Genomic DNA, 288358 nt, shown 5'->3' with positions numbered 1-288358 from the left:
TGTGTGGTATAGACTTGGCAGACTGATTCTCTGTTGCCCATCTCTCCCACTTTGTACTGCCAGTTTAGAGCCAGATCCCAGATTGTGGCCAGGGAGGGGTGGCATGGCCAGATTAGTGCATCACTATGGCTATTCTTGGCTGTCACAACAGCCCAAATGGGGCTGTGACAGGTTCCCCCGCAGGTGCCACCTGGAAGTGGAGTACCACTGAGCCCCTTGACCCACCAGCCTGGGCTTCCTCTCACACTGTACTGCTGTGGCAAGCTGCAAAGCCTTCCAGCCTGAACTTTCACCAGCATTCACACAGGTAGGGACACACCCAGCTAAAGTTACACACAGGCTCTCTAACCCCCAGCTTCCCAGCCGGGGTACCCAGAGCAGTACAGTCCTGCCCTGGTCACATCTGGCCAGTATGTGGGTTTAACACCTGGTCTGCCTCAGCCTCAGTGTGAAGAAGACCATGCACAGTTGTGGTAACCAAGCAGAGATTTTCCTCAAGCACTCCAGTCAAAGTTCACTGGTTTAGATAAAAACATAAAATAAGTTTAACTACAAAAGAATAGATTTTAAGTGATTATAAGTGATAGCAAACACATCAAAGCAGATTACCTAGTACATAAACAAAACAGCAAACTGATCTTATGAGCAGGTTATTTCTTAATTGTCCACTGTAATATTTATTGAATCTTTCTCTGAAACATCTGTTACTTGCAACACTAGGAGTCAGGTGACTGGACTAGTTGTACTGCTGGTCTGATCCAGTATGGCAACTTGTAAGTTAAGAAACATATTAGTTTTTTAGTTTCAAGAGTCTCCTCATGGGAAACAGTAAACAGGAACTTCTGAGTTAGCCTTCTCCATAACCTCCATTATTTTATCCTCTATCATCTCTCCTCTCATTCTTTTACTTCAAAACTCCTGTTTGTGACTTTGAAAATCTTGCCCATAGTCTTTTTAATCTCTCTTCCCATTTAAGTTGCCACTACCTCTCCCCAGTGCCTGTAATTAGTTTATCTGGATCTTCTCTGGACCTTTCCTATTTCCTCTGTTTCTTTGAGTTGCAGTACCAAAAACTGAGCTCTTGGTATAACACGACTGCATAGTGCATCTGAATTGTACAATGGGATGATCATAGTGATGAACTGGGGAAATTACTTCTTAAGAATATTACGTGTGACTCATTTCCCTATTCAATTGTGTGAGATCACCCTACTTGGATGCAGAGGAGGCTAAATCAAGGGCAGCTGCCAAGGAGGTGTTGAGGGGCCAGGAAGGAAAGGTAAAACAATGACACAGATAAAAGCCTCCTAGGTACTCAGTTTCAAAGGAATTAAGATAATGGATGAGCCATCAGTTGGGGGGAGAATTTACCTACCTAGCGCCATCTAGGCAAATATGTTTTACTCTTCCCATAACTAAAGGTGAGATCAAAAGACTGATGAGTAATTAAAAAGTTGCCCTGACAGAAAGGGAGGGTATTTTGGGGTGAAATGAGAGTGGCTAGCCAGGCTGTGTCAGTGAAAAAGCTGGCATTTCAACTGAGATGTTCAGAGACAGAGGGAGAAGACTGCTGGTTCTCATAACTCTGAGATGGGGAATAAGCCAGAGCCCCCTGACCTGTGGATAGAGAGGTTAAGTTTAGGTCAGGAAGTATGAGTGTACAATTCTGTTACTTTAATTGACTTCTCAAAGTGCTGTGTAACCTCTTGGGCAAAATAAATCAGGCTTTATTCTGAATCTAGTTTCTGTATCACTGCAAGCATATGCTGTTACAGGCTGCCCAAGAGGAACCCAAGCAGGGTCCAGCCCCACTTGGACCTGCTGAATTGATATCAGAGTTAGTGTCCAGGGGCCTGTAAGCCCAGGTCCTGGTATGAAAGTGGGAGAATTGTGGAATTTCACCCCAGGAGAGATGAAGGCCCAAGGCCTGACACCTGTTCGGGGCACAGACAAAAAGTGTGTCTCCACTGCAATTAGACACTTTTGTGGCTGGCCCATGCCAGCTGACCCGGGCTCGCAGGGCTCAAGCAAAGGGGCTGTTTAACTGTGGTGTAGATGTTTGAGCTCGGCTTGGAGCCCAGGCTCTAGGACCCTGTGAGGTGGGAGGGTTCCAGAGCTCAAGCTGCAGCCCAACGTCTAGGTCACAGTTAAACAGCTCCCTGAAAGTAGGGTGACCAGACAGCAAGTGTGAAAAATCAAGATGCAGGTGGGGGTAATAGGAGCCTATATAAGAAAAAGAACCAAAAATCAGGACTGTCACTATAAAATCAGGACATATGGTCACCCTACCTGAAAGCCTGGGCCAGCCTGGGCTCTGATGCATTTAACCTCTGTCTGTTTTCCTATCTGTAAATGAGGATAATGTTTTCATTTTTATTTTATCCTTTCCATAACACTTTGAGATCTCCAGATGCAAAGTGTTCTGGACGTGCTAGGAAATATGATGAGTATAAATGAATCCTCACAATAGCCATGTGGGAAAGGCAGGAGCATTTTATACTTCCCAGATTCAGCTGGGGAAACTGAAGCAGAGGGGTGGTGACGTTCCCAGCCTCACACTGTGAGACTGTGGCAAGGTGCAGTAGAAAAGAAAAGTGCTAATCTCTTCTCTTGCTTAGTGCATGGTCAGTCTCTGCAACCTAACCTATCTTTCTCATGTAGTTCACTGTGAAGAATTGAGTGGGATGCCACTGACTTACACTCATCCCACAAAGTCTCTAATAATATCTAGGGTTCTTCCCTGTGCCAGGCATCCCAGGTTTTAGCTTCCCCTCACTGCTAGAGAAGCATTTGTAGTTCTTACGTGCCTATTTTATGCACTTCTTTTGGATGAAACTGTTCCCTGACTGCAGTGCTTCTTCCACCCCCTGCTCTAGGTACGATCATTATTATGGCCTGATTGCTTACAACTAGGATCTTCAACTATACAGGCCTTTGAGGGCAGGTTTTAGTTTTTCCTTCTTTATAGTTGGTCTCTATACAGCCTCTCTGTCAGAGAACAATAGACTTTCTCATCAGGTCAATGAATTTTCACACACACTGACCAGCTTCCTTTGTGAAACCCATATATTTGTAAATTATTGAATAAACAAAAACTGATTCTATCCAGTGTTCAGTTCTCCCAGCACCAAGCAGTGTTACCACACCTAATAAATAAAGGACAAAATTAGTTCATTTTTTCATTTGCACTCCCATCTAGGTATGGATTAGGGAGGCCAGCATTACTGAAGAGCTCTGAATTATGGAGGGTTCCTACAGAGGGATTTTTCTCTTATCTTAAACCTCTTCACTCACCTTTTCAAGCATAATCCCACTCTGTTGAAAGGGATCTCCTCACCTTACAGCCTATGACAAAGGTTCCTCTTCCAATCTACAGCATGAATGTGAGCCTTCATTTGATATGTTTAACAAGAAAAAAAGAGCAAGCTCAGTATGAGGTTCAGGCATCCCCTGTTCTTAAAGAAAAGCGGTTGTTGTTCTTTTCATATCATAACCGAGGGCACAGTCTTAGCTGAAGATCTGCCCCATTTTTCTTTTCACAGGATGCCAGCTGTCAATAAATGTCCCCAGTGTCTGTAAAACAACCAGTTAAAAAGTTTAATACATTTATTGTAAGCAAGTAAAAAATGGCAAAATAACTCAGAATTCTTTCCCTTTGCCCCCATGTAAATGTCCAGGGACTGTGAGTTGTTTTAATCAGTAACCTGGATTTGCTGAGAGGATTTTTGATTATTTGAAATGTGTGGACTCTGTAAAAGTTGACATGCATGACTATTAAAAGAAAAGTGTATGCATTCAGAATGCTTTGAATTCCTAATTTTCCAGCCCAGATTAATAATTTTGCATACAAACTCTAGATATGTAATGCACTCTTATTTTTTAAGTGCTGACATTTTTTCAGTAAATAAACAAAAACTTGTGTCAGATTTATATATATATATATATATATACACACGCGCACACACACACACAGAAAGATATGTATGTAAAGCTAGTACACATTTGGTGGGTGGAAATGATTATTGTTCTTTTTTGCATTTCCCAATTCTGTTCTATTTCCCTTGTATGGACAGTAGGGGATGCTATTGGAATATTGTGTCTTAACTCTTCCTTGACATTTCTACCTACTGTATGAGAACATCAGAACAGTTCTTCTGTTGTTTTTATATTAACACTTGAATTTTCTTATTTGTAATGTGAGTGATAGAAGTTGAATTTCAAATATATATTAATGGAATTCCTCTCTCACAATATACAAAGCAACTGGTAAAACGTCCAAATTGTCCATTGCAATAAACCCAGTTTAGAAATCGTTATGATTTGGAAAGGGCCTAGCCTAATCCGTTGTGGTATGCATGGGAAAAGTTCAGGATAAATGTATAAGTACTAAAAAAAGATAGCTGCTTGTGCTTTCAATGTGTAGGATCATGTAGATTGCCACGTACTTTTAGGGGCGAAAGAAAAATGCAGACCTGTTTTTACCAGGCTGCACGTGGCAATAGACTGTATAGGTAACGGATGCAAGGAGGGTATGGGTCACGAAGCAAACTGCAGGCACGCACACAACTAAAATTAATTAATTTAAAGTTTTATTGGGGATAGTTACAAGGGGTAGGGGAGCAGCGTGTGATTAGCTAATAGGGTTAATGGAACTTAAAACATACAATGGCTAAAGTATTTACTATCAAACAATATTTATAAACAAAGATGCAGTAAACAATATTTATAAACACAGATGCAGCATTTAGTAATAACCAATACTTACGAATACAAACCAACTCATAACGACCGGCAAATGTAGAAACTCTGCTTAAAACACGTGAGCTGAGAGAGGCTTCGAGGTGATCAGGCTCGGTTACGGGTGTGCACAAGGTACACAGGATTCGTTTTTCTTTCTCCTCTTCTGCCTGCACATGGCAGACCAGCCTAAAGTACCCACTATGACATCATAGAAGTGTCATAGGGGATGGGGCCCAAAAACTGTGCGTGTTCGTTTCTGATTGGTACGAGCAAAGTTTACACCAAGTAGGGGAGCAGGTGCCTAAAAGTCTGGCTTCGCCCCCAAAAGATGAGGAAATGCATATAGTTCAGAATGCGTTTAACACTGAATGACAAAAGAAGAGGCCAGGGCAATACCGGTATGGGCAAGTTTAGGATGCAGACAGGAACTTATCTTAACAGATCACATCAGCATTTTGAACCATAGTCCCACAAGGGAAGACAAAAAGAAAGCACAAAGTAGTGTGAAGCTGGTGCAAAGTGGGGAGAAGGATGACAGATTAGTAGAGTGGGAGAGAAGGAAAAAGACAATTGCCCGCAGTCATTTGTTTATAACATCTTACTTGTGATTGGAACCTACATCTGGGAGAGGTTGTGTCTTGGTTATATTTATCTGTTTGCCTACAGCCCATATTACTTGGGCCTGTGATTTCACCACAACTTGCAAGTTAAGGAGGGTCAGACCTGGTCAGCATACAGAGGGACTGCCCAGGCAAACCCAAGATGTTGTAAGTAGTGGTTTGGAATTCAGTAGGTAGCACGCTTTCCTCTGTTAGTATTGAATCAATGACCCAGCATAATGCTAGGGGTCGCTGTCTTGCCAAACAGCTGTCTTTTGGATGAGTTATAAAATGGAGGTTTTGACCACTTGTCATTAAAAATCCTATGACACTTTTCACAATGGGGAGGTGTTTGCCCAAGTCTCCTACACAAATATCTTAATTTCCTTTGCAGTTTAAACTGGAGATAGCATTTGTTTTAGCTTCCTGTTCTAAACTGTTAAGTAGTGTTGCTGTGTGCTTTTAAAAGAGCTGGTGTGCTTTACCCCAGCTGGAGCTGCAGTAGAGCATCCAGTAGCAGATGGAATGATTTATGTAAAAGTTTGCAAAGGGCTTTGGGAAGAAAGTTGCTAAATAATAAATGTAAAATATTATTTCATGAGTTTGTCCATTCTGAAGTCACCAGTAACTAAGTGACAGCAGTATGTGTTGCTTTATGAAACATCCATGCTCTCTGTAGTAAATATAGGCATGGTTTGAGCTGGTTTTGTTCAGGGTCTTTTTCCTTTAATGGCTTCTCCTCCCATTGCCCTTACGTTAATTAACTGAAAAAGAAGCATTTGACTTGTACTGTAGATGGATGAGAAATAATAATCCGTGTAAGTCCCCTCTGTGCTCAGGACACAGAAGATGTGAGAGTCTGATACACTCTCAGTTTGAGAGCCTGGGATTGGAGCTTAGAATTCATGTTTTTAGCTGTGGAGGACCCTGGTTTAATCGCCAGTGGCAGCCAAGATGGCAGCTGTTACATAAGTGGGGCATCTAACAAATTTTGTCAAAATACTTCATAAAGGGGGATTAATGCAATTTTCTCTCATCTGCAGAAAGGGAAAGAAAAGCACAAGGTGGTTGGGTCATTTGCTTAAGGCCATGCAGTGGGTCAGTGGCAGAGACAGGACTTAAAACCCAAGTCTCTGTTCTCCCAGCCCATAGCCCTGTGGTCTGTATTAGATTGCTTCTGACAGGTGCTCAGATAAACTGTGTTATGTATCTGCAGGGCTATCTGCAATACTAGCTGGTGTCACAGAGGAGGGAGAGAATTGTGATTGGCCAAGTGAAGGGACAGAAACTGCTTGCTGTTGTTCAACTGCATGGTTGTTTTTCTTGATTGACAACTGTCAGTTTACAGGAACGGATGCGCTACAAAGAACAGCCAGCCCAGGTTCTAAATTTTCCAAAACTCTTATTTTAATTTTTGAAAACAGCACGAATAGCCTTGGACATACCTGTCATAAAAATCTTGTGGGTGGGGAGGGAAGGGAATTCCACAAATCACATCATGGTATAGGTTCTTTGATTCATTTCAATCAACTGTTGAACAAATAAAGAGGTGCTTTCTCTCTTTTTGGACCAATTTATCATTTACTACGTAGTCTAATTTACCAGACTCCAAGTGGCTCAGATTAAACCTGCCAATTGCAGTGAAGGCACCAAAACAGAGGCAGTATGTAACTTGATAGTGGAGGGGCACAATTTAAAGGTTCTGGGGGGTATGTGACTGCCCCCCACACATTGCCTCTGGATTTAGAACAGAGGTTTTCAAACTGTGGAGAAACGTTCAAGGGGGCAAGAGGTGACGGCAGGTGGTGTGGGCCAGCCCCACGGGGTTTGGGAAGGGAGTGCCATCTCCACCCTCTGACTCACCTTAGAAGCTGTTGCTAAATGGAAGGCAGGGCAAGCCCCACTGCAGTGTGAGGGGAGCAGTTTCCCCTGGCCAGAGCCCTGCTGTCAGCGTGGGAGAGCAGCCTGTGCCCTGGGAACAGGCATGGGGTGTATAGCCACGGTGATCTGCAAAGCAGGTAGCAGGAAGCACTGGGACTCCTGCAGCAGGGAAGGAGAAGCAGCCCCATGTAGCAGTTGCGGGGGGGTGAGGGGGGAGAGGCTCAGCCTGCTGTTGGCTGCCCTGCTGCTTCCTCCATCCTTGTGCTGCATAGACACGGGATGAGTGCTGCCACTAGGGGGAGCTATCATAACCTTAGTCCCAGATTTGGACCTTAGCGTCCAAAATATGGGGGTTAGCATGAAAACCTCCAAGCTTAGTTACCAGCTTGGACCTGGTACTTGCTGCCACCACCCAAAAAATTAGAGTGTTTTGGGGCACTCTGGTCCCCCTGAAAAACCTTCCCTGGGGACCCCAAGACCCAAATCCCTTGAGTCTCACAACAAAGGGAAATAATCCTTTTCCCCTTCCCCCCTCCAGGTGCTCCTGGAGAGATACACAGACACAAGCTCTGTGAAACTACACAGAGACTCCCCCCTCTCTGTTCCCAATCCTGGAAACAAAAAGTACTTTCCTATTCCCCCCAGAGGGAATGCAAAATCAGGCTAGCAATCCAACACACAGATCTCCCCGATTTCTTCCTCCCACCAATTCCCTGGTGAGTACAGACTCAATTTCCCTGAAGTAAAGAAAAACTCCAACAGGTCTTAAAAGAAAGAAAAATACATACAAATGTTCTCTCTGTATTAAGATGATATAACACAGGGTCAATTGCTTAAAAGAATATTGAATAAACAGCCTTATTCAAAAAGAATACAAATCAAAGCACTCCAGCACTTATATTCATGCAAATACCAAAGAAAAGAAACCATATAACTTACTATCTGATTTCTTTGTCCTTACACTTAGAAACAGAAGACTAGAAAGTAGAACTACTTCTCCAAAGCTCAGAGAAAGCAGGCAGGCAGAAAGCAAAGACTCAGACACAAACTCCCTCCACCCAGAGTTGAAAAAAATCCGGTTTCCTGATTGGTCCTCTGGTCAGGTGCTTCAGGTGGAAGAGACATTAACCCTTAGCTATCTGTTTATGACACGCCCCCCAAATTGCAGACAGTGGGGAAGCTCACTGGCGGCGATTTCCTTCTAGAACTTTAAAATAAACAGATTAATACAACACATGCACCTTTACATATACCCCTAAGTATATAACTAACAGACTTCTACATTTTAAGAACACTTTTTAACTACTGAATTCTGGGAAACTCTCACGGGAGAGTGCATCAGCTACTTTGTTAGAAGCTCCTGTGATGTGTTGAATTTCAAAATCAAAATCTTGGAGAGCTAAACTCCAACGAAGAAGTTTCTTGTTGTTCCCCTTGGCAGTATGAAGCCACTTTAGTGCAGCATGGTCAGTTTGTAGTTGGAACCGCCGTCCCCAAACATATGGGCGTAGCTTTTCCAGGGCGTACACAATTGCATAGCATTCCTTTTCACTGACTGACCAGTGACTTTCCCTCTCAGACAGTTTCTTGCTGAGAAACACGACAGGATGGAAGTTGTGATCTGTTGCTTCCTGCATGAGCACTGCTCCTATACCACGCTCAGATGCATCTGTGGTTACTAGGAATGGCTTGTCAAAATCCGGGGCCCTGAGCACAGGGTCAGACATGAGCGTTGCCTTAAGTTGGGTAAAGGCCTTTTGACACTCATCAGTCCACTTAACTGCATTTGGCTGGGTCTTTTTGGTCAGGTCGGTCAATGGGGCAGCGATTTGGCTGTAGTGTGGTACAAATCGCCTGTAGTATCCGGCCAAGCCTAAGAAGGATTGGACCTGCTTCTTTGACTTTGGGACAGGCCACTTTTGGATAGCATCCACCTTGGCCTGTAGGGGGTTTATGGTTCCTCGACCCACCTGGTGCCCCAGGTAAGTCACTCTGTTTTGGCCTATTTGACACTTTTTGGCCTTAACAGTTAGTCCGGCCTGCCTGATGCGCTCAAAGACCTTTTCCAGGTGTAGTAGGTGTTCGGGCCAGGAGTCTGAAAAAATGGCCACATCATCGAGGTAGGCAACTGCAAATTCTCCCAGTCCAGCTAGTAGACCATCTACCAGCCTCTGGAAGGTGGCGGGTGCATTTCGAAGGCCGAAAGGAAGGACATTGAATTCATACACCCCCGCATGGGTGACGAAGGCTGACCTCTCCTTGGCAGGTTCATCTAGCGGTACTTGCCAGTACCCCTTGGTTAAGTCTATTGTAGAGATGAACTGGGCACGTCCCAACTTTTCCAATAGCTCATCGGTGCGTGGCATTGGATAGTTGTCCGGACGAGTTACAGCATTTAGCTTACGGTAGTCCACGCAAAAGCGTATTTCCCCATCTGGTTTGGGTACCAGAACCACTGGAGATGCCCATGCACTGGTAGATGAGCGGATTATACCCATCTGTAGCATGTTCTGGATCTCCCGTTCTATAGCAGCTTGGGCATGAGGAGACACTCGGTAGGGTGGGGTTCTGATTGGGTGAGCATTACCTGTATCAATGGAGTGGTATGCCCGTTCAGTCCGTCCTGGGGTGGCTGAGAACAATGGGGCGAAGCTAGTGCACAGCTCCTTGATTTGTTGCCGCTGCAGATGTTCCAGGGTGGTTAAGAGGTTCACCTCTTCCACGCCACCATCTTTTTTCCCGTCGTAGTAGACACCGTCAGGCCACTCAGCATCATCTCCCTGGACTGTAAACTGACAAACCTGTAAATCTCTGGAATAGAAAGGCTTGAGAGAATTAACATGGTACACTTTAGGCTTTAGTGAGGAATTGGGAAATGCTATGAGGTAGTTTACAGCTCCCAGGCGCTCTTGGACCGTGAAGGGCCCTTCCCATGATGCTTCCATCTTATGGGCCTGTTGCGCCTTCAAGACCATAACCTGGTCTCCTACCTTGAAGGAACGTTCTCTGGCATGTCTGTCATACCAGGCCTTTTGCTCTTCCTGAGCATCCTTTAGATTCTCTCTAGCAAGGGCTAAAGAGTGTCGGAGGGTGCTTTGTAGGTTGCTTACAAAGTCCAGAATGTTAGTTCCTGGAGAAGGCGTAAACCCCTCCCATTGCTGCTTCACCAACTGTAATGGCCCCTTAACCTCGTGACCATACACAAGTTCAAATGGTGAAAACCCTAAACTGGGATGTGGTACAGCCCTGTAGGCAAACAGCAACTGCTGCAACACTAGGACCCAATTATTGGAGAATTCGTTGATGAATTTTCGTATCATGGCCCCCAAAGTTCCATTGAACCTTTCCACCAGGCCATTGGTTTGATGGTGGTATGGGGTGGCAACCAAGTGATTCACCCCATGAGTTTCCCACAGTTTTTCCATGGTCCCTGCCAGGAAATTAGACCCTGAATCTGTAAGGATGTCGGAGGGCCAACCTATCCTGGCAAAGATGTCTGTTAAGGCCAGGCACACAGTGTTAGCCCTGGTGTTGCCTAGAGCTACTGCTTCCGGCCATCGGGTAGCAAAGTCCACTAAAGTCAGTACGTACTGCTTTCCTCTGGGCGTCTTTTTTGGGAAAGGGCCCAGAATATCCACAGCTACTCGCTGAAATGGGACCTCAATTATGGGGAGTGGCTGGAGAGGGGCCTTGACCTGGTCTTGAGGCTTTCCCACTTTTTGGCATACCTCACAAGACCGGACATACTTGGCAACGTCCTTGCCCATCCCCTCCCAGTGGAAGGACTTCCCCAACCGGTCCTTGGTTCTGTTCACCCCAGCATGGCCACTGGGATGATCATGGGCTAAGCTTAAGAGCTTCTCCCGGTACTTAGTTGGAACCACCAACTGTTTTTGCGGCTGCCATTCTTCCCGGTGTCCACCAGAAAGAATTTCCTTGTATAAAAGTCCTTGGTCTATAACAAACCGGGATCGATTAGAAGAGCTGAGAGGCGGTGGGGTGCTCCGTGCCGCCGCCCAAGCTTTCTGAAGGCTGTCATCTGCTTCCTGCTCAGTCTGGAACTGTTCCCTTGAGGCTGGGGTTACCAGTTCTTCCTCAGACTGTGGACTTGGGCTTGGTCCCTCTGGAAGCAATGTAGGTGATGGGGTTGTTTCCGTTGCTGGTGAACTGCTCTCCGCTGGTGCACCTGAGGGTATTTCAGGCTCTGGCTGAGCCTTTTGGGTATGGCTGTCTTTTGCTTCTGCCAGTTCTGGCTCGCTGGCGCCCTCTGGCGTTGAGTTTGAAGATGTGGTTGCACTTGCTGGTGCTGGTTGCTGTTCCAGTTCCGGGCCTGGGACTGGAGATGCTGTGGCTGTTTCAGTGGTAGGCATGGAATCCGGGTCCACTACCTCTGTCTGGGTCTCTGGTAACACAGACGGGGCGTCTGTGGACGGCTCAGGAACAGGAATGGGTCTGGAAGCTTGCCTGGTTTGGCTACGTGTAACCATTCCCACTCTCTTGGCCCGCCTCACCTGGTTGGCCAAGTCTTCCCCCAGTAGCATGGGGATAGGATAATTGTCATAGACTGCAAAAGTCCACATTCCTGACCAGCCTTTGTACTGGACAGGCAGTTGAGCTGTAGGCAAGTCTACAGCTTGTGACATGAAGGGGTAAATTGTAACTTTGGCCTTTGGGTTGATGAATTTGGGGTCAACGAAGGATTGGTGGATAGCTGACACTTGTGCCCCCGTGTCTCTCCACGCAGTAACCTTCTTTCCGCCCACTCTCAAATTTTCCTTTCGCTCCAAGGGTATTTGAGAGGCATCCGGGCCTGGGGATCTTTGGTGTGATGGTGGTGTAATGAATTGCACTCGCATGGTGTTCTTGGGACAGTTGGCCTTGATATGTCCCAGTTCACTACACTTAAAGCATCTTCCATCTGATGGGTCACTGGGCCGAGGTGAGTTACTGGAGACTGGTGAGGTTGAAGGGTAGGGTATCTGTGGCTTTACTTGGGTGGTATGTGGGGTCTTTGGCTGTCCTCGGTTGTAGGGTTTATGGTCTGTGTGCCCCCTGGGGTAATCGTTCCCCTTGACAGTAGCTTTCTTGCTTTCTGCCAGTTCCATCCATTTGGCTCCAATCTCCCCCGCCTCAGCGATATCTTTGGGATTTCCATCTTGTATGTACCGTGTGATGTCTTCAGGAACACCATCCAAGAACTGCTCCATTTGTATGAGGAGGTTTAGTTCTTCCAAGGTTTGAATGTTGTTTCCTGTTATCCAGGCCTCATAGTTTTTTGCAATGTAGTAGGCGTGTTTGGGAAATGACACCTCGGGTTTCCACTTTTGGGTTCTGAAGCGCCGACGGGCATGATCTGGGGTTATCCCCATTCGGTATCTGGCCTTGGTTTGAAAAAGTTTATAGTCATTCATTTGCAGCTTAGGCATTTCAGCTGCCACCTCTGCTAAAGGTCCACTGAGCTGTGACCTCAATTCTACCATGTACTGGTCTTCGGGAATGCTGTACCCAAGACAGGCTCTTTCAAAATTTTCCAAGAAGGCCTCGGTGTCATCACCTGCCTTGTAGGTGGGAAATTTCCTGTGCTGTGGAGCAATAATTGGCGCCGGGTTGTTAGGGTTGGCTGGCACATGCAGCCCAGCTTTTGCCAATTCCAGTTCATGTTTTCTCTGTTTTTCCTTCTCTTCATTCTCTTTTTGTTGTTTTTCCATTTCTTTTTGTTGTTTTTCCATTTCTTTTTGGTGTTCTTCCATTTCTCGGTGGTGGGCCACCTCCTCTTCTTCTTGCTTCCTTCTGTGGGCCAACTCTTCTTCTGCTTGTTTCCTTCGGTAGGCTACCTCTTCTTCTTCTAGTTTTCTTTTGTGTGCTGCCTCTTGGGCTGCTTGTTCTCTTTGGAAGGCTGCCAGTTCTCTTTGGTAGGCTGCCTGTTCTCTTTGGTAGGCTGCCTCTCTGATCTGTTCTTCTCTTTCTTTCATCTCCATCTCTTTTTGTTTTATTTCCAGTTGTCGCCTGTGTTCAGCTTCTCTGAATTGTTCTTCGGCCTCAATTTTTTCCTTAGAAGTCATGGTTCCTGTTTTCTTGGGTTGGGGTGCCCTCCGGTGTTTATTTTCTGAACTGCAGGTTCTCTGTTGCCTCCTGGAGTCTGCCTAGCAACAGTGCCTTTTTTCCCTTTCTCTCTCTAGCTAATGTTCAATGAAGGTGTTGGACCCCCAAGTTGGGCCCCAGGGCCAGATAGCAGGTGCTCCGGCCTCCACCCCCAACGGATTTTTCCCCCAGCCCCCAAAACTGCCACTGATCACGTAGCTGCTCGGAAAGCAGAACTTGTAACAGGAAAGGCAGCCTTGTGGTCAGCCGGCCTGAAGGGACGAAGTTCCCCTCACGACGGTTGCTTCCTGGGTAAGGATGTAGGGGCCCGACTGCCTCCCTTGTATGGGCATAAGCCACTCACGACCCCGCAATTGGCTTATCACAAATTATGACGAAAAATTCGCTATATATTCCTGACCCCCTCCCGGGGACGGGAGGAGAGAGAAATCGAATTCCCGTCGAACCGTATCCAGGCCTGATCAAACCTGAAGCTCTCTCTGGCTCACGCATTTCCCAGAGCCTGACTGCTTGCCGGCCGTAATGAAACTTTTGTGGTTTGTATGTGTAAGTATAAGTAGCTGTTAAGGATTTCTGTATATCTGTGCTGCCAGATAAAAGGCAAAGACTGGTCCCAGCCGCCCCAAGGCTCCTGCTAGGGGAAACCCGTTGACCAGGAAACCTTGAACGCAAGGGGGACCAGTTGAGCCTAGCAATTTGTGTCTACTAAGATTAGTTGCTGCATTTATGATTACTAACAGCACCAACATCACTTTTACTAACCCCTGGGACGACCTGAATAATTATTGGGACTTAGAAAAATACCAGGGCCAGCTTCTATTTGTAATTGTAGTGTTTGTGTTATTTGTTCTAGTATTATATTGTAAGCCCAAGCTGTAACCAATTGTGTTATCCCTCATCCTTATCTGTGACTCCTTTAATAAATCCTCAATCTTTAACACTACGACTGATTGCTTGCGTTATCCCCGTCACTGCCCTTGGCCACTTGTCACCCCCCCCAGGGCATCCAGTGATCGAACCTCCGCCCTATTCCAACGCTCATTACCCGGTAGATAACGGGCACCTGGTGGCCATATCGGTGGAGCAAGGGGCGAGAGCAATCTGTGATCAACAGAAGGGAAACCAGAAAAACCACTTTATTTACATGCATATAAGTGCTGGTACTTGCCTCCTAATGGGAGGGCTATTGCATGACAAAAGACCCTTAACAGTTTGGTAATGGCTTCTTGCTTAACATGCAAGCCACAAACTGCCAGAGAGAGCAGAGAAAAAAAAATTCTCTCTGGTTCCCTTTTAAACCAACTGTTTCTCTCTGCTAAAAAGCCCTTAGCAGAGAAAAGAAAAATATAATATTCCTACTGGCTTCTGGATTCTGTCTATATCCCACCAGCTGCCACTCATATCATAACCTTAGTCCCAGATTTGGACCTTAGCGTCCAAAATATGGGGGTTAGCATGAAAACCTCCAAGCTTAGTTATCAGCTTGGACCTGGTACTTGCTGCCACCACCCAAAAAATTAGAGTGTTTTGGGGCACTCTGGTCCCCCTGAAAAACCTTCCCTGGGGACCCCAAGACCCAAATCCCTTGAGTCTCACAACAAAGGGAAATAATCCTTTTCCCCTTCCCCCCTCCAGGTGCTCCTGGAGAGATACACAGACACAAGCTCTGTGAAACTACACAGAGACTCCCCCCTCTCTGTTCCCAATCCTGGAAACAAAAAGTACTTTCCTATTCCCCCCAGAGGGAATGCAAAATCAGGCTAGCAATCCAACACACAGATCTCCCCGATTTCTTCCTCCCACCAATTCCCTGGTGAGTACAGACTCAATTTCCCTGAAATAAAGAAAAACTCCAACAGGTCTTAAAAGAAAGCTTTATATAAAAAGAAAGAAAAATACATACAAATGTTCTCTCTGTATTAAGATGATATAACACAGGGTCAATTGCTTAAAAGAATATTGAATAAACAGCCTTATTCAAAAAGAATACAAATCAAAGCACTCCAGCACTTATATTCATGCAAATACCAAAGAAAAGAAACCATATAACTTACTATCTGATTTCTTTGTCCTTACACTTAGAAACAGAAGACTAGAAAGTAGAACTACTTCTCCAAAGCTCAGAGAAAGCAGGCAGGCAGAAAGCAAAGACTCAGACACAAACTCCCTCCACCCAGAGTTGAAAAAATCCGGTTTCCTGATTGGTCCTCTGGTCAGGTGCTTCAGGTGGAAGAGACATTAACCCTTAGCTATCTGTTTATGACAGGAGCCGTTGCCTCCTCACCTGGAGGCATCCTGGAGAGAGGTGGACCAAAGCCTTGCCCACCCCTACTGCCCTATGGGGCAGAGTCTACAGCAGCCCCTCTGGATGGGTACCCTCAGAACATTTATCTGGGGGGGGGGGGCCGGGGACCTGCACCAAAAGATTAAATAATATCAGGGATCTAGATCCTTAGTGTGATTTCATACATGCTTGAGTTGCTGCCCCCGCAGCTCCAATCGGCTGGGAACCCTACCCTGAATTGGAGAAAGGCCCAAGGTAGAGACAGATTTCAACTTCCCTAGAAATCAAGGTGAGAATCCAGCTTCTAGATTTGGTCCATTATGCAAAGAGATTCCAGCTGCAAAATTGGGGTGTGCATGGGCTTGGAGTTTTGTTTCAGGTTCTGCTGAAAACTAACCATGACTACTTTGCTCAGTGATATTTGTACACCTAAACTGACATAATCAATTCACCACGTAATGCACTGCTTTAAAACTTGAAAAGCCAAAAATGTATAAGAGTTGCATGCACTGTGACTAGAGCCTGCAGTTGCTGGGAGATGTATGCCCTTGGTGAGTACTAGAGACAAAAGGTCTTTGGTGTCACCCTTGCGATGTGCTTGAGGCATGCATTCTATATCTCACAACCGTTCCATGCTCTGTTTTGTGTTAATCCTTACGTGTAACACTGCTGCCTGTGCAGCTTGTGATAAGACAGTGAAATTAAATCGTTCCTCTGTGTGTCCAAGGTACAGTACAGTATTTAAACTACATTATAATAAAACACCAACCCTGAATGGTCCTAAACAAGAAGAATCACCAAACTCTCCTATCCCTTGTCTACAGTGGTGTTGCTTGGGGTATAAATGAAACCAGAATTTGGACTGTGCTATTGAAAGGTATAATCTTGATTGCAATTCTTATAAGTTTTTATAATCTTAACTTAGATGGTAAATTCTTTAGTTCTTCAGGACAAAGACTGCATAACGGAGCCCCCGTCCTGATCGGGGCAACTGGGCACAATACAAATCTTCAATATTAATAAATTCTGGTTTTCATAAAATAAAATGACTTTGAGATAGTGTTTGTATTGGTGACCTGATCTAACTGAAAAGCTCTTTCATCAGCCTTAACTCTGAATTCCTTTCCACACTAAAAGCAAAAGCCAATATGAGAACATGGACTCCCCTAGCTATGCTAGGGGAACCACAGCCCTTGGATAGTGAAAATAACATCTTTGAATTTCCACATGTAATGATCAAAGGTGAAAGCATTTGATATTCCACCTACTTGTAAATTCAACTCCTTTTTAAGGCTGATAAAAAACAATACCTACCACCTGCTACCACAAGGAAAATGCCTGCTAGCTTCCCAAAAATCTCTTTCTTCCTTCCTTTCACATCTGCTCCTGGACTTAGGCCAGCCTCCATTACTTGCTGTCCTTTCTCTCTGCCAACCTCATCTGGATACAAAAATAAAAACTATAGCTTCCCTCCTGCCCTGCTGCTGTTCTTTCAGCAGAGTCTCCTTTCAGGTTCCTGCTTCTCCCACACCCACTCAGGCTGGGTTCCCCACCTGAACTTGCCCCTTCTTGCTATTTCAGTTGTCTGCTTGCAGACTGGTCCTGTTAGCAAGCGGGTGCGTGAAATTTTCATGTCCAGTTAGCCCGAAATGATTTTCCACCAGTGCAACTCTAGATTAATGCTTACAATTTTTCCAAAGCAAAGCCATTACCCGCTTTAGAACTTTTGTCACTGACAACCATGTTAGAAAAGGTTAATAAGCTATTTAAATAGACATATGGACACTCCCTTCCTATTTAGAACTCCCACACATTTATTGATGAGCCCAAAGATTGCAACCAAGTTACCTGTAATTATATCTTGTTGATTATCTAAACTTGACCATTTAAACAGTTACCCTAGTGATGTCCTGGAGGGAAATCTCAGACACCTGGAAACTCCTAATTAAAATTCTGTCACTAAAGTAAAGGAAGCTGAAAACAAGGAACGCTCCAATCATTGCAAGTTACACTGCGTTCTATGTTCAAAAGGCCTGATTCCTTTTTATACTAAGGCTGCTTTATGCCACTCTGGCAGCATAAAGGAGCATTAAGTGAGTGTGTCCATCCCCCTCTTCCCCCCCCAACCATGTCCTCTGAGAATACTTCTCCCCAACCAGTTTAAAACAGGCATGAAGGCTCTGTGCTAGCTTTACTCCCAGCCTCCAGTGTGTGGGACAGGGTGGGCAGGAGACCAGGATCATGGAGGTGGAAGGCAGAGAGTGGTCCAGTGATATGACCAGAATGCATTGTTTTAAGGATGTCCTCTGCTTCTCGGGCTGCTCCGACTTATGCTGGAAGCCTCTGTCTGACCCAAAATATGGGGAGAGACAAAGTAACTTAACACTGCCTTTGCCCTTCTCCATTCCTGTACTCAGGAATATAGTCTGCACCCATCTTTGCTCCTTTGCCTTGTTTCCTGGACCAAGTAAAATATCTCCAGCAAAGTGCAGATTCATAAATGATTGTTTGCTGAATGATATTTCCTTTTTTCTTGGCAAGCCACCACTGATTTACCCATTTCAAAGGTGGTTGCTTTAGCTGACTGCATCTTTACACAGGTGAGTTGTTCCTTATCTGACTTTGTTTTTTAAGATTAAAAGAACTTTAGAATCAAATATTATTTATGGCGTATACATTTGTCTTAGGGCATTTACTCTTCTTTATTAACTGGGCAAGTAAAATCAGCTATTGTAAATATAAATAAAGTCCTCAGTTGGACAAAAACTGATTTCCAACACATCAGATGAGAAATATCTCAAATACAATACATGTAGAGTACCAAAATGTTGTCTCTGTTTTTCCTGATATTTCTATGTTCATTACACCCACAAACAATTCATTATTGATAATTAATATTCATTTCAGACATTTAATTGGTAGTATTACCAAGGGGTGACTAGATCAGCTTCCCAGCATTAAATAATTTTTGCCAATTTGTACTGCTCTGCTCGCTCCTTTACTGATTTCCCAGTTGCTTCATCTCTTCTGCATCCACAGTCAGACACTGGGGTAATGAGAGCAGCTCAAAATCAATAGATCAGCAGCTAGAGTGAGTAGAAATATGTGAGTTTGCTGTGTGACCATGCGTTTCACATGGAAGATCTATGAGACCTGTTATATTTGATCATACTTTCCCAAGGTACACTTTCCCACTGAAACACCAGATATTTGCACAAATATATTGCTCAGAAATATTGCATGATGTTAAACACTATTAAGAAAATGCACTTTTTCCTCCTCATGATCTTGTCTATCCAAACTGACACTCATCTTTGTTAGTATCATGCTGCATTTTCTTTATCATTCTGATTTAGAATACATTTTCACAACACGTCAGTATAGCTTTACATTAGTGCAGTAATATTCAAGCAGGATGGTTAAGTCAGTGGTCAACTGACAATCTAAGACTGAGAACTAAGTGCTTTTATTTTATTTTGTGGGGGGAGGGGTAGTGCTTTCTATTAACAAGACAATTTAAGAATATTCCTACTTGAGGATTTTGTTTCTATTTAAAAATATACCTTAATGAAATTTTTGAAGGCGGTTTGTCTATAATGAGGAAGTAATTACATTTCAGAAAGTGAGTTCAGTGATGATGGATTTGCTGCAGTGATAGCACAAGAAGGAAACCAAAGGCCTGTAAAACAGAAACTGAATGTGCTGCAGAAGGCAACCTTGGCACTATAAACTATTGTTCTGAAAATTTAGTATGTGATCCTGACATTGTCTTACACCGTAGATCAGTGCCCTGGGTTTATTTGGTGCCGATTTCTGTTTGTGTTACAGACAAAAAAACAACTCCTCCTCATCTGTGTTGCTTTTTACTTCTGCGGCACTGTAGAACCACCAGCAGTGCTGCAGCAGAGGCAGACCTGGCAAGTGTTGAATATGACTTGTCACAGTTCAGTGCTGCCAGCTCTGGCAATTCTGGCTGGGGCTGGAGTCTACTCTGGCAATGTGGCCAGAAGCCCTAACCCTCTCGTGAATTTCAGCCCTTTGTCTGTCTTCCGCAAATGCCCCCCTCCGAGGCTGAACAACCAATTAGAGCTGTTGCAGGTATAGTCTTCTCCTCCAACCCCTCTCCTCAGTAACCTGAATCCATTCTCATCGGAGGGGAAGAAGCTAAAGAGCCCCTTTGCTCAAGGTGGCTCTGCTCCCTCCCCCTCTCCTGAGCAATGTGGACAGGATGTCAAATCTGCTTCTCCCCCCTCCCGTCTTGCAACACCTATCCTGGGAAGGGCAGGGCTGCATGAAGAGCCTCTGGAGTCACTGCCTTCCCCCAGCTTGGAAGGGGTTCAGGAACCATGGTGCAGGCTCTTTCCCCTCCCTCTCCCCCCTAGCCTCTCAGGCTTGGGAGACAGGGTAAAGAACAGGAGGAGGAGCAGAGGTGAGGCTGGAAGGGTGAGGAACTGGGTTGGGATGAAGCAGAATTGCTGGGGAGTGGGAGAGAGGCAAAACTGAGGAGGGGGCAGAGTGTGGGCTGGGTGGCAGAACTGATGGGAGCATAGAGCTAGAAGGCTGGGGGCAGAATTAATGGCTGGGCAGGGGACAGGCAGGTGTGGGGATGAGAGCTCCTGCAGTGGGGCCACAATCACCTCATCCAATACATTTGGGAGAGTGGGCAACACAAATTCTCTCTCCTGTGCTCAGGAATGGGCAGGGGGAGTTCACCACTCACAGGGCAGGCCAAAAGCACAACATAATCTTTTTTAAAAAAATCTCATGATTTATTGGTCCTGACAAATTATTTTTGATCCCTTGAGATTGAGAATCCTGCACTTGTTTGCCCCAGTTGCCTGCCTCCTGGGATTGCCCAGCCAATCAGAACTGCTGCAGTCATAGCTCTCTTCCCTTACCCCTCCTGTCCACATGGTCCTGACAGCCCTGGTGTAATCTCACATTTGCAGTCCTGCTGGATGGACTGTGTGGGATTTTCCTGCAATTTCACTTCCAGATGGCTGGGAGCTGCTGCGGGACCAGAATGGAAGAGAGTGACAGGTATTTCCTCTACCTTCCCTCCAGATGTTCCCTACCTCTCCTGGTGGCTTGAAGCTGGCAGAAGAGAAGGAAGGAGGCAGAGGGACCCCAGCTTCCTCAGTCACTGTGTCCAGCTGATGGGAAAGGTGAGGAGCTAATGGGGATGGGCTGAAGTGTGAGACACGATTGGATGGGGGATGGAGCGGGGACAAAGGGGGAACAGGGACAAATCATGGTTGGAGGAACTGGGGAGGCTGAAGTAAGCTCCCCAAATCTTCCACCCAAACCTAACACCAACCTTCAGATTCTTTCACCTAGCTGTGCCAAACCCCACATGGTGCCCTCTACTGAGAAATCACCCTATTATACTCCCCTGGCCCCTCCACGTCTTCTCCCCCATTAGGAGATGTGCAGGGCATTATTTCCCTGCCTGCCGTGCCCCAACACCCATTGTTGTAGGGATTTCTAGGAGGGGAATCAGTGACGGGTCATCTCCAGTGTGAAATGCCACACTTGGAGCAGCACAGATCTTGGGAGCAATGTTGAGGAGACCTGAATTTAATTTGAAATTTCCTAGTAGTTCAACACAGCTCGGGGAGTTGCAGCACTATATGTATAATATGTTTGAAAGATTGGGTTAAAATTTTGGTGAAATCTTGTAGTGCTTTGTTTGTAAAAGTCTGCTTTTCATAAACTATTTGTGAAATGAAACACACAGCTTCTGCAATGGCCTGTTTAAAACATTTCCCTCTTCTTATGTAACTAAATAAGCCTTTCTGTCCTGTTTTTGGTGACTAGATGTCTCACTTAGTCCCCATTGGACACAGCATAGTATTTGAATTTAAATATACGGTTTTAAATTTAAGTAGGACTTAATTCTCTTTTTATGGCTATGTTACATCTTTTAATCTTTTGACAAGTATATTTGAAGCACATAGATCTATATACTATGTAGCACAAATATAAAATCATGCTATACTACAGCACGTAATATATATAAATTGTATACAATGTTTTGCCATATTTAATGTCTTATCAATGTTTCTATAATAACATGGAGTTTTCAGTGGTTTATATCTGCCATTTAAAATTATGCACTGTTTACAAGACTTGCAAGTTGTCAGACCAGATGTATTTTTAAAATTTAAAATGGAGTAATTTGGAAGTTATTTGATAGCTAATAATGTATTTTAATGTTGCCCTTTTTCCTGATTTGCAAATTTCTGTGAACAGAAAGTTAGTGGGGGAATTTGTTGTTAGGAATTGTTCAAAGAACATTTTTTGTAAACATATTTTAGCCAATAAGTTGTAGATGAATCATTTGCTTCAACTGTTTCTTAAGTTATTTATGGTATATGATTGGTCACACAACTCACATGGTGGTATTTCTGCTGGCTGACTGAAAGATTTCAGCTTTTATGAATAGAAGGGAAATCAACTGATTTCAAGAGAGTAACATCATGCTTACTTTGTGTCAACTTTCATGCAAATACATTTACGAGTAGTTATGAGAATTTTACTTGTGCAAACATTTTTGTGAACAAAACTCATCTGAATATTTGAGGTAAACGAATAAAAAGAGTCATAGGTATTGTTGAAGCAAATTTGTGGTTTTAGTCTAATGGATGTTTGGTATACTTTTTTCACAATATTTCACCCACTTTTGTCTCAGCGCATCAGAATTATGACATCTAATAGTTTTTAGCTTTTTTTGCCAAGAGAGATTAGGTGCTTTTAAAAAAAATGGATTCACTATGAAATCGTGAAATTCACAAGGCAGTTTTGTTGTATTGGGGAGCCTGGTGTTTTTGAGTTCAGTGGGAAGTTGGCAGGATTTGGCCCTTACTTTGTAATATTTTATTGTAATACTTAAATGTCTCTTTCAGGACATTGTTTTGTTCATTTCTCAGTACATTCATGGAGGTTGTCATAGAGTTTGGAAGTCTAGAGGTAAATTGTTTTATAGAAAATACCATAAATGAGGACTTTCAAAATGAAAAAGCAGAATATATCTCAATTAGGTGACTTTTTGCTAATCTCATCTCATGAGCTTGATTCTACATCTGCCCTCTGGGTGGGTCGTCTCCAAAAAGCAACTTCTATAAATGGGGCTATTAAAACTAATAAGATGGGATAATACTCCACCCTTCAGAAAACCCACAGATACCACCAAAGCATCCCTGGATATAATTGGGTAATTTAACAAGAATTATACCAAAAATAGTTAATGTTTTGCAAAAGTGGTTAAAATATGAAATTAATAATTCCATAGAAATTGTGATTCATATGATGGATCAACAGTATCTTATTTACACCTACCTCATCTGGCTCAGTATAATATATAAGAAGAGATTATAGTTGCTGTTAAATTTTAGTAGCTATAGATAAAGGAAAATTCATTCAACCTTTAGAGCCATTTGCACAAAGCACAATTCTGCAATTTTGGTGAAATTCATCCAAGTTTAGTGCAGAGTAGTTAGAAAAAAGGACCGGGTGTCAAGCCTTATTGTCTTGTTTCTTAATATTTTATATTCTGTAAAGTTTTTCAACTTTCTTGCTCCATAGAGTCTGAAACTGCAAGGTAACCTTAAAGGACCTTCAAAGAATGAATGATGGCTCTTTGTATGGTTAAAACTGAATACTGCAGAAGTAAGGAAGTTAGTGTTTGGAACTCCATCTGCAGCTGACTAGATAATCTAGCTGTTTGAGAAGCAAAATTTGCTGTCTTTGTGAGAAAAATGAAATACAAAAATAATTCAGAACATTTTTATAAAAATGCTATTCACATTCTCCTTTAACCTCTGGCAGCTGGAAAAAAGCAGCTTCTGTGTGTGCATGCCTTACCACTGAACATGGAAAGTTAAACTCTGAAACAGACAATATGACTCAGTAAATCTTAACTTCCACAGTGAGAGACACAGAGAGAGACAATTAAGTGACTGGATTCCAGATCAGGTAGTGTATTAGAGATTGTAACTAACAAATTGAACAGCACTAGGAAACGAGTAGGTAGCCCTTGCAGATTACAGAGAGCTGTTATTGTTTGTCCATAATGGCTTGCCCAACTCAAATGATAAACACTAGTGCATATTCTGCACAAACTAAAGTTTATGAGTCCTTTTCAAGCGTACAGTAGCTCTAATTACAGCACATTGCAGTAATCCAGCCTTCATGTTAAAAAGGAATGGGCAACTATAATGAGCTCTACATCAGAGAGGAATATTTGGAGGCTCCTGGCTGATTATACATGAGAGGGGAAAAAGACCTTGTGTGCCACAGTGTCACCTGAGCATCCAGAAGCAGTGATGGATCCCAAATGACTCAGAGACAGCATACTATTGACAAGAGTCAGACCTATACCTCAAATAAAAGGTACTTGCACAACATCCCGCCAGTTCAAAGCCTTTATATACATCCCCATGACAGAAAATCACTAAAACACTTTTGGATGTTAATTATACTACATAGGATTAAAATATATATAAAGGATATAAACCGTCATGCTTGGGGGCATAAACCAAACACTAAATGGTGGGAGCTAGGAAGAAACATTCCCTGTAGAAGGTCATTCTGCAGTGAAATACAGGCTTTCTTGCACCATCTTCTGAACCATCTAGCTTTGGGCACTATTGTAAACAAGATACTAGACTAGATGGAGCACTGGTCTGATACATTAGAGCAACTTCTAAGCTGACAGCCAACGTTCTCTTAGTAAATATAACACTTTGACTTACGTAAGTTCCATGACTTGGTGATTTAAACATTTCCCCTCTAAATATTGGTGTAGTGTATCCTTTCCCCTTACTATTAGCTGTTCAGTCTGTAAGATATTCAGATGTTTTATGAGTTTATTTAGGAGGGGAAGGGATGGGGATAGAAATTTTGACTCTTTTTCCCCTTAGCTATTAGTGACACTTTACAGTTTGAGGGGTTTTGGCAAAATAACACCCCAGTGACTTCTTCCTGGTAACACCCAGTCTGTGCCAATCCTCTCCAGTGCTGCTTAATGCGTGCATCTAGCCCCTTATGATTCTTTCCTGGCTCTCCTAACTGCTCCTCATACCATCCTAGTTCTCTTCCTGATCCTCTCACTACCTTGCCAACTTCACATCTTCTCACCTGACCATTTCTAATGCCCTTGTGGCTCTTCTCATCATACTCCAGCCATGTCACCATTCTCCTAGGCTCCCTGATTCTCCCACAATTCTCACGCTTATTTGGGACTCCATTACTGTCCATTTTATAATGCTCTAATGTTGCCCCGATCCTCTTTTACACTCCATTGGTCCTTTGTGCAAGCCTCAATCACCTTTGCACACACCACTTAACCAACACTCCTCCAAAATCAATACGCATCTCAGACTCAATCTTACAAAGAAATTAATATGGGTCAGAATCATGGCTTTAATTTTGTGCATAACTTCTACTGCCCAATGTTCCTGGACTATCCAGATAATGCTGGGGTACATCTCCTTCCCTTCTTTGTTTTCCTCTTTTTTTTTTCTTCTTCAAGTTCAAGAGAGTAAGATTAGTTAATCTGATTCATCAAAGCAGATGAGGAAATACACAAAGCTCTGTCTCCATGTCAGAATGAATAGTTTCATTTCTATTAAAGCAGGAGCAGTCCGACAACCAGTTTTAGAAGCAACATATCCCATATTTTCAGAGGATGTTAAAAATGCTTAGAGCGAAGGATGCAGGTGGGGATGTTTCAATGTCTAAAGCTGTTCAGTTTGTAAAGGACTAAAAGGAAATATAACAGAAGTATGTAAAATAGATAATATTGTAGATAAGGTCAGCTTTTCTCATTCTTACCTGTCATATTAATACAGGAACAGAAGGCCACCACACCTGCTCCTTGGGACCCACAAAACTTGCAACTATCCCTGATTCTGGGGATTCTACAAATCATCAAGCTTAATATCCATTTTTATTGCCCCCCTTCAAAACTGATGGGTTAGTCATGAGCCCCCCAACCTCTGGGGCTCCTTGAATCCATGGCTGCAGGTGCCTCTGGTTTTAGAGAGACCACAAAGCCATTTGAAACGGGTGGCAGTGCTAATGGCTTCCAATGGCATTTGGACCACATCAAGCTCCTTCCTTTCTGATAGCCAGTTGCTTGCACATAAGATGCCTCCTCTGCTGACCTTCTGGGCATCTATCTTCCATTTTTATTATAGTTTTATACTGCTGTCTATCATTGTAGTATCTGATCACCTTCCATGTAAAATTGATTACCAATAGCAAAGTCCCTACTAGACTTTCTGGAGTCATTGCTCTTCATCCTTTTGGTGCCGATGAGGGGGGTGGATTGGTGAGTAATATAAGCTGTGTGCGCAGTGGCATTATGGTTTTGGTTGGGGAGGGGGGAACCATTGAGGGATGTTAGTGATGAAACATATTTTAGCAAAATAAGCATTGGGTCTGAAAGAGGAATTAATGCATTCTGAGCCTGACTGAAACTGGTTAAGTTTGGGAAGGGAAAAAAATTGCATTGGCCCTCAGAAAAACACTAGGGTCAACTCAGGATACCCAATGAAACTTACAGGTAACCTTTTTAAAACAGGAAATACTTTTCTACCCAATGTACAATTAACAATAGAAGTCACTACCACATGAAACAGTGAAACAAATAGTTTGGTGAGATTTTAAAGAGAATAGACATTTGTGGGAATAATACTACCATGCCCAGCAAGACTAGCTGGGATCAATAGTTTTTCAGATGTATATCCTCTGTGATAGACCCAGGCCAGTTGGGAACAGCAAAGTAGTCGAAGGGAGATATACTGGCCACTGAATAAGCAGTTTTCTGTTCCCTGAGTGACCAGAGCAGGGGCTGCTCCAGGCTAATGAGAACACCTGACTCCAATTAACCTGCTAAGAGTCAAGTGATGCTGTTAAGCACCTGACTCTAATTAGGTCCCTCTGATGGGCTCATTCCAGTCAGGTCAGGGGGAGCCAGGGAGCCAGAGGAGAAGAAGTGTGTGTGAGGAGCTGGGAGCAAGAGATGCAAGGAGCTGAGAGTGAGAGGGTGTGCTGCTGGAGGACTGAGGAGTACAAGCATTATCAGACACCAGGAGGAAGGTCCTGTGGTGAGGATAAAGAAGGTGTTTGGAGAAGGCCATGGGGAAGCAGCCCAGGAAGTTGTAGCTGTCATGCAGCTGTTACAGGAGGCACTATGGACAGCTGCAATCCAAAGGGCCCTAGGCTGGAACCTGGAGTAGAGGGTGGGCCCGGGTTCCCCCCAAACCTCCCAACTCCTGATCAGACACAGGAGGAGTTGACCCAGACTGTGGGTTCCACCAGAGGGGAAGATCTCTGAGGTGAGCAAATCTGCCAATAAGCGCAGGACCCACCAAGGTAGAGAAGGAACTTTGTCACACCTCATATATAGGGCATAAACTGATCATCAGTTAGAGGTCAGCAAGAAATTTCTGGCCACCATTTAGGTTTTATAATTTCCTGTGAAGCATCCAGTATTAGTCAATGCTAGAGACTTGATAGTGGATTAAATGGACCATGGGCAGATTCCAATATGACAATTCCTATGTGATATAAAGATTTGTCCTACCAGTGGGTTAAGTTTGCACCACTTATCCATTCCTTTTGCTACTATTAAAAAAGGAGTGAATTAATATTCTACTGTTTTTGTATTCCTATTGCAAATTTTGCCTTTAGAATGGATTCATGTTTTGCCATTTTCTGTTCTCGTTACTATGTTTGTTATGAGAACGAAATATCATAACTTTAATGCCCAGGATAGTCTGTGAAACACTATAAACGTTTAATAGACTCATAAACACAGACTTTAACCTTTTCAATATTCGGTATTTTGATTGGTTACCCATTCCACTTCATCCCTACAGGTTACTAAGGCTGTAAACAGGAAGAATGGAAATGGCTAGTGAATCAAACAGCAGAAATACTGAAAAGGTCAAAGTAGTGCAGTTTACTATTATCTTCCTCGGAATATATGAGGCGTTGCAATTCTGATACCTCATTGTTGTGACTTAGATTGTGGCAAGAAGAAGAAATGAGACAGAATAAATCTGTTCTTAAGACAATCGTTATAATGTGGATGGAAACTAGAACATACTTAACTCATTTTCCTTTACCAGTGTTTTGGTGGTCTAGGTTGCTGCACCTCCCTTTCATGGCTTGTCATGTACTGGACAAAAAGGCAAACTTGCAATTTCAGAACAAATACTTTATTTTTGGTTATGGAACTGAGAGTGCTTCTCCAAATGTTGGTTTAGTGCTAAAATCATTATTCAGCATCCTTTTATTCTACATAGCTCATTCCATATAAAATATCCAAGTACTTTTTCAGTCAAAGATGACCAAATAAAAAGTTATTCAGTGGAAACATACACAAGTGAATTTGAGCCCCAGGTGGACTCTAAATTGAAATAACTTGACATTGATGAACAGTATGGCAAATGGACAAAATACCATCTATACCAGGCAATACAGACCTTTGTTTTCAATCAGACATGAAGACTAAGGTACTGTAACAGGCACTCTGTTTTATTAAATTGGCTATGGATTGCTACTCATGCTATTTTTGTCCATGGAACAATTTCTGAAGCCATCTAATATTACCCTTGTTTAGGAAAGAAAAGGCACTCTGACAGAAGGTGAAGCAGTGGATGTGTTGGTGAACTCTCTTTGGAGGTAATGTGGAGCATAGTAGATTGGTTGAGGGGGAAAGGGAAGACAAACAACTCATCTCAGGTTTACTATAAGATTTTGAGATGGTGGATTTAATCCCTATATTTCTAAATGCAAACAAAGCAATGCTGTCAGTTATGAGATAACAGGGAACACAAGAGACGAAAACACCATTTGGTTTGTATTTCAACAATAAATTAAAAATGGCAAATTTTAAACATTCTTAACTTGTTACTGTAAACTTGTGTCACTTATGCAACTTCTTGCACATCTTGTTTTACCAAATACATATTTAAAGAAAAAGTCTCTTTCATATCTACCCTCTGCATCCTAATTTTGGTCTGAATCATCTCTTGTAGTTTCAGTTCTGGACTGCGTTCAAAACCTAAAGACAACTGTTTTCTAATTTCAGTACAAATGTGACTGGAATAATGGCTAATTGTACAAGAGTTCTACCATTTTGCACTGAAAGCTCAAAAAAAACATATTGCAACTTTCTGGCATCCTAGTCCTGGTAAGTCTTTGAACCTGAACTCTTATTCTAAACCCGGTCCAGATGCAAACACAGCAGCTTCAACCCATCTCATGAGCGATGCAGTTCTCTTCTTCTAATGCTGATCAAACCTTTTATATCCAGAGAGAATGCATAGTGGTGTGATACAAAGTGTGTATTTTTATACAAACAGATTTTGTTACATTATACAATAATTTCATCACATTTCACCAAAGATCTCTTCTACTTATAGTCAAGTGAGTTCTGTGTTGTTTGCCTAACTGTCAAAGATGGAGTTTGCACTCCCAGATCTCCCACTGAAGTTATGAGGACTTTTGGGAGTATATGTGATACAGAACTTGGACCCCATGTGTTGTATGCAAATATCATCTTTGCATGCTTGTTTGGTTAGACTAGTATTACCCATTATGGGATTTTTCTACTCTGTTTAAAGAGATGTCAGTGGAAAGGGCTTGACTCTGCAATTTTTCTCAGGCAGGACTCCCATGGGTTCAAATTGGGATTTCCTTTACGGAGAAGTCCAATAAAATGTAATAGGGATTAAACAGGCTATCATTCTGTATACAAGTCTATAGATATTTAGAACCTTTCTGTGAGTTTAGTGATCCACAAGAAATTTACAAATCCACTTGTACAAGCCACATTTCTGTCAAAAATAGGTCAAAATAGCCAATGTATTTACAAAGTTTGGATGATGCAAACAGAGAGAAGATGAATAATGTAATTTTCAACAGGGTGAGGTATTTAGTTGTTAGCAACTGTGTTATAAGGACCTAAAAGAGAACACTTAGCTCTTAATTCTCAACAGGATTCTGAGAAATGGGACTGGTTTTTTAATTTTAATTGATAGTATTGTACCATAGCAAAAATTTCATGCAACGAGATCCATTGGTTTTCCACAGTAATTGCACAGAATTTCTGTTTTGGTGTATGATTCCCAACACCTGCTTGTGAGCTTTCAGTTTGGTTTAACCAGATCACAAGTTACTAGCTGAAGATATGTGCCACAGAGACTGATCCTTTAATCCAGACAGAACTACAAAACTTTCCACACTGCTCATATTACCTGCCATTTGCCCTAAGTCTGAAATGGAAGGGAAGTTAAGAGTTAAGATTGTTATTTATCCTTCGATATTTTATAGTCAGTGAGATCTGCGGGAGGGAACTATTTTAAAGGCCAATAGTAAATATGAAAACCAAAACTTCCTGCTTTGAGACTAAAGGGAAAATAATTGTCAGATCTAAAATAGCAGAAATTGTACATTGGATAAATATTATTTGTTCTTGGGATGCAGAAGTCAGACTTGCATCATTAAAAAAACAATCTAACGGCAGAATAATAGTGACATTTTTTGTCGTGTAATAGTAATAAACAATGTCCCATAATAAAAGAAGCTGTTTCTAGATTCTGCATTTATTTTTTGAAATATTTTTGAGTATTTTAAAATGGACTTTTGCACAGCCCAACTTTTAACTGCTGTTTTCATGCATCCTGTCACTTTTTCTAATATGCAGTTGACCAGGAATAGTGCAGAGCTCCAGAGCTAGAAGCATGGAGATCAATATGACAGTAAGAAGGGGTCGACATGAACAAAATGTATCAGTAGCCTCTTAGCTTATTGTTGCCAGGCTTTAAACAACAGCAAATATTCATTCTATCCCTTTCCAAGGTTTAAACTGATATTTACAATTTTAATCAAGAATCTGATTTTGCAAACGTACTATCAGGACAAGCATAGTGCTTACTGTCAATGGGGCAATGCTGGTTGTAAGCATTATGCCTAGTAGTAAGTGAAGGATTAGGCCTCACTTGTGCAGAGTCTCACTGAAATAAAGTCCTGTTGCATATGGGTGTGTTGTGCATATACAGATCTCTTTGGAAGTTGGGTTTATCTAGGTTCTGGTACTGCACACATCACAGAGGTATCTAACTATCTAAGGTTTTTATTTTAATTACTCACCCTATTTTCAAGGAGCTTAAAAATTGACCAAAAAATCAGCTTTGGCTGAAATTTGACATGTAAAATTGCATATTAGGTTCAAACCTCTCATTATTATTCCTTTTTAGCATATTAAAACAAAAGTTTATTTAGTTTGGCCATTTCCATAATTTACAAGTTTAAAAAAAATGATGCTTACTGCTTTAAAAATGGTTTTGGTTTGGGAATTATTTAGCATTTAGGCCATAGTATGGTCTAATTGCTTTTGATATTTAAAAAATTGACTCTTAAGGATCTTAACTACAGCGATCACATATCCTAAATACGTAATGACTGTGGCGCCTTTCTCATTTATCGGGTACATGATACTTGTTGTAAGAAAGGGGAAAAATGCAAATTATATTTCCTGATACAATCCTACCTACATGTTTGCAGGAACTTTATGCACATGAGTAGTTCAAGGGGACCACTCACATGCATAAATGTTGTGTATATATTTTTATAGGATGTGAGCTTTTGCATCCGATCCTGCTAACATGCACATGAATTACTCCTAGCGGCATGGGTAATCGCATTAAATGAAATGGGACTGCTCACAAGTTACCTGTGTGTGCTTCAGAATCAGACCCTTAGCAAATAGACTGCAAATGGTCATCAGCTCCTGTTACTGTGCCTTTCTTACCTTGTTGTGAGATGAGTGAAACATATACGCTGACTTCCATTTGTGGATCTGCTACTGATATCATGGTGAGATGATTTCACCCTGCTCTAGTTGAAGGTGTGGCATCATTTCCATTAAAACACCCCCCCCCCAAAAAAAACTAAAAGTTTTATGTTCAAAGGTTTTTAAAGCTTCTTGGTCAAACTCAGTGTAGGTGTGAACCCACTTCATATCCTGAATTAGCTGTAGAGTAATTCTACAGTAAAGTGAGACACTGTCCCTAGCTCTCGGTGATTTTGCTTTAAAGTGACCAGTTTGATTAGTGATGTCCTTCCTGAAAGAGAGGACAACACTGCTACCGTGGGAACATTTAAAATTGAAATTTTAAAGAGTGTCAGATTTTCTCCTTTTCAAATAATATAAAAAAGCAAAGGCAATTCAACCACAAAATTATTAAAATATGATTAAGGGTCTCTATTAAAATCACAAAAGCAAGGAAATTCAGTCTTACCACTGAAATACATTTTCCAGTCTATTCTTCTTTGGGCTTTGTGAGGTATTTAAGCACTAAATTAATGTCTTCCCTTAATGCACGTGGCCATCAAGAATACCGCTTAAATCCCTCATATATTAATACTTCAGTGGGAGCGATGCCTGTGTGGTGACTGCAGGAGCAAGGCCAATTCTGCTCTCAAAAGAGGGCAAAGTGATTCAACCCAATTCTGCTCTCAGTTATGCTGGTGTAAATCCAGAGTAATTCCAGTGCAGTCAGGTGGTCAAGTACCATGGGGATGGGCAGCCTTATAAAAGCTAACACAGGTTCTGGTTTTACACTGGTACAACTGAGAACAAATTATGGACCTCTTCTTATAAAAAATGTGTGAGGAAGCATATAGGCAACTTCCCAAATACAGTATTTCAGGGCTGATTGTTTCTTAGATTTTAATCTTAACTTTGTCTTTCCTTGTTATTGGTTTATCCCACCATTAGCATTAGTCAGGCACCGTATGTATGTTTATGAATAGGGAAGTATCCTTGGGTCTGATTTTTTTTTTCCCCAGAAGGCATTAGCTCCTCAGCTCTATTTGGAAGTTAATGGAAGCTGTGGGTGCTCAGCACCTCTGAAAATGAGAGGTATGTGTATGAGAATAGAGGAGAGGACAGTGGTCTATACTTAACATAAGAGGGTATAAAAGAGTTTCATTTTGCTCAGAGGGATACTAAATTAGAGAGGGAATGGGGAGCAGAATTTTTATTTTCTTTGTGGATTTTCCTTGCTTGTGATTCTCCACTCACCCCCTCCCTCTGTATATGATTATCTTTAAAACACTTTTGTTTATATTTTATTTTATTCTTTCCATGTATCCATTTTGCCTATCAGCAGCAACTCTAGGCATATGGACAATTACAAAAACCCTCAACCATACAATAATGAAATACACACATCATGCAAATGATCCTAACAAGACCCAATTCCAGCTAGAACCTTCCACTCCAAACCAACACCCTTTTGAAAAGCTTTACCCCATAGGGCTCTGAACTATAATAGTCATGATAATCACCTAAAGTATTTATTGATCTCAAAAGCTTTTCTTAAGAGTCCGTATTGGTGGTATTTAAAAAATATTTCAGTGTCTGTCCAGTTGTGACTAATTTAGGACACAGGTTACTTTGTATATTTTCCATCTTTTCTTTTATTGGTGGGGAGGGGAGGTGGGGCAAGATATGAGAAATGTAATGACTTTGTAATTCTTTACGTTCTGGTTTTCAGTCCACAGTCCACTATGGTCCACAGTTCTGAAACACTCAGTCAACGTGAGTGCTTTTGTGAGTAGCCAGATTTAAGCCAATAGAAATACTTATATAGGTTACTAATGCAGGTTAGTGTTTGCAGGAGGCCTATGATTTGATCAAGGGCCTGATCTTACAGTCATTACTCAGCAACATGACCATTGTCTTCTGATATGGGACTTTGGCCTAATGAAGCAGGCTGACCACTTTGAAAGCAATGGGAGGTTTGTCATTGACTTCAGTGGGAACAGGATCAGGCCCCAAAACTGTGATCTCTAGTGCAGTGTCAGTAGTTAAAAGATTGAACTGTTTTTCACAAATGTATTCCTACGATTGGAAAGAAAAAAATAATTGCACATTGTCTACACTCCAAACCCCTCTTTTTAATAAATTCAGGATTTTCTGTAGCCTGAGCGGATTCAGGGTAGCAGCAGCAGCCTGAGATGTGAACAAATGGAAATCTATGAATGCTAAATACTTTCCAGGGAACAGTGCTTGGTTTATTAAAGACACACACAGCTCCCTCCTAGCTTTGGTGCTAGTCTCTCTCTCTCTCTCTCTCTCTCTCTCTCTCTCTCTCAAAGGGCTTGGTGCAGCTTGTCAAAGGAGGTATTTCTCTTCCCCCTCCACTTCTCCCCTTAGACTGTATATAGGACTGTTGCATTTTTTCCTCCAGCTTAGGTTGAGACGCTATATCTGGACTTGTATTTGCAATTCAGCTAGGCTTTGTTTGCCATTGTCTAGCCATTCCTTACTCTCACCCAAGACTTACTTTGCTCCTATGGCTCTGATCAGGTGATGAGGATGTAGCTTTTTACTTTCACCCCATTAGACATGATTAACTGTGATTGTTCTTTTTCAACACTCCACTTCTTGTTCACATGGGACAGAGGCCCAGTAATATGAACCTGAAGTAATCTGAATCCAAAGCTATCTCCCTGGCAAGGGCCATCCGCAGAGGCATCAGTGCAACTAAGACTCAGTCCCAGGCATCTCTTTCATTTAGTTTCTTGGGGAAATGGGGAGGGTGAGAGCATGGGGTGGGGTGGCAAGAAATCTGTCACAAAAGAAACTTCATTCATGCTATTTCCTGCTGTTCTGGGGGTAGGGAGAGATAGATTAATCATCCTACTTGTATCAGTTTGTTTTTATGAATTTTTTTAAAAATCTGTTCAATATATTGAAGATTGGATGAAATAAATTTAAGAAAGAAGGTACACTTACACACTTGGCCCCTACTTTGCCATCAGCCAAGTGATACAGTGGTATTTACTGTAACTCTAAACAAGGATTGGCCTTTCCACTAGGGTGTATATATTGTGTACATACATCTTATGTACAGTGTGTATCTATATAAAACACTTGCATTTAGATATTTCTATAGACATAGTATCAATGTAGGGTACAACTGCACCATATTAGATGATCAGAAAAATGTAGGACTATTGCTCCTAGGAAAAGTTACCTTTTTAAAAATGATTATGTTCTCTTCATCTTTCCAACAATGTCACTACTTCACAGCTACAAGTAAGATCCCACACTTCCAAAAATACGAACAGACCTCAAGTGTAATTCATTATGTCTCCATGCGGAGTGGGTGACTATATGTATAAAACACCCCCCCCCCATCAAGTTCCATATTTTCCCATGGGTGTCAGTTAAATTCCTATCGCTACCTATAAATCTCCCTTAGGACTAGGCGAAAGACCAAACAACAGCGCACTCGTGTTTTAAAACACAAACCAAATGCCTAAAGCCCTTCCAGCATTTCCCCCCGCCCTGCCCCAGAAACGCGCTGTCTCGAAACCCAAGCCCCGCGGGCCTGCGGCAGCAGCAAGCAATGCCTCCATATTGCACCATCAAGTCCACACCACCCCAGCCAGGCAGCGGCCCTCCGCAGAGCCAAGGGCTGCTCAGGCTGCAGAACTCCGCGAACGGGCGGACCAGACCTTCCCGAAAGGAGACAAGAGGGGACAAGAAACCCGCTGAGCTGGGTTCAGGGAGATGCTAGCAGATTTGTGCCTATTGCCCAGGGCGGGGAGAGTTCAAAAACACCTCGGCTTTTCAGTGAATCGCCTCCCATAAGCTTTGGGGGGCCTGAAATTTCGGGATCGCTATTAAACACCAAACGGAAGATTAAATGATCATAATCAACAGGGTCTAAAATGAGCCAAAGGCCGGAGCTGTGGTTTGTTTTAAATGTCCCAGTTTATACACCACGCAAATAACGCAACATTTATTTTGTAAAAATGTTTATTTAAACCTTTTTTTTTACAACAATAAAATATTGCGTCAATATAAACCCCTGGACTAAAACTGGTCGACGATCAAACATTACAGCGAATCGTGTATTTTTAATTTTTTTACACCCATTTCGGCTTCTGGAAACCATTTTTTTAAACATAACGCGGAATTTATTGAAAATAAATAATCGTTGGCAACGGCAATAGGCAATTTTGAATAAAATAGTTGAAAAAAGCAACCTTTAATGAAAATAGCGTTTATTATACATCCGTTACTAAATGAATAAACTAAATGATCTGTCTTTAAATTAATAACTTCCAAAAAACGTGTAATATACAAAACTGTACAGGTATAAAGTTGGCAGAAATAGTCAGGTCCTCGGTGTCGAGATTTTAGCGCTTACTGAAAAATACTTGAAAAATATAAATGTCAAAATGAAAATCTTAATGCTGGGGGAGTGGATGGGTGGGGGGAATCCGGGGAGCGCGGTAATGCAATTTGCTAATATAGCTGCAGCTTCAGGGATGCAAAGCAGCAGGGTCAACATGGGCCTTCCGTCCTAGCTACCAGTATGTCTCCCCCTCCCAGAACTCAGCCAAAAGCTGCGAGATGCAGGGCTGGCTTGCCTCTGGTAATATGGATGTGCGTGTGGGTCTCCAGATAGCTAGCTGTGTGTGCGCGAGTGTATAGATAACACAATATTATATACACACGCACACAACCAGGCGAGAGTATCCCGCCTTTATGGAGACAGCCATTATACAGTGTGTTTGGATCAATATTTGTGTATTGTGTGTGTTTATAATGTGTGATTTTTTCCGTGTGTGTGTAGCTGGATCTATACACAGTCTGTATACAGTCACACATATATAGTATGTATATACATATTTACACACATACATACTACATATCTGTGTACACACACACACAGTACATCTGCACTGAGGGCTGGGAAGAAGGGGAGGATACGGCATTGCTGCTTCATATGCCAGAAAAAATGGTTACACTTTTTTAGCATTTTTATTCACTTGCCTTTTCTGTTTTGTTAATTTTTTTAATAAAAAGCTTTTCAACAAATCCAGCATTTCCCTGTGAGACGAAAATAAGCTCAGCATGAAACAAAGGCGGTCATTTCCCCGAAATTCATGGAGACACCTCAGAATCCCTCTCTAATATCGAAACAAAAATACAGAGAAACTGATTTCTGAAGCCAAAGCGCAGAATTATTAAGGTGTTTTACTACAGACCTTCGCAGTCTGCTGCTGATCAGAAGCCCAACACGTTTTCAGAAAAAAAAAAAAGAAGGGACAAATCCTTTATTTTAGCTGCAGTGCTTAATTTCAGATCTCTTTTTTTTCCCTCCGCGGAGGCGTGACAGGGAGTCGAGGGATTTATTTCAGAATTTCAATCTGAACCATTTCGTGGTTTTAGGAAGTTATTTGAAAAGAAGGAAAAGCTGCAACAAATCAATCTGTTATTCTTCACAACGTGCAAGCGGCAGTCAGCTGTGTTACAGTCAAGGGAGGCACAGCTTCCTGCCTTTGGGGTGTAGAAGGGGGACCCCACTCCTCTCGTATGGAATTTGGGGGAATGAAGGGAAGCGAAGGGAATTACCCCTTCTCCCCACTACGGTAACAGTGATATGCCCAATACATGGAGCGGGGGGGGGGGGGGGAAATGATGACTGATCAATTCGGTACAAATTATGCCACAAATATTGTGTACAGTTTGTAGTAAAACACCTCAGCCATTTAAAAACGCTATATAAGTCTTTAAAAATGCAAAACTAGTCTATTGTAAAACAGATTCACCTGAAATACAGCTGATATAACCAAGGCGCTGGAAGGTTATTCATAGGCACACATCTGTCTTTATTTTTTTTTCTTCCTAGTGGAGACCGAAAACAAACCTTGTTTGATAGTAAACAATATGCACTGATCAGCGAAAAGGTTTGAGAGAAAATATTGCCCAGGCGGAAGAGCAGGAGGCCCCGTGCTCCAAGTCTTCGAGTATTTGTTTTTGTTTCCTCTTTAAGCATAAGTTAAAACCCTCTTAGAAAATCCGCGCTGTTCCCAGTCCTGTCTGCGAGCCGAGCCCTATAGTCAAAGATCATGGCAGGATGTGTCTGTTTTCACGTTATGAGAATAAACCTCATGCTGCTGCTGATCCCCTGGTGGAGTCATTCTTTTCTCTTTTTGTCTTCTGTTACAAAACCAGACACGCACCACTTCTTTCTCTAGCTGCAGGCTGTCTGCCAAGGAGGAGATCTCTTGGGCTGCAGGTTTGGGACATTTAAGAAAATGAGTTTCCAAAACCCCTTTGACACTCACCTCTATCGAGGTTCTCTTCTTTCTTTTCCTGCCTTGGGCTGCTATTTTGTCAATACTAGTCGGGCTGCCGGTAGATGAATCTGCCTCTTCCAGCCACTTGTTTAGCAGCGGTTTCAGTTTGCACATGTTCTTAAAGCTGAGCTGCAGAGCCTCAAACCTGCAGATAGTAGTCTGGGAGAAAACATTGCCATAGAGAGTCCCTAGTGCTAAGCCAACGTCTGCTTGAGTGAATCCCAACTTGATTCTCCTTTGTTTGAACTGCTTTGCAAACTGTTCCAACTCATCTGATGTCGGCGTCTCCTCGTCAGAGTGATCCTGACAGTGATGGGAGCCTATATCTCCATGATCTGCTGTGTCCCTCAGCACTGGGTGCAAGCTTTGGGTAGTGGCGGAGGCAGGAGGTGGTGTTAGCCCCCCATGGTCCAACATGCCACTGACTGTGAAGCCCGGTTGCGAGTAGACATTAATAGGCTGTCCACTGGAGGTTATCGATGAGTTATGAGCTGGACTGGCTCCCCATGCGTTGGGATGATTTGTATGGGGCGAGTGGTGAGACACATGAGGCGACCTGTGATGGATGATTGCGCCAAGCTGGAGATCTTCTCTTCCTGGCTTCACGTCTTGCTGGTCGAGGGGGCTCGTCGCTAGCGTGGAGGACCACGGGGTCCCATCACTGAGGCTGGTCACCCAGTGGTGTCCGAGAGGATGCCCATTGCTAGGAACTCCCTGTAAGTAGTCACTTTGGAGAAGTTTCTGAGGGTTTCTGAAAGGACTCCCTTGCTGCATGCCCGCGGAGTCTGCATGGACTAAGGAGCTGGAACTGAGAATGCTGTAGGGATTAGAGGCAGCTGTGGCCATGGCTGGTGTAGATCCCCTACTAGTTATAATGTGGCAAAGGGAGCAGCTTCAGCCTTTGACATCTACCAGGCAAGGGAGCCAAATCAGCAACCACTGAGTTATTGGCAGCGCTGCTGGCCAATGACAGCATTTCATCTGTCGGGAAGCTTTGGCTGCGCCAATGAGGGGTGAAGAGGCAGGTCGCGCTGTCCAAATTAGGTTTGCGAAACCCAGGAGTTAAAGTGAGTCTGAAGCAGGAAGTGAATCAATCTTTAGGCTCCATTGGTTGCTGCTAGCTGGCTGTCCACGGTTCATTTGTTTAACTCTTTCTTCACTGCATGCCAAGATTTGTTTTTAAAATCTTATTGGGGGGGGGGGGGAGGATGACAGAGCATGGTTTAAATTTGTAGTGATTAATTCCAGGTACAGCAAAAACCAGAGGTTAAATGCCGGCATCGAAGACTGACAATCTATCCTTAGCACAGTTTATACGGACTCCCCAGTCTGTCCAGCATTGTAAATACAACATGAAGGTAATTGTGAGATGATAAACTATAGATTTATATAAACAGAAACACCCCCCCACACACAAACAAAACACCTATACAACCCCCCTCAGACACCTAAAAGCCACCACATCTCAATCTTTACATTTAAGGTACATATCCTATAATCAGGAAAATTAATGAATATACCCCCGCCCTAAAATAGGATTTAAAAACGAGTTAAAGGGAATATTTCCTAGAGGACAGAGCTTTATTACAAATTTATGTTTGTATTTTGTTGTTTGTTAACCAACAGTCAAACTCTTCCCTGATTTAAATACAAATCTTACAAGCTAGTAATATCATTAAGTTATTCTCAAGTTTACCTCCCGGATCATCTGGTCAATTGGGGTCCTTGCTTTTATCCCTATTACATGTCATTTCATATCAGCAGTTCGACAACTTCTAAATCCCACAGCCACTAAGCACTCCTTCTAGGACGACACACTTCTGCAAGGCTCCAAAAGATGTACAATATACTTCCTCTCTCCGGATAATTTAGTTCACTGGGATGCGTTTTGTCCAGCTAGGAAATAAAAAGGTGCTTTCCAATATTTGTTTAAATAAATTATAATGATTTTTCCTCTCCATCAAAATTTGAAATAGAAAAAGAAATTAATGAGGTGTATCTTCACTAAACACTATCCTAGGTATATGAATTTTATGATGTTCGGTGCAAGAAAGAAAAGGGAAATATATTTTGGTAACCAGGCAAAACAATGAGAGTGTGAGAGAGAATGGCAAATGTTAAATTTTCTCTCAAATTCAATTTCAAATCATCTGTAAGTTAGGGTGGGGGGAAAACATTGTGTTTCATGCTTTCTCTTTCAAATGTTCTGCTAAGGAGTAGAGTTAGACAAATCTGGGTATTTCAGATTTCTTATAGTGCTCAAGCAGAGAAAATTAAACACCTAATATCTTAGAAAATCTCTGAAGTTAAAAAATGACCTTTCCTTGCATAATTTTGGAGGTAACCTAGCTGCGTAATTATATTTGCACTTACAGAAGACTGCATCAGAGTTCCCTTATTGGTTTGAAATTCCATTAAATATATTGCAAGAGCTCCTAGGTTAAGCTTGATTTAAATTTGCATACATTTTCATATATTTAGCAGAAATAAAAGAAGGCTTGCAGCTACCAGAAAGTCATTAAGGCATTAGTTTCTCTGAGAAGACAGATCTGGAGAAAATTCAAGAAAATGAATCTCTCTCTCTATATATATATATAAAGAAGGTGAGCTTTCCTCTGATTCCTTTATAGCTAGGCAACATCAGTTTCCTCATAATAATAATAATTAATAATTTCTCATCGAAGCCTAAACCAGCACATCTGATATTTGTAAATTTGAATGTAATTATTAAAAAGATGCGTGTGGTAAGTTGTTTGAAATAGATTTCGACATTTCTAAAAAATAAGTTATGGAGAAAGATGCTCATTTCCTCTGTGTTTTCTACCGAATTAGGAATGTGCTTTTACCTAAAGGCAATAGTATTCTTGCATTGATGGTGCTCCATTTTCACGGTTTTCGCCGCTTTTAACCTAGACGTTTATTCTATTGTATTTATTTGTTTATTTTGAGGCCGCTTTTGCAGCGAAGTGGGGTCCCTGCCCCCTTCGAGAGTTGCGGAGGTGGTGGTGACTGCCTCTGAAATCAAACTTCGGGAAACTTTTCAGGTGCAGGGGAGGCGGCTCGCTTGGAAAGGCGTTGGAAAGCATGTTGTGAAGGGTCAGTTGAGAGGTCAGAAGATGAAAAATGTCTCTGCAAAAGAGAACGATAGCCCCTTTGCCCATTTCAAAGCGACATTTCTGACGGCACAATTCCTAGTCACACTCCAGCCATTCAGACTGCGGTTGATCATATGTATGGAAAGATATCAAAATAGAATACACAAGCCTTTTAACATAAATATTACCGGTGCCTGATGCCTGGTGGTGGGAGAGAACTAATACTATGTTATAAATGTAACTCAATTGTTTAAAATGAATTTGCACTCTAGAGTCTAAAATATTTTTTCCAGCCCCTCTGCTCTTGAAAATGAATGTTCAGATGAGCCATTTAATGAAAGTAGAGACTTTAACGGGGAAATAAAACCCTGAATATCAGATTTTAATATTTTTTAAAATGTAATCAAGCCAGAAGCCAGCGCCATAACGCTGGGCTCCTGCTAGACTCTGATCTCGCCTATAGGAGAATATGCTTTATTTTAAAGTCTTTTTATCTGCATATAGTTAAATCTTCTTGCTGTTCTAACTAATCTGCTGGAGAGGGTTTCTTTAGCTCTTTCCTGTCAGTCTAACTTCCCAAGTGTAACAGATGCCGCTCTCAAGCGGTCCTTTCTGCTGCTTTTCTTTATTCAGCCTCGCATATTTCTCCCCATGATCTGGGTTTCCATAGAGAGAGGAATAAAAGGGGGACCATGGCCACAAATCCCCTGTCCCATGCAGAATAAAAGAGCCTTATTCAATAGACGACCCCGTCTGGACATGGGAGAAAAATAAGTACATGCAAAGCTACTGTTGCAAGAATTTGTAACTTATTTTTCATAGACTGAGACTCATTAAAGTAATAAACGTTTCTGGGTCTGGACTCTGCTCTTCAGCTGCTTGTCTAGAGATGCCTTTTCACTCGGAAGATCCATGTTTACCCAACATATAACTAGATTTAATATATATATTTTTCTGCTAAATCTCTGCCATGAATAACAATAGCTCAAGAAGCCTGCCGTCCTTGGGAAGCTAGAAGTCGCTATAGAGAGAAACCACCATTGAAGCAGAGGAGCTGTAATTGTGTCGAGTCCCCACATTTTCCAAAGTAAAAGGCAGGACAATTGAGTTTCTCAGGTCACCTCAGTACATGGCTCAAACTTGCTTTCTGGTGGTTGTTGGGCTGACTGCGGTACCAGCCAACAAAGCGTTAAATCAAAGTCTGCAGGGCGAGTGGATTTGCAACTCCTTGTTCTTGTGGTCACTTGTAATAAAGCTCGTCGTGGGCGCCTCTGTTAGAGACGAGGAATGGCTCGCCAAAGCCAGGAAACACAGGTTTCCCTTGAAGAAGCTGTTACTGTAAAACAATGCGTGTGTGTGTGTGTTATAGCTGTGTCTATAGACACATGTGTACAGTATATTCGCTGACAGGAGCTATCCAAGGCGTATTGAAACTGGGTTTATTATCCTGGCAAAATTTGATTCTGTTTTAGAGATGTTGCCATTATTCATCTGCAGGGGGAAAAGTGGTCTAGAAGGGGGTTCGTTTTGATTGTGTTTAATACAGCATGAAGCTCCAGGCGGTAAGCTCTGGCTCGGGGTCGTGACCCCTACATTGAAAACTTCACCTTCAACACAAGTTCACTTTAGAGACAGTTCGAGTTAGATTGGACTTGGTGGGAACAAGTTTACATTTCAAAACAGAATCAGTCATAACGGGGCCTGGGGGATGGGAGGGACAAGTAAACTGTTTCTTAACGCAGGAGTGAAGTTTTGTAATTGTGTGCACTGAGGCTCGTGTTAAACCTTCGCTCACCAGATGGATAGCTGAAAACAGGCTACTGTACCTCCCGAGTTAGCCTTCTAAAAGCCCTGTCTGCACGGGGGAAGGTAAGGAGGAAAAGGACAATTTACAGAGTATTACCAGAAATTAGCCAATACCAACACAAGCCCACTTAGTTCCCTTTTGGGGTCTCTGTTGGCTGTTCTGGAACGTGAGTAAATGCTGTGCTAGGAGGGAGACAGAGCATAGTGCGATCTCAGCACCACAGCCAGGCGAAGGACAGACACTGCAAATTAAAATATTCCTAATGTAAGTTTTAACGCAACCCCCTCCCCAAATCTCTAGGAACACGAGCCCTTCAGTAATAGCCCCAGCACTGACGGAGCACTGTTGTGGTGGGGGTTGGTTCTGCATTATGGACAGAGGATGGGGAGGGACAATAAAGCAAGTCACTGGCAGAGAAAACCACAAGGTAAAGAACATTTGTATTTTAACCGCTGCATTCTCCAATTCGGTTTCATGCGACTCCTCGCCTCTCTGTTCGAGTCACCTGTTATGTTCACTGGTCCATTGTTAATGTCTGAAAAAATGTACTTGCCGGCAAAAAGAAAACGTGTTCATTTGTGCACCGTCACGTCTTGTGAAAGTCACTGAGATTTTGGGCTTTGGTTAATTTGTAGCAGGTATTGCAGCCAACATTTGGTTAATTTGCCATTTGGTTAGAAAAGATTCTGGAAAATCTCTCTAGAGTGCAAATGTTGACAATAGAACCTGTCTTGCCTTTTATTACAATCAGAGCATTTGAACGTCGGGTTTGTTGTTCTTAATCCAGAAATATGGGTGGTAAAAGAAGACCCAGATTTTTCGGGCTGAAATCCTAAAATGTTTGTGAGGCTCCGGTACACAGTATTTTGAAGTGGGCGGATCAGTTTCTCAGACGTCTGTAAATCGGTTAGTTAACTCTACACCAGTTTTTAAGGTCACGTAAAGAATCGCGTAGAGATTTTTTAAGGTCACACAGAGCTGCACACAATTGCAGTCCCCTTCCCCTCTACGTATGCACTTTTCTTATACTGTGGTAATTCGAATATGTATGTGTGTGTCTGTGATGATTTCATAGTTAACTGGGATTCTGAGATTTTTTCTAACGTGTGTTCAACACACCTTCCAAACCTATGTAAGTCATCAATTTCGATCTTTTCTTAGCAGTGTAAATGTGTAGGCAATAATTGCCATATACACTTAAAGAAACAGAAACTAATTCAGTCTCAAATTCAAAAGCCACGTTGTGCATATTTTAAAAATAATTAAAATTCAATTCCTTTATAAACAGATTTCTGTTCAGGAATGGTTGCAACAAAATGGATTGGATCTGAAAATGCACTAAATGGTATACTATTTAACCTCTGCTGACTAATGGGATATCGAAGACAAATAGCTCTCTTCCTCGGATGACAAATACCTGTATTGGTGTTTATTAGCTCTCCGAATAATTTCAGTTTGATTTTTTTTTGACTGTGCATTTCTCCAGCTTTATCACTCCGCGTGCACATACATGATTCAAGGGTACTGATGATCCAGAGACCTATGTGTCTCTTGCACTTTTGGAAGTACTTCGTCATTCTGAGGATAATATATATTTATTGTCCAGTTGATTATTTTTTTCTGGAAGTGGAAATGTTTATAGTCCAACAGGAAGTTTATTCACTGTTACACGTACCTTGGCGCAATCAATCCCGAAATGAGAATTGAACGTTCAAACCATATGAAGTACCTAAAAGGTATTTTTTAACAGCATCCGCAAGATGTGCGTTTTATTTTAAAAAATGTAGAGGGATGAGCCGTTGCTTGGTCATCTTAGACGTTTCCTTTGCAGCTGAATGTTTTTAGACCTGTCCCATGCAGCTGAATGTTTTGCGGCAGCCTTGGTTGTTGCTTGTGTTAGTGGTTGTAAGTTCACGTGTTTGGGATGCGCAGAGACTAGCATGAATCTGCCTTTAGCAAGAAACATGGCAATGAATCGGTGGAGAGAAAAGAGGCTGCAGGACCAAAACAAAGATTTCATACAAGTGACAAATGAGAAGGTAGCAGAGACGTCCACGGCGAGCTCAGAGCTGTGTCTGTTTCCGGAGGGCAAGGCACTCACAACCTGTTGGATGGGAAGGGGGTTCGGGGAATTGGGGGCCATTCCTTAGATGGATTCCGATTTATAACGGGTCCTTTGCAAACCCTACAAGGGGCGAGCTGGCGAGCAGCGCGTGGGGGCAAAAGAAGGGTGAAACTTCTAGGCTTCTGGTGCAACTACTGGGCAAAGGGCAGTGTACATGGTGGGGGTGACTTGCAATGGGTTGTGCCTAGTGCCCGCAGCGCCTAGCTGCGGTAGCACACCACAGGCACCGGCTGCGCTTCCTTGCACCAGCCCAGCCTGCAAGAGCGGCCAGTGCATGTCACCGTTTCCCCAGCACGGAGCCCCCTCTCCGTCCCGCTGCCCCGAGGGCCGCCGCTCCCCCAGTCCCACTGACCAAGCGCTGCCCAGCTCCGTGCAGCCGGGAGGGAAAGGGCAGCAGCTTCGCGCGAACGCTGCTCTGAATGGGAGAAGCCCTCGGCGTAACGCGCCAGCATTTCCTATGGAGCCTGCGGCCACGAACGGGTTAATCCTGGTCCCGTCAAGGGCAGCGGTGTCCAGCCTTTGAGTTTAACCCACCTAATCTTCATGAAAGGAGCAATTTTCTTTCCTTGAACAACAAAGGGCACCAGTAAAACCCCGAGCTGCTGCAAACAGAACTGGTTGGCGATTTTAATAGAGCAAGATGATGCGCTGAAATGCAAATCTAGCAAGACTTCAGCCAACTGGAGAGAGACTTTTCTTTCCAGATTTCCAGTTTCTGTTACAGCCTCTGGATTTTTATTTGCCACTGAGCTCTGATTAAATCCAATCAAGTTTTCATTGCTCTCCCCTTTAAAATGAGAATCATAGAGCCGAGATGTACAGTACACTCCTATACGGGGGGGATACAGAGATGGACATATTGATCTCTCTAGTCTTGCTTTTCACTGCCTCTTCTTCCAGCTAATCTATCAGAGTGTGCACATTTGGGGTGAATCTATGTGTATATAAGATATAACATCTAGGCCAAGCGCATCTCTACAATTCTCTATAATACACTTAGAAAGGGGAAATTAGATTTCATAAACATTTGGAAACAAATTCATCCTAGCAAATGCAAAGCAGGTTGAATAATAAGTTGTACGCCAAAGGGCAAATGAAAATGCAGAAGGATGAATAGATATGAGATGAAAAAATTCAGTCTCTTCGCTTCTGAGGTTACAGGTTTGTAAATGTTATTGTTCCTTATGTGAAAAATAAAAATGTCTAAATCCCTGACTGGAAAAGAAGAAGGTAAGTAGGCGAATAAACACTGGAGATAAGACTCTTTATCAACATCATAGGTGGGAATTGGCTTTTCAAAGGCCTTTCTCTCAAGGAATGATTGCCCCTTATGAAATATAGCCCAGTCTATTTGCTAATTGGATCGAACCCACTGGCACGTTGGAAACAATTGGTACCAAGTGTTTCTCTCGCCTGCCCCGCAAAAATATGAAGAAGAAAAACCCAGTTCCGTGGGACCCTTTCAGGAATGTCCCCCTTCTAGTAACCTCAGCATGAATTTGAGGCTGTGAAGCGAGTAGTCTTTGCAGTGCCTGGGAATTAAAAATGGGAAGAACAGAAAATGCACTCTGCAAACTTTTAATGAAATTACTGGCGTTATCGATTTGATTTTTATTGGGCCTCAGACGTTTTAAAGAATGTCCCTGGCGGTGGAGAAGGAGAGGGGAACAAAGCTGTCTGACCTCTCTTGGACACTGAATTATTTCATATTTTAGAAAATAAACTGCGTATATTAAAAAAAATCTTAGCGATAAGGCGTCTCACTTGGAGGTTTGGGGACAATCTAAGAAAGTTTGGGATTTAGAGAGGGAGATACTACAGGAACAGTTTTATAGGCCTTTGAAATTCATCTGCAAATAAGATCTAGCATTCATCTAAGAGTTATTCGAATAGGAAACCAGCATAATCTCTGCTATGCGCATTAAGTGAGGTACCAGTCTGTTGTCGGGTGTTTTTAGGATTACTTTTACAGGTCATTATCTATAACTTTTGCAAACGTCACCAGTAAGCGATGCCTGTGAAATTCCATACAACTGCTACCTTTCCAGGCTGTCACAGAGGAGAGAGGGCTTCTAAACCAATCTTTCTAGCCTGCAGCTGCACTCGGACGCTACAGTTTTAAAGATCAATGTTCAAGTATTTTTGTTTGCTCCCTCTGCAAACTGTTTAGAAATTACTAGTAGTGGGTAAGTAAATTGCAAGTAAACCTAGTGAATTAGGATGATTCTCTATCAGTTTAATTTATGTTTTATAGTTAGTTTAGCCTTCTGATTTGATTGCCTTAGTAATGTGAATTGCCTACAGCTGCTGATGATACAGCTTTAATTCTGTTTTAAAGGTCATGTAAACATGTGCCTGTAGCATAAGGAATGCAAATTCAATTCCCTTTTAATGCTTCCTCACATTCACTTCACAGCCTTCACCTAGAAAATTAGCCGGATTTAATATAAAACTGTTTAATGTTATGATTTCATTAAAATCCTCGTTCAATGCTCTTCTCTTCCCTTTTCAGGCAAAGGGCAGCTAAGTCTGCCTGCGCCTTTCGCTGCGTCGCTTACCACATGCCTCACGCAGCACGAACAGAAAGCCACATATCGGCTCAGATCAATTTACCTTTCAGTTCCTTTACTAATAAAGACTCGACTTCATATTCAGCTTTGTTTGGCTGTAGGCAAACAACATACCCATAGAACTAGAGAATCCAGCAACACTGCAAATTACTGTCACAAGAGAGCCAGAGAATTATGCAGGTGTACATTGATTGTACGCAGTTGTTTGTTTCTAGACTATCGTAATGAAAGTTTAGTCTTGGGAAGTCTGAGTGTAACAAAAATTTGATTTCTAATGAGGCTGACTTGACAGTGGGGTCCGTAGTCTTTCCAAGTTAGTATGACGAGAAGCTGCGTAAAGATCCCAAGGTGATAGGCTTACATACAAAATACCTGTGTCTTGAAGACAGATCTTTTCAAATTAATTTTTAAACACCGTGAACCCCCGAGTTCATGCCAGTTTGCGTCATTGTACTGCACTGAAAACTTTTTCAAAAGTTTTTTAATTTAATTTTTCTTTTTTTCTTAAGGGGCTGCGTACGTTAGGCGTCGTCATCTGTAAAGAGATACCAAGTACCTAGTCTCCTTTTTACAGCCCCCTCATCTTCTCCGCTATCCGGAGAGACTGGGGGGGGGGAAGGGAAAAATGGGTCTTTGCTTTAAAAAAAAATTGTGTGTGGGGGGATGTTTTTCCCTCCCACATCATCTTTACAGAAGAATATTGCTCTGGCTTTGTGGTACCTGCTTGCCAAGCAATATTAAGACTGGAGGGCTCCATTCATCGTTAACCCCTTGTTAGGGAGTTGTAACTGAGTCAGGTACGTTTTCGGCTGGCTAAAGCTTTGTTAAAACTCAGCTCAACGGCCTGCCCCATATTGCTTTGTCCAATTTCAAGTCCCGAGCGTTACCAACCCGCCCTCCTGCCCTCGAATGTCAGTACTACGGGGCCCTTCTGTGCGCCTCTGAAATAGCTTCTTACTTAAAGGACGTTTGGGAAGAGATGAACCCTCACTGTGGGATGATCTTTTCGTACTTTGCACCCACATTCAATAGCCAACTTGTTACATGCAGGAAAGTGGCTTCTGTGCATAGGCAGAGTTTCGTGAGGATTCTTACTAGCTACGTTTTAAAAATGGTCTCTTGACATGATAGTTCCAGTAGCATTAACTATTTTAAGTGCCTAGTGTCTGTCATCTCTGACTCTGACAGTTTGACTTTCATTTCTGGGATTTCTTTCTCTTTAAAATGCCCTTGAAAAACAAAGGAAATCAACACATTGATTGGCTCAGACTAAGAGGCGCAGGTTCTTCAAAGTTAATATTGATACTTTCTTTGATTGTATCTAGGTATCAGAAGGATGCACCCCACCATATGGTATATCCCACAGTACCAGGAACAAAGGGAGCCAAATTTTACCCTTACGCCCCTCTAAATCCGGACTCGCTCCGCTGGAGTCTATGGAGTTGCTCCGAATTTACATAGGCGAAACTCCGAGAGCAGAGTCTCACCATTGCGTTGTGTTGCCCCTGTGTCACAACCTCAATGTTACTTTGTATTTTTTTTTTTGTTTCATAGCGCAAGTGATCTTACGGGGGCCTTTCCCATGAAAGGAATAGCCTCCCCACCCCCAAGAGGTGTCTATTCTGAGCTATAGATGTCTCCCAGGCTCGAGATTTTCCCAGAGCAGCAGAACTGATTCCTCCCCTGCCTACTCTCGCTTCTTTAGTGGCCTGTGCACTAGTCATTCTCTTCTCACTACTGGCCTTGATTTCGGGGTGCGGATTATAGCCGCATTCCCATGGTGGCCTCACACCATCCGGATCAGATTTAGGAGTGAACCCCCTCCCCCCCAAATCCCACCACAATAAATACAATCAACCAGGAGAAGTGGCTTGAAGCGACACAGAGCGCTCCTGAGCTGCATGATTATCACCTGACTGCTGCCTGTGTGCTATTGATGTCACTTATTCACATGACTCCGCAGCTAGAGGTGTCGATTTCAGTGTAGGTACATATTTTCCTTTGATGGGAGGATCAGTTCCATTACACTGTCAGAAAGCCACAGAGATACCAATCCCTTTTGGATATTAGATATTTCACGAATGCTCCATATGCACCAGAAACGAACACTGTGTGTGTGTGATGGGACTCAGGGAAACACTTGACCTCAAGTAGCAAGAGTAAATGTATGGTAAAAGTGCAAAAGAAAACAACTTCCCACGTGGGGGGTCACACTCCTGTGGGGCATGCTGCTGTCCAAGCTCAGGATAACTCATTGTCACTTATTTTAAATAAATCAGAAATTACCTGTAGTCCTAAAAACAAACCTGACTGCCCTTTATAGCATTGAACTGTTAGTTATCTGTCATTAAATCCCCTTCCAGCTGGTTTTGACAATTTTACATTTATCTGCAGTTCCCACATAGATAAGGACAGTACTTCATGTCTATCTCCTTCACTGGAATGAATGATTTTCACAAAACCTTAATTCTTGTAGTAACACCTCATTGGTGATTCTATTAATGTTGCACACCTCATTAAAGAGCTCCAAACACAAGGAGGTTTAAATGACTTTATTAAATTAAAAACAGCATAGAAAATTACCCATGGTGCTCTCATCAAATAATTACTGTAAACTATATACATACAGTGTGGGATTCTTTTAACAAATCTGTTCATAGAAAGTGGAGAGATTCATAGATTCCAAGGCCAGACAGGATCATTGTGATCCTCTAGTCTGGCCTCCTGTATAACACAGACCACAGAACTTCCCCAAAATAATTCCTAGAGAAGATCTTTTAGAAAAACATCCAATCTTGATTAACTTAATACCAGTTGCATTAATATAACTTAGAGCAGCATAAGTGCTTAAAACATTGAACCACACTCATGCACTTCCTAATATGTTCTTGTATGTTTCACTGTGTTTTTCTTCCTTATCTTTTTTTATATCTGAAGTTCTATCCCGCCCTCCCCCATGTATTTGATCATTTTTTCAAATCCCTTGGCTGAACCAATCTCTTTTCATGCAGAGGATAAAAAGAGAAGAACTTCAAAGTAGGTTCAGGTAATTAACAGCTGAGGGGAATATAATCTAAACCATAGGCCCTGCTTTGCACCCAGGTCTGCTTTCAGAGCCAGCCGGCAAGGGAGTGTCTATTCCCTATAGCATCCAAATCTGCTTCCTCTGAACAGCTTTGCCAGGCCTCCAGTTATCACATCTGCATTTCAAACACCATGTCTCTGGCATTAATTATTAATTAGCCTACAGTCACCCCAGAGGATTTAAGTTCCAGCCTGCACATACTTATTCATTGACCTCTATCTTAGTTTTTGTTGGAAAAAACCCACTAGAATGCTTAATAATTTCCTTTCTCTCAGTTCTAGTTTCATGGAGGGGAAGCAGTATATTTTCATAGATGGAAAATCACAAGCTTGTCTAGAAATTTGTTCAGAGTAAAATGCTATGTCAAGGGTTTGAGCAAACCCTTTCAAAAGGTTTAGAGAGAATTTTGTGTACCTATTTTTGCCTTTGACAAATGAATTTATGGATTTCCCAGAACTGAGTTTAGTTCCATGTGGAATATCACTATGGAGTTTTTTTACAGAAGTAAACTGAATGTAATTATTGGATAATACATTTGTATGATCAATCAAACTATGACTTATCTGAAGGCTCTGGGGTTCGAGTACACTATTGACACCACTAAGGATGAAAAATAATGTTGCAAAGCATTCTAATCTTTTGTCAGAAAATATGCATTTCATCCTTAGGAATATAGTGTAAAAAGTCTAACTTGTCATTATTCAGTTACATTTTTCAATGAGTTTGGACTTTCTTTTTATGTTCAAATAACAACTGTGTTTCTCATCTCTTCTTTCTTGACCATTGTATACCTTGACATTAAACGGACAGTTTTAAGAATGCGAAGCAGTCAGATAGGAAATTGGTTATATGAGTAGAATATTATAAATTTAGCCATGCTGAGTGAAATTGCAAGTGATTACTATAGTAAGGGTGTGTTGTGTACTGCATATATTCTTTTGTTAATAGATTTTAATATTACAGCATCCAAAAGAAACTGAAAAAGTCCTATATTTAACCCTTCTTGCAATTATACACAAACTTCCCGAACTATTACCGTGTTGCATCATTTTATATGCTGTAATATTTCAAATTATTATTGAAACATAAAACATTTCTACTGTTTCCTAAAGGAGTGTTCACTGTGCAATTACAAAATCATAACTAGTTAACTAGTTAACTTATTTGTCAGTCTAGAATTGATTTTTGAAAGCATTTACTCTTTTGAATTTATTTTTAGTAAACTATATAGCACATATATATGTCAGCTTGCTGCACACACATATGCAGTTAGGCTATGTCAATAAAGAAGAGAAACAGTTTTTGAAAGTACAAATAAACTACCCCTTACCATGACTTATGCTTCAGAAAACGATGACCTTCAGAGAGATGTAGGGTCCAATCCAGTATTCTTTAGTTGACAATTTTGCCTGAATAAGGGACTTCAGGATTTGGCCTATTTTGTGGCCTCTTATTAATTAACCCATGTCTCGTAAACTGGTCTGGAAAGCACTCAAAGTTCATCTGTTAAATAGTAAATGTTTTAACCTCCATTTCAAATATTTGGAACAACATTCCCGAGTGAGGAGAGGAAAATTTAACATCTCAAATTTAGTTCAGAGAAGAATATTATATGCTTAGAGAAATTTCAGAATAAATCAAAGCTTAGTGCTGAAGAAGGGACCAGATCTGAATTAATGTAATTATGTGTGCAGGATCTTCTGTTGACTTCTCCTGCAGTACCTAGGGGAACTAATCTGGAACTAGGGCTAAAATCAGGGTTTTTTTTACATACCTTAGCATCTTCATGTTTATGAAACTTAGATGTTAAGCCTCTCCACAGTGTTATTAATATTAATTGGAGCAAGAATTCAATTTCTCTTACAAGGAAATGGAATGGGGAAAATTATGGAAAACAAATTACAAGACAAGGTAGGTGAGGTAATATTTTTTACTGGACCAACTTCTGTTAGTGAGATAAACAAGCTTTCCATCTCTACATAAATTTGAAAGCTTGTCTCTCTCACTAAGAGAAGTTGGTTCAATAGAAGATATCACCTCACCTTCCTTGTTTCTCTAATACCCTGGGACTGACACAGCTACAGCAATGCTGCAAATTACAAAGCAGTCAGTTTTAGAGTAACATCTCTAGAATGTTTTAAGATTATGAATACATTCTATTGGATGCCAGAGAGATTTTGTACATTGAGCATTAAGGATTCCAAGTTGTCCTGGTGCTACTTTGACACACTCTAGCTGCTGTGGCTTTGTTTTGATCATGCTCCAAAGTAGCTGACTTCTGCAGAATGACCTTTGATTAAATACAATAAATCATATAAGGTGGGCTTTGACACATCACTGCTCTGTATGTGGGGATACAAATAATTCGAATTTGTGGGGTAGGAGGATGTCTCAAAATGCAATAAAAGTAACTAAAAATATTCCCATGAAAGTAATCTTTAAACACTCTAAGGAGATCACTTTTTTATCATCAGAATGGACTGCCGCTTTCATGGATGTTATATTGCATGGCTGACTTTACAATACATGTACATTGAGGAGTTCTATTACATATGGGAGCCTTTTCTAGTCTACAGAGCTAAATACAAGTTGTACATGAGTCTATCTTCTTTCTCACCTTGTCATTTTCCTTCTTAGCTCCACTATTTTCTCTCGTGCGACACCCTGCCATTGTTAAATAGGCTAATGTAAGGAGATTTTGGAATGCAGGCAGATCCATGCTTATAGAAATTCAGTGGCCCTAACCTTTTCCGCCGGCGTGGAAGAGTGCAACTGTAGACTGGCTGCATTGCATCCCCCAGCTTGCCTTGGGCTGGGGAAGGAAGAGCTAATCAAAATGTTAGCATTTTTGAAATTTTGATGGAAAAAGGGAAAAAATTATCAGAAATTTTTCTCTCAACTTTTTTTTTTGCCAATTTTTGATTAACTCTAGGGGAAGTAGATTTTATTCCCCAAGCCCTGCAGAGCTCCCATCACTAGGTCCAATTACTTAAGCTTTGGGGGATACATTTAGGGGTTGTGGTGATAGGGGAGAAGGGAAAATGTGTGTATTTTTACAGGGCAGGATTTCACTGGGTGTGAAAGATTGTGTTACTCTTGTTACCAGTGATGAGTTTCTGTAAGAAGCCTATTTGTTTTTGTTTTTTTTTAAAATATATTTGCACTTTGTTACTTTCATTTAATGCACAAATGTTTTACTGAACAGGTAATACCTAACCCTTGGCTACTCTGGAATCCCATTTTACCTCTGTTTTAATTCTATCCTTTACTTATTTTCTTAAAGTACAAATGTTTGCAGCAATTTTGTAGTGGAGACTACTAGGCTCTACCAGGGACTGACCTATGATCATGGTGGTATATATTTTGTATATTCAGATTTGTAGCGTGTTGATTATATTTTGTTTAGAAAGTCATATAGTTAATCCTGGTTTAAAATTATTTGCACAGTAATTATAATTAAAGGGTCTGTCGATTTCTTGGGCATTAAAAGTCCCCAGAACTATGTTTTAATGAAAGCACTGCAATAATTGCTGTGTTCCAGGAATCTTGTCCAACTGTGCATAAACGTTAGGTGGAAAAGGTTCTATACAAAGAACAGCAGGTGATACAGTGGGTCACTACAGATAATAAATATGTAGAATATTGGTTTATATGCTGATGGATTCTTATTGGATTGTGAACAATAAAGGGGGCCAGACCCTCACCTAGTGTAAATCAGTGTTGTTGATTAGAAGGGAGCAATGCTTATGTACCTCAGCTGAGGATCTGGCCCTTGAAGTTTAGTCTACTCTGTTCTAGGAAAAAGATCCCAGAAAGGATATTAGAATTACTTTGCATTATGTCTGACGTTATCCACAGACATATAAAGATAGAATTTACCTTCTGATTATACTAGTATGGTAATGATGCAAGCTGAACTCCAGTCTACAGGTCATGCACTCTGTATAGTACCATTAATGCATATACAGAGGTCATCAATAAGAAGCCAACAATTAGTGGTAAATAAGATATTAGGGATATTTCTAATTCTTTGTAATAACAGTTGGTAATTGTTGGTTTTTTCATGGTGACCAGTGTTTGACACACTATTACACAATACCTTGTAGTGAGTGGTATGTAGGATGGTTTTTATTCAGGTGATTCTAGTCAGATATTAATATCCTAGTTTGAACATTTCAATTCTCTGAGCAAGATCCTATAAAGGTTTCTGCTCACAGGGGAATTTTAAGATTTCTTGAAGTTTCTTTTAGAGATTTGAGTTAGAAATTTCTAAAACTGAGCTGCTTCATGGCCAAATTCTGGTATTGCACCATTTGGTCCAAAAATAGGCCCATTTTAACACTGTTAAAAAGTATTAATGTGCTCCCATGTTCTGGTTGGCAGTAGCCCAACACACAACCTCCCTGCTAGTGACAGGAATAGTCTGCATGGGGGGGTTCTATAATTGTTACTGCCAGGAAGTGGATGTACACAAATATGTGGACCATGTCTCTTGATCCTGAGGCCCTGCATTGGACTGTCATTGCAGAGCTCCTGTTGTGAAAAGCTTACAGAGCAAGGTTGTGGGAACCAGAAACTGCTGTTCCTACCCCTTCCCCCAAAAAACATTTTTTTCTGGCATGTGCCTGTGCATAACTGGCAGCCAGAATTTGGCTATTATTTGCAAACTTATTAAAGGCCTCCCATTCTTTGTGCATTTTTTCTCTACAATTTTAACCTCTTTATTCACACATAAATCAGATGTTCTATGTATTGCATCTCGGTTATTGTTTTGGGACATGTATGCAATGAATTAATTGGGCCAGATCCTCAGCTAATGTAAATCTGCATAGCGCCTTTGACTTCAATGGAGCTAGGCCAGTTTACATCAACTAAGAATTGGTCCCATTCTGACTGAGAATAGTATGTTCACTGGGAATAAATACGTCATACCCAATGTGCAAACAAATACGATGTAAAACAACTTTTGCACACAACATGAACTGGGGGATGCAACTACAAGAGGAATGTGAAAGGTCTTTTGAAAATGTTTGCCTTTTTATTATTATTATTTATTATTATTACATATGTTTAATCTTAAAACAGTGTGTGTGTGTGTGTGTTTTGTAGTCACCAGAGTTTACTCCTATCCAAATCACTATTCTTGAAGATAATTGTCTTTGTCATTATGGAGTTAGTTGAATTTCTATAATACTAAAAAAACTGGCATATAAAAAGTCTCTGAAGATTAATCTATATATTTTAGTTAGAGAGAAAAATAAGATCATTTGGAATATTTGCTGTAAATAATGGAGTGTCACATGTAGGTGAGAGTGGGATTAGTAAAATAACCACCTAAATGTGCAGCCTTACTCTTCCAAAGAAAATGTGGGACCACACTAAAACCAAATAGCTCCCACACTGCTCCTCTTTTTCTCTTTTAAGGAAACACAACGTACATTTAGGTATTTGCAAATTGGAGAGACATGTTAAAGGAGCTTTCTGGTGTGGTCTCATCCTCTATCACTCTTATATTAAAAGTGCACTGAGATGTGGGAATGTTAAATGAGTATCAGCAAGATTCTAAGAGTTTAATATCATGACAATGCAGTATTGTGGAGTTAAATTTTGTTTATACCATTTGACCTTAAATTAATGGTAGCTTTCATATCCCTTTTGTAATCCATTAGGCGTTATAATGCTACTGTAGGCCAAATTTACAATTTACTTTCCTGGTGATTCACAAGGTGTAATAAAGCATAGAATTTGGCCCTATGTTTACAGTATCTTGGTCTTATATATTTCCAGCTGATTTACTCTGTAGCAGAAAAGAATGTCTAAGAATTCTCAGTTCACTAGGTATAATCTTGTATGTCTAACCATGGGAAAAGAGTCATCCAGCTGAAAATGAGAAAATAAACTATATATCGAAATGCTAGTTTCTTGTTTTCACAACTCTCAGGCTTCCAGCTATAGTGTACGGACAAAGCACAACATGAAGGCCAGCATTGCTTTATCTGTTAACAGCGGTGTCTTACTTTTTTTTTTCTTTCCTATGTAAAAACATTTTCCTAATAGGACAGTCACTTTCCAAATGTATTTACTTCAAGAAGCAAGGAAAGTTGATGAACATTTTAACAACAATGAGATATGATACAAAATTCTCATCTGTCAGTTAACATAGTAATGACCTGACACCATAACAAACCCAGCTTTCATAATTCCTTTCCAAGTGATCATGTACTGCAGTTACATTATTTTCTTGTGAGAGTCATAGCAGAATGTTTCTTTTAAATATCCTGTTTTTATTTACTGAAGAGATGGACTTGGTTTGTAAAATACAAAATATTGATAATTAGACCTGGCTCCCACAATCTGCATTATTTCTATACACAGAGAAATTGCCGCAAAGTTGCCAGTTTTTCTTGTGTCACTATATTATATTTTGCATTATTACTAACCTGAGTTTATGTGATTTAACTCCCTCCTAAAACAAAACCAAACACCTCCCCAACACACACCACAACTTGGTGGCTTTATTTATGTTGTTTCCTACTTCCTCACAATACTTACTCCCCTCCCCCAGCAGCTACACTACAAAGCTTGTTGTACAGGGACTCCATTAATCCTACATTTCCTAGATGGTATCTGAGGCACAGTGGGTTTCCACAGAAATTAATTTGTCCTGACAACAGGCCTAAAGATTGGAGTCCAGGGATCACTTGGCAAATTCCCTTTAAACTGAGCACAATAATAAACAGAAAGCTGATAACGACAGTTCTAAAAGACCACACAGAGGAAGGACCCAGAATCGACTTGCTCTGTGTATATCTATGAATACCTCTGATAACTAGCATACAGAAGCTTTATGTATGATAGGAAAACAAGCATGCTGATTTATGCATATTTTGATATTACAGCACTAGGCAGAACTCAATTAATCTAGAAATATACATTTCTAGCTAACTGTTTTAAGGTATATAGTAATTTAATAAAAATAAAATATTAAATAGGAAACAGTATTTAACAAGCTGTTCAAATTTGCATTTGAACTTAATGATTGCGTGACCAGATTTATATAATTTTCCCTACTCTAATGTGGCTCAAATTTTCTCAGAATATCCTGCTCTCTAAATATTTTAAGAAGATTAATAACTGGCAAAATTACATTTAGTAAAGAATGAGTCCAAAATTATAATTACCTATGGTTTATGAAAAATATATTTTCTTTCCAACCCTTTGTAAATGTGTTGACTTTTGCATTTGGTTTGAATTATCCTTCTGTGCAATAACCCCTTGTAAAGGTAAGAGCAGCTTAACAGACATTACTGTTTTTTGACTCATCTCTTAGGTGAATGTCTGAGAGTTATTGTTTTTCCAAAGTTTAGGTTTATAAAATAGTATTTAAGTTGCATGTTGAAATATATGCCAATATAATAAATAAATGAACATTCATTGGATAACCTAGCCTGTGTAAGAGGTAAGAACAGTTTAGCATTTTGTTATTTGTAAATTGTCTTCGAGCTTTAAGGATGTTTGTAATTTATAGTGTGTCAATAAACTGATCCCAGGTCAATTTATGAAAAACTATCACAATATTATGAATTGGTAGAGCAAAGTGAGGTAAAATATATGCTGCTTAACTTTTTTCACCTCTCAGGCATAGGATGGCAAATGTAGAAAGAGAGAGGAAATGGATTTCGGTGCCTGAACAACGTTTTGGAAGTAGGCTAATTTTGCTTTTAATGACCAAAATGCATTATGAGTTATCACATTCTCACTGCACAAAAAAAGTATGAAACTATGTTAAAAGTAGAGAACTAGTATAGTTGACAGGTATGGTTATACACCTAAATTGCATGAGTCACATATGATTACTTTTAATGCCTCAGATATTTCCTCCTAGATGGAAATTCTTTAATATACTTTTACATGATATCCTCAAATTCAATGACGATCATTAAGTACAATATATTTTCCACCATTTTTTTCAAGTAAAACTATGCGGGTGCTTGAGATAAGCAGAAATATTAAAGTTGCCAATCTATAGTGCCTGGGGAAAGCAGATGCAAGGTAACTGACCCAATGTTCCAGCATGAATTGATAGCTCAGAATGAAGGGTCACGTTGTGGTTGTTTCTGTATCACTACATAAGGCTGGGTGGCAGGCTGCCAGTGGCTGTGTAGTTAAGGGTTTGGAATGCAGGCTGCCCTTGGCATCTGAGATGCTGGGAATTTATATATAAAAGTTCTGTCTTACATGCTATTCCAGCACAGATAATGGGACCAATTCTGCTTTTATTATAGGCAGTGACAAAACTACCATTGACTTCAACTGGGGCAAGATCAGGCCCATTATTCAGTGCTGAACTAGCTGCAGAGGTGGGGTACATTATACTCTTCATGTGTAATACATACGGCATCTCCTTGAAAAATAAAAAAACCCTCTCTCTCATTATTGGCTTTAAATTAGTTTGTACACTAAGAATTAATTAATTAGAGCTGCCATACTTTTAAAATTAAATTCAGAATGAGTGCAATTTATATTTGTCACACTTAAAGAACTTTATCTATTGTTCTGAAATACAGAAGATTTGAAAACAACTATTTGAATGCTCTCAGGCTCCTCTTTTTTGTTTTTGATGCAAGACCAAATTGACTTGCTTTGCCTTTTAGTTCATAGTTCTGTAACAGAGCAAATGCACCAAAAATAAATCCCCTTCATATCAAAATCATTTCACGTGTTTCAATATACAAGCTATTAGGTATTTTGTATTTGGACCAAATCAGCCAATGTTTTTCTGCAGCAAACAGTTCCGTAGTGTGCTTTATACATTTGATTTGAAGGACCGTGTATTATTTGATGTTCTTATGAGATAAAACAATAAACTTTTGAATATGTTTTTCCATTTGAATAAAAGCCTATGGATGCTTCACCCTGCATCCTAAAGCCTGATTTCCCCCGGGACTCATTATCATGCAGCTCACATTGTCAGTCACCTACACTGTTGAACTTGCTATCACATAACCTTCAAAACGTTACTAGTTATTATGTGTCATAGGGCAGATTTATGATAAACTAACTTTGAAACAATAATGAATTCTTGTTCTCTTCTGTTTCTGGTAACATTTCTGGTAATGTCATCAGATTTAATTTTTAAACAATACGTTACATTTTCCTTTTATTCTCTCATATAGAAGAGCCCCCTCCCTGTCTGAAATAATTCCCTCCCTGAACATGGTTTATGATGATTTGAGCACTGCCTACAAAGAATGAAAATGAGAACACTTGTCTTTAAGCTACCAAACTGCTCACTAACGTTCATCACGACTCAAATCCATCCCTTGTGATTAAACTTTCGGAACTCTCTGACTTGGTGAAAGTTGAAGAAACTTAACCCTTATTCCTTCAGTCAGCATAGACCAACCAGCATTATGAATAGAAGGAGAAAGTTTATGGGCATATGTGACAGAAACATTTCTCAGGATCACTCATGCTGCCAGTGTCTTGGGATTTTTGCTGAGGCTCTAGTTTAGTGGTGACAACTGTCTATAGTATCATTATCTTAAGAAAATACAAGCCTGTTTTACCATGTATCTTAATAAGTGACCTGGTTTTCAAAAGTGTTGGGGCCCACAGTAGCTCCCATTGAATAGGGTCAGTGCTTACTCAGCATTTTTGAAATTATAGCCTTTGGTATTGTGAACTGTTATGAGATCTTAAAACAGGTATGAAATTCATACTGATAATCACTGTACAACCACCCCGTAGGTACTTAGTGTGGAAAATACCCGCAAAGAAAACATGCAGTACAAAGTATTCTGTGGCAAAAGCCACTAGTGTGGTTAATTTGGATACAAATCAGCTGGACTCAATGATGAGGTTTGGGTCCAGAATGTCTGCACAGGATTCACACCTCCTGTGAAGTGAAGAGAGCAACAATGCAATTCTAAAACACATTTTGAAGACCACATTGATTTGACATATTGCCCAGATCTACTAGCGATAACTGCGCAGACAGAATATTTCCACTAAGGTGGTGTTGGTGAAGTTTAGGGATAAGGGCCAGTATCATCACCTTGGGAAAAATCAGTTGCTACCATGGCTGAGGTATCATGCTCTGGTTCTGGTTCTCCAAGGGCACTAGGAGTAAAAGTTCATATCACTCTATTAATATTTATGTAGCAATTCAGGAGGTAATGCATTGCTAAAATTCAACTCGGAAATGCACCAAATTTAATCATTTTTAGTGCTTGAAATTAAATATTTCTACACCAGCTGAAGGGGGAGGGAGGCAATAATTAGAATACTCTTCTTACTCCAGGTTATTTGCTGCCTCAAATGCCCAAAGGTATTTGTTATCTCAGGTACTAGCTCAAATTAAAAGGTCTACAAATACTTCTGCATAGACAGACATTTTTAGGCAGAAGATAAGCTGCTTTATAAATACAATACAATATAATACAAGGCATTCAGAAATATTTAGGGCTAGACCCGGCAAACACTTATTTACATGGATGTGCACTTGTTTCCCATCCAGGCCAGTCAATGGAACTCTTCATGTGTGTAAGGACTATTTGGATGCATAAGGAGTTGCAGGATTTGGCCTTTTGTACTGGGCAATACATCTCATCTAAAGGTAGTCAGAATATTTTTATCATGGGCACAACCCATTTTTGCAGCTATCTGCTTGCATCAGAATAGTAATATAAAGTCTGACAAAGACCCCTCTCTCTCGGCTCCAAACCTTGTGCAAAATCAACAACTATTACTGATGTTGGCCCTTTTAGGGTTAAATTCTAAGAAACAGTTTAATATTTTATTAGTCCAAAACCAAAGCACATTTTAACTATTGTCATAGAAGGTTCTTATACAACATTCATGGAAGATTCTTATACAACAATCCTTATTTACACAAGATTTCCATTAGTTTCAATAGAATTTTGTAGCAAGCAAGTAGTGCTAACCTCTCATTAAAGCAAAATAAATTTAATGGAAGTAAAAAATCAATTACATTAATTTAAAAAAAATCTGAAAAGTAAGAAGTCTGAGGAGAATATGGTACTCACCAAAAAACCCTTTTTCCAGGTCCCTGGGATTTATGATGTAATTTTTGGCAGACCTGCTAACTATATCATGTGGCTACATCACTTCATGTTCTGAACTATAACATGGCCGGAGATGATCAAAGTGAAAATGCTAAGGCACCGGGCATTGTAAAAATGCTTTATTCTGAAAACTCTTCTAAACTGAACACAGTTTATATTTAAAAAGAATTGCTAATACTCTAAGTGCTCAATCATCTCTTTTTGATGTAGTTATTAGAAAATGTGAATGAACAGCCCAATATCCTCACTGGTGGCAGACTGAATCAGTCATTTCTCCCAATCTCCAGCGTAGTTTAGCCCATCTCTGCTTTTAAATACTTTTTACTCTTGAGCACTGAAAGTGTTAACTACTTGAGACCAGATCTTCAGTTCTTATAAATTAATATAACTCAGCTGAATTCAAGAGCCATTTCAGTTTACACTAGCTGAGGATTTGCCTCTTTCTGTACTTTATTTCCCTAATTTTCTCTCTTCCTGATATTTGATGAACCTGCATCAAAGTAATTAAATCAGCAATATTCCTAATAATACAATCCTGTGGATTATTTGATAGCCCAAAGTTCAATAACATATCATCCAATAATTTGAATATTTTTATTAAAGGTAACATTTACCCTAGGGTTAAGTAGGACTTCAATGGTCCTATCGGGCTTATTCTACATAGATTTGAATTTCACCCCAAGTTAACAGTTTGGTGTTCCGGCATATTACACATTTTACGTGTCTATGAAACAAGCTCTGTTGAACAAGTCAGTAAATAAACTCATCAGGAAGTCAACAAAAAGATGACATAAATTTTTCTTATTTTAAATGCATTTTAGTGCTCAAGAAAGTGAGAAATGGGAGTGCTGATTTTCAAGTTTTTAAGGGCTGTATGCTCTGTTTCCCTCAGAACATAGATGTGATTGGGAGCTGTATGCAGGAACATAGGAAGTATATTATATATGTACTGGAAATATGCAAGATATGATATGCAGGATTTTACTATGTCCATTTTCATTTATATGCTTAATGTAAGTGTGTATTTTACAGAACCATTGGAGTTTGTGCTATGAACATTTGCAGAGTGCTGGGCCCCCCAAATGGAATGCAGGAAGGTGCTGTGCAGGTTTCCATATGGTCGCTTACATTAGGTGATACAGAAGGGAGCAGTTTGTAGTAAGAAACCATGGCCTGGAATGCTGTACAACATAGTATGCTTCCCATAGCAAATAGTTAAATGATATATCCCTGCCATTGCTTTGCCATGTGAGAAAAGGAGTGTGGCAAAGCAGAAAGGGGAAGAAAGCATGAAATTCTCTATATGGCATGCTCCAATGGAAAACATGCATTGCATGAATATTGCCCAAGCAAGTTAATTCTGGTCAGAAGATTATTAACTTCCTGTTACCTTTGAAGAGGTGACATAAATGTTTGTACAGTGGCCAGGACAATGGGGCTGGGACCTTTAGAAGCAACCATGATAGAAATATTAACAGTAGCTGCTGGGGCCAGTCAATGACAGCTTGATAATGGGTTGGGTGACACACACTCAGGACAATCACTTGGACAAATGCTACTCTCATTTACACTGATGTAAATCTGAGTAACTCCACTGAAGTTTCCCCAACAGAATTACTCCAGATTTACACTGGTGTGATTGTGAGCAGAATGTTGTGCATCTGGTTTGGGCTTCATAGGGAGTGGGCCTTCTATTTCAGTATGTCCATGCATTTACCGTGCTGTTGGCCTCAGGTACTTATGTAGGCAATGTAGGATCCACTGTTCTTTTTCACATAAGGATTTCTTTTCCATTCACACTTTACACAGGGACTCAGAACATGGCCCATGATTTTCTCAAGTGTACCTCAGACCTGCTACTCCAATCATGAGCAAAAGCTGCCTTGTTGTAACAAACTGTGTTGGTTTTGTGCATTGTTGAAACTCAAGTATTGCTGTAAGTCACTGATATATGCTAGATGGAGAAAATAGCCTCTGGGCTGCTATAAACTATGCTGTCATAGCCACAAAGGACCATTATGCCAGCTGGGGAATCACTGGAGCACACCCTGTAGTAGGGGCCAAAGGAAAGAGTGGGGGGAGGGAGTGTGTGGACTAGTGCAAAGGAACTGCAGCATAGTAGAGAATGTCTCATTATATACAGCTGTAATATTCATAGGTGTTATGATCAAACCGCCCACAAATAGCTTCAATTACTTGTAGCTGAGAAATCAGTTATGTACCATTTCTGACATAGTTCACGTACTGCATTGTACACACGCTGTATCTCAGACACTATTGGGGGTAACCCTGTGTAAATGTTGACTCCCAAATGGCAACAACTGTTTCCAAACTGTTCAGCTCAGAAGGGTTGAGTATTTGCTTCCCCGTAATCTAGATCCAGTCTAGTATTTGCTCTTGTATTTCAGAGCAATTCTTCAGCTCTTCTTCTCTGTATAACCCTCTGATAAATCATTTAGGATCATTCCTTTTAAGAACAGTACAAGTGTCACATTAGCCAACTCCTAAAATGATTGCTTGTCTTGTTATAGATATCTGTTGACCTGCTCCTTTAAAGTTACAAGTCTGCAATTAACTGCTCTCTTAAGCCAATCTACTTCCTTTTTTAATGAAATTGTCCCTTTAGCCCTTTTTCAGAGCTGACTTTTCAACAATAACGTTAGTAACATTGTGCTCAGTTCTTTCCTCTAACACCTTGCCCAGAGCTAACTTGCAGCTTCACTCTGTCAGCTGTAAGATATAGATATACTGTTGTCTTAATTACTCATATTTCTCCTGCTGCTCATAATTCTGCTTGTACCACCAAAGAGCTCTTCAGAGAGCTTTACTGCTTCCTTTTTCCTTTCTTTGGGAGTTTAAAGGTTGTCAGATGTATAAATGATCCTTGTTGTACAGTCTTGGTTATGACAGCGTCCTTTGTGATAGAGGTTTAGTAGAATGGGAGAACTTAATAAGAGTGCTTTTGGATAGGAGCTCTATGGCAGAAAAGAACATATACCATCTTGCATAATAGAGCACCAGTTGCTGCCAATGGCAAATCCAGTCTCTAATGGGTGTCTTATCTATCCAATCTATCCCTCTTAAATTTTAGAAACTGATTGTCAGTGGTAAATGGTTATTTGATTCTCACTCCTTCTCACTGGATATTTATTGGCAATCTATTTCCTACTGTATCCAATCTGCTAATGAATTCCTGCTTAAAAAACTACTGGTGAAGGAGGACCAGAAAGTCCAAAAAAGCCCTGTGCAATAGCTCTTACACTTAATCCTTTGTGGTTCCAGTTCCCTCTTTATGAATATATACTATTGTTTCTGTTATCTACATTAATTAACTAACTAATCCATCTGCTATTGCCAGTTGAGGACCCTTTAGGAAACCGACGACATGATGTCCCTGTTTCATAGGCAGAGGTTCAAATAAGTTTTGTCAGACCAGTGAGATCTTGAGTACAGACCATCCTTTTCCTCAGTCCTTCATTTGCAATTACGTGAAGTCTACTCTGAGAATTGTCTTCTTTTAGAATATAACAGCTTAACTACAGTGGCTTGTATTTTTCATAGACAGAATACATCTTGGCTGGTTTATGGTCCAGTGCAGAAAGTCCTATTATGTTTTTATTTTGCTTGAACAGATTCAGTGGGAATGAATTCATGGGACATTACTACACCAGGGCTTGTCAAGTCACTATAGTTAAGAGTTGGTTACCCTTTCCATTATAAAACTTTCTGGGATGCTGAAGTTGTTTGAGGTGATGCAGGGCTTAGCACCAGCTCAGATACATGTGTTCTGCTCAAGCTTGTATCTTTGATTTTTCTGGTTTTCTTACGGGTTTATTTTTCCAATTCAGTTGTGAACATGTTGGGCAAGTGTATCTTGGTAACCAATACAACAGGGAAGTCAATAGGCAAAATCTAGACTACCAGGCACTTTTCAATGAACCCTGAAATCTTTTTATTATCATTGTTGTTTTTTTAAATTATTTTCTCTGGAGTCTGGACCTTGACTATGCCCTGACCAGGAAATTTGGATCTTGAAAAAAAAATTGACTACCCCTGCATTACAGTATCAGAGAAATGACAAACAATAACACAAAGAATTAATACAGGATTTTTCTGACCTTAAAACAGCATTAAATAAAGGTCATTAGCCTACAGACAATAGGCTGCAGTAGGTTTATGGCCAGGCTAATCAAATACACAGGTGTGACTAAAGAGGCTGTTAGAGAAGCTAAATGGAAATAGATGAGAGAACTTAATAAGAAGCATTGGAACTAAAAAGCAATACTGTTTTGTATGGAGGAATTGTGGGGCCTGAGGGAAAAAAAGCCTTCTTACATTAGCACTGACTTCAAGCAAAGGAAAAGGAATCCCATAGTAGGAAAGGAAACAGCAGTAGGGAGGAGAATGGGAATGAAGAGGAAGGCTAGTACTGATACCAGTCAGATAGGCGATACTGACAGCAGAATGACTGTACCCAATTGGGCAAGGAATGTGAGCGAATCCAAGCAGCAACAGTTAAGATGTTTGCACACCAATACAAGGAGTGTGGGTAACACAACAGAGGACCTAGCACTACTGGTGCAGGAAATGAAGCCAAATATTATACAAATAACAGAAACATGCTGAAATAGTCGTCATGACTGGAGTACAGGTATTAACGGACGTATGCTGTTCAGGAGAGACAAATAAAGGCAAAGGTGGCAGAGTAGCATTGTATATCAATGATGAGGTAGACTGTAAAGAAATTAGAAGAGAGTCTGTTTGGGCCCAAAATCACTTTGGGAAAGAAAGCTATTCGAGGTTCCCCTGATATAGTGCTTGGGTAGGGTACTGACCACCAGGATCCAATTTAGATATGGATAAAGACCTCTTTAATGTTTTTAATTAAATAAATAATAATGGGAACTGTGTGATTATGGGAGACTTTAACATCCCAGATGTAGATTGGAGGACAAATACTACTAATAACAGTAGAGCCCAGATTTTCCTGGATGTGATAGCTGACAGATTTCTTCACCAAATAGTTACTGAACCAACAAGAGAGGAGGCCATTTTAGATTTGGTACTGGTGAGTAGTGACGACCTCATAGAAGAAATGGTTGTAGGGAAAAACCTTGGTTCGAGTGATCATGAGCTAATTCAGTTTAAACTAAATGGAAGGATAAACAAAAATAGATCTGCAACAAGGGTCCTTGATTTCAAAAGAGCTAACTCTAAAAAATTAAGGGAATTAGTTAAAGAAGTGGACCAGACTGAAGAACTCAAGGATCTGAATGCATAGGAGGCTTGGAATTACTTCAAGTCAAAGTTGCAGAAGCTATCTGAGTTCCGTATCCCAAGAAAGGGAACATTTTTAGGGAAGGATGGCAGACCAAGCTAGATGAGCAAATATATCTAACGAATGATTAAGAGAAAACAGAAAGCCTACAAGGAATGGAAGATGGGAGGGATCAGCAAGGAAAGCTACTTTCTGGAGTGATAAAGTGAGAACTGCCAAAAGGAAAGAAGAGTTGGACCTTGCAAAGGGAATTAAAACGATCGGTAAAAGGTTCTATCGCCATATAAATAAAAAGGAAACAGGGAAAGAAGAAATGGGACTGCTAGGCACTGAGGATGGGATGGAGATTAAAGATTATCTAGGCATGACCCAACACCTAAACAAATATTTTGCCTCAGTTTTTAATGAGGCTAATGAAGAACTTTGGGGTAGCGGTAGGGTGGCTAATGTCAACGAGGATATGGAGGTAGAAATTACTGCATCCGAGATTGAAGTCAAACTCAAACAGCTTAATGGGACTAAATTGAGGGACCTGGATAATCTCCATCCAAGAATATTAAAGGAACTGGCACAATGAATTGCAAGACCAATATCAAGGATTTTTAATGAATCTGTACACTTGAGGGTCATAACCTATGACTGGAGAATTGCTAATATAGTTCCTATTTTTAAGAAAGGAGAAAAAAAGTGATCCAGGAAACCAGAGATCTGTCAGTTTGACCTCAGTTTATGCAAAGTCTTGGAACAAACTTTGAAAGAGAAAATAGTTAAGGACATAGAGGTGAATGGTAGTTAGGACTAAAATACAAGATGGTGTTACAAAAGGTAGATTGTGCCAGACCAACCTGATCGCCTTCTTGGAGAAGATAACTGAGTTTTTTAGACAAAGGAAATGCAGAGGATCTAGTCTAGTTGGAGATTTCAGTAAGTCATTTGATAAAGTTACTAAGGAATTATTAGTTACATTGGAGAAGATCAGGATTAATATGAGAATTGAAAGGTGGATGGAGACTTGGTTAAAGGGGAGACTACAACAGGTCATACTGAAAATTGAATTGTCAGGCTGGAGGGAGGTTACCAGTGGAGTTCCTCAGGGATCAGTCTTGGGACCAATCTTATTTACCATTTTTATTACTGATCTTGGCACAAAAAGTGGGAGTGCGCTAGTAAAATTTGTGGATGACACAAAGTTGAGAGGTATTGCCAATACAGAGGAGGACCAGAATATCATACAATAAGATCTGGATGACCTTGTAAACTGGAATAATAGAAATGGAATGAAATTTAATAGTGCAGAATGCAAGGTCATGGATTTAGGGACTAAAAACAAGAATTTTTGCTATAAACTGGGGATTTATCAGTTGTAAATATCAGAAGAGGAGAAAGACCTGGATGTATTGGTTGATCACATGATGACTATGAGCTATGAATGTGATGCAGCCATGAAAAAGGTTAATGCAGTCATAGGATGCATCAGGCTAGATATTTCTAGTAGAGACAGGGAAGTGTTAGTACTATTATACAAGGCACTGGTGAGACCTCATCTGGAATACTGTGTGCAATTCTAGTCTTCCATGTTTAAGAAATATGAATTCAGACTGAGACAGGTGCAGAGAAGGGCTACTAAGGTGATCCAAGGAATGAAAAACCTATTTTATGAGAGGAGACTCAAAGAGCTTGGCTTGTTTAGCCTAACCAAAAGAAGACTAACAGGAGATAAGATTGCTTTTGCTAAATACTTCAGAGGCATAAATTCCAGGGAAGGAGATTAGTTATTTACGTTAAGCTCCAATGTGAACACAAGAACAAATGGGTATAAACTGGTCATCAACAAGTTTAGGCTTGAAATTAGGCAAAGATTTCTGACCATCAGAGGAATGAAGTTCTGGAACAGCCTTCCAAGGAGAGCAGTGGGAGAAAAAAACCTAACTGACTTCAAAACTGAGTTTGATACATTTATGGAGGGGATAGTATGATGGGACTGCCCACAATTGCATGTGCCCATTGGCAACTGGCAGTAGCAAAAATCCCCTACGATCAGAGACGGGACACCAGATGGGGAGGACTCTGAGTTACTACAGAGAATTCTTTCCCAGATATGTGCCTGGTGGGTCTTGCCCACATGCTCAGGGTCTAACTGATCTCTGTATTTGGGGTTGGGAAGTAATTTCCCCCTCAGACAGATAGGCAGAGACCCTGGAGGGGTGGGGGCTGCCTTCCTCTGCAGCATGAAGCACAGGTCACTTGCAGGTTTAAACTATTGTAAATGATGAATTTTCTGTACCTTGAAGTCTTTAAACCATGATTTGAGGACTTCAGTAACTCAGCCAGCAGCTGAGGCCTATTTCAGGAGTGGGTGGGTGAAGTTCTGTGGCCTTCAGTGTGCAGGAGGTCAAACTAGAGGATCATAGTGGCCCCTTCTGACCTTTAAAGTCTGAGCAGTTTTAGTAAGGAAAATAAAACACTGAATAATCACAATATAAGTGGAAGTTAAGAGAGGGACTTTTCATTTATGACACCTGGGACTACTGAAAATGCATACGAAAAATATTAGTTCATTTCTGCCAGAGCTAACTCAGGTTATCAGGTGTAGGAAAGTCATGTTCATAGCAATGGATCTCAGAGCCAAGGAATGTCATTTGAACAATAAAGAGCAAGTCCAGACCTAGGACTAGCCATGCAAAAGTAAAACAAGAGTATTGATGAATTATGAGAAAAAAGTTGTAAATTGTATTAAAGTATTAATTGAATAAATATGTCCAGGCAAGGAAATGTGCATCTTAACCTGGACAGCTCCTGAACTGGTTGGTTTGTAATAATAATGTGCATTTACTGGAATATGATGCCGTCCTTTGAGATTTTCAGAGTACTGTACAAACATGGTTGCAATGAGATAGGTAGTTAAATGCTATTACACTCATTTTACGGATGAGTAAACCGAGGTACACCAAGGTATAGTATTTTTTTTCAAATATGGTCTCTAGCATTTTGGTGCCTCAACTTTTGTGTGCCAAACTTGAGACACGAAGGTTTTGATTTTCAGAGATGCTGAGTCTCCACAACTCCAGGGGAAGTAGATTTTAACCCTGGATGCTCAATACCACTGGGAAATGGGCCCTGTGTGTCTCAAACTGGACCTACAAAATGGAGGCACCCAGTGAGTGGCCACCTTTGAAAATGGTGGCCTAGCTTGTCCAGAGTTATACAGTGAGCCAGTAGCAGAGCCAGAAATTCTGAAGTCTAATCTCTCCCTGTTTTGAATGTCAATCTTCCTGTCAGAATTTTGACCAGTGTACAGATTCCCTTAAAAATTAAACTTCAAATAAAACAAAAGTATTTATGCCACTTCTGTTGGCATTGCTCATTGCTTTGTTTTCTTTTGTTGCATTATTGCTATTTAATGGCAAAGTCTGTGTCATCAATATCAAATGTTTTATAAGGTCACAATTGAAGTAATTTTGTAGAAGTTCGCACTTAAGGAAGCGGTTGATTAAAATGTGATTTGTGTTTTTAATATATAACATGTAGGTGAGCTTTTTATGCTTTCAGGTAACTTGGGAACTTTGCCTTTACAATTATCTTCCCCCTCTACAGCAAATAGCAGATTGATGAGAAAGGGATTATATCAATGAAGGAATTTCTTATGCATTTTTTCTATTGAAATGCAATGAATTTTTGTGAAATATATACAGTATTATTTTTAAGTGTCACTTCTGCCTGAGCATTCTATGGTAATACAATAAAAACATTATGGTACAGATCCTGCCAGAAGTCATGTACATATTCTTAACTTTTTGCACATGAATGTTCCCACTGACTTCAGTGAGACTATGTATGAGTGTAAAGTTAAACATGTGCATTGGTTTATGAAGGATGAGGGCCTTAAATAGCCATAACAATAAAAAGTCGAATGAGAAGAACAACCAGAGGGAGTTTATACAGGAAATGGAAAAAGATAATAAATAAGAAGACAACAGAGTAGGAATGATGGTCTAGTGGATAAAGAACTGGACTAGGACTCAGGAGAGCACTGTTCAATTCTCTGCTTTTCCAGGCTTCCTGTGGGACCTTGAGCAAGTCACTTAATTCACTCTGTGCCTCAGTTCCCCCCATAAAACTGAAATAGTACTTCCCCACCTTATGAGGGCGTTGTGAAAATAAAAGCCAGTAGTGATTGTGAGGCTATGGTAATAAGGGCAGTGTAAGTACCTAAATAGATAAGAAAAAGATCAATAAACAAAATAATGGGATGGGGGGAAGGGCATTAAGTGTTGTTTAAATATGGAGTGGAATGGATGTAAAAGAGAGCATATTCTGTACTTGATGGTCTACCACAACATGCTTGCCTAAGATGAGATCCCTAAAAGGCAAGTGGTGTCTAAATGCAGATGTTAAGTCTGTCCTGTTACACTACATATATTGTTGCAAAATATAAGTACTAAATAAATGAGATTTAAAAAAGTTAAAAATACCCCTCCTGTCAAACAGACCTTTTTCAGGGGGTTATTTTGGTATCTTGTGTTAAGACTCTCACTCAGTTGGCCTGTTTGGCTAGCTTGCAGAGAATTATTTTTATCAATTAAAAATTGCTGTTTACTATTTATAGTGGCATTAAAATATAGAAATGTACAATGTCATCCAAAGCAGCTGGGCAGGGAGCTCTGTGAGGCTGAACATGAGAAGTTGCTTCGTGGAGGGGGACCAGGTGCTGGGTGGGATACAGTGTTGAGATCCCCAGGGCAGAAAACTCCATTGCATAGGAAATCTGTGCAGAGGACTAGGTTATCTGTACTGCTCTTTTGGTTCCTCTTCTCCCTGGGCTGCATGGCTCTTCATGTATATTCCTTACACACACATCCATCAGGTTGACCTCTGAAGCCATTTTGGTCATATGTTACCTGTATTCAGAATGAGTATATGTACCAAAATATGCACCACACAGACACTCTCAAGTTGCTACCTCCCCCAAATGTGAGCTGTGTGTACATTGATGGGGAATGCCCCTCAGGGTTTAAATATCTATTAATTTTACATCCAGCATTATGTGGTTGAGAGTTATTTTAGAGTCACTTGGTCAAAACCTTTTCTCAATTATACTTCAACAACCCCAATGGGGTATAAAGGAGGGTCAAAATCTTCCCTCAATTACACCTTTATAACCCCTATCTATGTTTAGCCTTACAATACATGTATACAACAAAGGTAAGCCATTTTCATTGGTTAAATAAGGACCGAAAATACTCCGTGATAAGATCTAAGGTTCCATAGCAATACTCAGAACAATTTCATTGAAATTAGTGAAAGGGGATGTAGTATTATGGGGGGCAATGAAACCTGGGTTTGTTAGGACTGAGAATGGTGTTGTTTTATATTTGTTTAATCAGACATTGTCCTCTTCTCCTTATGATTTTCTTTTGTTAGGATATGGCATATGCACCCGTGTTTTCTCTCTTGATGAATGAAGCAGAGCTCAAGTTTAGCTGAGATTGGCTTCCACTTCAAGAAAGATTGCTTCTTGCTGACTGAATTATAATTTTAAAACATGGAAGCTGTTCATCAGGAAGCCAACTTTTTAACTCCTTACATCTCTACTGCCTCATATTTGATGGGTGAAATCTTAGACAGTTGAAGTCATTGGGAGTTTTGCTATGGACTTTAATAGAGTCAGAATTTCACTTTGATGACCCAGCATCAATGTGACACCATCAATAATATTATTAGTAACCCACTTCTGCATATTTTGATAGTCCAAATCGATTTACTATGTCATCCAAACGATTTAAATGTGTTCATCGAGGTGGATCCAGCAGAGTGCCTGTCAGAAGCCCCATTGACTTCAGTAATGTTCCCCTGGAGTAGAGATGGAATTGCAGGGTCAGGCCCTTGTTAGCAAAGTTTGGTGTTCTAGCATATTGTGGTATTTCATGTTTGATGAAGCAATTGCTTTATGGCAGAAGAGAGTAAAGAAACACAGTCAATTCAAACAAACTTTGACTATGACATGAGCATAGTCGGTCATTTTAGGTACACATCATCTATAAAATCATGTCAGATTATTCCAGAGGATTGAGCCATGAGAAACCTTTGATTTTTGGTTTGGCTTGGAAATTCCAGCTTCACGCTGCCTATGTCCAAGGAACATTCTGATGAGGCTTCTCGCTGTGTCCCCATTGGGAAAGACAAGGCGGGTGAGGTAATATTGTTTATTGGACCAGATTCTGTTGGTGAACCACAAGCTCCATGGAGCTCTGTCTTCAGTTATTTACAAATTTTGAACATTTCCTCTTGCAGCACTCACCTCCTCTAAGGTACAAGTATCAGCTCATGACACATTAATGTAGCTCGTTGTTAAGATGATACACTTTCAAATCTGTTACTAAATGGCTAGTAGGCCCAAATCTAGCAAAGCACTTAAATTCATGTGTCACTGTAAGTATATGAATGGTCCCGCCCATCATAGTCAATACGTTCACCTGTTTACAGTGCTAACTGATCCTTAGGAAATTACCAAAAAAGGCATGAAGACAACACTTTGAAGTCAATGCATTTACTCGTGCTTAAATTTACGCACATGCTCAAATACGTTGCTGGATTGGGATCCTACTGCATGAGCTGAAAGGTTGAACCCATATCTGAACCATGATTGACCAATTGTTTGCCAAATGAAAACAATGTACAGGGAACTTCCTTTCAATCTTCATACTGTGTCACATTAGATGCATTTCTGACTTTATATTAGTGGGTGGGGGGGGTTGTTTTCTTTTTGCCCATTATGTAATTTTCTGAGGATTTATTTTGTATTGTGAATAGGCAAACACATTAGTTAAAGCCAGATAGCATCTTCTGACCAGCTTTGCCAGTAAATCACTGAGCTATGTAATTGAGTTTGTATAAAATTATGCATTGTAACCTTGGGAATAAATAAAATAGGGAGAAAAGAGTAGATCTTTTAACTCATACCATTTTTTCAGCACACAATTTGTTTTGATTCTTCTTTTGCCTTCCCACTTCATCATGTTTGTCCTTCATTCAGAGTTCAAATGAAAAACAAACTACAGTATAAAAGTGGTGAAATTTAACTGAAACGTGTAATGATGTCTGATTTGGCTTGTAGGTGGAGTGGAAGACAATGCCTGCATTTATGGTTAACTATAAGTGATACACTAGGAAGATGATGGTATTCAGATACACACAAATAATTTGATTCAGACAGATTGGATACAAGATTTCAACCAGCATAAGGAGAACAGGTGAGAACCCTTGAGTGTGAAGCTGAAATAATAAGTATTCTGGTGGACAGGGAAAATATTTCTGCTATAATACAATACATCTTCTATTATATATTAAAACTCTTAATTTAAATCTTCCCAAAGACTTATAAATTAAATGGAAATACAAACATCCTAATCAAATGGAGATGCATATTTGCAGATAGTCACTAAATCAGCAACACATCTTCACAATTTTAGCAGTGTTAAATAGCAGGTTTGCTTTGATTTAATTTAATTCAACAGTTCCTTCTATCTTCACAGGTATGTTTGCAAAGAAAATCTGCTGACTCTGACTTGTAACTTCCAGTTTTCCTGTTCACTTAGGTTTTTGTTGTTGTTGATTTCCATTCTATTTACAGCCAAATGATGGGGTCAAAGCTTCCTAACAGCATGGTCAACAGATGTAGCACAGAGATGACAACTGGAGGTTTCAGTGCTCTTTTGTTACCTGAGCACTGACTGATGGTTGAGATGCTGGAAGTCTGAATGTCAAAGGGCACCAGAAGGCTCTTACAGCCTTTGGAGCCCAAATCTACTTGGGAGAGAAAAGGCCAAAAAAAATATGCCGTTTACTTTCCTTTATGTAGAAGTGAAATGAACTGTTTGCTGGAGATTCATGCGCTAGGAAAGAGGCCCCTTATGTGCTCTGAGGAATTTAGTGAAGTTTTCTCATCAACTTTTGGATGGAAAGCAAGCTTTGAAAGCTGTCAAAGTGTATATATTTAATGTTTGGAGATTTGGTGGTTTTATCTAAAAAGTTAAACTAGGTATTGATAGAAAAGAAAATTTCTGAGTTCAGAACAAAACCAGACCCTCTGTGTGCTTACAGAAAGTTTTCTCCATTGACTTTGTTTAAACTGTCTTTGGGTGTGAGAACTTAGAGACTGTTTTTACCCCTTTATGTCAGAAAAATGATTGCTGATACACCAAGTGTTGTTCTCCCTTTTCTTCACTCCTAGCTGTAATTAAAACAATTATTGAAAATGTTTCAAATCTATGTAGTCCTTGGTTAACTTTTAAGATTTGTATTTGAAGAAGAGCAGTAAAATTAATTTGTACCTTGCTCAGAAAAGTGCTAATGACTTGAGAATGGACGTTACTGCACTCCCAACAAAAAGAATGTGATTAATATTACACTTGAATTTATATACAGTTATTCAGTAAACTATTTCATATTGGAAATTAATTTCCATATCTCAGAGGCATCTACAGACTCATGAATACTGTGTTCCCAGCATGCAGTCAGATAAGTCTTCCTCTTAATATACACAGTACTGAGAGAAAAAAAAAACTTTAGAAGGAGGTAAAGTGAGGCCTGCCAGGATAACTGAGTGATACAAATGGTAAGTCTATATTCTACAGATTATCCATTATGTAAATTTAAAAAGTGTTAGGGATCATTATTTTGAAGAAAAAGAAATAAGAAAAAAATTACAGTTTTGTCTTTCTAGAAAGAAAAGTTTCTTTGGAAACTCAGAGCAATAGAAACTTACAAAAAAGCATGTTTTTATTTTGAAACACTTCTTTCCATATCTTTGTTTCTTTAATACTTCAGTAACTGACTTTAGAAATCTTATAATTCAGGCAGTCTTGGAACAAGACTTCATTCTTACAACAAACTTCTTGGTAATTCGTTCTTTTTCGTCCTTTAACAATAGCCCTTGAACATCATTACAAATCAACATACTATGTCAATTTGAAGTGAATAATTCAAATTGGATAGCATAGATGAAAAATATAAATTATGAACTATGTATATAACAGATAAGTACATGGGCTCTAAATATATAGAATATATTATACCCAGTGGTTAACTGGAGAAATATTTCTGAAAACACACCTGTTCCATTAAAGACTTGTGAGAAGTACAAATTCATTGATAAAAAGTGTGTGTTGACAAGAAAGCTCAGAGTATACTGCAGAAATAGCCAAAGTACTATTTACAGGTGCAACGGTTGTAATGGTTCTTTCCCTGATAGCTGAGTTCATGCCTGCAGATTATGCAGACAAGGGTACATATGCTTTATTTATATATTGTTTTTACCACCTCCTAATCTCATGGCTCCTCCTCTTCATTATTTTTGTTTGGTCTGGAATTGTGGATCTCTTTGAGATGAAAACGAGAAGTGATAACTGGCAGTGCGTAAAATACTGGTTAGTGAATTTTCCAAACAAGCTTAATTGATGAGGGCTTGTGAAATGACCTGTTTTTCTAAAGCATGTGTACAAACCTGCATGTACATGTTTGCATGCTCCAATTGCATAGATGTAAATGTTACTTGAGAGCACATGCATATGTCTACACACACCTGATGCATGCACATACCTATATGCATGTGCAGAGGAACACTTTTACCTATGTGTCTTTGAAAATCCGGACTAATATTTATTAGCTAACAAACAACTGAACAAAAATATCAGTAATGATAGCTCCAAAGAGTGATATTTCCCCCCCACCATAAGTTTTAAAAAATGACCTAACACTATTTGTACAAATATTTTCCAATGATTAAAGGCAGTGTAATCTCTTCCTCTTTCTATTCTTTCCTGTGGACATTTTTGACTATAATATGGACAAAAACAATATACAAATATCGCTTTGTTTCAGCACAACCTCAATTTGACATTGCATTTTTGCCAGGTGGAACAAAGAGCAATAAATTAGTTTTGAATGTTTATGATTTGTATTATAAAGACTTTGCAACAGATGGTGTTCAAAATCAATTGTCAAAGTGATGGGGGATTAATAACTCTGGGTAAGGGCACATTTCAAGATGAGCTGGGCATTTTTCAAGATCAACTGCTGTATTTCATTATTGCAACTTATATTTTAAATATGTTTCAGATGCTTTTTTAGAAACAAATTAGATTTTAGTAGAGCTGAGTGAATAACTCTTAATAAATAACCGAGTTGATGAATGTTGTCATCTGTTTATGGAATGTTTTTGAAATTATTTGGTAATTGTTTTAATGAGTTTCAGTGACTGTGGCCTGCTATTCAAAACCAGAAATTCAAGCTATCTTGCTTAATTGTGACTTATTGCAAGTCACATGGTATTGTTTCTGTTCCCTGACAAGTTGAGGGCAAATCCTATAATCAGATTTCTGGGGTGAATGTTTGTGGAGGGCAAATTTAAAAATCCCTTTTGACAAATATACAAGTTTATAATTGGTTTTAACAAACAGAACAGGTAGTAAAAATCCAATGGTATGAAACTAGTTGGAAAGTAAACACGCAGAGACATAAATATGACCAAAGCAAAGTCATTTTAAAATCCAAATGAATATTTACAGACATTTCTGTAGTATTTGCCCAGCTCTAGTTTTCCTCTTATTTGCTCAAATATTTCATTTGAGAAAAGACCACCAAGTTTAGACAATAAATGTAAGGGAAGTGTAAAAGAGGGCTGTGGGTGCTAGGTTCCAAACACTGATAACGTCACTGAATAATTTTAGTTCTCCAAATAGGGGTGGTTTGGATCTCAATTGTATTTGATGATAATGACATAAATTCAGTGATAGTTGTCTTGTTCTGGTAAGACCCTACTTTTCTTCATCCTTCAGCCAATGACTTTGGGTCATCGATGGGAGATCCATTTGTAGACTGTCGGGCTATGAAGGATGTGTGGACTATGTCTCTTTTTATATATGTATATTATTTTGCCTTGCCTCTAAATACAGTGAAAACACACAACATATTTTTCAACAAAATGCACATGCATAATCTCAAGAGCCATGCATCGCATTTAACTGTCATTTCCTTTGATTAACCTTCACCTGACCTCACTCCCTAAGGCAATTTCATTTCCTTTTGCCCCTACATTGAAATACTGAACTCTATCAGGTAAGTACATCTGTCACTGAAGAGCTGGCTATTTTATTAGAGCTCACCATAAATGTTTGTTATAGAAAACAGTTTGCAGAATCTTTCACTATTGAGGATAGCTTAGTCCAATGCAAACAGACCTGTGGTGAGCAGTTCTGTCCCTCCTTTAGAAATACGTGCACTCGTGACAAAGAAACTACATAAATATAGTTTATGCATTTAAGCCCCACATTATAGAGGTGTGTGGATATGTGTTTTTATTCATAAAAAGCAACAAAGAGTCCTGTGGCACCTTATAGACTAACAGATGTATTGGAGCATAAGCTTTCGTGGGTGAATATCCACTTCGTCAGACGCATGTAATGGAAATTTCCAGAGGCAGGTATAAATATGCTGGCCAGAATTAGTCTGGAGATAATGAGGTTAGTTCAGTCAGGGAGGATGAGGCCCTCTTCTAGCAGTTGAGGTGTGAACATCAAGGGAGGAGAAACTGCTTTTGTAGTTGGCTAGCCATCCACAGTCTTTCCATTACATGCGTCTGATGAAGTGGATATTCACCCACAAAAGCTTATGCTCCAATACATCTGTTAGTCTATAAGGTGCCACAGGACTCTTCGTTGCTTTTTACAGATCCAGACTAATACGACTACCCCTCTGATACTTTTTATTCAGAGAGTTTCAGGCTGGAAGGGGCCATTATTAGAATTAGTTGGGAATTTTCCAAATCAACTTTTTTTATTTGAAAATGCTGATTCATTGAGATGGAAACTGTTCACAGGAAAGGGGCAGTTTTGATGAAACTACTGATTTAAAAAAAAATTGAATATTTTTTTGAACCTTCAAGCATCCTGTTTCAACATTTTTTAAATGAAAAGTTTGCTTTTTGTTTGAAATGACATTTCATTTCAAAATTTTAGATATAAGGTAATTTTTTAGAGAAAAGATTGAAATAGAAATGAAATATTTCAAAATTATCAGTATGCAATGTTTCAATGAACCTGAGCCACATTTTATTTTATTTTATTATTAATTCATGAAAAATGTTGAGACTTTGACTTTTTGTCCCAGGGACAGGAAAAAAATTCAAAATTTCAAAAGGGAAAACTGTTTCCTCTTTACCTCTAACCACTATGTCATCTAATATGACCTTCTGCATACCCAGGGCACAGACCCTCACTCAATAGTTCTTGCATCAGGCCCATTACTTCTGTTCAAGCCATAACATATCTTTTAGGAAAATATCCAATCTTGACTTTAAGACTGCAAGTGATGGTGGATTCTCTATGTCCCTATATAAGTTGTTCCAATGGTTAATTACTCTCACTGTTAAAAATATGCACCTTAGGTCTAGTTTGAAATTGTCTAGCTTCAACTTCATTGGATCTTATTATGCCTTTTCATACTAGATTAAAGAGATGTAAACTACCAGAAATTTGTTCCCTGTATAAATACTTGTACACCATGGTCAAGTCACCCCTTAATCTTGTTTTTAATACACAAACTAGATCAAGCTTCTTTAGTCTTTCCTTATCAGGCCTGTTTCCCAGCTCTTGAATCATTCTCATACCTCTTTTGTGGACCGTTTCCAGTTTTTCAATTTTTTAATACCATTTGCAGTTGGATGGGCAGCTTCAAACATTTGCCAATATCAACTATGCAAAAATTTCAGGATTCCTCCCAAAATGATGATACTAGCTTAAAATAATTTATTATTAATTTGTGTTGTGGTGTCACCTACAAACTCCAGTCATGGACTAGGGTCCCATTGTGCTAGGTGCTGTACATGCACAGAACAAAGAGATGGTTTCTGACTCAGAGAGTTTACAATCTAGTTGCTCTCTGGTTTTTGAGCTTTTGGGTCATGTTTACTAGCTATTCTCCACAGCCATGAGGGATAACAACTTACATATTTTATAAAATGAAAGCTGAGATTCTCACAGATCTAGAGTCTTAAAAAACCCAACCCACCAATATCACAACACTTATGATAAAACTATGAGAGTTGGCAATTTAGAGACCCACTGTTGATTTAAATTGGTGCAGCTCAAATGACTTCAGGACAGGTTTTTTTTCCTTTTGCTTAAAAAATATCCAGTAAAAAAAAAATGCAATAATGTCTGTTGATCTTACTGTAGGTCTCATAAAATTTAAAGTTTGGGCCAAACTTTATCAGATATGTGACTTTAAAGGTTTTGCAAACAATTCTCTAGAGCAAATATTTCCATAAAAAACTCCGTAAAAACAGTCTGTTCTTAATGAATGCTCTTTAATGACAGAGATGTACTTACCTGGCAGACTGAAGAATTAAATGTAAGAACAAAAAGAAACTGAAATTGCCTTAGGGATTGAGGTCAGGTGAAGGTTAATCAAAGGAAATGACAGTAAAATGGCATTCATGGCTCTTGTTACATTTTTAATCATTTCTCTCTCCCTCTCTCTCTCATTCAGACCCGCACACAGAGTTTATAACTTTTGCCCAATGTATACAGGTAAAAAGGGATTATATTTTTGCATTTGTTTTTTAAACAAATACAACTTGTTGGATTTCTGCTGCTGTTTAGCTTCTTAAAACTTGTATAGAGATGCTTTAAAATGTGTACTGGGAGCTGAGGAAGAATAAGGAAGAATATTAAGAAAAGATGATTTTAACAAGAATATACCACTGTATACTCTGCCTCTGATACATTGCGTTATGAAGGATTTCCAGAAATGGGAGAATGAACATCTTGATTAAGCTAAATAAGACACTTGTGCCAGACTAGGCTTTGGAGATAAGGTAGAGAAATAGACCTGTTGGCATAAGAATGTTTTTACTCCCTTCCTGTTCTGGGATAATCTATGAATAATGACTCTGTTTTAAAGTATAGAGTAAATGAATATTTTAAAGTGGCAAAGAATCCTGTGGCACCTTGTAGACTAACAGACGTTTTGGAGCATGAGCTTTCGTGGGTGAATACCCACTTCGTCGGCAACCCCTCTGATATTTTAAAGTGATTTCTACTCCCCGCCTCCAAAACAAAAAATCCCACACAGCTGATTAAATTGTGAAGGGAGCTTTTATCCCATTAAATTGGGTGTCAACCATCTTGTGATTGATTGATTTTTTGTGTGAAACTTGTTTTCAAACTTTTGAATTGTCATTTTATGCTAGTCACCTTGGGTAACTTACATGCAGTGTGACACAAATGAGGGCAACTTTATGTAAGTTATCATTTCCTCAGGCATCTCTTTTAAAAATGAGAGCAATGCATTTTTCTTCAAGTATGTTTATATAACTGTTTTTTCCCCTATAATGCAAGGAATTTTTAAGGATATAGTAAAAAAAAAATCAATCTTCAGATATGGTAGTTTGTAGCAAGAATGTTTTCCCCACTATTTGGAACTTATGCTGCCAAGCACTGAACATCATCAGCTCTTGCTAAAATTGCTGGGAGTTGTGTCTGCTTGCAGAATTAGGCCTTCTAAGATGGGTAATATAAAGCTAACATATTACTCTAAAACATTGTTATATCATCACCCGATTGAGTTCTACAATAAGTGATGTGTTAGCTGTATCCACATCTGAGAAAAAGTCTGGAAATAGTTTTCCTTGTATTGCCATGCTGTATATCTACATGATCACTACTTGTAACGTGGCATTTTCCTGCTAGTTCCCACATGCTGAACGCGTTCACATGCATGCCATATGTGATGTTTGACACTGAGCTGTAGAGGGTAGGAAAACAATGATGTACATGTCTGTGAGCAAAGCTGTGAAAAGATGATAGGTGATGATAGTAAATGGTAGAGTTAGTCAAAACTGAGCCATTTATCTCAACCTCATAAATGGTACCTGGTTCCAATCCTCCCCTGATTTTGCAAAATCAAAACCAACCTCACTTTCCTCAATATCTCCTGTGCAAGGGAAAAGAAATCACTGACCAAGCCATGGAGACCAAAATCAGTACTAATTCTATTAATTGAAAGATCATTCATTCAGTACGAAGGCCTGATCCTGTGAAGATTTAAATAGGTGAGTAACTCAGGTGCTTAGGTATTTTCAGGATGCGGCTTTTTGTTATATCTTATATTGAAATAATATTTATATTATTATTCTCATACAATGGGAGTTTCAAAGGTCATCACTAATGGAAACAGAGTCAGGCCAGTGCTGAGTAGTGATGAAAATCCCACACATAACGTTTTTGTTTTGTAAAACTTTTTAGGAGCTTTGTTTTGCTTCTATAAAATGCTACATCAGTAGTTACGGATGAACCTTTGATAAAACAGGAATAATCATAGTCAAATATACTTGGTAAAATTTTAAACGAAGCCCTCCGAACATCTCAGGTGAAGACTATCAGCGTTAAACAATGACAACTAGGAAACAATCCAGAGTCTGATAGTGTATAATGTTTCATTGGAAAGACCAATACTGCCACAAAACATTTCTTCTGGAAAGTTGCACATAATGAAATTGTATTGCTATTAAATAAAACCACCCAAGAAGAAATATTGCTATAAATATCCAAGCTACAGTCCTTCCAGACACTGACTTATTTAAACAGAAAGCTTGCAATCAGCTAAAGCATTCTCTTCTAAGTCATTCAAGATGGCATCAAGTGCATCCTTACCACTTTGCTTTCGATGTTTGTTTTAAAAAGCTACAGCATTTTCCTAGTCTCTTATTTCTCCTTCAACCGTAACACAGCATTTGGCTGGGAAAAGTGCTGAAGCCTGGATGCTTAATGAAAGAAATGCTGACTGAAGATTCTGCAGTTTTCTAATGAAAACTTGTGATGTTTTTTGTATGAATATACGTAATTATCACGTAGGATGTCCTGAGAGGCCATACTGGCTAATCCAATGCAAATAAAGTGATGGGAGATTGGAAGGGACTGGAGTCCTCATCCTCCAGCCTAAACCATGCAGTGGGAAACTGGGCCTGTGCAGAGTCCCACTCAATGCCATGGAACCCTTAGACCTGGCTGGAGGATCAGTGAAGCCAGTTGAGTTTCCCTTCATGGTTCAGATTGCAGGTTCGAGGCCTTTTGTTAGGACACAAACTTTTTCATGTGAACTAAAATTGATTCATATTTTTTTTCTTTGCCCATGTTGCAGAACTGTTGTGGGGTGTGTGTGTCGGGATTAACAGCATTCTCATCCTGATGGAGGGACTATGGGGACAAGAGAGCTTATTTGAGTATCCAAGTAATATGATCAAAAAATAATGGACTGGCATGAAGCTCTGGACATATTTTCCATTCATTTTCTATTTTGTTTTTGATTTGGAAGGAAATGTTATAAGAAAGTGTTCTCAGCTTTATTAATTATTTTGGTGGGAAATTGGGAAAGACTGGAGTTTTTGGGGAATATAAATGCGAGCCTGGTAGTGATATTATCAGCAATACCACAAATGGAGATGAAACTAGAGAGAGAAGGCATAGAAAGGAAGAGAGAGAAACACCTTCTATCATCATCACCACCAAAACAGCAACAACAGCAGTTTTATTTAATTTCTGTGGTGGGACACATGCTGAAATAGCAGGTGCACCCACAAAGGTCAACAATATTGATACTTTCTGCCTCCTCTCAGTGAGTGCATCAATGAACAACTTCAACACAGTTCTTTGTGAATTATCCTCAGCCCAGTTTATCTTATCCTCCTAAGACTAAAAGAGGAAGATGCCACAACTGACTGGTGGTCAAAATAAAGATGTTGGCATTCTAGTGAGCCTCCTCAACGTCCAGTTATCTAAAAGTGTCTGGGGTGGATTGGCTCTTATGCGGAAATTATTAACTTGATTTTCTTATTAAGCTAGTTGTGTTACAAATTGGTTTGATCAATGCCAGTGATAATAGAATAAAAGTCATCCAGCAGCTATCGTAGTTCGTTAGCTCAAATGAATTCATATGCTTGGCTGTTTGGTAATCTGTTGAAATAAATCAGTGGTCTCTGTTTGTTCCCCAGCATTTGTTGGGATCCAATGAATGTTCTAGGTTGAATGGAGGTTTCTTTAGACACCTGGGATATTCTCTAGACCTACAAATAATGAGAAGGAAGAGACCACCCCTCAAGTTTTGAGCCTCTTCTCAAATGGAGCTGATGTGGTCACTCTGAGGTCATTTCTGATTGTATATGAAATTAATTTATAGTGCAATGCATCCCTAACTGGGGACTAATTTCTTTTATGAGTTTTTGAACTGGAAAATGAGCTTACTGCCTCAAGCTTGCTGCCTCAAATTCCCCTTTGCAGAACTGATCATGCAGAAGGATGGGTAATATCTGGAATACAGATCTAAAAAATGAACATTAACAATAGTGGCATTTCTTTATGGTGTCAATTTAGAAATACGAGTAAAGCAGGAGTAAGCTGGCAATAGAAGCCTTCACGTTCCGTGCTGTTGTCCTTATTGGGGTCATCAGAAGGTCAGGAGTCTAATATTGGCCTGGACAGCCCTGGGCAACTTTGGACCATTCAGTGTGCCCACCTGTGGGACCTGGTTTAGAAAATGTGTCAGCATGTTTCCTTGCTTCTGCTCAAAGTACTAATTCTGTGAGTTAAAGGCCTTTCAGATGAAAAAGGTAGAATCCATTCCTGTCACTCAGTGTCTGAGTTTACTGGTGCCAGCTGTACTGTTGGAAAGACAACTGTTGGGAAGAGGTGCAAGCAACAGGACAATCTGGAATAATGGGCATGATATATTTTACATAAGAATATATCATGATATATTCATGATATATTTTACATAAGACTTCTGCCTTTTGCATCTTCAAGGACTTTTATTGCTCATAAACATTAATTTTATTTGATATCTGAAGGTGGGAGTCTCCTTTAAATAGTAGTATTTAAATACATTTACAATAACTTAATATTTTTTCTATTATAGTTTCATAAAATAATCCTGTTAATTTTTTCCGTTCTGTCTTTCATGAGCCAATATTTTCACTGTTGTGCACTCCTTCCTTCCTACTACTTCCATTTCCTGTTCCTCAAATACAATGCCACTTCATTTCTTCAAGTGAAGACTATGTGTTTGTGTATGGGGGAATACATCTCAGATGTCTAGAGTGTGTTCTATTTTTGCCTTTTAAATTGTCTTGGATATTAGCACCATGAACCTGCTTGTATACAGCACAGCTACCCAGCAGCTTGTCAGGGAGTTCTCATTTTCATTTTGGATTTGGTCTTCTATAAGTAGCATCTTATCTACTGGAGTAGCCTTCATCAGAAATGCTTCCTTTGGTTGTTCCCTAGTCATGGATTTCAGTTCTCTATTATGTATAATAACTTCAGGAATCTAGTGGCAAAATAATTGAACATTTGACGTACCAAGATATTCCTGCTTTATTAGGCTAGTAGATGGAGCAAGAGTTTCTAACAGGATTATGGGGCCATAATACTGTACCGTATATCAATAGGAGTTGTACAGAATGCAGATAGTATATGGCCCAAACTGTTTATCTTAGCTCAACTGTTTTAACTGAGTTTCGCCACATTATAGGCATGTGATCAGCAGCTCCAGTAGGTCTTTTAGAATAGGGAGAGAATGCTTGCATGAACTGTTAGATCATTTGATCGTTCTAACTGGAATTTATTATCTATCCAGAAAGTGTCTGCTAATGAGTACAAATAAGCTAGTACTAGGGCAACTGAAAATTGGCAGTGCACTAAAAGCTGACTAAAGAGTTTTGGGAGACTATCTTCACCTCCTGTGAGTTGAGTCAGGGTTCCTTATTCACATGTAGCCACACCACTCCTACTAAAACAAACTTTAAAAGAATTTCTGCTCCTGGGGAAGGACTGAGCCATTTTGATTTTGAGAGAGAGAAAAAGAGAGACATTGATTTTACAGCACTGCCCATTGAGATATTTAGAGGATTCTCATTCTTACTGTATTTGTGAGAAATTAAACCTGCTGCCCAATTTGAACCAAAATGATAACTTGTCTTTTTTTATTTCTAAACTAATTTAGGTATTTTAAATGAAAAATAAGCTACACTGGTGTTTTCAGTGTGCAGGTGGGAGGAAAGGACTAGACAATGGACTTTGCAGATACTTAAATCTGCCTCTGAAAGACCTCACTATTGCTCCTGATAAAACTCTTACTTCTAGTAAAGGCATAGGACAGATTAAATTCTCAGTCTGAATTCTCCCTATTCCTTCGGTATACAGCTAGAATAAGGATAGATCACTTGAATTACTTTAGCCTCTGGAAAACAAGGACAAAGCTATATATATCGCACATTTTTGGGCTCTTCTTCATAGAGGAAAAGCAGATATTGTTTATATGAAACAAAATGATCAATTCTCTATTTAGAGAATGCAGATGAAAGTTTAGTTAGGCTTCTACATTTTCTGGTGCAACTATCTTTTAGAAAATAAAGCTGAAAGGAATCTGTTCTGACAAAATCTGATTTTGCCTCAACTTAGGTTTAAAGTAGAAAATATTTGACAATTAATACTTGTGTGTACCCTTTGAAATAACTGACCTTTTGGGAGTAGATGGATCTATGAGATTAGCCTTTGTATTCTACTCTGGGTCTTTAACTCTCTGCCTTGTCGATGTAAGTTCAGTGGATACAGATCTGAAACTTGATTTCCTCAGTATAGCTGCATTAGCATTCAGCTGTGGGTATGTAAGATAATAGTATTAAAAGCAACCTTCCATCCTGTTGTCATGGATGCAGCACAGCCCAATACTGGTAGCAGTACACCACTAGTCCTTATACAATCTCATTTTTATCTACCAATTTTAATTTAATTACACCAGAACTTCTTAACTGTATATAAAATGTGATTTTATTTTCTGTTTTGGACATTACAATGTAAGAATTGAGCTGCAAATATTCTTTGTCCAATGCTCATTTTTTTTGTATTGCAAATAACTGTCAGTATTAGTTATGAGACTGTGTGAAATAAGTAGCCATGAAAGATGCCTTCTTTTATGACAGAATGAGTGGTTTCATGAATTTTAAAGGAGCACATTTGTATTTTCTCTTCTTGAACTACATGAGGCTACTCACAAATAACTGACAGAAGATAATTGTTTGAGGAATTATAATGCCTTTCAAGATTTTGTAGGATATTACTATTTTCATAATCTTTCACTTATCAGGTGATATACCTGATTTATTTATGTATGTAATTTGGAAATTAAAGTACTCCCATTCTGTCAGCATAGGTACATGTTTTCTCAGGATAGCTCAAACTCCTGCTCACCAAAATAATGAATATACTAATTTTTTTGTCTGTTACTAAAGAAATGCAACATAACTGGAGAACAGTCAGGTATTATTCCAGACCACATGAGACAATATGGAACTGTTCATACTGCTATGTCAGTGTTTTAGGATTTCTGAAGAACTGATTTCAATATGCAATGCCAGTAACCATGTCACTAGGCAGTGTATGTAGTGTAGCTTGTCAAGATTTAAATTAATGCATTGCTGACACTAACTTCAGTGGGATTTTGTGTGAGTGAGTAAAGACTTCAGGTCTTTATTTGTCTAAGAAAATCTTTTTAGTTGTGATTACAGGGACAGATCCTCAGTTGGTGAGAATTGCTGTTGCTCCATTCGGTCAATATTCATACCAAATCTGAAGTCAATGGAGCAACACTGATTTATACTAGCTCAGTACATGGTCCATGATTTAAAAAAATTTTTTGGATTTGGTATTTGAGGGTACAGTAGCCTATTTTATCAAAGATCTACTTGACCTGTGTTTAAAATTTTCATTAAAATCAAAACTAAACATATCCTTAGACTGAAAAAAACCATATTGCCTCAGTCATTAATTACTTTAATTCTCTGACAAGGTTGTGTGTAGAAACCTAGCATTGTATGACAATTTATCTTAGACACATCAATCACACTTTTAAATAATTTTGTATTTAGTGTAAAATTATCTTTTCATTTTTTAAAAAAAGAGCTAAAATTAGGCTTCTATAGATCTAGCTTTTTTTTCTATTTTAATCATGACATACTTATGTTCTTCTCTTGGTAGTTTAAAGCTATTTCCCACCCATTAATAATTGGGCATTGTTTTCTAATAGCAATATCTTAGTATGTTTATACATAACAGCTGTTTATAATATCTGTTATTTTGACTGAAAACCTCCAAATTCTGTGCACACCCATAATTAAACTACTATGAAGGCACATGCATCAGTCAGGCACCAACATTATGGAGTGAAAATTAAAGAAGCAAAACATCAGAGTGTCTACTGTATGTGCCTGCTGTTAGACTCTCAAGCATGGAGAACAGGATACACCTCTATGGATGGATAGCTTTCCTTATTAAAAAAACTCAGTAGGACTCACAGTAGGGGTACATACTAAAACAAGGCTTTGTAGTAATTTCCTTGAAAGAAATTTCCCAAGATAGCAACTTGAAAAGCTTTTAATCTTATGACTGGCTATATAGTGAGTTTGATTGTAGGTGGTATAAAAAGACCATTGATTACAGCTGATCTGGTAGAGTTGGTCCAAAATCTTGTCCGTCCCACCCTCCCCTCAAGAAAAAAGCAATTTTATCTCATGAAAATGTAGTAGAGTATGTCTATGAAAGTGCTGGTGTCTTTGAGAGCTTTGGAATCTTTTTTAAATAGATTTTTCCTTAGAGTTAAAAATAATAATAAAAAACTAGGCATAATGCTTTTACTGGATGGAACAACAGACCTCTATGGCATATTTACTGCACTTGAGATATTGAACTTATTCATTTGATGAACCAAATGTTTCAGCAGGTGAAACACTGCTTTATCTTTTTTACTTAAACTCCTATTTTTTCAGCTGTTGTTGCATGTTGGTGTTATGGTGTCCTTTTGCAATGTAAACTCTCCTGTTTATTCTCCTGATTGAAAAGCACACTGAAAATACTTCCATAAACACTTGTGAACTCAAAGAGCTACTATTTGATATCTCATCCTGCACTGGCACTGTGCACTAGAGTGTATTAGCAATGTTCTCATTAACTTTGTCTGATTTATGCTATTTATTGAACACAATTATTAAACTTCAAAACATTTGGAAAAATTCCCATACAAATATACTGGAATGCCATTGAGCATATTGTAGCCAATTGATGGAGCATGTTGAACAGCCCGTGGTAATCCGATATTCCTTAAAACTAGAGGACTGTATTCTATGCTTTATAGAACAGTGGTTCTATTCATCTGTAAAGTGCCAGATCCTACAGTCCTTTCTTCCATTAGCTTCAGTGGAAGAATTGACCCAAAGTGGGTGTTTTTTCCCTTAGAACAATATGATGGTTTTAGTTACAGTGCCACGTGGAAGACAAACTTAGGTCCTGTCCTTGCAAGGTGATGACCGTCTTCTGGTTGGGTGCTGACCACCTTCAAGTGTAGATAAATTCATTTCCCATTGAGGCTATTCAGCACCTTGTGGGCTTGAGCCAGAATTGAAGAATATTAAACATCTTGTGAGACACCAGAAACTGAAGAACAGGGAACAAATATGCTTGATAATCTGTTTCACATTGAAATAATTAAAGATAATTTTTGCTGCATGGAAATTTGTCTTTAAAAATTAACTCTGACTTCTTATGGAAAAAATCAGCTTATTAAACAAGGGTACCCCCCCCCAGTTATGCTAAATCTGATTTTGGTCGAGTTTTGTCATTGAACTTCATCTGTTTCTTTCAGCACCTTAGAAAGCAGGAATGTAGAGCTGTATTTTTCAGTTCTTATTTACAGGAGTAGTCCCATTTATTTTCCATGGTACTAGTCATAGGATTAAGGGTTACAGCATCTGGGCCTTATGAAGTTAGCCACCAATATTATCCTAACCTCTGGAACCTGCGTTAGTAATTATTGGAATGCATCTTCCTATTTTACAGAATGTGATTTTACACTAAGATGCCACTTACTTGTTACGGGGCTTTGGAATATTTGAAAAAGTTTAAGGGTACATGAAAGCAGAATGGTTGCTTTTAAAATACTAAATATGACGACAATGCCTGAATACTTTTGTTAATTATGGGAAGGTAAAGATGAAAATAGATATAGACATTTAAAAATGTTTGTTTTCATTACATCATTGATATAAACTTCTTATATGTTAATCCAACATTGTACAGCTTTATCCTGATTCATTAAAATAGCTGAATTTCACCCCTTTCATTTGATCAAAATTTGGGAAATCCAATGTGGAGAAGTCTTGGATTTCTTTCAATTTTTTTGATCATTTTTCTAATCAATCTATTACTCACTATTCATTTAACTAGAGCAAAAAGAGTGTCTAAGGTGACAGGATTATGCGTTTGAAGTCAGACCAGTTTTATCTGTTTTATGTTGTTTTATGTGTCTAGAATTGTTTGTTTTTTTTTAAAAAGCTGTTCATTCTGTGTGCCTGCCTGTAAACACAGGGAATTCAGATAATTTCTTCCAGCCATAATGGCTTAGGATTCTAAAATTCTCCATTCTCAGGAATGGTTTGATGGTATTTACGTGTATTCATTTTGAATTCAGTAATTACTAAATGGAAATGCAAATTCTCCTTGACATTCTGAAAAGTTTGCTGCTTTCAAATGATATCATGTGCTGTAAACCTATAGCAAGAAAACAAAGTTCAATGGGTAGGATTACGGAAATACTTGTATTATTTGTATTCTAAAACTCACCTTTGCATTTGCAAACATGGAGGTGGGGTGCGGGGGTGGGGTGGCAGATCTTCTGCTGGTGTAAATTGGCATATCTCCATTTGGAGCTAGGCCAGTTCATACCAGTTGATAATCTGATCCTGGGCCTGATCCTGCCCTCCTTACGCAGTCAAGGGGAACTTTGCCTGGATACAGAGTATAGATTCAGACATCTATTTTCTATATCTTCTAATGTTTAATAATGCACTGATTCAGGGCCCCGTTCTGCAAGGTGCTGAGTACCCTCCATGGGCACTGAAATAAATAAAGGCAGAGGGCACTCAGCACTTCTTAAAATTGTGTACTTTATTAAATAGAATTTGGAATAATTTTGTAATCACAATATATTTGACACAATATGGAAAGGCATTTACAATTCTTATTTTAAAACAGAAACACAGGAAATAGCCATTAGGAGGTGTAACAATTACCAGAAAGCAGGCTATACTGGTGCACTGTACCTTATACACTACATATTCAGTGCATTTTTGTTGGCTATTAAAAGCTCATTAAAAAAAATTAAAGTCTCCACAATTTACAATATTTTCCATTGAAATAGCATGTTAACACATTTCTTTAATCACTGTGTAACTGTCAAGGGAAAGGACAATTCATCTAGTATGTGCATATACTAGAAAAAAATTATCAGATATAATTTTATTTGTTTTATATTCAGTTTTCTGAAGGAGTTCCTGCAGGGAAATGGTTAATCTATTTTTAACTAAAGCTTACTTTTGTAATCTATCCAGTGCTTAGAGTTCTGTCATTGATCTATGATTTATGTGATTTAAACCACCTCTTGGCTGTAACATTGGTTGCTATCCAAGATGCTGAGCTGAATACTAATTACAAGATCAAATTTATGCTGTTGGGCTAAGCAGCTGAAGGAGCTTTCCATGTAGGACTCCTTTAAACCATGCCACTTTTGAGCCCTAATGAAATATATTTTGGGGGGATATATGGAGGGATGTCGAGGGAAAGAGAAACAATGTTACAGAAAAAATGTAGAATGTCTTTTGAAAGCTGTATTTTAAGTGTATTGAAGCAATATTCAGAACTATGTACAGATCTGCAGTGTGTCTGTATATGTGAATATGCACATATATATGTGAATGTACGTATTTATATATTTCACACTAATGATTGGGAAACTCATAGAGGAGCACCAAATGGTAGGAGTGACCAAACAAATAAGTTTGAGGATATTTAATCCCAAAATGTATTTTGTGCCTTTATTTATATTATTTCATAGTATACTAGTAAATGCACTGTAGTATGCTACTCCAGCTCTCTCCTATAACATCTTTGCTGAGAAATGCTCTGAGACCACCAATATTATAGCGAGCATTATAAATCTTATGGAAGAATGAGTAAGGTTCTTCAGTTTGTATGTGTGTTACTACCTTGGTAGTGAAGGTGGGGAAGGAAGAGCTAGTTGAAAAATTTTCAACAGAACAGTTTTCCACTGGAAAATGCAGGAATGTGTTGATTTTGACATTTTTTGACTGAAAAGTAAACTAATAAATCATTTTTACTTTCTCATTTTGATAATGTCAATGTTCAATTTAATTTTTTGTAGACTTCTATATTTTAAATATTGATTTTATATATTGCATTTACATTATATTTTAGATATATTAACTATTTTACATTATAATATTTTGACATTACTAAAATTTAATTATTTGATACTATCAAAATGAAATGTTTTATAGGACTATGATGGAGTATACAAACCTCACACTAAGATAGAAAGGGTTAAAGGACAGTACTGGGCCCAGTTAGTCCCACCCATGCAACCCTGCAGAGCATGCTCCAGCTGGAGACAGGGTTGAAAAGGGAGCAATCCAGCTCTGGAGGCTGGAGAGGAGGACAGACCTATCCTGAAGGCTCCTGTCAAAAGGGGCTAGAGATGCCTCCCTGAAGTACCAAAGAGTTTGGTTTCCTTTTCTTCTTTGTTTTTTCTTATCCAGGACCAAAAGTAGAGAGAAGCAGTGATAGGAAGTGACCTAGGGAGGGTAACTCAGAGGGCCCCCCCTCGGAAGTCAAATGTTGGGTCGGAGCACAGTGGAGTGGGTGGGCTTGGGCTCCCCGGCGACAGAGTGGATGCTAATCACTAAGCCTCTTAGGCCGCTGAGGACCCTATTACAGGGACCTTGGGTTTTTTGGGTTCTTGGTGATTTTTTGCCTTTGTCTGCAGCCTGGAGTGCAGGTTGCTTGCTAGGTTCATCTGAGTCTATCTCATCAAATGAATTCTCTGCCATTGCAGCGGCCTTGGGCACTGGTGCCCCTCAGTCCCTCCTATTCTCTGTCTGAGGGTTGTAGTACTTAAATCTAATCCCGGTTATTGGGCTCAGTGCAGGGGTAACTGGTGTAGGCTTGGTAGCCTGTGCTGTACAGGAGGTTAGACTGAATGATCCGATCCCTTCTGGCCTTGAATTTTACAATTCTACAAAGATGTTTCTTAATAGAAATTTTTCAGAATTTCTGTTCCACAAAATATTTAAACTTTTTATTCCAATTTGGAACAAAACCTAATGTTGAAATATTGGAATTTCCTGAGGAATGGAAATTCTGTTTTTCAACCTGTTGTATTCTTTGGGATTATTTTTTTAACCTTCAAAAGAGTGGATCTTTGAGCCACTCAGGGATATTGAGAATGAGGGGACAAAGTGCAGGTGAGGTAGTCGATGGTGCATGTTGAAATGCAGTCCCAAATGCTCTGGAATTTATCACATTTGCAGAATAAGTTATTTTTGTATGTTTGTATAAGGAGATAGTGTGTGTGTATAGAGGGATATGGAGGAAAAGAAATTCCACTTCTGACCACGTCCTTCCTGCTGAAACCCACATTTCATATCAGGCGGGAACGTGTGGTTTTTCTGTTGTGCAGGTTGTTTTAGCAGTGCCTTTATCTCACAATGACCTTACAACAGCGGCATATGCCCTTATGACCCCCAGGCTCTATTATTGCAATTTATGTCCATAATGGCCCACCTGTGCTTGCAGTTGAGAATGCTGCAGCACAATTGCAAACTGACTTGAGATATTTCAATTAGATTATGCTCACCTGTGTTCTTCAGTGGCTGAGCATAACGTAGTGGCTTGAATTTAAATTAGCGCTATAGGGTTTTAAAGCCCTTCGTGGTACTGGCCTTGCCTACATGTGAGACATATGTCTAGAGCCTTGTGTGCTCATGTGCCATCCACGACCCACCATTAAGGGTTACAGCATCATGCCTAACATCAGCAGGCTATCACACGTTGGCTGTGGGAGGGCCCTATGGTGTGGAGCTCCTCTGAAATCGGTGTTGTTACAATCCTGCTCAACTTAAAAAACCTTAAAGAACTTTTTCCAAGGGTGTTTTTAGAATGACCACTATTGGCCTTCGTTTCTTCCCCCTTTCCTCACATTTATTTCTTATTTGTATTTTTGATTTATTTACGATGTCCTATTTGGTTTTGCTTGGACAAAATCTTTAGTGTATTTGTGTATGCATGTTTATGAATACATTAGAAACAAATAATATAATATGCATATACTGAGACAAACTATACCTGCACATGTGGATGTGTGTGTAATGCAGAATTTGGGTGTGTTTCTTTTGGGCCAATGTTTTAAAGGAGCCACAAGTCACAATTCCATTCTGCATAAGCAATTCACTCTGAGCAATTATTCTAATATTTAAGTGTCTAAGTGACTGATTTAGGGTACATATGGATAGATATCAAAATGCTAGCATTTCCAGCCACAAAGAATTGCTGGCACAACCTTGTACCTGCAAAATGGAAGCCATTTTTTAAATAAGTCAGGTCCTAGATAAGCCCATGCATACTCAAGAAACTATAAATCACAGCTATAATTTTAATAAGACCATCTTGTTTATTTACTGCAACCCATAACTAATACTGCATTCCTTCTTATCTTGTTTACGTGACACCTGCTTTTTCGCTGCTTATGCAAGAAAATAATTTGCACTGGCAACAGTTCTATTTATCTTGAATAAAAGTAACTAAAATAACAAAAGTGAAAAGGGTGTTTAGTTAATCATTGCCCCAGTCTGAGAGACTTTCAAAGATCTTATTTGACCAAAACCTCATTAAATGTGTAGCGTATTTTAACACTTCTTTCTCCACCAGTGCTGCTCATTATAACTGGCCCAAGGGGGGCACAACTTCCTCTGTGCATGAGATCTCTGTCCCTCAAACCTCACCATCAGATATTCTTATCCTACACTTACCCATCATTACCTGTGAACCCTTTCTATTGACGTACTCTGTGGCAAAGTGGGCTGATTCCAAACTAGGGAACCTAATTGCTACAAATCCAGCCACTGCTTATACACACACATGCATAAACGTACACACACTCCTGCCCCGGCCCCCCCCGCACAGATTTGTGGTTAGCATTTTTAACTATTTCACTGCTGATTGGAGCAAGTCAGTAAGAAGAAGGGTGATCATATTATGGAAATTGACAAGATCTGCTTTGAGCGACAGGTTACTGTGGGGCCAGAGGAGGTGACACCACTTATTTTCCAATCTGATCATGGAGCTAAGAAGCCAGCAGGGAGGAGCGGATTGCAGGGAATCATCCAAGCCCCAGGAAGGGGAAGCCAGTGCTACAGAGGCTAGCACGGTATCCAAATCTTACTGCGGGAGGGCCAAGCCAAAATAGCTGAGCAGAGCTTCAGTACCCCACTGAAGAGGAATTAAGCCCACTAGAACAGCCAAGGTGTTTGAGGGAATGAACACAAACCCAAGAAGTCCAATAGAGAATTCATGCACACATTTTGAACATCTGTATAATCTGCTGTGTTGTTATCTTATTTTGGCTTCTCAAGTGGGTGCTCAGTTTGTGGGAGGAGCCTGGCAGAGTGCCACTGTATTTTTGTCCACGTTTTTATTCTTGGCAGAAGTTATTGCTGGAGTGAGGATGGGAGTGTCAGGGGAACTTCACTCCCCTCCTCCTCAACAAAGAGGGCAGGGATCCTTGGTGACAGGTAGGCGGCTAGTTGTGCAGGCACTAACTTCATACTGGCAGTCTCCACCTCCTAGTGCAGTGCTTCCCCTTGGCTGATTGTGTTACTTTTTTAAGCACTAGTGACTAGTCCTAGGGGTGCCACCTGTGATCACAGGTCTTGCATGCCCCCTGCACTGGCTTTTGTGGTCATCAAGATATTTGTGCACAATTAGAACTGTACACCCAAGGCCTGATTCTGACTTATATTACGGCTCCTTTAGATTACTCTGGCAATATAAAGGGGCACTGAAGAGGAAAGAAATGTAATATATGTATTGGACCCGTTAAAAGACTTACCATTACATGTTTTTAATGGAAGATGAGTTTATTGATTAAATTGAATTTTTTTCCATAAAATATTCAATGTTTGTAGAAAATTCTGGGGTTTTTATCAATAAACCTGAAACATTCTAAAGGTAAATGTTTCTGATTGATGATTTTGATGATTTTTGTTGTTGTTTTTATTAAAATATTTTTCCAGGAAAAATAAACATTTGCCAATTGGCAAATGTTTATTTTTATAGTTTTATATATATAGTTGAGACGATGGACAATGTGCTCCTAAAGCACTTAATGTTTTGAAAGCCATTATGGCTTGCAGTCACTCAGCTATGTGTTTTACCCTGGTGATGTGAACAGGCTTGTTAAGTACCCTGAGTGGAGTTTTATTATATCATTGCTAAAGGCTGTTTTCTATGGCTGGTGCAAGAGGTTCAGGGGAACAGGACATGGTCAGGGCAATCTTTGGCTGCAGAAATAGTTCCTGCTTTTTCTTGCACTCTGAGATTGGCTTGGGATAGAAAGGAGGAGCAGTTCAACAGGGCTGCAAGCCAATTTTGCACCTCATTTTCTGACTTGTCTCTAGTAGTCCTGGGCCAAACTCCAGGATCTGACCCAAATATTTTATGTGATTCCCTCCTTTCTCTAAAATTCTAGCACATTTCCCTTGTACCAGGAGTCATGAAAATATGCTCTCAAACATATCTATCTTCATACAGCCTTAAACATAGCTGCAGGTCCTTGTGGAACATGGGTCATCTGCCACAAAGAGATGTAGTCTATGTGCTACAGAATAACAGCTAGATGGGATAGTCCCTAAGGGTTTTCTAAGTCACGGCTTTAGACCCCACCAGACAGGAAATCGTGTTTCAGAATGAAATGCCAGAAAAATGACCCCTTTCCCTTCAGCAATGACCTTGCTGACCAAGTTCATATCACCTAGTAATGAGTGCACTTGTTTTTAATATACCTCTTTCTGTTAAGGTGGCTTGTGCCTGCAACTTTTTGAAATGTTGGAGTTGATGGAAAGGGAGATAAATCCCAACCCTCCCTGAATTATCACTAAATGGTGATGATAATATGCTGGCTGCCGGAGTTCTCTCTTCTGCTCTTGGGACAAGAGACCTTCAGCTTCTCAGCTAATTCTCAGAATTCATTCAGTCATCCTTGATAGCTGGAGGTTTGCTAATCCCACAAATATAAAGCTGTCTGAAGCAGGAAGGGTATGAAGTTTAACCCAGATTGCTGAACAACTAATCAACAGGAAAAGGAACCACAGTGCAAGTCACTCATAATAGAAGCAAAAAAACAGCCCAGCCCATGGGAACATAGTTACCAACCAAATGTTTTCCCTTCAGTTAAAGCACTCACCCCAGCAACTGAAAACTAGAGAGGAATATAGACAATAACCAACAGTAGAAGTTTGGTGTCTTCCCTTACTAAGAGAGTGAATTTTCCTGAAGGCCTAAAATGTCATGAAAATGCCATTTTATTTTCTTGCACAAAGGGCCTATAACAGGATGTAATATAGAGTTACACAAAAAGTACATAATTCCTACAACACAAATGAAAATTAATAAGGTTTAGAGCTAATCATTTTGATGAACATGAGCACAGAAAAGTATATACCTATTCGTTGACTGGGTGACATCACAGAGATGATGAATGATGATGGATCAGCACTCATCTGAGCTTTTTTTTTTGAAAAAACAACAGCAGCACAAAAGTTATTTCCGTAATGTATTTGAATGTGCTTGAAGTACCAGAAAATATTGTCTGTTCTGGGTTGTGATAAAAATGATAAATGTTTGTGTATATTGAAGTGAAGGGTAGCTTGTGTTATTTGTCTGACTTCTGACATCTTTGATTTAAGAAGCCAATCAGATATTTCAAAAAAACACAACACATTGGTTTACCTAGAAAAGTCTATGCTACAGTGGTGGTGGATGTGAAATGCCCAGCCATCTCAAGAACATGTGTAATGGCTGACACCAGCCTGCTTCACTACTGTGTCTGGGCCTTGTTCCAAACAAACCAATGGCCCAAACTTGAAGAACTTGTGATTGGGAGGTGCCCTAATGGTGCTGTGTGACCAAGTGATAATCATAATATTGACACATGCACACTTTGTGTACTTCAGCGTGCAGAGCATTTCCACTAGCCAGTCTCAAAATGGGAATGAATGAATAAGATGACTTGTTCTCCTTATTTTCTTATCAGAAGCATTCTAATCCTATTAGTACCAGAAGAGCCTGGTAAATGTTATAATAGCTCAGTTACAAATGTACCTTGGATCATTTAAAAACTGTAATTACTCTAATAACTTAGGATGACAATGATCATGGCTGGCTATAGCATTTGAACAAATAACAACAGAAAACTGTATATAGTTGTCTAGAACATCCCAAGATTGTCAGGAGGTTGGAGTTTGGTGGAGCTGTGGCAATTTGTGCTAATGTTCTGCCCAGAGTGTTTAGTTAGTTCATTGTCAGTACTCTTGATTGTAGGGTCAAATGTTTTTTGGTTGAGAATCTTTTGATCTTGTAAGGTGAGTTATTTCCCCCAAATTTAGATGCCTCCATATACCTTACAATTATTTTATATCAACAGCAGTGAAACCCACACAGAAAACTTGAGGAACATTTTGTGTAGAACATCTTTTCTTTTGTGACTCTCACTTTATTTTAATTAGGTACATTTTCATGAAAACAGAAACTTTGAATTTTAAAAGTTCACCTGACCTGATTGTTTATAAACTTTTCATCTATTCAGAGAATGAAATCCCCTGGCTTTGATATGATTACCATTTGTGACTTTATTTACTTGAGTTTGGAAACCTGCAAGAATATTTGGTTTTAATATAGCTATCTCAGAGAAGTTGAGCAAACTGATGACTTAAACCAAATTCTTTGTAACATTGGAAAGATGTATTAAATCTCCTTTCCTTTGGCCTGGCACTAAAATCATTTATCCTCTCACCTTCTTTAAGGTCAGAAATCAATTTTCCCTCTGGGGTGCCAAACAGTAATTATTCCCATTAACATGCTATGCCTCTAAAAGCAAAGATTATTTGACATGAAGTGGAAAATGAGGAAAAAAAGTGAAATAATTTGAAGTAGAATACTAACATGGCAAGACTAGACTCCATGGTCAATGTGACTAGCTCAGCTTTAAGGTTAGTTAGAAAGAACTTTGATTAAGTTCCCTGAAGATTTTATATATTATCAAAGTTTCTCTTTCTCAGTCTGGCAAGATATCAGATGGAGTTCTATCATCTGCCTGAAAGGATCGTGTCCTTTGTTCTCCAACCAGGTGTAAAACATGGTTCCTCCTCTCTACTCTTATAAAGCTCAATTGATAGCATTGAAGCCAATGGGCAAAATACCCACAGACTTCAGCGGTGCAAGGTTAAGTCCACAGTCATGTGAGGCTTTGTGAGTTCAGTTTTCATTAGTATGTTGTAGATTACCTCATCCTTTAGTCCAGGCATCAGTACCAAAGAACAATTGCATTTCAAAGTTCCAGAATATTTGATTGGATTCAATATTTCTATTCTTTGAATACATGAAATTGTTCAGCTGCCTTTTTTTTTTAAATTTGCGTGAGTGCATATCAATCTGCCTCGCCAGCCTTTCTCCCATTTCAGAACTTTCTGGACAGGTTTAAAGGATGGTCCTTCGACTGGATACAAAATCTTTTGCATAAAAATTAATTACGCTTGCCATGAAATTTATCTTCAGCATCATTGAATCTTTTAGAGATTCCTCATCTCCTTTCTGTGTCTCAGCCCATTTCTTCATTGGAGCAACAGATTAACATGTTAAAGGGGTACTGTCAACTTGAAATCTGGACAATTAAAAAAAAATGTTAAAAGCAATTTCATGTACCACACATTCTTGAGTACCTTTGCCAAATTTTGCAATGATTTTCTTATTTCCATTATCATGTCTTTCTTTCCCCTATTTCCTTCTGAAATTGCTGTTCAGGGGAAATGGTGCAATTGATGATACAGAAAGGGCTGCCAAATGCACAAGTGAACGAACAAGAATTTTTCCCTTCTAATCTCTCATTTATAATAATTGTTAAGTGTTATATCTCTCTGAATTTTTTTTAAACCTACTAGTGATCCAGGTGTGATTTTTGTTTAAAGTGACTTTAAAGTGTTTTAGTGGACACTTCCCTTTAGGGATTTTTGATCACAATTTATATTAAGGTTCCCTTTATAAAGAGTTAATAAATGATTAATTGATGTTATACACATGTAACACACATGTAGTATGTATTATAAACTGTTATAAGTGCATCTGTCAAAGGAGTTATAGAAAGTTATAAGCCATGTTTATAAGCAGTCTATTTACCTGTCGGACTCTATAACAACTGATTAATCATTTATAAGATCATATATTAATAATTTATTAAGTCTTTTAAAGCTATTTATAAATGGGGGCTGAATACAAAGTGTGACTGGCCTTTTCTCTGATTTCTGCCTGCATACATGTTGAAAAGTTGAATGTACTGCTCTAGTAGATATCCTTCACCACAAATGGCAAGACATTGCCTATTGGTCAGGTAACCCTTGTTCATATCAGGGTCGGCTCCAGGCACCAGCACAGCAAGCAGCTGCTTGGAGTGGACAATGGTGAGGGGCAGCACCTCTGGGTCTTCGGCAACAATTCGGCGGCGGGTGCCTCACTCCCTCTCCAAGAGAAAGACCAGCTGCCAAGGATTGAAGCGGTGGCGGTAGAGCTGTAGATTGCGACTTTTTTTTTCTTTTTGCTGCTTGGGGTGTCAAAAACCCTGGAGCCAGTCCTGGTTCATATCTATCCACTAATGAAGGTTGTCTGATGCGATGAGAATCATTTTGATCAGATAGCAGAACCCTGATCATTAGTAAGATATCCGCTGTCCCATCCCTATCTATCTGCCAGAGAAGGGTGCTCAGTGTGGTGAGAATCAATACTAGGATGTCATTGCTTGCTACAGCTGTGCTTCCCTCTGTCATCTCGCTGAATGACATAGCTCATCTCATGATGTCAATCTCATTCTCTTGTTTGCTGAAGGAAGTGTGAGCACACCTAGGAGCAAGTTGTCTGTGTTCTGATACTTCCATTTTCCTTATTTCGCACACATGCATCTGTAAGTTTATAGTATAAAGAGTCTCAAATGACTCTATCTAGTGTAATTGTTTGTGTAGCTCAATGGCAGAGTCCCACCTCACTGGAAAACTAACAACAGGTTTCCAGTTACAAACACAACTTCTGCCCTATAAACAACTCAGTGACTGCCTGCTGGGAAGCCCTGTACAGGCTGTCAGGTCTGTATAATTACGTAGAGACTCTGGGACCCAGCCCTTGGCTAGTGAACTAGTGGATGTGAGACACACAACGGACTGAATATGAATCTCTAACAGCTGGATCTATTATGTCGATTGGTTATTTATGACTGAAAAAGCCTATTGTGTTACAAAAAGTTCATGGCTAGATTTAAACCATGGCAGGTCAAACTAGAGAGCTTTATTCATTCTAATGGCCTATTTCATTGATGGCAGAATACTTAGTGCCAGTGATATTAGTGCTAGACTCTCAAGTGTCTTCTTGCCAAAATGAATCCAGTGCACCATATATGGTGATTTACTCTGCTCTGTGGCTTTCAGAATCTCTAAAATGTGCTCTGTAGTGCATGTTTTACTTGCTTGTGCTATTTTGATCGTTCTCCAGCAGGACAACGTGGTCGGCCTCAGGTAGAACTTTCATGTACGTAGCCTCTGTTTAGATATTCGTTACTAAGTAATGACTATTCTGATCAGAATGTTGCCTTTTTTGCTGGCCTGAAATAAGAACCATACTGCTGTATTGCAGTCACATCTTTTGATCAACGGAAAAATAACAGAGCGCCTTGAAACCAGCAGGCCATACTGTATATTCAAGCCTCTTAGATTTCATTAACATTTTGTTAATGAAATAGTGCTTTGTCACAGAGTCTTGAAAACTTAAAAGGGTATTTAAGCTTCTTCCATGAGTCAATACCATGTAATGTCAACATTACCACCAATAGATAATTCAGAGATGTCACACAAAGCATATTTTCTACTATTCACAGTCTAGCAAAACAGCGCAGCATTTATGTTGTTTAATCCATCTTCAAAAATCTTTTGTTCTGAAAAAGTTGTAAATCAATCTTGCTAGTATTTACTGACACAGAACAGATGTAATCACTGTGGCTCTATTGCCTTCAGTGGAGGAGCAAAGGATTTACAGCACCTGAGGATCAGGCCCAAAATAGGCTTATAAAAAATTTCTTAACACCAAACTTTTCAGGAATATAATGGTGAATGACACACTTCCTGCAAGTGATAATATGGCCAAATTTAAAGTGAAGTAAATAGTCTGAACCATTACAGGACAGCAGAGAAACAAACGCAACAGATTATACAAAGATAATTTGAATGTTAGGCCAAGTCATGATTTTTTAACCTGTTTGAGGAATAATACCTTTTTCTGATTATAAATAAATGTGCAATATAGAAATATGTATACTCTAAAGAAACAGAGGTAGTTTGATCCTATTCAGACTGGTGTACTTACTATGTTATCCCATGTACATTATCAGAATCTATCTCACAGTCTGGTGTATGTACATGTCTCTGTAAATGCATATGTTTGAGATGGTCAAAGAAATCACTGTTGGAATCTGGATATGGTTTTGGAAAAAACAGGGTTTGGGTTCTAGACTGAATCCTGACTGAGGTTTTGGCCTAGATTTGAGAGTGCTGATTTTTTGGGACTTGATTTCATGATGTTTCATACTAAATTGTGGAACTATCACAAGACCAAATGCCCTCATATGACTTGGGGTGCATCCAAGAAAACAGGCACCTTCTAGTTTGGAATCTAAAAGGTATAGACACGTTGAAATTGCCATAATGGATCAATATTTTGTCCCCAAAAGTGGCCAGTACCACTTGAGATGCATTAGAGCAGTGGTTCCCAACCAGGGATATGTGTACTTTTGGCAGAATGCAGAGGTCTTCCTAGGGGCTGCTCTAGACATTTCGCCGCCCCAAGCATGGTGGCATGCCGCGGGGGGCGCTCTGCCGGTCACCGGTCCTGCTGCTCTGGTGGACTTCCTGCAGGTCCTGCGGCTCCACCGAAGCAGTGGGACCAGTGGACCCTCCACAGGCATGCCGCCAAAGTCTGCCTGCCTGCCGCCCTCCCGGCGACCGGCAGAGCGCCCCGCGTGGCATGCTGCCATAAGCACGTGCTTGGCGTGCTGGGGCCTGGAGTCGCCCCTAGGTCTTCCAGAGAGTACGTGAACTCCTCTAGATATTTGCCTAGTTTTACAACAGGCTATATAAAAAGCACTAGTGAAGTCAGTACAAATTAAATTTCATATGGTGACTTGCTTGTACTGCTCTAAATACCATGGACTGAAATGTAAGTACAATATTTGTATTCCAAATTATTTATTTTATAATAATATGGTAAAAATGAGAAAGGAAGCAATTTCTCAGTAATAGTGTGCTCTGACACTTGTATTTTTATGTCAGATTTTGTAAGTGAGGGGCAAGACAAATCAGACTCCTTCCAAGGGTACAGTCGTCTGGAAAGGTTGAGAGCCACGGCATCAGAGGACGATGCAAGAAGCACTGCAGTAGGCAGTTGTGGAAAAAGCAGCCAGAATGAAAGGTTGAGTTCAGATGTATGTATGCAAATCTACTCCCATTCCATCCAAAAACTGGGGTAGAGAGTATTGACTTGGAGGTTTGGGGTATATCCAGGCTCAAAAATACAGCAATCCTCAAAATTAGCTTCATCATGACCTGTTACACAGTAGCATTACGCAGTCTGATTGAGTTAATATGTGTGATATGTCCTCACAAAATACTCTGGTGTGCTTTGTCCTGTGGTTACATAGTAACTCCAAGTCACCGATATAACTTCTGTGTGCGATATGACATCATGGAATCCTGAGATATACTGTACCATGAGGCCACCTAGATTTTGTATTATTAAATGGTTCATTCTTTCACACTATTTCTTATCTTTTTTCTTTCTGCATTTGATCTCTGCATCATTTTCTTGACTTAGACTTTTCAGTTTCTCAGTATTTCAAACTACTTGTCTAAAGAGGTAATTACATACTAAGTTTATATTTACCTTTGTATTTCATAATCATGTTACACTAATATTTTATACAATTATTGGAAGTGTAATGCAATTTTATATAAAATAAGTAAACTTCAGATTCATTTGAAGAAAACATTGACTGCTTTACTTCACACTTTGGTTGACTGTAAAATACTGTTCTTATGGTTATATCTTAGCTGCATTATATCTATTTCAGCTTCAGACTCCCTGGATACAATATATAAATTGATGTGCAATTCTTTTCAAAAGAATTCTTGTGCTTCTATGATAAAGGTCTGTGTTTTATTCAAATTCAAGAATGTTTTTAAAGAAACGGTAAGCAGGCAACATGGCAAAAGAAAATGTCATAGACTTGCTGAAGGAACCCAGCAGGAAAGGGTATCAGCTCCACATAGACAAAAATGTAAGTAAGGGAAAAATAGTTCTAATGCCTTATTAGAGTTGGTGATTCAGGTACATTGAGATAGTTTGCAGTATCTTAGTTTTTTAGAGGATGTTTTCTGGCTTCATTGCACACAGCAGGAAGACAAATAGTGTGTGGTTCATCATTTGCAGCTTTATGTTGTTTCACAACCCAGGAACCACATGGGGCATAAATGGATGGCTCTTATCTGGGAAAAAGTCAGAAGGCTCGCAGTCGTGTTGCTTAGAGTGAGAATAAAATATGGATAGAAGTCTATCAATTGGGTGCAAACTAAAAGGACTTGGTACCGCATGGTGTGTCCCAGTAGTCTTAAAATAATTATATGATCATTACACAGCTTTCATGAAATACCAACTGTATCAGATAGCAAATGAAACTGTATATGGCAACAGATAGTATGCAATGCATTCAACCCATTGTCTGGCTATGCTGGCCCAGACAACGGACAGGAGACACTGGATGTGGTTTGCTTAGGCTGCAATTTTATTCCTAAATGCCTGGGAGGACCCAGCAGATAAAAGTGTACAGTGCAGATATTTTCATAATAATTTACATATACTTGGGGTGGGGCCGCTGTCAGCCCTCCCATTTTACCCATTCTGGTTCCCAGCCAATCTGCTGCTGGGCCTTGCCCCCCTCCCCACTCAAATGAGGTTTAAAGGGGGGACTATAAAGGCGCAGGGGGTTGACTCCCTGTTGTACCAGTCATAGGAGCCTTAACACCTTCACCCCAGTTTCTGCTCCTTTAAAGAATAGCTCCTTTAAATCCTTTGTCAATCCATCTTATCTTATCACTATATCACTTCCCTATGGAGTACCTCCACTGGACAACTGCCCCACGTTCACATAACGAGTTGTGACATCACAGCCGAACCCCCTTTTCATGTCTGCCCAACAAAGCCACCAACCCACTGCAGGGAAGATGAAAAATCTTCACCTTGATTTGGTCAATGTGGTGATGAGGGAGAAAAATCCTTCCCACCCCCCCATAAAAGGAGCGACTAGTATAACGTCACACATACAGAATGGGAAGAGACTGTCTAGGAAGGAGTATGGCAGAAAGAGATCTAGGGGTCATAGTGGACCACAAGCTTATTATGAGTCAACCGTCTCAAGAAGTTAATAGAGGAGGTATCTGAGCCTCTAGCTATTATCTTTGGGAAATCATGGGAGACGGGGGAGATTCCAGAAGACTGGAAGGGGGCAAATATAGTGCCCATCTATAAAAAGGGAAATAAAAACAACCCAGGAAACTACAGACCAGTTAGTTTAACTTCTGTGCCAGGGAAGATAATGGAGCAAGTAATTAAAGAAATCATCTGCAAACACTTGGAAGGTGGTAAGGTGATAGGGAATAGCCAGCATGGATTTGTAAAGAACAAATCGTGTCAAACTAATCTGATAACATTCTTTGATAGGATAACGAGCCTTGTGGATAAGGGAGAAGCGGTGAATGTGATATACCTAGACTTTAGTAAAGCATTTGATACGGTCTCGCATGATATTCTTATAGATAAACTAGGAAAGTACAATTTAGATAGGGCTACTATAAGGTTGGTGCATAACTGGCTGGATAACCGTACTCAGAGAGTAATTATTAATGGCTCCCAATCCTGCTGGAAAGATATAACAAGTGGGGTTCCGCAGGGGTCTGTTTTGGGACTGGCTCTGTTCAATATCTTCATCAACGATTTAGATGTTGGCATAGAAAGTACGCTTATTAAGTTTGCAGACGATACCAAACTGGGAGGGATTGCAACTGCTTTGGAGGACAGGGTCAAAATTCAAAATGATCTGGACAAATTGGAGAAATGGTCTGAGGTAAACAGGATGAAGTTCAATAAAGATAAATGCAAAGTGCTCCACTTAGGAAGGAACAATCAGTTTCACACATATAGAATGGGAAGAGACTGTCTAGGAAGGAGTATGGCAGAAAGAGATCTAGGGGTCATAGTAGACCACAAGCTTAATATGAGTCAACAGTGTGATATTGTTGCAAAAAAAGCAAACGTGATTCTGGGATGCATTAACAGGTGTGTTGTAAACAAGACACGAGAAGTCATTCTTCCGCTTTACTCTGCGCTGGTTAGGCCTCAGCTGGAGTATTGTGTCCAGTTCTGGGCACCGCATTTCAAGAAAGATGTGGAGAAATTGGAGAGGGTCCAGAGAAGAGCAACAAGAATGATTAAAGGTCTTGAGACATGACCTATGAAGGAAGGCTGAAACAATTGGGTTTGTTTAGTTTGGAAAAGAGAAGACTGAGAGGGGACATGATAGCAGTTTTCAGGTATCTAAAAGGGTGTCATCAGGAGGAGGGAGAAAACTTGTTCACCTTAGCCTCCAATGATAGAACAAGAAGCAATGGGCTTAAACTGCAGCAAGGGAGCTTTAGGTTGGACATTAGGAAAAAGTTCCTAACTATCAGGGTAGTTAAACACTGGAATAGATTGCCTAGGGAAGTGGAGATATTTAAGAGTAGGTTAGATAAATGTCTATTAGGGATGGTCTAGACAGTATTTGGTCCTGCCTTGAGGGCAGGGGACTGGACTCGATGACCTCTCGAGGTCCCTTCCAGTCCTAGAGTCTATGAGTCCACAGCGGATTATGATGTACCTGGTATTTCACTACTTTGCTGGGTGGAAGGGTGGCTGCTCTGCTTGGTCCAGAAAGAGGGCTCTTCCTGCATCTGTGTGAACTTAAATAGTCCCCCAGTCTCATTCGGTCACCTGATGTGGGGGAATGGGTTAGTGTCCACACTCTGACCTGGTACAGAACTGCCACTACAAGTCACTCTTTGGCTCTCTAGCCCTCAAAGAGGAACTCACTTCTTCCAACAAACCTGAAAATGACCCCCACCACTTAATGTGTGGTGAGGTCATTACAGTTATGCTAAACAATTGGAATTGTCCCACAAGTCCTAGGATATTTGACAAGTCAATTTAAAGCAATAATAAATATACAATTCTAGATGCAAATGAAAATTTGATAGAACAAAGGTTACATACGAGGAGGAAAAGGACATGATCCATCCCAGTCCACCTTTAAAAACCCAACTTGAAGTAAATACACTGAATCTGAAATGTCATAGACAGCAGTGAAGTAAATGAAGCATATGACAATGAAAACAATGTTGAAGGCTTAAAAGATGTTACTTGCAGTTAAAAAATAAAAAAGTATTCCACACAAAGTATAATTCAACTATATTGGTACTGTGCCATTCAGGCCAAAAGTATTCCAAAGTGTGTTACAGATTTAAATTAAACAGTTACAAATAAACATTAAATAATAGTGGAGGCAGAGAGAAATATAGAGTAATAAGGAAGCAAGAAAAGATACTGTATATTTAACTGAGAACTGAAAATAGGTGGAGTGCTAATGCAGAAGAGAAATACAGAAAAGCTATTCCAGATGGTAGGAACTGCATCAAAGATTGTTTTTTCACAGACTGTAGTGAAATGGTATGACGAGACAGAAAAGTGGCTAATGTTAGCTGAGCAGTGACAGGAATAGAGAGGTGCAAGTTGGAATGAAGGGAACAACACCCTTAGATGGAACCAACCTTCTGAAAAGGATAGGGGGCACTGATCATTCTTTACACATTGCAGAGAAGATGGGGCTACAGCTGTGAGATGGTGTGTCTATCAAGGCTATGATTCTATTCTGTTAATCTCTTACCCTTCTTAAGAATATTGAGATTTATTGACAACAATGACTAACTCTGTGAAGATTTGTCATTGAATTCAGTGCTCATAGAAGTATGGAGATAATAGGGTTGTCTTGAACCACAGAGATGATGTGGCAGTTTCTCCACACAGCTCTGGTAAAGCAACTGCTTCTGACTTACCACATCATTTGTTATTCAGACCCTGGCCAGCTGCACAGCAGATGCTGCCAATTGCATATTAAATTGTGAGTTTATGATATGTGCAATTGAGAACTAAGGTGAGATGTCTAAATTCACTTTTGACCTAATTTGTGTTTGAAAAAAGGTTTCCACAGATTGAAAGGCTACTGTACTAAGCTAACTGATCCACACAACCCAAACCCACTAGATGTTTTACTACTTCACCTTTCCTTTCCGGTTAATTGGGTAAAGCACTTGTTAAAACACTGAACTGGAACTCAGGAGATCTGAGTTTAAATTATGGTTTTGCCACAGACTTTCCTGTATGCCCTTGGGCAAATCACGTAGGCCTTGCCTACACAGAGAAGTTGCGCTGGTGTAACTTAAATTATTTATAAACCAATTTGGTTAAACTGGTGCAAAACCCTATGTAGACACTCTAATTTTAGTTTCAGAGTGATTTGTTTGGTTTAGCTTAAATCTGTTCCCTATTGGCTTAAGCTAAATTAATATAAACCAGGTTTATATTGTTTTAAGAGTATCCATGGAGCCTTTTGTATTGGTTAAACTAAATAGATATTAAATTGCAGATATTAAATTACGCCTGTGGTTAAATTGGTGCAAATATGCCTGAAGACAAATCGTAAATCTCTCTATACCTCAGTTCCCCATGTGTAAAATCAGGCTAATTATACTTTCTTTCTCCCTCAATTTCTCTGTCATTATCTGTTTAGATTGTAAACTTGTGGGAAAGGGACCATCTCTGACTTTGTAATTGTACAGCACCTAGCATAATGGAGCCCTGATCTCAGCTATGGGTGCTAGATAATACTGTAATACAACTAGTAGCAATAATAATTTAGAAAATACATGGAATATTTCTTCAATGTGTCATTACATTAAAATCCATCCTGTGATTTAGCTTAAAGCTGAAATAATTTATCAAAAATCTGTGGTTTTCTTTACTCTTTATCATATATTTTGCATAAACTAAACCCCATTGCCTTGTTCAAGATAATTTGAACAACAGAGCTGTGCAGTTCTCCAGTGTACCAAAAATGTTTATATTCATACCAAGAGGATGCTTTGGGTAGAGGATCAGCTGTCTGGAGCCCATTATGTCTCCTACAGTTTTTATCATTTTTTTTTAAGGTAGGCAGTGCTCTGTGTGTGAGGGAGAGAGAAAGAACATTGCCTAGAGGCTTTGGTCATCAGAGTGTATAACTATCCCTTATTTTTAGTTGGAGTCTTCTGAATATCAGGCCTTGCTGCAGCTAGGAGCAGTGACCTTTTAGGTTTTGAATCTGCTCTTCTCTGGCAGATGCAAGACTGAAACTTTGAAGGGGAACCCCCTCCTGTTCCATATAAAACTCTTTGAATTGCCCCATCTATGCTTCTGAGGCTCCCCACTCATGTGTAAGATGCTTTGAAGATGAATACTCCATCATAAGGAAAACATGAAACAAACCTTACTCCCTTATGTCAGGGAGTGCTGTAGAGCTCTCAAAGATGTTCTGTACAATGCTTGCTCTTTGGTGGGTGGGAGAAAACAGGCTGGTTCATCAGCCTGTCAAAGCATCAGAAGAAAATTTCATAGGGCTATTTGTTGGGTGTGTGTTAGACAAAGGAAATGGATTTGCAATCCCTAGAATATTCAAGTACAGCAACACCTAATTCAAGTGAACTTTTGTGTGAAATTTGTTTAACTAGCAGCTTTTAAAAAAATCTTTTACTGTTTATAACAAAGTTTACCACATTGTTTAGGGACACAGCACCAAACCCTGACCTCTCTGCCAAGGGTACAAGATGAGGTTTCCTGAGGTGGTACCATGGGGGAGATTTCAGGACAGTTTTGGAAGACTACACAGAGGTATGTACCCCCCCAGTGAACTACATAGCCCAGGTCCATTCCTAGTTGGCAACTGCACCAGCTGTTCGAGACAAGACAGGCCTGCTGAGCAACCACTGCTTGGATCCACTGCCTGTTGATCTTTCCCTTAGGAGGATATGGATATAAATGGTTACAAAGCTTACTTCAGTCATAAGGTTGGAGTAGGTGCCTGCAGAGCAGCTCAACAGCCATTCCTTGTCTTGTTACAGGGATTATTTTCCTCTGTCCCCACGGAAATCCTCAACAGCCGGCCCAGCATATTGCAGCCAGGATTTTCTTTTATGTTTTTAGCATGTCATATATACTCTGAGAAAGTGAAGAGCCCTTGAGTCTTAGGAGATTGGGTAGCTCATAGAGACTGGGAAAGGGACAGGAAGCCTATCTAATCTGTCCATACCTGTGTATTTATGTGGTTCTTATCACCAGAGTATCTGACTGTTAGTGAAGTCTGAGAGTTAATTTCTTCTGGCCCAGGTGAGTGTGTGACCAAAAAGTCATCATTACCATCTGAAGAATGTTACATGGCCTGTATTGAATGAATTGGTGGTTACATAGTAAGAAAAAATAAAATTGATTGTCATGAACATGTTGGTTAAATTAATCCTGCTTTTTCCAGAAGCAAAGAATAATGATGGGATTGAGTATAGGAACAGAAGGAGAAGAGAAACAGAAAGACACAAAGTAAAAAATATGTATTGCTTTGTGGAAAGTGACATTGGCTTTCTTCAGATAACCTGGCAACATTTATGTGTAACTTCCCTTTTCTTCACACAAGCCCTAAATTTAAAGTAAACTCATCAGACAATTTAAAAGTTGCAAAGAGTAGTCAGAGCAAGTGAACAAGAGATGAGTTATTTTACTTTTAAATCAGAAATGAAACAGCTGTAAAAAACGGCATGTATTTCTGCTTTTTCTAGCTTGCTCAGATTGAAATGAGCTTTCAGAATATTTACAAGCTTGAAAGCATTTACATTTTAAAGTAAATGTTAATTCTTTGACATGACGGATTTGCATCAAGTGACTATTCAAATATACAAAGTAAGTGACTCCATTCCCACCTGTTCCAGAAAGGTATCACTTTTCTGTTAAATGATAGGCATGATTGTATTCTTTCTATCTTACTCTTTGCATCTTTTTGTCCATCAGTCTACTGAGGAATATTGATGGTTGGAATAATTGGTTCTTTATTGGTATTCTTTTGTTTTCTTTGGGATGTTTTGACTTTCTTCACTGAGTCCTTTTCGGTTTTATTTGTGCCATGATCTGGTTGTTTTAAAATGTACTAATTCTGGTGGAGCTCTGAGTGTAAAGAAGAGGCAGTATTTTGATTTGTTGTGCAAGTCATGTACTGGTATCTAGTATCTCTCTATTTATCTTTTCTAGTTGAAATATCTCAGTTGTTACTAGCTATATTTAGCAAGTGAACTCAATCTCTCTCCTCTATTATTTTCTATCTGTCCCTGGCTTCAAGGGCTGGTGGCGCACACTGCAGTGGATAAATGCAAGAAAATCTAATAATGTCTTTCTAGTACAAACATTTATCTAGTAACATATTTTATTTTAACTGTTAAAGCAACTATATAAGCACTGCTCCATTGTTATAATTGGATTTGGAAGTATATTTGCGCAATTTCATTATATCACTAGCATTTTGTAGGTTTACTCAGAGTATTTAATAATCTCGTAATTTCTACTTGGAAGTATATTTTATTTCTAACATATGCTCAGTTTTTGTCCTTCATACATTTACACTCATTTCCCACTGAAAGATCAAGAATATAACATATTGTAGGGTCTTTTCCTTCACTGAAAATGTGGTTCGGAATGTACTGTTTCTGCAGACAGAGCCTGATCCAGCTCCCATTGGAATTAGTGGTCTTCTTTCTGTTGACTTCACTGAGAACTCGGTCAGGCTATGAGGTTGTAAATTGCATACAATTTCATAACATTTGTTGCATAGGACATACAAAACAACATTTTATGGTTGAAGTCACTATGTAACAATGCACTCTATATTAATGGTAGATAAAGAATAGCTGACTGTTTCCAGTTTTTCAGGTTTGATAAATTTATAGATACATTTATGAAACTTTAATATTTTCTAGCTATTAAATTATGGCACTGTATTGGGTTTTGAAATATTGATTTTAACCAGCTCTCCTTCATAAATATCAGAACAAGAAACTTCTAGTGAGTCTCTGTTAAAGAGATTAAAGCAATGAATATTTCAGAATTCTTATAAACAGATTATGGACATATGGAATATATTGCTAAGCTACAGTTGCTTGAAAAATGGGGAAAATTTTCACTAAAATTTTCATGAAAATTGCACCGTTTTTATTGAAAAATTAAAAAGTTGAATTTTTTTGACCAGCTCAATGCTAAATCCATTCATACCTACAACGAATGGTTAACACAAACAATCTTTTCCCCAGCACCCAAAACTAGAAAATCTTTCCATTTAGTGGAATTATTGTCAGCAAATTACATTTCCATATATTCACAAATACAATATGTAGGTATTGCCAGTATCTTAATTTTGCAATCACTGGATACCAGTTACTCATTCCTATATTACATTATTTTTTAACTATTGCGGTTTGGTTTTTAAGGAATTATTTTTCTCTTCTGCATTGCTGCCACTCTATTGATTAAAAATTTGTTGCTTTAGTACTGTATATCTCCCCTGTAGGGAATTACTGATTACTGGCAAACCTCTAACCTACCATTTTAGTGGAAGGTTATTGAGAAGGTGATGTGGGATCAGCTATAATTGCTACTTAAGGTCCTGAGTGTCCTTGATCTCTAATGACCAGGTTTTAGATATGTGTTTTAGCATGGAGATGATGGTGTTGGGATCTATGGTTGAAGAGCTCCTTGTGTGTTATCTGCAGATACAGGAAGTGTCCATACTGGTTTGTTGGTGTCTGCACCCTTTGATATCACTGCTTACAAAGTTTTGCTGACTCACCAAACTGAGTAAACTGAAAGTAGATGGAAATGATGTAGGAAAATAAGGACTGCTATACTGGATCAGACCAATAGACCACCTAATCTTGGCTCTATGCTATTGGACATTTTTATCAATGACTTGAAAGAAAACATAAAATCATCACTGATAAAGTTTACAGACAACACAAAAATTGGGGGAGTGATAAATAATGAAGAGGACAGGTCACTGTAACTAGTCAATGGCTTTTTTCTGTGTCAGTTACCCCAAACTCCAGGTTTCACTTAGTGTTTAGTTGCTTGTCCTACACCTGATTTGCTTTGTCTTTCAGATTAGTTCACTAAATATTAATTGAGAAACCTAATCCTTTCAGGGCCTAACTCCAACTCATTTCAAAAACCTTTTAATACGTGCTTGCCTGTCACTGCCTCTCTTCGCTGGCTGCCTCTGTCAGCTCAAGAATGATGTACGTAGTTGGGGAAAGCATCTGAAGGAATAGGTTAGTGCAGTGAGTGTGACTTCTACTGAGGCTATCCAGCCTTTGAGGGAGATTTTCAAAGACACAAAGAGCAGTTAGGTGCCCAACTTCCACTGAAAGTCAATGAGAGTTGGGTGCCTAACTCCCACTTCTGCCTTTGAAAATCTAGCCCCTTGTCAATAAGGGTCAGTCTCAGAGTTGTACTGGATTTCAACATTGCTTCTGAAATCTCAAATGTCATTTCTGGTACACAGTGCCAATAAATATCTATGATTGGCCCAGGGACTGTGACTTTCCTGTCTGATGTGGACCTTGCATTAGCATGTGATGGATCACCATACTTTTGTATCCTAAAGACTAGCTTAATACAATACACTCTATCCAGGGCTGCCTCTAGTTTTTTTGCCGCTCCAAGCAAAACAAACCAACCAACCAACCGACCCTCCGAGAGCAGTGCCGCCCCTAGAATGCTGCCATGCCGCCTCTAGAGGTGTGCCGCCCCAAGTGTGTGCTTGGTTTTCTGCTACCTAGAGCTGGCCCTGACTCCGTCTGGAATTATTCTTGAAAACACATAGATGAGCAAGCTATTATATTATGAATCTCTTAAATTGTCAGTGCTTCATGCTGTGCTGTAGCTACTTGCTCACACTTGCTTCCTCGTGTAATTCAAGGTGTTATTTGTGATCTGTAAAGCATGGCATGGCCTGGGACCTCAAATGTAAGAAAATGATCCTGTCACCATATCCCACACTGGGTTACATTCACTGTTGATGCCGAAATTTTAAATTCTGTGACCAGCAGCAGAACATTCTCTATAGATTCCACTCATTTTGGAACCTCAGCAGCCTACCTGAGCTGGGCTTTTGTTGGGTTTCAGGGCACAGCATAAGGCATCATTGTTGGTTGAAGCTTTTGTCTGAAAGCAGATCAGCTGAATAGTTTGTGTTGGGGGTTTGTGTCATTCATTTAGTGTACAGGATCTTCTATTATTGATCTTTTACTAAATATAAGCTTTTCGACTGAATTTTGTAAATAATTATTTGATGAGGTAATATAAAGCACCCAAATGCTTGATACTATTTTCTAAATAAATACATTCTTTGCTGAAAAAATATATATAATCTCCATTAAAATGAATGGAATCTGTATTCCTGCGTCTAGGAGACATTCCTCATCAAAGGAGAAATTTTGCCCTTAGAGGCACATGTGCAACTTCTGCTGAAGTTTTGTCAGAAATTAAGTACTGTTTTGCCACTTTAAAAGCATGGTGACAGCACAACATTCTTTTAGAAATGACTCTGTGAATTAATTGCAAATTACTTATTAATGAAGCAAATATTCAGCTGTCACATAAACTGAACTACAAGGTATGCTTAATGATTATTTTGTGAGAAAACACTTTAGTGTTTGTTTGATCCTTATAGTGTTAACAGCAGTAGAAATGGAGGAAAGTATTTGGTGTCTGACTGGAAACTTGAAACGTGCAAAAGCACAGTATGAGAAAAATAGCATAAAATACCAAATGGCTGCAAAGTTGGTGAAGGGATTGAAGAAACAGGGGAGCACTGACAAGTCTGAAAAAAATAATAATGACTAGATATTAGAATATAAAACCTTTTGTTAGTGTGATGCTGAGATTCCCAGTGGAAGTCATCTAAGGTCAAGAAACCAAAAAGTGAAAGTTCTTGTAGCAGTGTTAACACAGCCACAACCTGCGCCCTGAAAAATGAGGATGAAAGTGTTTACTTCACAGAGTTAAATGAACATTTTAAAAAGTTCTTCCAATGTCTCAGACAAAAGGTGTTCTGGAGCTGCAAAAGATTATTTAGATTTTTAAAAAGTAATAAGAAAAATAGATGCAGCCAGTTATGAATATATTTTTTTTAACAGATTCCTTCTGTTTCTGGACTCAGTCTCAGACAAAACCACTGTAACTCTGAACTGAAGCATGTAAACATTCTCAGCATGGTGGCATGGTTTTTATCCAGTTTAAATGGCAGAAGAGTGGCGAGCTTAATGGAGTCCTGATGGGTGACTGTAGTGAACCCAATGGGACTTTTTTCCTAGAGTTGGCAGACAGTTTGCTGACGCGCCACATTTTTTTCCAGTTGTTCTCAGTTGCAAGGCCAGGTATGAATAGATAAATAATACCTTTGCTCTCTTTGCTGCACTACTGATGCTCTTTAAAAGACCAGAAACATGATAGTATATGCATAAGACGGTGTCCTTGTGCTGTTGCTGCTAAATTATTTACTATTCTGTATGTGCCTATCTGCACGACATGTTTAAAGGGGAGTCTCTGAGGTGAAACCCCTTCAGTTTACTCGGAGCTGACACGGGAATATTAATTGTCTCATTAGATCTAACCAAAATTAAAATGAAGGTTTCAATTGATGGAGTGCTAGTACTCACACTGTCTGCGCTGGCAACCCTGTGTGACAGAAAGGGGAAAAAGAAACCTAATAAATGGAAACAGGGCTCTCTTTATGGTAGGTCTAATTTCTTGAGAGAGATGAGAGTTGACAGATTTATGTTTAATTTTAAACCCAGGGTGGATTATATAACTTTCTAAATCTCCAAAAGTGATACGAGATTAGAACACAGCACAGAAGCTCAATCCCAGCCATAAGCGTGATTCAAAATTTCCCATAAAATCAAAAATGCAGACTGGATTTCAAGAGAACAACACAGGTTTGTCTTAATATCAAATTAGTTTTATGTCCTCTCGTAAGGCAATTGTTTGATGTCATCACCAGGTGAAACACAACAAACATGAGTGCCACTATTTTAAATAGAAATGAGTATATTCATGATCAGTGTTCTTGATTTTAGGAATCTAGTCATTAGAATCAATATATGTTAAAGGATATGAAGTAAGTTACTGGTGGGGGGCATAATTATCTCCATGTGCTAAGGGATCCTGTGCTGGTGAAAGTGGAGAGTTCTGCCTAGGCATGCGCTGACTGCTCCCACCAGGCCCACTGAATATCACTGTGGTGGTTTGGCCTCTGCAAAGCTGGAGGGAGTAGGAAGCTATTTGTGCTTTTCTGAATTCTCCCCTTTCCCTCAGACCTGTGGATCAGCATGGCTCAGTAATACAGCTTGTACTGCCTTCCATTCTGCACTCCTCCTGGAGGGGACAGACATGGTCAGGGAACCTTTGGAAGCATGACTTATGCAGGAGCGGTTCTCTCCAGGGATGGTAGGAGCCAGTGGAACTGGGCAATAGAGGGGAGCCAAGGGACGTTAATGAAAATGGTCTCTGTCTCATAGATCATGAGGTATCTAACAATTAAGGGAGTTAAATAATATATGGAGATATACCTATCTCAAAGAGCTGAAAGGGACCTTGAAAGGTCATGAAGTCCAGCCCCCTGCCTTTACTAGCAGGACCAAGTACCATCTCTGACAGATTTTTGCCCCAGATCCCTAAATGGCCCCCTCAAAGATTGAGCTCAGAACACTGGGTTTAGGAGGCCAATGCTCAAACCACTGAACTATCCCTCTTCTACTTCTCTCACAGTAGCAATGGAGAAATGGGTAGGAAATGGAGTTGAAAGTTATGGAACTTCCACTGCCTTGAGCAGGTTAATCCCATTCGAGAGACAGTGGGACCCCCTGTATTCTCTTCATGGGAGTGTTTGTCATAAATTAGGTGCAGACTGTGGTGGCATAACTGAAACTGAGTCAGTGATGATGAGCACACAATATAAATAAATGAGAGAATAAAGCCAGTTTCTGTTACTGTTAAAAGTAGTTGTAACTCAAGCAAGTGAAAAGAATTAATTCATAATTAGTGTTTTATTAAAATATGGAAATGTGCAACTGATTGCACCAGCACAAAGAATTTTAAAGATGATCAAATTAATTTCCTGCATCCTTTTAATAGTTTTAAAAGACACTCTACTCTGGCAAATAACAAAGTAACACTCTTAGATCTAATAGAAGGCTCGCTTAGTCATAACTGACAATTGATACATCTTGAGTCAGAACTACAGTACCCTGGGTTGCAATGAAAAAAATAATTCTATAGGATGAGCTTTTTTCATAGAACAGTGAAGATATTATACAGCACATTCTTTTTATGCCTCTTGTTAGATAGAAATGTGCCTAGCACCTTTAACTTTCATTGACACTTGTACTGAGTATATATGGAAAAGAAATGTTCTGTAAGTAAAATTTTGAGATAAACAAAAATGTTTCATCAACACTTAAAGGAGGAATTACAAGTGCCAAAAACATTCTTATTTAAAATCCGCTCACCTGTCCTGTGTTGTTCATAGTTTGCCTTATCCCTCGTGTCAATTAATCATGGTTCAACAGGATTTGAGTCCTCATTGTCCATCTTTTCTTCTGTTTTTAATCCTGTGTTGAAGCATGAGTGTGAAACTTGTGACATCTCAATAGTATTCCTTACAACACACTTTGATGTCACATATCTAGGGACTATAACTTTTAATTCAGGTTCAAACACACACGTACACACACAAAACAGCTGGACTGACAGATTTTTTTTCAAACACAAAGGTCTAGTGCTATAACAAGGGGAGTATGAATAATAAGATTCAAACGAAATCCCTTCTTGTCTGCGACCTATTGAAGTCAATGGGAGTTTTGCCTACAATGTAACTGCATGATTGGGTCCTAATGGACACATCCTGCTCCCACTGAAATTAGTGGCAAGACTCCCACTGACTTCAATGGGAGCAGTATTCAATAAATGTTCTTTGTACGAAGTTTGTTCCACTGTGAGAATAATCCTGCTAGTATCTTAAAAAATGGAATAGTACTAGTAATTAAGAACCTGAGGCTACACTTTCAGCATATGATTCCCACTGATATGTGCTTGAGTTGCTCAGTTAAATCCATATGTACTGAACATCAGTGTCTTGATGCGTACTACCACCTTAAAGTGGAATCACAAAGCTTTACCTATATAATTCTTTGTGTTGTTTTGAGAGTCTTTACAGCCCTCAGAAAATGATGTCATGTTAGTGCAGGAGGGTTACAATGTAAAGAGAGATATTTGGAAGTGGAAATATTTTGGATTTCCTTTAGATGTTTGTAAGAACTCTCTCAGTGTGGTTACATTCTTTCCTCTATACTTAGACACTTCTCTAAAAGTTTATTTTCATACACACCTATCATAGTTTATTGTATATCTCCTACTTAGTCCATGGATCATTGATCTTGATCAGCCCTCCATAAAGACTACTTTGGGAATAGCCCTCCCCGCATGTCTTCGTGACTGCTGCACATATGCTTTAAGTCCTCATGATAACTCTTGTAAAAGTTTTGTTTAAAAATCTATTGAACAGCTGCTGTGGCTAGCTTTTCTACCTCAGTTTCTTGGCTATTATTTAAATTAAATATAAAATATGATCATAAACTTTTCCTAAAATTGAGTACAGTTGATAATGTTTTTGAGGGGCATTAACTGAGCTCGCAGAAATTATTCTTTTTTATTTCCTAATAACTTGCTCTGCTTTAAAGTACACATAGCTTCTATTACCTTTCTTACAGAAATCCTGCTCTGTCCTGTGTATGATGGTGGTGAGACTTAGAAGTTCAGAAGATGTCCTGCATCCTGTACTATTTAATATTTTCTTTAGTGACTTGGATAATGGAGTGGAGAGCATGCATATAAAATTTGCAGAGGACGCCAAGCTGGGAGAGGTTGTGAGCACTTTGGAGGACAGGATTAGAATTCAAACAACCTTGACAAATTAGAGAACTGGTCTGAAATCAACAAGATGAAAGTCAGTAAAGACAAGCACAAAGTGGTACACTTAGAAAGAAAAACTCAACTACAAAATGGGGAATAATTGGTTAGGTAGTAGTGTTGCTGAACAGGATCTGTGGCTTATAGCGGATCACAAATTGAATATGAGTTAACAATGTGATGAGGTTGTGAAAAAGACTAGTACCATTCTGGGGTGTATTAACAGGAGTGTCATATGTAAGACACAAGAGGTAATTGCCCTGCTCTACTCAGCCCTGGTGAGGTCTCAGCTGAAGTACTGTGTCCAATTCTGGGCCCCACACTTTAGAAAAGATGTGGACAAACTGGAGAAAGTCCAAAAGCAAGCAACAAAAATGATAAAAGATTTAGAAAAGCTGTCCTATGAGGAAAGATTATAAACACTGGGCATGTTTAGTCTTGAGAAAAGAAGAATGAGGAGGGACCTGATAACAAATATGGTTAGGACTGTTATAAAGAAGAAGGTGACCAGTTGTTCTCCATGCCCACTGAAGGAAGGACAAGGAGTAATCAGAGTCGTATACAGCAAGGGAGATTTTATTAGATATTCAGAAAAACTTTCCAAGTATAAGGATAGTTAAGCTCTGGAACAGGTTTCCAAAGGAGGTTGTGGAAGCCCAATCATTGGTGGTTTTTAAGAACAGGTTGGAGAAACACCTGTCAAGGATGGGCTAGGTTTACATGGCCCTACCTCACCACGGAGGGCTGAACTTGTTGCCTCTCAAAATCCCTTTCAGCCCCACATTTCTATGATTCTGTGTCTATTCATGCTGAGCACAGCAATGACAAAATACTCCAGAAATCAGATTGACTGATAAAACAATACTAAGCAGGAGGCCAACCGATCAGTCAACCAAGTTCTCTGGAACTTCCACATTGGAGAGAGAAATTTAAATTCCTATTTCCTGGAGAATCAGAGGTTAAAGGGACTTAATGTGAACAGGACAAATACTACATTTCTTACTAAGTTCTTGATCGGACAAAATTCCAATTGACTTGAATGGGACAACTCACATACTTAATGTTAGGGACCTATGCGTGATGACCGATGTTTGCAGGATCAGGCCCTGAGGTAAACGGAGCACACAAATACGTGACACAGTACCACGGACCATGTAAAAAAGGACTGTGAGGGATCATTTGAGGAGAAGCGAGGAAGAATTCTTGAGAAACAGATTTTAAGGAGTGATTTGAAGGAGGAGAATGGATGCTTGGAGAAAAGGTAGAGATTGAGTGTTCCAGCAAGAGTGAAGACATGAGGTAGACAGTGAGAAAGGTAGCAGTAAAGAGAGAGGAGTAAGAGGAGTGTAAAAAGGATGAGGGGGGAAAGAAAGCAGTGTATATAGCTGAGGGTGAGACTATGCTGGCCCTTCTAGATAAAGGAGAGGAACTGAACTTTAATGGTGAAGGACGGGAGGTCAAAGAATGTGTGTGAGAAGCAGGAAAAATAGTCAGAAGTGAGAGAAGGGAGATGACTTTAGAAGTGGTATTTTGGATAGATGGTATGGTATGGGGGAGACAGGAGGCCAGAAAGAAGAAGGTTGCAGTAATCAGGGTGACTAATATGTGGGCCAGGGCTTAGCAGCGGCAGATGTTGAGGAAAGGTTGATTTAGTGAAGAAGAAGAAGAAACACAGGAATCAGCAAGACATTGGACAATGGGGAATAATATGGCACAATAAACAGAAGAAATAAGTAAAGGCTGTCACTAATCTCCCAAGATCCCCCATGCCAAAAAAATAGAGCTACAAGTAAAAGAGATTAAATAAAAATCACAGTGAAGATACACTCTGTGTGTGTGTGTGTGTGTGTGTGTGTGTGTGTGTGTGTGTGTATTTCACATGCATGTACTTGTATCTACTTTTCCTAGGAGTGGTCTCTTCTGAAATTAATGAATCAGTCTGATAAACAGCATCTTTTTCTATTTCATAAGTAGATTATGGTACAGTTTATACTGGATAAAAATAGAAAAGTTATGACCTTTATTTAGTGGGATAAAGACTATTAATTTTATGTCAATTAGCTTAGTTGAGCAAATCTGCTTACAAATATGTTGTATGCATCTAAACATAGTAAGAATCCAACAGGACATACCTATACCATTAACCACTGAAAATTGTTTCCATGCTCAGTATGAAACAAATAACTGTTTATAATAATGATGGCGATTAAGAGACTGATCAATTTTTCACATGAACGTACACAATTTTAGTTCTTGACACTATGATGTACTGCATGTGGGCAGAGTCCCACTGGAGTCAGTGAGGCTCCATGTGGATGTAGGCATCTATCCATGTGTAGTATTCAAGACCTTAAATGTTTAGCCTGAAATGTCTTTGGAACGGGTACTATCTCTTATATTTTGTTGTGCAATGTTCATCACTGTGGGACACTGGTTGGGGGCCTGTTGGTGTTAACATTACAAATAATAATAATAAAAAATTATGTAAGGACTTATTTAAAAAAAGATTTCATCATTGATAATATTTAATAACAGAGAATATGGCCCATTTCTAGCCAGATGTAGAAGATACAATTATATGGACAGTTAAAAGTCTCTCAGCACAACAGAAATATTCAGTCAAGAGTTGTAAAGAAAGTCAAGTTGAACATTGAGAGAAATTCAGAAAGATAAAAAAGATTTCATTTTGGTAGTTCACTGTTTTTGCAGTTTGGCAGCTGTCAACATCTCAAAATATCATCTCACCCAAACTGTTGAAAGAAAGAAACCCTTTGATTTTTCCCTTGAGACTCTGAAGCTGAAAATGGACTCTTTGTAGTCTCAGCCTCATTTCAGACAGTTTTTTTTTTAACATCCTTGCTGGCAGGAACAAGTAATTCATAAGTGGAGCCTCTGTTAATTAAATAAGTTTTATCATTTTAACTCGCCTTTTAAAATGAAAAACAGAAAGTAAATCTCTAACATTTTCCTCTTTATTACAAATCTTAAGAAACTAAACATCACATTTCTTGCATCATTAATAATGCAAATTAGTTTTTGTTTGGATCTCACATAAGTTTATAATTAGAAGTAAATATTTAATGTGCAGATCAGGAAATCAAATCATATATGGAAGACTTGTATTCTCTAATTATTGGAAGTTAATGTAGAAAGAGTGCAAGTACTATAGTTTTTATTTAACCTTTTTTGCTATTGCTTTTCTTTCACCAGCACTCTTTGTAACTTGTCATTAAATACTACTATATTTCTTTAGTATCTGTTTTTCTATCTTTACAGTAGCTGTAGCATTAGGCATTTTCTTAACATTATTAGGTAAAGGTTACGCATGTAGGTTAAGTATATAGAATGCTTATTGTTATTAAGGCTCTTTAACTATATTTTGGTTTTGATTATTGGCAGAAAAGCCAGATAATTCTTTAGAATAATACCTAGAAATTTGTTGACATGGCATCACTTTTGCTTTCTTTCCTTTAAGAATTAACAGATTGCCAAGAAAGATTAAACTTTGGTGGTTCATATAGAACCTGCTATAGTTCCTTATGAGGGTAAGTGCAAGAAGACATTGAAATCCTCTAACTTATTTATTTACTAACACAGGGATATGCCACAATTTGTGGGTGGGTTGTATAATGTTGTATTCAGCCCTTTGTTTACTTGAAGAGCACTTTCTCTTTGCATAATATTCCCAGAAGTACTTTCTCCCCTTTAAAAAGGTACTTCTGTGCAGGCCTGATAACTACAGTGCTGGATACACCAATTCACATGCAATATAAGAGCACTCTTGGCAGTAGTCACCCACCTTCTAGTTTGACAGGATGAATGAAGCCTAGGGTCATTGGGTGCACAGGTGTTTACTGTACCCCTGGGTACCCCCCAGTTTCTAATGGTAATATAGACCTGGAAACTCAGTCGCTGCTATGTGTTCTACTAACATTGGATTGGACAATTTTATTTGTTAGACTGAATTATACAGGTATAATAGTAATGCAGTTATGCAGTTTAACTAAGAGTAGGTATGTTATTGTTTAATGTTTAATAATACATTTAATCTCACTGCTATATCAATCAGTGTCAGATCATCTTCACACCACACACAGACACACTCTAACTCTGTAAACCAAACACAGCCATTCCACAGTGACATCTGTGCCATCACAACTCAATGTATTTTTATTGCACTGGATAACGTAACAAAAAGAATAAGTGTTATGTTATCTTGTGCTTGAAATCTGATAGTGAAAAAGACACAAGAAAGAGAGTTTTCCCATGATAAAAATTTAAATAGATCCATTTATCAATGTGACAGAGAGAGAGAGCTGATTTGAGCCGGGAGTTAAAATGTTTGAAATTTGAGTGAGGTATTTTAAAGAAAGCAGAAAATGTGCTACAGATATACTGTAATTTTTTGTAGATTATTAAACTAAAAAAAGATATTGACAAAGCAATACATTGTTCATATCTTCCAATCTTGTTGATTCTGGAGCATATTAAATACTTTATATCCCCTTATGTGGGAACCCCTTTCTTTTCTTGTGTCTTTTGCTATTCCACTTCAATAAATTTACTTTGCGGTTGATTTTATACAAGACCTTGCTCAGTTGCACATGTTAATATTCTGCCAGATAACTCATGATGACTAGCAGCTTGAAAAAACAGGAATGAGTGCATTGTTTTCTCACATAATATACAACAGTAGGGTGGTTTTAGCTGTTGAATATTCATATTGGGCCCTATACTCCTAGCCGGGAGGGGCAGAGTATAGAAAATAAGGGACTCAGGTATCTCAAAAGCAAGCAAGGAAGAAATGATTACTTGGTGGAGTGTGTCCCTCTCCTCAGGTGGTGGTGGAAGGATGTCCATGCTGGGGACCTGTGGGATTTGGAAGGGGAAGAATGAGTTGGAAGGATGGAGTCTGTGAGCAGCTGCTCTTCAGGGCAGACTCCCCTTAAACATGGGCAGGTTTTGGAGTGGGAAACCATGTGGTAGTTCAGTGCTGCTTGCATAATACAGCATAACTCTCCTCTGTAACTTTGATCTTTCTCAGAGAGGGGGCGAGTTTGCAGCTGTAGGGGAGAAAGCCAAATGGCTTCATTTCTCCAGGGGAATGGTGAGGCTGGGCAGCAGTGGAAAGGGGCAAGCCCTCTTTACAAATGACCTAAGCATCATGATGCTGGAACCTCATTTTCCCCTGGCTCCTCAGACTGCATGTGGTTATAGGCCATACTCCCTGTACACAGCGTCTCCACAGAGGAGAGTTTGAGTCTGGTTGTTTTTGTCTTGAAATGTACACAGATTTTAGACTATTTTCCCTCCTGTAGATTTTTCCATGCAGAGAAGTATATAAGACATTACTATTTATAGTGCACAGTACGTGCACACAGCATAACATCTACTGGCTTTTCAAGCAAATATCCTACCAGTTTGGAGGGAGGGGAAAGCATTCCCCTTTATCTGGCCCTGGCCTTTCCCACTGTGACAATGCCTCGGGCTTGCACATGCTCACCACACTGTTAATGCAAGGGGTATCCACAGGCTCCCTCAAAGGGGAAATTGTGCTGAGGAGTCACACATCACTCCTACCAATGTTACTGGGTTACTTCTACACCTTTTCCAGTCTGATTTACTCCCTTTCACGCTGTGGGGTTGATTATAGGGCCCACAGTCAAGGAAAGTTAATGTCGCTGTCAACGTGAGTAATGTGCAAATATGAGGAGGGGGAACAGAACACAAGCCAAAATAAGGAAAGAACAGGTTAAAGAATGTTTAGGTAAATTGGATGTATTCAAGTTGGCAGGGCCTGATAAAACTCATCTTAGGGTACTTAAAGAACTAGTTGAACCAATCTCAGAACTCTTAGCAATTATCTTCGAGAACTCATGGAGGACAGGTGAGGTCCCAGAGGACAGGAGAAGGGCAAAAATAGTACCTTTTTTTAAAAAGGGGAACAAACAGGACCTGGGGAACTATAGACCAGTCAGCCTAATTTCGACACCTGGAAAGATACTGGAACAAATTATTAAACGGTTTGTAAGTATCTAGAGGATAATAGGGCTGTAAGGAATAGTTAGCATAGATTTGACAAGAACAAATCATGCCAAACCAAACTAATTTCCTTCTCTTACAGGATTGCTAGCCTAGTGGGAAAGGGGAAGTGTTAGATGTGATATAGCTTGATTTTAGTAAAGCTTTTGACACAGTTCCACATGACATTCTTGTAAGCAAACAAGGGAAATGTGGTATAGATTAAATTACTATAAAGTGGATGTAAATTTGGCTAAAAGTCCATACTCAATGTAGTCATCAATGGTGTGCTGTGAAACTAGGGGGATATATCTAGTGGGATCCTGCAGGGGTCTGTCCTGGATCCAGTATTTTCATTAATGACTTGGATAGTAGAATGGAGAGTATGCTTATAAGACTTGTGGATGACACCAAGCTGGGAGCGGTTGCAAGAACTTTGGAGGACAGCATTAGAATTCAAAATGACCTTGACAATTTAGAGATTTGGTCTTAAATCAACAAGATGAAATTCAGTAAAGACAAGTGCAAAGTGGTACACTTAGGAAGGAAAAATCAAATGTACAAATACAAAATGGGAAATAACTGGCTAGGAAGTAGGACTGCTGAATAAGGATTGGGGGTGGGGAGCGTTTAGTAGATCACAAATTGAATATGAGTCAACAATATGATGCATTTGCAATGAAGTTTAATATCAGTCCGGGGTATATTAACAGGAGTGTTGTTTGTAAGACACAGAAGGTAACTGTCCCAATGTGGTGTGCCCCAGACTCTGCACTGGTGTGGCCCCAGCTGAAGTACTGTGTCCAATTGTGGGCACCACACTTTAGGAGAGAGTCCAGAGCAACAAAAATGATAAATGGTTTCGAAAGCATGATCTGTGAGAAAATGTTAAAAGTGCTGGGCATGTTTAGTCTTGAGAAAAGAAGATTGAGGAAGATCTGATAGTCTGCATATATGTTAATGGCTGTTTTAAAGGGGAAGGTGATCAATTGTTCTCCATGGTCACATGTTCAAAGCAGGTTTGCTATAATCTGATATTTTCAATTCCATAAGCCCCGATCCAGCAAAGCACTTAAGCACCTGCATAATGTTAAACATGTACATAATCCCATTGAAATAAATGGACTACTCACATACTTAAAATCGCATATGTTCTTAAGTGCCTTGCTGGATCAGGATCATAAAGAGCAAGGTGTTTAGAAGGAGATACTTTGTCAGAGAAATGTTGGTTGCAAATAATGGAACTATTGTTATATTTTATATTACAGTAGCACCTAGAAGTCCCAGCCAAAAATGAGCCTCAACTGTACCATGCACTATACATATATAGTAAGAGACAGTCTCTGCCCTAAAAAGTTTACAGATAGACAGGACAGATAGTGGGTGGAAGGAGAAACAGAGGCACAGCTATGTGCAGTGACTAACCCAAGGTCACACAGACCAGTGGCAGAGCCAGCAATGGAAAGCAGGTTTCCAGTTCCCTAACATCTAGACCATACTACCTCTCTTTTTGTTTCTTGATTCAAAAATTAGAAAGTTTTAATCTAATATTGACTCTTAATATGAAAAAGATGACTGACAATTACAATAAAAATAACCATAAACTGTTGCAGAAGCCCAACTCAAATCATGTTCTCTCAACATCTTTGCAATCTGTATAAATATGGGAGGAAAGACAAAACAACTCTAATTTCTCTTTAAGAATGTGAGCATCCACTGGCCTGGAATTAAACTAGAATGTTTTTCTTGTATTGTATGTAAAGTCAATCTTTGCAAATAACCCATGTCTACTAGGGCATGTGTATTTTGGGTCTTATATAGTTTTGGTGCCTGCTAAATACAATGAAATGTGATAGCACACAGAAATACTCACATGGAATGTCACATTTTTTTGCATGTACTTCTCAGATATCCATAAAAGAGTTTACACATTTCTAATTACTTATTCAAAAAGAAACTCTACAGCACTTTTAAATGAGAGCCAATATTTTTTCCCTGTGTGTTCTGTTTTTACAGCTTGTGGAAAGCTTATTTAATGAAAGTTAACGTAAGCAGTGAAAGTCACTTCTGAGAAAAGACTGACAGATATGAAGCGCCTTTTCACACTTCAGAAGAAGTGGAGATAGTAGACATAAAACCTTACAACTGAATAGTACTCTATTCATCTTAAGCTATAGATTTATTAGTGGTTGAATCATGTCAGGGATTTTAAGGAGACAAAGAAAAGTGTTTTTAATTATGAAGTCCATGTTGTATAGTTTATATATCGTGTATGAAAACAAAAGGGTTGGGGTTGTTAATGAGAAAACTGCCTGTACATTTCCATCTGGGAGTGGCATTTCTTTCCAATTATTTGTTTGTAGCATTTGGAGCTGAGTTAGTTGGATGATGTATTAATAACACAGTGTAAGCGGCTGTTAGAGAGAATTGCCTCTGGAAACAGAAGTATGAATCCCAGGCCAGGAAAAAGAAGAGGCAGTGCATATCAGGTAAGAGATTAGTGTTTAGGGAAGAGAGCTGGTTCATCTTGTCTGTCCCAAGTCCTCAAAATGCTATGAGGTGACCTAAAAGATTTGCTTTAAGGTGAAAACAGTTTCAAAAAAACAAGAAAAAAAAGGCCAAATGAAAACAGGAAGAGCACAGCTAAATTACAAAACTGAGAGGTTTACAAGAAACTACTATTCCAGTTAATATAAATGTGTATAGCACTTGTAGATAATAATAAGCATTTAAGTGCACGTCTTTTAAATATTGTGAGGTACCCAGATGTTATGGCAATTGGTGATGTACGCAAATGCTTATATCAATGAATAAATAAGCAGACAAAACAGAGTGAATTTAAGCCTCCAAATGCTAAGCTCTCTGCATCCTCTTCCTATTTTTCTTTGTGCAGTTAGATCTAGCTGATTACCCAGGAATGAACTGAAAAAAGTATTTATCATTTTGTATAGTGCTTTGTCTATAATATAATATGAACCAGATGGACCGGATCCTACTCCTATTGAAGTGATTGGGAGTTTTGCCATTGATTTCAATGGGAGAAAGATAGGGCTGCTTATCTTCCCAATCAGTGAGAGATCCTTCATCCTAACTGTGGCAGACCTCTCTATGACATAGGAATGGCAGGGAGAAGTCACCCAGCCAGTGTAGCTTACATCAATATGCAGTTTAAATATGTTGAGCATAATGTTTATATTTTTTTATTCACTTTTATGTGAACCTAATACAACCAGCCTCATAAAGCTCACTCTTGCACCAGATTAAAGCAGGAGTCTCTGTAGCATGTACTAGTTGTTCATAAATCACAGTGGCAGTTTGTTACTGTCCACATTCTGGTTTTTATGCTAAAGGTTTTAATCATTAAGATGTACAGTATTATCTCAGGCATGGCTTTAGTCCTCCACAAATTATGCTGAGTAGTTTTTTGTATGTATAGCATTTGTAGAAAATGATGTGTGTACAATATGCTGTTTGGAAGCTGATACACATGGTACCATTAACTAATATATTAACAAGCACTGTAACTACATGCTGCCTAAGTATACAGGAAGATCTCTTGTGTATTCATACAATGCAGCAAAAGTACTTATCACACCAGTTTGTGAATTCCCGGTGTTTACCTTAGATGTCTGTTTCATCTCAGTTAAAGGTATTCTGGACTGTGAACATTTAGATTTCAGGTACAGATCTCAGTTATATGAAAAGTGCTTTGATTTATCAAACTCTATAGGTATACAGCCTTGGTTGTATTATATACACAATTCCTAAATCCTATTCAGCTTGCTCTGAAAACTGTGTTCTAAATGCATCCAATGATCCTGCATTCAAATGGTTAATTTGTACTATGTTCTGTTAAAGAAAAGGAAAACTGTCACCCTGTCATTTTAGAGTCTGACACTAAGCTTGTCAAAAGAGACAGCTGTTAAACTGAATTACTGTTGACATGCAGAGAAACGGCCCTTGCCAGATGTAAAAGGACATCTGCAGCAATGAAGTGGTACAGGGTGGCTTTTAAAATGTGGTCATACTGGTGTTTGAATAGAATGTCTATGGCATTAAAACATGGCCTTGACTCAGACAGTTTAAGGCAGCGAACCAGAGCCAATGAGAATCACAAAGAAGTGCTGATCTGTTGCTATATCCATAAGTTATGCATGAATATGAAAACAGTGCAGTGTCAAAGCTATTAAGCTCTTATCTTGTAACCAGGAGGATGTGGGCTTAAAACACAGCAGGAAATATTTTGTATTTCAGGTCCTTGAATATATGGATAGGTGAGGTGTAAATTCATAAGGTGGATTATACAGAGAATGAATAGAAATAAGTCGTCTTGTCTTCTGCTAACAGCTGTTCAGACAAGAATTGCAAAGGGCATTAAGCTTGTGTACCGGATATGCCTAGCCAATGTCACAGATAAGGCTGCTTCTATATGGAGTGTGTGTATGTGGGTGGGTGTGGTGGTGGTGAGGAGTTGTCTTTGGAGAGAAAAGCAAATAAAATGGAAATAACTATGGGATGCCTGTACAATTTTGTCCGAATATTTTAACAAGATGAGCACAAGAAAAAAGTTAGGATACCATAATTAATTTTGTAAAAAAATAGATATATTATGAATATTTTATAATTCCATGATTGAACTGGCTGTGGGGAATTATGCACATCAGATAAGTCAGTGGTTCTTTGATTTGCATGATTTTAGGGCAGAAAGAAGACTGTTTGGGAAAAATGGATCAGTTAAGCAATTTTGCTAAATGTAGGGAAAATTAAATGTTACGAGCTGACAGTTGTATTCATTATTAAATAAAATTGATGTTTGAAGCTTTAAAAAAATGGAGGCCAGGCATCATTTGAATATGTTAACAGATCATATCTTGATGATTTATTTACATCTTTAGTGGTGGCAGAAACCAAAGGGTTTGCCATCTGTAAGGAGGAAGACAAAAAACAACATTTCTAAATTAGCTGGGAAGGGAGAGAGGGAATTGTCCTCTTCCAGAAAAAAATCTTGTCTTAGGGAAGGAAAAATCCTCTGAATGGTAGGTATGGGAGGTGGAAGGTTTTGCTTTTGTCATAAACAGATAGCTAAGGGTTAATGTCTCTTTCACCTGGAAAGGAGTAACCTGAAACACCTGACCAGAGGACCAATCAGGAAACAAGACTTTTTCAAATCTGGGTGGAGGGAAGTTTGGGTGTGAGTTCTTTGTTCTTTGTCTTGTGTCTGTACCCTCTTGGCTCTGAGAGTGATCTTTCTGTCTCCTGGCTTTCTAATCTTCTGTTTCCAAGTTGTAAGTACAATGATAGTAAAACAATAGGTTTATATTGTTTTTCTTTTGTATTTACATGTGTGTAGTTGCTGGAATGTTTAAATTGTATTCTTTTTGGATAAGGCTGGTTATTCATTTTTTTCTTTTAAGCAAATGACCCTGTATTTGTCACCTTAATACAGAGAGACCATTTTTATGTCCTTTTCTTTCTTTTTATATAAAGCTTTCTTTTTAAGACCTGTTGGAGTTTTTCTTTAGTGGGGACTCCAGGGAATTGAGTCTGCAGCTCACCAGGGAATTGGTGGGAGGAAGAAGTCAGGGGGAAAATCTCTTTGTGTTAGATTTGCTAAGCCTGACTTTGCATACCCTCTGGGTGAGGGGGGAAGAGAGATTAGCTCTCTCGGTACTTGTGTTTCCAGGACTGGAAACAGGGAGGGTGGAATCCCTCTGTTTAGATTCATGGAGCTTGCTTCTGTATATCTCTCCAGGAACCCAGGGAGGGAACACCTGGAGGGGAGGAGGGGAAAGGGAAATAGTTTATTCCCCTTTGTTGTGAGACTCAAGGAATCTGAGTCTTGGGGTCCCCCAGGGAAGGTTTTTGGGGAGACCACAGTGAGCTAGGCACTGTATAAATCCCTGGCTGGTGGCAGCTTTACCAGGTCCAAGCTGGTAACTAAGCTTGGAGGTTTTCATGCTAACACCCATATTTTGGACGCTAAGGTCCAAATCTGGGAAAAAATGTTATGACAGCTTTGTCATGGATGAAGCAGAGTATTCTATCCGGAAATCTCATGGACCCTCAATACGCTTTGAAGGCAAGGGCCATACATACAGTGTGAAAGTCTGTAACACGGAGACATCCACCATCACATGCTGTCTGTGCTACATTGGCACTGTTGTCTGACACCAGAATGCCAGAAGAGAGAGGATCTAGTCAGTTAGTCTACTCTGATGGCCTTCAGGTTGTTCAAAAGATTAATGGCAGTGTGTGGTTTATTGAAGCCACACACAAGCAACTTGCCATATCGCTAGGTACTGCTGCCTCCAAAATGGATCCAGTGGTCACTCAGACATGCAGCCAGTGGTGTTCTCAGTAATATCTATGGCCATAGTTAATTGAATCGTGGCAGGAAGCACTTTTTGTAAATAGTGAAAAATAGGAAAGCAAAAAATGTGTGACCGAGCGACTGCTATCTTGGAATTGCAAATTTCAACAGCTGTCAGAAGCCTTCTTCCTTCATATGTGAGAAGGGCAATAAGTAAAGTGCCAGCATTTTAGCTACCATGACATTGAACAAGAGGGTCTCAGTGAGGTTGTGATAGTATTTGCTGTCTTTTCTGTAGTCTTACTGGTCATGCACTTTGTCCCACATCTTGGTCGCTATCCTTTTTAGTGACAATGGATACGATGTTGTGGCTCTGTAGTATGAGTAATTGGGGACCTTTTTGTGGCACAATACACTATAATATATATAAATGACCCCACCATTCTAGTGTATTGTGTATGTGTGTGTGTATATTTATATATAGTTCAGGTTAATACTGCATCAGCATCACTAGCACCAACAGCAGTGAGATTTCCTGTGCGGAGACAAAAACTGATCTTCATGCTAGAGGGGCTATTTATATACAATGGCAAAGTTGTCAGGTGTGAGGTTTTCATCATACATCAGAGGTATCAAACTTCATTTATATATATATATTTAAAAAATAAAAGTGACACTACCATTATTGTGTGTGTGTGTGTGTGTGTGTACATGTATGTGTGTATGTGTATATATATCTCCTTTCCACTGGGACAAAGTTGATACCCACTGCTGCTTACCAATAGTTCAAGAGCATACAGATGAAGTTTGATACCCTGGCTAACTCTCTCTAATGTATGATGAAAACCTGACACCTGACAACTTTGACATTGTATATAAATAGCCCCTCTCCCAAGAAGACCAGTTTTTGTCTCTGCACAGGAAATCTCACTGCTGTTGGTGCTAATGATACTGATGCAGTATTAACCTGAACTACACCTTCCAGAGCCGGGGATTCTGATTAGGGCAATTGCCTAAGGCAAGGGTTCTCCAAAGCTTTCATAGTGTGGACTCCATGTTAATAGAGGAATTGTCTCACAGACATCTCCTCATCTATTGGCCATCAAATAACATCCTTATGGCAACTACAGGAATTGCTTTCATGGAAAATTCTGTTTGATCATGTGACCAGCCTCCAAACTACCTGGAAGTGCATCAGGAAACACTGGAGAGCCATAGCCCATAATTTGGGAACTGCTAGTCTAGGGGGAACATAAGAAGGACTAATATTAGAGTAATCACCAGCCCTACCTGTGGCTCTGGCTTCTACGCTGCAATTCCCAACGTTTCACACAACATGAGTACTTGTGTGTGCTGTAACAGCAGTAGCACTTTAGAGTATCAGCGTCTCTTCTATGACCATGTTGGGATTAGTCTGTTGTTCCCCCCTCCTAGATGCTGAGATTCCACCACCCCCCCCATTTCCATGCCCTACATGCTACATCACCTCCTTTAAGGCTGCCCAAAGGTTTTTGCAGGGCCTGAGGAAGGTTACTTTGGGCATTTGTTTTCACTATGTGTAGGACAACATCTTAAACCTCTGTTTCACTGAAGGTGGTTTTATACTTTAACAAAAACAGATTGAAGTGTCAATGTGCATTATTTATTAACTAGGCTATGCTGTAGCTCATTGGTGTATGAGCTGTATTTTGCAATATTGTCTAGTTATGGAAGCCCAACTTTTCTTCCCTGCATTAATCCCATCACATGGGATCTGCTCTATGGGTCTTCTCTGTCTAAAGTGTTCAGTGCCATAACCTCTATCACTCTACATACTAAAATGTCTTCCTTTATGACAACCCACCACTTCTTCTTGGGCCAGCCTCTCTGTCTTTTCTCTTCTGTCATGATTGGCTGGATTCTCAAAAAGAACAGGAGTACTTGTGGCACCTTAGAGACTAACAAATTTATTTCAGCATGAGCTTTCGTGAGCTACAGCTCACTTCTTCGAATGCATAGAATGGAACACACAGACAGGAGATATTTATACATACAGAGAACATGAAAATGTGGAAGTATGCATACCAACAGGAAGAGTCTAATCAATTGAGATGAGCTATCATCAGCAGGAGAAAAAAACTTTTGAAGTGATAATTAAGATGACCCATAGAAGGTGTGAGGAGAACTTAACATAGGGAAATAGATTCAATATGTGTAATGACCCAACCATTCCCAGTCTCTGTTTAGGCCTGAGTTAATTGCATCTAATTTGCATATTAATTCGAGTTCAGCAGTCTCTCTTTAGAGTTTATTTTTGAAGTTTTTTTGTTGCAAAATTGCCACCTTCATGTCTGTCACTGAGTGGTTAGAGAGGTTGAAGTGTTCTCCCACTAGTTTTTGAATGTTATGATTCCTGATGTCAGATTTGTGTCTGGTTTGGCCAATGTACATGGCAGAGGGGCATTGCTGGCACATGATGGCATATATCACGTTGGTAGATGTGCAGGTGAACGAGCCCCTGATGGCATGGCTGATGTGATTAGGTCCTATGATGGTATCACTTGAATAGATATGTGGACAGAGCTGGCATCGGGCTTTGTTGCAAGAATAGATTCCTGGGTTAAAGTTTATGCTGTATGGTGCGCGGTTGCTGGTGAGTATTTGCTTCAGGTTGGGAGGCTGTCTATGAGCGAGGGCTGGTCTGTCTTCCAATATCTGTGAGAGTGAGGGATCATCTTTAAGGATAGGTTGTAGATCTTTGATGATGCGCTGGAGAGGTTTTAGTTGGGGGCTGTAGGTGATGGCTAGTGGCGTTCTGTTATTTTCTTTGTTGGGCCTATCCTGTAGTAGGTGGCTTCTGGGTACTCTTCTGGCTCTGTCAATCTGTTTTTTCACTTCAGCTGGTGGGTACTGTAGTTTTAAGAATGCTTGATAGAGATCTTGTAGGTGTTTATCTCTGGCTGAGGGATTGGAGCAAATACGGTTGTATCTTAGAGCTTGGCTGTAGACAATGGATCGTGTGGTGTGTCCTGGATGGAAGCTGGAGGCATGTAGGTAAGTATAGCGGTCAGTGGGTTTCCGGTATAGGGTGGTGTTTATGTGACCATTGCTTATTAGCACAGTAGTGTCTAAGAAATGGACCACTTGTGTGGATTGGTCTAGGCTGAGGTTGATGGTGGGATGGAAATTGTTAAAATCACGGTGGAATTCCTCGAGGGCTTCTTTTCCATGAGTCAAGATGATGAAGAAGTCATCAATGTAGTGCAAGTAGAGTAGGGGCGTTAGGGAACAAGAGCTAAGGAAGCGTTGTTCTGGATTCTGTTACCCACAGAGATGCCAGAACTGCGTTTTACATGACCACACCACATAAGCTTGCACTCTCTCATTTTTTAATTTATTGGTGTAAGTTTGAGCATGTAGTTATGTAAATATAACCATGGCATAATTATTTATTCTGTATAACCAAGAATCATGTTCAAAGTCTAGAAAAGTATATGTAATTATATTATCAGATGACAATTTTCTCCATGTTAGTAACTGTAATGTAATAAAATTTTAAGTGTGTGTATAAATGACACTCATTAATATTATTAATTCATTAATGCTCTGATGGAAAAATCTATAGCTCCTATTCCAAACTAATTCATACACCTTTAAGTATGCATTTCATGGTTTTGATTGACACCAAAATAAAATAGCTAACTCTCAAATTATAAAAAGCAATTTAAATGTTGTAAGAAGTAAATGTATTTGCAAGTCAATGCAAGGAGCATTTATATCTAAAGTTAGTGAAGTATATACACCTTAAAAAAGTCTTTGGAACATGATATTTTACCAAGGCTCACAAGAAAGCAGAAGATGCATATAAATGCAGCCTCTTCCTCTAAGTATCTGGAGCACGTGCATTAGGTGCAGCCAACCAAGCAAACCAGAGGAAAAAAATTCAGCTGTGTGCATTCCGTCATGTAATCAATCCCAGAGTGAAACGTGAAATTCAAAATGTATCACAAAAAATGGACTCAGAATCTTAACTGATATCCACATAGAGCAAAAAATATTCAGTCTGATCCTGGGCTGTAGACACATGGTGCAGCTCAGGAGGATGTGGGGTGCAGTGGTGAGATTGAGCCACATTTGTGCCACCCTGCTACTGGGCCATTCAGCTGCTGAGAAATCCCCTGCCGTAAATTACATCACCCTTGGGGCTGGTCTACTTTATGCCATCTTCAATGGGTCATTCTGTCAACTGAGGATCTCTAATAATGCTCCCTGCACTGGGAAGGGATTACGATCCTGAAGGTTGCCAGCTTAGGTCTCACTCGCTTGCCCACTGGAACACCACCTCCAGTGCGGTCAGATATGTGTGTGCCAATGGCCATGAAAACTGATGTGCCTTTGTCACATCAGCCCAATGAGCCATTGGCTTGGGGGGCCCTTACCTTATATATAAAGCCACTATTCTGTTCCTGCACCAGTGAAGAATTCCATTATGAAGGGCAGAAGCCTCTGCTGAGTGGGTTTGTAGTTGCTTTGTGCTATAGGATTTGTGCGAAATGCCACTGTACAGCTGAGACTCTGGCCATGCTGGGACCAGTTTCTCTGTCAAAATTTTCTGTTGACTCATTGCATGTTCACCAAAGAATCTGAAAGTACAAAAGAAAATAAAAATACAGCTAGAACTGGGTGAATAATAGGAAAAATGATTGAATAATTTACTTGAGAAAATATTGCCATATTCATAGTACAAGTGAGTTTCTAAGTATATCTCACTTAACTATATAGCTGTGTGAATAATAAAGAAATGTACTGTCAAATAATGTACTCAAAATATTGCAAAATATGTTGAAGAAATTATTAGATGACTCTTATTCAACACCTTTAAATACAGAGGGACCGTTCAGATCTCTGTAACTCCAAGTCTACACTGGCATAACTTTATTGACTCCATCAGAGTTGCTCCTGATTTTTACAAGTGTGACTAAGAGCAGAATCAGTCTCAATGTATCCAACTTTTACTTCTACAGCAGTATACAGTCAGAACGACAATATTATGTGTCATGTAGGCTAGTGAATTGAAGGGCCTACATACATGTGCTTGTTGGTAGTAAGATGTGACACCACTCTGCTACTGAAATGTACAGGCTAGGTTATAAGCCATATCCAAAACGTACCTTCCACTTCACTGACATGCATGTCTCATGTCACAAAATACTGTAATCCATCTCACATTTGGGATACTCATTTTCTGTTCCATTGTATTTATTTAGTCATGTGGTGTAAAGAACAAAACCTCACCCATTCAGGATATTCCAGAACAGAAATTTTTTAAAGAAAGTCATATATATATATACACACACACACACACACCTGTTCATCTAATTATGTCAACTAAATCTATATTTTTCATTATATTCAAGCAGAGAGATGATTTATACCTTATGAAATTTCAGATTGCTCATTAGAAAGGTAATGGATCAGATCTTTACCAGAAGTACATTGGCATAGTGTCATTGGCATTGAGAGACCTATGCTGATCAAGCTGTGGAACTCCTTGCCTGAGGAGGTTTTGAAGGCTAGGACTATAACAGGGTTTAAAAGAGAACTAGATAAATTCATGGAGGTTAAGTCCATTAATGGTTATTAGCCAGGATGGGTAAGGAATGGTGTCCCTAGCCTCTATCAGAGGGTGGAAATGGATGGCAGGAGCAAGATCACTTGATCATTACCTGTTAGGTTCACTCCCTCTGGGACACCTGGCATTGGTCACTGTCGGTAGACAGGATACTGGGCTGGATGGACCTTTGGTCTGACCCAGTATGGCCATTCTTATGTTCTACACCACATGACGATCTGACTCCAAAGGTGTCAGTCTTCCATTTGGATAACACAAACAACATTTGAACTAGATTATATTGGTAAAATGAAAATACTACATATTGGTTTATTGTAATCCATATCTTTAGGAGCCCAATGTTCTCTAGGGAGTGTAACAGATCCTGATAGCAACTTGAGTGTCTAATTAAGCAGATAGATTTGTAAAATCATGCATAGCCTGATGGCTCTAAAATAACCAAATGGATTTGTATTCATACATAAAGTGCAAGTTATTTTGTCTAAGATAATCAATAATGTAAAATCAGAGTTTTCTGTTGAAGGCCAATAGTTTTAAACATATTATATTATTATTTGATGAGCACCATTAATGTGCTTGGAGCTCTATTATACATGCCCATAGTGGAAGATGAGGGTCCTGCCCTTAGAGGGTTACAATCTAAAATGGATAAATAGCACAGTTCAGACTAGAGCTGAGTGAATAATTATCAAAGAATAATTTACCTTTTGAATTGAGCCTCTTCCTCTGGTCGGAGATAGTGTGATTTCTTTGAATGTTTTGTTGTACAAAGATACTCAATAAGCTTTTTGTGTAAAAGTTTTTCACTCCTTAGAATGAATGTGAGAATTTGGTAGTCATTATTTGAGGTGTGTTGGGTAGTTGCAAGTGGTCGATGAAGTCGTATGCAGTCTACATGAGAACTAAGAGTGTATTTTTGTGGCTGATCCCTCTGCAATTGGGGGCCTGCTGTCACCTGGCGCTTTGCTGATTGGACCCGATGGGTCAAGATCACCAATGATATGCATCCTGTGCAATCCCCCTTAAGTTAAGTGGTGTGTACATCAATGCAGAAACTGGACCCATATTTCATCTTCATGGGCTATTTGAACGTTTTTTCTTGTTTTTCTTGGTCTCTTTTTCATTAGCAATGAATGTGTGAGGCATTGTGAAAAGCCAGGTAACATTTCTAGCTGCATTCCATGTCAACAAAAGGTTTTAAAGGTCATTTCTTGGGTACGTCCTGCTTTTCCGAACATCAGTCTCTTCTGTGTTTAATAGTAAGCACAATCTGTCCATTCACATCCCCTCATCTTAGAATTACTGGCCATGTGTCTTATCACACTGACAGATCTGTGTGACTAAATACCAATTTTCTAATAGTTAAATGGAAGAGTCTGTGTTATGTAAGGTTTATTGTATAAATTAGCTAAAATATCAGCTTCATGTGGGACATCTTTCTAACACCGCCCCTTATAGTTTTAGCTGTTTTACAGTTGAATGTTTCATGTTTTATGTAAGCTATGAGTACAGGTAAAGATTAAGAAAGAAAGCTACAGGTTTATGACATATTATGATTAGACCAAGTATAGTAACTGATTTACATATATGGGTATCCCTTGGGGCAGTCTTTCAACCAAATTACCAACATACCTTGCCTTTTGTTTCTTTGTCTTATTACTTAATACTTCCTACAGCTCTTTTGATATGGATGAATTTATCCCATAAAACACTCTCTGTACTAACCAATGTTCCATTGCATTGATAAAATTGCAGGAAGGATTAATTAAATGAAAAGAACATAAGAAGAATTTTCTACTTTTGATTACTTGTGACCCAGATATTTAGTATTTATCTTGTGCTGAGTCCTTACATGTGACAGGAAAGATTTTTACCTTGACATGCAGGGAGTTCAGATAGTTTAGAAGGTAACAATATTTCTTATTCACACAAAATCCTGTTCGTTTATCATCAATATCCACAGGAAATAATCTCTTTATACATCACATTTCTCTGAGCTCCACAAGATTCTTGTTATGGTTTCTTTCCAGCTGCTTTTCTCATCCTCATGAAAGAATTGTATGTGAAGTGTTGCTGCTTACCCATCAGTAATTCTAACAATTATTGACTGAAACCTACTGGTAATTCCAACTCTGACAGTTTTTGATAAGGATTTTATGTAGTTCTGATGCTCTAAAATATTGTTTCATCCATGAAGGTCTTGAACTTTAAGTTGGAGGACTCCAACACAACCATATTTTCCAGTATAAGGCAGAAAACCAGTTCAATATCCTTGCTTTCTCTCACTCTGGAGCAATGTTATGCTGTTATATTTGTATAAGTGATGCCTGTCAATCAAGCTGCTGTTCAGGATGCAAGCAATTTGGGAAAGAAATATATCTGGCACTTCATGGCTTTCCCCATTTTATCAAAAGGCTTTTTGAAGAAGTATTAACACAATACATTAAAGCAATTAAAGCACAAATGGGCCAAAATCTGAGGAAACATTTCTAAAATAATGTCAATTGTTAGTCCTTCTTGCACTATAGATTTTAGATTAGAGTCTGCCTCAATAAGTTACTTAATTCTAGCTTCCATGTTTTGTAAGAAACACTGTTATCTGACTTTAAATACTGTTTCCTGATGTTTGTTGCAAGTCTCTCCATTCCATGGGACCAGTATACAACTGCAGGAAAGCTGAATTTTACCTTTTGTCTATGAAAGTAGATACGGTAGTAAGGCCCTGACCCTGCTAATGATCAAACTGGAGTCAGAGTCTGCACATGGGTGCTGCAATTCTCCCGCTCCCATGGAGTTTCCAGGTTGGGGCTGAAATCTCGAAAGACTTACAGGCAGTCATATGACTTCATGATGAAGTGAAACGATTGTTGTTGTACACTTATCATATGAGAGAGAACAAGAAAAACCCCTGAAGAACAAGTCAGCAACACATTTCATTTTGGTTTTAGTGCAATGCAGAAAAGAAGGATAAATGAAGAGAGGAAAGGAATCACTGGCTCTGCTTCCAGGGCAGCAAGAATTATAGTCATTTTAGCAAAACAAGGCAGACAATAATTATATCAAACAGTTGTGAAGTGTGATATTATAGATAAGAGATTCTCCAAATCACTAGCGACCCATGGGGATCTGGAAGGTCACATGATACTAGCTCCTCCTTACTGCCAATTGTATAATTACATTAAAAGCGGCTAAAATAAATTAATTAATATCTTAATACTGGTTTTGCATGTAAGCAATTGTTGTAATTGACACAGGGACATCATGCTATCAGGTATTGGTTGAGAGGTGGTTCTTGAGGTCCATGCTATAGGAAAGGTGAGGTCCACACTAATATCTTTAAACTCCTGATGTAGAGGGTCCATGCTTTAAACTCCAATTCAAAATAAGAGGAATACCATTGCCATTCTAAACCTGGGAATTCTTGTAATTTTTGTCAGAGTGTCCAGTGATTCATTTTGGTTACATATTTGGCTTTGACTTTAATTTTCCTCTTGTCAGCCTTTGTAAATCAATACGACCTAATGGGAGCTCAGCATTTTTGAAAATCAGGTGCCTAAAGATGGCACATAATATGGCCTAAATATGGATTTAGATTCCCATTATGGAAATGTTACCCTGAAGCTATAGCAAATTCCTTGAAGACCCTAGGGAAAATCAACCTTGAGTGCTATCCTTATTCTAGAGCACTGCTATTAGCAGGTACTTTTTCCAACCAGAGAAATTATGATTTAATCCAAAAAAGATGTTGTTTTATGAGACAGGGGATCAGATGTTCTCTGATACTGTAAAAAATGTTACAGATAATTTAAGAACTTAAAAAACAAAACAAAAACCAGTATTTTGAACTCCAGAGGTCATCAGTAAATGTTAGACACCAATAAATGTTAACGCAGAGCCAGCAATGTAGATGGTTCAGTGGAAAAAATTGAATTGTGTTGAACAGGAGCAGGACAGGGACCCAATTACATAAAGCTTAAGGATCATTCTCAAACATGATTTTAGCATGCCAGCAGAGAAATAAGAACAAAAAGATCAAGAGACCGTGTGGAAATTGTTTGAAAGTAGCAGAATCAAATCTTAGTTTGCCTTGGGACAAAAATTATGGTCCTGCCCCTTTGAAGTCAGTGAATCATTATGCCATTGATGTTGGAGTAAGATTGACCCTAATAAAAGAATCAGAATCAAACTGTTTCAAAATACCTTACAGTACTTAGAAGAAATGACAAATGAAGATTGCAAGAAAGATGTAGAAAGAGACAGGCAAAAAGAGATTAACAAAAGACCGGTGTTTTCCTGCTGATTGGTAGAACATGTAGAGCGTGATGAGCTGAAGAATGTCAGATTTTAAAGAAAAATTGGTGACACTTAAGATGAAGGACAGTTACTCCAAAATGCACAAGCCCTGTAGGATGCACAGAAGGGATTGTTTAAAGCAACAAACACTGGGCCTGCAACTGGGCCACATTGGAGTGAACAGCAAAGCCACCACAGCATGGAAGCAGAGGCCCTTAACAAGTTCTGGGAAAACAAACAAAACAGTAACACAAAAGGTAAAGGATGCTTGGACACCTGATATGACAGCAGTGACTAAATACACACTGACCAGATCAGGGTGGATAATTAGAAAATATGCCTTTTTAACCATGTATATGTGAACTAAGCAGGGACATGAAATGGTTTTTTGTTTTGTTTTACTGACAATGTGTTCTTGGCATCATGTCTCTGCCTGTGGATCCAAAGCAATTACTTATGTAACACTGGATATATTAAATGGCAGGGAGGAGAGTGAAGAGAGAAATGCATGTATCTCAATTTCTGGTTAAGAAACACAGTTAAGTTATGTTTTTGATCAATTTATTGATTTCCATTTCTAATACACAGTTAGTAGAAATGTCTGTCCTAAGCTCTGGATGTCCCTTATAAAGTTCAAAGTGCACAATTATCAGTGAATCAGGTTAAGCAACTTATATCTATGTCCAGCTGCAGTTTCAGTGCCAATACTTTTACTTTGCTATCTCACCCGATTTGTACCCTGTCTCATTCTCCAAGTTAAAAGATCATATTTGGGAGCTCCAGCTAGGGTGACCAGATGTCCCAATTTTATAGGGACAGTCACAATTTTTGGATCTTGTTCTTATATAGATTCCTATTACCCCCCACCCATTGTCTCGATTTTTCACACTTGCTGTCTGATCACCCTAGCTCCAGCTCAAGTGCCTTTTGCTGACCACAAGTGCAGTTGTATGGCATGAGGAGAGAGCCAGTGTTTTAGATAACCCAGACCCATACTATGTATGGTATTAAAGGTCAGTATCAAGACCTTGAATTCACCTAGCAACCTATAGGTGACAAGTGTGGAAGAATCTGCTTCCAATGTAATGCTCTGCTTAATAAGCAGGTCACCACATTCTGGGTTAGCTTCAGTTTCTGAACAGTCTCCAGTAGAACATATTGCAGTAGTCTGACACAAAGGTGAGAAAGGCATGGGTAAGTGTAGCATAATTCACATCTGAAACCAGAGATTTATGCCACATATCTTAATGAGTGCAGATGGAGAAATGCACTCTTCAATACAACAACTCTCTGGGCATCCAAGTGTAGCCATGAGTTTAATACAACCCCTTTGGATATGAACTGGATTGACAAATAATGCTATGATATGCAAGAAAAATCTTCGGCTACTGTATTTTGAAAGAAAAGCTGTGTGGAGGAACTTTGCATGCTAAGGCAGCATTTACTGGGTTGAGAGTACCCGGTGGGAGCAGCCAAGCAACACAAAATATATTTAGAGGGAGCTGAAGATGAGCCTCAGCAGCAACATATTGTGCTTGCAGATCATCATGTACAAGGAATAAATTACAATTGAGTTTGTCAACTAATTTGGTGGAAGTATGAATTCTTTATCTATTAATCAATGTAGAGAGGCATTGAAGCAGCTATAAACCATTCATCTCACTTTAGTTTCTTGTTTCAATTTAATTAGAGATGGCCTGAATTGACTGGAAAAATGTGAGATATCTCTGAATTATGGAGGTGTCAAATGGAGTCTCATTGGCTTTATGAGATCCTAGGAATAGCAGGTCAAGTAGACTGGACTCTTTTCCAAAACTAATACCCATAAAAACCTCAAAGGCCATAGAGATTGTTAAGACAGCAACTTTCCAATATCTTTTATAAGTGTCAATTTCCTGTGGAATGTAGAATGCATAAATATGGCCCTCTTCTAACGCTTCATTCTTGTGGCAAGCAGGCCCATGTTATGTCACAACATACGTGTGGTAAGCATTATACACCAAACCCTCCTCTTAAAGTAACTTCTCAGAGCTAGTTCTTCAAAGGAGGGATGACGGCTGTGACCTCCAAACAAGTTTGAAAGACCCTCACACCTCAAGAAGCTTCTGATTTGGTTTGGGGGGTGAGCAAAGGTTTCAGGTAGGGAGAGACAAAAGATCCAGCATTTATGTTTGGCTTGGACAATCATCCCAAACTTCAGATGCTTAGCAAAACTGTTTGAACCTCTATGTACTGAGTAGGAAGGCTGAAAATCGATTACTTTTTTGGTGGAAGTACTATGTGGACAGCTTTTCTTGTGGCATTTTATCAGCTCTGATTCCATTCCCAGCCTGGATGCAAATGGGGAAAATATGTATCCAGACATTTCAGAAATGTATAAAAGGGTTGATTTGATTTTAGTTTGCATCTAAAAATGAGGAGGTGGTTTGGGATTGGAGTTGAAGGTATGTGTTGTACAGGACAAGATTTGAACCACTCAGTCACACTGAAGTCAGTGTGACTAACAGTGCACCAATGTATGTAAAGTGTTCTGACTCTGGTCCTTAATCTGAACTGGTTCACTCCTCTGTCTCTACATCTTCTTTTCTCTTTAATCAATTTCTCCGCCTCTAATTAGTGGGTATTTGTGCAAGGGCTGGAGGACAATTAATGTCTTTGGGAAACTGAATTTCCTCACTTTTTAGCATTATCTTAACTCTCTATCCATTGAAGTCAATGGTGCATCTATCATTGACTTCAACAGGAGCAGCATTAGGCCAATGCCAAGCATTTTTAAAGATCTCATGCTAAGCTCTTCAATTTTTATTAAGCAGAATTTTTGCAGGGGTTATAAATATGAGTATAACATTTGTACACAGTTACTGTACATCATATTCTGTGACTTGTTCAAAGCCTCAATGGGTCACTTTGTTCACTTCTTATTTTTAATGGGAGATATTATTAATATTTTAAAGAATAAAAATGATAAATGTTAGCTGATTTCCTTGCTGCCGCTAGATGTCCTTCCAATAAGACATCAAGAGTGCATGAAAGATCATATACTGAAACTGGTCTACAGTGCCACCAGCATATTATGGATAAATGTGGTTCTCTTATGCATTCCATCAAGATGATTATTTAATTGCTAATACCTCATTTTTTTTATCTGCACATACAGATTTAAAGTCTGTGCATTTATAGCTTTTGACACTGTGTTGATATATCCTACTTTTCAGATGTCTGGCTCTGAGATCTGTGAAATTATTAAAAAAAAAATAAAGAAGAGCAAGAGTTTTGGCGGTGTCCATTCTATCTCTCAGTGGACAGCTGCCAAAACCATGGTCCCATTTGGTACCACGTGGCAGCACCTGTAGGAAAGCAGGAATTTGAGATAGAAAGAAACAAAACGACCCTTTCATCTCAAAAGCTGTTTTGTCCATGGTCATCCTGAAGCATATAGGTGAGGCCATGTGGGGAAACTGGCATTGCTACTTCCTATGCTGTTCCCGCTCTGTAGATGAGTAGAGGACTTCCAGTTTCAGGCTAATCAGTCTGGTATCCATCACAAGCATTAAAGCTTGCTTCAAAGCTCATCTTTCCATACAGACTTTCAAAATAGTGGTGGATTGATGGAGCAAGGCCCCAGTGGGTTTGTGGTGAGGTTGCTGAGATGAGTCAAGTTGGTTTTGATGGTTTGGTGGCGCCAGTAATTCATAATATGGTATTTTAAAATGCAGTTTTAAAATGTTTTACTAGGTGTGTGTACAATGCAAAGTGCTTAGAACTCAGGGCAGGCACTGTAACAGTCAAAATAAATTCACACACAACTGTGAGACAGGCATTATATTTTATTGTCTAGATAATGACTGCACTTGTGTGGCATAATGGGGGTATATGAGTGGGAAGAGCCCAGCAATGAGAGCCCAGACCCAAGTTTATGCAGCCGAGCAAGGGCCTCCCACAATAGCAGTTTCTCTTTTTTGTGGGGAGCACAGGCGCACATTGCTCCTGCTTCTTCACACTGCCAGGCAAATTGCGCCAAAGCAACTCTGGACATCTATACTAGCCTGCAGAGAGGGCCAGTGCACTGTGGGAAGCTGTGCCAGTCTGATGGATGATGCAGTGTGTTCACTAAGCAGCCTCAGGAGAGAATGCACTTGCCTGCGGTACAATCTCTCCTAGTGCCCTCTTGGGATGCCATAGCTCCATGCTGCTTCCTATGCAGGGCTGTGGAATAAATGCCATGATCTAGCCCAATGTAATATGAAAACTTCTGAGACATCTAACATCACAATGAAGGTGTCTTAGTCACCTTTGTCTGGCTTGGCCTCGTCCGTCCCTCCACGAATGCAAATCGACACCACACCATTCTGTTTTCTTGCAAGCATGTTCTTTCCATTACTGGCCAAAGAGTTTTGTCTTGGGATCAGCACAGCATGTTTTCGGTCTACCCAGCTGTCACTTGTGGGATCTTGGGATCCTGTCACTGATGCAGGTTGCCCACTTATTGTCTTGCCTATGGACTACACGACCCACCCATCTTCACTTTGCGTCATACATCGCCTGCACTACATCAGTCACCTCTGTACACCTTCTGATCTCCTCATTTGGTATATGATCATAGAGTATTATTTTACACAAAATCCTACCTCCCTACCTCAGTGTTGGTGTGAGGATGAACGGGGTTTGACAGCAACGTACAGCAGAGCATATGCTCTAGCAGGTCTTACCAAGCTGAGAAGGTATTGAGCTAGTGTCTAGAGTAGTGGGGAGTCTGAAGGTACCTCTATTACTCTAGGGCAACCTAGACGAAGTGGAGGGGATATTGCAGCTACAGGGCACAAGGGACGACACCCCGAATGCACTACTACAAAATTCTTCTGCTAAACAAAGCAGAATAAACCAGGAAACTGAGCACAGAATCATGTGTCAGCATGACCAATGCTCACAACTTGAGGTAGCACAAGCTAAAAAATGGAAAATGGCTGAAGGAACTATTTCCTCCAACTATTTGTTGCAACTCACAATACAAGAATACTATCATCTGATCTGTACATCGATACTTAGATTGACGTCACAAAATCAAGCAGACATCATCAGGATATGAAAAAGAAGAAGAACAAAAGACCTCATTGCACAATAGAAAAGCGGAGAGCAAGAATTCCTAGGAAGATCATTTGACAATAGTAGCAATTAAAAAAAAATTCTAACAATTCTGCCAGATACAGGAAATGACTAGGAAATATGATGGCAAATTGTGTAGGCCAGATCACATTTTCTTTTGGCCAATTCTTTGCTCCTGTTGTCACACAAGATGTCATTAGCAGTTGCATCATTCAGGACTTTTTAATGTATTCCTATCACTTGCATGATGCATTTTAGTAAGAATATTTTCACTACAGCAAATACCATAAACAGTTTCCACACTACAGTATGTTATACTGCCACCAGAATTGGTTCTTCCGATGCTTCATTTCTTTTATGCTGAGAATTCAGGACCAATTCAGCTTGGTTTTATGCATCATTAGAGATTTACAATTACTTTGCTATAGTTTCTTTCTGCAAGCCTATCTCTCATGCTTAATGCTATGGATGTCCTGTTGTGTAGAGGCTGGTGTTAGCTACCTTATAGCAATAAAGTGTTTGCGCAGGATTTAGAATTATGAGTGGCAAAATTCCCCATGCAGTGACTGTAATACTGTTATCCCTTGCTGAGCTTGGGTTGAAATATTTCTTCATCTGTTCAAATTAGGAAAAAATTGCTGCTTCTTTAAGAGGTTTCAAGGCATTTCCATATCATTTTTGTTGAATTACTGCAAGCGGAGATGAGAAAATTCTGAAAAATTCCATTTAGGTTTCATGATATTTAAAATATAATGATATTATATTAGAATATGATAAACAAGAAGGCTGCCTCACTTTTTGACCTGACCGAGTTTAAAGCGGGTAATGATTTAGGACCTAATATTTTTTGAATTTTTACTTATGTTGCTAAGTTGCATTGATTTCATAGTGTCTGGCATGTGTATAATAAATGGTGGATCCTGTACATACTATAATTCACACAACTCATGATCTATGTCAGTACTATATTGCATGGAAACAAACATGGATTAGAGAGAGGAATATGGGGTTGATGTATGGCCCATTAAAATCAATGGAAATACTTCAATTATCTTCAGTAGCCCTTAGATCAGGCCCTAAATGAGCAAATTACAATTACAGAGTTTTCTATTTACATACCTGTGTTACACATTAGCTTAATACCATTTTATATGCTTATTTAGATTAAGAGGTTGCCAGGAGCATCAAAAGCAGTGTTTCCCAAGGCTTCAGTGCAAGGATTATGTAGTCAATCCACACATGGTTTAAATCTTAGAAAAAATGGACATAGTTATCAGGCAACCTTTGACAGGACAGGCACACTATCTGGGATATTCCGTCAGAGATTCTTATGCAATCTAATGAATGTACTAGGTCATCATTATGGGCCACCAGACCTGGATGAAATTTGTAAAACTTTTGAGGAAAATGTACACACCTCAGCTCTATGCAAGTCTTAAATAGACCATGTCATAAAAAAACCTGTTGATCTTGAATGACACTAGAAAAAAGACATATTGAAAGTATTTGAGGGCAGCATTTTGGAAGAGTGTGGAAGGCTGTATGGAGTTTTTAAATCCACGGTTATAACATAATAATCTTTCTTCTTTTACACAGAACAACTTGGATCCCAGTGCGAATGAACAGACCTGATTTACAAGATTCTGATACCTGCTGGTCATGTAAGTGTGTCAAAGGGACACTCTTATCTGTTCTTTTTTTTGAGTATCCTTAAATTAAACCATTTTGAAACAAGGCTGAAAAAAAGACATCATGCTATCTGATTAAGTAACTTCATCAATTATTGCTGTGTCTACACTTGATGGAACATATTTATACAACATATACCTTATATGAATATAATGTTCAAGTATATTTCGTAGAATATATACAAATATACATGCCATAATCCCATTGAGTTCAATGCTTGGATGGTTTGCAGGGTCTGGTTCTTAATTAAATAAATGCAATTTCCTTCCTGCACTTTTATTTCTAATTTTGCATAGTCATTGCATTTGCATCCTTACACGATTATATAATTTATGACCTACTTTTTTTGTTTGTTTCTTTTTCTCACTGTGTTAAAATGCTCACTGACTATTGCGTCCCTTTATGTAGAGGTACAGAATCAGCCAACAGAGAAAATGTGCCTGTTCATCTATAAACTACCCATCAGTGACTAGATACAGGCATTACATATTAGGAAAACATAGAAAATATTCAGATAAGATTATAGTGGAAAGTCTTTTATAAACAGTGTTTTCAGAAAGTGTGTCTCCAAAAGGCATCAATTCCCATGAAGATGTTAATGTCTTTGAATAGGCAATTCCAGGGTTGTTACAACACCCTTAGATTTACCACTTCTGAGGAGGATGGTTTTTCTGTAAGCATTATAGTAACCAGAGACTATGATTTCACCATTATTTCTAAGTCTGCTTTGTTTATTGCCTAGCAAGCAGCCCTGTTTTGGTAATACACCAATTGCCGTAATACTATGAAAAACATTGTTCATATGATACCTTTGACTTCCCAACTGCTGGATAAAATTGAGACCTGAAATAAACAGATGCAACTCCCATGAAAGTCTCTGGAGCAAATTCACTCCCACAGCTTCAGAGGTGGGGATCATTGTGTGGATCTTCTGGGGGGAAGGGCTGGAGCCACTTTAAGTGAAGCTTACTTCACTTCCCTCTTGAGAGCCTGCGTCTCATAGTTTGGGGGAGGGTAGTTGGCAGAAGTTCTGATGAAACCCACTAGGTTCTGCGCACCAGTGGGGAGGACATATAGACCTTATTCTAAGTTCTATGTGCCATTACACACTGGACCAGCAGCTCTCACCCATGCAATTAGTGTAGTTGGATCTGTTGCAGGCATAGTGCTAGTTGCCTTTTGGGGACTGGGAAGGAATTTTCCCCTCCCTATAAGGTGGCGTTGTTTTTTTTTTTTGTTTTATTTTGTTTTTGCCTGCCCCACAGCAGCACAGAGACATGGAGGTTCAGCAGGACGTTACATCCAAGTTTTCTTAACTTGGCAGTGCAGGCAGTTGTTCAATAGTGGTCTCTTCCCTGTTAAACCAGACTCAGAAGTGAATTTAGAGAAAGCTGGGGAAAGAGGTTGGGGGGTTTAATGTCTCCAGCCCGTTAATCATCAAACTATGGTTGGTGGGGTCCCAACAATATTCTGGCCACAGGTATGGGAGGGGTAGGGGGCTGATGGCCACCATCCATCAGGCAGAGTGTATTATTGAATGAAGAAAGAGTGACCCATATCATACAAGTTATTGCCGGATAGTACACAGTAGAGTTAAATTAATAAGATTGTGGCCAGTTAAACCACATCCCTTGTGTTGTCTTTCTTCCTGCATGTCCAGGACAATCGAGCAGTGGGATAAACAGTGCCATAAGTGACGGTTAGTGTATCAGTTTACCCCATCTTGTTTTGACCAGCCTTCCATCAAAAGTAATGCATCAGTGATCACAGGAATGCATTGAGAGCACTTTATTTTGCTGGTTGAAGTGAAAGCAGCTTACAATTGACTATTATGTTAAATACTCTTTGTTCTAGCAACAGAGAATTATGAGGAACTATAAAGTGCACCTCCCTTTGCACTTTTGGCTACTGTGGGAGATGGGATGCTGAATAGTGGACCTCTGGTCTGATCCAGTATGGCAGTTGCTATGTATCAGTCATCTAAAAGTCAATACACAACATGCATTAATACAACATAATGTTCAAGTGTACAAAGATACAAAAATACCTGTTATAACATGGTAATATGACTTCTAAAACAATAAAAAATCAGAACTTGAGACTTGCCTGGCTTTAATGGAGCAGTTCCAGGAAGGCAGGGTCCTGAGTGTTTTCAACATCCCATAATTCAAGAGAAAAATTATAATTCCAATTACAATTTCAGCCATTTCTGGCCTTGAGAAACCTATGCTAATATTTATTATTATGTGATTGACCTATGATTTCTCCATCATTTACATTAGCAACCTAGGATATTCATAGTAACATCCTTTAAATCATGTAAGCAGAAGTCAACAGTGCACAGTGAAATCACACACTTCAGTTTATTTATTTAGCTAGTACAATCTATCTTGACAAGACAACCTTATGAAATGCATCATCTCATTTCCATAGGGTCTCTAGGGGACATCAGGCACATATGATCATATAATACATTTTCTATATTCTCACAAAATGAGTCAATTCAATCATAGGTACAAACAACAAAACAAAGTCAGTCTTTCAATACCAACATTGACTGATATCATTTGTAAATGCCAGGAAAACACTGACGTGGATCTTTTACAACATGTATCACTTCTATACATTTTTGGAAGGAATTCTGAGAAAAAAATGGGGAATAAGAGTAATTTAATTTGCTTTAACCTCTTTCCTAATCTTGGCACTTCAATTTTAAATAAATTGATTACATTTATAGGAATTTAAGATAGAAATATTTAATCTCTTTAGTGGGCTTTTCTTGAATGATATGAAAATACTATGCGAAAAATCTTTTAATTGCTTGGCCATTTAAGTGAATGTGTGCTGCTCATGAATATCCAAAGGTAGAATCTGGTCCTCTGTTGCCATCTTTCAAACATGTTTCTTGCAAATGGCTGAGTGATACTGAATTAATAGTTTGCTTTTATTCTTCAGTAAATATGCTCTTCCAATAATTTTTATAAATAGATAAGTACTTCCTGAAAGTCTGGGATATCCTTTCCATGGAACATGTTTCAGGAAAAGTGCATATACATGGAGTGTGGTGCAGACAGATGGCTGTTTTTGAAAATCAGAGTGATACCTATCCCCACTGGCAATAATTAACAGTAATATTTCTAGTACTAGACTTGTTTCATCCAGCACCACTACATTTAGTCTGACATAACTGGTCCCACCTGCTGTAAATACTATAATTATTATTAACTCTAAAAACACTAATAAAAATCAAGAGAAACAAAAGCTCTGTTAGTCAGGAGAGGGAGAATATAAAAGTGGGTCTTTGTTGCTTAGTAAAAATATTTTTTCACAAATTAGCATCCAGGCAAACTGACAGTGGGAGCATATAGAAGTGAAGGTGGCCAGAGAAGGTGGCACTTGAATATACAGGTGAGGTTTCAAGATGAGTCTGGGGCTTGTCACATGACTTTAAAGATAGCAAATTGACTTGGATTTATCTTTTAGGTGAAGGTGGAAATGGAAAATATTCCACATATCACATTGTTGTTATTATTTTTGGGAAAATTTCAGTCTTCCATTTGGATTAATAGCACACCTCCTATTTGTGACACCCTTCCCCTCCACACAGTTTTTCCCACTGGAGAGCTCACCAGTGTATCTGTTAGAGTCCCCTGTGAAAATTTGTCTAACCTGTAAATAAGGACCCATAAATGTGGCTGTAGAGGTGAATCTCTTTTGTGATTATTCTTTTTGGGTTAGGTTTAAAATGTGCATGCTCAGTTTTTGTAAACACCATAAGGTTAACTTTCCTAAGGGGCATGGATATTAAACTAGACTACCCCCGCTTAAGTCAGCCTATAGTAAGTGCATAGCTAAATCCTTCTGATTATTTAGTTTGATTTATAAAAAACAATTAAAAAATGCCCACCCCTGGTTATGGGTGCCATGCCATTACTTAGAATTATAGAACAAATCCAAGCAGCTTTACTTGTAATTTAAAAACCAGCAGTCTTCAAACAAAACCCAATACCCCAAATTGCCTTCAATCATTCCCCTTCCATAGGAACCCTCAACCTTCTCAAAAGCCAGGGAAATCAGGTAGGCCTTTTAGTTGGCCCTGAAAGTCAACAAGTTTGGGCTGTCTCAGAGCATTTTGGACCAAAGGTGGGTAAGTGGGTTCCAAAATCGAGGGACCCCCACAAAGAATGCCCTGTCATCATCCTCCTCCTCATTAACCCAGCACAAAGCACTGAACATGAGATCTCTTTCTTAGATGTTAATCAAGATAAACTTGTGAGGGCAGTACAGGACCATCTTTCTGAGCAGTGGTGCTAGATTCTAATAATGAACAATTTATATAGCACTGCCAAATACCCACAGTGCGCTACCTCAGGAAAAATTCTCATTGACCTGAATGATAGCTTTTCCTGAGAAGACACTGCTGGAGCAAGCTCCTGGAGTAAAACGTGTTCCTTACCATGAGCGATCTCATAGTAGGAGACTTTTTAGCAATGTAGAAACTAATGTTAGTCAGAAAAGTAGACTTTCTGGATGAAACGTTTTGTTGCAAAATGAGTTTTGCAGATAGAAATTGTGCCAAATCCAGATGGCTGTAAATGTTATGCTACCATCCTCCTCACACCAAAACGAGGCAATGTAGGATGCTTCTAAACTGCCCTTAGATTTTGTAAAACCTCTGGGGAAAGGCTGGCTTTTAATCCTTGCTCCTCAGCACTTCCACTTCTCAGCTTCTTTTTGCTCTTGTCTTATTTTCCCCCTTTTCACTTTTAATAATAGATTTTTAGAACAACATTACAAAATTCTCTAAATTCAGAGCTTTTACTCAACTTATATTTTGTTTAAAATGTGCTTAAAAATTTTGTAAGCTAAAAACCGAAAGGACTTTACAGCAGTCTGTAACTGCCAAACATCCTGGCATTGTTGCCTGAGAATGAATGTCATTGAACCTAATAAGTTAACCGGACTGTGTCAGCCTGTTGGCATCTGTGAAAGCTACTGCCTAGATGCATACCCAAGAGGAAGAGAAGAAATGGATAGGTGAATAAAAAAGCCCAACTTGTATCCAGATATGGAGTTCTTGTCATTGTTTTTGCCAGATCATCAGCAGGCGTAAATTGTCACAGCTCCATTGACTTCACTTGAGAAATGACAAGGTACATCAGCTGAGGAGCGTGTTTTCTTTCTTTCATTCAATGTTAACTATCAACTAAGAGTTGCTCTACCATCCAAGTTTAGGCCCCAATCCCACAAGCATTGATTATCACACTGCGCTAAGAAGTTTGCTCTCTAAAATCATCACCATAGGAGCACGTTTTACTCTAGTTGCATTTATATGTCTTTTAGTTTTACTTTTGCAACAATAGAGAAATTTTTTTTTAACAGGATAGAAACCTTTGCCAGCATGAGCACTAGTAAATCAGTGACCCCAGGACTACCTAAAATCAATTGATAGTGTCATATAAAAAAACAAAAACAAAAAATGTTGATAAAATAAAGTGTGCAAGAAACCAGTAATGAATTACACCTAAACTTATCTCATTCATCTTGGACCATTGATAACGTTTTTTTGTTTGTTTGTTTTTTTGGGGAGGGGGTGTTGTGCAAGGGCAGGAATCTTGCATTGTAACATCAGGGTTATTAGCAGGTGTTCAGATGCAATGGTGATGAAGGTAATATAGGCAGAGACGTAGAGAGATGGAATAGGTTAATAGGTGACAGTCATGTCTTGTGATTTCAGTTGATGGAACTGTCATCCCTAAGCACACTGTTTTAAACAAGAAAGGCCAGTATCTAAATGTGCCCTTGTTGCCAAGAAGGCTGATGGCATATTGGGTTGTATAAGTAGGAGCACTGCCAGCAGATCGAGGGAAGTGATTATTCGCCTCTATTCGGCATTGATGAGGCCACACCTGGAGAATTGTGTCCAGTTTTGGGCCCCCCACTACAGAAAGGATGTGGACAAATTGGAGAGAGTCCAGTGGAGGGCAACAAAAATGATTAGGGGGCTGAGACACATGATTTACGAGAAGAGGCTGAGGGAACTGGGCTTATTAGTCTGCAGAAGAGAAGAGTGAGGGGGGATTTAATAGCAGCCTTCAAGTACCTGATGTAGGTTTCCAAAGAGGATGGATCTAGGCTGTTTCCAGTGGTGGCAGATGACAGAACAAGGAGCAATGGTCTCAAGTTGTAGTGGGGAAGGTCTAGGTTGGATATTAGGAAAATCTATTTCACTAGGAGGGTGGTGAAGCACTGGAATGAGTTACCTAGGGTGGTGGTGGAATCTCCATTTTTAGAGGTTTTTAAGGCCCAGTTTGACAGAGCCCTGGCTGGGATGATTTAGTTGGTGTTGGTCCTGCTTTGAGCAGGGGGTTGGACTAGATGACCTCCTGAGGTCTCTTCCAACCCTAATCTTCTATGATTCTATGATAAAGCTTATGGAAGTCAATGGAAAGACTCCCATCTATTCCTGATGGGGTTCAGATTAGGCCCAGAGTGAATATCCCTCACTCACACAATTTACTGGAACAGAGGGTCAATGCATAGAAACTGTAGCAAGTGTAGGACTGAATGGTCTAATGTCCGGCCAAGATACACTCCTTACAGTGAGTGGATATCTGATGCCTTGTATTTGTGTCACAGAGGAGTACAAGTTCTCTGTTGTCTCCCCCATCAGTGATACCTCAATACTGAGTTTAAAAGGTATTTTGCAATATCAAGATTGAATATTCAGTGAGTTTTAACACAGGAAGTTGATGGCAGGAGACTCAGAACAGGACTGCTTTCTTTCCTTGTACCTTTCCCCAGTATGCTGCATGTCTCTGCATTGGATTATGGATACTGCCTACTTATCATGGAACACTTCATTTATCAGTTTTGCTCTCTGACTTGTAAAGAGGATGAGAAATTTTTGAGACACTGTATTTGTGTTATGGGCAGTGAATTTTCAAGTTTTATGTAGTTTCTTATGTTTTTCATAAAAAAAAAGAGAGATGGGTAAAGTTATGGCAGAATCAAAATTTGAACGCTTATATCTTTGTCAGCTATCAGACTGACCATGCCAAATACCCTGCTTTACACATTATCAGCCTACACTTTTAACACAGAGGGCTTCACCCATGCAAGCTCTGCTTGGGCACCGTAGAGAGAGAGAGCTGTAGTCAGGGAGTCGGTTGTGACAGATTCTGAGCTGGCTGATCCTGGAGTCATGCTGGCAGAGATTCCCCCTACGCAATGGTATTCTCCCTTGACAATTTTTGGTCACTTTAGGTTCACTTTGCATAGTGTAAAACATAGTTTTTCCACACTTGCCAAGAATCTGTTCCAGAGAACTTAAACACGGATCACAAAGACAAATCTCCTACCAACACTTTATTTTCTGAGACTCTAAAACCTAAATTTTATTTGCTCCGTCACTCTAGAGGGTAGTCTAACAAGCAATAGGCGGTGATGCTATCATAGGGATTCAGCAAACCATCCCAATTCAGCAAAGCATGCAAGTATGTGCTGGAATCCAGCTGATTTCAATAGGATTTAAGCATGTATGCTTTGCTGAGTTGGGGCCATAGTAAGCTATCTGCCTTCCCTAAGGTTTTCATGCTGGTATTCCCTTTTGAGATGTGAAGTACTTGAACTTTTCAAGATTAGTTAGGGCATCTCCAGTTAACATGTATCAGTGCATAAAAATTTGTTATTGCTGCATTTTTAATTCAAACACCCCTTCCGCTCCTTTCTTCTCTCCACCTTCCTCCTCTGCCCACACCTGCTGTTCTGATGCAAGTATAATGCCAACAACTGGGGTTGTCGGGCGGGATCGAACCTGGAACCTCTGAAGCTTAGTGCCTGAGCCTCTACTACATGAGCTAAAAGCCAACTGTGTGTTAGCTAAGGCTGTAGAACAGACTCATTTTATATCCCTCTTTAAGTGGTCATGGTGCCACTAGATGAGACAGACCACCACACCCAGGAGGCCTGTGGGTTACACAAGGATGAACATGCCTGCTCCACTACCATCCAGAGTTAATCTGTTAATGTTGGACATTGTTAATTATTGCTCTCTTGCTCATTTCACTGAATGTTGCTACTCTGAAAAGTCAAATTGAACATGGTGTTGAATTATCAGACCATATTCTTTCCAAGACAACTTCTGGCTACGTTGATGAAACAATAAATGGCTAAAAATGTACTGTACATATAATAAAAGAAATTTGAATTATACCCTTATTGAAAAGTCTCCAGAATTAGATCAGAAATGATAACCTTTCTATAGGTATTTTAAACTGTCTTATAGAATTTAATAGAGAATTATTTCCCTTTTATAGAATTCTTAAAAAAAACATAGCAAACATCTAATTCTTGTTTATATTCAATAGGGCCATTTTAGAGTACTTTCTATAAAATCCTGTGTGGATGAAAGATTTTTTCCATGAAGACAAAGTTCAAAATACAACAAAATTCAGATGTGATTATCTGATGTTTATTGTAATAGAAGGGACAACATTTACTTGAATCTCTATTCCTTGAGCAACCAAATCTTCCACTGCAGTGGAAGACTACAAGATCAGGCCCTGAGCCAACACGAAGTAACATTTTTTACAAGCAAATAAGGAAGCCTATGTAACTTTGGACTGTGTGATAACATTCAGGAGATCATGGCATTTTTCAGTCTTACCCAAGTCTTATAAATTAATGTGGAACCAATGTCTTCATTTAACAAAAGGTAAACCCTAAATCTGTGGTGGAATGAAACACAGCATTGAAACTCCTGATGATATGTCTGAACTTTGCACATGTAAATAAATATAGACAGCTAATGTTATTTCCTAATTTTAGTTTGATGTAACCAATTACAATTTTCACATGCGTTAGTGATGTGACATGTCAAGGAAACAAATTTACTTAGTGTGTAGTAACTGTTAATGAAGAAGTAAAACAAACATCATACCCAGTCCACAATTATAGTTGTGAGGTATTGTCTAGTAATAACTGGAAATAGACAATCTGACAGATAATTTGTATCAATGGACTTAATTAAATGAATGAAAAATTAAAAGAGCATTACATGACTGACACAGATCTTTCACAGGTAAGGTGGACTTGGCCAAAGATTCAGGCAATTGGTTAAAAGTACTTTAAGCTCATTGTTGTGTGAAATTTAAAAATAGAATCAAATCTTTTCCCCACTGATCATACATTGCCGCAAGTGGGGAGAAATCCTAGCCCTATAGAAGTCAATGGCAGTTATGAAAATTCATTAAGTACTCTTGGTATACAGGATCTGGAAATGCTACAGATAAACTAACTACTTGCCATTCTAGAGCTGTAACCAAAAATTCCATATAAAACTAAATAGGAACATTTTGGACATCACATTGGATTTGTGAAAAGAAATCCTGTGTTGGCTGTTGTACTGGTGAAACATGCTTAGCTTAGCTGGGTGGGAAATGCTGATTTGTTGAGAGTGAAACTTTTATACAATACAATATAAAATTTGTAAAAAGTCCATAGGAATGATACATTTTGATTTTATCAGAACAAACCATTCAGTTGATCTGAAATGAATTGTTTTGTGGGAAATTTTGAAGTGTTTTGGCTTTGTTCTATTTTTGAAGGGAAAAAATTCAAAGACACAGAATTTCCTATGAAACAGAAAATCTAGTTCTAGCTCGGCTATAGGAAAACTAAAAGCAGAGAGTCTCAATATAGACAGAAAGTCAAAAGCCATCACTCAGTGTTGATCTGAATACCCTTGTGATTGGCTGCACTCACTATCACAAAAGGATGGACTTAGAAAAGGAGTAAGCAGCAAAAGTTTGGGTAAAAACAGCCCTGGAAAAGAATATTGCAGAACCTTCTTGGACATCAGGAAACCATCTCCTCTCTGAGTCTAAGCTGCAGTTTCAGTTTCATTTCTGAATGATGTATGTTTATACCAAATTAATAAAAAAAAAAAAGTCTGAGTGAAGATGGTCAGATAATTGTTTGTTTTCTAATATTATACAGCAAAGTGAGAAACAAAACTAAAATTGAAAGTATAAAGGACTAGTTTAAAGGTAAAGAACTGGAGAAAAAAAATCTCGGGAACATAATGTAAAAATCAGGAAAGTAGGAATAAAATGAGGAATTTAGAACTACGTTTTACAAAGGGCCAGGTGGGCCTTCACTTTTGCCTGGGTAAGCCTCATTGGTGTCAATGGAAATCACGCATGAATTTGAAGGTAGATATTGGTCCCATGGAATGAGTTCCCAGGAAAGTCAATTGAAACAAAGTTCTATATCCTGCCATCATTTGGAACTCAGAACTCTCATTGAAGCTGGTGGGGATTAGGAGGGTCTCACTAACAGGAAATGGCCCAAACAGTGTAAAAGGGTTTAAGGGACACTTATCTTTGATCCTTTTGAGTAAGAGGATGATGAAAAAAAGCAGAAAGGATGGATTAAGAATACTGAAAAAGGAAGATATTTTGGATAGGATAATGTTCTCCTAAAATGTCCTGGGTACTGAAAAGAAAAAAGAATGCATCATAGACAGATCTGGTAGCAGTGAACACATTGCTCAGTGTAGCTCTCCCAGAACTGAGATTTTGCAAGGCAGGGGATAAAGGGTTCAGAGTAGGAAAATTCAGGCAAACAGTGCTGTAATGCTAACAAAATAGAACTATTGTGAAAAACAGTGATCTCCGGTTGTAGCACTGACCAAGGAAACCAATAAGGAAACTTGGAAGCTCATCTCTTTCACGAACAGAAGTTGGTCCAATAAAAGATATTACCTCACCCACCTTGTCTATCTAATATAATGGTACATTTTATACACACAGCGAATTGTATACACACACAAGCAATAAAAACCCACTTTTCAGCACCATAATGATAACTACAAGGAAGTGAAGAGTGAGGTGATGAAATTCTTGAGTCTACTTGAGCTGCTATTGAGTAGGAATCATGAGGTGAACTTACATGGTAGTGAGATTGTGTTGCTGGAAGATATGAAATCATGATAACTCAGGGCCAGATTCTGCCACTCTTACTCAGGTTGAGTTGCCCGGCAAATAGTCCCATTTGTGTCCCTCAGCTCGAATTGCTATCTTTCCTCATGCTTCCCCTTTACCTCTTTCCTTGTTCAGTCACCTTTGTATCATCTAAAGATAGAAGACAAACTAGATTAGGAATGGTTAAGGAACAGGAATCCTACTGAGTGGATTAACACTTTTGCCATTTTCACTTCAATTTTCCCATACACCAATCCTTACACTAAGTTTTGTCTCCATGAGTCTGATGCAGGTGTGGGGTGCAGAACCCACCCGTCAATCACTGACATCAGCATTTAGGGAAGCCCTTAGCAAATCAAGAGAGAAAGTTCTGCCTACAGATTAGTAAAATGACAGTTTACAGGCAAAAGTACAAAGACAGAAGAGGACTTGTTTAGAAACAATGTTCATTGGTTATTGTTCTTGCTTATTATAATTAATTGCTGAATCACTGCCTCCTATCATGAAAAAAATATCTTTAAAAGTCAAATTCCCTCTCAAATGCACTTTTCAGATGCTGGCCATCCCTCAAGATGGCAGACAAGTTGCAGAAGTGGGAATTGCAAATAAGTAAGAGTTTGTCCTGTTGTTGTCCCCCAGCTCTATGTGCAGAAAGGGAGAAACCTACAGGGTTCATGTGGCAGGTAACAGAAAAAGTCAGACTGCATATTGGCATGAAATGCTATTGGAAAATATTTTAACATGCCTTAAAATACAGCAGAATGTATATCTGTCTACAAGCTCTCTGCACAATTGGCAGAAGTACTGTGAGACTTAAGTAACTTTGTATATAAAGTACAGATGCTGAAGAGTTCAGGGAACGTGTTGATTGTACAGTTTCAATGCAGCAAACACCTAACAGAACATACTTTCCAACCAAAAGGGACCTAATATTTTGTGTTATTTCTGATTCACGAGCGATGTTTGGTCTGACCACGGAAGCAGAGCTAAAGAAGGAGCATGATATTGCCTGCAGCATTCAACAGAGGTTATTGCACAAAACGTTTGTCAGAGTGCCAAAGGGGGTGATGAAAGAGGAACAGCCTGTGACATACCAGCCAAGCAGGATCACTCACATCACCAGCTATGCTTTAGTATCTGCAGTTAGAAGTGCATACATCCACACAAACTGGGCTGGGGCAAGCATTGATTTGAGCTAAAACAGTCTGGATAGAAAGCTGGAACCTAACAGCAATCGTATTCCTTCCAACTCTCACAGGATCCCACTGCCACAGGCAAACACCATTTACTGAAGCGCTAACATAAGAGCACATTGTGCTGCATGTTCCATCCTCTGAGATGCTCCTGCCTCTGAGATTGAGATAATTTGCATTAGCATTAGAGTGACTAAGAGAAGCAGAGTAGTGGGGCAAGTGTCCAACCTTTGCCAGAGCACATTTGTAGTAAGAAAACATATCAACATTAGTGATGTGTTTTATTGTCATTTAGAATTTTTGCAATTTTTCTTTAGAAATGGAAAACAATTCTCTGACATCCTCTGTACCCTTTTAGGGTAACATACAATGAAAATGGAATCATACAGTAGAGAGTTCACAGCTGCAGAAGTATGGTAAATAGCAGAGGCTTCTGACATGAATGAGATGTTGCAGTCACCAAACAGGAGGAGTGTTATAGTGAAGCCATTGATCAAACAGCAGCCTTATGCTCTATGGGAACTCAAGAAACTAACCGAAGAATTTTTTGGACCCAAATCAAGAAATAGAGACCATGTAGAAACGAGATAATATAAAAGCGACCAAGTGAGTGAAAAGATCAGAAGGAAAAGTCTGATGACTCTGAAAAAAATGATTTCGTGACATTCAGGTGGAATTTGTTGTTAGTTCTTTCCAGTCACTTCTCAGCTCAAATTTTCATTTTTTAGTGAAATTTCATGAAATCCATATTTTTGTACCAAAAACCTGTAAGATTTTAAATTGTGCCTATTTTCAAATCAAATTTCAAATTTTTGCATTGTGTACTCATAATAGCTTTATTATAAACAAAAAACCTGTATAATTCTGTTGATTTTTTTTATTTTATTGTTTTTTTGAAATGAACCATTTCTGAACATTTGGAACACAGTGTAAAATACTTTGATTTATGATATTTTAGAATATAAAAGAGTTTTTGACTCTTTGCAGTAGTTGTATTAAGGAGTAATTGAGCAACACAATAGTTGGAGTGAGTGGCAAATAGGATATATAGGTCATGATCCTGAAAAGAGTTACAGGCATACTTTAAAAGGGATGTAGCTTTTTATTGAAATGTCCTGATGGTAGAAGTGTCAGGTAAGTTGTCACAGATGATAATGGCACAAGAGTAAAGGTGATGGTGCTGTTTGTGATATGGATTGTTGACCCCCAGCAACTGAACTAATAACAATGCTTGTCATATAGGCCACAAAGCAGCTTAGTGTGTACTAGGGGTGAAATTCTGGCCCCCCCACTGAAGTCAATGGAGCCAGGATAGTCACTACTAACCTGGAAAACATTCTAATCAATGATGTCAAGGTAAAAAAACTCCTAACCCCATAACCAAACCTGTGACTAACCCAGCTTCCCAAATTTTACTCACTGATGTAAACCACTGAGAATTGTTCATCTTCTGTATTTCCATTTCCATGGCAAATGTATACATTATACTTTAATATATTGTTCCTCAAAAGAAAGATTTAAATATTTGTAAAAAGAGACAAGCCGTCTGAAGAAGACACTGGTGTGATGTTATGTTCTAAATATGATTTGTTTTATAAATAAATTTGCATAAAAATAGCTATTCCTGGATGTCATAGTTCTAGTTTATCTTTAATTCAGACGCTCACGAAATGTAAATTATTTTTACAGCTAAATAAAAGCTATACCAAGCTGCCAGGAAAGAATGATGAGACGCACATTGTGCCATGCAGTCATGATAAATCCAGCAGCACCATGGTTACAGTCAAAATGTAAGGCCTCCTCCAGCAACTAGCTTTAGCAAACTAATCTTAACTGGAGAAGAATGTCATGCATGACATTAGTTCAGTAGCAGAAAATATTTACCTAAAAGCTCGACAGTCACCCAATATGTGGAGTAACTGCTGGTATTTATATAAAGCTTTTATTATGGAATAAAAGCATCAGTGTGTTTTGGGCTTTATTCTGCCTGTGCTTGTGCGTGCGTGTGTGTTAGAGAGAGAGAAATGATGATATCAGTATTCTTTTAGCATGGTAAGGTTTACAGTGGCTATTGGTGAGAATATTGATGTTAGGATAAAAAAGCTTATGAAATATGAAGTGATCCTCAGGGTGGCAATGACATGCTTTTATTTTATTTTCTCTACTTGTGTGCTGGCGTCTAGCTTCTTCGGAGGCAAACAACTTACAGTGAGAAAATGTGGTTGTATCTTCTTTAGCAGTGGGGGTCTCATGTTACGTTTTAAAAAAAATACTTTGCAAAAATGCAATGCTTGTGGACGGTGTCCTGCAGTCCCATACACCTGTGTCAATCCAAAATAATTCAGTTAACTTCAGTGAAGTTACTCTGGATGGAAGCTGGTATAACTGCAATTCGAATTTGGCACTCCCTCTAAGGAGAAGTTAAATTCTGTCTACCTCTACAGATACAGGAATATAGATGTGACATGGAGACTCACTGGTGATTCACTACTCTGAGAGTAACTCTTGCCAGGCCTGACATACTCAGTACACCTAACACACTGTTGTCTTGATATATACCCAAAAAGTGTCATGTACTATGCCATATGCCATTGGAACACTAAGAAAATACTGACCATTACTATCCTTGTGTGATGGATGTATGGTCAACCCAAAAAGGATTATACAGATGTGCTGGAATTATGACTAAAATGTGTTTAAAGCAGGCATATGAAGAGGAGTTGAAATACAGTTTTTTCCCCAGATAAAGGAATGTGGTTCTGCCTGCTTAAATATCTCCCCCAGGTAAATTGAGCAAAGTGTGACCAAAGACAAAGAAAAACACATTTGCATGCCAAGCAAACAAAGCTATCAGGAGAGCAAGTGAGGGAAAAGTGATCATTGAACACTCTCAGTGGGGGATGGATACTGCACCCACAGGAAACCATCCAGCCTCTTGACACAGCGTCATTGAACTTTGAGAAAGAGATTTTTCAGAGGTTTACTGGACTATAAAGAGAGACCAGATGTGAAGAAGAGCTCTGTGTAAGCACAAATGCTAGCCCCGTTCACCAACAGAAGTTAAGCCACTAAAATAAAAATTACCTCACCCACCTCGTATCTATATGGAGAAGGACAGAGAGCTATTAAAGTTACCCTTCACCTGGGGAGACAGAAACTTGGACTTTCTGGGGATTTGGACTAAGCACTAGTCTGCCATTACTGGAAAAGGAAAGCTGGTGAGTAAACTACCTTGAACAAAGACTGTAGCTTGCTAAGTTTGTTTGTAATCTTTTCTATCTTTATCGCTTATACCTTAACTCACTTAAAATCTCTCTTTTTGATTGAATCAACTTGTTTTACATTTTATCTAAACCAGCCTAGTGCTTTGATTCAACTGATGTGATTGTTAACGCCAGTCAAGGCAACAAGGTGCTGTTTCTATTTCTTTGAAGGAGCAGTGAACTTAATACCTTCTGGGAGTGTTCCAGGAGAGGGCTGGACACTGCAGGGAGACAGTTTTGGGGAAATTCAGGACTGGGGGCATTGAGGTCAATCTACAAACAGTAACTGGGTAGTGGAAGACCAGGCATGACTGGCACGCTTGTATGTTGCCTGTTGGGGGTCTGTGCTTTGAGCCACCACAACAGAACATTTAAGGCAAGCAGAGTTGCAGGGCATGTCATGACAAAACCTCTTGCTGGTCTGGGTTAAACCGAAAAATGTCACAGGAGAGACCCCAAAAAAATGCCTGTTTTGTTTTTTGTTCATTGACCCCAATTGTCAGCATCTCCACACTTTGCTACCCAAACACTTTTGGTGTGGAGATGGCTACTGTAGGTCACAGGGGTGATGGTGCTTGTTCTCTAGGTCTCCAGCAGGAAACCCAGACTCTCCACCAAGAAAAAGAGGGTGAAACTGGGTACCAATATTGTAACCATAGCAATGAAATTCATAGTACTTTATAATTTGATTTAAATACCTAACTACATATCGTTAACATTTCCAGTTATGAGCTCCAATTTTGATTTCAAACAGGTTCTTTAAAATATAGAATTCTATTGTTTTATTTTGAATTTGTTTGCTGTAAATATTACACTAAGGAAATGATCATTAGAAGTAGTCATTAAAATCCAAAGATGGCTAGATAATTATGGGGAAAGGAGCCCTAAGGAACTTCAGCTGATATTCATTGAGACATATGCTTGTCCAGATAAAAGGCATGGTGAATAGACAAAACACCCTTACTGCGTTAACAGTCGTAAGGGGTAAATTGCAAGGATGTAAAAAATGAGGGCAGAATTTGGTTCAGACGTTTCATTTCCAGGAGTCAGTGTAATTGCACAAGTGTGCAGATAGGACTGTTCATTCCCTGAGCTGTGCTATACCAGGCTTGTCTCTGGCTGAGTTTCCCAGCAAGTAAAACTGCTTGACTGATGTGGTCATCTCCAGCAGATTCAGGTACCCTCAGTTGCCCTGTTCTTAACAGGGAAAAAACAAAAATAAAACCCACATACACAGTGATGACTCTTCCCCAGGGCCGGTGCAAGGATGTTTCGCACCCTAGGCGAAACTTCCACCTTGGGCTCCCCCCCGGCGTCCCCGCCCTGAGGCGCCCCCTCCTGCCCCAGTGGCAGCTCCTCCCCCACCCCGAGGCACACCCTTGCAGCAGCTCCACACCCCCCACCCATTGCCCTGATGCACCCTTCCCACCCTCACTCCTGCTCTGTGCATGAGCACGAGCACCCCGAGCACGCCATTGCTGCTTCACTTCTCTCGTCTCCCAGGCTTGCAGCGCCTAAGCTGATTGGCGCTGCAAGCCTGGGCGGCGGGAGAAGTGAAGCAGCTCACCCCTGCCCTGCATCCTCCCTGAGCATGCTGTGGCTGCTTCACTTCTCCCTCCTACCAGGCTTGCGGCGCCAATCAGCTTAGGCACCACAAGCCTGGGAGGCGGGAGAAGTGAAGCAGCCATGGCCTCCTCGGGGAGGAGGTGAAGCAGGGGTGAGCTGGGGCAGGGAGTTTCCCTGCGTGCTGCCTCCCCTCCCCCTCTACTTGCTGCAGGTGGCCTCCCCGCACTCCCCTGCCTCAGCTCCCTCCGCCTAAATGCCAGTGGTGAATGGGGTGGCCAAAGATCTGGCCGCCGCAGTTGCTGCTGAAGAAAATGGTGCCCCCCAAATCTCAGTGCCCTAGGCGACCGCCTAGGTTGCCTAAATGGTTGCACCGGCCCTGCTCTTCCCTATCTCCTGCCTCTACTGCATGGGTGCTACAGTGCTGCCTTAAACAAACTAAGCATCAGGCCAAGCTGCTCCAAAAATTGTGGGTCCTGCAGAGCCCAAGGAATAGGAACAAATAGGAGCATCTGACGAGTCTTTGCAAAAGAGGGAGCACAAAGCCTGGCTAGTCAGTGCAGCCACAATACCTCTGCAAGCAGCATATTTGCATGGGATGTTTGGGAGGAAATAGTCACACAACATTTCTGTCTTCCAGGAGCTTTTAGAATCACATATTTTCTTTGAAGCTGTGGCAGTCCTTATACAGTACCATGCTCTCTCTGCTAGCTTTATTGTTTCTGATGTTGCCAGTGACCGCATTGTGATCAACTCACTAATCTGAACTCTCCCTGTGGCCTTCTGGCTACTTGTGCATTATCTTCCCTTTGCAGTAGTTCCTGAATTTTGCAGCGCCTCTTAGGTCCTGGTCTATAGTTTTTTATTTGGGTCAATGGTTGTACTAGCTACCTTCTCCCCTTCCTTTCAGACACTCATTTTACTGGTGGAAAACAGTGGAGTGTACAACAGACAAACTAAAACACAAAGGGGAAAAAAAGGAGAGAAAGAGAGTGTGTGCAACCCAGCATAAAAGAGAAATGTATCTTCTTGTTGCTATTGGAGCACTCCAAGGCTGCAGTATAAATAGATATGACATGGCACAGAGCTTGCCCCAAAGAGTTAGTTGTATCCACATTCAGATAGGTGATAAAAAGGTAATTAGGGGAAAAACTTTCTGCATGTTTTCACATTGTTCTCCAGAGAATGGTTTTTGAATTACCATGTATTTGATATGTGTGATGTGTCTATTTTAACTTGTCCTGACTTTTTTCCATTTTGAGTAAACAGGGGAAAGAAGCCAGACACTTACATTCAGGTGACACTAATGGCCAGTTCTTAAATATTACATGAACAGATATGAATGCTGAAGGGTGCTGAGATTCCTGTGAGGTCCTGAGTCAGCTCCCATTGACTTCTGTAGGAGTTGAGGGTCCTCAGCAGCTTTCAGGATTAAGTCTGGGAGCCCCAATTTAGTAAAGCATATAAGCAGCTGTTACTTTTAAATAGGGATGGATTTAAGCACATATTTAAAGTTAAGCCCATGTTTAAATGCTTTGCAGAATTGGGCCATCAAGGACATGTGGGAGTGGACCCATTGACTCCAATGGACCATGCATCTGCTTAAAGTTAAGAGTGTGCTTAAGTTCTTAGCAAGGTTGGGTCCAGAATGCACATCTCCCATGTATGTCAAACATCCTCGACTCTGCCTATTTTGTAAAGTGCATCAGGATTCAAGAGCTCAGTTCTGTCCTTTGGAGATATTCTGCCTCTCATTTTTAACTTTAAAATATGAAAATTGTCACTTTAAAAATGTATATCTATCTATTTATCTAGTGAAGTCATCATAGCACTGAAAAATGTAAGAGAAGTAAACCTCTTGACCTTTTAATATTTTATATTTACAATGGCCAATCGTTTAAACAGAACCAAACAATGCTGTTTAGAAACATTGAAAAAAGAAGACTCACTCTCAGCTGATGGCTCATATGACAAGGTGCTGCTCAGAGTGAATTTTTATGCTTGAGTTATAAACCCTTGAAAAATGGGGAGCCTAATGCAAAAGCTGACACAGCTTTAACTAAAGCAGCTCTAGTAAGTGCTGCTATAATTATTTGCTCATTAATTACAAATTTTGCAAGACGCGAGAGTAACACAAATTGGAAAATAGGAATAATTATCAGTAATAAAGCCACAGAAGCTGGACACATTGAAAGTATCTTCCTCTTTAAATTTAATAATAGCAAGACAGCTAGAAAATTAATAAGAAATACATAATTGAAAATTAACCTTGCAAATCTGCTGTTAATAAACCATGGTACTCTTGCATTACAGTAATTTTACAGAGCCCTTAATTTGCATTTGAAGTGCTATCCCAGGTAATACTTTGTGTTCAGAACAATCTATGTGTGTTTGGGTTTTCAGATAAAATACAGAGCGTGCACTTTAACATAGTTAAAGTTTTCGGACCATGGAATAATGTTTACTTTGTGTTCTGAATGGCCTAGGAAATGCATTTTTATAACCAGAATAATTGTAAGCCAAAAGTACATTGGCGATTTTGTGCCTGCCGTTATGCCCGAATGCTGTTTGTTATTGTTGAATCAGAGTATTGTAGTGCATGCTGCTTTCATCCTCAATTTGTTTCACATTTCTGTAATATTCCAGTTTTGGTGATCAGACCTATTGATGGAGCTTCCCTGGATATGGGTTATTTGAGTTATCCTGGGTCTGGGAACCTGGGCTAGCCAAGTTCATCTGTGAGCATCCACACTTCTAAGCCATATTCGAGTGATACCTGTGTAGCTATGTCTGCACTGACCGTGCACTAACCTGCATTAGGCACTAGGACTTCTGGGGTCATATCACATGGTTCTTTGGGTTACACTAATTTGCACCACTGTGTAGTGTGAGCCTCTGACCTCCTGGCAGCATGCTGGGCTGAGAATCTCTGAGATGGCATCAAGTGCTGTACAGAGATGTAGCAGGCTGCATGGAAATGTGGGGTTTAGATCTTGACTCTGTGAATATAAACTGTTCGGTGACTTCTAGTGCAGAAGAAGAGAATAGGTAGAAGGGCTGGAAAATATGGCCCAAGGGGAATTGTGGGAAGGTATTGGAGGATGATCAGCACCCAAGTGAAGTAACTGGGATTATCTACACTGCAGGGTGGGTGAGTTGTGGCCCAAGTTAGAATGAAGCCTGAGTTCTTCCCTACACCCCCAGTCACGCAAACTGGTCTGGTTTAAGAGCATGTCCAAATCTGGGAGAAAGGGTTTTTGTGTTGGGATGGGGGCTAGGTAAGAGCACAGGTTAACTCTGTAGTGAAGAAGTAAGTATCCTCAGGGACAGTTGTGACTGTTCAGTGAGTCAGTGGTAAGTAGCACTAAGCACACAGTTGCTAGGCTACAGTGGATGCTGTCATCGCTGTATTTCTGGGTAGATCTGGTGGGAGGCAGTGTCATCTAATGGACTGAGAAAGAGCTGGGAGTTCAGAGCTCCTGGGGCCAAGTTCTCAGCTGGTGTAAATCAGCACAGCTTCTTTGATTTAATGGAAATGCACCAATTTACTCTAGTCAAGAATCTGGCACATGGGTTCTATTCTCAGCTCTGCCGATGCCTCTCTGTCTCCATATTCATAAAATAGGGATAATCGTTATCTAGCTACTTCTTATGGCTGTTGTGATCATTAAATATTTAATGTTGGTAAGTTCAAAGTACTACATGTTGTACATTATTAGATCTGTTTTATATCTTCATAAAACAAGTAAAGCAATTCCTCTTTATTTTCAGATTGGAACTATTAGTCCTATTGTATCTTGCTAAATGGCCTTTGCATATACTATGCTTTATAAATAGGGTACTGTACTTTTCCTACTGCATATCCATAGTGCACTCACATATTTATTGCCAAGCGTTTCGCACAAAAGTGTGCAGTGTTTCATTACAGTGCAATGCATTAAAAAGTGCATTACAAAGTGGTTTTTCAAAAAATTATTCAGACACAGTATCTAGAGGAAGAAGAGAGTACACTCAAAAGATGGTTTGTGCACAATTCCAAGCATCACCACTGACTGCATGTAAAATGTTGGCTTAATTGTCCAAACCACAAATCCTAGGGGAAAGGCCATTTGGGGTCAGTGATTCAGCTGTTTGTCTGTTCATTTTACGTAAGAGGGCAGCAGCTGGGTGCTTTCTGTCCAAAGCCAGCAATAGCCGGAGCACCTTGCCTCTGAAAAGGCTTGATTCCCTGGTAGAACAGAGGAAGATCCCCAAAGAAACCTCGAAAGCAGCTGCTGTCATATAGTCTTTGATTTGAACTCTAGTCCATTTATTTGCTACATACATATGCTTGACACTGCAGATAACTTAAGGCCTTTGTCACTTCCTTCCACAATATTCTGCCTATTTCAGAGACTCCTTCAGTGCAAGCCAACTGCACTATTACAACAACAGTAATAATAGGTTATTACAATTCTATAGTGACTTATACCAGAGGAGCTCAGGGTGCTTGAAGGATATGAGTAAGTTTCAACTGAAACTCCTTTTGAGGGATAGGTACCTAGAGAGCGGTGAGAAGCTCAGCTCTTTCAGTTCACAGGAGCACGGGGTGGGTTTGGATTTTGTTTAGCCTGTGTACTAAGGTTGCCTTTCTGAGGTACAAACAACAGTACAGCAGGGAATGCTGAGCCCATAAAACTGGACAGCTGGCAGTGTGTACTGAGCACCCTCACAGATTCCTGCAACAGCTATCTCAAAAACTGGATGACCCTGAGAAAACCTGGACAGGTGACACCCTATTGTGTACTCACTCCCAGAGCATCTCTTTGAGGTTTGAATCTCAAAGTGAAAGTTAACCATAGCTGCCAAGTTTTTCCTGGGTTTGGGCTGAACTATGCAACACCATAAATCCCTCCCTCATCCCTAACCCCAGGCGGGACAGCGGCATATCTGCATGAAATTCAGTCCAGTTTCACCTTCCTCCATGCAACAGTGCCTAGTTTGGGGTATTTACCGAAATCCAAAAATAGATGAGTTTCACTTGGTATGGGGGGGGGTATTAATCCTGGACAGGGCATAACTGCTGAAGCAAGGAGTATTAGAAACTGCTCGTTAGCAACCTGGGGTTATCAGACACCCAGGTCCTGACTTTCAGTTGGTCACAGGCCTCTCTCATCGTTAAAAGCAGCCGCCTCCCCATGGATTTCTTCAGGGAGTTCTGCTGAAGGTTGGCCGCTGTCTACGCCCTGCCATGGCAGAACTGTTGACAGGAACTGCCTGCAGTTGTGCAAGTGCAATCAGCATTGCTGGGGGAAGAGACTTTCCCCAAGTCAGGAGGTAAGAAAATACAAGCAGGGCTGTGTGCCAGGGGCAGAAGAGGGGCTGAATGCCAAATGCCAAGAAACAAGTGCATCAGGCGGGGCAAGGGGTTGGCAAAACCATGACGTCACCCTCCCCACTTGCTGTGGAATGGAGTGTGCTGCACCATGAACAGGGCACCTCAGAATACTCTCTCCCTAGCTTAAACAAAGGGGCTGCCAGATGAACTGTGCCTTTGTGGGGCCACAATTCATCCCAGTGCTCCCTGTACACAGAGTAGCTGCTCCTCCTTATGGCTGTGTTTAAAGAGCCAGAAATAAACTATCCCAACAAGATAAGGAAATGGTTTCCTTACTGTGAGGTAGGTTCTGCCATTCAAACTCCAGTCATGTAGCCCCTGCCTCGTTGAGTAGCCCCAATGATCAGATATCCTTTCTGACCTGCAAAGAGAGCGGGACTATTGGAGGTGTAAAGTACCATTCAGCCTCAACAAAGGTATCAAAATGTGGCCTGGAGCATCTGACGCTCAGAGGTTCCAATCCTCCACAATTCCACTTGGCTTCAAAAATGCTAAGTACACTTCTGTCTTTTTCACTGCAATCTATTAACAATTTTAACCTGTCTTCTTAAGTCATTGCAATGCATTTTTAAAACACTAAAAAGCAGCTGTTAATTCAACTTGATCCAGGATTAAAAAAAATGTTAATACCTTTAATCGATCAAAGCTAATTCATATAAATTGGGCTCTGTTCACTACTGTAGCCAAGTATAAATGGTGACAGTGACATCACTGAGGCTGGGGTCTGCCAGCCCAAGTTACGCTACTGTAATGACAATGGACTGATTTAACTATTAGGATCTCAGTGAATATTTCATACTTAAAATGAAGCCTAACCTCTAATTGAGGTTTATGGGGAGTGCATATTGTGGAATCAGTGTAGAACAGATTCCGGCACAGAGAAACTTTGCAGTTAAAGGAAGTGTTTGTGAATGGCATGCTTACTGCATAAACCATAACTTCTTAAGGCCTGGTGGAAATCCTTTTAGAATGAAAAATTACTCTAGAATAGCTTTTAATAAACAAATGGCTGGAATACCTTCTAAAATTTTCCAACCCACAACTTCTGAAAAAAATCATTTGGATGCCACAGAGAGAATATTGCATTTTTGTAGGCCCCTGAACCAATAAAAGCATCATCCTTATAATAAGAAGAACAATAAAAATACAATGGGAGCTTTGGGTTATAAATGTAGGACCTTTCAGCAACAATTTTAGCTACCCAATTGATTTATAATAACGATGTCAAAGTAGCCTAGGTCCAGATCCATACACTTAGTGTAAGGCAGGTGTGAGAATGCTCTCCTGTTCCTGCTGTTCTATTTGCTTTTAGTTTTCGGGGGAGGGGAATGACTAACACAGTTCCCCTGCGTTCCCTTGTGATCTGCAATGTGGGAATCTGTTCCCCTGCAGAGCAGGAGCCACTGGGGTTGCTGGCCCATTGTCAACCCCTGAAAATGCAGTTCTGCAGATTCATCTCTATTTGCCCATCTCTGCTTTTACCCTTATCCTCTAGCTCAGTAAGTAAGGACTATTTGGCTATGTAGGCCATGTATGATTTTGCCAGGGACTGAAGTGAGGCTGACTGGTCTGTAGTTCCCTGGGTTCTCTTTCTTCTCTTTTTAAAATATGGGCACTATATTTGCCTTTTTCCAGTCATCCAGGACCTCCCCCGATTGCCATGAATTTTCAAAGATACTGGCCAATGGCTCTGCAATCACATCAGCCAACTCCCCCACCACCCTTGGATACATTAGATGCATTAGGTCTGGACCCAGGGACTTGTGCATGTCCAGCTTTTCTAAATAGTCCTTAACCTGTTCTTTTACCACTGAGGGATGCTCACCTCCTCCCCATACTGTGTTGCCCAGTGCAGCATTCTGGGAGCTGATCTTGTCTGTGAAGACTGAGGCAAAAAAACCATTGAATACTTCAGCTTTTTCCATATCATCTGTCAGTATGTTGCCACCTCCATTCAGTAAGGTCCCACACTTTCCCTGATGTTCTTCTTGTTACTAACATACCTGTAGAAACCCTTCTTGTTATCCTTCACATCCCTTGCTAGCTACAACTACAATCATGCCTTGGCCTTCCTGATTACACCCCTGCATGCTCTAGCAATATTTTTATATTCCTCCCTAGTCATCTGTCCAAATTTCCACTTCTTGCAAGCTTCCTTTTTGAGTTCAAGGAATCCATTTTGAAGCACTTGAAGGAAAGGAAAGTGATCAGAAACAGTCAACATGGATTCACCAAGGGCAAGTCATACCTGACCAACCTGATTGCTTTCTATGATGAGATAACTGGCTCTGTGGATATGTGGAAAGTGGTGGATGTGATATATCTTGACTTTAGCAAAGCTTTTGATACAGTCTCTCATAGTATTATTGCCAGTAAGTTAAAGTAGTATGGACTGGATGAATGGACTATAAGGTCAATAGAAAGCTGGCTAGATTGTCGGGCTCAATGGATAGTGATCAATGGGATGTCTAGTTGGCAGCTGGTATCAAGCGGAGTGGCCTAGGGGTCGGTCCTGTGGTTGGTTTTGTTCAACATCTTTATTTACGATCTGGATGATGGGATAAATTGGACCCTCAGCAAGTTCGCAGATGACACTAAGCTGGGGAGAGAGGTAGATATGCTGGAGGATAGGGATAGGGTGCAGAGTGATCTAGACAAATTGGAGGATTGGGACAAAAGAAATCTGATGAGGTTCAACAGGGACAAGTGCAAAGTGCTGCACTTAGGAAGGAAGAATCCCATGCACCGCTATAAGCTGGGGACTGACTGACTAAGCACCTGGGGATTACAGTGGACGAGAAGCTGGATATGAGTCAGCAGTGTGCCCTTGTTGCCAAGAAGGCTAATGGCATGGCATACTGGGCTAGTAGGAGCACTGCCAACAGATTGAGGGAAGTGATTATGTGCATCCAAGTGAAGGAACATAGACCAGGCCTTGATCTCATAAATTCTCCTTCCTTACAAGGAAAAATGGCCCATAAGGAGGCCTTTTATCTGTATCTAATGTATGAAGCCAGGGTCAATTGCTCATCGCTAGCCATCAGCAATCCAGTTAATTGGAAGGAGCACTTCAGTGGGCGTCATGGTGACCCAGCACCCCTGATTCTCAGGCCTCTTTTTCTTTAGACATTGAAGTGTGGATTTAAGTGCCTAACTTTGGGCAACCCAAGTTTGAAAATTTTGTCTCAATAGTTTTTCATACCAAAATGGCCTTGTCAGCATGAGAGGGAGGGCTCAGTGGTTTGAGCATTGGTTTGCTAAACCCAGGGTTGTGAGTTCAGTCCTCAAGGGGGCCACTTAGGGATCTGGGGCAAAAATTGGTCTTGCTAGTGAAGGCAGGGAGCTGGACTCCATGACCTTTCAAGGTCCCTTCCTGTTCTAGGAGATTGGTATATCTCCAGTTATTACCTTTAGAAACTCATGATAATTTTTCTCTTTGAAATATTTAAGGTACAGCAATACAAGCAAATTCCTTAACCAATAAAAGTCTCTTTCTTGTGGTTGATGGAATAAAAGGAGGGTTGTACATCCAGGATTTTAAAATGTCCAACTTATTTAAACAAAAACATCACTGCTTAGTCAAAAGTGGATTTCCTATGCCCTTTAGTGCTAATAGATAATTTTATGGTATTTTCATCATTATTAGTTTAAGCTACTAGAATCCAACCTTTGTTTGTATATTGATGGAAAACCAGCACACTGATTTCTTCCTATTTCGACTTGCAGCCCATGGATGCAATGAGATAGACACAATAGCAAGATTTGTAATACAGGCAAAGCAAGAACAATTACCATAGTGTTTAAATTTACAAGGCTTGAGGATTTTATTTGGAGTTTATCTGTAAAAAAAAAAAAAAGTATATTTCACTTTGTTTTTAGATGCTCTTTATTGTGTTATTCATGCTTACTACAGAGGAGACAAGATTTTTAATGGAACAGTAATATTTCTGATTCTGTTCCAAAAATAGACTAAAGCTATGAGATTCCAGTAACAAATTTCTCCCTCTAGTGGCTGCAGAAAGGAAATACAAAACTTAAAAGACAGGTCATGTTTGTTTGTTAAGCATAAAAGTGCACCTAAGATAAAAAAATAATTATATGTAATCCCCAATTTAAGAGAAAAATCATTTTGATATTGTAAGTGTGATTTTTATGGTAATATCTGTATCTTTTTTCCTGCGGTTCTTTAGTTTTTGAGATACAAAACTGAGGCAGGTAGAAGCAGAGACAGAATTTGGCCCATTTATATTAAATTACCATTAATTCTAACATACAACTGAGTTTAGTTAGTTAGTCAACAGAAATGCAAATGAATTCAGTTTTCTATGGTGGATCGATAGAGGAGTAGCAATGCTGGTGGTTGGAGGAGAATTATAGTACGTTTAACATTTCCTCTCATTTCATTTGGCAGCAGTGAGAAGGGGAAGTTTAACATAACCATCTATTGCTTATCCTCAATTTCCAGATCTGCTAGTACTGACATATCTACATTGTCTAGATACAGTGCTACCAACATAATTTTTAGTAACTGTGCTAATCTCAGCCTTGCACTGCCAGAGAAGTGTACTTGAGAATAACTGCCTGGTGGTGCTCCAAGTGTATTCTCATAAGGAATAGGGAATACTTTCTGTAGCATAAGAGAACAGTGAAAGGAAGGGTTAGGTGATCTTTGAAGAATTTGAAGATTTGTGGATCATTTAAATTATATTTTGGGTTTAATCACAAACTTAATTTTGTAAAAGCAGCGAAGAGTCCTGTGGCACCTTATAGACTAACAGACGTGTTGGAGCATGAACTTTCGTGGGTGAATACTCTGTCGGATGCATGATTTTGTGAAACTTTTTCCTGTAACTTATCTTCCATGTTCTTTCAAATGCGATTGAATTACACCCTCTCCTCTTTTTTTTTCCTAGCTGAAAGGAAAAGTGTGCTATATATTAAGGCTAGCTGAACATCAGCCCCTGCCATAATAGCCAAACGGTGCAAATGAGTGCCTTGTATCGAATGTACCATGTATGTTTTTTTTCCATTTGGTTGTTCCTCTCTTTTTGATCCATTCCTTTTCTCACAGACTCTAAGATGGAACATAAACCCAATAATGCTTGAGTCAAACTACTGTAGTGGAGATGGCTCAAAGTAAGGTAAAATGAGTTCACCCACTCCTAGTGAGAAGGGATCATATAAACTGTAATGTTGACTTTTCTCTCTCTCTCTCAGCCAAACTCAGGTTGGCATGAGCGGGCACAAGTCCATAGACTTCAGCGACAGTTGCGCTTTCTTATGGCAAGCTCAGTTTGTTTCTCTCCCTCTTCTCTTCCAACACTTCCTCAGTCAAACAAATCTGGCATATTTGCTAGCTATCTAGCACCCAAAAATCTGTGGGGAAAACAAATGGGAGAAAATGAGAGAACATCATGCAATGTTTCACAGATGAAAAGACAGAAGTGCTCCTTTGCATTGGGAATGACTTTTTGTTACCCTAAGAGGTTTCATACTGAGGTGTAAGAAAGGAAGTTATTGGAATCGGTACCATTGTTATATTCATCTTCCTTAAACACTAGCTGAACTAAATTGTAACCTAACATCATGTAACCATCAATGATTTGAATGCACAGCTCCATGGAGATGCTGCAGCAAGGGAAATTCAGCAAGTAAAAACAACCAAGCAATACATGACCAGTCAGAACTGCTGTCTTGGTCTATGTTTGAAGGATTGTGCCATGACATTGTTAGGCCCTTCGTCAAGGAAAAATTCCAGCAATAATACAGAAGAAGATTGAATTTGATTGAATACTCCTGGCTAGTGCTGTGCAAAAATGTCCAGTTTCATTTTGTACGTTTTCAGTTCTAGCCTCTTCTCAGAAGAAATGGGCCCCAGTCAGAAAGTTTGACTCAGAGAGAGAAAGAGAGACACCAGCAGTGAAGTTTGGATCCTTGTTTGGATTCCAGACCCTTCCTCAAAGTTTGTGGTTTTTTTCAGATCCTGGATATCATCAGTTCAGGGTCCATCTCTACTTCTGAGTAAACTTTCACTTTCATCAAAAAGAAATGATGCAAGCCAAAGCTAACTCAACTGTGGGGAGGACGTTTCTTCAAAGCTCTGCAAGATATGTTTGAGTTGAAGTAAGATGCCAGACTTCTTTGAAAAAATTCTTTCAGGGTGAGAGGAGAGGTTGTGGCTGGAAGAAAGAAAATTAAAAGCTCACATACGATCTCTGTCATGCCCTCCTAGGACAGTTACAGACTACTGGAACAATAGAACATCTGCCTCAAGTGTGAAACTCATGTGAGCAGGAGATGTACGAAACCGAACCATGAATTTAGAGTTCATTTACAGACGAGACCAGGATGACCAAAAACTTTAGTGACTGCAGAGCGAAATGCAAATTCCACTTTTCATTAGCATTAAAATCAAGTTTATGATTTGGAGCTTCTTGAGTTGTCTTTAGTGTTTGTTTTTAACATAGCTCTCATTAGACTCTGTCCAGATCATCAATATTGCTAGCTAGTCATGCACCAAAAAATCGTTATCATTTTTAGAACTTAATCTTTGGTTGTTTTCATTAGATTTTTTATTTTTTTATCTTTTAGGGTTTGTGTTTTCAAACTTTTCTCTGCAAATATGGAGACTAACAACTTAATTTTTAAATGAAAGTTGAGATTCTCATGTACTCACATGATTCCAGTACCTTGGAATTTAAGAGAAACATCAAATATTGTGAAATTTGCACTCAAATTGCACAAGTTAACAACATTGGTACTTTACCTCTTGCCAAAGATTCCACCACAGCATCACTTGCAGCAATCTAATTCATGTAGGTAGATTCCTATGCCTGCATAGAGTCCCATTCAAAGTCACTGGGGTTCTCTTTGGCCACAGGAGTCCACTTATACCAAGGAGTTTGCAGGATGGAGGCCTTAGATTGTAAATTCCTAGAGAAGGGATTGTCTCTTCCTACATGTTTGTACAATACCTTGTAAAATGGTGAATTATTCCTGGTTTAATTATAAATAATAATAAGTACATGTCATAAACAGATAGTTAAGGGTTAATGCCTCTTTTATCTGTAAAGGGTTAAGAAGCTCAGTAAACCTGGCTGACACCTGACCAGAGGACCAATAGGGGGACAAGATACTTTCAAATCTTGGTGGAGGGAAGTCTTTGTTTGTGCTTTTTGTGTTGTTCGTTGTTTGCTCTTGGGGCTAAGAGGGACCAGACGTACACCCAGGTTTTCCCAATCTTTCTGAATCAGTCTTTCATGTTTCAAAATTGTAAGTAATAGCCAGGCAAGGCAGATTAGTCTTATGTTTGTTTTCTTAACTTGTAAATGTGTCTTTTTGCTGGAAGGATTTTTACCTCTGTTTGCTGTAACTTTGAATCTAAGGCTGTGGGGGAGTCCCTCTGGTCTATATGAATCTGAATACCCTATAAAGCATTTTCCATCCTGATTTTACAGAGATAACTTTTACTTTTTTTTCTTTCTTTAATTAAAAGCTTTCTTTTTAAGAACCTGATTGATTTTTCCTTGTTTTAAAATCCAAGGGATTGAGTCTGAACTCACCAGGGATTGGTGGGGGGAAAGGAGGGGGGTAGTTAATTCCTCCTTGTTTTAAGATCCAAGGAGTTTGGATTGGTGTGGAGCCTCTCAAGGCAACCCAGAGAGGGGAAAGTCTGGGGGGAAAAGGAGGGGGATGGTTAATTCCTCCTTGTTTTAAGATCCAAGGAGTTTGGATCGGTGTGGAGCCTCTCAAGGCAACCCAGAGAGGGGAAAGTCTGGGGGGAAAAGGAGGGGGATGGTTAATTCCTCCTTGTTTTAAGATCCAAGGAGTTTGGATCAGTGTGGAGCCTCTCAAGGCAACCCAGAGAGGGGAAAGTCTGGGGGGAAAAGGAGGGGGATGGTTAATTTCTCCTTGTTTTAAGACCCAAGGGGTTTGGGTCTGGGTTCCCCAGGGAAGGTTTTGGGGGAACAGAAAGTGTGCCAGGCACTAAATTTTGGCTGGTGGCAGCATACCAAATTTAAGCTAGTAATTAAGCTTAAAAGTGTTCATGCAGGTCCCCACTTTTTGTACCCTAAAGTTCAAAGTGGGGAAAAAACCTCGACAGTACATCACATTGTTAGGCCTTGTCATGATACCTCCTATATGTCTTCTTTCTCCCTAGGGAGGTGTGATTCTGTTATCTGTCTTCCCATCTTTTTGAACACCAATAAATAAATAATTCAGTCTCTCAGCAGTTTATAATTCTTCAGCTAATAAATCACTTTTCCTTTCTCCAGGAAGTCCTATGATCTGCTTTGCTGGCCTCATGTTGTTTATGTACAGCACCTGAAAAATCTGTTATAATTTCATTTTATCCTCTTCTAAAAGTTTCCTTTCATTCTCTGCCTTTGCTTTTCTTATCACTTTTTTATGCTCTCTTAACTTCATTATGCAATCATTCCTATCCTGCTCTGCATTTGATGTTTTATAACCCATGTCTGCCACTTTCTCACCCTTGATTACTCTTACATTTCTCTGTTCCTTCACACTGGCCCCCTTTAAAAAAAAATTCCTTGTGCAATTATTGCTAGATGGCTTGCATAACCCTTGGGCATACATTAATTTATCTTTGAACACTTTCTATTTCCCCTTTGTGTCCTTTCCTTCCACTGCTTTATCCTGTTCAATATCACCCTGCACTTCCTGCAGTCTTCCAAATTTTGCTCTGCTGAAATCCAATCTTCTTGTTTTCTCAGTTTCTTAGTTGAACATTAATCCCAATGAAATTCTTAACTAGATTACAGTCCTAGTTGTTTAGATGGTTCTCCCCCCACTTCTGCATCACTAATTATAGCACAATTGTTACATAAATCTAAATCTAGAATTACTCACTCTGTAAGTCATATGCAAAGGCCACAAATTTGTTGCTCATTTTTTTCTTCCCAGTTTTAGTCCCATTATGACCCTGGCCCAACAAAGCACTTAACCATGTGCTTAACTTCAAACACATGAATAGTCTATGAATCATTTCGTTAAGTGCTTTGCTGGGATGAGGCCTATGTTTAGGAAGTTAAGATAGTTTACTAGTAGTAGCTTGTGGATTTTTCCCTTCAAGCTCTTTTGATTTCTTTACTGTCTCTTCATTGTGCTATTTTCCTCCTTTACTAACTTTGTTACAGCCTTAGTTGTTCAAAGAAGAGGTAAAGCTGTCTGCAGTTCTAAAGCATCAGAGATCCTGTGCAGAAACACTCCATTCCTCCTTGCACGTTGGACAGATTGCAGGAAAGAATAATTTGGAAGGGGCACCAGGAAGTTAGTCTGTGTGTACATGACAGGAATGCTAGCTGCTGTTGTGGCATCTCTGAAAACACTTCTCTTACTATAGAACCATTTTAGCTTTAGAATCATGGTGTCCTCACCTATTTGTTACCCAGCATGCAGCTCATGAAACAGGTGCTTAGGGATTTGCAGGCTTTCCTTTACATGTATAATATTATTTTCTTGTGTCTGAATCCTTTACAAATTCTTAAACAGTCTATCACCTTCAAATTTGCTTCCTCCCACACTATTTGTCATCCATTATCAGGATATTTCAGCTACATTTACAATTTTAAGACTTCCTGTATGTATATTGGTCTTGTTCTTTTTTTTTCTCTTATGGTTCTTGCATTATTTTACAGAGAGAGAGACATCAGAAAAACTCCCTTGAGTGACCTCCTTATTAATTTCATGGTTTTACCTGGCTTCCTGAGTTTTATTTTCATTCAACATTATTTTTACTCTCTATGGAACAATGACATTAATGTATTGTTTGTAATCTCTGAGCACATATATTGAAAATATAACTACTAAAAATGCTATATATTTTCACTGAACATTTTCAAACAAAAAGAAGATTTTTTATGGTTAGAAAAAAAAATCTGTAGATTTTTTTCAGAAATAGAAACTCAAAAATATTTTGGATTCCAGGTTTTGGATTTTTTTGCCCCCTTTCTCTCCTTATTTTCCACTCCTCCACCCTTTCATTTTTCTGCAGAGAAAGTCGACTGTGGGTAAAGTGTTGGTGGAGGTTTCTGAGGCAATGAGGTGTGTGGCTTACCCCAACATGGCAGGCATTAAAGATATCCCTGAGGTAATTGCTGGCTTTGAGAGAATGCAGTATCCTAACTGTGGCAGGGCTATTGACGGGACTCATGTGGCCATAGTTTGCCCTCCTCAAGGAGCATCTGAGTACATAAACTGCAAAGAGTACTACTCTATTGTTATGCATGTATTAGTGGACCACAGAGGCAGATTTATGAATGTCAATGCGGGCTGTACAGGACAAGTTCACGATGCCAGAGTTTTCTGCCATTTGGGAGTCTACATTCATAGATAGGCTGAGACATTATTTCCCCCAAATGACATTGACATAAATGATGTTACTTTCCCCACTGTTATTTTGGGGAACCCCATGTACCTCCTGTTGCTTTTGCTCATAAAACCATACCCTGATTTCAGAAGCCCTGGCAAAGAAAGGTTTAATTTACACTCTCAGAAGGTGTAGCATGGCTGTTGAATGTGCTTTTGGCAGATTAAAATCACGTTGGAAGTGTCTACAAACCCATCTGGATGCCAGTGCCATTAAAGCTGTCCGCATTGCTTTGCTTGCTGTGCTCTTCACAACCTTTGTGAAGCCCAGAGGTGAGCCATTTCCCCCTGAATGGACCTGACAGCGAAAGAACGCTGGATTGGTACCCTCAGCTAGAAAATGCTGCCACCACTGCAGGAGCTGGCTGCACCCAGGCAGCAGACGTCAGGGATGCCTTATGTTCTCACACTTCCCCAATGGAAGAGGGAGAATAGCACCTGTATGAATGCGCATGGTGAAAAAAAGGCTCATTTATTTGGGGGGTAGGAGGGGCCGTGCTTGGGAGGAGGTGGTCTTGATTGCCCTGCAATGTAAGTGTGAATGACATGATGAATAAAGAATTTGGTCGGGGGGCAAAATGGCTGTGCAGATGGAATTTATTGACATGTGAATTGCCATATCTAACTAAATAGATGAATACAGTTTGCTCACTAATGCCTAATTGCTCCCAAACATGTTTTTACTGTTAGTATCTTGAATCGTGATTGTACAATGTGATTCAGTGATAGCAATAAACTGTCTTGGAAACATGACATGCTTTATTTGTAAATATATCTTAAAACAGTAAACCACTCCCACTGTCTTGTCCAGGCCAGCTACCATTAAAAAAACACACACTCAAAAAGAAAAGGCAGGAAATTAACACCCCCCACAATCGCCCTGCTACATTTCCCCTGGCTCCATGTTCTCCTTTCCCTTCTTTAGACATCTACCCCTTGCTTGGCAATGGAGGGTACCAAGAAGAGTGGAAGAAGGAAGGATGCACCATGTTTAGATACCCTGCCCAGTCACTCATGAGTCCTGAATGCATGGGCTGCCCTGACCTGGAGATGTCTAGGCTACTGCTGGGCTGAGGGTACATTGCTGGGGTATCATGCTATGGTGTAGGGAACGGCAGCAGGCAGCAGTGCTCTGGCAGCCATTATAGACAGGAGTTGCTGAACAGTTCTCTCTGTTGGGCTCTGTCCCCCTACCTTGGCTGCTGTCCTGTTCCAGGATCTGCTTTGCAAGTGCCAGCTCCCTCCCTCAAGCCCTGTGGCGAGCCACAGGCTTTCCTCCTGCTGTCAGCTTGCCTTTGTCCCAGCCTTCTTCTGGTACTGCCTCTGCCCTCTCAAGAACATTGACTGTAACTTCATCACAGAAACACTTTCCTTTGAAACAATCCATGAAGTACGTTGGGCCAGGATCAAGTTCCTGAAGAATAGTAGGCAGTAGAGGTTAAGGGTCCTGAAACAGGACAAGAAACAGAGGGTTATTGTTTAAAGTAGCTCAGTGAAGGAGCACAGAATTAATTATTGTGGCATCTCAAGAACATAAAATGCAACAGTTCTAAAATGAACCTATACACTGCTTCAGTCCTCGTATTGTCTCTGGATAGAACCTTGTTAATCGCAGCTACAGTAGTGCAGAGACAATGGTAAGTTTCAAATTATAACCTTTATTTGGTCTCATAAAAAAATCATAACTAATTGCCATATGGAAGGGGCATGTTTAGTGACCTTGCTGCAAAAGACTTTTTCTACCATTTCAGGCCTTTCGAATTTTGGAAGCCATAACGGTTGCTGTGCTGCCCTATTGGCAGAGAGAGATGTTATTCCAAGCTCCTGGACGGAAACCTGCACTGTATGCAGCTGAAGTATTCAAACAAATAGTGCCCGAACAGAACATTTGCAAGTGGAGTGGACTAGTCAGCTATCCCAGGGGGATCTGGAAAATACAACCTTCCCTGCAATGTGACTGACTATCTGGAGTTCCTGCTTCAAGAAAAGTTTGCAGCTATCAATAGCCAGCATTGGGTCAGAATCCAGGAGGGAATTAACATGACACTGTTTTAGCTCACACATGGCTTCTCGTTATTGCTGCATGCAAACATGATGAAATCTGTACTCCACTCTGGCATGGATCACATCTAACTGACATGGACTGGATTTGGAAAGAGAAGACTGTTTCCCAAATACACACACTCAGTTCATTGTTTACAGGTGGTGGCATAGACCCAGTGGGAGTGATTACAGAGTGGCAAATTTCTAATTACTGACAGGAAAACAAGTATGACTGTAGCAAACCTCTGTGGCTGAACAGTGAAAATAACCTGTACAGCTATTTATGAATGTTTGAATTTCCAAGCTCCCATTCTGAACTCCACTTGGTGGACATGGGGACACCTAGGTATGGTTGTACAATCCATTAATAGCCAAATGTTGGTAGCTGGGGCGTACCATTTTTGCATTGCTTCTGACAGCAGAAATCCTTCTCATTACTGTAATAATACACTTACTGGGCTCTGGGGCAGCTTCTGTCTCCACCAGGTTCTCTGCAGGCTTGGCAGTGAGTTGTTCCTCAGAGGTGGGGATGTGAGTGTGTGAAATCAGACAGCTCTTCTGAGCAAGGACCAAGACTTTGTTGTTGATCCTGATCCACAGCCTACTCTGGCACTGGTTTCATTAAAAGAGTCACTCCCATGCTGGATTCAGGCGCTCCATCCCAGCTCATTAGGTCATCACAAAGCACAGTTGCCTCTGACCAGTGCCCAGCACAAAGCCATCATAGATTTGGTATGTCATTGGCAAATTGCCCAAAGTGCAGTTCTTGTCTTTGGTACTTTCAGTCTTTTAATACTTTTCCTTCACTTTGATCACCTGGCAGGAAATCATAGAATATCAGGGTTGGAATGGACCTCAGGAGGTCATCTAATCCAACCCCTTACTCAAAGCAGGACCAATCCCCAGACAGATTTTTGCCCCAGATCCCTAAATGACCCCTTCAAAGACAGAACTCACAACCCTGGGTTTAGCATACTAATGCTCAAACCACTGAGCTATTCCTCCCTCTCCAGAGCTGTCAGCTTTTGGCTATCTCCTGGTATCTAAGGTCATTCCTGGTGCTTTTGCTGAAGTTCAGAGTTTTACTGGCCTTACACCAGAAATTCACCAAAATCTGGCCATGCTCCTGTGACCAGGAAGCAGCTCATGGTTCGCTCTCCGTTGCAAACACGGGAGGCTCTTTGATAGTGCACTTGCAGATTAGTGATCAGAAGATAATAGAGTAAAACTGACCTGAGCTGCTGCTGTTCACAAAGGTGGGATGTCTTCCTTTTTCAATACACTGGATTGCAGATTGCTGGGATAGAGAGCACTAAGGAAGCCGTGGGATAATTCTGTCTGACTCCCGGAACCCATGTCAAACGGCTGCATCTACACTGCAAAGCAATAGAGGTCAGACCCTGTGTCACGGTTTAACTCGACCTTGGACCCTCCAGCCCTGTAGAGCCCTGGGACCTTGTGTCTGAGCCATGGGTTAGTGCAATTGCAGTATAGATGCAAAGGGGGTTAGATGGGAGTCTAGGCCCTAGTTCAGGCTTACGCTGAGGTGTAGGCATACCGAGAGACAAAAACCCAAAACCAACCAAACAAAAGCCTGAACAATTTTTGGTTTTTGTTTAATCAGAAAATGGGGAAAAAAAATCAACCAAAATGAACATTGTTCAGTTTTTCCTTCAGTTGCAAAGACATTTTTCATTTAAAAAAAACTATCTAATTGCAAATGTTCATTCCAGCTCCAATCCGAGTCAATGTTCATGTTGTAGTTTGAACTGAATAACTTGTTTCCTCCAGTGTCTCCCAAGAAGTGCACAAACAGAACTGCAAAAAGCGACGAAGAGTCCTGTGGCACCTTATAGAGTAACAGACGTATTGGAGCATAAGCTTTTGTGGGTGAATACTCACTTCATGTGTCTTTTATTTACTTGATAAGCTCTTATTTATGATCTATGATTTATTTATGATTCAGTAAGGACAAATGAAAACTACTCCATTTGAGAAGGAAGCATCAGTTGCACAAATACAAAATGGGAAATGATTGCCTAGGAAGGAGTACTGCGGGAAAGGATCTGGGGGTCATAGTGGATCAAAAGCTAAATATGAGTCAACAGTGTAGCACTGTTGCAAAAAAAGCGAACATCATTCTGGGATGGATTAGCAGGAGTGTTGTAAGTAGGACATGAGAAGTAATTCTTTGGCTCTACTATGCGCTGATTAGACCTCAGCTGGAGTATTGTGTCCAGTTCTGGGTGCCACATTTCATGAAAGATATGGACAAATTGGAGAAGGTCCAGAGAAGAGCAACAAAAAATATTAGAAAACATGACCTCTGAGGTAAGATTGAAAAAAATGGGTTTGTTTAGTCTGGAAAAGAGAAGACTGAAAGGGAACATAACACTTTTCAAGTACATAAAAGGTTATTACAAGGGGGAGGGAGAAAAATTGTTCTTCTTAAGCTCTGAGGATTGGACAAGAATCAATGGGCTTATTACAGCAAGGGAGGTTTAGGTTGGACATTAGGAAAAACTTCCTGAGTGTCAGGATGGTTAAGCACTGGAATAAATTGCCTAGAGAGGTTGTGGAATCGCCATCGCTGGAGACTTTTAAGAACATGTTAGACAAACACCTGTCAGGGATAGTCTAGATAATATTTAGTCCTGCCATGAGTTCAGGGGCCTGGACTAGATAAACTCTCGAGGTCCCTTCCAGTCCTATGATTCTATAATATTGTGTATTAAAGCTTTATAGCACCAAACATACTTTCTCTTTCACTTCTTTCATAATTGTACAGTGGAAGGGATTTATATTTTTAAAAAATAGTTGGGATCTTTGCCAAACTACAGACTAAAAGTGTGACATGATATACTTACACTTTCTCCATGGGAGGAATTAGCACTCTCACTGGTGACTATTCACTATGTATCTTCTGGTCATTAGTTCAACAGCCAGCTTAGCCAAAGTACGCTATGATCTGAAATCAGTAACTTGACACTGTTCAAATATTTCCAGTTTTGGCTGCACTCTTGTACTATTTCAATCCAGACCACCTTGTGTCATTTAATTCAATAGGATTTCCAATCCAGACCACCATGTGTCATTTTAATTAGAAGATAAGAACAGGCAATTCAAAGCACAGGCTGAGAGAAAATTGGAGAGGCACTCTATATATCCCTGTGTATAAGTTCCTCTAAACAATAGCACGAACGCTATAATTGGAAAAAAAGATTAAATAGTAAATGAAAACAATCTCTGAGGGTAAGTTTTATGAAAAGACTGAGCAGATCATAGTGGGTAAAGTTATTTTCATTTCCAGTAAATCAAAATTAGTCATTATAAACTGAAGGAAATAAATATGGTTGTATCTGCATTATTAATTTGACTGGTATTAAAAATTTCCAAATTTAAGTACGTATATTTCCTAAAGGTCCTAGTTGCCCCAAAGCGACTGGAAGCTTCTCCATAAGGTTGTGGACTGTAGTAGGACAACTCTATTATTATTTTGTTCATTATTTGTAGTGAAGTGGTGCTAAGGAGATTCAGACCTGGACCAGGCCCCAGTCGTGCTAGGCACGGTACAGAACAAAAGCATGGTCCCGGCTCCAATGACCTTACAATCAAATGGCCCCGAGGGGTGTTTGTGTTGGCACCTGTTCCACCGCAGTCATGTACATTTTATAAAATAAACTTCATGACCAAGATTTTCAAAGGTGACTAGTGATTTTAGGTGCCTCAGTGTTTGGATGTCCAGTGTGAGACATGCTAAAGGGGGCTGATTTTCAAAGGTGCATGCACTGAAATTTTGGAAAATAAGCCCCCACATTTATGAGTCACCACTGAAAATTTGGGGGGACAGCACTTTGTCAACTATTAGGACCACTAGGAATGTGGCACTACCCTGAATTTACCCTTCCATCGCTTTATGCATGCAACTAGCCCAAAGTGAGATGGGAAGACAATGCAATCATTATACGATGCAGAATTTTAGACATCCCAGTGATTATCAGTGAAATAAGAAAAGGCCGCTGACAGTGAAGGGAGAAAAAAGAGTGCTGATCATTTTAAATACACCTTTCTTTACAGACTCAGTCCTGCACTCCTGACTCAGGCAAAATCCCATTGGATCAGTGAGAAGCATTTAATATCAAGCACCATAGGATCAATGGGAGTGTTAGCAGAGTCAGGTGTACAGTGTGAGGACTTGCAGTATGGGAATATCACAACCCCCTAGAAATATAACAGTTTTACAAATGCCAGTAGAGAGAGCTGTCTTCTGCAGTTTGGCTTTTATTTTGAGCAGAATATTATTTAACAGACTGACTTTTATAAAAAACCCTAAACGGGGGTAGGGGGTGGGGAAGAGACAAAGTGGCTACAGCTTAAAACCTTGGAAGTTGCTCATGTGGGAGGCAAATGCAATGACAACCAATAAGAGATGTGCATTGATAATTGCTTTATCAGTCTATCTAGAAGAAATGTAAAGAGGATTTAGGAGAAGTAACAGCCTGATAGTCTGATTCAGCAGAACCAAAACCTGACTTGCCCCACAACTGTATAAAGAAATTCTGGAGCTTCTTTCTAAATGGCAGACGATAGGACCAGTTTATTGTCTTTCAATAAGTACTACAATAATAACACCTTTTTTGCTACTTTGTTGCCATTTGTCAATCATGGACAAACTCATTTTTAACTCATTCTCCTTAGATCTTGACACTGCACACGTGCAATCTAGTCATGTTAAATCAGCAAAAGCACAAGTGGTTTTTTCTTATCAACAACAGTTGGCTTGAGTAATCAGTGCATTCACTGGCATTACAGCAGTGAGAACTGGAATAATGGACTGGTGAATCAGGCGCTGTGTTTGGCCCACTAGGAGCAGAAGAATGGTGGAGACTTCGTGTTAATGCCTTTGACAGCCCACCGGCTCCCCCACCTGCCTATAAGAGGCAGTTTACATGGAGGAGAGGATCAGAGAGCAGTTAGCAAAACATTATGAAGGGGACACTGGACTCCAGGAAGCCGGATGCATTGAGAGAATAGGGAGGTAGCCGAGCCAATGGAGTGGGATGGAGATAGAAGAAGCATTAGGTAAGGGGGGGAAAGTAAATCACATAATTTGGAAAAACAAATACCAAGTTTCCACAGCTTCATGTTGACCCTTTTAAGCTGTTGCTGAACATGCAGATCATGTAGCCAGCAAAGCAAGTCGTGACATGTTTGATGACTATTTGTTTAGCCCCACCCTGTGGCAGACCTCCTCCATAATCAGGGGCAATGTGGAAATTGATGATTTTTTTCTTTATTTAAAATGTTGTAAGCAAAATCTCTTAGAGCTTAAAAACAGGCTTGATGCCAAGCCACCTCTCCATATTCCCAGTCCAAAGATCAGCATGAAAAAGGGTTTCACCAAGCCAATTTCCTGATGACTAGGCTAGTTAAGTGTGAAATCAAGAGCTACACATTTCCACAGCATCTGAAGCACAGAGGTCTGTGAATGTGAACCATTTTACAAAGAAACAGCTCTTAAATAAATATACATTTGAATATAACTTTTATTTTACATTCAAATCAGTTCTGATGATAAGAAAAGAGTCTGACTTCAACCTTTTCCCCCTTATAATACGTGACAGTTACCAAGACGCAGCAGCTCCTGCTATGAGGCATACAGTGGAACTGCAACGTTCTACATGCTGGAAGCAGTGCAATTAATCTGAAAGCCATTCTAGCACTGCATTCTGTAGGTCATAATGACAGGCTAGAGTCTGCATAAAAAAGCAGGAAACCCTGTAAGAAAGAAGTGAAAGTAGTTCTGGTTATGTTCAGCCTCAAAGCTTTTTATGTCAGAGTACTTGTGAGAAGATCCCAGGTGTCACTGGAAGGTATTTTTCTATGAGGTTTGGTGCTTGATGTTGGAACATTTTTCATCTCAGGAAATTAATAGCTGGCTAGTGGAGAAGAATATGTAGTGAATTAGACTAAGATTAGGATCCATGAGTAAAAGACTGAAACTGTGGACCAATCTAGTATTTTAAATTGAGCAAGTGGGTTGCTGCATCAACTTCAGGCATGTCAGTTCTGTCATTTCATTTTGCCTTACTTAGCGCTAGGTTCTGCCAGGTTTCAAGTCAATTTTAGGCATGAAATAGACTCTTTCCTCTAGCCCTGCTTATGTTAAACCTCTATGCTAACTATTGGAACACTGCCAACATTGACCACTGAGGTTACAAGATGTTTTTTAATTGTAACCTGCTGCTTTCTTTCTTCCTTCTCCTAGCTCCTCTTCCCAGCCCAGGGAAAGATTGACTACTTGGGAAATGGAAATTCAAATGTTCTTTGACATTTCTGTGGACTTGTTTCTTGACATGATGACCCATATTGCATGGTGCTAGGTAGGCTCTCTCTCTCTCTCTTCCCCTTTGAGGAAGCTACACTGATCTTTTTAAACAGCACAAACATTAATATGTTGTATTTGCTTTTCTCCTACTAAAGCTAAACTGGTCTTTTTACTGTGAGAACCTAAAAACTCCATATCTGAAAGTCTTATTTTGGGTTGAAGCAATTGCAAAGATTTACATTTTCCAAATATTATAGTGATGGCTTGGAGGAAAGAAAATCAGTAGGTGGGTATGTTGTTGCTTTTACCAGGCATCAGAATATTGGCTGATTCCAGAGCAAGTTTTCTTCTTGAGAGAGGACTTGTGAACATAATCAATTAAAGAAGGAATCTGATTTGCTTGTAATTGTTTTTCTGTCTATATGAATGATGTAAGGATATATTGGAAGAATTCAATCTTTTCTAAAATAACAGGTTTGCTAGTTGATTTACGGGTGTTTTTTGTTTTGTTTTGTTTTGTTTCTGTTGTTCTCTCTGTAGATGAGAAAAAGGTTAATTTGCTGGAGGAAATCATGTCTGTGCCAGAGAAGGTCAGCTTGCTCCATCATCATGTACTGCTGTCAGAAGCTGACCTGGACTCATACAACTTGGTTGAATGGAAAAATTAGACATTTTGATTTTTTTCAGCATAGTGCTTGCAGAATTTCTGTTTTCTCCAAGGGTTTTCAGACCTTCACCAGAAAGGAAGGACTGTATGACCCATTTCAGTTACTCTGATGTCTCATTACCCAGTTCAGCATCAATAACCCAATCTCGTTTCGAATGATGTAAAATTTCTGATAGCTGATTATTGCATTCTAAAACTACTAATTTAATCCTAAATTGTGCCAGACTCATGCTTTCTCCAATCCTCCACATGACCACGGGCCAAAACAACCCGTGATATATCACAGAATAGCTTAAGTGCTGCTTAAGTTGCTGTGGTTAGCACAGTTCCTTGGAACTATGTTGCTGGCCCATGACCAGGCAAGGTGCTGGATGCTCCCAGCTCACCACTCCTGCTCTTGCCATGACCACCCCACGAAGGCTGAATGCTTGAAACTCACAGTGCCATCAATGGGAGTAGTAATTCTGAAGAGCACCTCTAAGACCCTGCCCCCTAGTAAATTGATGGTGTTAGGAATAGTAAATGAGCGAGTGAATAAGTAAGATGGTCTGAGAAGAAATAAGATATTTCAAGTGGCACCCTACCAGCAAATGCTCTAGACATCTGTGGTCTAGACTTGAGGTAAAAACATGGCATCAAATGCAAATCTTAGTGACATAATGAGCGAAATCCTGTTAGCCTTACTCAGTAACTTCAGTGAGACTATCTGTACAGGATAAGGCCAGGAGGATTTGGCCCAAAAATGATTTCATGGCACACTGGTGGAATCAATTGCATGATAATAGCACTTTATCAAAAACTGATAAAGAATTGCTTCTCCAACAGAACATGTTTATGTTAAATGTAACAGAGGCTGTATGTCTATTGACTGTATCTATCTACCTGTCTATTATGCACCCAGCACCCACAGTATCTGAACACAGCAAAATGATTTAGCATACTGGCAAACTAAAAGACTATATTCGTCACCCTTTCCTTGTATGCTCCACGGAGTGTTCTTGACTTTTCCATTCCATATACTTATTTATTTGCCTTTCCTCTCATCTATTTATGTTCATACAACATGATCATCACATGACTTCTGAGCATCTATTTTGTATCTTATTCTATCTTCAGGAATGAGAGTATGGACTGTCCTTGGAATGTTACAGGGGGAAAGCTATTATCAAGAGAGGTGATCAAATATTGTAACTACATTTTTGTTTAGTTAATTACATTTTGCAATGTTGTATTGAGGTTAAAAACTGGTGTTACTTGAACATATTATGTATATCCTACCCATAGTCATTGTATTGACTATTTTAATCATTTTTATTATTGCTATACAGTATTAAATTATGGCATCAGTGATATCACTGTTATGTTTTGTTCCTCTTCTCAGTTGAGCAGTTTGGGATAGATTATTTCATATTATTTTGCTTTAAGATAAAGCTCCACTCCTGCAAATCCTTACTGGTACGCTTAGCCATAGACTTCAATAGGGTGAGCAGACTTTCACGGCACAACTTTTGGGAATAAATTACTCACATTGGTTTGCAGGACTGGTCCCCAAGAGTCTGTCTTATGAACTAAACTTCTAGGAGTTCAGCTAAAATCTTGGTAAAACGTGAGCTGTAACATAACATCCATATATGACAATGTCCAGTCCAGTTATGTAAATTCATATATTAAGTGCAACTAATTCAAATAAGATGTTCAAGAGTATATTAAATCAGTTAAAGCATAAAGGAAATTCTAATATTCAAATTACAATCTGACAGCACTTCGGCTCCAGTTCATGTAAGCAAACCTATTCAGGGCAGAACTTAAGCACATGCTGGGACTTAAGTACCTACTTAAGTGCTTTCCTGAACCAAGACCTGGATGTTTTAATGAAGAGTGACCTCTTAAACCAGGGGCCACAAAGCATTGCAGATTAAAAGGAGCTTCATAAATGTGCAGTTCATAAAATTTGGGGACTACTGTATATTCTCATTGCCTGGAGCGATGAATACACACAATTTCCATTAAAACCAATGGGATAATTGTATATTGATACATCTGGGTGTAGGTTGGAAGGGATACCTGCCATTGCTGGGAGAGGTGGCTGATGCTCCATTGTATTTCAGCATTATCTTAATTTTTGGAAGTGGTGAACCATTTTTGCTGCATTGTAGCCTGGGAACTGGAAATGCTGCTCACAACCCTCAGGCAAAGAAAGGGCCTGCTATGGCATTCTTACTTTTAAACCTAAGTAGGCAGTAGGGTTAAAGAACTGGCTTCAACCTTGGCCTGCTCGTAAGCCTAAGACCCTACTCTATGCAGTAACTCCGAATTTCTATTGTCACACTGGGGCAAAGGGTTCATCAAAATCATAGTTTTGATGAGACTATTTTTGTTATTTGACTGCTTTCTTATTCTAGGTCTGATTTACTGGATCTGACTCTTTTATATGGTTTGCTGATTGATGTCAATAAAATGCTTCACCTAACCCTTGCTTTGTTGCTGCCTTTTACATTTTTCAATAGCTGGCTTTGAAATAAAAGCTTTATTTGTAAATGTGAAACCTCCAGAAAAACAGTGGCATTATCTGGAGGGAGTTAAGGGATTTTCTCAGGCTTGTTTACTATCATGATCTAATGACTCTACTACCGATTCCACTTATACTAGTGTAAGTCAAGTATAACTCCATTAAAATCAGTGGCGTTACACAATGCCAGTGAGATCACCACTAGACTCAATGTATTCATTTGTACCTTTTACACATGGCACTGGACATTTGTGTTTTAGTTAATTTCATTGCTTTCAAAATATTAAATAGTCACCAAAATGTTCCGATATAGTAGCATAAAATATTCTCTAATATATGTTATGTATCATACCCCCATCATCATTTAATAATATCCTTCAATTATTATAAGCTTTTCCTACAAGGCTTGGAGTAAAACTATTATTAAGATAGATTTGAAGACTAAACAATACTCTCTTATGGAGAGTCCAAGTTAAAAACTGGATTTCCTTTAAAAAGCAGAAGAGTGTTGGGGGGGGGAGGAAAATATAATGCAATAATAGACTTTTTGTGATTCTAAAGGAGATGACTAGAAAACTTTATTAGCTAGACGAAATGCTTCCTAGACACACACACACACACACACACACACACACACCCACACACACAAAACAAGTAATATAATTTTTACTCCCCGAGGCCAGGGAGATTGGGTAAGGAGGCATATGTTCCTGCTGCCCTTCTGCCTTCCAGGTGGGCATGGCGGCGGGGGAAAGAGATTGCCTTTAATCAGGCAGCTGTTCCCCTGTTCCCCGAGAGGGTTGGTGAAGAGGCCATTGCTGCTGCTGCCCCCTTCTCCAAGACCTGAGGGGGAAGTGAAGAGGCCCCTGCTCTTGCTGTTACCCCAACCACAGACCATGGGAAAAGGCATGTTTGTGGCTGAGTTAATGTATGAAATGGATGGTGACTCTTCGGGGGAGCTGTGTAGGCCAGAACTAGCTGGGAGGATCAGGGGAGGCTGGACTGATGGGGGGGTGGGTTCTGTTATTAATGGGGAGGGCTGGGGGGTGTGTTTAACAGCAGAATGAATTGTGCAGGGAATTAACTGGGGGGGGGGGGCTGTCTATATGTACGAGGGGAACAGAATTAATGGTGCATGTCCAGGGGGCACATATGGAATTATGTGAGAAAGATATGTGACCTCAGGACTTAATTGAGTGGGCCCGGGTGGAGGGAGTAAGAGCACTCAGCTTAAGCCCATTATGATTTATTTATATTTACAGAACATTAATGTACTCTTTTTATGTTGGAATATATTGGCAAGTATGTAAAACAAAAGTATAAGTAAGCAAGTCTCCCAATTTTTTTTTATTTATTTCTGGTTGAATTTCCTGAAATCCAGAGAGGAAAAAAGAGGCAGTTCCAGAGTAGGGTTCCAAAATCAATGAACAGATAAAAAATAACATGAATATATATAAAAAACAACCTTGTGATTTTTCGCCAAACTCATTACTGTTTTAATCTCTTTCATGATTTTTGAACAAATGGTGTTGGCACTAATGCTGCAGCCAGAATTCTTGGTGCTGTGGTGAGGGAGTGGGAGCAGGAGGAGAAATGAAACCAACTCTTTCATGTAAAGAAAAGAAGACAAGGTATGCACATGATGTCATCTATATTCATCAATATGCAAATAAATGTATCATTGTGTGTATAGAATCTCCAGATTTCTGGAGTTTTGTCCTTAACAAGTATGTGAAGGCCAAAAGTATAATTGGGTTCAAAAAGACACGGTGGATCTCTCCAAAACTACCTTGTTCTGTACACTCCCCTTGAAACTCTATTACTGGCCTCTGTTGGAGACAGTATACTGGGTTAGAGGGACAATTGGTCTGACCCAGTATGGCACGTCTTATGTTCTCATATATCCCCTATATTAAGAAATGAATTTACAAGATCTTATGTAGGCTAATATTTTTCATGTAGAACAGCCTAAAAAATGGCCCCCAAATTGCCAAGTCATTTAGCCCAGTGGTAAGTGTTTGAAGCTGAGCAATCATATTCTCAGCAATCATCAGTAAGGTCAGAGAAATCAGAGGCAGAATAAATAGTAACTGTCTGACTAAACTGGTGTAACTGATATGAACGACCCTTCCACTCCCATTAGATTTTCATTAAAGAAATGTTCTTTATCTAGTTTCTCTAGCCATAAAATTGTAAGTCCAAATTTTGTGGTTCAATTCATATTTCTCTGTTTGGGTTTTTTGCCTATAGTAATATTCCTCATGAGTTTTTCTAATTCATTAGATGCCTCACTTCTTTAACCAATTCTTTATTTTTCTTTTCATTCTGATCTTTTTAAAAATAACTTGGAAAACTATGTTTATTTTGTCTGTTTATCTTGGATATTTTGATCATATATAATAGAACCTTTTATTGCCTTCAACAACCATCAGAACTCTTTCTTGTTTTCCCTTCCCCTGTGCATATTGGATAGTGTACCAAGTTTAACCATTTGGCTTTAAGAAAGTATTTGAAGAAGTTTAAAGTACACAAATACCAGCACACACATATACACAGAGGATATATTCCTTGTAATTCTTGTTCATATATCATGGAGTTTGTCACTGGAAGAATAAGCATATTTATCGATTCAATATACCTTTAAACATATATAACCTTTAAACAGCCTATCTTCCTGTGACCAATTGTATTTGGCAGTTGGATTTATTAATCCCATATCAGTATTTTGGGCATTGGCAAAATATAACCATAGGGAGTTTACAAAAATGGCACAGTGTGGTACAAAGATTTTATCAGCGTAGAGTGGAATGATGGCGTGACACATAGCCCGAAAGGGTTAAGCATTCTGTAGGATAAATGACCCAAATTCAACCTCTAGAGACATATTGGTAGATAATGTTTGTGTTTTTGTGTGTTTACAGATACATTATTAGAAGTTAACAATGTAATCGAACATTTACTGTCTTTGCTATATTCTGTTAATTCAGAGATCCAATGGAGATCTTAACATTTAAATGAAGTGTAAATATAGTGATATCACTTTATTGAGCAGATCAGCTGCAAATGGTGGAAAACAGGCAATTGCCTTATGTTAATTCCTGTAGCTAATTACTGCTAATGCTTAGGAAATAGGTCTACTTCAAAGTATCAATGATTGTCTATTGTTCGCCTAAGGATTCCATGCTGTCAAGAGAAGGCCAGGCACTGTATAAATGTCTCTTGGGTCCTGATCCTTTTTTATCTCAGATCTGCTTGATGCTTTATGTAGGGGAAGCTTGAGTTGTAAGACTGAGATCACCAGTCCCATCTGGATCACCCTGACTATGAACATTGGACTATACCCTATGGACTAATTTTGAAAGAACTCTTTGTAACTACAAAGCTCACCATCTCTACTATTAAACTGATCTCAGAACTACTCATGCCTATATGTATACTGATATTTTAACAAATACTCTTTTCTTCTTAATTTTTGTTTTTAGTTTAGTTAATAAGAATTGGCTGTAAGTGTGTATTTAGGTAAGATCTGGAATATCCATTAACTTGGGAGGCAATGTGTCTGATCCTTTGAGATTGGCAGAACTTTCATATTTGACTTGGCTCTCTAGGAGGGAGCCCAAAAGCTGGGTTGCTTTTCACAGAACTGTGTTTTGGTTTCTGTGTAACTAGTAAGGTATTACAGAAGCTGTTTTGTGCTGGCTTGGTAAATCTCAATATTGGAATATCCACCAGTTTTGGGGATTGTCTGCCCCATTCTTTGCAGTTTGCCCTAACTGAGTAATCTCAGTGTGGCCCCTCCCAGGACCCTCGTAACAGATGGCATTACTCATGAGCTCTTATTATTCACCATCATGTATTCTGTATATTGCATGTGTTATGGACTAACTTTTTTAGAAATATTTTAGAGAGTTCTTAATAACAGTGCTAGGACTATTTCTTTCCAGGTGCCATAGCTGCCATGTGTCCAGCTACAACTATACCACAGATATATACACAGATATAATGATGTTTATATAATAATTCTGTATCATAAATAATCTATACCAAGTTGTACATATAAAATTGTTACCAGTGGATTTATATATATTTATGTTAGCTGTATAAGGTTCTATAACACCAGGAAGATTCTTAGTAGGTGTTAGTAGTGTAGTTAGTACAGTCTGTCATCAACAGAACACAGGCTGATCTGTGGCGTACGGTCATTTAAAATGCGTACGTGAGACCTCACATGAGGGACACGTCCAAACAGCAGAAGCAATAGTTTTGAAAGCATCAATCTCTTGACCTTCTACAGTTTGCTATAACTTTGGTTTCTTGATTCAGCCTTTCTGCTGTCAATAAATTGCAGTAATAAACAGTGGATAATAACAGATTTGTGTGTGGCAGTGGTAAATTCTGGCAAATAGTGATGAGACATACTCAGCAAGGGCCAGGTCCAGCTCCTACTGCGGTCAATAGGGATCTTTTCATCTCTGTGTCACGAATATGATCAGGCCTCGGGTGAAAGCCATTTTAGAGCTGGTTGAGGAATAGTTTGCCCATCTCATAAAAAAAATTTAGATATGAAAAAAAATTCCCTTCCCAAATTGGGATGAAAAGCGCAAATTTCAGAAATTTTTGCAAATTTTGCAAAATTTGAGAAATTTTTTTTTGGGTCAATCAAAACATTTTGTTTGGATAATTTCAAAATGTTTCATTTAACTTTTGTCCTTTTTTTTCTCTTTTCAAACAATTTTTAGTCTAAATTTACTAAAATTTCAAAACAAAGTCATTTTCACTCAACCCCCCCCAAACTTTTTAGTTCAAAATTGTTGAAACAGAACATTTTGACAATTTCAAAAAAAAATGGAATTTTTTTTTAGTTGGGAGATTTGACAAAATTGATCTTGTTTCATGAACAGTTTGGGTTTAGACAAATTGGCAATTTTGGCAAAAAATGGTTTGCTGCAAAATTCCCTCACTATTTTGCATATTATGCATTGTCTAGTATGGATAAACAAGCAATAGTTAGTATGTCTATTTTTTCTGTCTTCCTCAGCTTTATGGCTATTTTTTTAACCAATGCTAAGAATTTAAAACTAAAGATCAGCTCGCATGAGTTATAATCAGCACTTTCAGAAGTCAGAATAGACCCAATAGTATTCTCTGGACTAAGAGGATTTCACTGTGTTTTGAAAGCTGTAGTCTACTTTCTTTGTAGAATAGTAGGACCACTTTCAGGACATACAGGACCTGATTCCAGTCAAACTGATTAAAAAGGTATAAGTCCAGAATAATTCTATTGAAATCAATAAAAGTAACAAAGGCATATGGAGTGCAGTCAGGATTGCATTATTCCATTGCAACTAAAACACAACAAGATGCAGTAGAACTATACATGTATAATTACAAATGTTGAGGTAGCAACCATTTTGACAGAAATATAGGTACCTCTGAAGCTATTTTTAAAGATTTGCTTTCTGAAAGCCATGCTAGTGCAGCACTTCTGATAAACTGGTTTGAAAATGTTTGTGGTGAAAACAGTGCTCCAGAAATGGGCAGGGCAGACAGCCATGGAGATTAAAGGTCTCTGCTTATTCACAGAACATGTACAGGTCAGGCAGTTTCCTTCACTGTCTCCCAGTGTGCCTCAACTCTGACCTAGAGGTCCAGCTGAAGTATGCCCATTCTCAGTCCTTGACCTCTTATTTAAATAGGTTAGTGAGCATCCATCAGATGGTAGCTGCTTTTTGGTTAGACTCACCATCAACTCAAGATGCAATGTGGCGTTGTAGTGAGATATTCTAATACTAAAAAGATACTAATCTTTTGAGCCATTCAGTCGCAAAAAAATTTTTTCCAGAGGGAATCAAATGTCTAGTGAAATGCCTTTACTCACCAGAGGTTACACAGTGGGTGTCCTTTCCAAACATGTCATGGAAGTGTTACATTAGGAGCTTACATTAATAAATTGTGGGTGTCTTCTATTTACCTGAAGAAAGAGCTGGTTACTGTGGAATGTGTCTCTTTATACTGTATTCACCTTCTTAGTATAAATAACAGCAGGAATGAACAGGAGTACTTGTGGCACCTTAGAGACTAACACATTTATTTGAGCATAAGCTTTTGTGGGCTAAAACCCACTTCATCAGATGCATGTAGTGGAAAACACAGTAGGAAGATATAGATAGATAGATAGATAGATAGATAGATAGATAGATAGATAGATAGATATACACACAGAGAACATAAAACTCACCTTAACTGATCACTCTCCTTATAGTGTGTATGGTAACACCCACTGTTTCATGTTCTCTGTGTATATATATATCTTCCTACTGAATTTTCCACTACATGCATCCAATGAAGTGGGCTGTAGCCCACAAAAGCTTATGCTCATATAAATTTGTTTTTCTCTAAGGTGCCACAAGCACTCCTGTTCTTTTTGCAGATAAAGACTAACATGACTGCTACTCTGAAGCAGGCAGAATGTATGCCATGAAGTTGTAGCAGTGTCGGTCCCAGGATATTAGAGCAACAAAGGTAGGTGAGATAATATCTTCTGTTGGACCAACTTCTGTTGGTGAGAGAGACAAGCTTTCGAGCCACACAGAGCTGTTCTTAGGTCATGACCTGAACACTGAAGAAAATCTCTGTGTGGCTCGAAAGCTTGTCTCGCTCACCAACAGAAGATGGTCCAATAAAAGGTATTACCTCACCAACCTTGTCTTACTAGGCAGAATGGACATGATTCATGAAGTCAAGTATCAGAGGGGTAGCCGTGTTAGTCTGGATCTGAGGAACTGGGTATTCACCCACGAAAGCTCATGCTCCAAAACGTCTGTTAGTCTATAAGATGCCACAGGATTCTTTGCTGCTTTTACATGATTCATGAAGTATATTCAAAAGAATGCTCCAAATAATGCCGGTTGAAATGAACCGAATGCACAAAAAGTTAGAGAAATAAAATATACCTAGCTAAATCTTATTGTAGGCTCAATATCAATTACACCCAGGTAGAAGAATACTTACACACCAGAACGTTATTAAACATGCTTTTGCTAACAGAAGCCCATTGTCATTAGTAAAACAAATTCAGATTAATTTATGGTGGTGATCTTGTGCTGGTAACTAAGATCTTCCAAGAAAATCAGGAGATATTTGAATTTTCCATTGACATTGGGCTTTTATTTCTGTCCATCATGGTAGTGTCTGAGAGTATCCTGCATAAAACCAGTAACAATAGTCTCTACTAGACTTCATGGAGTCTCTGGCTTGTCTCTCTTTTCAGGGTAAAAACTGTGTGGGATAGGAATTTTTTGTTTTTGTGTGATTGATTAGTTAGTTACAGGTTATTTTGTCTTTGGGAAGGTGGGGGGAAGGGAGGTTAGTGGAGGCAGAAGAGGTGTCAATGCTGTGAATGTTGTTCTTCTTTTTATAGAATGGCCCTTTCCAAGTGCTAGTCATGTGCTAAGGAACACACATGGAAAGAGCCTGCCAAGGAAATAATAGTAGTGGCAATTCTAATTTTGCCAGTGCCAAGGTACATACTTCAAGTCCCATACAAGCATAAACAACATTCAAGATAAAAGAGGGATCTGTATCCACGTGTGTGAATTTCTTACATTGTCTTGTCAGGAAGATAGAAATAATTATTACGGGATGAAGATGGGAATTCCCCTTCAAAGATATTCATTCATCAAGAGAACAATTAATGACAACTCACGAATGGTGGCAACCTTTTATTTTCTATTTTCAGTGGCATGTGTGGGCCCAGACTGCTGAGAGTCTCAGTACTCACTCCCAAGCCCCAATTACTTTGGCAAGGAATGACTGTGTGCTATAGGGACCATCCCTTCCCCAGGCAAGTGGATTCCCAGCCAAGAATGGGTTTGGGGCTTTTGGCATTAAGGTAATGCATGAGTACCACTGCGAAGTAGAAACCACTGATTGTTTCCAGCAAAGGAATGGCAGTTGTTTTTAACTACCTAATTAATTATCACTGATGGAATAAAGGAAACCAAGTATTTTGGTTCCTGAGCAGAGCAGACGTACTGGAGACGTTAATCATGCAATCATTGCTGAGCAAGATAAAAAAAATCAACAAAAATAAAATAAAATCTTTTTTTTTCTCACTCACTGTAGTTTTCTAGCTACAGGGCTATATTTTACCCTCAGTCTTTGTACCAAACGTCTGTTGCCACAAGGTGGACCAAGTTACTTTTCAAGTAGTTAAAGATTATGGCTCTATTTCTCTACTGTCCTGTGTTATTATTTACACATACGCAAGGTGAGCTTTGAATCTGCATAAAATGCTACCACACTCATTTGGCAGTGTTTTTTACACCTACTTTGCATTAACTTTGCACAGCTGCAAATGACTTCCCAGAGTATAAAGCAGCAGAGAAATGGGCTCATGGCTTTTAAAATGAGGCTAGTTTGTTTTTTAAATAAAGTAGTTAAAATCTGAGACTGGAATTTTCAAAAAGACCTAAGACAATGGGACTTCAGTACCTAAGTCTCTTGGGCCCACTGAAAATCCCAGTCTGAATGTGTTACATCTTATGAATGTTTAAAAAATATGGCTAATGATGAAGTGAGTAACTGTAATAATATGCAACACATTTTGAAAGGGTGCAGACAAATCAGTCATGAATATACAGTTATCTTGCTATTTTGCATGATTTAAGTCGCAGCTGCAGAAACTATCACAAGCCTGCATCCCAAGAAAGGGGAAAAAAACCATAGGCAGGAGTTGTAGACCAAGCTGGATGAGCAAGCATCTCAGAGAGGTGATTAAGAAAAAGCAGAAAGCCTACAAGGAGTGGAAGAAGGGTGGGATTACCAAGGAAAGCTACCTTAGTGAGGTCAGAACATGTAGGGATAAAGTGAGAAAGGCTGAAAGCCAAGTAGAGTTGAACCTTGCAAAGGGAATTAAAACCAATAGTAAAAGGTTCTATAGCCATATAAATAAGAAGAAAACAAAGAAAGAAGAAGTGGGACCGCTAAACACTGAGGATGGGAAGGAGGTTAAGGATAACCTAGGCATGGCCCAACATCTAAATAAGTACTTTGCCTCAGTCTTTAATAAGGCTAATGAGGAGCTTAAGGGTAATGGAAGGATGACAAACGGGAATGAGGATATGGAGGTGGATATTACCACATCTGAGGTAGAAGCCATACTTGAACAGCTTAATGGGACAAAATTGGAGGGCCCAGACAATCTTCATCAGAGAATATTAAAGGAACTGGCGCATGAAATTGCAAGCCCGTTAGCGAGAATTTTTAATGAATCGGTAAACTCAGGGGTTGTACCGTACGACTGGAGAATTGCTAACGTAGTTCCTATCTTTAAGAAAGGGAGAAAGAGTGATCCGAGTAACTAAAGGCCTGTTAGTTTGACATCTATAGCATGTAAGGTCTTGGAAAAAATGTTGAAGGAGAAAGTAGTTAAGGACATTGAGGTCAATGGTAATTGGGACAAATTACAACATGGTTTTACTAAAGGTAGATAGTGCCAAACCAACCTGATCTCCTTCTTTGAGAAGGTGACAGATTATTTAGACAAAGGAAATGCGGTAGACCTAATTTACCTCTATTTCAGTAAGGCATTTGACACGGTTCTACATGCGGAATTATTAGTCAAATTGGAAAAGATGGGGATCAATATGAAAATTGAAAGGTGGATAAGGAACTGGTTAAAGGGGAGACTACAACGGGTAGTACTGAAGGGTGAACTGTCAGGCTGGAAGGAGGTTACTAGTGGAGTTTCTCAAGGATCGGTTTTGGGACCAATCTTATTTAACCTTTTTATTACTGACCTTGGCACAAAAAGCTAATAAAGTTTGCGGATGACACGAAGCTGGGGGGTATTGCTAACATGGAGAAGGACCGGGATATCATACAGGAAGATCTGGATGACCTTGTAAACTGGAGTAATAGTAATAGGATGAAATTTAATAGTGAAAAGTGCAAGGTCATGCACTTAGGGATTAATAATAAGAACTTTAGATATACATTGGGGACACATCAGTTGGAAGCAACAGAAGAGGAGAAGGACCTTGGGGTATTGGTTGATCACAGGATGACTATGAGCCGCCAATGTGATATGGCCGTTAAAAAAGCTAATGCGGTTTTAGGATGCATCAGGCGAGGTATTTCCAGCAAAGATAAGGAGGTGTTAGTACCGTTATATAAGGCACTGGTGAGACCCCACCTGGAATACTGTGTGCAGTTCTGGTCTCCCATGTTTAAGAAGGATGAATTCAAACTGGAACAGGTTCAGAGACGGGCTACTAGGATGATCCGAGGAATGGAATACCTATCATATGAAAGGAGACTCAAAGAGCTTGGCTTGTTTAATCTAGCCAAAAGAAGGCTGAGGGAGGATATGCTTGCTCTTTATAAATATATCAGAGGGATTAATATTAGGGAGGGAGAGGAATTATTTAAGCTTAGTACCAATGTAGATACAAGAACAAATGGATATAAACTGGACACTAGGAAGTTTAGACTTGAAATTAGATGAAGGTTTCTAACCATTAGAGGAGTGAAGTTCTGGAACAGCCTTCCAAGGGGAGTAGTGGGGGCAAAAGACATATCTGGCTTTAAGATTAAGCTTGATAAGTTTATGGAAGGGATGGTATGATGGGATAGCCTAATTTTGGCAATTGATCTTTGATTATCAACAGATAAGTATGCCCAGTGGTCAGTGATAGGATGTTGGATGGGATGGGATCTGAGTTACTGCAGAGAATTCTTTCCTGAGTGCTGGCTGGTGAGTCTTGCCCACATGCTCAGGGTTAGCTGATCACCATATTTGGGGTTGGGAAGGAATTTTCCTCCGGGGCAGACTGGCAGAGGCCCTGGAGGTTTTTCGCCTTCCTCTGCAGCGTGGGGCCTGGGTCACTTGCTGGTGGATTCTCTGCAGCTTGAGGTCTTCAAACCACAATTTGAAGACTTCAATAACTCAGACATAGGTTAGGGGTTTGTTATAGAAGTGGATGGGTAGGGTTCTGTGGCCTGCTTTGTGCAGGGGGTCGGACTAGATGATCACATTGGTCCCTTCTGACCCTAGAATCTATGAATCTATTAATCTATTACATTTTAAAAGCAGTAGCCCAGAGAGAGAACTATCACTCATTGCATCATTCATGCACTAGGAAATCTCCCAAGTCAGCTTGTAACTTGAAAACAAATTAATATGTTGTTCTAGTTTGTTTATTTCTGGGCTCCGTCTTTGCTTATGCTGCTGTAGCTGATCATGAGAGGCTGAGTGGAGAGCCTGTGTTCAGGAAAGGACCTGGAGCTCTCTCCTTTTATCGTAACATTCATAACAAAGTGTTGCCATATTATAAAGGAGACAATCTTTGGTCCCTTCAAGATGGTTATTGGATTTAGCACTCACGTGATTTCCCCTGCAGAGGGATTCTTTCAAGGCATAGGAATATGTTTTGATGGATGATGGGTTTGCCTGGTACATTTCTAGCTGCAGTCAGATGACGGAAGTCCAATGTTAGCATGTGAACAACTGAGAAATACGAAAGAGATAAAACTTAGAAAATTTTTTAAAAATATTGTACATTTTGGTCTAATCAGTTTGTCCATTATAGAGTTAATTTTCTTACCATATTTTGGAGCTATAGAAAAGCAACAGCCAAAAAGTGACCATTTAAATATAAAATAGAATAAAATAAAATAAAACGTGTAAGAAGTTAGTCCACAGTGTGACTGGACTAGCGCATTATAGAAACTAGCAGAGTGAGCTCAGTGTTTTAAGTTTGAAAACTGGCTACTGTGCTTATGCAGTAGTTGACTTTTCTAATATTTTAAGCACTTTGACATTGTCATAGCAATGGATTTGACTCAGGAAATTACAGTGTTAATTTGTTAACTGTCATTGGCAAAATATTAGTACAACTCTAGGAAGGTCAAGATTCAGTGTTAAAGGGAAACAATATTAGTGCAAGTCTGTAGAAACAATGTTTCACTCTCAGAAGAGACTCAGTCTGGGCTAGTGTTTGTGTGCCAGGACATTAACCCATTGTGACTAAGGGTAAGGATGTGGGGCTTAGAAGCTGCATCTCAGAGTCTGGGATAGCTGATGTTCCCACAGTGCCACTGGGAGGCCATGCAGAGCTACAGCCAGCGAGCACTGTGGAGAATAGGCAGGAAGTACCGTCCAAGGGAGCCAGAGTGACAGTGCCCTGCAGCCTTCTGATTGGCCAACCACCCTATTTAATCCTGGAGGGTGCCCCAGGAAGTTGTCTGGTCAACAACACAGACTTTGGGCCTGTTGTGCCTCCAGGCATCACCTTGCCTTCCATCCTAGCCTGACTCTTGCCTGGTACTACCTTTGATCTCTGGCCTGACTCTGACCTTGATTCCTGCCTCCTGATTCCAGCCTGGTACTATCTGTGATCTCCAGTCTCTGACTGGGCCTGACTTTGACACAGTCGCTTGCCAGTTAAACCAGGCTCTAGTGATTCCTCTGACTCCTTCTCATTGGCTGCCATCCTGATGAATGGGCTCCAGCTCAGCTTGACTGCTAGACCAGACAACCTAGAGCCCTTAGAGTAAGTCCTTTATGCCAGGACTCTTCATCAATATCCACTTTTACTGACCATTAGAAAATATGTGTTACACCATATTGATGCACCATTTTGAGCACCACTTTCACCTATGCAAGCCAATCAGTTCTGAAGTGCTATGCAAGATATGCGGGTTTCCATATCAGTTTATGGATATGGGATGTGATTTTGAAAAGCACCTACATGACTGAGGTGCACAAGTCCCACTGACTTTTGAAAATCCGACCCATTCTACTTGGACATCCTCCACATCATGCTCTTCTTTGCCACTGTTGCCAGAAATGACAGATTACTGCAGTGACTAGAGATGCAGTACCCCTAGGCTGGCACAGATAGCAATTGAGTAGGATATTTTCAAAGAAATTAAGGCGAGTTAGGCAGCCAGTTCCCATTGACTCCCCTTTATGCCTTTTTGAAAGTCTCCCTTTTGTAAATAAAGAGGGAATAAATGCATTAGTTGAGTAATTTCAGCTTTTCATTTATTTAACACATCTGATTATCTGTTTAAATTGTCACAGGTATCCCCAGATACCCAACAGGCCAGCTCTACTGTGAAACGTCCCAGGGTATATTAATGATACTAGAATAGAAAAAAAAAGCCATATTTTTATAACAGCCATGTTTTAAAACTTTTTTTACCATTTATTTTACCTATAGAGATTTCTGTTTTTGTTTTTACTGTATAGCATGTATTTAACTACCAAGTATATCACAGCAAATTAGCCTGGCCATTTGTTCTGCAATGGCAAAAGTTGAATCCACAGCTTAGCTAAAGCATGTTTTCATGTTAATTGAAAAGTCACTATTTCTACACCAAGTTATTTCAGAAACATTCTTATTTTGCTGGTTTAAAGTCACAAGCTGTTTTATTATTCTAGCGAATGGGTTAAAAGAATACTCTGAAGGCAGAATCTGCCACTAAATACTTACTTAAATTTCTAATATGTGTATGAGAAGCTTTATATATGGGATCCTGCAATAAAGTACGGTATCCCTAAAGTATCAAACTATGAAAAATATTTACAATGTGTAATATATATATATTATTTGAATCTACCTGTTAACTTTTTATAGCCTAATTATGAGTGAATGTGACAAAAGCTCACAATTAAATCATCACAGTCTATATGGCACTCTATTGCTGACTGAATTACATGCTCTGTGAGAAATTACCCTGGAATTTATTTTGTGATAGTCATTGCTGAAATTATTATTTATCAGAAAGCGGCTTCCAAATGCAACTAGGTACTACTTCTCATTTATAACAACTGCTTTTTATTAAAAACAAAAAAGTTACTAGGGACAGTGGAATTGATCCAGATCACCTGTAAAGAGCCGATAATTACTATTTCCAGCATTATTAGCTCAATTTTTACTTTTAAATTAATTTTCACATTTACTCAATCCTAATTGCTTTAAAACATAGTTTTTTATTCTGGAATGTATCTGATACTGTGGCTGCTAAATCCATATTTAGACACTCGTGCACTGAAGCCTTGACTCTCTCATACCCTGATACCTCTTAAACTACACTAAACAACTTCTAGATCATTAGTAGTGGGGCCACCTCTCAGATCTTGTCTCAGTCAAAACAATTATTTATATTATATTATTTAATAATTTGATGTAAAATTCATTATAACTCTCTTAATGGATGTAGAGGAATAAAAAAATCACTGAATCCCTAGTCAAGTTGCAGGATGTACCCCTTCTGAATTATCCTCCCATCCTGGAAAAAATAATCTTACATAAGAAAAATATCAGCAATTTTCTGGAAAGATTAAATTCAAAAGGTTCAAATAAATTCTTTAAGAACTGTCACATTCACACTCAGCTTATCAGTATGAATATGACATTAACCTGTGACAAACTGTATACAGTTTTCCAGTTCTTCCAAACAGCTTTCTTGATCATTTTTAACTATATTCCTAAACTGCACATATACCTGCTAATTTTAAAAAAGTTTGATAATTATTTGTAAGTTACATATGATTCTCAATCATTTCTATTTATTATAATCAAGACAAAAACCTTTACTGTTGGGACTTACAAAGTTGTTTTAGCAACTAAGACATATTAAGACTCAAAACTCCAAAAGACAGGAAACAAGAAGTTATCAACTACAGGGCACATAAATGACACATTGTTGACACTTCATTTCATTAAACATACCTTAAAAAAATTAAGAGCAGTTAATGCACAATAGAGGCAAACTGAGTTTACAACTGGGAACCTTTACTTTGACTTATGAGAATCATTTTAAAAGGTATTGTTATATCTAACTCGATATATACAAAATGATACAAAAGTATAATATTGTTTCAAATATTTTTCTTTCTAGTCGTAGTTCAGTGGGGCATGTGTGTTGGGGGGGGTTATGTATTGCATTCATAACATTTCTATTCAGAGCTTATGATTCTCAGTTATTCAGGCAGGGATTGCCAAAGGAGCCTAAGGGCCTAACAGTTTGGCCTATGTGAGGGTTGAATGGCAGTGTGAACCAAGGACTGCACTGTAATTTCTCAGTGTTTGAATGCTTCAGGGGTGAACTAAAAGGTTCTAGGCTCTCATTAATGTAATCCTGTTGGAAGAGGATTACGTTAATGTGAACTAGCAACCTTTTAGTTTGTGCCTGCAGTGTCCACATCAAGGACGTTATAGCGCAGTACTTTGGTGTGCACTGCTATTCATGCCTCCATATTCTGAACTGTGGGGCAGTGTAGACAAGCCCTAAGAGCATCAGATTTTTAAAGGTGTTTCTCTGTTCAGCATTGGACATAATTAACCCTTGGAACAATTTACCAGGAGTTGTGGTGGACTATCTATCACCTGACAACTTTTAAATCAAGACTGGATGTTTTTCTAAAAGGTATTTTCTGGGAATTATTTTGGGGAAATTCTTTGGCCAGGAGGTCAGTCTGTGGTTTTTCTTATGTATTGTAATAGTAATCATTTTAAGGAGAACTTTTTTCTTCTGAACGTTTGTTTTCAGTTAACTAAAACTTGTATTCATTATTTCGTCTGAAAATGTTTTGCATTAATCCAGAATATTTGGATTTTTAAGAATTCAAGAGTCCTTGCACATATTTCTTCCCTACAGTACATTCCATTTCACTAAACAAAATTTCATTTGCACCAAAATTGGACAAATCTTGAATTTTCACTCTATTGTGTTAACAGATGTCTTTCACAACCAACTTCTCAACAAACTTTCTTAATACAGACAGCCACTAGAGTTACTGTTAATGTTACCTAATGAAAGATTAGGATGAAGCATTTTGTGAAACATACTTTTTTCTTTATCTCTAGGGAGAAAATTGTTCTAGCATCCCAGTAGCATTGTTCAAGCAATCTTTTAAAAATTGAGTAGAATATCTAAGGCCAGCCTAAAAGCAGATTCAGTAAATATGTGTTAAACGCATTATCTGGAGTACTTCCTAAGACTTATCCACATGGGGAAAAATTCTGGAAGAGCTAGTGCAGAACAGAATAGTTATTCTGCACCAGCGCCTGTTGTGGACACACTTATGCAGCATTGACTGCTTTTTGGGTGGCTTAAGTCAATCCATTGAGTTAGTGCAAAACAGCTATTGTGCTTTAAACTAGCTATATTGCAGTAACTTCTCTGTATCCTTTAGAGTCCTCTCTTAGTGTATGTTTTATCCATCTAAATAGTATATATCACCGAAATATGTCCACAACTATGCCCTCTGCTGGAAAAGTAAGAGGAAATCTGTATAAAATGATGTAATAGGAAGGTTTTTATGCCTGAGCATTATGACTATAGGTCCTTACTGTATCATGATTGGTGAACTAGAGTCAGAGGGCCTGTGTTCCTTGCACGGTCTGTTATTGAGGCGTCATCAGTGGAACAGGAAACGTGGGGAGGGAGACAGGCTGGAAGCACCTCAGCCAGATGGACAGACCCATCCACATGGCCTCCTTTGAAGAAGTGCTGAGCAATTACAATGCTTAACAGAAGATAAAGGTAGCAGCGGCTGGTCAGCATTTCTGAAAATGTGGCCATTAGCTTCTGTACAGAGGGCCTGGGTGCTATTAAACTGAGGAGAACACATACTACCTGGAAAAGTAGCCATGGGTATACTCTTGGGCACTGCATGGAGAAAAAAAGTTCACCCAAACACATGACATTGGCAGTAGTTAAACTGCTCCTTTCCACACTGAAAAGGTATCACACAGTCTTGGTAGGAGAGGTGATGGTATGTTTATCACAACAATGAAGAAATAAATGGTAGCCATTACCAAGGTGCATAATTCAGCGATTACAGTTATTTGTTTTTCTGACACCTTCTGCAAACAATTATCAAAAAAGTCTAATATAATCTGATTCTTTTTTTTTTTTGCACTGATATTGTACATTAACAAAGCAAATAAAGGGAGGGGGGAAGTGCAGTCCCGTGTAATAAAGAAAACAGCAGCAAACTATTAATGCTCTTTGAAAAGAGTAGTTTTAACAAAGTAAGCAAGAATCATTTTCTTTGGTTGAGTGTTGATTCCCCAGTGTGCTCTCAGTAAGTAATTAGAATGGCCCAGTGAATGTCAGCATCAGCTTGTTTATTCTCATTATTTTATCATTTTAAAAACCCTCTAGGTGATGAGACATGCAGTATAGAACATAATTACCATTATTAGCATACTAATTGGACACAAAAATAGGCCAACTACAAGGTAGCCAACTGAATAATTTCACATTAATCAAACACCATAGTGAATAAGCCTATTGTTAAATTGACAGCTACCATAATTGGCAATATTTTGCCGCGAAATATCAGAATTTCTTTGTAACATCTCTCTGATGCTATATAATTTAGTAATTTCCCATATTCCAATCTTTAAATTTATACACCTAGTTCAAGTTCAAGGAAACATCATGATAAGAATACTAGTCTATTAACAAGTGGACTTAGGATATAAAGACTGCTTGTTAGCATTCAGCAGCAGATTTGCGTGATAAGAAAACAAAAGGGCTACCAATTTAGTTACTTGTTGCTTTCAGCATTCCATTCAGCACTACATACCTATAAAGGCTCATGATAACATTTTGTTTAAAATTCTTTATATTAAAGTCTAATTCTGTACCTCAAGGAACCTTAGAAAATGGGAAGAATAAAAAAAATTAGGATCTGCAAATGTCATGCCATTGGACAATTTTCTGGCTTTAGCTAGTTCATTTTTTAATCATGTATTTGTCATGGTGCCAGATCATTCCTCCTTAACGGCAGAAGAGAAGGCTGGACACTCCCCACTGGAAGACAGAGTTCCTGAAATGCTTCATCAGCACCAGCCAAGAAGGGAAAACTGCTCTTAACCTGCTACAGTTTGAAAGCCATTAGGGAAATGGGATAGGAAAGAGCGAGTGGGAAAAACAATGTGAAGGAAGGTCTACAAGGAAAAAATATGAGGTGTTAGAGCAATAGGATTGGAGCAGATGAGGAGAATAGAAATAGATAGTGAAACAAGAGGAACAGAGCAAGAAGAAGGGATGACAAGTAAAGAGGTGATGAAAGAAACTGTTAGAAAGAAAATAAGGACATAGAGGAAAAAAGGTAAGGTGAGAGGCGAGGAAAGGAGTGCAGTTTTGGAAGAATTCAACCCAATATTCCTCCTTTAAATTCATGGCAATAGCAGGCAAAGCAATAACACTGCTGCACATTCAAGTTAATTCCTAGGGCTGTCGATTAGTCACAGTTAATGCATAGGATTAACTCACAAAAATAAACTGCAATTAAAAAAACGAATCGCAATTAATCATACTGTTAAACAATAGAATATCAATTTAAATTTATTAAATATTTTGGATGTTTTTCTACATTTTCAAACATATTGATTTCTATTACAGCAGAGAATACAAAGTGTACAGTGCTCACTTTATATTACTATTTTATTACAAATATTTACATTGTAAAAAATGGTAAACAAAAGAAATAGTATTTTTCAATTCACCTCATACAAGTACTTAAGTGCAATCTCTTTATTGTGAAAGTGTAACTTACAAATGTAGATTTTTTTATTACATAACTGCACTCAAAAACAAAACAATGTAAAACTTTAGGGCCTACAAGTCCACTCAGTCCTACTTCTTGTTCAGCCAATTCCTAAAAAAACACGTTTGTTTACATTTACGGGAGATACTGCTGACTGCTTCTTATGTATAGTGTCACCTGAAAATGAGAACAGGCATTCAGATGGCACTTTTGAAGCCAGCTTTGCAAGGTATTTACATGCCAGATATGCTAAACGTTCATATGCCCCCTTCGTGCTTCAGATGCCATTCCAGAGGACATGCTTCCATGGTGATGATGCTCATTAAAAAAATAATGCATTAATTAAATTTGTGACTGAACTCTTTGGGGGAGAATTGTATGTCTCCTGTTCTGTTTTACCCACATTCTGACATATATTTGATGTTATAGCAATCTTGGATGATGACCCAGCACATGTTCGTTTTAAGAACACTTTCACTGCAGATTTGACAAAATGCAAAGAAGGTACCAATGTGAGATTTCTAAGGATAGATACAGCACTTGACCCAAGGTTTAAGAATCTGAAGTGCCTTCCTAAATCTGAGAGGGACGAGGTGTGGAGCATGCTTTCAAATGTATTAAAAGAGCCACGCTTTGATGAGGAAACTGCAGAACCTGAACGACCAAAAAAGAAAATCAAACTTCTGCTGGTGGCATCTGACTCAGATGATGAAAATGAACATGCATTTGTCCACTGTGCTTTGGATCATTATCGAGCAGAACCTATCATCAGCATGGACACATATATTCTGGAATGGTGGTTGAAGCATGAAGAGACATGTGAATCTTTAGCGCATCTGGAAAGTAAATATCTTGCAATGCCAGCTACAACAGTGCCATGTGAATGCCTATTCTCATTTTCAGGTGACATTGTAGACATGAAGTAGGCAGCACTATCTCCTGCAAAATTGTAACCAAACTTGTTTTTCTGAGCGATTGGCTAAAGTAGGACTGAGTGGACTTGTAGGTTCTAAAGTTTTACACTGTTTTATTCTTGAGTGCAGTTATTTTTGTACATAATTCTACATTTGTAAGTTCAACTTTCATTATAAAGAGATTGCACTACAGTACTTGTATTAGATGAATTGAAACATACTATTTCTTTTGGTTTTTACAGTGCAAATATTTGTAATAAAAAATAAATATAAAGTGAGCACCATACACTTTGTATCTGTGTTGTAATTGAAACCAAGATATTTGAAAATGTAGGAAACATCCAAAGATATTTAAATAAATGGTATTCTATTATTGTTTAACCGTGGGATTAATTGCGATTATTTTTTTTAATTGCTTCACAACCCTATTGATTTCCCTTTATTTCAGTGAAATAAAAGCATGTTTTCAAAGGTTTCTTGAAAACTCCATGTTTTTTACTCTGATCACAACTTTAGCACACGTAAAAGTAGGGATTTCATGCATAAATGTGCACAGAAACTACAACATATACATTGACATTAGACATTAACAGTTCCTTCAGACCAGGTACAAACATAAGAACATAGCTGGGTGGTTTGTTCTGTGCCATTCAAATGTGGGTGGAATTAGGAATATGGCTGCTTAAGTGGAATCTTCAAAGGAAAAATTGTGTGGGCAGATTCTGCTGATAGACAATTTTAGATAAATAAAAGGAAAACAGGTTAAATAAACCAAGATAAGTCACGTGTTTGCATAAACAGCAGCATTAGATCACTGCAAATCACTTAGAGATGGGTTCACAGCACACTGAAGTCAATGGGCTTTGGATATGACCCTTACTGAGCTCTGCTTTCCATGATGTTCTGAGTGCATGAAATAAGAACTTCAGAAAAAGCTGCAGCAGGGGTATGCTGGGAGGGAAAGGTGCTATTTGAAAAAGCTTATCCTTACATAATACTTATCTGTGTCTAGGCCTTGGCAAAAGCTCTATGCAAACAATGGACCAGGTCAAAAAAGGCGAGGGACCATGAAGCAAGTGACCAGATATGGTGCAGCATGATTTTCCTCCTCTCTGGTTTGGTGCATTGGGTTGTTAGTGTTGTTGCCCCTTTTCAACCCCAGTGCCTAGTCAAATCTGAGGGCCCTAGGGATGTTCCAGTTGGAAGCAGACATTGCTAGAGTGTGGTATTCTCTTGATGCAATCTTCTTTATTCACAAGGAGTGTACAAAGTCCTGCTTTTCCAAATGCAGGAGGAACCAAGAACAGAAAGAGCGGTTGCTTAGCTTACAGCCCTAAACCTCTGCAGCCAATCGTCTCCAAAGCCCTCTCTCTCTAACTTTCCCCAGTGTCACACTATGCTCACAGGCTACTGCTTGGCTTTCTTGTTTTTTGCCTCCTCTCCATTGTTGCATGTTCTCAATTTCTGTGTGTTCTCTCCCACAGCTAATTGGTCACAATACCCAGTACCCACAATATACGATACCCACAATACCCAATACTCACCCACATGGTGTTAATTTCTAGGAAGACTCTATTAGGCCTTGTTTGAGGTGTGGTCCCTTAACTGTCTCTTACAATTATGTTAAATGAAGGGTGTGTTTACGCATCAGTCTGAAGTAGGTTTTAACTTAACCCATAACAAGGTTTCAGCCAAAGCATAATGTTATTGATACCCATCACCATGGGTTGCTAATGTGGCTAGAACATTGGATCTTTAGCTCTAAAGCACAGGCCTCTACCCCTTGTGCTTTATAAAAAAAACTAAACAAGAAACCACCTCCATTAGCTAGTAGCAGTAGTAGGCTTTGGTACTCTGGGTGGTACTATATGAGGACATGGCACACTCACCTGTGCATTTCATAAGGATATGACATGATTGTTAGCAAGGCAGGTTGTCTTGTTAAATCATTGATTGCTTACCATCAAAATTTTATGCTTCTTCCTATTCTAACAGCTATGGGTAAAGTTAAGGGCCTGAGCCTACAAACTGCACACTCTTGAGCCCTCCTACTAAGGGCAGGGGCGGCTCCAGGCACCAGCACGCCAAGCGCATGCTTGGGGCGGCGAGCCATGGGGGGACCTCTGCCGGTTGCAGCGAGGGGCTGGTCTTGTGACTAAGGGGCTGGTCTTGTGACTTAATGTTGATTTAATTAAGAGCAGGTGAAGATTCCTGTAGGCAGCAACTGCTACTTCAAAGTCATGCATTGGATTTTATAGTCTATTGTTTTACTGAGAAAAGGTTTTATTTTTTAATAGAAACTCCACCGAAGATTATGTTGAGATTTGACTGCCTTATACTGCAGGAACCCCAGAGAAAAAGACAGCTCCATAAAAACCACATCAACATCTTCATTCATTCTTTGTTTGTTAATCAGGTAATGAGCATCTCACTACTAATGATTGGGGATGATGGCTGTTAATATACTGCAGATTGTCTAGGTTATTGATTAACTGATATGTTTCACTTTGTATTGCTTGTCCTTTTTGAAGGCAACCCACAATAAAAATATTATTTAAATACAAGAGACTGCACTTAAGACAGACCATGATACTGGAGAGACACAAAATTGGTTATTTAAATATACAGTAAAGCACATGCTTACAGACTTTGGTGAATCAGGACCTAGATTCAGAAACCTGTATCAGGCAAAAGTGCTCAGCGTCTGAAGGTCTCTTTCCCTAAAGATTTATCTTTTCATAAATAATGATACCTAGCACTTTTCATCCATAGTTATCAAAGCTCTTTGCAGAGGTATCATTATACACCCATTATGCCCATGAGGACTCTCAGTCTGAGAAAGGGAAGTGCCCAAGGTCACATAACAGAACTAGGAATAGCAGCCAAGTCCACATTATTGACACTTGGTTAGGCAGGAGCTGCTCCAAAAATCTGCCAGGCATTTCCACCCAAGAAGGAAAGTGGAAAGACTCTTAAGAACATATCTCTCTTAACAAATTTAAGACTAGTTTTACAGAAGAAGGCCTGACTTTGGATGAGATGGACTAGCCAGATATTGCATTGCCATAGGAAATGTTAGCTTTGTATACTGTATGCTCACCTTTCCCAGAATTAGTAGTACAGACTGAGAAAAAAAATCTCAAACAGCGCTTCTCCTTTTGTCACTTGTGCTGTTCAATGCTAGCTCCAGTTGTCGCCTTTGGATCAAATCTTCTATGATAGGCAGCATTCTCTATAACGATTGATAGTCAGTTCACTCAGCATGTGCATGTGCCTTATCTGCTTGTATATATTAGTTCCACCATCCAAGCTATTGCAAAAACATTGAAAAGAACTAGATTTATTTACAAACTAGGTCCAAACCCACACCATCAGCTCAGGATTAAACAAAGACTATGAATGGCTTGCCAACTACAAAACCAGTTTCTCCTCCCTTGGTTTTCACACCTCAGCTGCTAGAAGAGGGCCTCATCCTCCCTGATTGAACTAACCACGTTATCTCTAGCCTGCTTCTTGCTTGCATATATATACCTGCCCCTGGAAATTTCCACTACATGCATCCGACAAAGTGGGTATTCACCCACGAAAGCTCATGCTCCAAAACATCTGTTAGTCCATAAGGTGCCACAGGACTCTTTGCTGCTTTTACAGATCTAGACTAACACGGCTACCCCCTGATACCTACATATACAGTACATCATAGTTATAAAACAATAGTATAAGTTATACAACTATTGTAACTACAGAATTTGTTGTTTTATTGCCTCTGAAAGAGTGAGTGAATAATGAAAACAAACAAATTAAATCAATGGAGCTATACTGATTTACAGCAGCTGAGGATCTAGCTTCATATAACTTATGTAATCACAACAACAGAGCCATAGAGGGAAACACTGGGAAATGTAGTTGTTGAATACATTTGAATAATGAATGCATTCAAGGAAATCCCAATCTACTTGTAGATATTCCACAACAGAAAAAAAATTAATTTATCAAATTCTTCCCTAGGAATTATTTGCTCAGCTCCCCTCTGTACTGTATCAGACAGATATTTCCTAAGAGTAAAGATTTTCTTTTCTTGCCTAGAATGACTCAAGTAGAAATGCATATTCCAGCCAAAAGAGAGATTAATGTATGAATTATGTTATGTAGCCATTTTACTCAATGCTGCTGCCTCCTGTAGGGTAATGGCAGTGAGATTCATTCTGGTGTTGCCAGAAATAAAACTGGAGTAGATGTACTTGAATAATTTAGCAGTGTGTAAAGCTTATTTTGTCATCAATCATCTTTACCAATACCACAGTAGTTTGTGCCTAACAGGTGCTTTTCACCTATTGTTCTTAAAGGTGGATAACTATATTTATTCCCATTTTACAGACGGAGAAACTTGGGAACAGAGAAGTTACGTGACTTTTCTGTGGGCACACAGTCTATTGCAAAGTTGGGTGAAGAGCTCAGGTCCCTATAAAGTGTCATCCATGAAGTTTGGTTTCAAAAGTGTCCAGGTGGAAATGGTGTGATTTAAACGTGACTGTCTAACATTTAGGGTGCAGCAAGGAGGAGAAAGGATCTCAGTGTAAGTCTATACTACAAACGCTGTATCAGCATCATCTTAATTATTCCACCTCTACAAGAGGTGGTAGCTATATCTTCACTAGACCCACTAAATCAATCCCTGCTGCATCAATTGCAGCAGCATTGATCTCCCTGGTAGACCATCCCTAAGTTGCTCAGAGATAGCAATGTAGTTATACAGAAGTAAGTGTGTAGTGTAGACCTGGCCTCAGCAAATTTATTTTCTCTCTCTCTTCCCTTTATGATAAAGGAATAAAGAGCATGCAAATAAGCTATTGATCCTGCATCCTAACCCCTTTTCTCACTTCTTTTGCTCAACCCCTTTTCCTCAAATAAACTTATTAATAAAAATAAAAGTATTGGTATTAATCTGTGTGCTGATACTTTTATTTTAACGTAGCAGAGGAGATTTACATATAATTGTTGCATGGAAGGAAGTTATTGTTCAATAACAGAGTAATTATTAACTATTAGAGAGTAGAAGAACTTGAATTTCATGCCTTCCTTGATGGGTTATTTTTCTATTTGAGTTGTTTTAAAATGAATTTAGTCTGTAGATTTTGTCTGTTTGTTTTTAAGGATCTAAAAATCTCAGTGAACTTTATTTCCTCAGCATGTAGATTAGCCTTTAATGAGATCAATGAGTAGTGTTGGTACTTCACTGGTCAAAATTGTAAATGTGTTGTTGCATTTCCTATTTACCCTGTGGCATCAGGATTTCTGTGTGTTACTGCTAATGTGTTTGCATTCTATTAGCCGTCTATAAAATTTATGATCAGAGAGATATTGCACAAACAATGCAGGGAGTAGAGTGCTTGGCATTATTTTAAGAATAAAGCAGCACCAAATATGGTCTAAAAAGAAAAAAAGATATGGCACAAATAGGGTATTAAGAATGTTTAAGATATGGGGCAAATAGGATATTGAGAATGTCTAAGCAGTAAGGAGTTGAGATTAGTTTCATAAAAACAATACATTGCAAATTTCCATAACATGTCAGAGATGGAAGAAATTAATATGGCTCCTAATGGTCACAGGCAGGGGGAAATCACAAATGATCTGAATAGCAAAAAACTATTTGAGGAGCCTTGATTAGCCAAGGGGAGGGGTAGGAGGAAGGAACACACGGGTTCCTGAAAGATGGAGCTACAGGGAAGTTGGCAAGGGAAAATAAAGTGGCCAACTGTGACTTTAGGGAGATCTGAAATGACTAGTTCTATTCTAATTCTTTGACTGTCTCATCACTGCAGTAACTGAGCACCTTCCAGTTGTGCATTAAGCACTATGACTAACATCTGTCATGTGTGGTTTGTTCTTACTCTCATCCTCTCCCTGGGGGAGAACTGTGTGTGCACCATAGTGTTTTGGTTTGGTACGTTGTTTTTTGCTTGTTTGTTTTTTATTTTATTATATCATGTACGTGCTTCTCTGCGTTTATATTAGAGAAGGCAGGTTGAAGAAATATTCTTTGCTTTTGGATGGAAAGTGGTGAGTTTGTGATGGTCCTTAGTTCCTGTTGAAGCTGATTCCGCAGTCTTAGACCAGCTCTCGAGAAACCTTTGCCGCTTGAGTTTTATGATGAGTTTTATCTTGTAATCGAAGGTACCATTGCGCCTGAGGAGTGGAGTTGCCAACGACAATTCTTATGCAGGCACGTCAGATAATCTTTGAGATATCCTGGACTTGGTCATTGGGAGCCTTGCAGATAAGAACCAAAACCTATAACTTGACTTAGTGTTCTATGAGAAGCCGATATAAAGAGTGGAGGACAAGTCTGATGTGCTCACGGTAGCCCATGTTGCTGAGGAGTTGTTGCTTAGTTCTGTACTAGCTGGAGTTTCCTAGGGGCTGACGGCTTCATGCCCAGGTATATTGCATTGATGGATACTTGGATGAAGATGAGATAGAACAGAGAGCGAAGACTGGAAAGCCCTCAGAGGAAATTTGAAAAATCTGGGACAAGTTGCTGGTAGAATCCAAAAGGCCTGGAGGGACTGAGAAGAAACAATTTGTAGAAAGATTAGAGAGGCCCTGGAAATGAGCAGGGGAATAGCATGTGTCAAAAGCAGTTGGATGGCTAATGTGCAGATCAGTAGGTTGATTTTGCCTGAGCTTATTTATGATCTTCTGAGTTTGCCCTTGGAGTGAGCAGTACATTGTAGCTCTGGAATTTTGCAACCCAGCCCCATTTCCAACCACAATCTGGCTGAACTATTATTGCGCTGTTATTGCACTATTTCCAGTGATGCTGCCTGTGGAATAGTACCCAGCAGATGTTAGTAAAGCTAGGTAGACTGTTTGAACAACTCATCTACATAATTCCAGGAACTCCTCCCTCCCAGATGAAATGCTTCTGTGAATTATATCATAACATGACAGTTCAGGGACTATGAAAGCATATAGGTGGCAGGTACAGGATTTTTAATCCTGATCAGACATTAAAGCCCACTTGAGCCATTGAAGTTCAGGGTCCCCTGTGACTGGAAGAAACACAAGCACTTAGAGATGTCTCTCCATCAATCAAATAAAGATCAGAGAAATCAACTTAGCAGGCAAATGCCTCAGAATGCTATGGCATATATCCACGTAAAAGGAAACAGTGGTTGGATATCATTATAAAAAGGATAAAATTGTTGAGAAAGATAGCTCTGAGAAGCAGAGGTCCAGTGTCATTAAGAAGCTGGTACTGGTTAACATTAAAATCCTATGCCATAATACAAGACAGATTTGGGGGTCCGTTGTTAGTCATTGGCACTGTTTCACATAAGGGAAATCCCTGAGTGACCCAGAGCTGCTGCAATCATTCTATACCGGCCCTTCTCCTGGCCCTCAGCAGAGAGGGTCTGGCTAGAGTCAGCATGTCTCTGCGCTCTCTAGATCCACAGCTGCTAGAATGGCCTCTTCAGGCCTTAGGCAGCCAGGCATGATTTATAGGAGCTCTAAGACTGCTCTAACTTCCACCAGGGGCGAAGCAGGCTGTGGTTTAAAGCCAACTATACCCTTACTTTCGAGTCCTGTGCCAAACACTGTTCAACCAGATCACAGAAGTTGGTCGACGGAATATGTTCTCTTACAAGTCAAATGAAATAGTTTGGAAGTTGCAAAGAGACAGAAAGGATATGAAGATAACAACAAGCACAAATCTGGGCTAAATTCTGCTCTTGCTTACACTGCTGTAAATGTGAAATAACTCCACTCTAGTTTGTGGTTTCCTCTGAATTTATATTCTGTCTAGCATTTAGCACTTGCCCTCCAAATGTTATGGATTTCCATGCACCATTTTAATGTTATCCATCCATGTGTTCCATTTTATGCTCTTACTTGCGTCCCCTTGGTCTGTAATTTCACATATTTCTTGTTTAACAATCTGGCTTGCCATCCTTAAGTATCACTGTATTGCCAGATAAAACTGTTATTGTTCTTATTACAAGAAAAATGAAATGGATATATATAAAACACAGAGAGAGTGCCATTGTCCTTAAAGTCCATTTGATTATAATGAAGTCCCACTCTTAATATTCTGTGATCTTCAATGTCCTTTACAAGTAACTTTTTATAAATTAATCTATAATAATCTAATTCAAGTCACTTAAAATGGATAACTATACTCCAATTATGATATTGGGAAGAGCTTTTACATAATATGGGCTTTTATATAGATGGTTAACACTCATACTGTAGTTTACAACATACTGTATGAATCACTAATTAAATGCCTAAGTAGCAATAATGGAAGTAGAACTATCAATACAGAGGAGATATCAATGATGTAAGGCATTAATAAAAACTTTATGGTACCATTTAATCTTTTTTTATAGGTACTCCATTATGTCAGTAAAAAGAACAGGCAGGAAAACAAAAAAGTAAGAAGTGGAACTTAAAGAATGAAGGAGATGAAAACTAAAACCTAGCTTTCATGTTTACCTTTTCCACAAAATGGCCCGTAGACGAGATGAATTGGACAGAGCACACGCTTTTATAAATTAATTTAGCATTTTTCCCTATTACAGCAGTTGTACACTTCATTGAAATGGTCCTCAATGGCTCCAAAGTTAAATGCTATTTTAAAAACCTGGTATTTTATGGAATATGTCAAGGGCAGCATAAATAGTATCTTTAAAAGAAGGGTACAAGTTTAGTAACATACTGACCTGAAAAGGAACAGCTAAACTGTTGTGTTCCAGCTGTTGGCTAACCATGAGGACTAACAGAGTAAATATATAAACATTTATATTGGAAGTAAAAACTGTTAACAAAGGCATTTTATTTTTAAGCCAAAACACAAACTTGGCTTTCACTGCTGTCCAAGGACCATTCTAGGCAGCTCAGCTTCTATCATGACAGGACATCTACTCTGTGTTCTTTGGACAGCTTCCAGTGTCCCCTGCAGGAAAGTAATCTGCCAATTTGCATATCAAAGTAAAGGAATAAGCCAACCCCAATAGACCTCTAAGGGGAAGTGAGAGTATATGGGAATTTTTAGTTTTAACAACTCTCAATACAAAAAAAAAAAGACCACCTCCATGCCTTTCATGCAATAGTCACTTGAAATGCTTTTGCAACACATTTAAACAGAAACAAGAATTTAACCCTTCACATTCTCTTCGATTGTATCACAAATATAGCAGTGTTTTAACAAATAATAAGAGGCAAGATATCTGTTCTTAGAAAGCTAACTTTAGATCAATTCTGCATATACCATTTTGAAAATGATTGCATGGGACATCCTATATGCCTTTCACATTTCTAAAATAGTATGTCAATAGTAAAACAAGCATTTTGTGATCTGTGTTGGTGAGATAACATTTATTTAATTCTTATTTTTTAATCTTGATCATTTCTCTTAGCTTCATAGGTGGCATCTGACACCATATGTATTGGAGATCCTTGCTGTGAACATCTGGGATAGAATTAGCACTGAACTCCACCTTAATTAATGTCCATCGTTGCCCAATTGCAGGGCAAAACAGAGCGGATAGAACTTGCTTGGTAGATTCTAAAAAATAAAATAATAGAATCATAGAAAAGCAGGGCTGGAAAGAACCATGAGTGGTTATCTAGACCACCTTCTCCCAACCCCCAATGCCAAATAGGAATCTCTCTATATATTCTTGTATGAATTGAAAATGAGTATGCAATAAAAGTCCCTTTTCAATACCCTCTAAAGATCTAAGAAGTAATCTCTTTTTGTGATAGGAAATTTATTATTCCTCTTGCTCATCAAATACTGCTCTTGACAACCTTCATGTAGAGAACCCTAAGGCAGCCATAATGTTGGAAAGTTAGCAAATGAATCCAAATCCTTGTGCAGCCTTCTCCTTTACTACTGCACATCACTTTACATTCCAGTTATGATGTCAATTCACTTTGAATGTCTTTCAAGAATGGTGGGATTTTAATGACAGCTTCACTGTTAGGACTTTAGGCTTCAAAGCCAGTGTTAATTCCATAAACAGTTTTTTGGTACATAGAATATAGTTGAAATCGACTGACAAAGATATTGCCTTCTTCCTATAACATTTAGCAAAATCCAACCCCAGTATCATTAATAATATCAAAGATATAACATTAATTAAAGATGTCTTAATAGGACGATGGGTTTTCTTTCTTATTCTCATCCTAACTGACTTCAAGTACCAGATTTGGCATATACATTGCCTTCAGATGGCTCAGTGGCGGCACACACAATTTGAGCTCTTTTTGTCCACGCAGAGTTGATTTTGTTCTAGCTGACGTTCAGCTGCTCACCAACAGTTATTCCAGAGCATCATTGTCCACTGGCACTAACATTCATCCTCTTTGAGACACAGCCACAATGTTACCTCTTTGGGGTCACTTTAGGATTCTCTAGACATTTATGGGGATTTTAATATATATAGTCAAGGTTATTTTCATAATTGTTCTGTAATTAGATAGGAAGAGGTTATACCACTGGCTCCAAGTCTCTTATGTGTTTTGAACGCCTCAATAGCTTTTTGTCTTTTCATGGGTTTTCCAGTAAAAAAGAAGGAAGGATCAATGAATGCTTGATGCTGTTTAACAGTATCATTCTTAGTCCTCTGCTTGTCAACCACCAGTATCTCTCTTACAGTATCTGTCTTAATTACATTATGACATCACCACCATAATATCTGAGTGCCATATCATATAATATAGTAAATGAATTTGAGTATAAACTTGGGACAAAATCCTGCACTCTTCATGCCCAGAGAAATACAGAACGGATGCTATAGGAATAATAAAAAGCCAATGGGACTCATCCAAGTCAGTGTGAGACATGGAAGTCAATGGGAAGTTTTGAGGTCAATGAGTGGAAACTATGTCAGGTTTTGGCCATGGATTCCAAGCTTGCCAGAGCTCACACTTGTACTATAACAGCCTTAGGCTTATGTAAATAAAATAGTGGTAGGCAGATACATCAAAGCCGGAAATTAGGTCAAAACTAATATCAATGGAGAAACAACTCCCATCATGCTTCCATAAGACATAAAATGCCACTCTGTGGAGTTGTTAAGGAATTTTCCCCATGATAACTCTCAGTTCTACTCACTAATGGCAGCAATATGTGGCTTTGTCTTCCACTGAACGCATCAAGACTGTGTCACTGCCAGAGACAGGATCCTGCATGTGCCTGACGAAGTGTAATGGCTAACATGATGCTGAACACTTCCTATAACTTGCTGATTCTCCTGAGGTAACCATCAGTTGGAAGCCAGGTTACCAGACTTTGGTCAGAACTACATCTGACCAGGGGCACAGCCTGGTATAACTGTTTTTACAACCTGAGCTCCCAGTCTTTTTGGTTTTTTTGATCCAAACAACATGAGTCTCCTCGGGTCTCAAGTATTTAAGGTAAAGAGTACTACAGGAAATCACAATTTTGCCAGGGAAACACATCTTTGCTTGATTAAACTCTCAGGGCCACATCCTCAACTGGCCTAAACTGGCATAACTCCATTGATTTCAGTAAAGACACACTGAGCTTAACCAGCTGATGAGCTGAAGATATGGTCTTCGGTCTGCATAAAGTTTTGTTTTAAACAGTATTTCCTGGTTGCATCACCATACAGTACCTTTCATTCTTCTCTTTTCTCTTATGTGGGCTGGGAATTTTTACTGCAGGCTGTCACTAAGGTGGGAATTCAGACAGAAACCAGGTTCAACTGAATCCAGTAAGTGCTTGGTGCTTTGTTTTTCAAACATTGCTGAGGTGCTTGGATATACTAACAGTGCGAGGGTTTGCACTGTTGCATTTTACACTATGTGTTTTCCTTTTCAACAGTCCCAATGCATTGTGTTCACTTCTTTTGGTTTATTATGCAATAAAAGATGCTGTGTTTATTTTTATTTATTTTATTTCTAAGTTTAATGCTCAAAGTTCTCATATATAACTTTATTCACATAGAACGGTAAGTTAGGAGAAATTTTAAACTTTGTTAATTATTATAATTATTGTTGTTATTTATTTGTATTGTGGTAGCACCTAAGAACTCCAGTCCTGGACCCGGCCCCCCGGTGCTAGGTGCTGTATAAATACAGAACCAAAAGACGGTCTCTGCACCAAAGAGCTGACAATCTAAATTATCTTTGAGCACTTTCCGCTCTTTCTAACTCAGTATTGGTTGTTTTATTTATTTTTAATGATAAAAATAACCTTTGAAACCATCTCTGTTCTCTCTTTCTCTCTTACTATCCCAAAAGTACTTTCAGCCCAATTTGTCTCTTTCAAAAGTTCTAATTTTCTCACAAGAATAACTCAGGTCAGGTCAGTCAGCGTTATAGAGATAGTTCTGAGGTAAAAGTACTCCTCCTGTTGACTTCAATAGGTTTTTGGATCAGGCCCTTGGTCCTGGTTTTGGAACAACTCTGGGATAATGGTGAAGAAAATGTTTTGAGAAGTTATATTTCTGCCTCTCCCCTGTCACAGTGAGTCATAGACTCATAGACTCAAGGACTGGAAGGGACCTCGAGAGGTCATCGAGTCCAGTCCCCTGCCCTCATGGCAGGACCAAATATTGTCTAGACCATCCCTAATAGACATTTATCTAACCTACTCTTAAATATCTCCAGAGATGGAGATTCCACAACTTCCCTAGGCAATCTATTCCAGTGTTTAACTACCCTGACAGTTAGGAACTTTTTCCTAATATCCAACCTAAATCTCCCTTGCTGCAGTTTAAGCCCATTGCTTCTTGTTCTATCATTGGAGGCTAGGGTGAACAAGTTTTCTCTCTCCTCCTGATGACACCCTTTTAGATAGCTGAAAACTGCTATCATGTCCCCTCTCAGTCTTCTCTTCTCCAAACTAAACAAACCCAATTCCTTCAGCCTTCCTTCATAGGTCATGTTCTCAAGACCTTTAATCATTCTTGTTGCTCTTCCTCAGTCCTCAGTCTTTTCCTTGGCAGAATCAATCCTTTCCATGTTAGGTTTTCCTCAGTGCACCCTTTCTCTGTTACTAGAATTGCTTGTATTAGACAGAGGGCCTTTTTTATCTTTTTGGTTCCCCTGTGGGGATGAGGTGACTTTATTTGGTTCTGGGGAAATTAGGGGGCTAAACCAGCCTAATGCGTCAGCCAGTGCATTTCTTTCTCCCAAATCTATGTTCCTCACAACTGGATCAGGACTTTTGTCATTGCTTGTGACTCCTGTCTTGATGCAAACTTTTCAGGAGAGTTTAAATTATTTCCAGTCCCCTAAAACTAGGGGGTGGAGTAGTTTTATGCCTAGGAAACTCCTTCATTTTCTCAGTATTCTAGTGAATTTGGTATCAAGCAATCACTTTTACACACACACACCCCGATTGCCTTGCTTCTGATCCCACCTGGATGCCAGACACTCTTATGCTGTTCTTTTACTCTGCACAACTCCTCTTTCCCTCATGCAGCTTGTGGTGGTATGTAAGGAAAGCCCTCACCTATTAGGTATGCAGAATCAGGCCCTTGATGGGTGTGAATTTTCTTCACACAGTAAGACTCCATCTGCTGGTCAACACTGCAAGCTGCACCGTTTCTTCACATTAAATTACTCCATAAAACAATGGGACTTCAGTATATATTTTTCTTCTCAGTGTAAAAGCATTTAGCACAATTACCTGCTCAAATCCCTTCTTCCTAACCACTACTTAACTTTGTTTATAGGCTGAACATGCAACATAGCTTCCTGTATGGAGAGTTGAGAGTATGATTCAATAGAATAGCCACAACAAAGAGCGATAGGGTTTGCTAACCATGAGATCTATTTTTTCAGAGATCATCCCCTGAAAGTTTCACAGAAGGAAAAGAAGGTGAGAAAAAGTTAGCAGCAATAAATTAAATTCAGTTATTGACACTATAGACAACCGTGTGAGTGGGCAAAACTATTCGTGTTAAATGTGGCATTATATGTAATTCCTCATAAAGTAAATCCACCATCACATGCATATTTTTACCAGCACAAACTATTTTCCACACCAACTGGTTCATTGGGAGGTTGCAAAATTTCTGGTAGCTAATGGAGTTTGTGCTCTCTTCAGACAGATGCCACTATGGCTTCCCCACCCTGCCTAGGGTCCGTAAATACCTTTGAAGATCTGGGCCTTTGGGCCTGTACAAAACACCAGTGTTACTGAGGTTGGAACAGTGGGGTGTAGGCTCAAGGCAAATGAAACTTGTTGAGAGTTGGAGGTTGGCGTTTGCAGGGGAAGAAGCCCTTCTGTGATTTTCTTGTATTATTTCTAGAAATGTCAAAAAAGCTAAACGTGGCCAGTATTGCATAGCCTGCAAAAATGTTGCTCTCATCCTCACTGGCTTCCTGCCCATCTCTGCCTCTGCAACGTATGTTATTGAAGCAAATGTATAATCCATGGAATTCCTTGGATTTATCTTTACAATTCTGAGACAGCCACCATTAAGTATATTAAGAGGGCTCAGCCTCCCAGTAACTAACAACTCTGCCTACATTATGGCTAATGTGGAAAAAACAAAGGAACATGCAATTTTTTTGCTTGTGCTCCTAGAAACTTGAAAATGTCTTTTGGAAATATTTGTTCATGAATATTTTGAGCATATTGACTGCGGGCCATTCTTTATGGCTAGAGGGGCTAATAAGTAAAAACTCAAATACAAGGGCACTCGAAGGACATATGTTTGGGCATTACTGTGCTATAGCATTTAGAAATGATGCAGGGCACAATTTTTGCTAAAGCAGGTCTGATAAAATTAACATGGCTGTTATTAGAGTATTTGAACTGGAAAAATTATAATCCCATGGATACAGGAGAGATGTATGAAAAAAATCTCATTACAGGCAAGACTCAGGGCATATCTTAGATTCATGAAAATGCAGAACGTTTTGTGGATTCGGATTTTTCACTGGTTTCTATGAAAACAAAATCTTCGTGTGTTGTTCTGAGTATCCTAAACACTCATTTCAGTTATGCTGTAAAATTGACTGAAAGGAATCTAGAATACTGGCTAAACTTCTTCTTGCAGTATACGTCTTGCTGAAAAAATAATGGAAATCTGGTCTAGTGAAAAAAGGTTGCTCTGCAGAGCTCTCGGCCAGGATCGTCAAAGGTTCAGACACATAGGTCCAAGTCAGCACCTGAATACCTTTGACGTTCTAAGCCATAGTGCCTATTCAGGAACGTGGGAAGCAGCAGGAGATGGGTAAAATGCCTTGGTAGCTAGGGCTGGTCAAAAGCTTTCCATCCAAACTGCTTTTAGAAGAAAAATTGGGGTTTGGACTAAACAATTTTTTTGCTAACAATGTCTGCTTTCTGTGAACAATTTAGAGTTTTCTTTGGAAAAAAAACCACTACTCCTCCAAATTGAAAAATTTCTGGCTCCAAAGTGAAAAAAATTAGTTTCCAGATGAAAATGTTCAGGTTTTTTTTTTGACAAAACAGAGAAAATTTCTGCATGAAAAGAACACATTATACAATCACTTTTAGTTAAAAAAAAACTGACAATTTGGGGAATCTGTCTTTGCACAATTTATTAATTCAGTTTGATACTGGGAACTTGTATCTCCGTGTATCATTGTCAGATTGCAAACTCCATTTTAAAAGTGGGGCTTGAGTGCCTTCTCTGTTAGTCTTTCTACCTTCACTTTTTGATGAAATTCCAAAGGGCGGTAGCACAGGGCTCACAATGGAGGCTCTTTAAACTTTGATCATGTTTCATTTAAATACAAAAACCCTTGGACAAAGAAAATAGCCAGACCAAGAAAACCAGTCTGCTCAGGTAGCTGGTAATTAAGCAATGGAGCACCTGATGAGGGACTCTTATCACGTGATAAGGCTGGGGTGGGGGTCACTTGTCAAGGCGACAGGAAGTTATAAAAGGGGAGTTATTTCATCAGCCATTTTAGAGAGAGGAAGAAAAGATAGAGAGACTCCATGTTCTGGCCCAGAAGCCATGTCCAGTAGGGAAGGGAGAGAAGAAGGCTCCTGGGCTCCTTAGAGAACAGTGATCCAACCCAAAGCATGCTCCAGAAAGGTGAGGAAACTGAAGTGGGGATGGTGAATGGGTGTTCTATTGTTTTGCCTAGGTCTGCCTATCTTGTGATATCTAAAATGAAGAGTAATTGCTTTACTATCCCTTTTGCAGATAGTATGTTCTTCAACTATCACCAATGTCAGGAGAAGTGACTGGTGAACCAAAGTGACCACAAGGTTGGGGCATGGGGAAGGGTGTACTTAAGCAACTGGGGTGTATTGAGGTGCTAGCACTGGTCCTAGGGGCCCAGGGCAGCTGGACTGTGTGGGTTGCAGATCTCAGAAGAGAATGCTAGCCACGAACCCGCACCCTGAGAATGTGCTAAGAGACTGAAAGCTAGAGTCCAGTGCCTGCGTTCTGCTTGGTGTCAGGAAGCTTAAAAGCACACAGGTCCAGTGTGTGAATGTCCAACAGGAGTTTACCAGGATTGTGACAAGCAGTCTAGGCTGAACACCCCTTTCAGTTGCACCTGTGTAGCCACATTGCATTCTGTGGGGCTCCGTGGTGAAAGCTGAGCAGAACTTGACTGTTTATAAGACCATAATTCCAGAGCTCACTGTACTTTTGGTCTTAATTTTTCTGTTGACACATGGGTCAAGTGCTCTTGCCCACACCTACACTCTCATTTTAAGCACACCAATGCTTGTGGAGACCGAAGGTGGGTACTGTGACCAGAGAAGTTTTCCAGTCACGCGTTTACTAACACAAGCATGCAAAACTGTTTGTTGTTATAAAATTCTCTTGGTGGTAGGGAATGTACAGTTCTGAAGGGTTGAAACTTCCTGATTAAACAAATGGTTTGGCATGTTGGTTTACTCCTGGAATTGGATCAGAAATTCTTTGGCCTGGATGGAATGAGCAAAGTATCCACAGATCTTATGGAGTACCCAAAACATGTTTTTCAAACAGTCATTGTATAGGTAGCTTCTAAGAATTTCCTTTAATTAGCATAAAAGGAAACACAGGACTAACTCTTGCAGTCCTTTGTCCCAAAGACAAAACTGCCTTTGGCTTCAAGAGGAGTTTGGCCTGAATAAAAATCTGGCACAGAACATCTATTGACCCTCCCTGAATATAAGGGAGATGGTCTGGCTCTGGCACTGTAGGAAGACAGATTAACCGTAGGAATAGTCAAGCTTGGCTATGGGGTTTGGCCTGGAATCTGTTATATTGATATTAGTCTCTTTGTTTAAAAAGTAAAACTCCAGGAAAGGAGTGAGTTTGCTGATAGTTGGTGAGAGATGGCGTTTTTGTACCGATGATAAGATGTGTGGGCTAGTGAAGTGCAGAAACAGCCAGACAGAGGGCAAAGATGTTGCACTGTTTAGGGCACTAGCCCAGGATTTGGGACAACTGTAGTCAATTCCCTGCTCTGACACAGTCTTCCTATGTGACCTTGGGCATGTCACTGGGCCTCTGTGTGCCTCACTCCACCTTCAGTAAAATGGGGCTATTGTATTCTTCAGCCTCACAGGGGTGTTGGGTGAATATATACATTAAAGATGTGTGTGGGGTGCTCAGATACCACAGCGATTGGGGCTAGATAAGTACCATAGATTAGTTCTGTTTTATCTTAGCTACAAATATTGCAAATCCCTGTAGGTGTGTGCTGTGAGTATATGTATGTGCTGCAATCCTGTGCTGAGATTGCTGTGGAAATTGCCTGCTCTTTGTCTGTGCACATTCTCCTTTTTGGTGATTTTGCAGTCCATTTTGATTGGCTATTGAAAATGTCTAGTTGCAGTAGACCTCTGCAAGGCCTTTCTGCATCTGACTGATTTCCCTCCTTTGAGCTGTTTGTCCTTCAAACATTTACCACAGGAAAAAAGAAGCACATTCGGAACTGCTAAAATACAGCCTATAATCAGAAAAATCTATTCACCTTCCTCTTGTGACAAGTACACTTTACTGTCTCCTAATAAACCAGCTATGGGAACTGAAACTGCAAATAACACCTATGTGTGTACCCTACAAATAGTGAGAAAAGAGTAAGAGCCTGATCCTGAAAAACCATACTCACATGAGCAAGGATTATTTATAGAGTTTGTCCCTGCAAAATCTATTCCAAGCAATTTTTTTGCCCTTCCTACTGGGCATTTTTGCTTAAGTGTCTACATATTAGATCCCTGCATGGTAGCATCTAATGCTGCAGCTACCTGTTACAACATAATTATACTGAGTAATCTAGCAATATGCCAAAAATATTTATATATGGAATATGTTAAAATATGAGTGGTTTGAGTGCACATCGATTAGCAGAACGTAGTGCTGTGTGTGTAATTTACTGGCTTTGTGTGATCACATTTCCTTCTAGTGGCCGACTTAGCAATCATAAAGCCTGCTACTTACAGCTAAATGAGTTCTCTGTTAGCTCAAATGGTACAGGCCTGTGATGTTTGAGCTGAAGGACCCATTTGAGTAAGATTTTAAATGAACTGTGACATGAATGGAACTACGTGTGCTTAAAGTTAGGCATGTGCTTAAGTGCTTTGTATGTGGGGCATTAGCTGGTATTGTGGCTTTAAGGGGAAAAAAGTTAGTCAAACATTTTTAAATCTGGGTCTTAAGAATGAAAGATTCCTAAATCCATATTGAGATACTTAAATAGAAGATATTGAAGTGCCTGACTTTAGGCATCCCTATTAGGATATTTTGTCCAAAATCTGGTAACCTTTTAAACAATAAGTAATGTTTTCTTACACTGAGGAATTTAATTATGTGCCTGTCATGAATAATTTCTATTAAGATTAGTGTCATAAATGGACAGTTAAGAGTTAATGGAACAGAAGTACTTTATATCTCTTTTGCCTGTAAAGGGTTAAGTTCAGTGAGCCTGGCTGTCACCTGACCAGAGGACCAATCAGGGGACTGGATACTTTTAAATCTTGAAGGAGGGAAGTTTTTGTGTGTGCTGTTAGATTTTGGTGGTTGTTCACTCTGGGGGCTCAGAGGGACCAGACGTGCAACCAGGTTTCTCTCCAATCTCTCCGATACAGGCTCTTATAAGTTCAGAATAGTGAGTACTAGGTAGATAAGGTGAGTTAGGCTTATGGTTGTTTTCTTTATTTGCAAATGTGTATTTGGCTGGAAGGAGTTCAAATTTGTATTTTGCTGAAAGGATTTTAATTTGTACTTGTATACTTAGGCTGGGAGGGTATTCCCAGTGTCTATAGCTGAAAGACCCTGTATCTATTCCATTTTAAATTTACAAAGATAATTTTTACTGTTTTTCTCTCTTTAATTAAAAGTTTCTTGTTTATGAACCTGATTGTTTTTTTTTTATTCTCGTGTGAGACCCCAGGGGATGGGGTCTGGATTCACCAGGGAATTGGTGGGGAGAAAGGAGGGAAGGGGGAGAGAGAGGCTAATTTTTGTCTGTGTTAGGATTACTGTCTCTCTCAGGTAGAGTCTGGGAGGGGGAGAGAGAAGGAGGGGGGAAGGTGCATTTTCCTCTCTGTTTAAGATTCAAGGAGTTTGAATCACAGTGATCTTCCAGGGTAACCCAGGGAGGGGAAGCCTGGGAGAGGCAACGGTGGAGGATAGGGTTTACTTTCCTTTGGTAAGATCCAGAGGGTCTGGGTCTTGGGGTTCCCCGGGCAAGGTCTTGGGGGGACCAGAGTGTACCAGGCACTGGAATTCCTGGTTGGTGGCAGCGGTACAGGTTCTAAGCTGGTAATTAAGCTTAGAGGAATTCATGCTGGTACCCCATCTTTTGGACGCTAAGGTTCAGAGTGGGAAATTATACCATGACAATTAGCAATTTCTATTATGCCTGCTTTGCAACGTCTGTATGTTAAGGAGGTGATTCTCATTCGTAAATAATATTTCTTCCTATTGGCAAGGTTAAGGGGGATTGATCAAAACTAAGTATTTTTCAAATGAATGTATACAAAACAATCTCAGCCAGTAAACAGAGTGACTTGGGAAATATATTTCTGTTTAAAATTCTTCTCATTTGTTCTCCTCATTAAATGTTTATTATAAACTGATAATGTGACCCTTAAAATGGGAATGCCAACAGTTGCTAAAAAAACTAGTGAGTTTTTAATTCCAGATATGTAATGATCTGTAAAAAAAGCTTTTAAAAAGGTCTTTTGTCATGTCAAAATAAAATAGCACTTTTTTCATTTCTGAAATCGATTCTGTTGTCTACCAGTTAAATTGTCCACAAAATCGTTATTATTAATTTAAGCAATGAATGATTGAAATGTTAAAGGGAGAAAAAAGCTGCATCCACTTTTCTTAGTCTATTGTTACTGCCAATATACTGAGCTTAGATAAGTAATTTCAGCTTTTTTCATTTATTTAATATAGCTTAGATTGGTATCTGTTTAAGTCATAATAGGTTGCCTCTGCCAATCTGGAAGTGCTGTAAAATTTACTACAGTAAAATTCAGGCATGCTTCATGTATCCTTAATTTATTTTGAGAGATCCCATCTTTTATCTATAGAATCCTGCTTTCTCAGCAGGACAAACTTCTCTGTGAGAAAGTAAATTGGTTCTAATGTGGCAGAAGTCCCAGCAGGCAGTGCTTATAATTATCAATTCTGATGTATCACAAAAATGAGTGAAAGAGTTAAGTTAGCCTTTAGTATCATCCATAATTATTCCTGGTCAATTGTCTCCAACTAGAAACTTGCAATTTCTTAACCACTTACTTGGTTTCACAGAATGAAGAGGATTCATTGCTTTTTGCCAACATTCAGATCTGTCTTTGGTGCTACTGAATGCTCAGGTTTCACGCTGAATTTGCATGTGCTAATCTTGTAGCATGCTTTTTTCCCCTTTTACTAATTTATCCAAAAATCTTTGTTTTCCAATCTGAAGCTAGCTGGGCTGTGCATTTCTAGTGTCCAAGTATTGTCTGGTGACTCAATGATTCTAAAGCTCTTGCTCTTTAAAGGATGGTAATTCATACTCCACAGCTTTCTGAGCTTTCCAATAGACTAAAACAGTAAGCTTCAAGTACGTCTGTTGTAATAAAATGGATCAAAAATAGTAGCGGCAGCATTGTATAAGACAAATGCTGTGTGTTTGCTTATGAAACAGTTAATCTCTGTTAGTGGTGTGAATGCTCAATATAGAGAGAGACTATATCTTCACTGAAAATATTCCAGCAAATTTAGTAATTGGAAGATTTATTTTTTAATTTAAAAAAAATGGAGGCAGTGTAATAAACTGATTCTGATTGACCAAGCTTGACAGACTATAATTCTTGACTTTACAGGTGCTTTAGGGAAGTAACATCCCAGGTGACAGGTATATGGTTTGAGAATCATTACAGCCAAGTACGCAAGTAAAGTCCAGAGAAGAAATTCTTGATTTGACTTTGAATGTCCTTGTATAACTGCCTCTCAAGGCTAGAAGTTTGCTCCTGTTAATGTCAATGGGAGTCTTTCCATTCATTTTACTGGGAGAGAAAAAGGACCCTGTTGCCTGCTCCAGCACATTTTGATACTGGTCTGAAGATTTTTCTATTCATGCAGTATTTTTTACCTAAAATAATGTTTGATTACTTCTAACTCAAGACATTAATAGCCTACTTTTAGATAATAAACATATGCTTTGAAGACTGAAGTATTGAAAATTGGTTGATTGCTTGTTTAGCTTTTTGTTGAACACTGCAAAACTTGGTGATTTTGCTTTACAAGGGAATATCTTTGGTCTTGATTAGTGCCAGTCATAAACAGGGGTTTGCCAGAAAATGCTGATTCATCAAACCTGACTTGTTTTATGGAACTGTATTGGGTTTGACAAGCCACAGACGTGTTCTGACAGAACCCTCCTCCTTTCCTGCAAGCCAAGTGACCCAGCTGCCTGGTACCCCAGGCTTCCAGAGTCTATGCCCCCACCAAGTGGGTAGCTTCAGGACTGGGGACCCCAGGACTTCCAGGCCCTCTGCCATGGAACTGGGAGGCTAAAAGCCCTAAAAACCCCAGCTTGAGACACAGGGCCTGAAAACCTTGGGGGCTCTCAGGGCTTCCAGGCTCCATACCACAGAACTAGAGTCTTGGAAGCCCTGGGACTGCCTTATGTTCCCTGCTTAAGAATCTGGGCAAGTATCAGTAGCCATGCAGGTCGGTAAAGGCTGGGGACCTCCTCCCCGCTTACTTTCCTAAATATCCTCACTGAGTTAGGTTACAATCTGGTCCTTTGAGCTCAGTCTTGAGGTCTTTTCGCAAGCAGAACTCCCTACTGCGTCAATGGGAGCATAGTGCATGAAACAGGACAATCTTGTTCTTGCTCTTATGATGACGCAAAGTTATAAGAAATGTAGATTTAATCACAATGAAAGTTTGCATTTGTATCCATCTTAGAAGGGAACAGACTATGTTTTAATTCCGCAGTGCTTATATTAATTTTTCTATGAGCGTGTTATTTGTAGTCCAGGGAACTAGAAAGTGTAGAGACTAAAGGCCAACAAAGAGACTGCTTCTATAGATAACTTAACGCCTGTGAATTCCCATATATAAAATACTCCTCTCCTTTCACAAACATACACATGAGGAAGGAGGGAAGATAGACATAACTGTGTCTTATTCAACTTGATGACTGTCTTATAGTAATCACACTTTATCTCGCTGAACTGTTCTCTTTCCACTATAAGTCTTTTTATTTGTGAAATATTGTATATATGGTATTTTATGGTATCAGTGGTTTCCATCAGATATCATTATGGTGCTTTTGTTAACTATGAAATGATTGTGTAGCTCTGTATGTGTGTGTATGTAAACAAATATTTTTCAGTTTAGTTCGTCTTTTTATTGAACTGTCTGTATACATTAGTATTTTTAAATGTTTTTATTATGCTAAATTATTCATGGAATAACTTAAGTAAATAATTCTTGGTCCACACCTTGTTCATGACCAGTTCATTGCTAGCATTCAATATTTTAAACTCATATTGTTTTGATTGGAGACGGAGGTCACATGGTATACGTCTGTTCCCTGGTTGGATGAATTTATCTCTTAGAATTAGATTTCCAGTGTGGGTACTCATGGTTATTCATTCATAATTCATTTTCTGCAACTATTCTGCAATATTCACTTGACGTTTGTTCTTTCATTGACTATTCCTGCCATGAAGTAATTTTCTAGAATATTCAGAGAATGAAGAGAAATGGGGTTTGAAGAAACTGAAGCATCCAAATGAATAATCTGTTATTTTTTGGTTTGCAGTCACCCAACTCTAGTGGTTGGTGATAATGCTTTGCACTTCTATAGCACCTTGTCTCCATAGATCTCAAAGTTTATGGCAGACATTACATATGAGAGAGAGAGAAGAAGTCACTTGGCCAGCGTGACATTGTGGCAGACAGCTTGGCCTGATTAGAGGTTTGTGACACAATCCCTCTTTGAGCTTCCCAGTGAATACAGACTACATGAACTTGCTTCATCTGCTGCTCCTGACATGCTCTGAAGCCTGGTGTGGAAGTGGACAAGGCATTGGCCCTGCCTCCTCCCTGCTCTTTTTCTGGTGTCTGGCACACAGAGAAGCAGCCCTTCTGCTCCCACAAGTGCAAAAGCTACAATGGTGGCAGGTCGCTGGAGGCTGCACAAAGGAAGGGGGGGGGTCCTTGTGCCTCACCTTCCTGCCCAGATGTGTAAAGTTAGCCAGAGTCTGGCCCATAATGAAGCAACCAGCAACACAGCCCAAGAGTCCTGACGCTGTTCCCTGCTCTAACCATTAGACCTCATTACCTGCCAGGCTTTGAGAAGCACGTTATCGTCTGCTGGGTTAAGTTCAGAAGGTCGTCACATCACCCAGTAACAGTAAGACAGGGTGCATTTTATTATTTTTAGTATCTGTAGAAAGATTTATATATAAAATAAAAATGACGCCTCCAGTGTTTCATAGAAAAATCTTACCAGCATTATCAGACAAATCGAACGGCCTTAGTGTAAAGCCTTTAAAGTGGTACACACAAGTAATATAAATGGTTGAATTTATCTGAGACTTAAATAAACCACAATTCATGTGAAAACATTTCACTATGCATATTGACGGGTCCTTAGGAAGAGTTTATATGCTTATAATAACATTTGGTCATTATTCTTCTATGATGTGTTCTCATTACTTCACAAGGATTAACTGGCTGACGATCATATATATGTATTAATGGGTGCCAACTGTACTCTTTCAACATTATCAGTATTTACTCTGTTTGCCATGTTCATGATAAATACCTCATTTTATTAAGTGGTTCTACATCACAAGGTTTTGCAACAAAATACAATAGTGGTAATATGACTGGATGTAGTACAGCTGTAATTTATTGGATGACCAATATTTAATATAGAATAAGTAATTCTTGCTTAAGGTTATACAGTACCTGTACTTGGTACTGTTACTTGATATTAGGTTTTGTCAATTTTTGTTTTTGATTCAACTTCTACATTAATTTTTTTTAAATTTAACAGTAAATATTTCAAAATTAAACACACATTTTTCTATATAGCCCCAGTTGCTAAAATAGGACACTGTCCGTGCTACATTTCTCTTCTAATTTTGTTTCCATTGTATCCATTTTTTTTATTTACTGCTGAGAGAAGATGCTTAAAATGGATGGTGGGTGACTTTAATAGACTGCTCTGTGACAAAGTTCAGCTTTATTTGTCTCCTACCTGCTAGGAAAGTGATAAGTGCCACTGAGAGACTAAAAAGTTCATTCTCTCTAGCAAGGTTACTCTTCCTGATGAGCATTAAAAGATAGCTTTAAGCCATTCACAATTATGACCTTGACTAGGAAAATGTAAGTTAATAAGGCTTCAACAAATTATGGTCTTTTTGGTCGATTTGCCTAGTGAACTGTTAATTGTAAAACTGAAAGACATTATGTTCAGCTTTCTCTAAAACATCTTTTGTGTTTTAACAGTGACACTTCATTGAGTGCAATTAACAAAGCCTAGGAGATTTATTAACACACTTCTTCATGGCCAATGATCCATTCCACTTAAGACATAACACTGTAAAATGCACATTATCTCCTTTTGGCACTTACAATAATGCTTCATGAACTAGGAAGGCATATGTTAAAGCAGATAAAATAGCATTATTAGCTGACAAATCTTACAATTTATTAGACAGTTAATTTATCAGCTTAAAAGACACTTAAAACAGCTGTGCATTTAATGTCTTTTTAATGTATCCAGTAAAACTTGCATAATTGCCTGTAGTGCAATTTATTTTTAGCTATGTTGCAAAATGTCTGCATTTACTGTTTACATCTTCTTTAATTTTTCCTGCAAGGCTCATCTCATCTAGGCACAAGCCCTAACAATGAGGGCAAATGATCAGATGATAAGACTTCTTGTACAAATGGCTACCCATGAATGAACTATTCATAAGTACATGCTGAGCTGGACCACAGAGTTTTAGCATTTTATCTCCATCCCAAGGGCAAAAGAGAGAAAAAAACAGGGGTGCCTCATATAGCACTGTAGTCATGGACTGCCAAACACGACACATCAGAGACTGACAATGTCTGCCTTTACTGGCATTAGCATTTGGAGCCCATTCTGAGCCACATGTCTGGGGTGTAAACTAACAAGGCTCCAAGACTACATTAGCAGAGGTGTTTCATTTTATAATTAAGGTAACTGCTCCCTGCAGATCAATTGTATCAGACATAAGTACTATCCATGAAGAAAGAGTCGGAGAGGATACAAATTTAATGACTCTGATGCATAAATTGCCTGTGTTTGTTTATTGCTCTCTAATTTAATGGAACCTTTGTTAAATGTTTCTGGCTTTTTTTTTTTAAGCAGGCTCATAGAAATGATTTCTGTGGGACTGAAGGGTGCTTATTATGAAAATAAAAAGTCAAACATTGCAGTTTTCATTAATTAAATGTCAGATTAGTTTTCATCTTTTATAAATATTGTATATAATCCACTTACAGTGAGAAACCAAGTCTGCAGATGATGCCCTGTGTCCAAGTGTTAAAAAGGACCATTTTCTTCCTCTTGCAGAAACCAGATCTGGATGTGAACTTTGCAGATTTGGCCTGTCTCAATAGTTTACGAAAAACAAGAGGATAGTTAATTTACAAGAAATAAATGGGTAGGCACTAAAGATGTTTTGGATAAAATACAAACATCCCTTTCTTTGAAATGACTCCTCTTTTTTGGAACCTGAACTTTTCTGAAGTTCTGTATTTTCCCCCAGACCTTTGCCATTGTGCTAGGGACTGGACGTGAAAGTGAAGAACTTTCCTGTACTATTTCTGACCTGACCAAAAGACAGATGGTGCCACCCTGCTTGTGATAAAACCTGTTCTCTTGATTTCCGGCCCAGTTTTCCAGACTCTCAAGCTCTGAATAGGGAACCAAATTTCTTGGTTTTTATTCAAACTAAAACCCAAGTTAGTCCTTTTGAGATCCTCCCCTTCTTGGCAGAAACCCATTCGTTCTTAATTCTTAACATAGTTATTAATCTAGAACTCTTGACTAAGATCCATATTTCAAAAGAATAAAACTTCTGCACGGTCAGGATTTGATTCCTAGTCAACATGAAAGTTACCAGCAATAACTTCTCCCGACCACTGTAAGTCACTTCTTCTAGTTGGCAATCTGGCAACATGACACATTAATTATCCCACTGAGTGCATATGAAAAGAATGGATGAATCACGGGAGTAAAGAATAATACTAGCACTTACATACCTATGTTCATTAAAACAAAGTTTTATCTATTACATTTTTAATTAAACCTAAACATATAATAGTTCATTATTCATGCAGAGATAGTCATCTAATGAGAACTGCTTTACAGTGTGATCAGTGCAACATTGTTGACTATTTTATTGCTGTACAGTAAATACTTGGAGAGTTGTCTTTGTCCCAATTACAGTTTAATTCTGATTAGTTCCATTTTCTTGTGAATAGCAACCAAACTGCCACTGGACGAATCTCAAATAAAGTTATCAATCTCTTTATGGGAGTCTTTGAATTTTTGGTTTTTTGATGTCTTGTTAAAACTACCCTCCTACCGTCTTCCTTATGCCCTCCTCCCCTCTGCCAAGAAGGAGCTATTCTTTTTATATTCTTACAATGTGTCATTAAAATATAAGTACTTAACTTTAAGAAAATGGAAATTAAAGCTAGGGAAGAAACCAAAGAGAAATTTCTGTTCTCATTTACACTAGTATAAGTCTGAAGCAATGCCCCAGGCTCAAACTGAGTTTCTTTGTATTTAAACTGGTATCTTGTAGAAAATGGCAGTTTGGCCCCTAAAATATTTAACTTAAAACTATCCTAATATATTATTAATCTCTTATTTCATAGGCAAGCAACATCCCATTTTCTGAGCAGATTAAAAATACTCACCTGTAACATTAACACCTTTCTTTAAACCTATATGAGTTCTTGTTTAAAAGTTTTCAAATGTGGAAAAATGATGATATAGTCCAAAGTGATGGGGAGTTGGAGAGAATGTGTTTGCTAATCTGGTATGTCTTCTGTCTTTGTGAATAATATTGCTATCTATGATAGCATATATTAAAAGCAGTAGATATTCAAAACTAGAAGTCTGAGTGGCAACATATTGTCAAAGTGCTGAGCACCCAACAAACTCCCATTCACCCAAAGAGCCTTTGGTTGCTTGGTACTTCTGAAAATCAGACCACTTGTTTAGGGATCTAATTATGGACTGAGAAGTCCAACTGCTACGCCCATTAAAAGAACTTTATAGTTCAGGACTCAATTTTCTAAATGGAAACAAGCCATTGAATGTAAACAGCCAGTGTGTGGGGTAGGGTGACTAGATGTCCCGATTTTATATGGACAGTCCTGATATTTGGGGCTTTTTCTTATATAGGCTCCTATGACTCCCCACCTCCTGTCCTGATTTTTCACACTTGCCAACTGGTCACCCTAATGTTGGGGGAGGGGAGGAAGAGCATGTTTTCCATAAATTCAGAATTCTATCCAGTCCAATGTACCCAAAGCCACCTCAGATGTGGATGGCTGGAAACAGATTCTGCAGCAGGTTGACATTCTCTGCAGAAAGCTTATTCCGATAGAGAAGGCAAAGGAGAATGCCCTTCTTTCCAGCAAGTTGTTGAGGAGTTCAAGGGGAGGGAGAGGTTCTGTAACTAACCCCCTTCCTCCAGTGCTCCACAACTCCCTAATTCCTTAGTCTGCCCTTCCTTTTCCAGCGAGGACCATGCAGTTTACAGGAGTTATATGTCCCCTGCATGCTGTTAAAGACCAGTTTAAGAAAAAGTACTTTGAAATGGGACAGCTGTTTTCCCCCACTTTGAAGAGGAGGCAGGAGATGGGGACGGGGATGGGGGGACTGGTCGTAGAGAGCTGACTCTTGCTGAGGTTGCCTGTTTTTCTCATAAAAATATTTTCAAGATCTTAGAACACAATCACTTTTCAATGGCAGACTGGCCTGGAAGAGTGCAGAGTTTACAATTCTCTCTCCCAGACAGGCCATATCAAATAAATGGCTTACAGATAACACTGTGAATGGGCTACAGAAAAGAAGGAGAAACGGGATATTATTTTTAAACACACTGGTTCATAAGTGAAGAATCGGGAAGAGACGATAACTCACATCAGGTGAAAGGTCTTATGATTTATGAAATCTCTGCTCTTTCTAGTGAATTACTGAGAGGCGGAGCATTTGCCACCTACAGTATTAGAGATAGCATTACTTTATTCCTTGAGATTGTTCAGCATTGGGATCATTAACATTTAAAAAAAAATAATTGACTGTGCTGCAGTTCTGCTTTCTTTGATTCTGTGCTGTCCCTTTCCATGCCTATACGTTGGTTACTTAGGAAATTACTCTACAGGAGCCTGAAGAAGGACAATCTGCAAGCCAGAGGTCAGTTTTGCTGTCTTTTGATAATATTTTATTTGAGATTATTATTAGAAAAGTATTTTCAGTGTTTAATTTCAAGACTGCTCTGAAGCCCCCAGTTGTCACATTGTGTCACTAGAGGGAGGCTCTGCCAATCCGAACATATTGCTGGGGAATTGTTATTTATTTTTAAAATAATAGTTGGCATTGGTATCTAAGAAATAAATACTTTGCAGATGTTTCTATTGGCTGCAGGTTTTATAAAAGCCAATTTTAAAACAAAACAAAACAATACATACATTTCAGTAAAATGCACTTACTCAGACCTAGGAAGAACATACGCAGAGATCTAACCATGGGGAAGATTTGTCCATATCTACTAACCATTATTGGTGATATAAGTTTTCAACAAGCCAACTTGTTAGGGTTGTGTGATAGTATGAAGCCAACTGAGGGGATGTTCAGAAGCTTTCATCTTAGGCCTATCTCTGTTCTCACTGAAGTCAATGTTAAAAAAACTCCTGTTGACTTCACTGGGAGCAAATGATCCCATCCCAAGCCCCAAGTTTATAACGCAAAATGTGATATATCGTTACAGGAGGCAACCAACCTCTGAAACACTGGATATCCCCAACATAATTTTGGGTCCCTTTTGCACTCTTGTGTGCATGTAACCTGCATTATAAAAGATGAACCTGCAGTTAAACCAGTTCTCAGCAAAGGTTGTTCTTTCTTTCTGAATATCAGATGCTAGATGTTTGTGGTGAAGAGGAAATTAATGGCCTAACTAATAACTATAGCTAAGAACAACAGCCACAGTCTGTATGCTCTTTTAGGTCCCGCTCATACTGAAGTCAAGATCAGGCCACATTTCAAATTTCTGATCAGGTTAGTTTATATCCTGGGGAAATGAATAAAATGAAGATAAACCACTGCATAAGAATTATGGAGCATAAGAGTAAGCGGTTAAAGATAAGCCATCTCACCTTTGTCCAGTTTCAGGTCCAGTGGGTTTTTCGCTTTCTTCAAATATCTCTAGTGCTCTGGCTGGCTCTGACAATGAAACACCTGTCTAGTCTTGGTGGAGGGGGGAGACAGGGAGCCCAGATTGTAGAGAACAAATTCTAAAAAAGCAGATAAATGAGTCACGAAAACTTATCTTTAACAGCTCTGTCGTCAATGAAAGTAATGAATTAGTGAGAACCATTTCAAACCAGCCATACAGTATTTTTATAAGTTGAAATAGCTATATGGAAGAGGTGTTGTAGCAGAAACTTGACTGCAAAGCCCTTGCTTGCTTCCCTGCAAATATTTTTTAAAACAATTGCAAATTCCCAAAGAAAGATCTTCCAAAACTTTCAAGCCACTATTGCCCTGAGAAGCAACGTTTCCTTATAGATCCCATGCTCTGACAAGTAGTTTGATGCACTTGTACACTTAGGTTCTTTCTGATGAAGTATAGCAATGATTTTAGACATTAACTGGAATTATAGTCAATACTCTGTTCTAAATCTCCACCTTCACACCTGCAATTCACCCCCAACAGTTCTTCTTTTGTCCTTGACCCAGCACTGCACCTGAATCCATGGCTTTGAAACTGCCAGCCTGATAGGATCTTAAGCATTCCAACACATTTTCATCATTATTACCAGGTGCATGGAGACATAGTCTAAACTAGTGCCAGATTAAGCAGAGAATCAGCTTTGAGGTCACACAGTTGATTACCCAAGTGATTACTCTGCTTCCTTTATTACAGAGCATCTGTACTTTAGCTCTCATAGCAGTAGTTCTGTCTCACTTTGGAATTCAATTACTATAGGCCAGGTACATGTAGTACATTTAATTCACAGCATGAAGGAATACATTTGTTATTGCAAGAATGACACTACCCATAGAACCAAATTCTGAACTCTATTCCTCTCCTAATACTCCCAGCATCTTTAGGTAATGAACATCCTAAAACGGTAGAAGGACTACATTGCCAGCCTGGCGTATACAGACATAAAAAGGATATATTTCCAGAGCTGTATGGATAATGTCCTGAATTCCCAGAATAGGTGAACAAAGTTCTGCTTTTTATCTAGCAAGCTGACGGGCAATGGACATTGCATGCATAGAGAGATGTTAGATGTCATAATATGCAGCCAAAGTAAAACAAAAAATTACTGTGACTTTCATCTCAAAGCTCCTGGGAGAAAATCAGGAACACCCCAGTATGACACTGGATAGAACAAATTGGAGCGGGCAGCTTTTTCTTTCTTGGGATAAGCAAATCAAATCACACAGTAAGAGGACTGTAAATTACCATTTCAGTTTCTAGTATGTATTCTCCACTGCTATCTTCCTCTGCTGTACAGGATTCCAATGTGTGGGAGTGAGAAAAACTGCTCTCTGGGGCTATTCATTGAACTCCAAGGGGCAGTGGATATCTGCTTGGATATCCACGCTTGGGTTCATGCTGTATGATATACGACTAATATGTTGCTCTCCAGTAGCTATCACACCAGGTATATATATATATATATATATATATATATATATATATATATATATAAGCCCTACTACTGATAAAAGCCAATGGAGAGTCTCCTCTAGAAGACTTTTTAACCAGAGGGTCTGAACTCTGTTCCCAACACTACATGTGTGGTTGAGTTGAGATGACCATGAAGACAGGGTTTTGCTACAGGGGTTTAAAATAAGCAGCATTTTCTGGTTCTATGTTTGCATCCCTTCCCATGCCAGTGGGGATTACTTATCCAATAACAGCATGGGTTATGTGGGAGGGGGCCAAAGGAACCATACCAGGGGCTTTCCCTCTGTAGGACTGAAGGTTCCCACTTATATGAATTCTCAGGAATGACCTCCTTCCCTGGTCCATGCAGCCCCGCTCCTCCCATCTAAAGGAATAATCATTTAGAAATTCCCCCAGGTCATCCTTGCAGAATTTCTGTGCCATTCCCTGCCATGTGTTTCTCCATGGAGAAATACTAGTTCTAGATCTAGTAGCATTTTTGTTTCCTTGACTGTGTGCAAGATTCTTCCATTGATGACTTAACATTCTGCCACAATAAGCAGTGTCTAACTGTGAGAAATAATAAAATTAATGGCTTTATATAGACCGAGAGAATTATGTGGTTAAGATAATTTATTGAAGAATTTGTCAAAAAAATCACTTGAAAGTGTCATATACATGCTAGAATATTTCCAGTAGTAGATTTTGTATACATTATTTAAGATAAGTATATACATAACTCAGTATGTTCATATGTATGTGAAAATGGTAATTTTTGCAGCCAAGAACCGGCAGTCTGCATTCAACTAGTACAGGAGTGTCATCAGAATAGGGGAAAGTATACTTGTCACTATTACAAGTGGTTAAGGACAGCTATCCCTATTGCATACTGAAGGTTTGGGGCCATGACAACTTATTGCGTTTACCCAACATGTCACTAGTTAGCTCAGTAAGCTCGTTTTGGGATATGAGTAGTCTTTCTTCTCTGGGTCACTAGTTCAAATCCAGCTTAGTTCAATAGTGGTCATTACTATCTTATTGGTGCAGGGTAGCCAGTTTAGTTTTTTAGAACATAAGTTGTAACATGCTAATTTTTCCTAACTCATACAACGGTCATTAGTTTTGTATTCATAATGATGAAATATCTAACCATAGTTTGACTTCAGTGGGGGCAAGATCAGGCCCTATAATATATTTAGCCATTGAAGTTGTGATTTTCAAAGGAGCCTAAGATTAGGTACCCAACTCCCATTGAAATTCCCTTAGACTCCTTTGAAAATCATAGTCTTAATTATTATTACAAAGCACAAATTGGTCATCTTAGTTTGCAAGGACTTTAACTATTGATAAACCATGTCTCAAGTATGAAGCTAACTAGTATTGATTAAGAGCATTGATAACAGACCACTGTGAATTGACATCAGTGAGAGACTTCCTCCACAACCTGCTCACCTTCAAACACACAATTTCTGTTAAAGACTATAGTACGTCCACATACTTTGATCCTATAAAGAATGAAGTAAATAATCTAAGTGAGCCCTCTTGTTCTGTCCACAATAGGGCAAGGCAAATAACTGTAGAGTTTTAAACATCTTACGCAGGAACGTTTTGCTCTGTTCAAGTTACAGGAATTAACTTAGGTGTGAAGTGCTAAACCACTAGAAATTCAATTTCTTGGAATTCTGTAACGAGCTCAGATAGGACCCTTATTTGCAGACAGTTGTGTTGCTTTCAAATAAAACTAGGCCTACTTCCAAGTGAAAATGGTCAGAAAGGAGTTAATTATTCAAGCAAAATTAGCTATTACATCCAAAAAATTCAGACCTTTTTTCATCAATATTTGGGTCCAAGGACACTATATCCACTGGACCCTTTGTTTCCCATCTTTTAACCAGTTACCAATCCCTCAGAGGACCTTCCCTTTTATCCTTCTTATCCTTACTTTGGTTAAGTGCCTTTGGTGAGGGACCTTGTCAAAAGCTTTCTGGAAGTCCAAGTACACTATATACACTGGATCACCTCAACCGAAGCAGAAGCAGGTTGCTAAAATTAGAAAGGTTGTAGAGGAGTTTTTAAACTAAAGACTGGTACAGAGGAGCACACCATATGGACAGACACATCCCTTAAGGAGGATTTATTAAAAGGGATACTCTATATCCCAGTAAAGAGGAGAGGATACAAATTGATAAAGTACACGTAGGAACTGAAGAGAAACAGTCACATGAAAGAGTCTCATTCAATTACATCACATGCAGGTAGACAACTAAACATTACAAGCACTTATAAAATTTATCTTACAAATGCAAAAAGTCTAAATTCTAAGATGGGTAAAGTAGAATGCCTGCTATTAAATGGGTATAGGGATATAATAGGCATCACAGAAACTTGGTGGAATGATGATAATCAGTGGGATATGGTAATATAAGGATACAAAATATATAGGAATGACAGAGTAGATCACACTGATGGGGGAGTGGCACTATATATGAAAGAAAGCATAAAGTTAAATATTGTAAAAATCTTAAATGAATCAAACAGTACCACGGAATCTCTGGGGATAGAAATTCTAAAGTTAAATAATAAGAGTAAAGCATATAGTACCAACCCCCTGACCAGGATGGTGATGGTGACTGTGAAATGCTCAGGGAGATTAGAGAGGCTACAAAAACAGAAAACCCAACAATAATGGAAGATTTCAATTATCCCTATATTGATTGGGAGCCTGTCACCTCAGGACAGACTGCAGAGAAAAAAAATCTAGATACCATTAATGACTGCTTCTTGGAGCAGCTGGTCCTGGAACCTATAAGGGGAAAGGCAATTTTTGATTTAGTATTAAATGGTGTTAAGGATCGAGTCCAAAAAGGGAATATAGCTGACCCACTTGGTAATATGTAATTAAATTTAACATCCTTGTAGGGGTGGGGAATACCAAAGAAACCCACCACAGTAGCATTTAACTTCATAAAGGAGAACTACACAAAAATGAGGAGACTAGTTAAATGGAAATTAAAAGGAACAGTCACAAGAGTGAAATGCCTGTAAGTTGCATGGATACTTTTTAAAAACACCATAATAGGGGTTCAATCTACAAGTATACCCCAATAAAAAAACAGGGCCAAAAAAAATCCATCATGTCTAGTAAAAGACAAAAAGACACCCTTTAAAAATGGGAAGTCAAATCCTACTGAAGAAAATAGAAAGGAACATAAACTCTGGCAAGTCAAGTGTAAAAGTGTAATTAGGCAGGCCAAAAAAGAATTTGAAAAGCAGCTAGCAAAAGACACAAACTAACAGCAATTTATTTAAGTATATTAGAAGTAGGAAGCCTGCAAACAATCAGTGCAGTCACTGGAGGATTGATGTGTTCCAGGGGATTCAAGGAAGACAAGGCCATTGTGGAGATGTTAAATGAATTCCTTGCATTGGTCTTCATTGTAGAGGATATGAGGGAGCTTCCCACCCCTTAAGCCATTTTTTTAGGTGACAGATCTGAGGAACTGTCCCAGATTGAGGTGTCAGTAGAAGACATTTTGGAACAAATTGATAAATTAATTAGTAATAAGTTGCCAGGACCAGATGGTATTCACCCAGGAGTTCTGAATGAATGCAAATATGAAGTTGCAGAACTACTAACTGAGGTATGTAACCTATCACTTAAATCAGTCTTTGTACCAGATGACTGGCAGATGTGTTGCTGATTTTTTTAAAAAAGTATCCAAAGAGATCCTGGTAATTACTGACTGGTAAGCCTAACTTCAGTACTGGACAAATTGGTTGAAAATACCAGACATATAGATTAACACAGTTTTGGGGGGGAAGAGTCAACATGGCTTTTGTAAAGGTAAATTATGCCTCACAAATCTATTGGAATTATTTTGATGGTGTCAACAAACATGTGGACAAGGTTGATCCAGTGGATATAGTGTACCTGAAATTTGAAAGAGCCTTTGAGAAGGTCCCTCTCCAAAGCCTCTTAAGCAAAGCAAAGAGTCATAGAATAAGGGGGATGGTCCTCTCATGGGTCAGTAACTGGTTAAAAGATAGGAAACAAAGGATAGGAATAAATGGTCAGTTTTCACAGTGGAGAAGGGTAAATATTGGGTCCCCCAAAGATCTGTACTGGAACAGCGCTGTTCAACATATTCATAAATGGTCTGGAAAAAGGGGTAAACAGTGAGGTGGCAAAATTTGTGGATGATAAAAAATTACTCAAGATGGTTAAATTCAAAGCAGACTGCAAAAAGTTACAAATGGATCTCATTAAATTAGGTGACTGTGCAACAAATTGGCAGATGAAATTCAGTGTTGATTAAAGCAAAGTAATGCACATTGGAAAACATAATCCCAACTATACATACAAAATGATGGGGTCTACATTAGCTGTTACCACTCAAAAAAGAGATCTTGGAATCATTTTGGCTAGTTATCTGTAAACATCTGCTCAGTGTGCAGTGACAGTCAAAAACTTAACAATGTTAGGAACCATTAGGAAAGGGATAGATAATAAGACAGAAAATACCATAATATCTAGTTACCCCATATCAAAAAGGTTATATTAGAATTGGAAAAGGTGCAGAGATGGGCAACAAAAATGATTAGAGGTATGGAACAGGTTCCATATGAGGAGGGATTAAAAAGACTGGGACTGTTCAACTTGGAAAAGAAAAGACTGAGAGGGGATATGATCGAGGTCTATAAAATCATGAATGGTGTGGAGAAAGTGAATACAGAAGTGTTATTCACCCTTTCACATAACACATGAATTAGGGGTCACCCAATGAAATTAATAGGTGGCAGGTTTAAAACAAACATAAGGAAGTACTACTTCACACAATGCACAGTAAACCTGTGGAACTCATTGCCAACAGACGATATGCTGGCCAAAAGTGTAACTGGGTTCAAAAAAGAATTAGCTAAGTTCTCGGAGGAGAGGTTCATCAATGGCTACTAGCCAAGATGGTCTGGGACACAACCCCATGCTCTGGATGTCCTTAAACTTTTGACTGCCAAAAGCTGAGACTGGACATCCTTAGATCACTTAGATTGCCCTGTTCTTTTCACCACCTCTGAAGCACCTGACATCGGCCACTGTTGGAAGATAGAATACTGGGCTAGATGGACCATTGATCTGACCCAGTATGGCCTCTCTTATGTTCAAAATGGAAGCAAAATTTGAGTGACAGAATAATTACACACAAAGAAATCACATTTTCATGTTAAATTCTATGAGCAAAATCATTACTTATTGATAAAGGTGGATAGAAATAAATATCTTTGGTGGGAGAGAAATATTAGACACATGCAAATATAATATTTTAATATAGAGAATGTACATTTAAAGTTTTGTAAAAACAATTTCAAGAGTTCTGCCTGAGTAAAGGATTGTGTTGCTTTATGTAATACGAAAAGTTTTGGTGGTTAGAAAATCAGAGGAAGAAAGAGGTCTGCCTCCTATGGAGAGAAAATATTTTCATGTACCAGGTCAATGATCTGCAAATGAAAAAAAAAAAACTCCAAGTAAGTTTAGACACATTAGAGCATAACCTCCTATGAAGACATTTCAAACTATTGAGTCAATGATCTAAGTCGGCAAGATGCTTACATATGGCCATAGACATGGTAACGGTTCTGCTGAGCCTGCATGGGTAATTGAGTAAACTACAGAATTCTTTTGAAAAGGCTTGCAGTGATCATTACTCCACTAACTTGCAATCGAGAAGATTTGACAATGTGTGGAATATGGTTGGTGTTTGTCTTTTCTTGATACCAACCTCTTGAAAAACCCCAAGTGTACTATAGAAATTGAGAATTTAAGCTATAATGTATGTCCTTATTCATGCTCTTGTACCTGTCCTCTGACCCCAGTTTGGTACGATCAGCACCAGTGTGTCAGCCTGGATTTTCAGTCCATTTAATCATCTGCCTTTACCTCTTCCCTTGTTTGTTTCTAGCTCTACACTAAGAAGGTTGCATCTAAAATGTTATTAAATGGTTACTGAATCACCCGTAACAGTGATAAAATGGTTATAAAAATGAAAACTGACACAACACAAGCACACTTTAGAGCTGCAATGCCTTCTGCACATTTCTCTCTTCCAAACACAAGTCTTTATCTTTTCCCCAAAATGATAATTTTACAAGAATAAATGTGCAGATATAGTATGGGAAGCCTTCCCCATATTTAGCAGTATCAGCTAAATATAATGATGTGCTCTCAGTAACACATATGAGCCTGAAACCACTGTAAAGTCCAATAGTGTTCCCCCCCTCAAAAAAAAAATCTTCTGTCTATGGGTTAAATTCATCAGTATTCTGCAGCTGCTTTGTGGTAAAACAAAGCAATGCTAAACCTGACTTGCCCAGCTTGTTAACTGGGTTTGAGTCTGCCTTGCATTACCAGAGCTGTTCAAAGCAGCCAGAACATACAGTTGAATTTGGCCCTATATTTCTCAGGCCTAAGGTGGTATAGAAGTCACTACACTAATTATTTGCTGATTAAAGTAGAGTCCGATAATGTACATGTGCTGTAGTCTGGCTGGAAGGGACGTTTGAGAGAAATATACAAGCACAGAAATACTTGCTTGGGAAGTTCAAAGGAACTGTATTATAATAGAACTAAAACAGACACCATAATGTCTGCTGCTGGCTCCTTAACTTTCCCTGGCCAGGGTTCTCCTCGCCGTGCAAAGCTTTTCCTAACTTTGATTTTTGCCTTCATCCCCCTTTGGACTGAGCGATGGCTGTCCAGCATCTCTCTCAATACAGGGGAAAAGGCTACTTGACTCTCTATACCCTCATATTTCCCAGGGCAGTGCTGCTGGTCCAAAAGGCAGGAGGCACAGAAAGCAGCTCCCCCTAATGGTCCTGTTTGAAACTACACAACCTCTTTTTAATTTGCGTGCTGAACAAAAGGGAGTTGAACATTCTTTTAAACATACTTCTAGAATGAGTATCACGGTTCTCCATATAAACATCAGAACTGAAAATATGGTCTTGTTTCACAGCCCTACACTTGTAATCAGTGTTTCACCACTGCTCTGAGTTACAGACATTGTGCACTTTCCCCAAATTTGTTTCATTATGGATGGATAGGTTATAATTAAATATATAGACTGTCCTTTTTCCTCCATTTTAAAATCTGATTTAATGTTTTCCTTTTGGAAGTTTGCAAGCTGCTGTGATGCATGAAGGAAAGTGTCTACATGCACAGGGAAAAAATGATGAATACATGTATAATTGTCACACACATACTATGGAAAACTTCATTAATGTGTAAATCCCACAGAACTGCCCCAAGATTTTCTTTTTATGTATCAGGCACTTAATGAGCATGATAGCCCATGGCAAGTTAAATATCAAATAATTCTTTAAAGTACAAAGTGACATTTATAAGTGTTGTAATTGATATCTAGCTAGCTAAAGTTCTCCTAATAAATGCCTAGCCATTCTTTAAAATTTCGAAGTATTAATTACAGTGGTGTATTTGCAGTGATTTATTGTAGTTATGTCAGTATTTCCATTATAAACCTCTGTGTGACACACCTCAATGATACAGAATGGCCCTGTGAAAAAAAGTTGTTTTCTGCCAAGCATTAAACCAAAATTCAAAAATATTTTTGCCACAAGTGGCTCCCTCCCCCTTGAGCTCACAGAAACCCCTCCATATGAGCACCATATGGCCAAAGATCTGAAGGTTAGGGCAACGGTGCTGGATATGAGGAAGGATGGAGAGCATATTCTGCACATCGTGTTTCCATGGAGAAATCCATTTTGTAGTGCTTGCTGCCCTGGGGGGCAGTTCATACCTCCTGAGCTGAAGCTGAACCACCCCAGGAAGGGCACAGGAGAGACTATGTTTCAGGCAGATACAATTTATGCTAGGTTGGTTATTGCTCCTGGGGGTCTGCAATCTACTCCATCTTCCATTACAGGGGTCCCCAACTCGGTGCCCGCGGGTGCCATGGTGCCCACAGGGGCATCTAAATGCACCCACGTCCTGGCTGGTGGTTGAGCATCCGCCGAAATGCCGCTGAATTTCTGTGGCATTTCGGCAGCGACGCCTCTTGATGATGTTGCTTGTTGGCAGCAAGTGGCGTCATCGAGAGGCGTCATCGCCGAAACACCGCATACATTTGGCGGCGACACCTCTTGATGATGCCACTTGCTGCCGACAAGTGACGTCATCGAGAGGCGTCACCTGTGAAACGCCGCAGAAATTCGGCAGCATTTCAGCAGATGCTCCACCACCGCCATGGTCCTTCATTTGGCGCCAGCCAGACGAAAAGGTTGGGGACCACTGTTCTATTAGGATGGAGCAAACTACTGCCCTCTAGTGGGCTGGACTCACTCTACAGGCTGGTAAAGGGGAGGAGTTGAGCCATGACTTCTCTTCCTCCCCCAGCAAGAAATCCCTTTGTTTCCCAAAGCGCAGGGAGCTCAGGGACTGCTATAGTCAACAGCCTCTTCCTCAATTGCAAAGCCGGGAGAGGCTCATCTTCTTCCATCTAACCAAATTTCCCAGTAGTCTGAGGTGAGGAAGGAAAGAGTGACCACATCACACCTTAAGTTTGGCTTGCTGGGGGATAGGGTATACCACTTTAAGGGGGGACAGATAGTGAAGCTTGGAAGTTGCTGCTGACCTGGAAAGGGTCAGCATAGCATCACTGCCTCATCCCTCAAGGACTGGAAGAGAAGGGAAATGATAAAGGCCAAGCCTGGTAGAAGAAGCCCCTTTTTCCCCAGACCAGGGTGAGCAGCATGCACCCTCCCACCCTTGGCATGGTGAAATACTAGGTTTGGTCAGGATCCACTGTAGGCATTGTGCTAACCACTCCTTACCTGGGGGGCTAGGAAAGAATTTTCCCCTCATGGCCAGATTAGACAAGGCAGAGCTGTGTTTTCTCACCTTCCCCACGGTAGGTTTGTGGGGACTTAGGGTGAACAGGGAACAGGAGTTAGACTATGATGTCACAACTCATTATGTAAGTGTGGCGTGGATGTCCAGTGCAGGTATCCCATAGGGAGGGGATACAGTGATCAGATAAATAGTTTGGTAAAGGATTGAAAAGGAGGTATTTGTTAAAGGAGCGGAAATGGGGGTTCAGGGTGCTTATGACTGGCATGGTAGGGAGTCAATCCCGCCTTCTTTATATCCCGCCTTAACCTTCATTCGGGGGCAGGGATAGTAAAGTCCCAGCCATGGGTTGGCTGGGGACCAGGATGGAAAAGGGGGAGGTGGGCCAAAGGAAGCCCTCAGGTAGATATTGAAATGATTGTGGAGTTACCTGCACTGAACACTTTTATCTGCTGGATACTCCCAGACAGCTAATAATAAAATTGCAGCCTAATTAAACCATATCCGGTGTCTCCTGTCCTTCTTCTGATATAGCCGGACAACGAGTTCATTCTATTTTGCTGGGTTGTGTCACACCTTTATTACTATTTTTAAAGTGGATTTTGCATTTCATGATATGTTTCCCCCTCCCATTCCAATGAGGTAATTGCATGACAACTAAATTAATATCGCTTACATACATATTAAACTCAATAAGTGGTCCTGTGCAAACAATTGCTATTTAATTACCATATTATCATGCTACTAAATTTTAATTACTGTTCATTTAAAACACCTCATATGTTATCATTCATGTTAATGTGGATTTGTTTCTTTGTAAATGTACTTTAACTTTAGGTTGGGCTAGTCTGCAAAGCAATCAAGATTGTTTAGGGTTTAAAGTAGCAGTATCTTTCACAGTAGGTTATAAGGCATTGCAATATAATATATTAATTAAAAATACAAACACCATCCAACACAGGGAAATTCAATAGTGTTGTACAAGAGTTTGGAAAAGACTGTACTTACCATGTATTTAAAAACCTCTTTTCAAACAAACCTTAGGCTTAAAAATCTCAAATCAACAGAAATTAATATTAAGTAGCAAAGATTCAGCTCATTTTTAAGAACCAGAGGAATTTGAAGCTACTTAAGACATTGGACAAATGGATTAAAATATCTATAGTTACTGTGTTAGACACCCCTTTTCCACTGATCATCGTTTTCCCCTGTGACAAGTGTCTTTCTTTCTCTCATCTGTGAGTCACTTAATTATTCCTCAGAGAAAGGGAAAACACATCATTATTTTCCATTGGATGAAAAGACCCATCATAAGCAGGTTGTCAATTCCCGCAGCAAAGTAGAATGAGTAGGTTCTCACACGTGGAAGCAACTGTACCTTATTGGTCTTGCTATTTGATTGGTCAATGATCTCCTAAGACAAATGAGATCATTCTGTATGAAAAGATGGAGGAAAGGTTTGGGGCCAGAACGTGGAAGGCTGTGCAGGTGAGCAAGGGTTGGTGGCTCTAGGCTATATTTGCTCTCTAATTCAAGCACTTTTGACAGTGCCTTTAAGTCCTTTGCTGCGTCTTCCACATTGAGGTTTAGTTCAATGAAGTGCAAATACCATCCCTGAAGACTTGATGCTGGTATTTTGGAGCCTGACAAGTATAGTGGGCGCTAAACAGTTTCGGGGGAGAGGGGAGGAGAACCATTTCTTCTGGCAGAAGTACCACAGTACTAAAATAGCTGTGAAAGGCACATAAAAGTCAGGCTGAGGGTAAACTTGTGTTACTTTATTTTCCAGTTTTACTGAAATGAGGCAGCATTCCAGGGGCTCCAGTGTCAGAGCCACCTTGGCAGATATTACCTCCTGATCTGAGATCAGGACACCCACAATGAAGCACTGGCCTTTCCCAGCTGAACACCTTTCCTCCCAGAACACATCTATAACAATCCACCTAAGTTCAGGCAGCAGGGTGCTCAAGGTTGCTACACAATCCTCAGTTCCTCCTCGCACCCTGCCATGCCATTGCAGGGTCCTCAGACTGATCATTTTAGATAGTGCCTGCTCTCTCCCATTCCTTTTCTAAGTTCATTGTGAACTGCCCAGTTTGAATCCTAGTTCATGGTAAAATGGGCCTTTTCCCAAAAGTGCTTCAAATAAGAAAGCAGCTTAGTAATCTTTATAGCACAGAAAGAGCTTTATCTGCAGTGGTCTGGGAATTTTCTGTCTCGTTCTGAATCATGTTCCAAAAAAGTTCATGTAAGTGTATTAGTACGCTGAAAATACTTGATTTACTGCAACCTGGGAATTTTCATAGACAGGCCAGTAATTGTGTGACCAAGTCCCATAAACTCCTGTAAAGACTTTATTGCCTGTCAGTGATATATCTAAAGGAAAGCCAATACGTTACACAGGTCCATTACTTTCCTAATAGATAAAAGTGACATGGAATGATATTAAATCAATCCTTTTCACCCTATGCAGCTTTATTGGCTAGCTATTATTTTAGAGTCTGATCCAAAGACCATTGAAATCAATGGAAAGACTCCCGTTGACTTCAATAGCCTTTGGATCAGTCCCTTAGAGCTTGATAGGGCAACATGCTCAACACTGTAGGACCCAGCAAATCTCTTGAAGCTAAGGGTATGTTTAAGCCAAGAGTTGTCTGTCCCTCTGAAGTCTGTCCTCCAGCTCAATTTAAGATAATTATTTTTAAATGATAAAATTGATTTTCAAAAACATATGAGGGAAATTAATATATTGATAAATAGAAACATGTTAAGAGCTATCAGGGCAGTTGATTTTGTCTCATAGGGCCAGATGTATGCTGAGGGGTAGGGAAGAAGTGCACTTCTCAACCTCTGCATGACCCTGTGATGCAGTAAAAAAAATCTTGCATTACCATTATATATATTTCGTATGAATTATAAAGAAACACATAATTAACTGGCATGGACTTCACTGTGCTTAACTAGACCATGTATTATATTTTTTCATCCATATTCCCTAAAATATTTTAGCTAAAAGAATTTATGTATTAAATAATATTAAATTACAACATTTAATTGCTTATAGGATATAGCTAGTACCCAGGAGGCTAATTTGTTTGCATTAGTTGGACGGGTCAACTGCTTCAAACATGCAGATTATAGAACTACTGGTAGATTGCATTACACCATTTAAATAAATAGTAGCAATTTGTCAATGTCATCTTTAGCTTCAACATTTTCCTTTTAAACCTCAGGAAATAGTAGTTCCAATTAAATTGACCTTTTCTTTCTGAATATCGTTGTTGTTACTAGATAATGCTCTTAAATCTTTTAGCAAGTAAAAACTAGAAATAAAAACACTTCCGGAGTAATGTTGCATTTACGGATGAACTTTCCAGTCAAACTGGCATTCTTTATAAGCAAAAGAACCAAATTTAGTAGCCCCGTAAATTTTACAAGTCAGCTATACAGGTATGTGTCAGCACACAATTGACCTATAGCAATGTTTAGTTCTTTCTTTTGGTTTCATAAAGCTATTTTAGGCTCTTGGTGCTTTGTAAAGCTTAAAATCCACAAAATGAATAAAACACTATAATAAAAAATAAATAAAACAGATAACCACTGAGACTACATCTAAAAATAGATAATAAAATATTACCCTCAGACTACCTCTTCACATTCCTCAAACCATCCCCTACCTACACACTTGGGCATAGTAAAATTATATTGCAAAGTAACTTTAAGAGACCAATCCTGCTCCCACTGAATTCAATGTGTAAACTCCCATGACTGCAGAGGAAGTTGGGTATGTCTACACTGCCCATGCCAGTTGACCCAGGCTCACAGGGCTTAGGCTAAGCAGCTGTTTAACTGAAGTGCAGATTTTCGGGCTCAGCTGGGGCTCTAGGACCCTGTGAGGTGGGAAGGACCCTGAGCCTGAATGTCTACACTGCAGTTAAACAGCCCCATAGCCCAAGCCCCGAGAGCCTGAGTCAGCTGGCACAGACCAGCTACAGGTTTTTAATTGCAGTGTAGACACACCCTAAATATGTTGTAAAAACAAAAATTCAACAAAACTGAAACTAGAGATTAAAATTACCATGAGTGAATACCTAACTCATCATGTCGTGCATAGGCTTTTTATCATACACATCAAGCACACATGCCCATTTCTATTACTACCATATACTGAGGAGTATTTTACTATATTGGTATGTGGAGGACTTTCTAATCTTCTGATGCCCATCCACAAACATTGGCATTTAGGCTGGAGGCATCAGCATCAAATTGTGGCCACAATTGTGATACCTGAGAAGTGTTTTGGTGGTACAATGATTTGTACTTTGCAGCCAAATCTTGCCAGCTGAAGATCCCTCTTGTTTAGTATCTGCTACACCAATGCCCTCCCAATCCCTAAAGCAAAGGATGTGGCCTGGGGAAAGTGAATGTAACTATGGTGCTCCTGTGCCCTGGCACGTCTCAGCTGCAGGAATAAGGCAGTCAGACCCATTGCAAACCCCAGGTTTAGGAGAATATAAAAGGAGTTTAAAGCCCCTTTGCCTCACACCTGCTTCATGTCTTGTGGGAGTGATGTTTGACTGGATATGAAGGTTGGGACCAGAGAGCAAACCCTCTTCCTTTTTCAACTGCATCTGGCAAAACCCTTCAAAAATTCAGGTAGCTCAGACATGAACTGGAATCACTCATACAGAGTGACAAGAGAAGCAATGATAGCATGAGAGAAAATTTCAGCAAGGAATTGATCACAGTTATCATTGATTGGCTTTTCTCATCTTCTCTGTTGGAACTTTGGAAGCTACATGGTTTTTAATACATTCCCTTTGGGAACTCAGTGGACGTGTCTCGCTTGCTTGTTGTTCTTATTCTGTTGCTACATCTAATGCTGCATCAGTTGACTTTGCATGAGCTCAGCATTTTGACTGATGTCTTTCAGGTTGTGATAACTAGTTACACTAAGAATGTAAATGAGAATTTTTTATGCTGTCCTTTTTCACACCTTATGTTGAGGTGATGCCTTTCTTTAGCAGTGTTAGGAGCATCCCACAAAGCTTCTCACACTTCAGCAGCTTGTGTAAGATCATCAATTTTACATACACGGTTAGCAGAGGTGCCTTCAGCATGGGTTCATAGGTTCAACTGCACCTGTACAAATCATGAAACCAAGGGTGTCTGAGCAGTGCTGTGACCCGATGTGCTCGGTCACAACACCTGGAGTAAGGAGCCGGGCCCAGCCTGTAGGACAGGAACCACCAATGCAGATGAGTTTGGGCCAGACTTGCTCTCCAACTCCCTTTCTACCCCTGTAGGCCTCCCTGCCACACCAGGCTAGGATTGGAGTTACAGTACTGGGGTGGAGAGTAGTGCTGCAGGTATTTATTGCAATACTATGCATGATAATTTTGTTATTACTAGTAGAGTATCATAAATATAATATGATTGAGTTATTGAAATAAATAATCATCCTCTCTTTGTATTTAGTCTTTGTTTGGTTTCATACTACAGTTATGCTACAGTTTAGGATAGTTAGGGCTCTTCATTTTCGGTTTTTATTTTATTTAATTTTTTCCTGGGAATTTATTAGTATTTATTACAACAATAACAAAAACAGGTGAAAATCAGTGGAAAAAACTATTATTAATTTTTCTGGGTAAATATCGGGGTTTATTTTGGTGGACGGGGGAAGGGAGGGAATATTCAGTAGATTAATGCTTTCCTGAATGAAGTTCAATGAGGTTTGCTGAAGAGCTTAGACAGAACTCAAAACACAATGCCACCTTTGAGTTTAAGAAAATATGTCTCTAATCCCCAAATAAAACTTTTCATTTGAATAAAAAATTTACTGTTGTAGACTTAGAACTATTAACCTATAAATATTTACATTTAATTATTGGACTGCATCATTTGCGGCATTTATGCTCAATTTCATTTCTTTTATTTATTTATTTTTTTAATTTTGAATACTTCCCTGTGTTCAGAAACATATTCTGGTACAGATTTTCATTTTCTTCCCATTTTAGTGTGTAAGATCTTTAAAATGTTATCTGCTAATAGCTTGAAATGCGTACGTGATGGGCATGAGATTCATCAGTATGTTCAGATGCGCACACACTTCAGAGCTTGCATGCATGCCTGTTTGTTTATTGTGTGCATCTAGATTAATACATAGTCTTACTTCAACAGGCAGCTTTGCATATAAACACAGACTAATGTAGTATTGTAATACATATATCTCATGCAATGTATTGTATTTTCCCAATAAAAACAAGTTCTTTTTTATATATTTGAATGATATAAAAGTAGGGTGAAAATTGGAAAAAAAACAAAATACTTTTTGTAAAACCCAGGATGTTTTTTGGTAAAAATCAATTTAAACAGAAAATGAAGGGGCTTAAGTACAGTGCACCGACTGACTCAGGAGGCTTTATCGCCCCTGCCAACTAATATATGAAAGTAGCTTTTTTGCAGTCTCAACATGTGAAAGTAGAGTGCTCCAGCAGAGTGCTGAACCAATGATAAATATACAGCATAGAAACACTAAAGGTTTCATTTTATTATACTGAGCATTCAGTATACATAATTAAATAATAACTATCTGAAACAAGGCCATGAAGCAAAAACACTTACTTTAAAGAGTTAAAGATCTCTGGAAACCTTGTGTTCTAAAACTGAACAAGACAGGTCACCAGGCATTAAAACAAAAAACTGATTTCCCCTAGTTTAATTTATGATCATTCAGAAAGCAGTTCCTGGAGACATAGTCTAAATTAATCAAATTATGATGTCATTAAGATGAGTAGCCCATCTTCAGTATTGATCTATAAAGACCATATAGCTTAAGCTTGAACAGAATCATATTGTTTGGCATTATTTGTATGTAAGCAGAGTCAGGATAAGCTCTACCTTGACATCTGGTGGAAAGAATGTCAGAGAGTTTATTTGCATACACACGCCTACCCTATCCCAGACTGCTGAGCGGTGGGACTGCTTGGTGACAAATGACTCACCCTCAGTTGGGTGGTACTGGCTAGACAAGGGACATGGGTTCCAAACCCAGTGAATTGAGAGAGGTTGGGGACAGGTATCTGTGCCTGGTGGTGCAGGCTCCTTGTGGAGCCAGAAGCACCAGTTGCACCCCCTCCTCTCTCCACTGTGGAATGTCAGAGTTGATTTTTTTATTCCCTCAAGAATCTAAATACAGGTTGCTGAGCTGAACTCACTTTGGGCTAATGGTGCACTCGCACTGGGGCTCCCCTACTAAGAGCTGAGATCACTAAGAGTTGAAATCACAAAAAAGCTGGAATGACTGAGCTGAGAGCGCTGAGCATTGTGCTAACTAGTGGGGGAGCCTGAAGATATGCTGTGGAACAGAGCAGCTGGCGGAGTGGAGCAGTTGCGGGGACGGCTGGAGTGGATCACGGGACAGCTGGTGGCAGCAGAGCGGCTGGCAGAGCGGAGTAGCTGTGAGACGGGTGGAGCGGCCCACAGAGTGAGCGGAGCCGAGCAGTTTTGCAGAGCAGCTGGTGGAGCGGAGCAGCTGGTGGAGCGGAGCAGTTCCTGAGGATGGCTGGAGGAGCAGAGTGGAGCGGCTGGTGAAGCGGAGCAGTTCGTGGAGAAGGCAGAAGCAGAACCCACGGAGAGGCAGGGCAGTTGGCCCTGGACCACGTAAGGTGCCCCTTTCTACCCAGGCTGGGGGGAGGGACCTCTACAGATAGACTCTCGAACTCTGGGGTGGCATTGACCAGAGACTTTTGGGTTGTTGGACTTTGGGGTGATTGGACTTAAAACCCTAAGCGGAAAAAGGACAGTGCCAAACGTACTTGGAGGTGGGTTTTTGTTTATGGTTTGTGTTATAACCCTGTTTGTGGTGTTTCTCCAATGGGATGCCGCATTGATTCCTTCCTTTATTAAAAAAGATTTTGCTACACTCAGACTCCGTGCTTGCGAGAGGGGAAGTATTGCCTCCTAGAGGCACCCAGGGGGGTGTGGTATGTGAGTGTCCCAGGTCACTGGGTGGGGGCTCGAGCCGGTTATGCATTGTGTTACTGAAACGGAACCCCTGGATACTGAACCCGGCCCTTGTTGCTGCCAACTAGAGGGGCAGAAGGGTTACATTTTTGGGGGCTCGTCCGGGATCCCTGGGTCAGTACCCCTCGCAAGCACTTGTTGAGTGTTCCACTGTATTGGGAAATAATTATGTTTATATTTTGAGGAAACTACTGTTTGTATAATGGCTAATATGTCTGGTTTGTTGGGCCCCAGTCCTGCAGCCTCTAGCTCAGGGGCGGCAGACTCAGCCTATGATTGGGCAAAAGCACTGGGGCATATATTGGAAAAGATTGTGTTGGCCTATGCTACGTCAAACTCTTGTCGTAAGTTAAGGTTATTTGATGGGGAAGAGGAGTTTGAACTCTGGTCGGAGCATACTACTGAAATGCTGCGGGAGTGGGCCGTACCCGATGTAGAAAAGCGACGATGTCTAATAGAGAGCCTTAGTGGCCCAGCATTAGATGTAATTCGCACCCTGAAGCTCACTGATCCTGAGGTCAGTGTGAAGGACTGCCTAGAGGCCCTTGATAATACCTTTGGGAGCGTAGAGGGCCCTGAGGACAGTTACTGTAAATTCATTAATTCCCGACAGCAAAGGGGTGAGAAAATTTCAGCCTATATACAGAGGCTGGAGAGACTACTTCAGAGAGCTGTTATGAGGGGAGCAGTGACTGCTGAGCAGATGGATCAGACCAGACTGGCTCAAGTTGTAAGAGGGACTCAGTATCGGAACCCAATCCTACTTCATCTCCGACTAAGAGAACGGCAGGAACATCCCCCAAGTTACTCCCAGCTGATAAAGGAGGTCAGGGAAGAAGAAGAAAGGCAGGCAGCCAGCGAGTGTTGAGAAGCCCAAACATTGGAACGAGCCAGTACGACGCCACCGCCAATGGCCAGTGTACTGATGGTGAGCACCAGAGAGGAACTTGCCCAACAAATGCAGGTCCTGACAGAACGGATAGCTGAGCTGCAAAGCATCATTGACCAAGCTAAGACTTCCCGGAATAAGGAGCCTCAGACTGTGATGATAGAGAAGTCAGTATCTAGAGTCACCGTCCCACCTCGCCGAATGGAGAAAGGACACTTCTTTTGCTACCGGTGTGGTCAGGATGGGCACAGTGCTGCTAACTGCCATAAGGAAGAGAACCCCTCCTTAGTGTATGAAAAGCTGAGGATCAGTTGGGAGAGATCCAGTAGCTGCCAGAAGGTCCGGGGACGGAGACCATCTAGGCCTAGAGGATTTGAAGATTCCCCCAGAAGAGACCAACCAGCTGGGATCCCTGCAGGACTGATAGGGCCTCGAGCAGAGGTCATGGTGAGGATTGAAGGGGCGGAGTGTAAAGCCGTGCTTGACACTGGATCTCAAGTGACTATTATATTTCAGTCATTCTACCAACAGATGCTTAGGCACCTGCCCATACAGCCACTGACTGGCATTGGTCTGTGTGGCCTCAGCATGGATGAATACCCTTATCAGGGCTATGTCATATTACACCTGGAATTCCCAGAAGAGATTGCTGGGGTAAGACAGGAGGTGGACACTGCTGCTTTAATATGCCCTGACCCCAAAGGAGCCTCTGATGTGTCTGTGCTAATAGGGACCAACTCCAGCCTCTTTAGGATACTGGCCGATTACTGCAGACAGCAAGCAGGAGACCAATATCTGAATACCTTGGTGATACACACACACTGTGCCGAGGCTTACAGAAAAATTGAGGACACGAGAAAAGTGATGCCTGATTTGCCAGTCGGAGCACTGAGGTATGCGGGCCCGGTCCCTTTAGTGGTGCCTGCCATGTCAGAAAAGGAGGTGATTGTCAGGAGTACCTGCCTAAAAGGCAGTAAGGGAACATTAGCTGTGGTAGAGCAGCCAACCAAGGGAGGGCTCCCAGAAGGAGTGCTGGTTCTCAGCGGAGTCATAACCCTACCTGCTGAAGCCCAGGAGGAGGTGACGATACTGGTTGCTAATGAAACATGCCGTGATGTGTTTGTAAAACCAGGGCAGAAGATTGCAGACATTTTTGAGCCTGAAAGCGTTGTGAGACCCCAGTGTGAAGCTGAAGTTCCAATGATAGATCCTGTGAAGTTTGACTTCGGGGACTCACCGCTGTCTGAGGAGTGGAAGGATCGCCTGAGGAAGAAGCTTTGCGAGAGATCCAAGGTGTTCTCACTACATGAGTGGGATGTGGGATGTGCAAAGGGAGTGGAACACCATATCAGGCTACAAGATCCCCGACCCTTCAGGGAGAGGTCTAGGAGGATTGCCCTCTCTGAGATGGAAGACGTGCGCCATCATCTTCAAGAGCTGATCGCGAATGGTATCATCACAGAGTCACGAAGCCCCTATGCCTCACCCATTGTGGTCGTTCGTAAGAAGAGTGGAAAAATCCGGAAGTGTATTGACTACCGCACTCTAAACAGGCGCACTACAGTTGATCAGTACACCATGCCTCGAGTACAAGATGCCTTGGACTGTTTGCTGGGTAGTCAGTGGTTCTCTGTGTTGGATCTTCGGAGTGGATACTACCAGATCCCTCTGGGTGAAGAAGATAAGGAGAAGACAGCCTTCATCTGCCCATTAGGGTTTTATCAGTTCGAACGCATGCCCCAAGGGATTTCTGGAGCACCTGCCACATTTCAACGTCTTATGGAAAAAGTCGTGGGAGACATGAATTTACTGCAGGTGTTAGTTTACTTGGACCTGATTGTGTTTGGAAGAACCCTGGAGGAACATGAAGAAAGACTTCTTAAAGTGCTCGACAGGTTGGAGGCATACGGTTTGAAGCTTTCAATTGATAAATGCCAGTTCTGCCAAACCTCAGTGAAGTATGTAGGTCACATCGTGTCCCAAGAGGGTGTGAGTACTGACCCCGATAAAATAGAAGCACTCACTACCTGGCCACGTCCCATTAACTACAGAGAACTCAAGACGTTTCTTGGATTTAGTGGTTACTACCGCAGATTTGTGAAGAACTATGCTACGATTGTAAAACCTCTGAATGATCTTACCAGGGGATACCAGTCCAACAAGAACAAATCTAAGACCCAGAATAAGCGGAGGCCTCCAAAGCCGCCTTTGCAGAGACACTATGGCCCCTTCGAACCATTTGGGCAACGGTGGGATGAAAGATGTGAGAGAGCTTTTCGGGAAATCATTACTCGCTTAACTCATGCTCCCGTCCTAGTCTTTGCTGACCCAAGCAAACCGTTTATCCTGCATACTGATGCCAGTTTGGAGGGTCTGGGAGCAGTACTGTATCAGGAAGTGGAAGGCAAACGCAAACCGGTAGCCTTTGCCAGCCGTGGACTGTCTGACAGTGAAACTCGCTACCCCATCCACAAGCTGGAGTTCTTGGCCTTGAAATGGGCCATCACTGAGAAATTCCGAGACTACTTGTATGGTGCTCAGTTCCAGGTGTGGACAGACAACAACCCACTGACCTATGTGTTAACAAGTGCTAAATTGGATGCTACAGGCCAGAGATGGGTGGCCGCCTTGGCTAGCTATGAGTTCAGCATTCAATACCGATCAGGGAGGAGCAATGTAGATGCAGATGCCTTGTCCAGACGTCCGCAGGCACCTGATGTTGCTGTGATACCCACGGATGGCGTGAGAGCTATTTGCAGTGTGAGTCGCCGAGAGCCGGAGGCCCCTGAGAGCCTTCATGGATGTGTTGCTGAAGCTTTGGGCCTACCCCCTGAAGGCGTGCCTTCTGCTTCAGTGAACTATATTGCTTTGGACCAATCTCCCTTGCCCATGCTCAATACGGCTGACTGGCAAGAGGCCCAACTACAAGATGCTGACATTCGTGATACACTACTTGCCAAAAGAGAGGGGTGAGGCCCAGCTGAGGTTGTCCCACCTACCCCAGAGGGCAAACTACTATTGAGAGAATGGACCAAACTAAAACTGATTCAGGGAGTGCTACACCGCACGACCACAGACCCTCTACAAAAGCAACGGAATCAACTAGTGCTGCCAAAAGATTACAGAGCCCTGGCCATGAGGGCCCTGCATGATGACTTTGGACATTTAGGGATGGAGAGGACCCTGGAACTTATCCGCAGTAGATTCTATTGGCCACGGATGGCTGAAGATGTTCGCCGGAAATGTGAGACCTGCGCGCAATGTGTGCAAAGGAAAACTCTGCCCACGAGGGCTGCATATCTGAAGAACATCACCAGCAACAAACCTCTGGAGCTGGTTTGCATTGATTTCTTGTCTTTAGAAGTGGACAAGAGGAATATTGGGAACATCCTAGTAGTGACCGACCATTACACGCGATATGCGCAGGCATATCCCACACGTGATCAGAAGGCCACTACCGTCGCTCGAGTACTGTGGGAAAAATATTTCTCAGTTTATGGATTCCCAGCCCGGATACACTCGGATCAGGGACGAGACTTTGAGAGTCACCTTCTGAAGGAGGTGCTGAGGATAGCAGGAATTAAAAAGTCAAGGACAACGCCTTATCACCCACAGGGTGACCCTCAGCCAAAGAGGTTCAACCGAACCCTGTTAGATATGTTAGGGACTTTGCGGCCAGAGCAGAAGGCAACCTGGAGCCAACATGTCGCATTTCTAGTGCACGCTTACAACGCCACAAAGAACGACGCTACAGGAGTCACCCCATATCTCTTAATGTTTGGGCGAGAACCAAGATTACCCATAGACCTGTGCTTTGGTGTATCCGAGGATGGAGATAGCTATGAAACTCACCAGCAATATCTATCCCGTCTACGAGAAAAGCTGCGGGATGCTTATCACTTAGCTACATCTGCAGCTCAGAAGAATGCAGGCCGCAACAAACATCGATATGATGCTGGAGTACGTCTGCAAGAGCTCCAGCCAGGGGACAGAGTCCTGCTGAGAAATTTGGGTATTGCTGACAAACACAAGATAGCTGACAGATGGAAGGCAATACCTTACTTAGTTATGGAAAAGCTAGGAGACCTGCCGGTCTACAAGATAAAACCTGAAGAGGGTCCAGGGCAGACCAAAACCGTGCATAGAAACCTTTTGCTCCCTGTGGGAGAATTGGTAGGCAGCCCTTATGAGATGGGCCAAAACAGGGCAACTGGGCAGAACAAAGGTGCTGTACCAAAGCCGCCTTCCAATGTGGACAGCCGGCCTCCTGCAGCTAACCTACCCCTACTCAGCACATCTGACAGTGAGTCTGAGGAGGAAGACACAACCATGGTGTATCCTGGGATGAAGACAAGATTTCAGTCTCGATCCGCTGAATCAGAAGAGAGCACATCCTCTTCCGCCCTAAACCCTATGGCAGAAGTATTTAGGCCCATTCCTGACATCCCTGAGCTACTGGTGGGACCCCCGTGTAATGACTTACACAGGCTATTGGACAATGGTGACATACAGATGGAGGATGTCCAGAGCACCTGCGACCCTCCACTGTTAGAACTAGAAATGCAGGAGCCTATCCCAGTATCTGAGGGGAACTCACAGGAAACCTCCCCATCCGGCACTCAAGAGGATGTCCCCCCTACCATAGCAACAGAGATTCTTAATAGGCGAGACAGGGTAATAAGACCAGTGAAACGGTTAACTTACGATGCACCTGGGGTGATTAGTGAGGAGCCTATACATTTAGCACACAGGTTTGTGAAAGCTAAAGTGGGCTATCTAATGCCTTTTGGAGGGGACCAATAAGTTGGTATAGTAGGGAATGTGATTTGTCGGGACGACAAATTCTTGGCTGGGGGAAGGATGTAAGCAGAGTCAGGATAAGCTCTACCTTGACATCTGGTGGAAAGAATGTCAGAGAGTTTATTTGCATAGACACTCCTACCCTATCCCAGACCGCTGAGCGGTGGGACTGCTTGGTGACAAATGACTCACCCTCAGTTGGGTGGTACTGGCTAGATAAGGGACATGGGTTCCAAACCCAGTGAATTGAGAGAGGTTGGGGACAGGTATCTGTGCCTGGTGGTGCAGGCTCCTTGTGGAGCCAGAAGCACCAGTTGCACCCCCTCCTCTCTCCACTGTGGAATGTCAGAGTTGATTTTTTTTATTCCCTCAAGAATCTAAATACAGGTTGCTGAGCTGAACTCACTTTGGGCTAATGGTGCACTCGCACTGGGGCTCCCCTACTAAGAGCTGAGATCACTAAGAGTTGAAATCACAAAAAAGCTGGAATGACTGAGCTGAGAGCGCTGAGCATTGTGCTAACTAGTGGGGGAGCCTGAAGATATGCTGTGGAACAGAGCAGCTGGCGGAGTGGAGCAGTTGCGGGGACGGCTGGAGTGGATCACGGGACAGCTGGTGGCAGCAGAGCGGCTGGCAGAGCGGAGTAGCTGTGAGACGGGTGGAGCGGCCCACAGAGTGAGCGGAGCCGAGCAGTTTTGCAGAGCAGCTCATGGAGCAGAGCAGCTGGTGGAGCGGAGCAGTTCCTGAGGATGGCTGGAGGAGCAGAGTGGAGCGGCTGGTGAAGCGGAGCAGTTCGTGGAGAAGGCAGAAGCAGAACCCACGGAGAGGTAGGGCAGTTGGCCCTGGACCACGTAAGGTGCCCCTTTCTACCCAGGCTGGGGGGAGGGACCTCTACAGATAGACTCTCGAACTCTGGGGTGGCATTGACCAGAGACTTTTGGGTTGTTGGACTTTGGGGTGATTGGACTTAAAACCCTAAGCGGAAAAAGGACAGTGCCAAACGTACTTGGAGGTGGGTTTTTGTTTATGGTTTGTGTTATAACCCTGTTTGTGGTGTTTCTCCAATGGGATGCCGCATTGATTCCTTCCTTTATTAAAAAAGATTTTGCTACACTCAGACTCCGTGCTTGCGAGAGGGGAAGTATTGCCTCCTAGAGGCACCCAGGGGGGTGTGGTATGTGAGTGTCCCAGGTCACTGGGTGGGGGCTCGAGCCGGTTATGCATTGTGTTACTGAAACGGAACCCCTGGATACTGAACCCGGCCCTTGTTGCTGCCAACTAGAGGGGCAGAAGGGTTACATGTATTTATTCGTATATTGAAATATTCCAGTCCTTGACTTTAAATCACCTTTCCACACCCCTGATCCAGAGGATGATCCCCACTGCGCCAGTCCCTGGGCCCAAGTTAAAGTTGTATAAAGGCTATTCTAACTTCCATCACCTGCCAATGACACAAGGCACCAATATGAGAGCTGGGGACTTCTGGGGGAAAGGTAAAGATAAGCAAAGTGAAGCATCACTGTCACTAGCAACAGTTTTAAGTGTTGATTTAGAATTATACAGCTCAGCTGTTCTCCCTGAGAAGCCCCCTAGATCATGCATATTACAGAGCTGGGTAAAATTTCCTAAGATTTCAACTTCCTTAAGCCTTAACTTCCTTAAACTTCCTGAGCCAGATCCTCAGCTAATGTAACTGCTATAACTCCATTGACTTCAGCTGAGGATCTGGCCCTTTGTCTCTAGTTAGGACACCTGTAGGTTTTCTTGAAGAATTCCATTGCACGTGGCAAGGGAAGGGAAATGAAAAGACAAACATCTGTCCCAATAAACTGCATCCAAAGTGAGCAGACAATGCATTTGCTACTATAGTTAGTGAGCTGCCTAATAAACAATTAAATCAGGATTAGAGCTGTAACAAAAACTACTCCAGGATTTATCTGAAGAATTTTCACTTGCACACCATTGATGTGACATTTAATATTGAGGCTGATGTATCACCCATCACAGTCTTCTGGTGAGATATTTTACTTTCTATACGCATCAAGTAGTGAGTTCATGAGAACTTGACCTCTTGTGCCACAATCAGCTTTGGGAAGCTTCAGTTATTTCCACATACACTATTAAAGCAACAATATTATTTTTATTTGCTCCTGGTTATTAAGATTATATAGAACTTTCCCTTTTTTGTACAACTAATAACCTTAATAGCTAGTTTTTCAAATATGATCAATATAATTTTTTTTAATTTCTTTTACAATGTGGTGGCCATGGATTGACTCACAGGTAAGGAATGGTAAAGTCTGGGGGACAGGATTCAGAACTCTGCAGGATCAAGTTTAGCAACAATCTGTATCATTACAAGCTAGTTACCATTTCTCTGTCCCTATAGTCAGTCAGTGTTTCCAATGGAATCAACTATCAGCTGAACAACTTCAGTCAAGTATTCCAGAACAGAGCGGACAGATTATCTATGTCATGCCCTTTATGTAGTTGCTATGGTCGCTAGCTATCAGTAACGTAATTTACTTTTAGCCCAGAATCTCTCTTTCATTGACACATGAAGTCTCTAGACTTGATCTCTTCTCAGATATACCAGCTTTGCATCAATATAAATTTGATTTTGATGGAAATAGGTTTGATTTACACTGGGGTAAGTTAGCAGAGAATTAGGCCCTATGCGTACTGCCATAGTTTCATGCTATTTTAGTGCCATCACTAGCCATTGCCAAAGAACTCTAACCTCTTATAATGAACTGGCAACAAAACAAAAATTCATATTACAAGACAGAATAAATCAATCTCAAATTAATATTTGTGCCATTTGCTGTTCTCCAAAAATACTGTGGGGGTAACTTTGGAAGTTCCATAGTGGGCAGTTATCTACAGTGTATTCTGTTTTATTAAGTATAGATAGTTTAAGACTGGAACTGAGTTGTAATTTAAATTTAATAGCAAATAGAGACTAGCATGATGTAGTCACTAAATTAAATAAATAGAAACTAACCATTCATTTTTCCTGTATGAATCCATACCATATTTTTTAATGCTAGGATTAATTAAATATTTTATACTCTCCATTTCTGTAGTCTCCTCCCACCTAGGTAAAATATATTAGTAAATATTGTTTGACTACATAGAGTAAAATTTGCACAAACTAAAATTTGTGCATATATTATACCAGTTTGAAAAGGAATTATTGTAGGACCTTTCTGGAGACACATGGATTTATTGGTTCATTGTTTTTATTTTAATATGAAATACTGTAGTCCTTACTCAGGCAAAGCTCTGATTGACTTCAGAGGGAGGCTTTGTCTGTATAGGGAGTGAGTAAGCAATATAAGATTTGGCCCTCAGTTCCCACATGATTCCATATAATGTTAATGTCTGTTAATATTAAAAAACACGGATACATAAAACAAATAACATTTACCGACAGACAAAAAACATGAACACAAATTAAAATTGAGCACACACCTGTTTTTCTTTTATCTAAGAGATAAATACTTCTCAGGTCACATCAAATTCTTCAATTTTGTATTTACTCCAATACATAAACTGCTCAAAGGAAGCAATTTCTTCAGAACCTGGATATGGATCTTAAATCTGATACAAAAGAGCTTTCCCACCTTCTGAGTAGTTATAGCATACTCTGCACAATGGTACTGGAATGCCTCTAAGGATCAGTCTCCTTATATTACCTTTATACAGGTTCATTCCACTGATATTATCAAGCAGATAGACACTTGTCTACTATGGGTCCATAGATCACCTGTGCTCCAGAGGTGATAAGGTGTATGTATGTGTGTAGGAGACTTTGGAAGGTTTGGGTTTCTCCCAAGAGTTCTGGGAGACCATGAGTGTTACAAGGCAGACTACGGTCTGTAGGGAGAGCTGGTTAAGGACCTGACAATAGTTACCTGTAACAGGATGGCAGTCTCTGAAACACTGTAGGTATGTCTACACTGCAAAGAAAAAGCCATGGCACTAGGGTGACCAGATATCCTGATTTTATAAGACAGTCCCGATATTTTTTCTTATATAGGTGCCTATTACCCCCAACTCCCTGTCCCGATTTTTCATACCTGGTATCTGGTCACTCTACATGGCACTGAGTCTCAGAGCCCAGGCTCCAGATCAAGTGAGAATGTCTATACTGCTATTTTTAGCCCCACAGCACCAGCCCCATGAGGCTGAGTCAATTGACCCACACTCAGACTCTGCTCCAAGGGTTTTTCTTTGCAGTGTAGACACACCTGTTATAAGAATACAGGGGTCTTCTGATGAGTCACACTAGGCACAGAAGCTAAAACCCTGCATTAAGACTCAGGGAAAATACTGCTGAGTCATGCTGGCAGATGGTCCCAGCTAGAGCAAGAGTTCTCAAACTGGGGGTTGGGACCCCTCAGGGGGTTATGGGGTTATTAAGCGGGGGGTCACGAGCTGTCAGCCTCCACCCCACACCCGGCTTTGCCTCCAGCATTTATAATGGTGTTAAATATATAAAAAAGTATTTTAATTGATAAGGGGAGGGTTGCACTCAGAGGCTTGCTATGTGAAAGGGGTCACCTGTACAAAAGTTTAAGAATCACTGAACTAGAGCCAATCTATACATGAGAAAATAACTTTCTACATGTATATAAACTCTCTGACTTTATGATGTTTATGATTAGGCTGATTTTGGGAGTGGGTTTGGACATTAACTCAGGATTTGTGCACTTTGAAACTCAGTTTGTTCATAGTGCTTACTAACACTTTGCCTATGCAAAACTCAATTTTGCACGCTCAGAAATAACTACATAAATATATACGTATACAAACACAGAACTAGATAGATACAAGGGTACAAAAACAGGGGTCGCCCTCAGGACTTTCTGTTTAAAGATCAGGCTCTAAGGTTTTAAACCTATTAAACTGACATTATTTAATTCATTGTCTTATACCTTTTCTATGATTAAAGTGATTGTGAGGGCTTAATTTTGAATTCTCTGGCTATGTTGGCTTTTGTTACTATTCTGCATCTGTATGTAGATGTACTGCAGTTTATATTTAACATTTGTATTGGTTTTATGAAGAGTGCATTTAAAATAATTATATCTCGTCACCCAAGCTGATACAAAAGCATAGTTACTATAATAATGGCCTTTGAATACTGTCCATTAATCTTTGACATTTAAAGTGTTTACTGTGAATTCATATTAAGTTTTTCATTAGAGGCAAGGTCTGGCTTTCTTGATGTAACTCTTACAATAAATCATTCTAATCCAAAATAAATAAAAAGATGTAGATTTCATAACAAGCTGTCTTGTAAATTCCTTGGTGTGTAGACCAGCAACTGCTATTGTGGCAAAATGGTTCCATTTGAGTTTCAACTCCTTGGCCCTCAAGAGGGGAAAAAAACTATTCATTGTGTATAAAACCTTTTGCACTTTGACATAAGTCCTTCCAGCAGAATCCCTTTTTTATTGAAACAAACTTAAACCATATTTCATTTCACAAAAGCAAAATGTGCTGAACATGTGCTTTTTAAAATAGAAGCATGTGCATCCACTGTTCTACAAGAAGATATGTTCTGTGAGAAGTCCCCTGAGAAGGTCCCTTACTAAAAGCCAGTGAGTACAGGAAAAGAGTGAAACAGTATTAGATCAAGTTTTACTAAGTTGGATGTCCCAGGCTGTTGAAGAAGTGATATTTAATATGCACACTCTGGGGCTCCTGTTGAGTGCCCTGTTTGGTAACCCGGATCAGGATGCTTGTTTAGTGGATAAAAGTGTAACTTTAGAAATTGGCAGGAACTTTCTGTGCTTGGCCACCTGTATTCTCAGCCAGATATGTTGTAAGGAGTCTTAGACAAGCACGCTTTTCAAAGTTTGTTCTGTTTCACTTCCTTACAACTGCCAGGTTCAAAAGAACCATTTTTTAAAAAACCACCCCTCTCAGTTCAAAGCTGTATTTATTACACTAGCTAGTCTTAATGATACTTTGTCTTCCCATTACTAAAATAATACTTCCCTTTTCCCCCCTTTTTTCTCTTCCTTGTTTTGCTGTGAAAACATAGCCATAAGGAAGGGTCTAGCCATTTTATTTTCAAGAATGGCATAGTACAATAACTAGTTACCTAAACAGGAACTTTTATTGCAGAATGTTTGCTTTCAGTAATAAAATAATACTCATATAAAAATGTGGATTTTCATAGCAGCCTGCACAGTCAATCAGCGTGAAGTACTGCCACTTCAGGGACACACAGGCTCTGAGTTTCACAAGAGACTGGACTGAAAATTTTGACCTAAGAATATAACATCTTCCTAGATCTCATTATGCCCATTCAAAACCACCTGGGGCCCAAAATAACGAGTGTTGTGAATTTATGACCCCATAGATCTAGCAACAGTCCCTTGGCCATTGTGTTGGATTAGTAGATGTACTGCTAATCCAAACACTGTGGGCAAAATGATGTCTTTACACCTGCACTGCAGATCCCTGAAAATTATAGTAAGTTTAAACATTTGAAGTGTTAGCAGCAGCTCCTATGCTTCAGGCATGATCTGCTGGCATTCTGCCATCACACCAAAAGTGTAGCTCCTCAGATCCACATGCCCTCTGCACTTGTGATGGCAGATCTCCAACAGAGCATGTGGTGTAGCAAAATGTCACATGCTACTGTCCGTCGCCCCCTAAAAGTCAACTTAGTCACATACTATGCTCTGTAACAGGTGGACCCAAAGTCAGTTTGGTGCATATAGCATGCAGTCAGCACTGAGGAGAATTAATCATTGTTTTCTGGGCTCCAAACCTTTCCAGAAAGATCATAAGTCCACATGAATGCCTGTTAACAAAAGGTTTTCACTGAATATTCTGTTTAGCCAGAACTATATATAGCTAGACAGTTCTTTATTGGCTATATACTGAGGCAGTTTCAGAATATAGATTACACCAAATCCATAAACATATTTTCTTTATCTCTGACAGAACAGTGATGGCATTCTTCATTTATTTTACAACACATTACGTGAGAGAACTAAACAATAGAATTTTTGTAGATACCTTATGAAAGGGGAGTGCAAAATTTCCGGGGCATGTGCCACTGTGGATAGGACAAGAAGCAATTGGCTTAAATTGCAGCAAGAGAGGTTTAGGTAGGACATTAGAAAATACTTCCTAACTATCAGGGTGGTTAAGCACTGGAACAAATTGCCTAGAGAGGTTGTGGAATTTCCATCACTGGAGGTTTTAAGAATAGGTTAGACAAACACCTGTCAGGAATGGTTGAGTTACGTAGCCCTGTCTTGAGTGCAGGGGACTGGATTGGAAGATGACCAACTGAGGTCCCTTCCAGTCCTATACGCCTATGATACTTCTGAATCATGCAAATGGAATGTCAGATGGATAATGTCACCAGTATGACAGTGCCACCTGAAGACACATTTTTAACTTCACTGGCATGGCGCATACCAGGATATATTATACTCTTTACTGTAAATACACCTCTACCCCGATATAACGCTGTCCTTGGGAGCCAAAAAGGCTTACTGTGTTATAGGTGAAACCACATTATATCGAACTTGCTTTGATCCGCCAGAGAGCGCAGTCCCTCCCCTCCGGAGTGCTGCTTTACTGCGTTATATCCGAATTCATGTTGTATCGGGTTGCATTATATTGGGGTAGAGTGGTATAAAGGTTTTAGCGGCATCAGTTTAGGGCAGACATACTCAGACCTTGGTGGTTCAGGAGCCAAATTAGCTATCAGCTAATTTACCCAAAAGAGCCATAGTAGTGTGAATTCATTGTTTCATTTACTATAGTACTATCTATTCATATTTAAATAGCATTACAGGGGAAATATTTAGTTTTTATGATATTATTCTCACAGAAAAATGCCTGACCAAGTATTTTATCAACTACAATTGGTTAATAACATAATAAAAATATCCTGATAGGTTAATACTTAAATCACACAGTTTTAATATTCTGTACTGCAGAGAGCAATAGGAGACCCATTAAAGAGCCACTTGTGGCTTGCAAGTCTCAGTCTGAGTATCACTGATTTAGGGTGACTATGTTACTTACATGAGGCAAAGACAGAAATTAACTATGCCGATCGTCCCAGAAACTTTTATATACACCTCTTTTGCCATTAACTTTAGTCGTGCCACACACACGTTTGTTTAATTTCCCCACACAAAAAGGTGTGATCTGTATCTTTCAAACTATAAAGCCAGGTTGCAGCAGAACCTCAAGTCCAACTCTGCTGCCCCTGAAGGGAGGCAAAATTATAACTAATACAGTTGAAAAATCTATAAATGGCTAAATGGCTTTTTATAAACTCCAAAGTTGAGGGGGTTTTTTAAGTGCAATGTCTCAAGGTCTATAAGGGGCAGAAACAAATGTCTATGAACTGGCAAGGGATAGTCCCATCTTTCCACTGGAACAAATTGGCTTTTCCAACCATGAATGTTGCTAAAATTTAACACAAGTCCAAGAGTGCATATTTCCTATTCTGTATCTCACAGCAGTAATTTGGAGAGGGGTGTGGTGGGGTGGGGAAGCAAGCAGTAAATATTTTTGTTTCAAATCATTTTTAATAAATATTTGCTGCTTGAAAACTGTTTAGAGGTTAGGAAAGCTAGATATTCTGGGGAAGCTAGCCTTGCCTTGTGCCCACTAACCTATCAAAGATGCATGATAAATGCAATGAGCAACATGTTTCTGTACATGGGTATCACCATTTCTTAAGCTGTGTGGGTAGATGGGCGGTGTACAGGATGCTGCAAAGGCAAAGTCACAGTTTAAATGCATGAGTTTGGGATGGCTGCATCCCAAACAAACGTTACCAGTTTACTATCAGATCCCACCCACATGTTTTTACATTTCACTTATGTTACAAAATTGCTGCTTGAGAAATGTTTTAGAGTATGTTTCTGTTTTTATTAATTAATGGAACAACTTTATGTATCCCTCCCCTATTGAGTCCAAATATGCAGGCCTCAGAGAGAAAAATTCAAATTGCCTCTAAAATTTACCTTAGTTTTCAGCTCATGTTTCTAATCCTGATGGTACAATATTAAATCTTAAACTTGTCATCAATCTAGGATTACACATTGCCTATCTGGCACCTGACACCACTATTCTGGGGAAAAAGCTCCATATTCGGAGGGATGATGGTCACCTTTCTTAGAAAAAGTGATTTTTTTTTCTTTTTAAATGGTGGTTCTTTGAAGCTGCTCAGGAGTTTGGAATGTTGGAAATAGTTCTAGCAGAGAAGGATTAATAGGCAAAATACAGGGGAGATGGCTAAGTGAACACAATAAATGCAGTTTGTTGTTTTAGCATAAACATTCTTTGTGATAATTCAGTAAATGTCAAGATTTTAAGGGAAACACTTCCCACTCTGTAGAAATTCCTGGCCTTAAATATGTTTGCATGCGCTATCTGGACTCTCAAGTTTTAGCTGAAGTTTGGTTACTCCTCACATAGGACAAAACCATCATATTTGGAAAGAAAAATGATTTTTTTTCTTATAGACTGTATTGCTGGGATTGTTTTACAGATAGTTATCCCTACAATGGAAGCTGGTGCTTATATAAGTTTTAACCCATATGTGCGCTAATTCTTATGCTGCCATGGTGTGACTCATCATATCTTTATTTCAATTGAAAACACCAGAAAGCCAAGTGGAATGGCCTCATTTTCTCAACTCGAGGCCCAAATATGGAACACAATGTGGGAAACAAAAACAAAAAAATGGTCATGCAAAAAATGTGGAATGTGGAGATTCCTAATTTAACATTTTTCTTCTGACCTAATTCATCATTTTTCTTATAAAAATCTATAATGCTAAAACCAAATGGAGATAACACCAGGATTGCATAGGGTATATCAAACCTAAGCAGGCCAGGTGAACTTTGTAGGCATCTGCTTTTCACCTGCCTAAATTCTTTTCATTGATTCAGTCAAATTGATTCTAACTGCATTGTGTCTCCTTTTGACACAAGGTACTAGTGAGTGAAATTAAAGATTTAGCTGCACCAAGCTGTCTACCTACCTATAACTACCAGAGGCTGCTTGTCATTTCCTGTTTTTTCTCTGACACTAGAAATAAAAGTACCAAAATGCCATACAAGAGATTTACCAATCTTCAGGTCCCAATCTACCTAAGGATTAAGCATGTGCTTAATTCTAAACATGTAAATATTTCCATTGGGTAATTGGAATTCCCATTTCCTCAAACACTTGCTTGAGGTCCCTGTTTTGGCTTCTTTTGGGACAACCAGGAGGAGGAGAATTTGAGGGTATGGGTGGTCCCTGCCCATGGTGCCTCTAATTTAAGTAATGTTTCCTCTTGCCCTCCAATTCAACTAGTACAGGCTGTGCCTACCTGCGGGCTCTGCTGCTCCTGTTGCCTCATGGCCCCAGGAGGCCCTCACTGCTGCTTCTGTAACTGAGGCAGGAGCAGGGAGGGGGCTAGCAGACTGGGCATCAACAGTTCCATGTGCGAGGATAAGGGAGGCAGGAGCAGCGAGAGCCCAAAAGCTCAGTCAGCTTTGTTCCCTCTTCCCCGTTGTGACAATGGCATTGGCCGAACCTGCACACTACTCCCTCCTCCCCCATCCCAAACCTCCTGTCAGTCCCTGGGGACTTCTTCCTTTCCTCCCAGACTCTCCTGCTGCTTGGAGGGCTGGGGCTGCTGCCCAGATGCTCCCTGTCTTGGAATTTCCCAGAAATGCAGCATGGAGAGCCATATTGTGGTCAGTGCCCATGAGAGCCCTGCTTGTCATCCTTCCCCTCTATCTTTTCCCTATTTGTTTAACAAGTGTTTTCCTCACTGATCTTTCATTATTTCCTCTCCTCATTATTTTCCATTCTTTTTATTTCTCCATTATATACTCCAGCAGTGCTGCTTACCATGTTCCCAAGCATTTATTTTCTGGTTACTAACTGCATATATTTCTAGGGAACGACTGGTGCTTCTGGATAATGTAAAGGTACTTGGGCAGGACAAGTATTTAAGTCTTTTTTTAAAACCAGATTAATTAAAATTAATCACCATTATACATATTTCAAAATCCATCATATCAGATAAGTAAATGCCAAATGAAAGAACCATCACAAGCATTCCATCAAAATATTCAAGCCTTACCTTTTCTGAGTAACACAGGGGCACCGAGAGGAACAAACTAGTTATACATGCACAGAAAGTAGCAGGCTGAAAGTAATTGTGTATTCAGTTTTAATGGAGCTGAATCTCCTGCTGAGATTTCAATATCTGACAGCATTGCTTTCATTGCCCCAAATGCCCAACCTTTTTCTAATGTTTGACCTTGGGTATGATTATATTCCTCTATGTATCTCATGTGATGCAAAATCATTTGCCTGTATCAGTCATCTCTCACTGTCAATCCTGTTCCAACTTACAGCAGAAGAGAACCAGTCTGATGCTACTAAATGCAGTTCAAATAAGCTTCAATAGATATTTCTTCCTCATCAATATTTCTTCCTCATCGCTATAATATCAATTAACAAAGTGAAATACAACAAAAAAATAAAGGTACCCATTTAAGCTCTGTTACATTTCATTATCTCCATTACTTACCTTATATGAGTAACGTGACCTACAGAATAAAGGCATTGAGCTATGCTGCTTTCCATTATTGATTGCTTTTTATTTTCTTTGCAACAGCAGGCCTAGTCATTCAAGTGCAAACTCACTTCATCTAAATATGCTGGGGTATTTACCCTGGGAGTGGCCACTCCAATGTATTGACTTAGAAATTTAGGACTGGTGTAAGTGCTGCGTCCAGTTTTGGTTGTGGATTTAGGTGAGAGAAAATTCGTCAGAGGAGTAGCTTCCTTTATGGCTTGGCCACTCTGCATTGTCATCTTTCTTCTAGGTCTAATTAAATTGAGTTGAATGGAATTTAAGCTGAGCAGCAGTGTAGGTATTTGGGACTGCTTTGTTTTTTTTGCAGGAGTGTGTCATTAGCCCACTCCCAACCAGGAGGACAGATAGACTACCTTTAGTCTTGCAACCTGTCTGGCATAGGTGACCCTACCAGGAGCAATACTCTCAGCATAGCATCCAGGGCCATGAGGGCACACAAGTCTTCCCACCACATCAAGGCACAGTCCATGGAGAAGTTTACAACAAGAGACAGGCAAGGTTGAAACAGGAGAAATCGTGCACAAATCAAATAACCCTATATATCATCATAGAACTGTTGACTGAATGGCAGGTCACCACTCTATGTGAATTTAATAGATTTCCAAAAATCCTTGGACAGAGGGGGTGGAACAGTCTATGGAAGTTGCTATGCCACTATGGAATCCCCCAGAAATTTGTGATCATTCAGAGCTTCTATGAAAATATGACAGTGAACTGACTAAGTCATTCAAGGTTACTATAGGCATCAGACAAGGATCGCTTATGTCACCCATGATCTTTGTATAGGTAGTGGATTGGGTAATGAGAGAGCTCACAGAACAATCAACGGGTATACAATGGACTTTCACACTGAAGTTAGATTATCTTGATTTTGCAGAGAACATCAACCTGCTGTCCCATACCCACAGAGATATGCAAGCCAAAACAAATGATCGAGGTGTACGCACAGTTAGTAGAGCTGAAAATCAACATCAAGAAAACTAAAGCCATGAAATTAACACACAACAGGAAACACCAATAACATTTTCTGGGACTGACACAGAAGAGGTCCGACACTTCACGTATCTTGCCAGCACTGTAAGCAAAACAGCTGGAATGATGAAGATATTAAAGCCAGAATAGCAAAAGACAGACATGCCTTCATAACCCTGAAGTCGATTGGGAGAAATAGAAACCTTGCCCTCCAAACTAAACTTTGCCTATTTGACAACATTGTAAATTCATTCTTACTAAAAGGTGCTGAAACTTGGAGACTTGATAAGACCTTACTATCTAAACTCTGAGTCATCCATAACAGCTGCCTCAGACAAATACTTGAATATCAGATGACCTGAGATAATGTCACAAATGAAGAACTTTGGAGGAGGACAAAAAACCCAATGAGACAGGAAACTGTGAAACAAAAAAGGAGATGACTAGGACACACTTGGAGGAAAGACCCAAACAACATAAGACAGACATTGGACTGGAACCCTCTGGGCAAGAGGCAATAAGGCAGAGCAAGACCATCATGGAAATGTACAACAGAAGCAGAATTGAAAATCTTCAAAATGACATGGGAAGAAACTGACTGCAACAAGAGCCTGTTAAAAATGGAGTGCTGTGGTGAAGGCCGTATGTTTCATGTGAAATAAAGAGGCATAAGTTAAAGTCAGACAAGAATGACAGTGTTAGAGTTTTCATCCAACACTTCAATGCCAGCTGTTTTTTCCCTGTTTTGTATCTTACATCTCTCCATGCTCCAGATGCTGTTGTATCACTGGAAAAAAAATTACTCAACATTTCTGACTGCCTCTTCACAAATACGACTCTGTTCTGGTTAATCAGGAAAGCAATGCAGTATGCCCTTCTCCAAAGGGCTAAGAGTGGTGTTCCAGTGATACTTCCCAACCAGTGCTGACATAACACTTAAACCAGTATCATTAGTATTGCCTATCAACCACAATCAAGAATCATGGCTTGATTGTGCAAAACAATGTACAAAAAAACATAGACAGTTTCTGCCCCTAAGGCTCACAAAATATGAGTTAGACAGGTTGCAACAAGTGGACAAAACAGATAAATGAGGCAGTAGGTAATGGTTGGGGGATGAAGTCACAATAAAAGTAACAGTTTAGCAGAAAAGCCGATGTCTTTGCTCACTGATAGGCATCATGACAGAGGTAGACTTTAAAAGAGGTTAAGGTGGTAGTTCTAGGAGCTCTCATAGGGAGATCTTCCTCAGAAGTAGGAGGCAGCATGGACAAAAGTACAGAGGTCCAATGCTTTCACTCTGATACTCACAGCTAGTCTGTGTTACAGGGACTGTTTCCCTATTGTGAGAGAATCCCAAAGAAGCATCCTACTTAGATCTGTTCAGGTTTTGCTCATTTTAATAGGATGCCATCATTGTATGTATTAGTTTTAAAAAATATTTTCTTTGCTGTTTACAATAGCCCACTAGAAATGAAATCTCTTTCCCAACCAAATGTCCTTTGCATACCCAAACTGGTTGCTTTTGTGGAGGTCTCAGGAATATTGAATTGCAGGTGTTTCATTCTCTCTTGAGAAATAAGGAGGAGAGTATCAGCATTTGGAAACACAGAACAAGAATTACATGGGCCTGGCAAAAAAAAAAGAGGACAGAAAGCAATGTGGTACCAGAGCTGTGCAAAAAGGGCCAGAATGAAGGTTACCTCACTTCAGGTCTTGTGACATGTGCAAAACATTGACCAAGTTCATCGGTGACTGGAAAGCCTTGGGTGAGTTTTGGTTCTCTTCCCTTTCCACGGATTCTAGAAAGTGATTTAGGCTATTGTTTGAAATGGTACAAAACTCTGATTTTTACCCCAAATCGGGCATAACTTTAGTTTTACTTTGTGGTATCAACCCAAAATTTAGGACATGTGAACTGACCAAAATCTAAACCACTAGACCACAACATCATTGAGTTTCACACAACACATAGCCAGAGCACAGTTGGCCTTGTATAGGTGTAATGAGAAAGGACACAAGAAGCCTTTCCCACCTCTGGCACTGTTGTGCATGGACCAGACACAGACACAGTCCTTGCACTTCCTGAACACAGGAAGTAAGGGCAGTGACGTCATTAGAATCCAGAAAGAAGATAGAGGGCTGGAGCCATTGCCATCTCCCCTCCACACCAGACAGCAGTGCTGACCCAGGATGGTTGGGGGAAGCACACTCTGCATGGTGTTAAAGGCTCTTTCAGCTGAGTGCAGCTAATCCCATCTCCTCCATGCACATACACAATGCATTCTCTTTTCAAGCATTTTATATCTTTAAAGAAACCTCTGAAAGTAAGATGTTGAGGAAGGTGCAGCAGAACCTCTACTATAGTGCTATGTAAACAACTGACCATGTGAACCCAAAGTGTCCATGATAACTGTGGCAAAATTCGACAGCCACCACAGTGCCATGCCCCCATCTGCAACTGAGAGTGTGGGACCATTGGAAAGGAACACTTCTATTTGAAGAGTGTTGCGCCATCCTAGGATGTTACATGGGTACAAGATGCGGCACAGAAATGGAAAAGTGATGAATGGGCAAGGGTGAGGAGGGGTGGCTAAGAATGGTATATTATCTATCTTGAGCCCAGGATAGCATGTCAGATGAGAGCAATAATGTGGTCAGGCAACGTGTTTACTCTTCTTTGGGCCTCTTATGGGTTGTTATGCCGCAGTCTTTTTTTTTTTTTCCTGTGAACCTGAACACAAAAACTCGGTATCTTCCTGGGTGGGTCTGCCCTCACTTTTTATGGAGCGAGTATACTATTCACTCTTTCAACTAGGGCATATTTAAACTACTTGGCTTTACTTTAACATACAGTAGGCAATGGTCACACTCACCAGTAGGATGTGCACACTTGGAAGGGAACATGCAGCATGTTGCTTTCAGTTCTGGTTACAGCCCCTTTCCTTGTGTCCCTGTTTTCTTTTTTTTCTGCTTTGCTCATATCTGCAGCGGCACAGGAATGCACGCAAAAGTTCAAGTGCCCTTTGAAGCTACAGAGCACTCTTGTTTCTCTAAGTTTTACATCTCCTTGTGGTTGAAGATGAGATTTATACTACTTTCTTCCAGTGCATTGAATGCAACAGAGGCGTAATTGCAACCACTATGCTTACCTAAGATTATAGAAAAGAGTGCTATTTAAACATAAGTCAAAGGGAAACTGTTTACACAGTCTTATTGGGATAGCAGTGTTTAAAATTTGGTTTAAGAATATAAGCAGTAACATAAATACATTAGTGCATGTAACATTACAGAAAAAAAGTGCAGTTTAAACACAAATGAAGAGTAAACAGTAGAAGCTAGAGAACAGATATAGTGGAAGGTGTTAATTCCATCCTCATAATTAAATGTAAAGATACAGCAAGATCTAAAAAGGCACTGTGTAAACAAATGAGGTTGGAGGTGTAGCTTGGTCCTTTTCTTAATTGCTTTGTCTGGATTACAATGACATGCGCATCCATCTCCATGTAAATGCAAAGAACTCCAACAGCCATGTTGTTAGATTATATACAAGCAAGGTGGCTGTTAGATTTAGGATTCCTTTGTGAGTTTACATGGAGAGCAGTTCATATTAATTATGGATCCCCACACAATGTTCAATCCTAAATAGCTATCTGATATAATATTCTGATGATTAGATTACAATAACATAACTCCTATCTACTTATTCTATACAGCCTTTTATAGCATTTATTCCTATTATAGATTTCCTGACAGTCTACTTTTCCAAAATGTCCTTATAATGTTGCCTACAGCACTGGATTGACAAGTAATAACCTTTGCTCTGTGGAAATGTCCCCATGCTCAGAGTGCCACCTCTCACCTAGTTAAAAATGAAACATATGCTAATCAGAACAGAGTGAATAATTCATTCAGCTAAATTAGCCTCCCCCCCTTTGTAAATTGTCCACGTGCGACTTATGACTTTCTCAGATTTATTCGTTATTCAGACTTACACACTGAATAATTTAGGTCTGAAGTTTCTTCACAAGCAGTTCATTGCTAATAATTAACATTGAAAATCCAAGCTTCATTGGTTAGTTTTGATTGAATATATAGGTCACATGGTACAGATTTGTTCTCTGACTCAGGTTTCAATCCAACTACTAACTCATTTTCTAGATAGTGGATAGCTGAATTGTATTCAGGGTTTATGTACTTATTTACTTGAGTGACTATTACTGAATGCTTTTAAGGTAGCTGCTGTAAGAGTACCTTGATTGGAACTTGGGTCTGAAGAGCCTGGGACACCTGACGTTTCCACAGTGCTACTGAGAGTTCATGCAAAGCCCCAGCCAGGGAGCACTGTGGAGAGTAGGTTCCACAAGAAGTAACACTGGCTTCCTTGGGTGGGTCAGTGTCCTGTGGCCCTCTGATTGGCCAACCACCCTTTCTAACCCTAGAGGTTTAGGCAGCCATACAAAATTTGGCCTGTTGTGTCTTCAGACTTTGCCTTGTCTCCTCTCTGGTCTCTAGGGTGACCAGACAGCAAGTGTGAAAAATCGGGACAGGAAGTGGGGGGTAATAGGCACCTATATAAGACAAAGCCTCAAATATTGGGACTTTCCTTATAAAATCGGGGCATCTGGTCACCCTGCTGGTCTCCGATCCCAGCTGACTCTGGTCTGGTACTATCTGATTTCCAGTCTCAAACTCTGGCCTGACTCTGACCCTGATTTATGCCTTCTGATTCCAGCCTGGTACTCCCTCTGGTCTTTGACCTCAGTCTGACTCTGACCTTGATTCTTGCTTATTGAACTTGTCTCTTGCAATTCCTCCAACACCTGCTCAGTGACTACTGTCCCTGACAGGCAGACCCTAACCCAAATGTGACTGCTAGGTCAGAATGCCTATGCCCTGGTCTCTTACAGCTGCCTACTCTAATTATACTATATCAACCACATATCTACTAAAGCAAGCATATGTAAGCCCGATCCTAAGTTGGGTTCTATTAGCACTGACCCACACACACATGAAACATCCAACTGAGGAAGATAAGGGCTTGTCCACACAAACATTTAGTTCATGGCAATCTGGGATATGAATCCACCCCCACTAGCCTGCTACACCCTAACTGTCCATGTGGACCCTGCTGATGTGCATTAACAGTTCATTAGTGCACTTTGATCTAGCCCTTTTTCAAACCCTGAGAATATACAAATGCAGGGCACAGTTCTAGTGGATCCTAATGCATACCTAACAGCTCAGGCCCCACAGACAAGATAAGTGGGGCAATGCCTAGTTTGAGAATCCCGCTGAGGCTTTGGCAAGAGACAGGCATCTGGGCACTGGTCTGAGGCAGCAGTGATGGGCCCAGCAGCAGAAATGTAGATGCCTACAAGATTTATACAGCAAAAATGTAGGGGCTTAGGAAATTCAGGCAGCAGCTGAGCAGAGGGTTTGTGAACGCCAGAGCACTTAAATGTTGGTTTTAGGCACTTAAGTCCCTTCGTGAATCTGACCTATTTGTATCATTAATGAAAACTGTCAAGTATGGATTTTGTTTTAAATGTTTTCTTTCAGTGAATTTGAATATACAAATTCAGAAAGTAAATATAAACCTGATGAATACATTTAAATAATAGTTATTTAAAATGTGAATGAATTTTTTGAAAATTTCACTATTTGCTCAGCTGCAACTGTTCATAACTGGAACTTCAGTTGTTTCCTCCTCCCTGTATTAGTGTTAGCTGGGAAAAAATTGCTGCATTTTTTGTATCAAGAAATGGAAGCAGGCTTTCCAGCCATAGCTAAACATACTTGCAGCTATTCTGCATGATAGGCATCTCTTAAATGCAGACCCTGTGCACACATAAAATAAATGACATTGGTGAAAGTCTTCATTTATACACATAGAAGGATATCCTGCAAGTTTCTACCAGGAATTTTGCTTCACTGCAGTTCATGCTGCTTTGTCTTGTTTACCAATGCATCTACATAATTTCAGAGCGGTCCTGAAGGGTATAAACAGACTGGCAATTTTTAGACATACCTTATTATAATCAGCACAAACTATTAGTTGAAACTATTCAATAACATAACACTGACAGACGGAATCCAATGACCCTCAGTAATAACTGATACACTCTCATTGTATAAAGTTATATTAGGACATGATTGTGTTATCTTGAGTTATGACTTAGACAGATTGCAATATGCATGCTTTTTCTTTTTCAAAAAATTATGCTTATTGACATTGAGATAGCACAGGATCTAAATTACACTCCAAATCTTTCTGTAATGAAAAACAAAGAGTAAACGGTACCTGTATATGAATGAGAAAATAAAAATGCTTAAATACTAATTTTATGTTGCTGAGTGTTTAGTGAGCAAGGATATAATTTCTATTAAAGTCATAGCTCATCAGCAGTCCAGATCCTCAGCTGCTACAAATTGACATTCAGTGGCTTCATTGACGGTAGTAGCGATAAGCAATTGACACCAGTTGAGGATCTGTCCCAGTGTGCCACACACAATCAATGGGTGTACTGCAGTTTGAACCACCGTGTTCTAACAAAGAAAATGATAGCAATATCCAGTGTGCTCAGTATCGGGATGATAAGAGAAATTACTATAGAATGGAATCTGGGCTCTCTGCAGGAAGAACTTCCATACCAGTCTCTACATTTGAACATAGTCATGAATATAGCTCTTAATCTATTAGGACAAATGAAGCAGATTACTGGAGCAGCAGCTGATCTCTTTCTCCCTCATTCTTAACAGCCTTGTAGAGTGAAAGTTTTTCCTGAGCAGAGAATTCAGGTTTGAATACACAGCAGCGAAGATTGGGACTTTCAATGAGCCAAAGACTGGGATTTTCAGAAGCGCCTAAGTGAGTTAAAAACACAAGTCCCAATGACTTTTAATAGGACTCATGTTTTCAGTACTACTTAAAATCTCAGGCAGGCATCAAGATCTAATGTTTGTGTGCAGGGGATTTCACTGCATGAAAACTCTAATCTCTAACAACAAGAAAAAAATGGTCCACTCTCCAAAGATTTTACAAGCTAAGTATAAGACAGCAGGTACAGACAGGGGTACAGACAGCGGGTACAAGGAAATAATGAGACAATATTGCTCAGCGCGACAGGCAGTGGAATCAGCACATCAGCGGCCTCCTCATTGGCAAGTTTTTGTAGGCATTATGGCAAAGGAGAATGTTAAGGAGGGATTTGAAGAAGGACAAGGACAAAGTGTTATTTTTGCAGATGTTTATGGGGAGCTCCTCCCAAATGAGAGGGGCAGCATGGGGAAAAAGTACAAGGTTGCTTGTTTGAAAAGTGGGCAATGGAGGCTGGCACTGTGGGCCAGTTGAAGGGGGGAGCTGACATTTTGATAATGAATGAGAGATGACAAGCAGCTTATGTTTGATGTGAAAGAGAAGGGAAGGATGCAAAAAGGGGTGACATGGTGGAAGTGACAGGCTAGGAAAATGATCTTTGCAGCAGCATTCTGAATGAATATGAATGGGGGAAGATTGCATTTGCCAAAGAGGGCTGTTGTAGTACTCAAGATGTGAGATGAGACCCTGGATGAGCGCTTTAATTGCGTGGATGGATAAGAAAGACTCTATCTCAGAGATGTTATGCAAAAAGAATCTGCAAGACTAGGACATACCGTGGACTTGAGGACTTAGACAGAGGTCCAAGCCAAAGATGATGCCCAAGTTATGGGCCTGAGTGACAGGTAGGATGGTGATGTTGTCCACTGTAGTGGAGAAAGGAGGTAGTGGGGAGAGCTTGTGCGGGGAGGGGGGATTAAGAGCTATGTTTAGCCATGTTGGGCTTTAGCTGACAGCTAGATATGCACAAGGAGATGTCAGAGGCAGGCTGAGATTTTAGTCTGGACAGAGAAGACAGGTCTGCAGCAGAGAGGGAGATCTGGGAAGTATCAGTGTGGAGTGCTCCAAATCCCAGAATATGGTAGGCCACTTGAAGTTATGCAGTGGTTAGAGTGCAGGCAGGAGCAGAACAGCTTCCTGCAGCTCCTCATAATATTTTGGCTAGGTACAAGGCAACCTGTGGGTGAGCTCATTGAGGATTCCTGGAGGAATCAGTGATGCAGAGCATGGTGGGAATATGGGCTGGAGTTGCAGTGCTAGGTGAGTTATTTTGGTAACTAATGAAAAATTGACAGAATCCCTATGTCATTCTGCGGTAGCTAAAGAAAGACCAAACTAACAGGTTTTGGGGGGTGACTGTTATTTTGGGTACCGTGTGTGTTGGATATCTCTCACATTCTAAGGAGTACTACAATTTCATTGCCTGCTCTGTCTGCGCTTTTCAGACACACAGCTCTGAGTTAAAAACAACTGCAAGGTGCAGACTGCTGCAAACTCCATGCACACTACACCGTGCCTTCGCATAAATATTCTCTCTTACCTCTGAAGTTTTCATCATCTCCTATGACAGTGCTAGGGGTCAGACACACAAAGGTGCTGTCCCCTGATTGCAGCAAACACCACCATGTGTTGTATGTTTGATGAATTAAAAGGATGCTGCCAACTTAATTACACTGTAACCCTTCAGTAAAGGAAGGGCAGAGCTGATTAACTAGTGAATAATTGGGGACTGATTGATGGCTTTTTCCCTCACTGCTAAAGGCTGTATATATAATTATTTTGCCTGTGGGCCTAATTTTGCCACTGTTAGCTTCCACTGTTGTCATCAGCTGTAATTTATGGATGGGGCCTGAAGCCTTAAAAAAGGCTAGAAAATGAAATAGCCCTGAATCCCCAGATGTGTCACCTGCAAATGGCCAGCAGGCAGCCTCTAACATCAACATTTGCAGCCATTTAGCAGCATTAACACCTCGTGCTTAGCTGGAAAATAATATTCTCATGTGTCAACAACTATCATCATATAGATTTTTTTCTGACATGTAATAATGTTGCATCATCCACATCAATGATTTAATATATGTTTTAAACGCAAGATCAATTTATTGTAACTGAAGAGAGAATTCTTCTAGCAAGATACTTAAAAAAAAATCCTGGCATAGGAAGACCAAAGCATCCTCATTGCAATTGTCAGTTTGTATAGCGTTAGTCTGTACAATGCAAACCCAAATAACATTTGAAGACTGATAATTTTGTGAATTTAATATTTTTTAAATGGAGCATCTTTTTCAATAATAATCTAAATAGATCTTTCAACTTTGAAATCTTCAGTAGGGTGAAAAAACAATGATATAGCCGATCACTAGTAATATCCTACCTACTATGCTTAAAATCTGGGCCAGATCCCCCGGCTACATGAAATCAGCATAGCCCCATTTCAATTGCTGGAGTTGTGCTGTGAGGATCTCGCTCTACATGTTATAATTTGAAATATGTTCTCATATTTTGACAGGAAAACATAAACTTGCCATCAATTCAGCAAAATAATTGCAAAAGTAGATCTGTTTTAAAGGACTGAATTACTTTAGTAGCAAAGAACAGAGATGCCCCAAATAAAAGAGGCAATATTGGGAATATAAACCATTCTGATTGTAGCTGCTCTGCTGCCATCTGCTAAGGAATATGCCTATTTTATATTCCAAGAAGAATTGTTCAATAAAGTAATAACAACGTAGATT

At 39.7% G+C, this 288358-nt stretch overlaps 1 protein-coding gene and 1 long non-coding RNA gene across 3 annotated transcripts; one reads left to right on the top strand and one right to left on the bottom strand.

Annotated features, from left to right (window-relative positions):
* Positions 1-35498: 35498 nt before the first annotated feature.
* Positions 35499-38683, bottom strand: POU3F4 (POU class 3 homeobox 4). The gene has a single exon (XM_050965094.1). The coding sequence runs from the start codon at positions 38632-38634 to the stop codon at positions 37549-37551; it is 1086 nt and encodes a 361-aa protein (XP_050821051.1). The 5' UTR covers positions 38635-38683; the 3' UTR covers positions 35499-37548.
* Positions 38684-73953: 35270 nt separating this feature from the next.
* On the top strand, positions 73954-192620 carry LOC127056822 (uncharacterized). Of its 2 annotated transcripts, XR_007775928.1 has the most exons (6): positions 73954-74085; positions 110058-110163; positions 148269-148333; positions 159900-160029; positions 189443-189557; positions 190043-192620. It is a non-coding gene; the product is annotated as an uncharacterized LOC127056822 (long non-coding RNA). The 2 variants fall into 2 exon arrangements; XR_007775927.1 differs by lacking the exon at positions 110058-110163.
* The last annotated feature ends 95738 nt before the right edge of the window (positions 192621-288358 follow it).

The sequence above is a fragment of the Gopherus flavomarginatus genome, chromosome 8 (genome assembly GCF_025201925.1).
Source record: "Gopherus flavomarginatus isolate rGopFla2 chromosome 8, rGopFla2.mat.asm, whole genome shotgun sequence".
NCBI lineage: Eukaryota > Metazoa > Chordata > Testudines > Testudinidae > Gopherus > Gopherus flavomarginatus.
This window is presented reverse-complemented; position numbering and strand designations above follow the sequence as displayed.

What these genes read in the sequence shown, in the direction of transcription:
- POU3F4 (XM_050965094.1), bottom strand. Translation starts at nt 38,634, where the DNA reads ATGGCCACAGCTGCCTCTAATCCCTACAGCATTCTCAGTTCCAGCTCC.